The following is a 273,793-nucleotide window of genomic DNA, read 5'->3' as shown; positions in this document are numbered from 1 at the left end:
CTGCACAATGGTCGGGTGCACTCGACCCGACCCCTCCGACGATCCAGTTAGTGAGATGCTCTGGCGGTCGTTTTGGGGGAATTTTGTCTTACCTTTCCCTTCAGGCTTGGGGACGTTTATAGGGAGCTCGGCATCCTCGGCAGCGCCATCCCGTCGGTCGGGGCCGTACCTCTGATGGCGTCCGACATCGCTGAGGACGTTGCGTATGGGAACGGGGAATCGCAGGGTATGGGCCAGCTTCAACCGCTACCCACTCCTGTCTCGTCCTACTGTGCTGGGTCAACTGAAGGGGCTGCGGGCCCCGCGAGGCTAATCGTCCGGACGCAGGCTGTTGCCCTCGTGGCTCTCCCTGGGGCGCCGCGCCTGTCCACGTGCGGGGGAAGTCGCCGGGGGTGGGGTTTACCATTTTTTGCCATATCATATCCCCCCCCAAAGGAAGCCATGACTCGGCATCGGACGGTGGGGATTCGAGGCATGGCTTTTGATCGGCAAGCGACGGTTCTTTTTGTGGGTCGCGACCGGGACTCATGTTCGGGGCGAGCAGGCCGCGCGGCGTAGGTGTTTTTGTTGGGGAGCGCGTCTCGGGCGGGCTGGCCGCGCCGAGGAGGTGGTCTCGGGGAGCATGCGGCCGAGGGGCACGTCTCGGGCGGGCTGGTCGCGCCGAGGAGGTGGTCTCGGGAAACATGCGGCCGAGGAGCACGTCTCGGGCGGGCTGGCCGCGCCGAGGAGGTGGTCTCGGGGAGCATGCGGCCGAGGAGCACGTCTCGGGCGGGCTGGTCGCGCCGAGGAGGTGGTCTCGGGAAACATGCGGCCGAGGAGCACGTCTCGGGCGGGCTGGCCGCGCCGAGGAGGTGGTCTCGGGAAGCATGCGGCCGAGGAGCACGTCTCGGGCGGGCTGGTCGCGCCGAGGAGGTGGTCTCGGGAAACATGCGGCCGAGGAGCACGTCTCGGGCGGGCTGGCCGCGCCGAGGAGGTGGTCTCGGGAAACATGTGGCCGAGGAGCACGTCTCGAGCGAGCTGGCCGCGCCGAGGAGGTGGTCTCGGGGAGCATGCGGCCGAGGAGCACGTCTCGGGCGGGCTGGCCGCGCCGAGGAGGTGGTCTCGGGAAACATGTGGCCGAGGAGCACGTCTCGGCGAGCTGGCCGCGCCGAGGAGGTGGTCTCGGGGAGCATGCGGCCGAGGAGCACGTCTCGGGCGGGCTGGCCGCGTCGAGGAGGTGGTCTCGGGAAACATGTGGCCGAGGAGCACGTCTCGGGCGGGCTGGCCGCGCCGAGGAGGTGGTCTCGGGAAACATGTGGCCGAGGAGCACGTCTCGGGCGAGCTGGCCGCGCCGAGGAGGTGGTCTCGGGGAGCATGCGGCCGAGGAGCACGTCTCGGGCGGGCTGGCCGCGCCGAGGAGGTGGTCTCGGGAAACATGTGGCCGAGGAGCACGTCTCGGCGAGCTGGCCGCGCCGAGGAGGTGGTCTCGGGGAGCATGCGGCCGAGGAGCACGTCTCGGGCGGGCTGGCCGCGCCGAGGAGGTGGTCTCGGGAAACATGTGGCCGAGGAGCACGTCTCGGGCGGGCTGGCCGCGCCGAGGAGGTGGTCTCGGGAAACATGTGGCCGAGGAGCACGTCTCGGGCGAGCTGGCCGCGCCGAGGAGGTGGTCTCGGGGAGCATGCGGCCGAGGAGCACGTCTCGGGCGGGCTGGCCGCGCCGAGGAGGTGGTCTCGGGGAATGTGAGGCAAGATCGTCGTTCTTTTCAGGCGTCGAGAAGTCGTAGTGGTCGTTCTCTACGTTGCTTCTTGCAGCGGCTTTGGGTCAGCATTTATGGCGGGGTGTCCGTTGGTCTTCCCTGATGCGAGCGGGTGTGCGGATGAGCTGTCGGCCGCTTAGGGGGAGGCGAAGGGACGTCTCTTTCGGCGGGTCTTTCCCTACATAAATGGCGTGTCCCGTCCGTTTCGTGACTTCTGCTGCTGAGTCTTGGGCCTCGTCGTTTCTTTCTGCCATCGCTCCTTCTCCCTTCCCACGCTACCATCCCACCGTCGCTCCCTCTTGTTCGTTCCAAGAGCCGGTAAGGAATGTCCTTCTGACCTGTCCCTTCGCCTTCGTCCATCGACCGAGTCCGGGAGAGCATGCCTCCGTCTTCTCCGGACGAGGAGGCGGCGCGAGCCCTTGAGGCGCTAATGTGGCCGCACGACCTCGACTCGGTGGTGAGCGGGTCGTCGCTGGAAAAGCTCCGGGAGCGTTATTACATCCCGGAGGAGTTTGTCCTGGTCGCCCCTGATCCGGGGCAGCGGTCATACGACCCGGTCCCCCGAGGTTTTGCGCTGACTCAAGATGCCCTAGAGGCTGGGTTGCGCCTTCCCCTTCACCCCCTTATTGTTTCCTGCTTATCTCTCTGGCGGATTTCGCCTTCCCAGGTGACGCCTAACTCATGGCGGTACCTGGTAGCGTTCTTGGGGGAGTGTTACTATGCTAACATCACCCCTACCCGAAACCTCTTTCTTTCATGTTTCCGCCTTCTCAAGGGGCCGGGGGGCTATTTCGTGTCGGCCCGGACTGGCTTTCGCGTCGGGGGAGCCCCTTCGAGTAATAAAGGGTGGAAGGGGCGGTTTTTTTACGTCAGCTGGCCGAGGGATTGGGGCTTCGGGGTTCGGTGGGCGGTGAGGGTGATAGATAACACCGTCCCGGATTTGAACGACGAGGAGTGTCGGGATTTGAAGAGGCTTCGGGCAATCCTTCCCGGCTCTCAGGCCATCCGAGCTATGACCGAGGAGTGGCTAGCCGAGGCGGGTCTTAGCCCGGCTTTCGGGGGTATGTTTATAGAGGGTGTTCTCCACGTTTTTATTTGTTCCTCCAGTTTGTGACGGTTTCGCTTGTTTTCTTCGCAGGAATGAAGCTCCTGTCCCTCCGTGGTGGTCGCTCTTCGTCGGCTTCTTCCCCTCGCCAGTCCGCTGCTTCCCCTCTGCGTTCCCCAGCCGACCCGGTGCCCGGTTCGGCGGGTGCCCCATTGGAGATCCCTGCGGGACGTCCGTCCAAGAAGGCGAGGACGACGGGTCCGGGGAGAAACAAGGCGGGGGCCGCTCCTCCGACAGTCGTGGGTGCCAAGCGGTCCAGTCGGGAGGAGGGGCCTTCCCGATTTGAAGGGCCCAGCCAGGGGGCGGCCGGGAAGAGGGCGAACCTGCCGACGGTGGATGATTTGTGCGGGCTGCGTGCGGGGGCCGATGAGCCCCTATGGGCAGCGGTGATGGGCGAGCTTCCGGCAGGGGAGGCCTCCGACCCGCTGGTCGCCCGATGGAAGGGGCTGTCCCGAGGGGACCGGGTATGGGCTGGAGGAGACCCTTCGGCCGCCTTCCTCCGAGGCGTGCTCCACCCCGACCTGGCTCGGGACCTGTACACTCTGCCCTCGGAGACCATGCTCAGCAAGGCGGGGAGGTTCTTGACGTTGGTAAGCATTTCGCTAACTCCGGGTGTCCCCGCAACTGTGGTCTGACCCTTATTTTCTTGTGGTAGGGCCTCCACTATTCGACGGCGCTGATGGATCGAGTGCGCGACGCTGGCCAGATGATCTGGGACTTCAGTGAGCGCAACTCCGAGTTGTGTCGTCAGCTGGAGGAGATCCGGGCTGGGTCGGGCCCCGAGGCGGTAGCGGCTGCGGAAAAGCGCGCGACCTGTTTCGAGGAAGAAGTGGCGCGTTTACGAGCGGAGCTCGAGCGGTCGGGCGATTCGGTCAAGGAGCTCCAGGAGTTCCTTCGTTTGGATCGGGCCGAGCTCCGCCAGTCGAAGTCAGAGGCGCTTGGTCTCTCCGAGAGGGCAGAGAAGGCCGAGGCTGAAGCCCGCGCTGCTTCCGAGGCGTTGGCCGAGGAGCTTCGCCTCCGCCCGTCGAAGGACAAGGAGGCGATCGACGCCTACAAGGAGTCCGAAAACTTCGAGCTCGGACTGACCCGAATGGGGCGAGTATCCTACGAGTACGGATACAGGATCGCCCTGGGTCGCTTCGATTCGTGTCCTCCCGGCTCCGCGGTGGAAAGGGATCCGTTCGCCTCTCACCCTATGGACCTGGAGGTGGATATGCCGGAGGACGTGCCGTTTGACGACCGCCCGAAGACTCCGGGTGAGGAGTGAGGGTTGTTTTCTGTATGTCGGGTTGAGGGTGTGGGGGTTCTGTATATGGGCTTCGACTTCTGTATCCCCTCCTTAATAAGATGATCTTTCCCTTTCGACTTTCCGTGTTTGCGTATTTGTGACGAAATATTTCCTAAGGTTCTGTATGTTCCAAGTCCGGGGCACGGGGTCGCCATCCATTGTTGCGAGCCTGAATGTCCCCGGTCGGGACACTCCGATGACTCGATAGGGTCCCTCCCACTTCGGGGCCAGTTTCCCCCTTACCTGGGTGGGGTGGCTGACCTCGGTTTTGCGCAGGACCAGGTCCTCTAACTTTATTGACCGGGGTCGCACGCCCCGGTTGTAGACCCTCGCTACGGCTCTTTTGTAAGAAAGGGCTTTCTGGTGTGCGTCGGCCCGTCTCTCCTCGAGCAGGTCCAGGTTCGATCGGAGCCCTTCGCCCAAGGCTTCTTCGCTGTAGTCTGCCGTCCGCGGAGTCGGGACGGCCACTTCGGGTGGTAGCACGGCCTCGGTCCCGAACGTGAGGCTATAGGGAGACTCCCCGGTCGGGGTCTTGGGGGTAGTGCGAAGCGCCCACAGGACGCTCGGGAGCTCGTCGATCCAAGACGATCGGGCAGCGGATACCCTTCTCTTGAGTCCGTCGACGATGGCCCGGTTGGTTACTTCAGCTAGCCCATTCGCCTGGGGGTAGGCCACCGAGCTGAACCTCAGTTGAATTTTGTGCTTGGCACAAAACTCTTGGAATTTCCTGCCGGCGAACTGCGGCCCATTGTCGGCGACGACGGATTGGGGCAGGCCGAAACGTGTTATGAGGTTTCTCCATACGAACCTTTTCACTTGCGACTCCGTGATGGTCGCTAAGGGCTCGGCTTCGACCCATCTGGTAAAGTAGTCCACCCCCACGATGATGTACTTCCGCTGGCCGGAGGCGGGCGGGAGAGGCCCGAGTATGTCCAGCCCCCATTGCGCGAATGGCCAGGCACAGTCGACGGGGGTGAGCAGGACCGCCGGCCGTCGGGAAGTGCGGGCGTGCTCCTGGCACGAGCTGCATCGCCGCACGAGAACTTTTGCGTCCTGGCGCATGGTCGGCCAGTAGTACCCCTGTCGGAGTACCTTGTGCGCCAGGGCTCGCTCGCCTATGTGTTCCCCGCAAGCCCCTTCGTGCATGTCGGACAGAACCGTCCAGGCTTCGCTCGGCTCCAGGCAGCGCAACAGGGGGCGCGAGAAAGACCGTCTGTACAGCCGTCCTCCTACCTCGGTGTACCACGCCTGCGTTCGACGCAAGCGCCGAGCTGTAGTCGCATCGTCAGGCAGGGCCCCGTCCTGCTTGAAGCGTAACATCTCCTGTACCCAAGTGGCCGGCGCGCCGTGGGCGACGGTGGCGACGACCTCTATGGCTCGGCGAGGGCGTTCTTCGGTCTCGGGTCGAGCCCAGGGGAACGGGCCGGACGCCAGTTTAGCCAGGGCGTCGGCTCGCTGGTTCTCGCTCCTGGGAACATTCGACAGTTCAAAATGGGCGAACTTGGCGGCCAGGCTTCTTACCTGCGCTAGGTATTTCGCCATGGTCGGGTCCCGGGCCTCGTATTCGCCATCGAGCTGCCTAGCCACCAGCTGCGAGTCGGTGATGACGCGTATGTCGGTCACCTGCATTTCCAGTGCCAACTGGAGTCCCGCCAGGAGAGCCTCGTATTCTGCCTCGTTGTTGGTGGCTCTGAACCCGAAGCGGAAGGAGCGCTCGATCGAGCGGCCGTCGGGTGTTGTTAGTACCAGACCCGCGCCGGCACCTTTCGCGTTGGCCGAGCCGTCTACGTGGAGGGTCCAGGCGTCGCGCAGCGGCTCGAGTTCTTCGCTGGTGTTCGGGGTCAGCTCCGCAATGAAGTCTGCCACGGATTGGGCTTTGATGGCGGTCCGAGGTATGTATTGTATGTCGTGCTCGCCGAGCTCTACTGCCCATTTGAGGAGACGCCCTGCAACATCGAATCTGGACAGAACAAGCCGAAGCGGCTGATCGGTTATTACCTCTATCGGGTGGGCCTGGAAGTAGGGGCGGAGTTTCCGCGCTGACAGGATGAGCGCCAGCGCTAGCTTTTCGATTGGCGGGTATCGCTCTTCTGGCCCGCTCAGCATGTGGCTGACGTAGTAGACTGGTAGTTGTTCGCCGGAAATTTCTTTGACTAGCACTGAGCTGACCGCGTGCCGAGAGACGGCAAGGTAGAGACTCAGCTTCTCCCCTGGGGAGGCCGAAGCGAGTCGAGGGAGGCTGGCCAGATGTAGCTTCACCTGCTCGAAGGCCGTCTCGCATTCCGCCGTCCATCGGAAGTTTTTCGGATCCTTCAGGGCCCGGAAAAAGGAGTGGCAGCGATCTCCCGATCGGGAGAGGAAACGCGACAAAGCGACTAGCCTCCCGTTAAGGCGCTGCAGGTCTCTGGTCGTCCGGGGAGGCCGCATGTCGATGATGGCCTGTATTTTTTCCGGGTTGGCGTCAATCCCTCTCTCGTGCACGATGAATCCGAGGAATTTTCCCGAGGTCACACCAAAGGCGCACTTGGCGGGGTTGAGGCGCAGGCCGAACCTCCGCAGAGTGTCGAATGTTTCTGCCAGGTCAGAGGGATGAGCCTCCGCCGTTCGGCTCTTTACGATCATGTCGTCGACATATACCTCCATGTTTCGCCCGATCTGGTGGGCGAACATCTTGTTCACCATCCTCTGGTAGGTTGCCCCGGCGTTCTTTAATCCGAATGGCATAACTTTGTAAAAATATATCCCTTGCTCGGTGATGAAGGCTGTATGTTTTTGATCTTCGGGTGCCATCCTGATCTGGTTGTACCCGGAGAAGGCATCCATGAACGAGAGTCGGGCGTGGCCGGCCGTGGCGTCGACCAGCTGGTCGATCTTTGGCAGGGGGTAGCAATCTTTTGGGCAAGCATTGTTGAGACTGGTGTAGTCAACGCACATCCGCCAGCTCCCATTAGGTTTTTTGACAAGGACTACATTGGAGAGCCACTGTGGGTACTTTGCCTCCTCTATGAAACCGGCCGTCAGAAGCCGGTCTACTTCTTCTCGGATGGCCAGTTGCCGATCCGGAGCCTGTCGCCTGGGCCTCTGTTTCACCGGCCGGGCGTCGGGCGAGATGTTCAGGTGGTGAAGCGCGACTTCCGGGTGGACTCCTGCTAGGTCGGCCGGCGTCCAAGCGAAGATGTCGGCGTTGACTCGCAGAAGGCCGACGAGCTGTTGTTGTTCTTTTTCGAGGAGTCCCGACCCGATTTTGACTGTTTGATCGGGCCTTCCCTCGACCAGCGGCAAGTCGACAGTGGCTTCCTTTGGCTCGGGGCGGGGGGTTGGTTTTTTTCCCTCCCGGGGGTCTTCCGGCGGGGATTGGATCCTTGCTCTTTTGTTTAATGACACAGCGGTCAAGTAGCAGCGCCTGGACTCCCAGGAGTTCCCCGCCACTTCCCCGACCCCATCGTGGGTCGGGAACTTGATGGTTTGATAGTAAGTTGAGATGACGGCTCGGGTCTTGTTGAGGGTTGGCCGTCCTAGGATGGCGTTGTATGCTGTGGGGAGGTCGACTACCAGAAAGGAGGTCATCACCGTTTTTGCCTTCGGGAAGGTCCCCAGAGTTAGGGGCAGGGTGATGACCCCCAGTGACGAGATTGAGGCGCCGGTGAACCCCGTGAGTGTCGAGCATACCGGCTGCATGTTCTCCTTTACCAGGCCGAGCTTTTGGAAGGCGTCCCAATAAAGTATATCGGCCGAGCTTCCAGTGTCGACCATGATTCTTCTCACTTGCGCGTTGGCGATTCTGGCTGATATCACCAGTGCGTCATCATGCTCGGCCGGTTCGGATCCCTCGGTCGGGAAAGTGACTTCGGGACCTTTTTCGGGTTTGGAATCCTCAACCCGGGAGGCCCTGGCGTATGCCCTTCCACCCGCCGCGGAACTCCCTCCGGACGCCGGCCCGCCGGTTATGACATCTATGTGTTGCTCGATGGGGCCCTCCGGTCGTGGCGAGAGCTCCTTGTCTGGTCGGAGGTACGAACCGAGGTGTCCTCGGCGGATGAGCTCCTCAATTTGCCTTTTTAGTTCCCGACACTCCTCGGTGTCGTGACCGGGCTGTCGGTGGAAACGGCAGTATTTGGAGCGGTCCGCGAGCTCGCGCGGGCTCCTCATCGGGTAGGGGTCTTTGAGAAGGCCTTTCTCCTTAATATGGAGAAATATCTCGGTCCGAGAGGAGTTCAGGCCCGGAAGGGGGGACCTAGGTACCGCATCGTCGAGGGCGGCGGCCCTGCGCCGAGAGGTGGCGGGCTGTTGCTGTTGGGGTTGCTCTGGCTTGACCCTTTTGCGCTCGTCACGCTTCCCGACCATCCATGCCTCGGCAGCGATGTACTGGTTCGCACGCTGCAACATTTCGGGTACCGAAGTAGGGGGTCGCTCCACCAGAGACCAAAAGAATCGGGTAGGGCGCAGGCCCATCATGAATGCCTGCATCATCAAAGAAGGGTGCGCATCAGATAGCCCGCGGATTTGTGCGGTGAAGCGGTTCACAAAGTGAGAGAGGGGCTCATCCTCCCTCTGGTTGAGCCCGAGGAGCATCGCCACCGACGGTTTCGGCTTGGCATGAGCCAGGAAGTTAAGCTCAAAGTCCCTGGCCAGTTGGTCGAAAGAGGCGATGGTCGCGGTCTTCGGATTGCTGTACCACGCTCGGGCCGGGCCCCGCAGAGTTGTCGGGAACGCCCTGCACATCAGGGCGTCGGACGTCCCGTATAGCGCCATTTGGGCGCGGAAAGCAGCCACGTGGTCTGCCGGATCGGTGGCACCTTCATAAGCATCTAGCGACGGGAGCCGAAAATGCGGCGGGACGGCCTGCTCTTGAATCTCGGAGACGAAGGGGGACCCCTGGTGTTGTTCGGCCCCCGGGTCTCCCCCGGTCCGGCGAACCTCGCGCTGCACCTCGTCCAGCCGGCGGCCTACGAGGCGTAGCTGGGCCCACAGTTCCTCCGCTGAGCCTGAAAGTGGGGCTACGGGCGTCGGGTGCGCCGCTGGTTCCTCCGCTCCTCGGCTCCCGGGTCGGGACGATCGGCGCGGTGGCGAAGCGGGAGACTCGGGGAGTGGTGCGGCGTTTTGGGCGCCGGCGGGCCGTTGCCGCGGTGGGGGTAAGGTTGAGTGTGAAGACGTCGGGGGAGAGACCAGCGGGATGATGGTCTGCACTACTCCCGTAAGGGCCCGAACCTGATGCGTGAGGTCGTAGAGGGCTTCTGGCGGCACGGGTGAGGGGCCACCGGGATTGGCGATGGGAGGCGATAGGCCCGGGTCGTTGAATGACCGCCAATAACGCTCTGAGGTCGCGGCGGGGCGCTCGTTCCGAACTCCCTCCTGTTGGGGGTTTTCCTCCATCGCGTCGGTTGCGTGCGACCGGATGACTGGGGGTTCGTCGGAGTGAGCCTGTGGATCGCTTGACATTCGGACCGGCCCTCCTTCTAGCGCCATTATGTTAGTGTAAACACCTTTTTTTTCTACTTAATGTAAACACCCTTTTCGTTAGCCGTGACCCGGGAGGTCGTCTCGGCTCGTTCGGGGGTCCGAATGGCGGGGATCTCCCTGGGGCGGTACTCGTCTCCTCCGGGGTGGTCGGGTACGGCCTCGGACTCGGGGTGATGCGGCGGCTCTTCCCGAGCGGGGATTGCTGGCGCGTCCCGGTCGGGAGACCTCGGCTTGGTACCTGCACAATGGTCGGGTGCACTCGACCCGACCCCTCCGACGATCCAGTTAGTGAGATGCTCTGGCGGTCGTTTTGGGGGAATTTTGTCTTACCTTTCCCTTCAGGCTTGGGGACGTTTATAGGGAGCTCGGCATCCTCGGCAGCGCCATCCCGTCGGTCGGGGCCGTACCTCTGATGGCGTCCGACATCGCTGAGGACGTTGCGTATGGGAACGGGGAATCGCAGGGTATGGGCCAGCTTCAACCGCTACCCACTCCTGTCTCGTCCTACTGTGCTGGGTCAACTGAAGGGGCTGCGGGCCCCGCGAGGCTAATCGTCCGGACGCAGGCTGTTGCCCTCGTGGCTCTCCCTGGGGCGCCGCGCCTGTCCACGTGCGGGGGAAGTCGCCGGGGGTGGGGTTTACCATTTTTTGCCATATCAGGGGATGCCGCTTTCGCACTGACCGTCCGCCCTTCGCGCGAACGGCCGTTGCCTCGGCTATTTGGCGGGGCCCGGAAGTCCGATCGTCACCACCTCCGATGGCGGGCGGAACTTTTCTTTTCGCACAGGGGGTACGCCGACCATCTCACCTACGCGATTTTTCATTGGAAATCCTCGTGGGCTCCACGAAGAGGGCATCATTACATCCAACAACATTAGCAGGTTATCCGTACTCGTACGAGGAACTAGTAATAGTGGTGCTACTTGGAGATAGGAGCGAGACTGCTTCCGAGTCTTCAGTACGTGGTTTACGTGTGAGGAACGGATTACGAGGCATGTCAGTGACGGCGCGACCGTAGGAACACGGTAAGGCCGGGGAGCTCTCGGAGCACCGGAAGAGGTGGGAAGCCCGCATGGACTTCGAAACGTGGAACTCGGCTGGTTGACTTTGACCGTGGTAAACGATGTGATACTTGATTATTTAACCATTTAATCTTTATGTATTTATTATTATTGTACATCCAAAATCTACTGCTGGTAATATATTAATGGATGTCTCAATAACACCGACAAACCGTAAGCTAATATAGGTCACTTGCAGCGTGTTTAGTTCTATATAAAACAATATTGTTAATTTAATTAATTTTTAAAAATATTAATAATTCTATAAGAGAGTTATACTTTTTTTTTTATAAATTAAATTATTTATTATATATCTTTTCTAGTAACTATACACGTGAACTTCTTTTATCATAATTATTATGATCGAGTCAGCACTAAGAAGAGGGTGAACCAGTGAGTACGTAAAATTTACGTCGAGTTAGGAATCTTTGAACGATAAAATTGTATAAAAAAGAATTTAACTTTAAAAACGTTCATAAGAGTGTACAGCTAAACTAATTTAGGTAAATAGTAAACAGAAATGTAAACTAATTTATAGTGGTTCGATCATCGTGACGTACATTCACTCTCGATTCCTCCTCCGTTCAGGTCATCGACATCCATTATCGGTCTTTCTTCAATGGGCGAAGACCAACTACCCTCTTACAACACTTTCTCTTTTTCACGGGTTTAGGAGATAACCTTTACATGTCACTCTTTTACGAGTAATCTCTCATGTACCTCCCTTAAGACTAACTCTAAGTACTACGAAGAGGGAACTCAAAGTTTTAGCAAAGTTTACTTAGTTTTTTCCTAAAAAATTATTGCTTCTTTCATGCTGCACAAGTGAGGTATTATTTATAAGCCCCAAATGGTTTAAAAAATAGAGCTAAAAATTTAAATTCTCGGGTCTTTCGGGTTTGGGCAGTACCACTGCCTGCACTAGATGGTACCACTACCTACAGCCTAATACTGGGTAGTACCATTGCCCAATCTGATGGTACCACTGCTTAATAGCTTCGGAGATCAGATTTTTTAAGTTTTTCAACTCACAAACGATTCCACTGTCTGTTTTGACGGTGCCATATTGGGTCACTTAATAAGTCTCCCAATAAGCCCAAATTAGTCACAATTAAGACCAAATTATCCCCTGATTGAGTTATCATGATTACATCAAAAGCTAACTCAATTAGCCCATAAACTACTTTGATATGAGACAAATGATTGTAAAGCATTAATCATTTGTCTAACATTTCATTGGTTCATCCGGCGCTTCGTCCGATCATTTAGTGTATCGTCCTCTCCTTTGGCGTATTATCCAATCGGCATATTGACTTATGCAACTTTCGATATCCTTGACGCAATGTCCGATCATTTGACTCAATGCCTGAATTCACGACATAAAGCTTTCTACCGACATATCGATCGATCATCCGTCCCGACATCTAATCTTCTAACATTACTCAAAATCTTGTATACCTCCAAATTATCAAAAAATTTAATTATGAAATAACATTTCTAATCGGTTTCTTCCTAAATAAAGTAATGATATATGCAGGAGCTAATTGGTTTCTTTTTATAAAATTAAAATTCAAAGATAGCCTTTTTTTTCCCTTTCTTTTACTACTATATATATATATATATATATATATATATATATATATATATATATATATATATATATATATATATATATATATATTCTCGTGAACCTATGCATTATAAACTCAAAAATCTTCTTATTTCATTCTATTTTTGCATATTCTAAAATTATAAAAAAATTATCCGTTATTTTTTTTTATCATATATATATATATATTCTCATTATCATAAAAACTGTTATAGAAAAAGTATAAAATCATACATCGATAATTAAAGTTTTGGTAATTATGTATTTTTGAAAATAGTGTAAATATTTAAATATTGAATATTTTTTGCCCCAAATACAAGTACACCCAAAGAACCTTATTATTACAAATGTTCACCTTGCAGAAGATGGCCAAATTTATATATTATTTGTTGATTTTTTGTCAATTATAGTTTTTTTAACAGGATAATTGCTCCAATCCTGAATATTTTTTCAATCAAAACATGCATAAAGAATCTCATATGTCAAAAGATCTTCCCTGCAAAAATACACAAAAAATAGATATTATTTAGTAAAGTCTGATTAGTTAATTACAATATTTTTAAAAAAGTTAGTGTAACTATTCATTCTTAATTTTTTTCGCAAAATATATCCAAAGAACCTTATCACATATCCCCAAATTATCAGGTTCAGATATCTTTTAATATATTTGGGTTAAATATAAGATTTCAAGAAATATGTTTCGACATATGGTTAATTTACCTTTTATTTTAATATTTAAAAAAGTTTATTATTCCTAGCATCTACCCCTTAGATTTTACTGTCAACAAGTATATTATTCCTAATTATGCTCGCACGTAGTTATGGTCACGAGTGATGGGTGGCTTGTGTTGGCACACATGCTTTTGCACTTCCATTCGTGTGACCTCACGCAAGTAGCCGCGTCAACTCGCGGGTGATTCTGTGGTCGATGGACCATAAGGTTCATTTTTGTGCAGCGTTTGTTATTAATGTCGCGATCTGTACCGTAGGATCGTAGGGACAAGCGATTCTACGGTCCAAATCAAAGCTACGAGCTGATCCCATTGTGGAGTCGGATGCATACCGAGGCACGAGTCGAGATCGAGTTTCCCGAGTCGACTCGAGTTTACTAGCTATAAATTACAGAGTCGTCGCAAACGATGGATTCCTTAAAGTCCGACCCGAACGGCGAGCCCTAGCAAAGCAAGCCAAGGCCCCCGCCGCCGACGAGATCCGTCAATCCGGTCATTGCCCACCGCCTTCCGGTGCTCTTGACTGGCCTTTAACGTCCAACGGCCTCCCTTGGTTATTCTTAAGTCTCTGCTGTCGTCTCTGCCTCCGTTACCGTTGCCCCCGTCGAGATCCGGCCGTTGAAGCCCAGCCGCCTCCCTCTGGTACGATCTTCTCATTGCTTCTCCCCTTCGACCACGACTCTCTCCTTTTTCTGGGATGGCCTCCCTCCGCCATCTAACTGCAGATTCCTTTCTCATCCTCACTTACCGCCCCTTCGTTTGAGGGGCGATGGTCGCTTGTGAGCAATCGACCATCTGTCGCGTTAAATTGGAATTTTTATTACGTTGATCATTCTTTTTCTGTATATTTGATGTTGTATGTGTTCAATTTTTGTGAATATTAAGGTTTGCCCTTTTGTTCAATTGTTCTGTGGAACGAGGGTCAAGACCCTGCTTTTGCGTTAGTTTATAGGCTTTGAGAGGCTATCATGGTTATAGTTAGTGAAATAACCCCAAGAAACTGCCAAACAGCCTTCAAGAGACATTTCTTGAATGATGTTATTGGTAATGGAGTATAAGCAAAATCTTTTGGGGTGGCTTCTTATAAATGTTGGTGAGTTAAGTTGTTTCTGTCGTCTGTCTATGATAGGGATTATGTTTGATAAAGGCACGAGAGGACGGAGATTGGTAGTGCCCAACAATGAGTATGCTCGTACAAAGTTTCATGTATCAATTAATATACGTGTTTTAATGTGAAGATATTTAGTGGGTGATGAAGCACATCTTTAGGCAACCAGTGGGCCTTGTTTTATCCTTTGGGGTAACCCTAAAATATTCTTTGAGGAGAGGAGGTTTGGAGACTTTTATTAGCTTTCCAACTCTTTAACTAACGTGGCCTCATCAGTCCCCCCAGTTGAGAGACAAGGGTTTACCGGCCCTACACTTGGCGACATCTAATGTAGCACATCATTAGGATATGATGAACCCTTGAGGTATTGCCCATACACAAGGCGAAATTCAAAAGGCACCTCGAAGACAAGAAACTTAGAGGCTCCTGTAAGGCCTTGTCTCTTTAGCTCAGTGGAACAATATGGTGAATCAACTGCAAGCGGTGGAACAATACTGGAGAAGATAGAGACTGATCATGTGATTTCTCCTCGGTGGACAGTACTGGAGAAGATAGAGACTTATCATTCGATTTGGTTTCGGGGTTTACCACGTTTCTTTCTCTTTTAATCTATGCATTCTGTTCTTCTTGTTCTTGTCGATTCAGGCGGCCCTGCGTAGCGCCGTGTTTCTCTTGTGTCTGTAGAAAACCTAATTTGTTTTATTTTCTCTCGCACCTCCGCCTCGTTCTTGCGTGGTTGTAATATCTGTTGGATTCAAAGATATTTATTTTCTGTATTTTCTATCTCCGATTTTGTTAAAGCATCTACTTCACTGCATTCGTCCCCTTGAATTTTTCTTCCGATTTGGTTATCTCAAGTGCCTTACGAACCCAAGAGTGGTGCATTTGGATGCTTATATCGATCATTTATAATGTTCTTTTGTTAATTCTCTGATAAGATCTCATGAATCATCTTATAAATTCCTTTGTGGTATTGGCATTCATCAAAATCTTGCATCAACTGTCTTATTCCTGTATTTAATTGTAGCTACACAACTGAAGTTGTTGCGGATTGGGGTGTTAAGATATGTTTGAATTAAACTATTATAGGGCTGATCTGAATTGAATCTGTTTCTGGTTTGGTTACTTGGTTCAATTAAAGTAAGGTAGGTTTGATCTGGAACCATTTCGCTTAAAGATAATTAATCCAGTTCAATTGTTTATAATTTTAAAAATATTTTTTTAAAATTTGATTTATTTTACTTGTTTGATTTACTAAAATAATTGAAGTATATCTCTTAATATTTAATTATTTATAATTAAAAACAAATAAATATTGTAATTTAAATTCTGTCGGATTTCGGGCGAATGGGATTTACCTGCATCCGACTTGATTTCGCAGTCCTAATATGCACGCCTCTCTTTTTCTGCGACCGCGAAGTCCTAATATCTTTTGAGAGACAGGACTTCTGTAGACGACGGCAGAGCTTCTGGTGGCGGAGAAGTATCATGGATTTGGGCAACCTCATGGCGTTCGATCCTACCCACCACTTCGAATCTATCCCCTCCTCTAGGTTTGTGGCGGTCATCCTTCGCTCCGGTACTTGTAGCCAAGCCTTTTTGCGAATTGCGTCCTGGATTAGTTTCTAAGCCACACTAAAACCCTAAACTTTTGCTCCGTGCTGTTTGAAGTATGAATGTTTCCATTGCATCTGTTGCTGTTATCTGAGTTCGATCACTTGTCTTTGTTGTGATGATTAGGCAGGAGCTGACGAGGGCGTGCCTGGAGAAGGGCACGGAACTGGTCCAAGCCATAGCCAATGCTGTTTTCGCCCTTCCATCGACCGATGACCCTGATGGTCCCATCGTTCGGCTGCCCCCGCCAACTACCGCGCTTCCGAGGGAGAAGCATGTATGCTTCGTCGCCCTTTGCTGCTTCTTGCGTTTTCATTCTGCTTATATTTTGCGTTGTGTGACGGATTTCCTTAAGTGGGCATGTTTATGTCATTATTTTGTTTTTTGAAGAATCCGAAGCAAAATACATATTGTTTTCTTTTAAAATATGAATGATAGGCAAATAAAAAACATAAAATCTTTTGGGCCATAAGATTTGGATGATGAGTTATGTAACCTAGATTCAGGAACAACTATTACATATAATGTGGTGTAGCAATAATCAGGAAGCACCGAAGCAGCTTGATTTTTTTGTTTCCAATTGTGGATAGATGCTGCAGATGCATGGAATGCCGTTATCACATTATTGCTTCACGTTGATTTGTTTCTGATCATTACACAATCGTTAGGATACAGTGGTTTATTTGTAATGTGTCTCTGAGGCCATATTCTTGGTATCATATCTAGTCTTCCTTCCAAATACTGGTACCTAATGCTAATAAGTTATTCTTGTTTGCCCCTTGCCTTTTGCTTTAGCCTTTAAGTCATTGATTCTTTTAGCACAGCCTAATGATTATGAAGTCTATCGAGCTTAAGAGTTAAGGCATGCTGCTTTGATTTGTTTATTTAAACTTGTTCCATTGTTCTGAAACTACATGGTAGTCTCTAACAAATAACTACATATAATGGTTGCTGTTGTGGATTCATATTCATTTCCTCCAAACAGTTCCATGCATCATCTGCAACTCTACAATTTAATTCTAGTGTTGCATATTTATTTGATGACACTGATTCAGCTTTGTTTCTTTACAGCTTCCGAAGCCTAAGCCTCCTACAAAGTGGGAGTTGTTTGCCAAAATGAAAGGTCAATTTAACAGAACCTTTCGTGTTCCAAAGTGGACTGATTGTGCTATCAAAATGTTTTATTTTCCCTTACAGACATGCCACTAATTTCATCTAGTGGGATGTACTCATCTGGCTTGTCAATCGTTCTTGCAGGGATAAAGAATCACAAAAAGGACAAGCGTGTTTTTGATGAACAAACTGGTACTTGGAAGAGACGTCATGGCTATGATCGTGTAAATGATGATAAAGACATACCAATCATCGAGGCCAAACTATCAGATGGTAATGGTTTGTCTTACATGGATCTTGCCACAACTGGTTTTTTCTTTGTAGATTCTCTAGTTGCAAAGAGATTATTCTTTTTGGGTAAATTGACTCTAGTGAGATCTCATACAAACTTTTACTTGTCTAAATCATAAGAAAGGAGAACATTTGCTCCGTAGTGATGGAAGCTTTGAAATGGCATCCAATGCTCTAATAGTGATTACAACATGCTGGCAGCTGAGGATCATCCAGCACACGTGCTTTATGCAGTCATATATGAAGGCCTACACAGTTCAAAATACGGTGAATAATTTATAACCAAGTACAAAGAACTGCATAGACAACGAAGTTTAAATTGCGAGTGGATAAAAATAAAATATGGTTTAATTTAGAACACATGGGATGATATTTTTATCCTCATTTATGTATGTGGGTAAAATTATATTTCCATGGACTTCATTTTATAGGATTCAAATTGTAAATAGTAGAAAAATAATAGAGGATGAAACGTAGAGCACATATGCAGTAGTATTTAAATGCTCGTGAATAGCCTATGCAATTGCTTAGGTATTTTAGCTCTATAAGTAGCATATATCATAAGTGTCTGCACAGGTATTTGTCATTGCATATGCAGCCTCTTGTTTGGCATATGCTGTAAAAACCATTTCTGTGGGCCACTTAGACTAACAATGATGACTATTTATTCATATGTACCTGACTTCTTTTTGTAGGTGTAATTACCATTAGTTCAGAAGTCATATACAAGCAAGTTGTTAAGTTAGAATAATGCTGATTAGGAAATGAAACTCTTACCAACTATCGTGGGTATTGTTAATAAGAGTAACCAGTTATGGTAAAGCATACTTCGGATAATAAGCAAGTTGTTAAGTTAAAATAATGCTGATTAGGAAATGAAAATCTTACCAACTATCATGGGTAATTTTAAAAAGAGTAACCGGTTATTGTCCAGCAAACTTAGTATAACTTGTGGATGCATATCATTTGTGGTAATATTTTTTCATTTTTCAGACCTAAAGGCTTAAGTTGAATGTTCTAAGGATGCATTACTTTTGTATTTTCTATTTAAAACCACATATCATACAACTAGTGCTGGATTTCTTGACCTGATGCATCAGCTTGGTAAAAATATGAGAAAAATCTAGCCACTTATGCTTGAGATTTTGTGGGTTTGGGTTGTAAACTGGTTGACATTTAACCCAATTTGTTCGAGATTAATCAACCAGAAAATTGATCTGGCTAATAATTCTGGGTTGTGTTAATTATACTGTGTACAGGTCAAGCGATCTTGAATGAGCCAAATTATGTAAAACTATTTGGTTCTTTAGGCTCTTCGTAGGTTGAAAGTTTAGCTTGATGTATAGGTTTAAAATAGAAAGCCTATATATTAGATTGCCATAGCGGCATGTTTAAATATTGAAAATGTATCTTTAAATAATTTGGTCACTGACTTGTATCTCGTAGTCCTGTTCTTGATTAGACCCTTTGAGGCTGAATCCATGTGTTCTATATTAGATCCGCATCCATGTTTAATGCTAGGATCATGTCTGCGGTTGACACTCCCTATAAAAGTCCCGGAAATGTGCCTACAGGAGTGTTGGGCAACATTTTTTTCTTACTGAAATTTCAAACCATGACCATGACACTACTGTGTTTGGTCATCATTTTGCACTTGTGTTGAACAAACTTGCTTCCATTTTCAGGTAGTGTGTTTTTGCATCAGTACTGGTTACTTCTCCCTTCAGTTATTAAGTGGTTGAAGCATCATGTACTATGAAAAACCTATTTTTTGGTTAAATCGGCCAAGCAGGTAGCTGGGGGTAATTTGGTATGATTCCTTCATTTCCTGGTAATCAGAACTGTTCTCATTGCAGAACCAGGCGAAGATCCCTTCAGCAAAAGGAAGGCTGAAAAGAAGCAACGGGTTGAAAAGCAAGAGAAGAACCGGCTGCAGAATTTAAAGCAAGCTGCAAAAGCTGGAGCCTTGCCAAGGTTGTCTTTGTTTTCGGTAAACTTTTGATATATATATATATATATATATATATACATGCTGTCATTCATTTCTGCACCAAATATGCAAAATAAGATACTGAGAAGAGAGGAACATCTAGCTATTGTATCTAATTACCTGTACCTTCATTCTTCCTTTGCAGTCATGTTCAGCTTGCTGCCACAGCATTGCCCATCACTGGAACCCATGGAGAGGCACCAAAGAAAGCTAGCAAGGAAGAGCTCCAGAATGTTGCTGGTATGGCAGCGACAGCAACAGCAAGTGGTGGGAAATTTGACAAAAAATTGCCTGGAGAAAAACCCGCCAAGCATGCTGGGAAGTATCGTAAGGTTGGTACTTGCTTGGTCGTTCTTTCTAGAAAAGTATTGTATGCTAGTGATGTTTGTTGATTGTGTTCCTTTTGTGTAGTTTCTCCCTGTTGTGGAGGGAAAAGGGATGAGCTCACAAGAAAAACAACAAACAGCAAAAATTCTTGACCAGCTGATGAACAAAAGCTGTCATGGCATGCTCGATGTCAACAAGGCAAGATTTCTTATTTGTACATCCATGTTCAGTTTATTTACTTCTGCCAAGGATCTTTCTTTATGTCATATATATATATATATATATATATATATATATATTTATATATTTATATATATATATTTGTGAAACAGGCTGTTACAATGTTCAACGTAAAGAAAGAAAAGCAGAGGAACAAGGAAAAGGAACACAAGACATCTTCTGCAGCAAGTAAACTGAAGCCAAAAAAGAAATCCCTTAAGAAATCTTCAAAAAAGAAACATTAGACAGTGGCACTTTGAAATGCATGAGGAGCAGTAAAATTGTTCGGAGTTATTAAAGAGATACAGATTACTGCGAGTTCAATGTATCAGTGGCGAACAACATCCTTTTCTTGTTTCATTAGTTGTCTTGGACAAAATCTATCTTTCTGCCTTATGGCCTTGACCATTTGCATTAGATAATCAATTTTGTAACTGAGATTTATAGTTGTTCGACTTGGTTGGGAACTTGTAATCGTTATGATGAATTCATGATGTGGATGTTATTTTCCGATACAAGAAAACATTGAGATATGTTCTTTATAGCAGGTTCAGTAGACCACAGATACTAGACAGAAAGGATGTCAACTCATTCGATTCTTCGACAAAGATTTATTCCTTTTAGCTCATGGTCTTATCTTTTTTTCTCACATGAAATCAAACAGCTGAGTGCTGATAAAACAAACACCAAAACTTTTGATTGCTTTAACATCTCAAAGCATTTGTCGACCTTTAGGATGTTCAACAGGTTAAAAAGTTTTTGACATTCCCACTCACTTGACCACTAGATTACAACACGCAAAATATATCTTTATCCTTTGTATTTGGTTGTCTGTAGCTACAGTAGCTATTATTCCTCTCATCGACTTGCAATAAGTCTCATAAAAGCATCTATGTGGTTGCTAAATTTAATGACACCCTGAAAGATTAAAATTGCATCTCATCATTCATCACCCTACGTTGTCGTATTCATCACCTATATCTTTTCTCGATTTTGACAAAAAGACCAATATACCCCTTACTGGTACAGTGTAAAGATGGTACCGAGTGAAATACCTGTGACCTACCTTCTAAAAGACAATTATACCCCTAAACGCACCTCCAATGTAATCTAGATTGTAAGGGCATTCATGGGATAGGACGACGGCTAATTTTTCCTTTACTAATTGTAAGGGCATTCATGGATAGCGGGGGCTAATCCCTCTCACCCGTCCCCCTCCTCGCTGCTATAGCGCGCGAGAAGTTTTCCTTTACTCCCAACAGCGGGACGGACGACGGGAGAGAGGCACAGGAAGGGGTAGCGGCGGCTAATCCCTCTCACCCGTCCCCCTCCTCGCTTCTATAGCGGGATGGAAGTTTTCCTTTACTCCCAACAGAGAAAAGGACGACGGGAGAGAGACACAGGAAGGGGTAGCGGCGGCTAATCCCTCTCACCCGTCCCCCTCCTCGCTGCTATAGCGCGAATGGCGAGATCGAACATATAGGGGGATTATCCTGGCTTTGATCTCTCGAAGGCGCGGCTCTTTGGATTATCCTGGTTTGATTCCCCCTGCCCGATTGTTTCGCGTGTAGCGTTGAGGTGACGTCGTTCCCTTGGATTTTTGGATTCGTCTATCACAGTCCGGCTTTCACTTGCTCATCTGATGATCCATATGGTTTTTTTTAAATCGAGTCTTTTTCTGGATTCGATTTGGTTTCGGGGTTTACCACGTTTCCTTCTCTTTTAATCTATGCATTCTGTTGTTCTTCTTGTTCGTGTCGATTCTCTTGTGTCTGTAGAAAACCTAATTTGTTTTATTTACTCTCGCACCTCTGCCTCGTTCTTTCTTGGTTGTAATATCTGTTGGATTCAAAGATATTTATTTCCTGTATTTTCTATCTTCGATTTTGTTGAAGCATCTACTTTGCTGCATTTGTCCCCTTTAATTTGTCTTCCGATTTGGTTATCTCAAGTGCCTTACGAACCCAAGAGTCGTGCATTTGGATGCTGTGGTGCCCTAATCTTACCAAATCCAGGTTTTGCTTGTGATAGGAACGGTGGATAAGAGGCTGCAACCGTTTGAGAAGAAGACTGATGGGTTTTTCCTCCTACCCTTTCCAGAACTAAGCTTTTCATGGAACCTCCACGAGGGATTCTACCCCACTGGTGGCTTGTTTGCGAGTGTTGGGCAGATGGGAGTCGGTTTTGGGGTTTCTCCTAATACTTCTAATCCTACAATTAACAGCGTTAAGGTGTCAGGGACCGAACTCTACATGAAGTATGTGTCGCCGGAGGTGATCCGTGTTGCACCAAGCAAGGCGATCGAGGTAATTGATCGTGTTGATTTTATATCATATGCATTTCTAGTTTAATGGTGATTTCCATGTCTGTGATATCACACCATTGTTTCCTTACCACTTTCTTTCATAATAACTTTTAGCCTTTTGTTATCGTTGATCAAGATATATGCTATCAACTTCTTTAATTGTATATCTCATGACTTTCCAGGAATCTTTGCTAAATTTAGGTCATGGACTGTTCAAGCGAAACATGATATACCCAGAAGCCTGGGCTAAAGTAAAAAAAAATTTAAACTGAACAAATATTTCAACTAAACTAGTTGGCTCAGTTAAAGTTATGATTCTCCAATTATTTTAGTCCCATCATAGAACCATACTATATAGGAAACATGGATCAAACCACTCATTACCACCGATTCCCACATTGCGAGCAACATAATCCTGGATGCTTCTTCGATCTCGCAACTGATGGATCGCCCCTTTTGCAATCCACCTGCACCGTTTTGCAGTCCACGAGGCAGAAAGCAGTCATGGTGGATCACTTCGAGCTTTCCATTTTGATGGGACTTCATGGAAGGAGTGGAGGTTTGAGCTGAGTTTTGTGCAGAGATAAAGCATTTTTCAGTTCATTTTAGGTGTCATGGCCATTTGCAAATTTGGATGTCTGTTTCCCTTGCTAGGTTCTTGAGTTATTCGACCTTTATTTGAGAAATTTCTTTTTTGGTTTCATTTCAAAATCTCCCTTGTGGATCAACTTTGTGGTCTGGTGTTTATGGTGCGCCTCTCTGCAGTGAACATGATCCTATAAAACTGAACACCAAACTGGTGGAATGGGTTAATCGTTACCTTGCTTTTTGGGTTTGGTTGGTTCCATTTCGGGCTTAGAACTTTTTAAACCAAAACATATGGTTCAGTTAAAGAAAATGAGGTTTGAATGTCTGAACGACAGTGAATATTCCTCTTTTGAACTTTTCATGACATCAAAACTATTGCTTTATGTATATTTTATAGGCTTGTGATTTTGCCTCTGGTATTGTTTGACTCACTGGGCAAATTAGATACATTTTCTCTACTATCATGAAATCCCTTTGATGAATAAACAGAATGTTTTGCCACAGTATCTAATCACTCATTCATCATGTAATGCGTACCTGCATTTAATATGTCTCAACATTTAACTCTTTGATCACATGTATATTACTTTGTAGATTAAAGAAATATTATGTAATTAAAGACCATAAGGTTGTGTTTGTGTTGGTTTTGCCTGCCAGTTTTCACCACATTGTTTTTAGCAGACCGTGCAGAAAATGCACATGTTCAGTCTCTAGTAATCAATCATCTTGTTTGTTCCTTAGCTCCTTAGGAATGCTGGTGGTTTAACATAGTTGTCTGCTATTATATAATCCACATTTCTATTTCTGCGGTTCTTTTGAATGTTGATGGTTCTTCTTGCAGTTGTTTGCTTATGATACAGCTAAGAAGGCTTTGACTCCTAAGGATGGAGAACAACCCAAACTTCCACTTCCCCCCTCACTTGTTGCTGGGGCCGTTGCTGGAGTCAGCTCAACCCTCTGTATGTATCCATTAGAGCTACTCACAACTCGACTAACCATACAGGTTAGTGAAAACCCCTGGAATATTAATCTTGCACATATGTTTGTGTCTGATTCCTGCTCCTGGTACAGGGAGACGTCTATGACAATCTTTTACATGCTTTTTTGAAAATCATACAAGAGGAAGGTCCGTCGGAGCTGTACAGAGGTCTCACTCCGAGTCTTATAGGGGTCGTGCCGTATGCTGCCACCAACTACTTTGCATATGATACCCTCAAGAAAGTTTACAAGAAGACCTTCAACACGGACGATATAGGCAACGTTGCCACACTTCTGATTGGTTCAGCAGCTGGAGCCATATCGAGCAGTGCCACTTTCCCACTTGAGGTTGCTCGGAAGCATATGCAAGTCGGAGCTGTCGGTGGTAGGTAGGTGTACAAGAACATGCTACATGCTCTCCTGAGCATACTGGAAAAGGAAGGGGTTGGGGGTCTTTACAAAGGGTTGGTGCCTGCTGCAGGCATCTCATTCATGTGCTACTAGGCGTGCAAGAAGATCTTGATTGATGAGGAAGATGCATGACTCCAATGCATTCTCATCGTATAGAGTATGGAACCATGCAAAGTGAGATTTCAACCTGTCTCATTCGGCAGGTTTTCTTTGATTGCAGCTCTTGGGAATCCTAATGCAGCTGCCAAGGACACATTTAGATTCTCACATGTAGCTGTTTCTTAATTTCTTCGTGCTTTTTAATGTATTTTATTTTTCCTGAGAACCCATTGGAAGGGTAAATATGATATTTGAAATGTCATGGTTGATGCTGGAAAATTCTACTGGAGCCAATAATATTAGATTTCAATGTCAAGGATATTGATATTACTGTAGAGTGCTACTGAACAGTAGTTCTTTCTCTTTTGTTCTAAACTCCTTCAATAATTGATTGATGTAAGGTTTATAAATTTTCAATGTTATAAATTTTGAGGGTTATAAATTTTCTGCTATCCGCAAAAAACACAACCTAAAGATATAATTCCTGCTCTGAAATTAAAAAAGGACATGATATTTGGATGGTACGATGAAGTTATAGGATATGTGGTAATAATTTTTTGTAAACCTATTATGGTATACTTAAAACATGATAATTAAGATGTAAACTTTATGAGCTTTTCAGTTACGATTATGCGCCAATTGAAATGGTTATATTCCTTTTATAAGCAAAAATATTTTCACAGGTCAGATATCTCTGTTTCAAGATGCTATCACAGGTCAGAACAATGTGTTGCCATATAGTGGATGAGAGAAACCATCGTTTACAATGAAAATGGACCTTTAAGTTCAGTTTTGGTTCACATATTCCATTCCAACAAAAAAACACTACAACCTAGAATCATACACGGAGAGTTGGAGAACAAATAATGCTGCTCTTTGATTCATGGGAATAGCCCATGAAATCACCAAACACCGTCTGCCAATCCGAAAACAAAGCAAGACTTCATTTTAATGCTGCTCACCATCTCCATCACGTCTCTGTGTGGCTGCAGCCATTAATTCATCAAAGTTTTCCGTCTTTCCCAGCAATATCTCAATCTGCAGAAGAGAAGAGGCTCAGGTCAAACACTACTGTATATCATTTTAATCTAATCAAGTCTTTACCCTTGCTTTCTGCAACGGCCGTCCCCTGGCCTCATCCTCCACATCAATCATCGATGTCATGATCTCTGAAGGTTTTTTTAACAAAAATAATAGTTAGATAATGTGTGTGGTAGACTTCAAATACATAATCTAACAGGTCGGATAACAATATAAAATCTTACTCTTCTCAACCGCAAGGCCATTGTTTTTAAGAATCTCCGCAATGGTGACCACAGTTGAGATGGCTGTTAAGTCAAAGTAATCGTTATTAAGCCATCCTTGGAATATGAAAATTGCTAAAAGTGAATCACTATGGAATTAGAAAGCTCTGCACATGTCTAGGACTAGAGGATTTTCAGGCACAAGCGCAAAGCTCAGTGGGGGCAACTCTGCTAAAAGAAGTACTAAAACAGCATATTCCATAATTGTAATGCTGCATTTAGTGTGAAACAGAATAGTTCAATACAACAGTCAAGCATATAGAAATGGTTCAAACAAAAGCATGACTGAAGCAAAATGAAGAGGCTTTTAAGCTCCTATAACAGTTCTTGGTCTTATTTTCCCCAACCTGGGGCCTGACACGAAAGCTAATGTCATGAATATTCCGTAAGTTCCTGATGATAGAATGTAAACATGGGGATACAAAGATGAAATTGATTGTTTTATGACTGGAACAGCAAACGGCTAATGCTTTGGGCCTGAATAGATAGCTAAGACCACATAGTTGATATATACTGTGTCCAAGTTATTATACTAGTTTCCTGTTTGTAAGAGTCCTCTTATTTGAGATTGCTCACAAAAGTGGATACCACATTCTAGATTTCCTTAATGTAATATAGCTACTACAAAATCTAGTCCATCATCACAACCTCCGTGCAGTGCAATTTTTATGAGACATAGCATATGCATTTGACAATATATTCTTACAAGCATGTACATGCAAGTAGAGCCTCATTTATGGAACATGTCAATGTAAAACAAAAAACAAAAGAGTTAGTCGTAAAAGCATGATAAATACCACAATAATCTTAGACAAAAATTCAAACAACACTGAATAATCTGCACAAGATCATAATATATAAGAATAGTCAAAAGTTTATGCTGCCTGATACTGTGCAAAACTCTCAGCCTCATAGAATACTCAAAAGTTCTATGTATTTACTCAACATAAAATCTGAATAAGTTAACTTCACATTCAAACATTAAATCTGAATAAGTTAACTTCACATTCAAACATTAAATCAATGTTTGAAATCCTCCTAGATTTTTGGAGACTTTTCGTGATTTCAAAGTAAGTCAATCTCCTCATTATATTCCATGAAATTGCTTCCTCAAACAAAAGTCAGAAATATAGTTACTGTCTAAAGAGAACAGAAAATTTTTAGAAATGTAAATCTATAAGAAACCAAAACCAACATCCCTCACCTCATACTGAGATATGCAAGAAAACATAACAGTGCTATAATAGTATAGAAGATTGACCACGAGGAAGAAAATTTACAATAATAAGTAAGATTGATGAATAAATCTAACATTTTAATGTAGTAAACAAAAGAACGATAATTTTAAAACAAGAACATTAAGTTTTACATGACAATAACTCTGCTAATTTTTTTTGGGTTAAAACTACAAGCTGCAAGTTCTCTCCATCGAAGAATACACATTGACCTGCTGATTCTCATAGCCAGGTTTTAAACAAAGATACCCATTATTGTTTAAAATTACAAAAAGCGTACAAAAATACCAATGAAGCCATAAATGGAGGAACTCAATGTGTAAACTTGCACAGAAACTTAGCATGAAGTCACAGCCTCAAGAAAAGGAAAAACGAAAGGAACTGAAGCTACTGAACGAAGACACATGTAATCTGAAATCAACAAGTGATCACATTTCAAAGTCTTTCATAAGCAATACTCATATTTTATACAATGGGAACCAATAACCAAATAAATGATGCTCCATAATCTCTTAAAAGAACTTGATATCAACACACAAAAAACTACAAATTACAGCGTACTTTAGCTATTTTTATTTTTATTTTCATGAATGTTTCATCATTACATTTCACCAGTTAGACATAAATAAGCCCATCTACTAAAATATAACTACAGGATAAAAAGAATTTACCAAGAGATGAGCCCAAATAAATAAACAAAGTTATAGACAGCATCACATAAGAGTGATATAACCAGAGGGAAAAGAAACGGTACCCATTCCAAGAGCCGAAAGCTCTGCTTCATCGTATTGCTGCATGTACCTCTGCAACCAAAAGTATAACAGCATAATCAAGAAACAGTACGGATGACAGATGCACAAACTATAAGCACACGAAACCTAAAATACCAAGAACCCTAAACCCCAAAAACACAGAGCACGGAGGGAACGTAGCGCTAGTGAAGCGGGAAACTTCTTGCTCATTAAGTGAAAAGATTAGGGTGAGGGTGCGAAATCGATCAAAGAACAGGGGGGGCGTCGGGCACCTTGGCGAGATTGACGTAGAAGAAGAGGGGCTTCTTCGTATTGGAGACTAGGATCCGGTTCTCCTTGAAGGAATCGGCAGCGACGCTGAGATTGTTGACGCCCTCGGTGATCTGCTCCATCGTCGCGGGTTTCGCTTGCGACTTGCCAACCGAGGAAGCCCTAATCCAACACCCGAGACGATACGAAACAATGCGCGCGGCAATGTGTATATATAGTGCTCTCGGCCCGGGCGTTGGGGTTGCATCCAGACCAAAGTTGGTCCGAAGCACATCAGGAGTCGGCGAGTTCATGCGTGTCGCTTTGGGAATCTGGATCCTCTACAACACCCGTGTGAAATTGGAACTATACAGTTCGCACGACACGACCGTCCATTAGTACAGGTGCAATTTACAACCGTCTGATTCTCAAGGAACCGTATATGTACGAATTGATGATTGGATGGATCCTTGCAATGCTTGATGTGAATCCGCCGCAGCTTTTGGTACCCGCGCGAGTAAGTAATTGAATCCAAACTACCTACCCGATTTGACTAATTCAGATTAAGGTGTCTATTAATTACATATAAATTAGTTACCGATAAGAAAATAAATATTATAGGAAACTTCGAATGAGCTTTTAGTATTTGGTTCTCTATTTCTCAATTGGATCGTTCTGAGAAATGGTTCAAAAAATAAAAAAAAATACAAGTTAAAAATATCATATCCTTTGTCGTGTATCTCGTTTCAATCCAAGAATAGAAAATATCCTTCGTTTACATGCTTCATATGTTTTTTATTTAAACGGATGTATCATGTATAAAGTAAAATTTTTAATCATTTTTGACATATTAAATATTATTTTAAGGTCTTGGGTGGATGCTATATATATATATATATATATATATATATATATATATATATATATATATATATATATATATATATATATATATATATATATATAATACTTTAATTATATCTAGATACTTTTCTTACCTTGGATTTATGTATCATGCATAAGGAGGACGCTTTGATTGCATTGATGATTGTATGCTCTTATATTCTAGGCTTACACTTGCAAAAGGAAAGCTTTTCTTGCCTTGAATGGTTATATCACTTTAAAGGATGGATTATGTATAAATGATTCACTTTGATTGTATTGGACTGTTCGAGTGCTTTCTTGCCCTAGAAGACATGTCAATCTAGTTATTACAACTTTATTATAATTAATGATTGCTATAATTGTAGAGAGCCTTGCTGATTTGAACAAGTACGATGGTATTGACTTCGTTAACTTATAATTGTCTCCTACGTGAGAATGCTCGTTGCAGAGTCGATCTATATAGTTTGGACTAGTTGATACGAAGTATGTTAGGTAAAAAATTTAGGAGTAATATTTTCTGAAAATAAAGATGTAATATAATAAATAACATATAGATTTTATAAAAAAATAAATAATTAAGATATGAACTTCTATCTTAATCTATTATTATTTTCTTGCGAAACATGCAACTCCCTCCTTCAATATGTGAATCGGAGACCCTCCACGGATCTCTAGTATGGATCGAGATCTAATCGACGTCTTAATGTAACCTCGAGGGACTCGATCAATCATACTAAGCTTGAAAAGGTAGACAACTCTTGCCAATCACAACTTCTTATGATTTCCGTCCTGTTTCGCCTTCAAACCATCATAGTCTCGAGGGACTTGACCAATCATAATGTTCGGTTAAGTCATCATTATCGTTACAAGATGAGTCTAATTCGATGATATGTCCTCGAGGGACTCGACCAAGTATACAATATCCTCAGGTCACCGGTGACATTTCTACATCATAAGTAATATCTCAAATTATAATATAGGCAAGCCTTGAAGGACTCGACCAACTCAACCTACGTTGAGAATCGATTTCTCCCTATAACGATAGAAGGCTACATGGGTCAATCTAATTGTCTTACGCTTACCGACTTAATATTACCCCAAGAGAGGATTTTTATTCGGTCTCCTAATATTATATGTCACACACATACATATTTAATATATATCTATATCGTATGCAAATATATATACATATCTAGTAGGTGTATAAGAAATCACACATCACATGAGCAATCATACTAGATAATCATAGACCATAGCCTAATGTGATCAGGCCCGAGTTAGTGGGCTCAATCACTCATATCACGATCTATGTGTGTATCGGTAGTATCTTCATGCCTTGTGATTATCCATCTCGTCTTCATCGATTCCGTCGACATGTCAGTATATCTCAATGCATCGCGATCATCCGTCTTGATCTCGTGGGTCCCATTGTCATCTCCATGCTCCCACCATACCTTCTAATGTAATTACAATATAATCACAAGTACGTATGCCTAATAATAAACGAGAAAAATGGAGACTTATAGGGCCCAATAATAATAATAATAATCATCATATCACATACGCATACATTATATGGTCCATTCTTATCCATCGACATCATACATCACATATACACATTATCATGTAAGACTACTAGATAATAATAATTAATTAAATTATTTAATTAATTATATGTAGTATTTTGGGAACCCTACTATAGAGTGCCCTACATGGTAGGAAGCTCTCTATGTATTTGGGAAACCCTAGTCGTTAGGGACTCCCTTGCGACCAAGAATCCTTGGCGACAGGGCTACTTTGTGTGGCTAGGAAACCTTAGCCACCAAGGACCTATTTGCAGATAGAAATCCCTAACTACAAGGCATGCATGGGCAGCCAAGAAACCCTGGTCACCAGCTTGCCCATGTGGTCAGGAATCTCAGATCGTAGGGACACCTAGGCAGCTAGGAAACCATAGCTACCAGGAATCCCTAGTTTTAAGGGTCCTACCCTACTAGGCTGATAGTAGCATGGCTGTTCTCAATCTACTATAGGTGGTAAGGCCGAGAGCCTCTTCTAGAGCTCTCGACCAAGGCTGCAAGCAACCATTGGCCAACCTATAGGGCAGCAATAGTTGCTACCATTTCTCCCTCTTTTTGGTCAATAATTTTGATGTCAAAAGGTCTCTCTAAAACACTTTTTAATAGAGAAAAGAGGTGCAGTTTCATATTTAAAAACTATGACAAAAAATCACAGAAATCGTGCAAAAATAATTATACACGATTTATCGATACACGTAGTTTAAAACCCAATCATCGCACAAATCAACCTAGCTCTGATACTACTATTGGGAAACCTAAACAGAGTATCATATGGTAGCAGAATAACAAAAATTAAAATTTTTTTATTTTTCATAGAAAAAATGTTTCATCGTCGTGCGAAAATTGATACGCAAAATGAAAACTACACATATCATGATAGATTTGTTACCTAGGGAGATCGTATATCCCTGTAAAATCCAAGATCTATAGAAGTGGATGAAAGAGGTCAATTGTCCACCTCTTTACCGGTAATCCACTTGGTAGATGTGGTGAAGACGTTCCTCAAATTGTTACCCGATCTACCTCTCCACACGTATCACATGATCAAAAAGGGGTCGACCCTTCTTGCTATTCACACACCCTAAACTGGGGCTATCGGTTGAGGAGGAGACGGAGAGAGGAGAATAGAAGGTGGCAGCCAAATGAGGGACTAGCTTATGCCCCTTTGGTTTCCTCATATTTATAGAGGTCCATATCAACTTAACCCTAATGGATCATACCATATTTGGTACTAGATTTCCATCCAACTACCCAAGCATACTGGATTAATAGAATTTTACTCAATAATCTCTTGTTGGCTCTTATTGGATCTTATCCATAATATCCAATAATTCAAGGGCTTACTAGATACCCAATAAAGTAGGGGGCTTCAATGGATATCTCATATTCGAGTCTCTACTCATCGCAATATCTACCATATGTGTGTGACCCTCTAGGCCCAATATCGAGTTGGCTGTAAGTCATATATATTAGAACTCTTTTTAACTCAATGAATTATTAACTCTAATAATTCACTCGAATTATCGATTACAGATGTACTAAGCTACTATGTCGTAGTCTCCAGACGATACAAGAGAATATAATCCATTTGACCTATCTATCTTAAGTTACCATATATCTATAGTCCCTCATCCATCTAATATCTCAAAGATCGTATACCGAGCATAATACTATCAGGCACATATGGTTTCTCCTCGAATCTCACTCTAATCGGATTCTTCCGGATAACTCTTTCTCTCTCCATCTAAATGACCATGGCTAGAGATTTGCCTAAACAAGAACATATAGGATATTTTTCTCATGACACCGATAGTGGATGATTCTCTATCTATACTCAATTGCCCTCGTAAGGTTGACTGTTACTCATGATGACTGATTATGCTAGATTTGAAACTTTCAAACCTATAAGTTTAGTATCAAAAGTAGAGTACTTATATAGGACATCCTTGGTGTTGTAAGTCTAAAGACCAAATACACCACTAGAACGACAGAATCGTTGTCTAACAATAAGGCATCATCAACCATCCAACATTCCGTGAGTGGATCAATCAGTGAACTCATTCTCCAATGAGCACGTGCATTGTATTTCTAGTATTCTGACATGAGCATCTATGAGACCAGCTACATCAATCGTATGGATGGGTATATAGTACACAAGTCTATCCGATTATCTCGATGTCCCTCTCGAGTAACCTATAACCGGGATTATTTAGGGTATGTGTTTAAAGACGAATCGGTCTTATTATCGTAATCTTATCACGATCTAATTCTCATTACACAGATTCATAGACATCACAATATAGATGCAACATACAATATAAAGTAAGAAAATATCAATAAATAATAATAACTAAAAAATACTACCCAACGTGTCACATATGTCATAACTCACGTGATTGACTTATAATGTCTAACACTATCCCAAATCCCCATGTAGCTCTATGCTATTTAGGTGATTCTAGGTAATGATATGGTTGATGTTTCACGTCACACCACAACCTATAAAAAAAATAAGTCATATCATGATAAAATTAGATTATTATGAGATAGTTTTGTTAATTTTAGTGAACGGCTCAACAACCATGCATATTATTTCTGCTCATAGTTTTCAAGTAAAAATACATAAATATAGAGCAAAATACATTGTCAAATATATGTACAAACAAACAAATCGACGAACGATCTATAAGGTATTATGGGTGAACAATCCGTAGTCTAATAATACAATGGTAGAATTATTAGAGTTTAGAATTATGATTTCATTATAAATATTATTACGGTATTATTGTGCAAAATCGGTAATAGTATTGTTCATACCTTAAAATTTTGATAATTTAAAATTTTATTTTTATTTTTTAAACCTTTTGTCACTATAAATATTGTTCATACCTTAAAAGTTTGATAATTTAAAATTTTATTTTTATTTTTTAAACCTTTTGTCACTATAAATATTTCACTTAGGCTAGGTTGATGGAACATCTATTCTTAAGTTTTTTTAAATCAATAATAGTCTTTTCCTTCTTTTTTAAGTTTAGTTGTCATACTATATAACAACATGTGAAGGTTTAGAGGCTTCTTCTAAAAAAGTACGTGTGAAGGTTCTCTTCGAAATGGGATTGAGAATAGAAATTAGGAGAAGATATAGATAAAAAAAATCAAATCATTGGAAATTGATTTATCTTTTTTTTCTATTAATTTTTATTTATAATTATTTATTTAATTATCATCATTTAGTAAAATTCTTATTCGTACGATTGATAGTATTTCGGATATATGGTCTCTCGCTCTTAGTGTATCCTAATATTCGCATTTTATATCATTGAAATGCTTATCCGATTATTATATATGGTTATCGAAATCGTCTCATCGGTTGAATGTGTCACGAATTGATATTTGGACAATTAAGGCCGACTGACTCAAATTATATTCTTAAGGAAGTGATTGAAATTATGGGTCAATTATTGGCAAGACAGGCATGAGGTTTCTTAGTCTATCTGGTTGATTTAAACTCTAATCAATGTAATAAGATCTTAACGTGGCTAATGAGGTTTTATGTTTTGTATTACCGTCAGATGGTTCATATTACATTGATTAGAGTTTAAATCAACCAGATAGACTAAGAAAGATTTCAGTAGGTAAAGTGTTTTGATTTAAACTCTTTATTGAAAGAAAGATACCTCATAATTCACTCTCCAAATAATTCCTAAGAGGAGGCATCATCGACTTCACTGTGCTCACTTGAAAGGAAAAAACACATCCCGATACAGAGAATACCGCAAAAGTTGCTACTTGATACAAACTCCACAGCATGGTCGATCATAAATGCATGCCTTTTTCTTTTCTTAGTCCCTTGAGAACCCTTCCACCAGGGTCACCACAAGCCACCAATTAGACTTAGTAATGTGTGATCTCAATACTGGAGACATGATGGACGACACCAATATCAAGCAAGCTTGGATCATTCCCCACCTCCATTGGCGCTACTGCTTGATTCTCTCCTGCTAACAGTAGTGTTCTTCAAGATCTGCAAGAGAGACATGGGTTGTGAGAGAGGCTTCCATTCCATTCAGCGTACTCAAGCAAAAAGCATCATAGCTAAGGAGGCATGCATTCCTGCAAGTGTTAATTGTAGACGAAAGCATAATAGCTGCAGGTGCAATTATTTGAATGCTTATGTGCATGATTGCAACTTGCAGTTGCAACAAAGTTGGGAGGATTAAGTGGAGATCCAAATCCAAGATTGACTCAAACCTATTCTGCAAATGAGACATATGGTAATGCAAACTGCAAGTCCACTTGCAACATGGTGAAGGTCCAGTTGCATGTTCAGTTGATGCAAGTTGCTTACTTGCATGCATTCAAATAGTTTCAAGTGGGCTACTTGCTACAAAAAGAACTTGCAAGTAGATCACCTGCCGACAACCAAAATGCCCCCTAAGTGCAAGAGAAGCACAAAATTAAGTCCCAATGGCAAGGACTCGGGTGTTTCCGCAACAGCTTAGTGGTTCTGTGACTGAAGTCAAGAATGAGGCTTCATAAAGCAAAACATGTAAACAACAACTAGTCTGCTTTTCATAGCTACAGATCATTAAATCCTTCATAAATACTAACTTTATCGATCAATGCATATACTTTTGTTCCTACAAAGAATGAAACATACATCTTGTTCCAATGCACACAAGCTTTGCACTTAAGTACAAGTAAATAGAACTTCGCTGTGCGGACTGTAGCAAGCAAAAACATGTACAAGAATTGCATTACTGTATAGAACATCATATGGTTCACAGAATGAACTCTACAAGAACTGAGAATAAACTATACAAAATTACGTTATATATATATATATATAGTAGGAAAATTGATGCAATTTTAGCCCAGCTTGCTTGATTCTTAATAAAGGTTTTCTATTCTTGGGTACTCTAGAACAAGATCTCATGGTAATCACAAACTACGAGCGTAAGAGAAGTATAAATCTCTAGATTTGATAAGTGCTAACAGACAAGTTTCGCCAGCTAAATGTATGACTCCGACATACATTTATCCTGCAATAAATCTGAAATTAGTCCTCATCTTAGAAAGAAATAAATATTAATTTCTACTCTGGGAAATAGAAAACATGTCAACAAGAACAGTGACTGTGACAAGGAATGTTATTAGAGTCAAGAAGACCAACTTGTCTCAGCATGTTGTTCTCTTTCTGCAATGTGGAGATCCTCTCCTCCAGTTCTGAGTTCTTGGTTTCCAAATCCTTTAGCTTGGCCTCCAAATCATTCAGATAAGCCTTCTTCCTCTCCCGGGCTTGCTGGGCTGACACTCTATTCCTCAGCAGCCTTTTGTCGCACAACACACATCACACAGCAAAAGGAACAAAATGAGTCACTATACGAGCAGATCATTCTCACAACATCCCGAGAAGGGGCAGAAGTGGACTGAACATCCTCCAAACCTCTTTAACCGCTTGTGCTCCTTGTCGGCGGGGCTCTTTCCTCGGCGCCGCTGCCCCGCCTGGGCGGCTGACTGGGCCCGGTCCGCACCGGTTCCTGAGCCAGCCTCCTGACCTGAGGTCGACGGGCCGGCCAGCTCGAACCCGAATTCCGGAACTCTCCTGATCTCCTCGTCGCTCTCCATTCCTGAATCAGATCCAGATCACCAGTTTCACCAACTCGATCGAACAAAGGGATCAAGAATCCAAAAACATCACAATCTCGAACAGCAAAACAACAAATCCTCCTCCTTTTCCTACAAAAAAGGCAACCTTGACGAAGCAAAACAGGACAAAACAGGCACATTGGTCAAATCAAACTACAAAAAAAAATCTCATTTTGGACGGAGAAGTCATGAATTCACTTTAAAATACTCATTATTTGGAGTAAAATCCATGAAAATCAAACATGTCCTACTGGAACATGGCGCGCAAAAGAACGTACTTGCCTTCTTTAACTTCCATCTGGGGGGCAGAACTCGAGGACCTCTCGCTGCTCGAAGGAAGGGAGCTGGTCGCCTGCTCCTGCATCATCCTTCCCCTCTCCTACCTAAAGAGAAGAGATTGATGGAGCGGAAGAAGAAGCAAGAGGGAAAAGGAAGAAGAGATTTGCTTCGAGTTCTCTACCCGATCTTTTGGGAAAGAGCGGGGAAGGAGAATGAGACGACAATATCATAAGGAAGGTTTCGGGTTTTAGGGGCCCGCATCCGGCCGTCCGATGGAGACACATCGAACGGTGTCAAGCGCATGAGCGTGGACGATGCACCAGCCATAAACCGAGGGTGGAATCCAAAGGTGCAGAGGAGGCCAGCGTGGAAACTTTCTGACCGTTCGATTGGTAGCAGATCTAGTGGCTTGTGAATCCAGTGCTGGTCTTTGTGCTGAAGGCCAGTAAGGCAGATTCCATCTTTTTCATACGACTAATGTGGTGCAAATTCTACTGTGATATGACATAAAACAGAATGAAATCATCCACTAAATAACTTGTTTGACAATGAATGTAGATGCATGACCACAAGCTCTTCGAAGGCAGGCATCGCATCGAGTGGAAGCTTAGCTTTCTCATTGAGGTTTGGCAATTGCATGTTAATGGCCTCCCAAAAGTGAATTGTGCATTATTTATATGGTCACAGAAGCTGAAGGAAAGTCTAATTAGATGCTTCAATTCCTATGTGAAAAGAAGATCTAACAGTGAGTTCTTCATGCCAAACAAAATCATAGCATTGGAGTTCAGATAGACGAAGTGAGAGAACGAGCCGAGGGTTCAGCCCACTAAAGGCTTTGGCCCATTATCCACGGGCCGGCCCATATCATAGCTCATCAGCTCAATATTCGTTATAATACATCCAATAAATAATATACAACCCCATACGTATATACATAGTTATCAAGTGTCGATCATTGTCTAATTCCACCAAAAAAGGACAAAAATGGTATATATAATTTTTTGATGAGCAGTAAAGATCGGATGATTAATAATGGAAAAGAAAGTCTAAGTTAGAGATGAACCCACTAATTATTTGGCAAGTGAAGCTCCAGAAACAATGGAGCAATTCATTGCATGTAGTTGGAAAACTATGGTTCTAATGACCACTCAATAGGTAACTATCATGTGTTGTTGGAATTCATATAACCACATCATCATATGGACTTCAACTCATGCAATGATGAGAGGGAGAATAGCTCTTTCTCATGCATATGCCATGCACCTCCCCGCCCGCCTCAAAGTAATCATCCAAGTCTGTATAGCTTCTTGTAGCATCATGAAGCCACACACTGTCTCTTGCACTTCATCATTTATTCTCCACCCACATAGAGTGGGAAACCCATGATTGGAATGTATCAGGGACGGGGAAGAGAGAGAGAGAGAGAGTTAATATGAGGTTTTCAATTGCATATCTAGGGCAAGAGAGGTCCATCATTACCAAGGATTCTTAGTGTTCTTCTCTGATCCTTTGCATGATTTCTCTTGTAGGAATGCATGCAGTGATGACCCAAAATTTTGCTCAATCACACACAAAAAAAAAAAGAAGAAAAATTAAACAAATCAGATTCAACAAATAACTTATAAAAAATAATTATAATGACAACGATACATTTGTAATACATACATTGTATCCATCAAATATATGGTGACAGCATGAGTTTCTCATCTCAAAAGTCTAGTCTCTTTATTACTGACTAAAATATTTAGTGCTACCATACACTGATGTAATAATGGGAGGTAGTCATCTGATGTTGGTTTCGAATTGTGCCATTTGCTACAATGATGTGACATTATTCTTTGCCAAATGGAACTCAAAAACCCTCATTATTACTGCAAAGAAAAGGAAGATTCCAAATATAATGATCATTACAATCACTATAATTGATAAAAGGATGAACTCAAGCACCCCAATGACAGATTAGCACCATAAAGCTCTTGATTGATTTATAAATCTACTGTCTCTAATATGCCTATAAATAATAACATCAAACTATCTTTTTTTGTTACCTAAATTCATCTTAAATCAGATCAAGAAAAAAAAAAAATATAAGAAGCAGTCCAGAAGGACTCACATATTTCTTATTTTAATCTTACTCGAATTCAAAACCAAGTGAATATTTATATAGTCGATTATAATATTCAAATCATGAGTTTTGAATTCCCGTGACCTATTTATATACAATTAATGTGTTGCAAGACAAAGAGATTCCCATCAGAAGAGGTCAAATCTGTCTGCCATTTGCGTGCCTCTGTGAACAAAAAATTTAGGTGGAGAAAGGGTTTGCAAGTGTTCCGAATCGCGAGTACATATAACACAGAATTCATCTTGGAAAGTGAGATTAATTTTATGCATGTTATTGGGTATCCATTGGGATTGGGTTGACCTCTTAGACCTAAGGCATCTGAAAAGTCAAAGGTGCCTTGCATTAAATTTACTTCAGCCACTATTTTATGCTTTCATATAGATACGTAAAACGTGAATTGGATTCGAATCCAAAAGGTAGAGGTGAGGATATTACTGCCTTGATCGAGTGTGGGTGCAGCCATGAAGAGCATTAAGGCCATGTCTCTTCCTCTTTGGCTTTGCTGTGCGGTGGCCATGGTGGAGACTTGGATTGGAGCAAATCATGCTGAGATCTCCATCATGGTGTGTACGCCCCCCGCTCATATCCTATTATATACGCTGCAAGCACTGGACGCGGATGAGCGCTTTGTGATACGAGCTCCGGAAATGGGACACGATGCGCGCATGCCTCTGCGAGTCATCGAGAACTAGCAGTAGCAGTCACAGCCTCTCTCTCTCTCTCTCTCTCTCTGTTCATGTGTTGTGTGTCTTCTTGCTCGGCTATCATTGCACATATTGACTCTTCTGTTGCACCGCATCAGTTCATCATACACCTCTGAGACCACACCTGCTATGATGCCTTTCCTGTCACCGCATCATTGTTGTCTTTCCTACTGCAAAGTCACACATTGCTCTTGTGACTGTCGATAATATCGTAAGCTTCTTGGCTTCAGAAAGGTCTCCAATTAGCAAAAGGTGGGTATATACAAAGCTTTCTCGAGCCTCAAACTTTGGCGATCGACAGGCAGACACGGCAGCAAGATAAGATCTACCTGCCCGTCTTGTTTATGGTCTGTTGATGAACTCAACCTATCAAATATACTTGTCAGTGTTATTAGATGGTGCGTGCATGCCTGCCTGCAACATATGGTTGACAGCATCGCCATCTTATTTGATCTTCTCAAGATCTCCAAATCAATACTTTCCCTGTGAGATTTCGTGTGAGACATGCAGGCGAGATTTTTGTTTCCTTTCGGAACAACACTTTTCATACAATAAGATTTGTCACTCCTTTCTCATAGTCAAACAGAAAAGATTAAATGCTTACAGACACCAAAAGGGAGACCAGAACGATGGCAAGGAAAAGACTACGAGTTCACGGAGAGGGAAAAGGTGAGACCGAAATGATATCAACCCAAGTCATGGCCACGAAAGGGAGTCTTTCTTCTAGCTTAGTCCACAGCTTATTGGTTCCTTCTAGTATGTACACTAAAAGCTAGCACTCAAAAGTAATCGATGTGGTGAGGGATGTGGTATGGCTCATCCCTGGCCTTCTTGCTTAGCTTTTGAGCTACCGATGGGGTTCTGCTCCTTCCTCTCCGAGGGTCTCTGGGGACCTCAGGTGGCCTCACTGACCTAATAAGAGCCCAGTTGACGCCCTTGAAGAACTCATGCTTCTTGATCTCGGCAGAGCCCTTCATGCTCCCGATCCTCTTCTTGGGGTTCTTCACCAGGAGCTTGCATATCAGGTCTTGAGCTCTCGACAGCTCTTCCAACTCCTTGCCTGCTGCTGCCGCCGCCTTGGGGAAGCCAAGCGGCTGCTTGATGATGTTGATGAGGGTCTTCTCGTTGTCCTCGCCTTTGAACGGCGTCCTTCCGTAGATCATCTCGTAGATGAACACCCCGAGGGCCCACCAGTCGACGGCGCTGCCGTGGCCGGCGCCAGAGATTACCTCCGGGGCGAGGTACTCGTGTGTGCCCACGAACGACTTCGACCGCGCGGCGATGGGCTCTGCGACGAGCTCTGGGTCGAGCTCCTGATCGTCCGCGTCGTCGTCGTCGTCGTCGTCGTCCTCGGTTTTCGCCCTCTTGTCGCATTTGTTGGCGTTGCTGCCGCCGCCGCCGTAGAAGCAGGAGAGCACAGGCTGCATGGGCGGCACGCAGGAGGAGATGGAGCCTTTGGCGTTCTTGGCCGCGAGCTTGCTGCTGAGCCTCTGCATCATGAGCTTGGGGACGACGTCGCACTTGAGGGAGAGGTCGAAGTCGGAGAGCATGATGTGGCCGTCGTCCCTCACGAGCACGTTCTCCGGCTTCAGGTCCCTGTACACCACCCCCATCATGTGGAGGTACTCCAGCGCTAAGAGCGTCTCCGCAGCATAAAACCTGCACAGGAGCCATGCATGCACGCAGTTCGTCGGTCAAACTCCTCGTGGTCACCACGAAACTCTTGGGAGAGCAAGAGAGGGGCTTGATCTTACTTGGCAGAGGAGATGCTGAAGCGGCGCCCGGGTTGGCGCTGGCGGGCCACGTGCAGGTCGCCGCCGGGGCAGAACTCCATGACAAGGCAAGAGTAGTGGGCGGCGTCGAAGTCGGCGTAGAGAGTGGGGAGGAAGGGGTGGTCGAGCGAGCGGAGGATCTCCTTCTCAGTCTCCGCGCGCTGCAGCTTCTTGCGGAAGGCGAGCGCCTCACGGTCGACAACCTTCATGGCGTAGAGGCAGCCCGGGGAGCGAGGGTCGCGGAGCTGGCAGAGATAAACGTTGCCGAGGTCGCCGCTCCCGAGGCGGCGCACGATGCGGAAGTGGTCGAGGCGGACGTGGCCAGAAGAGGCGCGCAGGCGCCGGATGGCTTCCCACTCGGCCTGGTTGGCCTTGTGGGGCTTCAGCAGCTGCTGCTGGTGGTGCCCGGCGCCGTCGCCTCCGTTGGCGCCGCAGTAGGAGCGGACGGAGATGGAGCTGGAGCTGCCGAAGCTGACGTCGCTGATCCAACTCCGGCGGGAGTCGAGGGCGGTGCTGAAGGAAGAGCAGCTGCTGTCGTGGTCGGAGTCGTCTCGGCTGGCGGCGGCCGCCATGGGCTGGCGACTTCGAGCGGTGGAGTGCATGGAAGGAGGGGAGTTGTGTAGCTCAACGAGGCTTGCGACAAAAGCTTGGAAGAAAGAGATGCTTCAAATAGCGCTATATAACTAGTTTCTAAAGATGAAATGACCAAAATACCCACATCATTACAACTAAATTTTTGGATATATGTCACTCCTAATATTTAGACCCATAATTCACACTATAATTGCAATAGATATGATATGATATAATATAATACTACAAAAATTTCTAAATAACATAATATAATATAATAGTGAGGTGTTATAATCTTAGGTTGACGTGATGTTATAAATTTGAGATGTGTTGGTAAAAATTTTATTAAATTATTATAAAATTATGAGATAAAATTTATGTACCTTTTTTTTGTCGATTTATAAAAAAAAATAATATGATCAAAACAATTTGTAAATATTTCGAATTTCGAATGACACTTACATCACTATTATTCCTCTTTTGATTATTTGTTTGGGTAATAAAATTTTGTTAATAATTATTTGAAGTAATAGTTTTTTTATTTATTTATGTCATCAAATAAAAGAATAAATGTAATCTATATATCATACAAGCCTTCAAAAGAAAGAAAGAGATTGTCATCCACCACATAATTAATTTCATGACGGTCGAAAAGTCTTTTGTCACATATAAGAGTGTGTACATTGATCCCTTTGATACGGTTTCTTGGAGAGAGAGAGAGAGAGAGAGAGAGAGAGTCTCGTAGCGGTGGAATGGCGTGAGTGGCCGTAAGAATTGGACCTTTACAGAGAAGTCGAAGGTTGAAGATGAGTAGGTGAAGCATGCAGTGTCCGTGCCGCACATTAATGCCCTACTCGCATGTCACTCTTCTCCTACTTTTAAGATCGCCTACCTTAGCTTGCAATGGCATGTGATCTCATTCACTGGTTTCCTACTATTCATTAAAGGCATGGATGTATATCTATCGTTTCACTTGTTCATCTATTAGGACTAATCTTCATCCATGCTCATCACTCAAGTACTGGTTTTAGGTTTAGGGAAACAGAACTGAAGAGTGTGGTTTTCTCTGCATGTAATAATCATAAAAGTAGATGCCAATCTGATCATGGTTTTTTAGAGAAGGTGAAGATCGTCAAACAGCTTCCACTTGGCATCAACTTTTACCTGTTGACACTGGAGACTTGTGAGTTGCCAGAGTAGCAGCATTAGCTGTGTTTTCCTGTAGAGAGAGAGAGAGAGAGAGAGGATGGTGGTAGTACAGGAGTGGAAGAAGCCTCCTCAAATGGATCGTATATACCACATCTCAATTCTTACAGACTTTTACTTGGTACCGGAGGCAGGCAGGGTGGCTCAGCTTCGTCTATCATCTTCCTTTTGGCTTTAGCATCAGCTGCAGGGCTGAGAGAAGAGAGAGGAACACAATGGGAAGCATAAAGCCCTATCCCTGGCTGCAAAACTTTGATCCCTCAGCCTCTGCCTTCACCAACAACGACCAACCTTGTCCCCTCTCTGTCCATTTTCCATGTTCTCTTCTGACACATGAGAGATTATATTAGACGTAAATTCTGTGAATCTTTACTTCATACCATATTCTTCCATCAACTCTTTCGGGTTTCATATTAAAATTAGTTTCCAGAACTCACCCACTAGGAATAATCAGTCATAGGTTCCTAAAAACAAAATATTCACCCACTTTTAGGTTGTGTGGCTCACCTCATATGTAAGAAAATATTGAGCCATATGTAAGAAAGGATCCTTTTAGGTTGTGTGGCTCACCTCATAACTCATCAAAGATAGTTTGTATCCTGCTCGACAAGATCCATCTGATTCTTTCTGAAGATTTACGATGTGTTTCATATAGAAAAAACCGACGTGATTGGCGTCAATCATTCACCTCCGACGACGAACGGATGGACGATCGAAACCTGCCCTCATCATCCTAAAAGCAAAAGCCAAAAACAATAAAGTGAAAGTCATTGAAGGAAGTCAACTCATATTAGGTGTAGGTGCAAATCATCTACTAAGTACAACATGCACTACATTAGCCAAGCCCTCCAAAAGCTCCCACAAGAGTGAGCTGTTCGTCGAGATGGCCACCCATGTCCGATGCTTGCTACTACCTTCCATCTATCCTTGCCCACACGCTGTCCCCTTGAAAGAACCATGATCAGGGGAAGGTTCTGTGTGCTACAAAATCAGTCTGTATCCAAACAAAAAACCTAATCAATGTGGACAGGAAAAAAAAGGGTCTTCTTGTCTGACGAAAAGCTTGGCCTCACAATCATGTCCATTGCTGTGCGGACTTCCTTCCCATTATGTGCAGAAACTCCAGACATGCATGGACCCAACCTGACAACCCACGAAGAAGATAGAAGACACTGGATGATCCAAGAGAGGACAGGTAGATGAGCAGTTTACTAGTAATCTACTAACCTTACGTTTTGTGAGACCATTACGGGCATCAGCAAGCACTGAGGGTGGTGGAAAGATTGTTGCATGCTTGGAGTGTTGCTGATTCCAGAATCCTATCATAGACAGTCGCAAAACAGATGTATAGAGACTACTTTATTCCTGTACTCAATGTTTCATTTAATGAAGTGGTGGAGATCCATCGGCAGTACGAGTGCTCTTCTTGCCTGGTATAATTGTGTGCACAGGAAGGATCTCAGCTACATGGGAGATGCATTCAAAGTTGGATCTCAAGTTCAATATTAGTTTTGGGACTATGATTCATAAGGTTAAGCTGATCGACTATCTTTCACTCAAATGTGGTGAGTAAGATTTCAGATCTGGCATTAGGAAGCTTTTGTTTAGAACAATAACAAAAGCTGGACACAATTGAGGTCAACAGGGAATAATAAAATACTATGATCGAGAAAATGTGTCTACAAAGTCCCTCGAGAAAATTGTCAAGCTGATGCCACATTTATGACATCTGCAGTGTTTCTCCAGTGAAGAATGCCATGTATTTTACTGTGCATTCAGGTGTGGTATTTGAGATGATACACTGTTCAATAGCATTCAGGTTTGTGCAACTCTCTGACATCATTTGATGCTTCAAAGACCATGTGAGTGAGAGATGTTAATGAGCCAAGTGAGTACATGATTTGCCCTCTTTTAATAGGGTGAGAAAGATTAATGAGCCAAGTGATTCTCAAGTATGATGAGAAAGCAAAGTACTCTTCATCCCATGAACTGATTACCCAAGAAAGTGAGAGTTTAATGACTACTATTTGACCGGCATCAACATGCAACGCTCGCTCCATCATCTCTCTCCACCTTGAGTCTCATGGAGTTTCCGCCACGGGCGGGCTTTCCTTCCACATCCCAATCCAAATCCAAATCCGACGACTCCATCATCTTCATGAGCAATCCGGCCTTCTCCCGCAGCTTCGTGGATCCTCCGATCGACAGGTCGGCGAGCAAGGAGGAGAAGTCGTCCCTCCCCGCCGCCTCCCGCATGAGTTCGTCACTCTCCTCGAGCAACCTCGCCAGGACCTCCATGGCGCTCTGCTTGCTCGCCATGCAACCCCTCCTCAACCAGTCCACCAGCGTGCCCACCACCCCCTCCACCTCCCGGATCGCTTGTATGCCCTCCTCGAACCTCGCCATGCGCGCCAGGACGACGACGCACGTCGCGCCGAGGTCCTCTGCGGGGCCTCCGACGATCCTAGCGAGCACGGGCACCGCCCCGGCGCGGACGGCTAGGGTGCAGTTGCCGTGGAACTGTACCAGCTCCGCGAGGGAGCTGAGGACGTGAGGCCTCGCGGCGGAGCAGCCAAGCGCCTCGACGACCGTGTGCACGGCGCCGGAGACGCCGAGCGGGGCCTTGTTCTTGTCGTGCATGGCGAGGCTGCAGATGAGGGAGGCGGCGAGCTTGGCGGCCTGGGTGGAGGCGGAGGGGCTGAGGACGAGGGAGTTGAGGCGGGGGACGAAGCCGGGGACGGCAGCCAGGGGTTGCTTGAGGTTGGGGTTGAGGGAGAGATGGAGGAGGACGGAGAGGGCGAGGGGGATGGTGGGCTCGGAGTGGGAGAGTCCGAGGAGGAGGGGAAGAGCGTGTTGGGTGTGAGAGAGGAGGTCTCGGTTGCGGCTGCTGAGCCTGGTGAGGGCAGAGAGGGTGGTGAGGGCGGAGGTCCGAGCTTCCACTGAGTCCGACTGGGCTTGAGCAAGGCAATCGGCGATGGTGGCGTCCACGGCTTGGGTTGGCATGGTTGGGCTTCTGCTGTGTGGCTTCGTTTCGGGTGCTGACTTTAAAGACGGAAGAACGGAGTAGGTGTCGACGACGATGTTTCCAATGATCCATTGGCATCGAAATCATCAGATACTTGTATCGCAACACAACACGATGCAAGAACAATTTCACAATATTAGCTTAGCATCCCTACAACGATCGGACGTTGATATCAAGGAAGAGAGAATGAATAGTCTAATGTAGCCATGGAGTATTTGACAGTGCAGATAATGTATGGAAAAGCAAAAGGGCGAGCAAAAAGATAAGCCATGCTTGGGCAAGAAAGATCGAAGGCCCTCCCGCGCCTTCATTGTCTAGTGAAGCCCTCCCTCGCCATCAACCTCGTGATCAAGCCTCCCTCGCCATAAACCTCGAGATCAACCTCGTCATCCGGAGGCCCTCCCTCGCCGATCACTTCGAGCTACAGAAACCAAAAGAAAAGCTTACAGTAGCCTCGTATTTGTTTCAAAGATTTCTTAGTAGAAAAAAAGGGGGTCTCAATTACCACGTAGCATTGGGAGCAGACCCGGCATTCGTGCGGTTTGCCTTTCTCCAACCAGAACCATATGAGATCGTGCTTATCCTCTGCAAACCAAGGTAAGATGTCGAACAAAGAACGCTTGTTTTATTTTGTTATCAGAAAGAGATAAAAGTAATAGCATGGAAGGAGACCTGCAAAAGCAAAAAGTTAGAATGGCATAGCCATCTTAAACTTATCAACTTACCGCCTTCGCCACCAGTACAGCCAGCCAACTATCCTCTTGTCATAGTAGGCTTCGATGACAGCAGGCGCTTCCTACAAGTAGACCAAACGATATTGATCACAAGAGAAAACTGCACAATTTGGTGCAGTAATAGAACAAGTAATATACTGAGCAAACTTTGATGTACAAGGACCTAAATAAAGGATCCCCTGTTTCCAATAATGCTACATCATACTAATACCTTGTGAAATGCATATTGCTCAACTTGGGTTATTTGCACTAATTGATAGGGAACAACATCCTAAAAAACCATTGCCGAATTAAAACACAGGATTAAGCCTTGATTTTTCTAATTCTACTTCCAACAGCATCTAGGACGCATTTGGTTCCGAAATAACATAACCTAGGTTAGATACTCTTTATTTTTGGAAAAACATCATGTACCATTATTGCAGATTCTCAATCTCTTAGGTGTCATCAATTATGGAAAAAAGAGGAATTTATTATATAATGTTCTTACAAGGATGTGGACTAACAAAAGTCAAAGTCAGCGGACCAAGAAAGCAAAGCATGTCATAAAGAAGAAATCAAGGATCAAACTGATCTACTCTGATATCCTACATGGTTAAAAAGATGCCTAGTTTGATCAACTTGTTGATAAAAAATGTTAGAAAATCACAAGTACCTAAAGGAGGCTAGCTAGTTTGTATGTGTCGCAACGTGGTGAACAATTTTGTCAAGGTGGATTAGGTGACCCTAAGTGGAAGAAGCTAAAATTGTCTAAGTGGCAGCTAGGCATTTATGTGGACCACAAATGACTTTAGGTGGTTCATTTTAAATATGAGGAAAAGGCTATAAGAGCCTAAATGACAAAATAATTCATCATATGACAAGATAATGAATTCACTGTCAAGGTAATCAATCAATCGTAAGTGGCAAAAGTCCCAATTACTACCTAAGCAGTGCTGAGCCATTCATATGGGCTGCCAATGACTTTAGTTGGTCTACTTAGAAAAACTGAAAGAAATCATATGAAAACCAAAATGATAAAGACATTATCAAATTTCTTAAGCAAAAAGGTCAAAACCAAATTAAATTGGCTTAAAATCAAACTATTATTTTAAAAGATGTTCCATTAAACAAAAATAGAAAACTGGATTGTATGATCTAGTTCAAGGGAAACAAGTAAATGTTTGGTTAGACCATATGAGTGAATAAAGTTTAATGGTAAAAGAAAAGACAGAGGGAACCTAAGAAAATTAATTTACCAAATAAGATAAAAGATTTTTGACTACTCTTTTTTTAACTAGGTATGTTGCCTTAAAACAGAGATCGATAAAGATGAAAGATCCATGCAACCAACCTCAGTTTATTGGGACCTTCCAGTCTGATGTTGCTATGTAATTGGGTGAAAATCAAAGAAAAAAAGATAAAATAAATGAAAATGAAGTGAAAACTTTGAAATTTTAACAACAAAAAGGATGTATTACCAGAAAAATGGATAATCTTTACTGGCTGAAATTATACAAAATAAAAAAAGTGAAACAGAATGAGAAAAGGGTAAATTTTGTTAAAAAAAAAAAGAAGGTAACAAAAAACAATATAACAACACATTGCACAAAACAACAAATTTGCAATGTGCATGGTCATATCAAAAGCAATATAACATATGCGGAAAGGTAAAGAGATGTTTAAGTGGCACCCATATAAGGAGAAGTAAAAAGAAGATGTTTTAAATCTCTCCTTGCATTTCATTATAGACTACAGCCAGCTAATTTGTGATACCTGTCAAAAAAAAAATCTCCTTCTACCACTAGAAGTTTCTAGTATGAGGTGTGGCATGAGCATTGGCTATGTGCAAATAAAATGAAACAGTTCACTTCAATTTGCAAAGTTAAAAACCGAGAAACCCTGGTTATGGTCCAGCTTAAAGCTAAAAAATAAATTGGAACCTGCTGAAGTAACAATATAAGAAGTGTTGATGTGTAGTACAACATAATGTACAATATGACTACCATAGATTCCAAAATGCGGATCTACATTATGTAGGTTTCTCTTTTCGTCATCCCACAGATAAGGTTAATTCAGTTTGAATTTGTGAAGAACACAAAAGGCTCGTGTTGGTTTGAAATTTTCTTTGAAAACAAACTGACATGTGTGTAACATTGTGACCAAAATGAGTATGACTGAAGGCCAATCACAAAGGTTTACGACATTGGTAGTTATTACTTATCAGAATATCAACATATTACCACCATAAAGTGCCCTTCAACATGTTGTACCTAAATACTTGCCATGATTTCTGTGTGGAAACCCAAAAGGATCTCCAAATAACAGCTTGTTTTGATCCAAAGCTTGTTTATAGTCTCAAGCAATCCACTGACTGTAGCAATGTCCCAAAGTATGAATATTGAAAAACTTGTTTCTATCTTTAAAGAGAGAAGAATAAGATGTATAATATGCATTAATTTGTACAGCTGCTTCATCTATAGACCAACAAAACATTGGACACACATCCCAATGCAGGAATGGAAACCATCATCATATCTCCGCAAATCATTTACAAAAACCTAATATGCTATGCAGGTGAGCAAGAATCAAGTGAATAAATTCTGAAAATCAATGACAAGCTTGTCTAATAATAAAACACCCATTATCCCAATAGCGAATTATCAACAAAAACAAGGCACTTCATCCAAAGAACTCCAAAGACATCCATCAAGAGATATACGAATTTTTATTGTTTTTCGAGCATTGTCTAGACTAACAACTGAAGAAATATAACATTATGGATTCCAATGTCATACATTCTCTCACTTGCATTTGTGTTTTTTATGGAACAATAAAACATTGTATTAGAACTCCCTTAATATTTTCCAAGTTGCAACTTAAGCTTCGAAAGCATCAGCATAAGACTGTTATGAACAGAGACTGCGTAAAGGAGTTGAATCACTTCATCTTGATTTCTGAGATCGATTAAACGGGCACCGACGTAACTTAATCAACAGGCATTTTACATCATAACCCGAAGATCCCAAAAAAGCAGTCTAAAGCCACAAAAGGAAGTACGAAAGATGCATATGTATGCATAGGGATTCCCCAAAGAGAAAGTTGTACACGAATGCATTCTGTCAACACGAGGCAAGTTTCTATAATCACATCAGAGAAGAAGAAAATCCAAGGAAGGAACCGAAGATTCTGCCTACCTTGGTGCCGAAGGGGCCTATGGCGGCGTCCATATCGAACCGCTTTTTCCCCTAGATATGTAAACGAGACAACACCCACCAAAAGATGGTCATTTTCTCGGCACCTCATAGCATCCAACACCCACCAAGAAGAGAAGGATCGAAAACGGAAAAGAAACCTCGAGCTCCATGAAGATCGGCATCACCACCACCCTCTTCTTCAACGATCCATCACCTGAAACATGAACGACAGGAAGAGAGATCGACCGAACCCCCGTCTGCCTCGACGATCTCGAGATCAAAACAGAAAGAAAAAGAAGAGAGAGCCCTAAAGGAAGGAAGGAAGGAAGGATCCACCGGAGGCAGAGGAGGAGAAGGAGAGCCGCGGCGTGTTCCACGAGGGCGAGGGCGGCGGCGGAGGCGTGGGGCTTCCGGAGAGCGGGTCGACAGGAAGCGACGCAAACCCTTCTCCACATCGTCTCACGCTCGGCTGTGTTCTCAGGTCGACGGCCGGGCCTCCCCTTTCGGCTGCTCTTGGCTCGGTAAAGAGGAGAAGAGAGTGAAGAGACCAATCAACACAGCTTGGGCTTTTAAATGGCCTTCACTGTTGCCGAGTTAGGTCGGAACAAAGGTATAAGAACACAATTATCGCCAATAATAATAATAATAATAATAATAATAATAATAAAAAAATTCATTACGATTATAACGATATCGATAACAATAGTTATAGTAATATAATTACATGAACCGCATAAAAAAAAATGAAGGCAATTGACCCAAGGCAAGATATAATAATATTTCAAATGAGTTGCTCTTTTTGGGTTGAGATGGTTCAGCTTAGAAGAATCTAAAACGTCAAGAATTTATTATGTTCCGAGAAAGTCAAACCTTTGAATCTTCACTCGTTTGATTAAAAAAGGTTTAAAATAAATAAAAGTGCATATACATAAAATTGAATTATTTTCAAAATTCTCCATAGAGAGTTTTATTTATTTTATTTTTATAAAAGACCAATATAAGATTTCTTACAGCAGAAAAAATAGTCTCAGTGACTTCGATATTTATCACCTAATCAATCATAAGCATAAATTAAGCTTAACCTACTTTTGATTGGAGTACTTAAAAGCAAACATGCACATATAAAACTTATTTGTTAAAAAACCGAAAAAAAAAGAAAAAGAGAAAAAAGCATGGCATAGGATAAAACAAGGCCTATTATCAGTGGGCATTGTCAAGATACCCAAACGTGAAATTGACAACTGCAGCAACTAGTTTGAATAATGACTCACAAACAAGCTTTTCTGATCATATTAACCTGCTGCTACTGATCAAGAAGCCTTAACCAACTTCCAAATCACACATCCAGAACTTAGATAGAAATCATTAAACTCACATAGAAATCATTAATCACTAAATAGGCATGAAGATTAAAACATTAGATTAACCATGTCCTGAGAGCTTGCCTGACCCGGGAATCCGATATCAGTAGACCACTACTACCAACTTTTGCTACTTTAAACAATCAGATTCAGAATTGCCAAACACCATAAGCACACAAAAAAATCGTTCTGGAAGTAAGGGCAGAATCTTACATCCATGGGAACACTATAAGACTTCAGTGCCTCACACTTGATCATGAAAGTTCTAGAGTTAAATGCCAACACACAGAGTTAAATGGTTACTGTCGTTTATATCCTTTCAGTAACAACCAAGTGACGAATGGGAAAGAATCTATTTCCATAGTTTTCGCAGGGACATGTTCTTCTCTGTTTCTTTCTTCATGACTTTAGCAACCGCCATCTCGAAATCTTCTTGTGTCACATGAACTCTTCTTTCCCTGAGAGCAAACATCCCTGCTTCTGTGCACACAGCCTGCAGACAAACAGCAACTCATGATGTGTGCTCCAGAGTTTCCATAACAGAGTCAAAAGCTATATTTTGATTTAAAAGGCTGACCCAGAAGAGAGGTTGTCAGTTTTATCTCGAGTCAGTTGGGTTGCATATGTACTTGCATGCACATGCAATTATTACTCTTTGTAAAAAAGATTAACAGGATAATAATAACAACCATGAAGCAAGAATGCATTGGAAAACAAAACAATGAGAAGCGAATACCTTGAGTTCTGCTCCAGATGCTCCATTCATCTTCTCTGCAATTTTCTTAAGATCTATCCCACGCATCAAGTTCATCTTCCTCGAGTGAATCTTTAGAATATCAAAGCGGGACTGGAATACAATTGAATGTTTATATCGTATTGTATCTAAAAAGTCGATGGAAATTCTAGAAAATAATAATGAAGAAACTTAATCATGTGCTAATCATCTACCTCTTCGTTGGGATTAGGGAACTCAATTTTTCTGTCAATCCGTCCAGGCCTGAGGAGTGCTTGGTCCAGGATGTCTATCCGATTTGTGGCCATCAGAACCTGAATAAAAAATGTAATTTAGTAGGCACACAGATCAATAATGCACCAATAATATCAATACGTCTAATGTTAACAAGCAAGATATCAACGTACTTTAATTTTGTTTGATGCTTCAAAGCCATCAAGCTGGTTTAGAAGCTCCAGCATAGTACGTTGCACTTCACTGTCACCATTACCAGTACCAGACTCCATTCTAGCAGATCCAATACTGTCTATTTCATCCATGAATATTATTGAAGGAGCATGTTCCCTTGAAAAGAAAGATTTGCACGAATCACATCAGTTCATCAAAGGGAATAAGGTCACTAACTACTCCTATCATGATATCTTAAATCCTTGCTAAGTGTGTATGCAATGAGGGAGATTACAAATGAATTAGCAAGGTTTTACATTATTGTTGAAGGCCATGATATAGATAAGCAAAAAAATTATCAAAAAATCTTAAGGAAGTTATGAGTTAAAACTGCATCTCAATATACCTGGCCATAACAAATAGTTCCCGAACCATTCTAGACCCCTCTCCTATGTATTTCTGAACCAACTCAGAACCAGAAACCCTTATGAATGTGCAATCAGTATGATGAGCAACGGCTCTTGCTAATAGAGTTTTCCCCGTGCCAGGAGGCCCATAAAGCAAGACTCCCTGCAAAGAAACCAAACTTAATATTGTATATGCAATACATGGAGTTACATTGTAGAACAGATGGCATTTAAGTGCCATCTAACTCATCCGAAAAAGAAAATTACTTATAAGCAATGACTATGATAGTAGTACCTTTGGTTGTGCTATTCCAAGGCTTTCAAACAACTCGGGATGCTTAATTGGAAGTTCAATAACCTGAAAATAAAGTAGCAGGCGTTTATTACATGGGCAACAAGTGATTTAACAAATCAAGCATGCGCATAAATGGAAAGGCCATAACCAAATAGGTTATAAAGGCTTTTGGAACTATCACTGACCTCCTTTATCTCCTTAATTTGCTGGTCAAGACCACCAATCATGTCATAGGTGGAATCAGGTACCTTTTCGACCTTCATAAGATTGACTAGAGGATCTACTTTGCTAGGCAAAATTAGGTGAAGAACATAACTATCATTCCGAAGAGCAACTCTGGTTGATGGTGTTAACTTTGTCATATCAATGCTCTTATCAATATCAACAACATATTTTCCTTCGGGATGGACCTAGAAAGGGGAAAGAATGAATGTAACAATGTGCAATCACTGAATATTTACAAAACTTTAGAGAACAAAATGCAGCCGACTTTTCTTGTAGAGAGGAAGACAAAATAATAGTACAAATATATTTGCTATTAGCAAAAGAAGAATGATCACAAAGAAAGCTGCAGTTCCAATTGTCTAAAAGCCGAAAACACACACTCACTCTAGACATCATGCAGGAACCCATCTTCTAAATTTGGTTGGACCTTAGCTTGATTGACTAGAACCAAACTGGTTTGTGATGTAAGCAATCTCTGATATAAATCTATTTTTACCTAATTTTGATGCAAAGTTATATGAACAATAAAAAAGTCAAATGACACTAAAATCTAGTAATAAGATATTCAGCATAAATCATATAGCATGACTCTTGTTTCCTCAAAAAGACAAAAATTTGAACTTCCAAGACCTGGAATAAAGAAAATCAACTCATCCTATCCTGTTAGACACAGAAGGTAAGACTGTGCATAAGTATCCATGAAAGGGTACAGCCCATTACGTAGATAGTTCAGCAACCAAAGAGTTCATGATTCATATGATAGAACAGTAGGCAAAAGAAGGTAGAAGGCAAATGATTGTATGAGTTGCATGTTTCTAGCAAATTAACCAAGAAACCATATATATACACAGTGGATGGTCACAAAAGAGAATTACATGGTCAAACATACAGTAGCAAGCTTCAGCTTTCCTTTATGTGGCACCTCACCTTCAAGATAAATAACACTGTATTTCTCCACACAAACGAATCCTACTGATTTTACATAATCATATCATTTTACTTTGGGCAAACAACATGTAACCAAACCTTCCACTGATACAATGGTACACCATTAAAATGCATATAATCAGAGTTGTACATATATGATAGTGAGTAAATATCAATCTTGGAAACCACATTAACTACAGCCCGACAGCAACCTAGGAAAAGCAGAAATTAGATATTATGACAAGAAGCAACGATGTCCAACTATTTGGGTCAGCTACAAGAATTTTTTCCACAATTAAGCTCTGTGTAATGCAGTACAGAGAATTCAAATTTCTTTTTTCCTGTTTCTGGCAAGGTCAATCAAGATATGAATAAGTATCTTCAACAAACAAATTTGAGAGGAAAAACTGCAACAACAAAAAAAAAATTTGTTGCGGTATTTCTTAGGGGGAAAAAGAAATCATAATTGTGAAATGAATTATGTTAGAATATTAAAAAAAAATCAAACGAACCCAAGAGTTACCTTGACTAAGACCTTCGATTTCCCCATCACCTTAACCACCTCGCCAACATACGAACCAGGCTCTTGAAGTAGCTGCAACTCCTCTCGAAGCGCTCGCACTGCAATCACGTGCCAGATGCATCAGATTAAACCAAAAGTGAGAAGGGCATAGAACGCGATTGAAGCCTATAGCATGGGATGCATCAAGATTTGATCTTTTCCGCTTGAGCCTTTTTGGGATTCTAATCAAGACAAAAATGAAAAGATATCCGGAATCAATCCTCTCGGCCATTTCCATGTTCCAGACCGAAACTAGGGCCCGCCGCAGGATTAGGGCATCGAGAACCAACGGTGCAGGAAGAATTGGGTAGGATTAGGGTTTCCGAACCTCGAGAGTTGAGGTCGTTCCGCTGGGCCTCGAGGCGCTGGAGGTTGTTGGTCTTCTGCCGGATCTGGAGATGGAGGTCATGGATGTGCTGCAGGTAGTACTGCCGCAACCCCTCGCCTCCGCCTCCCCTGGGTCTCGACGGCGGCGCACACATCTCCCCCTCCGCTTCCATCGGTTGCTTCTTCTCCACCACGGCCGTTGCCATCGTCCTGCCCCCGGCTTCACCCAAGCGAAATCTATCTATCTAGATCCGATCGCACACGCCCGTCAGCTCTCGCGTCTTCTCTGCTTTCGTTTCCTCTCTCTTCATATACATACCATCCAATTTCTTTCCTCTTTCTTTTTTCCATATAAACCCCTCGGAAAAATCGGCTTTTTTTTTTTTTTTAATCTAGTATAAATGCCTCATGTGCGGCTTTGCACTAATATTGATGCATATCTTTAAATAGTGTTTTTATCCTTCTAAATTTAATATATATATATATTTATAAAACAATTAAAATAAATATCTCTAAAATTTAATTTGGTTTTCATATATATATATATATATATATATATATATTATCAATCATGAAAGTTATTTATTTATTAATATAATTAATAAAATTTTAGAAAGAAAAAAATTTATATATGATTTTTATTGACTTCGAAAAAATCTATGATAGAATTCCTAAAAATTTATTATGATTTGTTTTAAAATAAATATATGTATTTACTAATTATAATTATATTGATGTTATTAAAGCTGCGTATGATACTATAGCTACTGGTATTAGAACTACAAGGAGTGTGTCTAATGAGTTTCCTAGTAACATAAAATTATATTAAATATTTGTATTAAGTCCTTATCTTTTTATGTTGATGATGGATGAATAAACTAAGCACCTACATGATAAACCACCTTGGTTTATGTTATTTGCATATTATTTTAGTTAGTTAGACCATGGGTGTTGAATAGTTAAAAAAAAGTATATATAAAAAATTTATGTTGACAAGATAAAAATATTGAGATGGATATTTAGAGTTACTAGAAAAAAAAGAAAGAAAAAATATTTATTTATAAATAATTAAGTATCGTTTCGATAAAAGATAAAATAAGTAAAAAATTATATATTATGATATCAACATAGGTTAAAAACACATTCGGATGGCATAGTAATGTTAGTAATACGAGAAAAAATAAAGAAAAACCAAAAAAGACATAAGCTATAAATAAAGATGTAAGTATTTTAAATTTAACTAAATATATGACTTTTTATTCATCTTAATCATAAAAAAATATATACTTTATCTTAAATAATAAAAATATATAATTATATATTTTTTAAATATGTCCCAAGCCAATTTCTTATGTGCAGGAAGGGGATGGCTAAGCCAATCTCTTATGTGTAGGAATGTGGTGGCTAAGGATTATCATCCCAAGGTCCTGATTCGAATCTGATTTACCTAAAAACAATTATGAGGAGAATTGTATATCTTATGAACCAACTGATACCACAAAACTTCAGGATCTGTTAAACTTCTTTTTGGAAGTCATGTTAAGACGACCAATCATACTGAGCTGCTTAATTGCACAATTTAAGAGCAGTTTTTGAGTCAAAAGATAATCTATGTACTTAATAGGGATAGAACTGTGAATATAGATTCTTTCACATCAACTAACAGCAATACTAATAAGACCATAAATTTCCGACTACTGATTCTTTCACATCAAATTAAGAAATGCAAACATCTAAATATGATGATCTTAGAGGAGATGATGCTCATAAATGCACAAATTTAGTATTCCATACAATGGCATCATGAGACAAGCCATGAATATGATTTATTTGTCTCAGAAAATAGAATAGAAGTAAGAAAAAAAAGCCAAAGGGATACCAGTGCACAAAGGCAGATTCCGGATAGGCGAAGCAAAAAACAGTAGTGTTTCGAGGAACGGCTACATGAAACCTGATATGGTTTTGAACACTGATTATGATTCGAGATACACTGCACAAGCTTCGTGTTTCCGGTAGAGGAGCAAACAGACCTAGCTCATGCAGTTTTTGCTGGCCATGTTGCTTGAGCTGACATAATTATACCAACAATCACACCAAATAACCCAAGTGCACTGCCAAATATTTCGATCACCAGAATCTTTACGAAAAGAGAAGAGTTTTGAGCATCAGATAGAGCACAGCTGCTTCCAATTATTCCCACACACAGCCTGTTAAAAGAAAGCACAAGTCAGAACACCTGGATGAACCATTGATGTTTCTGCATTCCCCTTGAGTCTAGATATAATTGTTGTGGTGTAACGTACCCACACATGAGATTTGCAAAACCGACGATGATCCCAGAAGCAAATATTGCATATCCAGCTCTAAGAGACTCGGGGTCATATATCTTCGATGATGGCACACTTTCCAGTTTTGTTTGCAGGATAATTGCTACTATAACACCATATATGGCAACAGCCTCACAGAAAATAACACTGAAGACACCATAAATTGACTTTAGAAGTGCTACAAGGCCTCAAATGCAAATATTGATAACCACAAATGTGTTTGTTGAGCAGCTAATCACACTATTATTTGTAAAAGGCACATGACAGAAAGCCATCCACAAACAGTTCGATGTAGAGCATGCATGTGCCATAAAACTTCAAGTTGTCATTGTATATCTAAGTTAGAGATTTATAAAATAAGATGAACATGAACCAAAATTTGAATATCAAATACAGGACCTATCCTGATTAAGGCAAATCAACTTTCAAAAATGAACCAAAGCTCCTTACCAATAGGAAATCCAGTCTTATGAATAACAATGCATGAAACTGCAAGGACCTCAATACATCCAGGAGGGAAATAATAGGCCAGGTCACTATCCCGAAAGGCAGGAAATGAACAAAAAGCTAGTAGCTAGACTGGCATCTGTAAGTTTCTGCAAAACCAATGATCACGTCATATTTATGGGTAATTGGCTGTTCAAAACCAATGTCCAAGTCTACCAACTACTCCCCAATCACTTTTCTAGTGTAGCAAATGTAAACCCGTCGGACTTTTAATTGATATAAAGGCTTGAACAATGCCCCTGTAAAAGATGACCGACCACGAACAGGATATTGTAAGGTCAACAAAGCACTAGTGCTTTGCAGGTGATGTTCAATGGCTGATCAAATACTGGAGAATATAAACCATCCTCCATGGTAACTAACTGCATAATAATTATCAGAATGAGAAGCTGTGATGGATGTGTGGGGTCACTATAAAATATAAAAGTTGTAAACATTTACATCCTTGACCAATTGGAATTGTTTCACTGAAGTTAAAAAACAGGAAAAACTAAAGGTGATGACCCAAGAGATCTAGATGCATCATCTAAATGAAACAGTTGATTAGGAATACGAGAGGTGGAATAAACCTAAGAAAGTTCCATTATATACAAGAAGAAAGAGTTCTGACCCTTCGTTTGACTAATGATTTTGCCCTCAAAAAGGCTCAGTGGCATTCCTAAAAGTTAGGACCCAACAACTTCTTGTTTACAAATGGTTTTTTAATTGTTCGTCCTACCTCAAATCAATAATAAGTTGCAGAAATACAGATCGATCAAAAGTCAAATCAAGTTTGGACAGATATGTCACTGATTTCTAAGTCCTTTCCAGCAAATCTCACAGAATAATTTTTGCATTCAGTTTCAGGCACTACTAGCACATACAGAGTCCCACCATTTTTTTCATAACTCTAATACTGGAGTATCCATCAGCTTCCCTCTCAAGTCAAATAAAGGTAAAGGGGTGCAATTGGCCAATCTCATACCAAAAGATATCATTCTGAAGTATAGAAGAGCACACACACATATATAATTTTGACAGGACAATCAGATAATATGCGGAGTTGAAGGCCTGGATTAGTAACCATCACATATCAAGAAAGATAATTCACTATTACATGGAAGCATAGTGCAAAGAAGATCGCATAAATGTAGAATCACAACAAGATCTCTCAATGTTCAGTTGTCGATCAAAGGAAATTAATATTCTACCCGTCAGGTCATCATGAACTATTTTACCTGTAGTTGGCCGTGCAACAAAAAATCATGCGTTCACAATAAATCATGGTTTATAGAGCCTGATATGCAATACAAATAGACACAGAGATCCTAAGTCGAGTAAGAAACAACGAATTGTCATGCAAAAGCTTTAATTGAATGGTAAATAGCACGCACCTAATAAGATTTTTCGAGGTGATTCTGGGGGCTTTGATCGCCGCACCGATCAAGCTGCTCCCGGTAATATAAATCCCCCTGGAAGAATCGAAAGAAGTAAAATATCAGACAAATATTGGAAAAATATAAATAAAATCTACGAAAAGAAGAACAGGAAAGAAAGAGGGGTTTCGACCGTCTCACCAGGCGGCGCCGAGGACGGAAACGCCGATGGAGATGGCGATGCCGATGGAAGCGAAGGTGTAGGGCGAGATCTGCGTCAGCGCCCGCGACCACGAGCTCGACATCGCAACGATCCCTTCCGATGAGACGAAGGATAGGGTTCCGGTGACGGCGAGGAGGGAAGAAATACAGATTTCGGGTAGAAGACCGCACGGGAAGCCAAGCGATCGGCAGGGGAACGGGAGATAAGGGCTTGCTATGTCTTCTATTGTTTCTGTTGTGTGTTTTCTGGTTTCAAAAACAAAAATTCCAACCGGCAAGCGTGGAATCATGTCGTATTTGACAACATCGCATGTTTTTTTGTTAGCTTAAACAGATCCAAAAATATATATATACATCTTGCCTCCACACGCGGCACGAGTCTGAATCCACCGGCACGATCCACAATGCCTCATCCAACCCCTCGTATACTGAGTCGTGACATATGTAGTGTTAGATATTACAAACAGTACATATCCAAAGAAAAATTTCTATTTATTATTATTATTATATATATATATATTTCTTTTAAAAAATAATTTTTTATTCTTTTTCTTAGAGAGCATCTCTTATTTTTAAAATATAATATCACCTTTGGTCCTCTTTGCCCTCCACCTTGTTAGTCTCGTCTTATGTAATTATCTTTTTTATTGTATTTGATGTTAATAAAACCCTTAAGTATGTTATTATTTTTGTTTATCATTGTCATCATGTCAACCTCTTTCGTCATGTTACTATTTTACTAGTAATCTTCTCTATTACTTGAGGCAGAATCATAGAAAATGCAAGAGAAAGATCAATAGGGTGGTAGTGACAGCTACGGTTGATTGAAACACAATGGTAACATCCCTTTTTCTCTTCTTATGTGGTCTCTCCTCGCCTCCTCTTCTTTTTAGGATGAGATGAAATTGATGATGGGAGAGGTTATTGGCAAAGCAACGACGTAATGAATAAGGTTAGTATGATAATAATGATGGACGAGAGCAAAGGCATACTTGAGTATTTTAACAATCTTAACGGGGAAGTAACGAGAGAGAGGACGATCATAAGAGATAAAATTATTAGAACGTAGGTGACCATACATATATCAAAAGTAATATAATATTTTAGAAAACAATGACAGTTTTGCTTGAATAAAATAAAAAAATCCCTATGTAAGCAAAAGTAAAAAAAACATATATATATATATATATAATATAATATAATATAATATAACATCTTAATCTACTTTTTGTATTTATCTAATCAACAATATATAGATTATGTGGATCTAAACTATATCAATTTGTATTGGGTTGAGTAAATTGATAGAGCAACTTCTCTATTCGTTTCCTCTCTCTGAAAGTTTCGGAGATCACCATCCCCTTGGACTACTCCACCTTGCTGAACAAACTGTATATTGTTCTGCCTCCCGCAAACACACTTGTTAGATTGTGACTCCATGTCAATATAGCTCCCGCTACACCCCTCAAGGCCTAGCAATATGTTGAACTCGTTGCACAATTTAGCCTCATACGGATGTATCCTACTCATATTAAAGAGAAAGTTTCAATGCTTTATGGCGTTGAGATTCGGTCGCCTTGGGATGGCCACGAACATTCCATCGTCGGCATACAAGCCCTTGCATGAGTACCGAATTCTTCGAGTTAGCAATTCCCCTCACCTTTGTGAGCTTTGCATAACTATTTCAGTCATTAAACAACCTATTCCACCTTGCATGGTCTCATCATTTACCAAGCATCTCGCTTGCCTTGGGCACCATCATATATGGTTGTCAACGTCGAGCTATAGCTTGCCTTGAGTACCCTTGCATATTCATTTGCAAAGGTCAGCCTCCCCGAAACCTTCCATGATCCCTTAGGACCTACAAAAGATAAAACAGTTTAGAAAAAGTACCTCACTCGGGATCCACGAGCAATCATTTCAGTAAACACTTCATAGCCAATGCAAATTACAAACATACTTTACAAGCTTTGAATAATTGCACAACAAAGGGTCCAAAATGATCCATTACAGATCGAATATCTCTCGTAAGTGTCTACCTAACATAATCTTTATTTACAAACCTAACTAAAATGAGACTGTTAAGCCTTCGACCGTTCCTCTACATGCTGTACAAAGCATAAACAAACTAAAAGATACGAACATATATGAGCATTACATCAAATACCTTGTTTATAGTTCTCTCCGTGATAGTCAACTCCTGGCCCTCTAAGGGAAGGGAGGCCTCCCCGACGACTTTGAGTTCAATGTCGAGATCGGTGTTGCCATCGCTAATCCCCACTTTCGACGTGCCTACCTTGCTTGAAAGTATGGAAGAAGGCAATGTATTCCGACCCCAATAACTTTATTGGCAACTAGGTTGACCTCAACGTGTGTGGCTAGTATGGTGTCTTCTGCACCATGGCTTTTAACGACCCCTTGGTCAACGTCGTCATTAGTGTTGACCTTAATGACATTGATATCATCGGTACCTCCCAATGGAGCTCAACCTCTTGATCGATGCAACCCTCCTCCACATCAACTCTAATCGCTTCTATTAGCAATAGCCACTTCGTCGACCCATTCTTGGACATTGCCTTTTGCTTGTCATCGCATAAGTATCTTAACCTTCGGTTCAATGATTTCGAGGGAGTCCTGTCATTGGTACTCTTCAAGAAGAAGCTCATTTTATGGGTGCCTTGCAAGCAACATATGCAAAATGACGATCACCGTCAACGAGCTCATTCTAATGAACAAGCTTTAGAGATCTAATCAAAGGTTTTTTCTCTCGATTAGCCATCACGAAGGATAGCAAAGTCGGAGAAAGATAACGAAGGTGAGAATAGTGATTATAAAATTATATTGTTATCCCATTTTTAAAGTTATTTTCTACATATGACAATACATATAGTATTTTTCGTCGCGATCATACAAGGAATTTTTTTTTTAAAAGTATAAAATGAAGATGCTAAACGTAGTTAACTATAAGAATAGTTTATAATTAACCCTCGACAACAAAATATATTTGCATTTAACCCATTTGCTTACCAATTCAGTATTTACCTCCTTTCAAAACTAGAATTACATACATATCCCTTGAAAAATATTCTAACATTGCGAGCAAAGAGAAATGATAAGACCCTAAAATCTTATCATAAAAAAAGAAGAAGAGAAGGGGATGATCACTTCGAGGGGATCGGCCCTCCTTAATCGCTTCGAGGGGATCGGCCTTCTAGGGTTTGTCAAAAGATAAAATAATATTTTTCATAGATAATCGAAAAGAATCAGTTACATTCCTATTTATAGAGTTCCGACTTTAGCTAAACTAAACAGACTTAATAAATACGCAAAAAATAAAAAGAAAGCACAAAAAATAAAAGAAAAAATAAAAGGATCCTAACAATCCCGCCTCTTTTAATTTAGCCTTGTCCTCAAGGCTGAGTAACATCAAATTATGGAAACTTCTCCTTTAGCATGTATTATTGCTAGCATCTCCTTATCATAAATAGATAAACTCAAATGGGAAGGCGAAAGAGTCTTACTTGCATAAGCGATAGGCCGACTTTCCTGCATTAATACAGCCCCTATTCCAGCTCCAGAAGCATCAGATTTAATCATAAACATCTTATTAAAATCAGGTAAAGCTAGCACGGGTGTAGTAGTCATTGTAATTTTTAAGAATTGAAATGCTTGAGTTGTCTCTTCTGACCATCTGAATGCATTTTTCTTTAGAAGCGACGTCAAGGGAGCACTAATTTTGCCATAATTCTTCATAAACTTTCGATAATAGCCTGTTAGTCCCAAGAATCCCCTTAAAGCTTTGATTGACTTTGGAATTGGCCAGTCTGTCATCACTTGTATTTTTGAAGGATCAACTACAATACCCTTTTGAGATATGATATGGCCGAGGTACTCAACCTTAGGCTGCCCAAAACTGCACTTGGATTTCTTGACAAAAAGGCCATGCTCACGAAGAATATTAAAGACAATTCGTAAATGTAATAAATGACTTTATAGAGAAAGACAAATCCTAGGAGGCCGATCCCCTCGAAGCGATCAAGGAGGTCCGATCCCCTCGAAGCGATCAAGGAGGTTGATCCCCTCGAAGTGATCATCCCCTTCTCTTCTTCTTTTTTTATGATAAGACTTTATGGTCTCATCATTTGGTATCAGAGCGATGATAAGACTTTAGGGTCTTATCATTTGGTATCAGAGCGGCGATCCTTAGCGTTCTCGTTGCCGTAACTATCAAAAAAAAAAAAAGGGAAAGAAAGAAAGAAAGAAGAAGCAGCAACCGCAACCACGCACCCCTGCTTCCGGCCAACCCACCCGCCGCTCGTCGCTGCTCTCCGGCCAGCAACCGACTCTACCCCACTTCCGGCCAGAGTCCACTGTCGCCTCCCACCCGAGCCACCACCGCTGCCAGGAGACGACGTTGCCAGCGTCCCACTCCACCGCAGCCCTGCTCCTCTTCTCTACCGCCGTTGTAGGGCAACTCCTTCTCCACCGTCGCCGCTACTTCCCGGCCGATCGATCGTCGTCACCTGCCTCCCAGCCGTAACCCTAGCCGTGCCCCCCTCCTTGGGTCACAACTGCAGCCGTCGGTTGTCCCCCTACTCACGGCGATCGAAACAGGGCAACTCACTACTGCTGCCCTTGTTTCCAGCCGCGCCTCCTCCAGCACTCCTCTTCCCCTCGAGCACCGTCGCCGCCCAGCCGACCCATCACCGCTGTGGGCCACCGTGCGACGACCGTCGCTCACCTCCCAGCCGCCGCAGCTCCACTTTGCTCTGATACCAAATGATAAGACTCTAAGGTCTTATCGTCACTCTGATACCAAATGATAAGACCCTAAAGTCTTATAAGAGAAGGGGATGATCACTTCGAGGAGATCGGCCTCCTTGATCGCTTCGAGGGGATCGACCCTCCTTGATCGCTTTGAGGGGATCGGCCTCCTAAGGTTTGTCAAAAGACGGAATAATATTTTTCATAGACGATCGAAAATAAGTAGTTATATCTCTATTTATATAGTTTCGACTTTAGTTAAACTAAACAGACTTAATAAATACACAGAAAATTTTAAAAAAATATATAAAAAAAGATTCTAATAAAAAACTCGTTAGGTTATGATGAGAAAAGAATATGCTGCTCTCGATAAACACATGAACACCGGGAGGCCGATCCGGTTAGAATTGATTTGGTAAGATCTTACTCATGAACACATGAACACATGAATACATGAACACATAAACACATAAACACACGAACACATAAACACATGAATACATGAACACATAAACACATAAACACATAAACACATAAACACACGAACACATGAACACATGAACACATGAATCATGAACACATGAACACATGAACTCATGAACACATAAACACATAAACACATGAACACATGAACACATGAATATCTTACTCAAATATTTAGTAAGATCAGAGTAGGAAGTAAATTTGATTTGGTTAGAATTAATAATCATGATTTGTGTGATTTTGAATTTAGTTTAGGTTTTAAAAAAATATAAATTAAAATATAGAATATGATTATTTATGGAACAGACTTTTTTTGGGAGAGATAGTAAAGCTCTCCTATAAAATCATTTAGTGTCCTCAATTAGAGACGATAATGTAGATAATGAGAAAAGAGAGGATGATATTAAATCCTGCCGAAGGCAATCATCCTTATATTTTTGTTTTGATTTTTTTTTTATTAATCCAAATATCATGATTTAAAGTAGATATTTATTTTTTTTAATTTTTCTTTCATCTACTAATCTATCTTAAAGGTTCCCTCCAATAGTCAATCTTTACATTTTCTAAGGAGACCTCGCTTTCTTCTTCTTCTCCATCTCGTCTAGGTTTTCGATTTGCTTTCTCTCAGGTTCGTGCTCATCTACGTCGTGGTTTTGGATCGAGCCTTTCTTCCTGTTCTTGCAATTCTTGGCCGGCAATCCCGCCAAATCTAGTCGCCTGGAGTCGTTCCGTCTTGCCCCTGGAACCAAACCTCTTTTTATTGTCGAGTCCGAGGTATGGGATGCTAATCCATTCGAAGTTTCCGTTCTTGATCTATAAGATGCTGTTCTTTATTTTGGATCCGACTTTTTAGAACTGTTATTTGTGGTGGACTGTTAAATGGCATGTAGTAACCTGAAATGAAATTGCCGTTGATTCTTGCAGCAGCGGACCGCACAGTCATGGACGGCTTCAAACTCGATGCTCCGCGGCAATACTTTGCCACAAGCAGCCTTGTCGTTGGCTATGCCCTCTGTTCCAGCTTGCTCTCTGTTATCAACAAGTTTGCTATCACAATGTTCGATTACCCTGGCCTCTTGACGGCATTGCAGTACCTGACCTCCGCGGTTGGCGTTTGGGTTCTTGGGAAGCTGGGCTTTCTCTATCATGACCCTTTCGTCTTTGAGACGGCCAAGAAGTTTCTGCCCGCAGCTACCGTCTTTTACCTGGCCATTTTCACAAACACCAATCTCCTACGCCACGCTAACGTTGATACGTTCATAGTGTTTCGCTCCCTGACGCCTCTTCTGGTTGCCATCGCGGATACCATCTTCAGAAAGCAGCCATGCCCTTCAAGGCTCACGTTCTTTTCGCTTGTGGTTATTCTCGGGGGCGCAGTTTGCTACGTGCTGACCGACTCAGCGTTCAATCTCACTGCATACTCATGGGCGATTGCTTATTTGGTGACTATTACTACCGAGATGGTTTACATAAAGCACATGGTGACAAACCTAGGACTGAACACATGGGGTTTTGTGTTCTACAATAATCTTCTGTCCTTAATGATGGCACCGGTGTTCTGGTTTGTCACTGGGGAGTATGCAGATGTCTTCACAGCTTATGGATCAAGTTCTGGGATTTGGTTCGATATCATGGCTTTTGTTGCAGTAGCTTTGTCTTGTGTTTTCGGATTTCTCATCAGTTTCTTTGGATTTGCGGCAAGGAAAACAATCTCTGCTACTGCATTTACGGTAACAGGGGTTGCCAACAAGTTTCTCACGGTGGCGATCAATGTATTGATCTGGGATAAGCATGCAAGCAAAATTGGTTTGATTTGCTTGCTTTTAACACTTGTGGGGGGAGTTCTTTATCAGCAGTCAGTCACTAGCAATGGGAACCTCTCACAACAGCATGACTCTGCAATTTCTAAGAAGGCAAATGGTGTGGTACGTAATGTTGATTCTGAAGATGAAAGACATGACAAGCTCCTATCTGGGAGGGATTCAACTGTATGATATCAGTGTAAGAGAATATTCTTCTCATTATAGAGGCAAATTTGTGCTACAGAAAGCTTGGTTATCCTAATATATGTATGTACATGTAAACCTTTTGCTAGGATGTTATATTGAATAGTTATGCTAATCTTAGCTTTCATGGGATAAACCAGGTCGTTATGCTGTATGGGTTAATTGCATAATCATCCGAAACTTCACCCGAACCTTACTTAATGTGTTTCCTTTCTGGAACATATTCGAAGTTTTATAGAACAGCCCTTATGCAATAAGCATTAAGCAGTTTGATATCAACTACAGGTTTTCTCTTTGTTTAAGATGCTTTGGTATGTAAACCATATTTTAGATTCTTGAAGACCATATGATCCGAGGTATCAGGAATTTGCACTACCAGGACGAAATCCATACTTCTGCTTCATGTAAGTGGTAAATCAATATTTAGTAGTTTTTAAAATTTGTCATGTCTAAGCTAACAAACTGCTGGATTAGTTCTGAAAATATATCTGTTCTCCAATGCACAAAACAACCCAGATCTAACAGAAGTCCATATTATCTCTAGTTTTCTATCTGTGGTGGTGCAAAGTGGTAAAAAGAAGCAAATAGAAATCCAACATGCTTACATGTTTAGATGTTTTCATGTCAAACCATAAACAATCTTATTTCTTTAAGAATCATGTTTCATCTCCTTTGTTATTCATATAGTTTAATGTCAGGTATCTTTTCTGAAATCTACATATCCTAAAACCAGGATGGATTTCCAAGTTCAATGCCACGCAACATTTTTTAATATTTAACTCTTGTGATGTACAACAGCTAGCTTTTGTTCACTGGAAAAAAGGGGCCAGAAATGAGTTCTAACTTCTAATCTGAACACTATTCTTCCTTTAATGGGCCAACCTCATCAGTGACCTTGCAAGGTGAACATGAAACTATGGTGGAGGCATGCTTGGTAAGGTACTACTCGGAAATATAAGAATAAATATGTTAATATTAGCAGGAATTATTATTTTCAGATTGTAATTAGAAAACACATAAGGATGACAATGTTCTTGAATTAAGAGAGTGGTCTATGAATATAGATATATGATTAGGATAGACCCCCAAAAAGTAGTACTTATAAGGTATTGTTTGGGGTAGGTGGTCCATCGCATTTCATGTATCATGATCCAAGCAAGATTAGTTAGACATTACATGATGGAAGAATCATTTACAAAAATCATATTAAAGTGGTTTAACTAGGTCTGGCTAATGTATGAACTTTTGAACGAGTACCAAGTGCATGAAATTATTTTTTAAGCATTTGACAGTATTTTAGTTTTGTTTTGCCTCTTGGCCAACAATATGAACATCATTCTTAAATGAAGACTGGTTTGGAGAAATATATTCTGATACATCTGTGATGAGAACTTTTTATGTGGTAGTTTTTTCAAAGTAAGTTAACAAAAGCTTGTGTTTTGTTGCTGCGTTTTAGTTGATGTCTACGATACTACGATACTACATTTTTTTTCGTGGTATGAGGAAATAACGCAGGGCATTTTCATTAGATTTCTTTATGAGATTGCTCTAATACCAACAACTTGTGGATCCATATTCAGTGGAGGTCTCATGCTTTGGTAATACAATTTAAATATCTGTTTCTGTGTTGCAACTTGTAAGTTTTCTCCTGTCATGAAGATGAAAAACAAGAATTTCAAAGATAGTAGTCCAACTGCCTAAAATTTTATTTTCCTTTTCTTGAAGTATTCGTCCAAGCAGTACCAGTTATCACTCTAATGTGGTGGAAGTGTTCCAAGTTAAACACTGAAGGAGCATTCGAGTTTATAACACAGAAGCTTCTTTTAGAGAGGATGGATTATCAACTGCTAGACATTGGCCTATGATTGAATTCTGACCTGTAGGGCTGCATGTTCATGTATGTGACTGGTGCAAAATTATTTTTGTTGGAATTCAAGTAGCGACTACTATCTGATTTGGAATCTAAAATACCCAATTATGATGATTAAGAGTTTGGTGATGTCCTACAGCTTGTTGCACATAAGAATTGAGATTACTAAGGAAGTGGAGATAGCTAATGCCTTCTTTTCTACAAGCGTTCATAAGTCTTACAGCTGAGAAAATATCAGATTAAGCTGCTGACGCAAGTGGCTGTAAAGGATAAGAAACCCAGGTGAGAATTCAGACCCTTTTCTGTATCTGTTTCTCTTTAATGTTTTCTTGGACTTAAATCTTCCCCGTCTAGTAAATTTTCTTAGATACATGTACCACCGAAAAGTCTATGGAACAATGAAAACAACATTAGCACTAATAATTTTGATCTCTGTTCATCGTACACACTTCATTTACATGCTACTTAGACAAACTAAAATAAACTTATATCTTGGTTTATCATGCAATCATTCTGTATAGGTTGGTCTCAAAATGTACTGCTACTTGTTTATTGTATTTGTGGATGAATTATGCCAGAGATTGCAGTTGATTCCACTCAAATCTGCTACCTCAACAATACCACCATTGTGTACCAAATGCACCACAACAAATGTACTCTCTCTTTCTCCCTTCCAGACGCGTGTGGCATCAACCTACTGCAATCCCACTCTCCTCACAAGTAGCACAAGAATACATGTCCTGCACTCCACAATTTGCAATGTCATCAACACAAGGAACATCAACATCATTCCCTGGAGTCTCACCATACTTCCAGTTCCGATGGCTTCTTGGTAGAGTAGGAACCTCCCAAAAGATGTGTCGTCTCCGCCATCATTTCCCTGTACAAGCATCCACTTCGTCTTCCCCCATCTTTCCCTTCGATAGAACCTTCACAATCTCTCGTTGTCTCTTCGCTTCTCTTTGTTTAGATTGGAGCTCCTCCCTCTCACGCAAATATGGAGAGGGTTATCGTCACAGAGGGCCTTCGTCCACTCCTTTCTAATCCCCAAGCCCGGCTCTTCCACCCCGTCCACGCTATCAGAAGCCGCCTATCCGCCGCCGTCTGTCTCCCTTCCCTTGGCCTCGGAGCTCGACCCCCGACCTCCTCCTTCTACGGCTTCAGCTCTGAGAATAAGAAGCCATCGTTTCCGGGTTGGGGGACCGCCGATGAGCACGAAAGGCGGCTCCTTCACCCACGGCTCTGCAGAAAACAGAGGAAAGCTCCGTTTTTTAGAGCTGGCGCGGCGATCTCGGCTGGCGGAGACGGCGTTATCGACGATAAAGAGAAGCCCAAGTTCTTAGGCGTCGAGTTAGTGACGCTTAAGAAGATAATTCCCCTCGGGATGATGTTCTTCTGCATTATCTTCAACTACACGTTCCTGCGCGACACCAAGGACGTCCTGGTGGTGACGGCCAACGGGAGCGGCGCGGAGATCATACCCTTCCTGAAGACGTGGGTGAACCTGCCCAGGGCGGTGGGCTTCATGCTGCTGTACACCAAGCTCGCCAACGTGCTGTCAAAGGAGGCTCTTTTCTACACGGTTATCGTCCCTTTCATTGCCTTCAGGTTCGTCTTGTATCCCCTCATCAGCGTCATCCACCCCACAGCGCTCGCGGATAAGCTTCCGGCGGCGCTCGGCCCGAGCTTCCTCGGCCCCGTTGCTATCTTGAGGAGTTGGAGCTTCTGCCTTTTCTATGCGATGGCAGAGCTCTGGGGTAGAGTTGTCATCTGGGTTCTCTTCTGGGAGTTTGCCAATCAGGTATGGATTTGTCATCGTCAGCAACAGCAATAATAATTGCCGGCGTTCTTCATTAGCCTTTCATGAATTTTAGTTCTTTTATACTCTGTTCTGTGTATATGTTGCTTGCTTCGCTTGATTCTAGAAAGGCATCCGTATCAATTGGATATTTGTGCTCTCTTGACCTTTTTGTTGCTCAGTTTTACCCTTCCATCTTTTGAGCGTGGGTACTTCAACAGGATGGCATCTGCTTGATGTGTTTGTCTTCTTGCACTAAACCATCTCAAGTGATGTGATTCCTCATAGTTGTCTGCGAATTGCGCCAACCCAGAATGGAGTAAGAAGGGTAGCATGAGATGAAACAGATGAGTAGAATTGAAATATGCAGTGCAGTACAGTAAATTAGCTTTCTGTTCCTTAAGATAAAATGGGCCATTTGGGTAAAAGTGTCAGTAGAAATTGAGAGGAAAGAGATTAGAATATTACTTCTACGAGTGGGTGCTCTTATTTAATCTTTTGGTTATGGACAGAATCGTATATTTTTACTTAATCTTTGGGTGTTCCATTTTCTTTGATTCACTAAAAAAAGGAATAATTGTACCCACAGATCAAAAATAGTATATGGGCTAACTTAATAGGCATGTGATTTGACTGCAAATATATAGGAAATGAGGGAAAATTCTAATTTCTTTTTTTTTTTATGAAGAATAAGATTTGAAGATTTTTTATGACCTTCCTTGTAAATTATATATAGGGGTAGGATCGAACCGATGTCTCAACTGTAAAGGTTCACCAACAATAATTTTACTATACAAATATGTATGCGTGAAGAAGTTAAGAAAAGAAATGATTACTTGATATGTTTAACAAAACCAAATGTACTTAAAAGGAAAACACATTAAAATATCCTAAGATTGATAAACAAAGATTACTAATATCATTAATTTTAATTATCCATGATTAAACTGAATAATTACCGCAAGACGATTAAAAATAATCGGATCCTAAAACTAATCGCCGTTGCCGGGGATCGAACCCGGGTCACCCGCGTGACAGGCGGGAATACTCACCACTATACTACAACGACTTAGTGATTGCTTTCTAAGAATAAATTATGGTATGTCTAACTTTGGGGGAAGTAGAGGATGCAGTCTCAAGGGTCGTTGTAGTGAAACGATGGAGGAAGCTGATGAGACAGCAATGCTACAGAGGAGTCCAATACAGCAACAATGGTGGGACAATCGAGGACCTTAGAGGACTTCACGAGGACAAAGGAGAGGGGGTGGTCATAGGAGGTGGAGGTGAAGGTAATCATAGCGGGACAAAAGGGTGATCATAGAAGGCGAAGATGAATGTAGTCATAGCAGGACAAAAGTGTGGTCATAGGAGGCGAAGACGAAAGTAGTCATAGTGGGACAAAAGATTACTAATGGGACGGAGACCAATGATAAATGAGAACTTAAAGTATATATATATATATATATGTAGATATGACTAATGGGGCGGACACCAATGGTAAATGACTACAGCTCTGTCTCAGGTTGAGAGATTTGACAGTTAGGCTTATAGTCACAATGTGATATGATTTTTCACTCATCTACAACGAGGATGGCTTCCATGCATGTCTTTCTAATGTGTTGTTTCATGCATTGTTATGCTGTCCAAACCCTCTTGACAACAGATATATAAGCTATTTGCCGTAAATCCATATTTTGATAGTGGCATTTCTCATATATTCTCAGGCAACACAAAGGGTTGTACACTTGAGCAGTTTCAGCATGTAAGTACCATCAAAACATGTCTAAAATGATCACTGGTGTTCATCAATTTTCATTGTTGAAATGAGAAAAAAAGAAGATATAACAAGGCGGTGGCCAACTGTTGTGGCAAAGTCTTGCTATTTGTCGAAGTTCAACAAGGCAAATGGAACATGATCACTGTATTTTGAAATCTGAGCAGTTGAAGCTGTCTGCATGGTTTTCGCCAATACGTGCCATCGCTTTCTGCTTGAAGGCGATCGATATCTTGGCGCTTATTGTAGAAAAATCTAATACACAATTGCAGCAGGCCCATTGTGTTCTTGAACCATGCCATCCCTCACCAGCTCTTCCAAACCCTTCCTCAATCGACTGGCAGCAGCCTCACAGTCAGCCTCTTGCAGGCCTCCAAATGATATACGTACGTAGCCTGGACTGCCGCTGGCACTCCCAGGAATGACGATCACGCGGTGCTTCCTCACTAGCCATTTGACGACCTCATAATCATCAGGGAACTTGTCAGGAAGCTTTGCCCAGAGATAGATGGCCGCTTCTCCACCCTTGACGGCATCTTCCCCAAGCGGAGCCAAAGCCTTCACGAGCAACTCCCTGTTCTTCACAAGGGTCTGTACCCTTTCTCTAATCCATTCAGGCCCGACCTCTAAGGAGTAGAGAGCCAGACGCTGCCCAATAATAGAAGCACAGATGGGTATGTTGTCCTGGACTTTGAGAAGCTGAGCTCCAAAACCATCGACTGCTTCTGGGTATGCTATCTGTGAGATCATATGCAAGGTTTAGCCACAATGTTCTGCAGAATAGACAACCATGCTAAACTTGAGATGCACATGAAGCATCTAGAATAAATTTGTCACTAATAAATTATGAAACAACTCATCAAAAGTAAATAGAACAAGATTATATCATCGTCATCATCATCATCATCATCATCATCAACTTAGTATAGGAAGTATATACACAGATTTAACTCTGTTTCTTTAAATCCACAACTTCAGAAACACGAGATAAAAATCCAACAGTGTTGCAAGTCATGCAAACTACATATAATATTCGAGTCCAAAAGACAGCATACATCAAACACAGAAATTTCTTTTGCTGGATGCAGCAAAGCAGCTCCAATTACAACTAGTAAGCAGTGCTGCTCAAAGTATATGGTGTTGAAAGGGAAAAAAATTTATCTGTTTTCTTTGCAGCAGGATCAGACAGAGCATATGCCTGCTAAGAGACACTTGATCAGATCAATGGCTTCATTGCAGGACATGTGTTGTTCTATACCTTTATGGGTCCTTAGAAACAGTGGTAACTTGGAACTTGACGGACATTATCTCAAGGCTTTCTCAGCCAATTGCAGAACAAGCTTATACATATGGCTCCATAGTTTTTGAGCATAACAAGATTTACAGTGAAATAAGATAAACAAACTCGAGATATGATAAGCATATTAATGGTTATGGTTGAAGGGTGATGCTAAGGGATGAACATGGCCAATGAATAGACCCTGCAAATTTGGTGGCAATATCTCACTACTGAGCTAATTGTTGATAAACTACCAAGAGCTGCATATTTAGTTCAAAGCAACTGAATGACCCAATATTCAAATGGTCCTCGGATGTTCAATATTTGGTTGACACATATATGCAGTCTCAAGGAAACAAAATTTGACTTCAAGTTGGAGATTTGACAATATGACAGGATGGAGATGCTTAACAAGAAATACTGCAACAAAAGTCAAGTAACAAAAATTAAGGGCAACAAAAGGTGTCAACTTACGTATCCAACACGCCATCCCATCATTCCATAGACTTTGGAGAAGGAGAACAAATTGACAATGTGACTATCCTCAATACAAAAATGCTTCAGTCCATCATACATAAAGTACCTGCAGTTGAAAATTCTTTAAAATACTAAAAGAAGTTATTAGCTGAAAAAAAGTTATGAATCTTAGACATGAATCTCATGATTCAGTTATTTGAGCAACTAATTAGCCATTTGGTTTATGTTATCTGCATGCTTACTTATAATTACGAATGTAATTATGACATTTGTTAATTATTCAATATACAACAGAGTAGCCATCACTAAAAAATGACATTTTGCCAAAAGAAAAGTGACCACTATGATTGCACTGGATTATGGCAAAATGATATTTTTATGTGACAACACATTTCTGTGGAGAATATAAACATAACTAAAGCAAAGTATGAAGCTCATTCTTATGATTCCTCCATATCTTTTGAGCATAAATGGTTAATCCTCTCCTTTTTCTATTTTGTTTTATTTTTATATATTGGTGAATTACACAGTGTGCAAAGTTATCTTGTAAAAGGAGTTACACACGTTTGCTGCATGTTCGACAGTCCAACTGTCTAGAACTCTAAACAAGAAGATTGCTTCAGTCATGAGTAGGTTCTGTTGCAATCACATGGAAAAACGTTTAACATTCACAATTGCACCCTAAACTAAAAAGAAAAAAACAAAAAAAATGCAACAAACATTCATTTTTATACATAAACTTTTTTGCTTCATGTTAGCTACAACTTCTGAGATTACCCTAATGCACTTTTGTGAAATCATCTGCTTGTTCAATAAAAGCATATTTGGGTGCTAATTCATATGTATCCTAGAAGACATGATTTCCTAGCGATATTACCCCTTATATGGATATAAATCTTCTTCCATATGGAACACATGGGAATTAGTGAAATGGATCTCAGATGTTAACAAAAAAGAAAAAGAAAAAAGAAAAGCATTATTATCAAATAACATATAGGCTTGCACACAGCTCCAAACCAATTTGCCATGAAACAATTTTGTTGTGCGGCTTGTGCCAATTTGCTGTGTAACTGTTATGGGATTCACTGGTATATAGGCTGCATTTTGCATCTCTATACAAGTACAATGAACAGTACCAAAATCTTGTGAATTATTCCTTAACATTCCTTTGCCACTGAACAATCTGGACTATATATATATATATATATATATATATATATATATATATATATATATATATATCCCAATGAATAAGATTCAAGTCTCAAAGTGATAGGAAAACACAAAACCTTGGTACTTACTCATATGTGTTGTCTACAACAAGCCATGCACCAGCTCTTTTACAGAGATCCGATATTTTCTGGATAAAACAAACTAAAACGAATTATCTTCAAAAACAAATTGGCAGCAATCTTGCAGAAAATATACAGAAAATACATATTCAGCTACATATGCATGTCGTACCTGCAGAACAAGCTCCGGGATGAAGGCCCCTGATGGGTTTCCCGGATTTACAACTGTAACCAGCTTGGGAACTGGATTTTGTGATAGAGTCTCTTCTAACCAAACTGCATTGATGAAATTTTTTTTTTTTTTTTAAAGTTGGACATTTTTAAAGTAAATGATAGGCACCTCTACCATCATTTGACTGAATACATTTGTATGAATGAAGGAAATTACTTTTTCTTAGATAATGAAATCCCTCTATATAGTTCATTCTTGGTAAAATATTAGAATTTCTAAGGTATATTTAAAGAAAATAAATCAAACAAGAAAGAGTATAACTGACAGAAGAATCTGACAAGAACTTGAGAAATTGTGATCTAGAAACACAGAAATTACTTTCAAGTTTTAAAAAAAATCACTAGCCAAATATATACATCAGATAGGACACTCAATGAGAGAAACAGTAGTGACTAGATTTAGCACCAAAATGTTGGAAGGTAATGCATGACATAAATATCCTGTGCAATATTCTAAAAAATAGTGAAAACAGTACAATTTTGATTAGATTAAATTTAGCAACAAATGTTCAGTCATAGTTGCATCTATCAAGGGAGAAGTTACCTCAATTAAATATGTAAAAATTACAGATAAAAATTACTTTAGTAATGCTTGTTGACAAGATCTTGAATAGAGAAAGAGGATACTAAGATGGTCTCTAGCATATTAGTTAATTTTGGGGAGGGAAAAAATAGGAAGTTCTTAGGAACATAATAAGTTAATAACCAGATTTAGATCTTACATTTAAATACAAAAGCATTTTAAATATAAAAAAAAGAAAAGCCATCACTAGTACCTAATAATTCACCATGATATATAAGAGAAATGACGGAAGAAGGTTATCATCATCAAAACATGCAAAACCCACAAGCCATTGGTAACCAAAAGATCAGCAAGAAGCTTACCTACATCCGGGTGAAGAGTTTTCGGATCACTTGGTCCGACTAATATGTCGGTAACACCGGTCATCTGAAATGACATGTATGCATTGAAGTAATATGGTGCAAACATCACAACAGAATCCCCAGGATCACACAAAGTAAGGACGATGTTTACAAAAGCCTGTGAAGCGCATATATGGTAGTTAGTATTTAACATACAATTTAATGTAACTTATGAAACTAAATAAAATGCAACTGCAATTTCAAATATAATTTACACCCTTCAGCATGTTGAAGAAAAGGTCCAATATCAGAAATCAGATCAACTTTAATCTCCAAACAATATAAGCTAGTTGACTACACAACAGATAAGATATCATTTCAGTTGCAGAAATTATAAAGAAGACAAACTGAACACATGTTACAAAACAATGATGCATGGACACTTCAATATACGTTACTTGTCTTTGTCAACCAGTGACAATTGTTGGATACTTTTTGACACATATTAGTATGTAGTGTATAAACTGTATATGTAGGACATTATATATTTGGTGAAGGTTTGTTGTTGGCATGAATGATTGTTATGCTTACAAGCTACTTATATAACTACCAACCTGTATACACCAAATGGTATGAGCAGTATTTTAATACATGGTTTATGTTTGCTTTTCTTTAACAAATTCCATTATATATGAATAAAGTATTACAAGATACTGACCTGTTCAAATTTTAAAAGATAATACTGCAATTCACACAATGAATGACAGCTATCATATGACACATGATGGTAAAAGGGCCACTTAATAGGTATATCATGTGAAATGAGAGAGTGACCATTGCATTATACTCCAGAATTTAGACATCCCAACTTGGCAATATTTTAAGGAAGCTTGTCTGTATATATAATGATTTGTGGACCAAGTTGCATTGATACATGTTACCACAAAAACGGATCTTGTAGTTTAAGAGTATGAAGATGATATAATAATATAGCAAATGGAGAAACCCTGTTGTAATTAGCAAGAGAATGAGCTATTTAGTTGATAGTATTTACAAAAACCCATTATCTAAAACAATAACAATTCCAAATGATCACTTGGATGCTGTTTTACAAGTGTGCTCTAGACACAGCAATGCAGGTAATTGAGAATCAAGATGAGCTCTGAATTACTTTTCAGTTAGTCCCCATTTATGCATGTTGTGTAATTCTATGGCTGCACAAGCCCTCTACAATGTGGAGCAAGGTATACAGTTTCAAATGATCGGGCGGTACATATTGGTCCGACAATAAACTGGTACGCGGACCGCTCTCTACCGACAATATTTTTTTATTTATAAATAAATAAATAAATAAATATATGTATATATATAAAGGTGACGTCACCCTGCTTGGGGAGAAGAGAGGCAGCGACGTCGCACATTTTTTTTAAACTTTTATATATAAATAAAATTATATATATATATATATATATATATATATATATATAGAGGCGACGTCACATATGTTTTTTAAACTTTTATATATAAATAAATAGATATATAAATAAAATATTATATATATATAGGCGACGTCGCCATCGCCTCGTTTTTCTACGACATCGCCCCGCTTGGGGAGAAGAGAGGCGACATCGCCGGAAAAAAAAAAAAAAAAAAAAAATATATATATATATATATATATATATATATATATATATATATATATATATATATATATCGACCGGTATACCGTTCGGTATATAGTACTGTAACATACCGAGAGAATATCGAAACTTTGGTACGGTATGGTATTTCAATCCCTGATGTGGAGGTTGCACAAGATTGGGACAAAGCCAATGTGGGCTTATATACATATTTCAAGACATTCCTCGCACAAGTCCATGCCACAAAAAATTTAAAATATTTTAAAAATCTTCCCTTATTCCGAAAAACTCCTCTATAGTAAAAACTGGACTTAAGTAATAGTTGATAGAATCACAAGTACATAGAAGGCTCAAAGACACATTTGCATGTAGAACAAAAACCTTATTACTAGAAACTCCTGAAGCTTACCCATTGACAAGAAAACCTTTTATAATTGCATCAGAAAAGTGAATAATCCTCATTACATAAAGTCCTCTTTATTGTCATACAAATGTTTCCCCTTCCTTTTATAGACATTGAGGATGAGTTATATTGTCTGACAGAACATCTGTCCCCCTTGTCTAGTATCATTTTATTAGGACATGATATCTTATAATCATCGACATATACTCTCAGCAAGCACAAGCTAACCAGCCACTTCGCTGTCCTAACGTAAGAGAAAAAGAAGACTGACTAAACCAAATGTTAGAGTCTGGTTATAAACATACTGATTTTCCAAGTACGAAGAGTCACTATCAGATCCTTCAGCTCACATATATCACTAGTAATCTAATACAAAGAGTAAACTAATACTAGCTTTTATAAACTAAGGTGTGACTTTTTTCAACAATGAGCCCTGTTATCAGAAAAGGGGATGATCAGATGAGCTTTGAGCTTGAACTTCAAATGTTACAGAGAAATTTTCATTAATATCATAAAGGAAACTATGATTAACCCGCAGAGTGAAATAGTTTCTTTCTAGTACAAACAAACAACATAAGTCAATTAAAGGAACTTTTTAAAAAAGAACTTATAATGAAAAGCTAATCACCTGATTTGCTCCAGCTGTGACCATAACCGAAGACTTATTCAGATTATTCTCCCTTCGTAACTGCAAATAAATTTGTGTAAGCAAAAAAAATATTGAAATACCAGAGATGATAAGGTCTACATTTCAAATTGCCATGTCAGGGCTTAATACTTGGCAAATCTGTGCTTTCTATAAAGAAAAGTAGAAGTAATGACAAAAATGGTAATTATGTAATCAATAACAGGTGTGCCACATTAAAAGATTGCAGCATTGGTTTTAAAAAGAGTCATTCACACACAGTGCACAAGGCTCCTGCAAAAGCAGGGTCTGGGTGAATTGGTTTATCTAGTGAAAATTGAGTATATAGGCTTTTTTTTTTTTCTTGATTCCACATCATAGGACCTTAAGAGTTTGAAGGTGATAACAGAAATTTCTGTTATCAATCTAATTGTAAAACTAATTGATAATAATTGTAATATGTCCATAATACATTTTTTTTTCTATAATAGCCTCTCTGGTTTCCCATTTAGTGGAAGGTCACTGTTCAAAAAACTCTTTATTCCACCTCATATTTGTGTATTCTATTATGAATTATTACTCTACTCTTCAACCCAATGAACCAAGGACGAAACCATAGTTACAGGAAAAGTAGATGACTATTCAAATGAATTAGAAAGGGCAACATAAGCAACAACAGCTATATCTACCAAATTATAACATGTCTCAACAGTTGGACTTTTAAACATCAACTATAAGAAACTCGTCCTGACTGATGTGTGATGCCCAGAATCACAAATGTTACCAAGTCTCACCCAGAAAGCTTCAGATTTAGATGGAGAAGATGAAACTGTGAAAGTATAGTTGCAGAACAAGCAGATTAGTCGGAGAAGTAGAAAATTGAAATGACTTGATATCCTTACCACCAAAAGAGAAAGATGGTCATTTCACCATAAGACAATAGGTTCCTCGGTTTTCTGTATTTCTGAGGAACCTATTTTACACTTCGCTTCAATTGTTTCTGAGGAAATAGTGCGTGCAAGTCTGTCACAGCACTTCTCTAGAATGTAGAGTTGTATTTTCCCTCAGAATAGATGCATCTCACCATCTCTCCCTTGGCTCAAAATTAACTTAAACAATGGAGCCTTCAAAAGAATTTTCCACATTTCATATGTACTCTTCATAGATTTTAATCACAAAGTGCCCACTAGAAATTACCTAAACTGCCATTTGTAAGTTTAATTGGCCTTTTCTACCTTATCATATATATACTGATGGTTGACTTAATGTTCATAAAGATTCTTCGAACATACAATGTTCATATATATACTGATGGTTGACTTAATGCTCATAAAGTTACTGCCATCTGTAAGTTTAATTGTGCAATCATTAATGATTACACATCTTTATCTGAGAAAAAACAATTAGGTTGCAGTTGTCAAGATTCTTCAAACACACAAGATATATAATTCTCTAAATTGTTAAAGGCCTTTTCCATTCCAATGTCAAAATTACCAGAAGCAGATGAAGTTTCTATTAGTAGTATTGGTCCGTAGCAAAAGTCCCATATGACTCATGACAATGTTCTCATCATCATTCAGAAGTTGTGGCAATCATAAAATCCTCAGGCTACAATACTGATAAAACCTGATATTGTCAGCTACAAGGAAATACCTTCTCAACCAAAGCCTGCCGTAATTCTGGCAAACCCTCATCAGCACCATAACGACTAGTTGAAGGGTCCCACACAAGTTCTTTGATCTTCTCTAAAGCTTGTTCTGGTGGCTGCCAATAAACAACCCCCTGCATAAGGACGAGATGAAGAGTAGCTGCAGTCAAAATATTAAAGAGAGCTGATATACATATATATACATAGATATGTGTGTGTGTGCGTGCATGTGCTCTTTGCTATAGCTTTATTTATTCATCTAACATGCCATTATTTTCAAATTCCTGATGATTTCTTTTATCCTATGTGAAAAGATAAGGGAATCAATCAACATATTCAAATAATGGCAGATCACTGGATGAACAAATTATAATTGTTAACAGAAAGAAGCATTATTATACTCAGTGAAAAACCACTCAAATCAAATACCAAGGGTCTTAAGCTTTTATCAAGCTTGATATGCCAGAACCTCAATAATTGACCCAAACATGAAATGCCATTGCAGTAAGCTTGTTGTTACCATTTAAAAGTCAAATTATCTACTTGTTCGATCATGATGTTAACTAAGAATTCAGAATTGAGATTCAACAGAATTGTCAGGAATCTGTATAAGCTGCGTTAGGATTACGATAAGCAGGAAAAAAGTAGCTGTAAGATTTTGATCTCTGATGGTTAACTGACAAGATCACACGAGGCTCAAGGCCATGGTACAGATACTTTAGCAGCTGAAGCGTCAACTGTGCAGTCCAGGAAATTTCTTTTATAAATTAGTTCTCTAATCATCAGAATCTATTACAGAAAATAAACATCAGATGTAAAGACAGGAAAAGGCAGTTCTACATTTATTCATTTGCATAACAGCATATACGCCAAAGGGAATTCGAGTAAACAGTCAGCTATGTGTCGAGTGGCGATGGGGATTCAAATAATCAGACCTGAGCTAGTGAAACCGCATCCTTGGCTCCACGCATCAATTCTTGAATCTGAAGGAACAAAAGAATCCATATAAGAAACTCACGGAAATCAACTGGCCCCAACAAGAACTACAACCTTGGAAGCATGTATATGATATATGAAAATATTCAAACGATTCTCACTTTGCGACTAAAAAATGCAAAGCATCATGACGATTCCATTCTTTTCCATTCTAAAAGTCGGAAAAAAAATGAAGGCCAAACTGCGTACATCCCAGAATTGCGCTACAGACAGATCTCTCTTGTCTCGTTACATGAGAACCCTTTTCCAACGAGGAACACTAATCGGACGGAAAGGCAAGCGAATTTACCTGGATCATGACGGGCGTCTCCGTCTCAAGTGCTCTCTTTGAGAGCTTGGGATAAGTCCCCATTCCGCCTCTCCTCCAACAATAGCGCCTACCACACACCTACGAGACGGGCACAGGCGAGACTCAAGAAAGCCCTAAATCCCAGGACTGCAAGATCGGCTCACCTAATAAGGGAGATGAAGACGGAAGATTTCGCCACCTCCCTCCCTCCCACCAAACGCAACACAGAGCAGCCGCCTCAACAACTGGATCGAAATATAAAAATCCGAACTTTTACTCGTTTTTTATTTCTTGATGATATCACCGACTTTGGAGCCCAAGAAAAGCGGGGCCGTGGAATTTTGACCTCTTCCGGTCTTCTCCCTTCCACCACCAACCCAGCACCAAAAAGATAACAAATGAAATTTCAACTACTCTCTTCCTGTACCAAGAAAAAGAAAACAAATAATCGAATCTCCTTAGAAGGTTTATGGGATTCCACGTCTGAATCGACAAAGAAGGGATCTTTTTCTTGCAAGGATCCTGCAGTGACGAGCAAATTCAGGAGCTCAATTCGAGCGGAAGGCAAGCGAGAGAGAGACCGGGAGAAGAGAACAGGGTGGGTATCCTTCTCGGGTGGCTCAGAAAGCGACGCGAGGGAGCGTCTGCGGTCAAAGAGGTGGCACCTTCCCGTCGGCTTGTGTTAATATTTCGCCACCGTCGTCCACGTTCCGTTTCCACCTTCTCCATTCCTTTTATACCACAACGGACAAGATAGGACAGAAGCCGGCGAGAGACAGGTGGGATTCTAGATTCGCGTTGCACGAATCACGAGACCCGTTTCAGCTACCAGACAAGAAAAGAGGTAGATCTTTTCTATTTACTTCAAATCAAATCTATCTTTCGTACAATAATAGATCATGAATCAAAATAAAATTAAGAACACATGTCTTCCAACTTGGTTCAAATCATGTGGGCACAAAATAAATGATCACGAATTCTTTTTTCTCCTCGATCGATCACATGGGAAACGATGGAAGCTCACGCACCCGTCCACATAAAAATTGTCTTTTATCACCTATTTTGTTGCACTCAAATATTTGACAAAGACTAAGATTATAAATCAAGATTGATTTGATTATATTAATGAATAGGATATATGTAGTTTTCAATTTAGTTTGGTTAAATAAGAATGTGATTGTCGATTAATTTATTGTGAAGTAAATTAAGATGATGTCTCTTATTTAGCTATTTTATTTTTATTGTATTAATATGAGTATATCATGATCTTTGTGATGCCATCGGATTTCATCATCGGATATGGTCTCTTATATTATATATTATATATGATTTATTTTTGATATTTTTATTATTTATCATCTCAAGGACGAATGAAAATATAAACGAATACATGAATGGATAAATAAATTAGTATATGACATGTATATAAGGATGTTATTTTCTTACCAAGTAAAGTAATTTTCTAAAAATTTTTTATATATTGTTGGGAAAAAAAATGTATCTTCATTTTCAGAACGAAAAAAGTGATTTTTTAGAATTTTTTATATATAGTTGGGATGAATGTAACTTTAATTTTATAATATATCTTTCATGGAGGTTATAGATGATACATAGATTAACTTGATTTGATTCGAACTTATATATACATACAAGCTTCGTCAAAGAGTCACAATTAGCTTGTTGGAGGGATTGACAAGCTTCGCATGCTTAACACAGAAAGATACATTGGACGAGTCTTCAATATTTAGCTTGAGATGGGCACAATGCTCGTATCTCTGATGCTTAACATGAGAAGAATGCATTGGGCATATCTTCAATGGCCTAAAAAAGGTATATTTTCGAAGCTCAACAAAGAATGGTACATCATCTTTGATGCTTAACCGGAGAAATATGTATCAGATAAGTCTTCGATGCTTAGCTCGAGAAAGACACATTAAGTAAGTCTGATTTAATACCGATATATAAAAACACTAAGATCATAATATAATTTTTTTGACGTTGAAATCAATAATAAAATAAGATACAATATTTGACTTTGATTATCACAGTTTGATGGAATTTTTTTTTTATAACCGACACAGCTAAAGAAAATGTTTCATAATATAGGGAGAATCTTTCAAATGTATTTAATATATAACAAATAGTTATATAGCTTGATCGTCGATTAAGGATGTCGGTTAATATGGTTACCACGTATCCGTGCCGGGGTAACATTGTCCTATCAAAATCTACAGTAACTTTTCCCGACAGAATCTAATACCTTCTGCAGCAACATGGTCTGACCGTGGGGAATGTGCTTCTGGAGACCCGAAATATCAATGTTTTCAGCTATTTTTCTGTGGATCTGATACACGCCCACCAGCTGCAGCAACAGCATAGGGATAAGGTTCATTCTGCATTGGAAAGATCATTTTCATCACCTGTAATGTTCTATGTTGATGATGATGAAGAGTTGGAATCCACAACAGAGACTGAGAGCACTGAATATTCTTTTGGTAGACAGAGATGAGGTTTCTCTGCATTGGGAAGCTAAACACACAATCCCTTCAATTTTTTATCACCTGGAATGTTTGTTCTACGTTGGAATCCACAACAAGGACAACTATTCACATTTATATAGCAGTACATGTTGCCTTGGGAGAGAAAGAGGTACAGATGCATGCAAGCAGAGAGTTACAAGAAATGATCACACCCAAAAGGGATCCAAAACATACATGATTCGACTGTATGTGTTCTTTTGAAAGGCATGCAAATTCACAAACTTTTGACTTTGTTAATATTTGAGTTTAATTGAGACACAGCTTGATGATTATTTGCATGTGATATTGGACATCAATAGCTGGTCCAAATTGGCATGGAGCACCTGATGAACTCTTTTTTTTTTTTTGTGGAATCAAGGGAAGTTTGGTGTCAAAATATCGCATGTCTCTAAAAATGGATATATGTAAAGTATGCACTCCCATCAGCTTTAAGGTTTTAGGACTGTGAAGTGTCTTATAATTATATGGGGGATGAGAGATCAAATTGAAAAAACAGAGACAAACGTGAGGCCAAAAAAGATGATTTCTATGGTTTCAAGGGTACATTTGATGGTCAAAATAAAAAATTATACTCTTTGATGGTCAAAATCAAAGCATAGGTAAATGCTTTTAAGGGAATTAAGGGAAGTTTGAAATCAAATTTATTCCATCAAACTGCAAAATATCACATGTCTCTGAAAATGAATATTTGTAAATACTTGTGAATATTTGTAAGTACAGGATGTTTCCTTCAGACAACAACAGCAAATATCTGAAGACAAATCAGCAAATACTTGGAGTGAAAAGTAGAGCAGATCAAGATCTTCCAATCACAAGCTCACACGTCCATTGATCAATCCATCATGTCTCACAATTTATTGCATAAATAGTTGACTTACCTGGTTCTCCAGCAGCTCAAGGCAGTCTCGAAGTGCATGACAGAAGAGACCAGTCAAAAGTCAACTTGCTTTGTCCTATTTTGGGCTCCAAATAGGAGGAAACAGCTGTTTGGAGAAATAGATTGTAACATTTGACTTACTCATATCATGTAACTAACAGTAGAAGACCAGTGTCATACTTACATGTTGAGCACAAAGAAAACATAGATATTGCTCCAACCTAGTCAAGCAAAAACTTGCTCTTGCTGGATAATGAGCCATCAGAGAGAGTTTCAACAAATCCATGCAATGCTGTTTCTCACATTAATAATGATCTGCCCACACAATCATGAAAAAACCCACGATCTGGCAATCTCTAAGGACCAGTTATCTATACAACTAGTTACTTTTCTTTGCAAGGTGACACCAATCATTTATCATCATGAGTTGACCAGAAAATTGCAAAAGATAGATTGTTTGTGCCACACTAACACATGAACTCTTTCTTCCCTCCTTATGCTAATCATTTTCTTTTTCTCATAAGGGGCAGACAACCAGTTTCCAGGATCACTTACCACAGTTCAGTTTGTTATATTCTGACAAATTAACATTATCCTAGCTTTGTATATGCAAAAAAATCATCCTTACAAATGCTAGTTAATAGAAAAGCTTATGTTATTATTTGTAAGTTGATCATCTTCACTAACCATACACAAGATCATTATCTGCATATATAATGCAGGTTAATAGCAATGACAGAGAAATTCTGACACCTTAGTAGGATCTACATGGAAGGCCTACAATTAATCAGTAAATATTTGTGCCGAAAAGGGCACATCCATGTGCAATAACTTGGTACCTGATATACACAGGGGACATGAATAACACAAACTTTAGAGAAAAGCTTCACAAGTTGCCTTGTTGTGACCCGCTGCTTTGCACCTGCTGCAGAGACGGACCACCGTACTTGTCTTGTTGTGATTAAATCGTTTTCTCCTTGGTCTTCCTGGTGGACGACGTGCAGGAGGGTATGAACTTACACCAGAATAGAAATCTATGCTTCCAACATCAGGTATCAGGTGGATAAGTGCCGAATAGGCCGACTGGTAGAATTCAATTCTGAAGTATCTTGAGCAATAATCATCAGCTGATCTATTGATCCGATTGAAGACTGCAATAGCATGCACACAGGGAAGACCAGAAATCTGCCACCTCCTGCAAGTGCACTCCCAGCTCCCAATGTTGACAACAGAAATTGTATTGCCACGTACCTCAAACACAGTATCCGAGGAGCATAAGACATTAAGCTTCCGGGCCTTTGACATCTCTGTTTGCAACTTTTGTTCCATAGCCGGTGTTAAAGTACCCACCCATGCATTGCATGATCCACGCCTTTCTTCCATGACCTCCGCTAACTTGTCTCTTATTGCATCAATCATCTGAACCACTGATGGTTCCTTCTTTGCAGGTATCCAGTTACTCAATGAGTCAACAATGTTTGTTGAGAAATGATCATATCTTGAGCCCTTGAAAATGGCATCTGACCAGTTTTCAGGTTTACTTGCCATAACCCACTCGGCAGCTTCTGCTGAAAAATTTCTTATGCTCTCAACAGATACATTAAATTCCTCCATAGTGCAGGCTTGGGCAGCACGAGTAAAATCACTAATCATTGCATCTTTTACCTGTGATGACCATGGTCCCTTCCTCAATTCATTCTTAAAATCCTCTATGAGGTGATGCAAACTATAACTGTGATGGCTATCCACAAACGCTTGAGGCACTGCCCCATCCAAGCCCTTCTGCCTATTTGACACAAAGGTGATTGTTCGAGTCGCTGTTACAGCATATTTCAACTGCATCAGAAACCAAAGCCAACTGTCATAGTTCTCATCCTCTACTACAGCAAAGGCAACTGGAAAGACAGAATCATTTCCGTCGACCGAAGCAGCAACCAATAACTTAAATTGATTAGTTACCTTCAGAGGAATCTTATCAAGAAATAAAAGAGGCCGACAGCCATGCTCGAAACCATGAAGGGAAGCATGAAATGACACAAAAAAACGACGAAACTTTGAATCAACTGATGTGGATAACAAGGCAACACTGCCAGGGTTGGTTTCTAGTATTTTTTCAACAAACCAAGGCAATTGGCTGTACGTCTCTTTCATTGAATCATAAAGCTCCTTTTGGGCTACTTCCCGTCCTCGCCACACTTGTGAATAGGATAAAGCCACACCAAAATCTTCATAAATTTCCCTTGCGAGTTCTTTGGGCTTGCACTGTGGGCTAACATGTAATTTTTCTTTGATAATGCTGGTGAGCCATTGCCTTGTTGCCTTCCGTTGACCATCTTTGCCATTTCCTCCACCACAGGTATGAACATTATTCATTTTTTTAATCACAAACTTCTGCTTGCCAGATGTCTCAGATGCATGTATACGCCATGGACAAGTTTCTTCGTTGCATGTCACAGTCACTCGAGTTGTGTCATTCTTAACAAATTTGTATATAAAACCTCTACCGATTGCATACTTACATAATTGAGACCGGAAATCCTTGACATTATCAAATTCTTGCCCCACACCAGTAATAATACTGGCCCAAGAAGAGTTAGAAATAACAGGTACAACATCATCCGGAGTGACCAGAGATGCAAAGAGAGGAGTGCTTGGATCAACCAATATACTCCCGCTTGCCCTACAAATGATGTTTTATCAGTTATAGCTATGATTTTTCATATAGCTCTACTCCATAATAAAAGAAACATTTATGGAGCCAATACCTTTCATCGATGTTGTCGGCAGTAATTATCCTTTGTCTGGCATTGTCTGGAGCAGCAGATGAGGCGGTGATTGGCATAACAAAGCCATCAGAAATCATTCTAGATTATTGTCACAAAAAAAGAGGAAAAAAATAAACACAATTAGGACTTGCAGTGGATCATCTCAATGGCAGTAAAGAGCAGAAAATTTGGGGAACATCATAAAGGTATACGATAGCCAATTAAGAAATCTCTTATTGCAGTTTCCGGTCGATAAGTTCTTTGGCATTCTTAGCAAACAAAGTGAACAAGAGATAAAGATAGAACTCTGAAATCAGATTAAGGGGTTGATGAATAAAATAAACAATTGGTGTATTATAAATGCTTCAAACACAAAATTTTAGCCTTTTTTTAATATCTTCTCTAATGTACAACACCAGATGATTATGAATTTGCAGGCACTACATGGGGCAAGAAAGAAAAAAATTCCTATGTATTAAATAGTCAACCTCAAAAGAATTACAAAGAATTATTTTGCAGTTCATGGATATCCATATCAAATTAGACATCATAGGATTACCTGTTATCATCATTTTCAGTCACAAATAGCCTCTTTTCTTGGAAATTATATACATTGTCTCCAGCAACATTGGTGATGGCATTTGGGGTATCAGAATCAACAGCGCTTACTCTAGCTCTAGTCACCCTAGAGAAACAGAACTTCTTAATTATCTACTACATACAGAGTGCATGTTATAACTAAATTAGCCATGAGCAAGTACCTGTTAGTAGAATTTAACCTTCTTCGTCTCCCACTGCGAGCGTTTTCAGCTGTGCCAATGTTTGAGATTCCAGAATCAGCAACAGTGCTCCGAGTTATCCTACAAGGGCATATTTGTTAAGTGAGTTCAGATTGCATTTAAGTGCTACCAATTATCCAAATGAGATTCTTTTTAGCAAATTTATAGAACAAAATACCTGTTATCAACCTTGTTTATAATATAGACCTCAGTGGTCAAAGCATTAGAAGTAAAATCAACCATCCGTTGTAAATCCTTGTCACTAGATATTGTGATAAGTGTTCTTTTGTTGCTCGGAAGAAAATATTTGATGGACATACCACTGACATCAACATTAAACATACTAGTAAGTTCCGACTTCAAATCATCAAAGAGTATGTCATGACCTACTTCAAGCGCATGAGCTTCTCCTCCAGAATATGAAAGAGACCCATCACTGTTGGTAACAAATTCACCACCATATTGGCAAATGGCCACAATTCCCCGCCCCTCCATGGTGTGCTCTAACTGCCTACAAATGAACAATAAGAAAATGTTCAACCAGAGTAATGCAAATTGAAGCAGTATATGCACAAAACATATAATCTGTGGCCCAAAATAACCTAGTGAATCACATACAAAGCCTACTTGTGTAATACATAGTTAATGTTACAATGAAGCACAACCAACATTGCACAAAGTGCCTCCACAATAAGCTCAGGACATCAGGGTAACCATGCAGAAGAATGTAAAACTTAATGTACAATTTAGTTGCAGCTCCAACAAAAACAAATCTATCACCTGAGGGCAATATAGACGAACCAAGGATCTTTATATCAAGTTCCCATCTACCATAGAACTGAGATTACCTAAACAAAGACACTATGGTGCAGGATCCATAGTCAAAGTCATTTCAATTCGTTAGGCAATACGATAGGAGATGCGACTCTGAAGATTTGCTCGTGACTGTAAACTTATGAAAAGAACAATAAAAACACTTTTTCCAATGTTCAATAATATGGCCTTCTCCAAGCTACGAATAACTCCGTATCAGAGTCACTAATGGAATCCTCCACCATAAAGATTCCGAATGTGACATCATCCTCCTATGCTTTCAGCCCTGATAAAAATCAAGCAAAAAGAAGCATGTTCTCTTTTTCTGACTGCTTCCTATTGCTCGAAGTCCGTTCCAGGACCCGTTTCAGGCCTGATAAAGACATAGTAAATAAAAAAGAAGCAAAATTTCCATATTCTTACAACTAATCAACTTCATGGTGGGCATCATCTAGGCGAATTCGGACTCACGAACAGCGTGGGCCGGAATCAAGAAAGAATTAGTGCAATCTTGAAGACTAAATCGATTAGTTATTCAGGGGACGACATAAAGAGATGCATGGACAGAGAGGAGGAGAGGAACCTGGATACGGCGTAGATCCGGCTGGAGCGGCGGCGGTGGGGGGGATTTGGAATAGGTACAAAAGAGAAGGGGGCTTAGGGCAAAGACGCAAAGAAAAGGGATCTATGTATATTTACACACATCTCCCTCGTCATGGGTATATGTGTAAAAATGCCTCGCGTGAAGGGCACTTAAGCAATTATCAATTTGAGAAGCCTGTTTTATCTGTGGTGTTTGTTGGCTATTAGGTGATTAAACCAGTCACGCGATTTAACACACGACTTGAGATACCGGGAGGCCGAAAACCGGTAGAGAATAGGGGTACTCTGGACAGCGATTTAAGTCGCGACTTCATAGCTTAGGTATAAGTTGAAGTCATTAAATGTGTACCTAGGAAAGAATACCATTCGGAAAGCGACTTTAGTCACGATTTCAACCAGGATTGAGAGGTGGGCGGAGGAACATTTTTCATAAAAACCATTATTTGGGGGTATTTTTTCATTTAAGGTCTTCTGTTGCTTTTAAGGGCCGAGAGAAATTGATGCATTTTTATGCGTTTATTATGTATCATTTGCATATTAATCCTTCTTTAAAGATTTTTGCTTGCTGAGTTGTTTCATATTATTTCTTCTGCTAATTTAAGCTCATTATGAAATGGCTTCATATGTGCTTATTTCTTCCAAAAATATTGGATGTTGTTTATTCATTACTTATATATTTTGATTTTTTTTACATCGGCATTTTGAACATCTACGATTATACATGATGATATCGGTGATGCCTAAATCAATTTGCCTTGATTTAAAATTGTATAAATAAGAAATTTGATGTGATCGAATAGGGAGTCCATAAATGCTCGCTCGATTATTGAGGGGGTTCGAGCACTTGTAACACGACTAACTTATATGAAGATCAAGATTGATATAGTGACACTTGAGTTAATAATCGATAAAGATAAAATAATTTTAGTAAACGATCAATAATTGAATCCTTGTCTTATCGTTTTAGGTGTATAGTTGAAATATTTTTCGAACTACTATTTTGGATTGATGTTTGTATGGCTTGGGTTTGATCTCATCATACCTTCCCACTTTTAATTATTTTCGAGGATAAATAAATTTTGTATCAAATGATATTTCTAAAAATTATAGATCATTAAAATATCAAATAAACAGAAATAGAGAACATATAATTAGACTTGTGGAAAGAAAAAAAAACTAAAAATATTGGAGAAAAATCTCGTTATGGAGAAAATGTTTACGAATTTTTTTTATTCAGGTATTAATACGAACATATAAAGAAATCAATGATAGAAGGAAGAATGCACTCTTATTTTGGCATGACATATCCCTGGTAAAGAATCGCAAGGATTAAGACTACATCCTCTCACTTTCTTCTGAACACCCTGGTGTGGTAAGATTGTGAGACTTGGCTTTAAGGGCTGATAAAGATGTTCAATATAGGATGTATTGATGGGGAAATCTGCCTACTCCTGTTTTTTCTATGTGTTTTCTCTTTGTTCAGCAACCAGATGGAAGAACTGCTCGGTTTCATCTCAGGTCTTTTAGAATGTTTACTTGGTTTCCTTGGTCATTGGGATTAAGGTTTAATGTTCCAACCTATCTTTTCGAGGGAAAAGAAGACAGAGAAAGTTGATGTTGATGTCTACTTAGAGTCTTGTATTCATCAAGACCATATCTGTCTTCTTCATTATTAGAGATAAAGCTTACCTACCCAACAAGTAGGAGAAATCTCAAGGTGGAAAATGGAAGCACCCACTGCAAGTGCTAACTCTCAAGTTCATCAACATGAGACCAACTTGTAAGATTAACATCTGATGAACCATCAAGCAACAACGATCGTGCTACCAAACAAATCCAACAGTACCCACTTACAGATACACAAATCACGATACAAACATGTAAGGAACTCGAGAAGAGTTCACAAGTAGCATATCAAACAGCTTTATTCAACATACTACTACGTATCATGCCCGATCGACATGATCGGTACTGATCAGAAGCAGCAGCAGAGGCACTCGAGGCAGCACTCGCAGGCCTCAAAGCAGCAGAAGCAGCAACAGAAGGCGAATAAACTGCCACAAAATGGATCAAGAAGCCACAAGAAGTCAAGAAACCATCCTTCCAACCTCAATCTGCAGTCACTTGATGTATATCATATGGAATGGAGATGAGACTGTGATGATACCAGGCGTAGAGGAAGCCCTTCTCCTCGTGGCGTCTCTGGACGTGCTCCATGTACGACATCTCCTGCGCGCTCGGCGCGTCCATCTTAACTCCAAAGCAGCCAAATAGGGAGAGAGAGAGAGAGAGAGAGACGAGAGACGAAGGGGCTCTTCACAGATATAATGTGATCAAAGGCTTTCCTTTCTCCTTCACTCTATCTTATCGATATCTCTGCTTGTCTCTTTCCTCCTGTCCGAAAGCGAAAGGGTTTTGGTTGAGCATGCGTGGGTCTTCGATTCCTTCTCTCGACAACCTGGCCGTCGACTACACCCGGGCGTCATCCCTGCAGAGATGATGAGGTGGACAGCTGAACCAACGAAGACGTGTGGAAAACGGGGACTTGGATGTAGCTGTCACACGTAGAGAAAGAATCCCAGAGATCGGTCGAATCCGTCATAGTACTTTCCAGGTGTGATGTGGCAAACCATCTGTGAGAGATGGTACCACCCTGAAACTTATCCAGGTCGATTCGACCGTCCATAAGGCTGAAGTATCATTACGTTTGCATGTGCAACGCATGTCAGATATTATATTGATAAATATTTGAATAATTTCGATGGATGATAGACTGTGTGTTGGCAAGCTACTGTCCGTACGATCAAGATCGAACCGTCCATGTCATCAGTCATGATGTCTGCGTCAGCAACAGGTGAGACGATCGCGGTCAAACGGACGCGGCCTCATCGATCCCTCGATCACAGCCGTTCGATCCGTTCGTCTCGTCCCAGTCATCCTCGACGACGCTCGATCATCATGATCCGTTGATCGCCTCAGGCCCTCACCGATCAGACGGCCTGAGAAGGCGTGCGGAAACTTGCAATCTACGGACAGCATCAACGACTGCAGATAGTAAAATATAATTAAAGCAGCCAAAATTCCAACCTTTCTCCTTCGCATTCTTGTCGCGAAAGCCGATCATTCCAAGGCGAGAGCGGTTTGAACGATGGGGGAGACCGAGACCGAGCAGCGAGTGGGATTCGGGTAAGTAGTTCGATCTGTCTCTCAGCTTACCTTGCCTTGAATTCAAGAGACCCCTTCTAATTTCGGGGTTTACTTCTTCCCTGCGATCCGATTCGACGTCGTTGTATCTTTCGGTGGATTTCTTGTGAATTTTTTTTATGATTTTTTTTCTGTACAAAATCGAGAACCATGGGAAGGCTTTTGCGTCGATGTTGTGATAGGGTAGTTCTCTGGGAAGGCGACCTGGATCTTGGTTAATATTTGGCAATTTCTCAGTTAGTTGTTAGATTTCTTCATTGTGGAGTCTTTGTGGAGATAGAGATATGGTTAGACTGTTAAATTTGGTCGGAGTTTGAGCTTTGGTATTGTTCCATGCCATTGATTAGTGGATATTATGAGCATTAACGGGGTCGTGAGTAATCGTTAAGATGGCAAATTTCCCATCTCTAATACTGGATGGTGGTGGATCCTTAGCTCCATGCTGAAGATTTTCCCCCATTCCACGAATTATTTTATAATAAGGTGAAATGCTTGTTTAAGTTCCTGCTTCCAGCCAGCCAAAGGCTTTTATTCCTTTGAATAGGCAGGGGAGATTGATCGAAGTAAATGTCTATCTGTAACTGTTAGCTTAAATCCACAGTGTTATTCAATTGTGATCTCTTCCTTTTTGCATATAGTGTATTGTTACCATGGTTATCTCTAAGGAGACTTGCATGATTTTGAATTAACATCAGGTTCGTCTGGCATGAGAACTCTATGAGCTTGCAACTTTTGCTTCATTGTTCCATAGAGTAAAATTCAAACATCAGGATTTGGTATCTGAGCATCTATGTCGATTTGCAGGTTCATTGCATCTCACTAAACTACGGTTTGAAATAGAAGAGTACAAATAATTGTGTTTAGGCATTTACTTTGGTTAAAAGTGATTGTTCGATTGTATATTCAAACATTAAAGCACTGAGGACTTTTTAAAGCTGTAGTTAGGACCAGAAGTTCTTAACTTGGTAAGAATCTACACCAAGCTGATCATAATGAAATTCTAGCTGTTCACAGGAAGAATCTTAGAAATTCAGTTGTGGCCTGTTCCTACTTTCTCTTTCTCTCCTATTTTTGGATGTTTATGGCTGTTCCACTTCAGGAACTAAACTGCAGGGTTCAAGCTGATAGACATTCTTTGCTGATGGATCGAGCAGCTAATTTGAATGGACATGAACATGTGATTGATATATCACAGCGCAATGATGCTTCAGCTTCCGTCTCTGCTCGAAATGACCATGGTGACTCAGATGGAGCATATAATGAAGATAGACCTTCGACAAGCACTTTGGCTCCTGTTTCTCAATTAACTCCAACATCACCAAATATTTCCAATTCAATAAATTTTTCTTTGCCAAGGAGAGCTGATAATTATGGCCGTCGAAATAGAAGTCCTTTGAACTCTGGTTTGTGGATTTCAGTTGAGCTTGTTGTTAATGTGAGTCAAATTATAGCAGCTATCATTGTGCTCTCCTTGTCAAGACATGAACGTCCCCGAACTCCATTATTTGCATGGATCATAGGTTACACAACAGGCTGTTGTGCTACACTTCCTCATCTTTATTGGCGTTATATTCATCGCAATAGTCTGATCTCTGAGCAAGAACCAGCACTTTATGGTCAGGGTACTACGCGTAACAGCCCTCCAGAATCTAGTGCTTATGCTGATATCTCTGTCACTCAAGATCCAGAGCAAGAAAATGGCCACAATTCAGTGCCAGAGACAAGGCAAACTACAGTAACTAGCCAAAGGTAATTGTGACTACTTAGTACATTGAATAAATCCCTTTCTTTGTTTAGTTATTGGTATTCATTTTGTTATCTATTCTTACTTTATTTTTTGTATTATTTTTTGGCTTTTACATGCTAATCAATGGTAGTTCTTTATGCAAAAGATTCAACAACTTGAATATATGTGTCCCTTCATTTTCAGTTTTTATTTAGGTTTCCTTACATTTATTAGAATAATTGTTCATGGACTCTGACTTTGTTTTATATTGTACTCTTACATTTGTGACAATTGACTTCTTGATTGTTGTTATTTGGGTGGGGATATTGGAGTTCCATAACATGGGATTCCATTTTTTTTTTAACATTTTATTGGTAGAATTTTGGTTGATTTAGGAAACTGAAGTGTATTGGTACCAAATTTGTCTGTTGGCTTCTAATGAACTAATCTAACTTAGTTTGCTGATCTACATTTAATATGATACATTCTTGATGTTGGGAAAATAAATGCAATTGACCATATAAATATATAGTTTCGGTTGTTTCCCTTTACATCCCTGTAAATACAGTAAGACTCTTCAATTCATGACAATGACTTTCAACTTCTCAGAAACTATCACATATAGACTGTGATCTTAACAAAATTTGTTTAAAAGAATGAAAAATGTCATTGGATTCTAAGTTTTAGCTTTCAGATTATAACAGTTCTTGATGCAGAAAAAAAGAATTTAACCATCCACACAGATTAATGTGTAGATGTTTCAGTACCTTTTGTATAAACTACCTACTGTTGTTTATCTTTAATCTTTACCCTGGTTTGCAGGATACATTCTCTAGTTGACCATTTTAAGATGGCATTGGATTTCTTTTTTGCTGTGTGGTTTGTTGTTGGGAATGTGTGGGTGTTTGGTGGGCACTCTTCTTCTCATGATGCCCCTAACCTGTACCGGTATGCATCCAGAATCCATTATTTCTTTATTGATTTTGAATCTATTGGCGGTTGACGTGTTCTACTTGATCATTTTCCCAGGTTATGCATCGTGTTCCTTGCATTTAGCTGTATTGGGTATGCTTTGCCTTTCATTCTATGTGCAATAATCTGTTGCTGCTTGCCTTGCATTATATCAATCATGGGCTTTAGAGAGGATATTAATCATGGTAGAGGTGCTACCCAAGAATCAATTAACGCATTGCCAACTTACAAGTTCAAAACAAAGAGGAGGAAAAATAGAGGCGACAAAGAAATTAACTTGGATAATCAAGGCATTGGTGGGATATTGGCTGCTGGGACTGATAAGGAGCGAATTGTTTCTGCCGAAGATGCTGTAAGTTTTTTTTTCACTTCTGTTGACGTTCATATTCTGGATGCATCTGCTAAAAAGTCAGTAGCACTTACTAGGAAGATCATTAATTAGTCTTTCAAGTTACCCAAACTCATGTTAGGTTTATTACCAATAATTTAGTACTGTTTGAGTGCAAGGCTTGGTCTGGTTATAAGGTTGCTTTATTGCAAGGAGTTCAGATTGCTGAAACATTCTTTCCACATGGAGGTTGCCTATCGTACGTGGAGAAATCTCTGCAATGTGGAGGTAGAATAGCGTTCAATTTATCCAGACCCCTAGTGACCATAGCTTCTTGCACTTGGCCGTTATTATCCATATACCTATGACAATAGCACAAGTCATGTAAAAATTAACTAAAAAGATCATTAGTAAGCCGACTTTCCAAAGCAGTAGGAGTAGCTCTCTTTTGTCCTCTTTCTGTATTTATTTTATCAAGTTACAACATGTTACAAAATTTTGTACTGGAAAACCTGTCCATTTTGAAATTGTTGCAAACATGTTGCGACATATTTCTATATTGCTCATAATTTCATCATGTTAAAAAATTTTGCACTGGAGAACCTGTTCACCACATTGAAGTTGTTACAAACACATCATACATATTTCTTCATTTGAGATAATTTTTTGTAAATATAGTTGAACAAGGTTAAAGATTTTACTTATATATGATGGCATCTTAGAAACCGTTTTGTATATGGCTGACCGTTGATGTGTATTAGATATGTTATTGCAGCAGAAGTCACTTTGAAGCAAGATTTAGTTCTCTTTAACTAAGAGACCAAATCAGATCTTTTAAGTCCCATGTCTCTCCACTTGGAAGCCAGATTTGGTTTTTTAAATAAATTTGTTCTCTATGTCCATCTTTTAGTTTTATTCGTGAAACAAATATATAATTATGCCATTCTAGAATAGAGAGAATCAAGATTTTAAACACTAGTCAAGATGCCATGATAATATACTGACTGGTATATGGATCTGTACTATTCGGTATCATGAAAAGGATAAATAAAATACCAACATGTATTGCCCAATATCAGTCCTTCGTCGGACAAATAAATATTGATTTGTACTTATTGGTTTGACCTGTATTTGAAACCTTAGAGAGGATTAAGGTTTTAATACTTATTTGATACCAAGTTTCAGCAACTGATTGGCTCTTAATGATACCAAGATACTGAGTGAGAGATCAATCCGTTTTACTTGATCTTACTAAAAACGGAATAATTAAAAAATGATATATCAAGTGGTACCATGCTTATGGTTCCCTTATCAGTGTTTGGTCAAACCATAAATATAGATTGGTTAAACCATATAAAGAATGTTTGAAATACACCTTTCTACATTCATATGAGATTCACGGGATGTAACCACAGAATCTTTTGGTTATAGTGTGACAGAAATAATTATAATTAAACAAAGATGATGTGGATATGCCCTAGGATTTAAAGGCTGTTGGTAGATCACAATACTTCGGTTTAATTTTTGGTAATATGTTGATTTATTTTTTGTAGGCCAAATACCTAACCTTGCATGTGCATGATTGCTGCAGGTTTGTTGCATTTGCCTCGCAAAGTATGTGGACAGTGAGGAGCTCCGTGAGCTTCCATGCACCCATTTCTTCCACAAGGAGTGCGTCGATAAGTGGCTTAAGATAAATGCACTTTGTCCCCTCTGCAAAACCGAGGTGGGAGACACTACAACCTCAAGCAGAAGCTCAGGAATTCACATCACGGGAAACTGGGGGTTGGTGTAATAGACCCAGTTCTGGAGATGCTGTAGATGTCTTGTGTTTCCGACGAACCATGATTTCCAGACAACGGTTTGGGAGTGAAAAGTCTGTGCAAGCCTCAAGATATACATGTGTATTGAAGGATCTGTGGCCTTTGATCCTGATTCTACCACCTCCCATTTGATGAGTTGCCCTGGGGTTTCTTGTGCTGTGCATGTCTATATAAAGAAGCCTGCCAAATGAGATAGAAATGCTGTATCAGGTGGATCTTCATTTCTATACAGAATAATATATATATGCCCTAAGGTAACCTTTAGCAGGTCTGAGCTTGATGGCCCTCAAAGGTGATTGTAGTGTGTGAGCGCGAACGGGCTACCACCGGCAAGATTGATGCTGATGCTGATGCTGATGCTGATGCAAGCAAACACAGCGTACGTATACATTTAGAGTAACTTTTTTGAGATTTCTTCACCAATTTTCATTTTTATAATTTTCATTATTTTGGTTGGTGTACACGAACATATATTTATTTAAATAATGAGTAGAATTTTATTTTATTTTTTTCTCATTGTGGCAATAATGGTGATATTAGTGCTATAAAAATAGCGATGACAGTGCTGACAATTATATAAAAAAAACAATAGTAGCAATTGTATGAAAATAATAATCACAACACTAGTATAACATGGTGATGAATGAGATAGTGGAAGTAGGTCACTAAGTAGTTGCTACATTAAATGTGAAGGGGATGATGACTGCTTGCATAGTGATAATGATAATAAATGTGATTGTGATAGAAGACAATTGGTGGTGCTCTGATAATAAAATAGTGATGATAGATAATAATGATGGCAACAACTATGATAGTTACATAATGTTCAATAAAACTGCTACAAGAACTTCATAAAGTCTATGGTATAGTAAAGTATTTTACTAAACGTATATGTTATATTACGTGACATTATCGAGTAACATTAAGCATATGACTTTGTAACACATTCCAGAGCAAGTTCATGTGTTCTAACACACACACACACACACACACACACACACACACATATATATATATATATATATATATATATATATATATATATATATATATATATATATATATATATATGTGTGTGTGTATGTATTTGTGTATATATAACACCTTAGTAAACATACCCTCGATGATAGAGACCTATACTATAGTACAGAGAATTAAATTGTCAGTATCACCAGTCAGGCAAAAGAAGCGTCGATCAAATGTGTCATCGAAAGCGAGTGCGGACGCGACTCAGTTACCTGTCTTGTGATCAGAGGCAAGTGTGGGTCCCACGCCAGGGACATCGTTGGTCACCGTATTGTCACGACCTTAGCTGGTTTTGCCTAAGGCGTGCGGCACCCTCGCGCGTCCGTCCGTAAAGGTCAGCCTCCCCGAAGCCTCCCATTGTCCCTAAGGACCAACAAAAAGAGAACGGGTTAAAGAGAACGCCTCAATCGGGATCCACAAGCAAACATGTCCGAAAAACACTTCATAGACAATGCAAATTACAAACAGACTTTACAAGCTCTGAATAGTTGCACAACAAAGGGTAAAATGGTCCATTACAGACCGAAAAAGCTCTCGAACGTGTCCACATGACACAACCTTTATTTACAAGCCTAAAGAGGCCACCAACCCAACTAAAATGGGACTTATAAGCCTTCGGCCGCCCCTCTACCTGCTATACAAGGCATGAACATGCCAAAAGACAACGGACAGACATAAGCATTATATCCAACATCTTGTTTAGAAGTTTGTCCGTTACATTCTCCCTCACTTATCCCTTCGACGTCCTCGTCGAAGCCTTTGTGAACACTGCAACTCTTCGCCTTTGCTGAGTCTTCAATCTTCCGCTCCAGCTGCAATGCGCCTCCTGGCTCCCAGCTGCTCTACGCTGCTGTTTTTGAGTAGTCGACCCTTTAATCCGCCATGCTGCTACAACTCACCAATGACTCTGACTCTGTTGGGGGGTTTGGCTGAGTTGTGTTGATCCTTGTCGATTCTTGCGGATCCACCAAATGAAGGAAAAGACCATCTTTTCTGCGCCAGTCTCTCAAAATTTCCACATGCTGCTTGAACTGGGTGGATGCTTGTTGGAGCTTTAACGAGCATCGCCTCGCAAACTTCTGAAGTTTTGGGTCCTTCCTCCACAAAATTTGCTCATTGACTCTTCTTTCAGTTAGTTGTCACATCCAAGTAGGTTCACATCACTTCCGCTTTCGATTGGCATTTCGTTGGGAAATGAAGCGGACGATCTACTCTCAGTAGCACTGATCACCGTTGGTGAGGATTTGACAACTATTGTCTTCCATTATCTTCGAAGAGTCTTTGAACTTGTGCAGAGCTCCTCTGCTGGATAGATAAGAGAACTGGGGTACTCGGTTTCGCCCATTCTCTTAAGAGTTGAGAAGGCAAAGGTTACTTTGACTTCGCCCGCCTCCTCGAGGTTGTACTTCATGCATCGAGCTGGTTACTAGTCTTCGCCTGCTCTTTGCTCACACTTCTGAAGCACTTGAAGTGTTTGCACTCCTTGCGTTGAGTTGGCTACTGTGATTCACCTTCTCAATGCCATCGAACTTCTGGAATGCGGGAAGTTTTCACCCCAACTTGGAGTAATTCTCTGATAGATGAGGTCGCCTTTGGGATTGTACCGTCTTCTCCATCAACCCTGCCGCCTACTCCACTGAGTAGCAAAGGTACAACACCGCGTACTGCCTGCTTCATTCCTTGGTCGTGCACTCTTGCATGACCCGAAGTCCTTCACTTACGGCTATCTTGATGAGAAACTTGTTGACACCGGTCTTACGAAGTTTCTTGGCCTCTGCCCTTCAGCCTTGTCTCGGTACTTGGAGATTGCCTCTGCATGCTCCACCTCCTCGGCCCCTTTCACGACCAAGCACTCTCCCTCCATGAGAGCAAGGGATCAATGACTTGCACGGAAGTCCCGCCTCTGTGGTACCACGGCGCTGCCATGCCCATGGCCCTACTATCCGTCGCCTCGCCTCTGTATCCCTTTTCTTCACAATCAGTAGAGATGTCTCCGTGGCACTCCTCTGAGTCCACCTCCATTCTAACTGATGCTTGATTTTGGGTAGCTAAGTCCCTCTGGACTCGTCGTCGCTTCCTCGCCCCTTTCGACCCCCTGCTTCAACACCTCTGTGTTCTCCAAGCAGTCTGTTTGGTCGATGGAAAGACAGACTGCAACTCCCATGCATGGCCTCTGCCATCACGTTGTAGAGTTTGCACCGATTCTGTTCTCCTTAGCTTCCTTGGTAGCAACGTTCGCTTACTCGACCTTGTCCTCTTGACTTGTCGGGCTCCCTTAAGCGAATATGAGCTCTGGAGCAGTCCAACTCTCCAGCTGCTTCGACCATACCTCTGTATGATCAAGTCCCTCCCATGGAACTCACTGGTACTTGCATTCGAACTTTTCCCTTGGTGGAACCCAGCCCCCATATGCTGATGACCAAGGTTTTCATCCGATGCAAAATTCGGTGCACGCCCGGAAGACCCACCTCTGCGGTACCATGGCCTTCACTCCTTGAATCCATAGCCCTTCTTGCCGTCGTGTTGTTCACCAAAGCGGAGCTCCCAGTAGCTCCCGATCATACCTCCATATGATCTCATCCCTCACGGGAACGATGTCGTGTGCGTCGCATTGCCACAAACTGTTCCACCACGATCCGCTGCACCATGTCGCCTCCTGGTGACATCTCTATTGCATTCTAATCCATGTGGAATAAACTCGAATTGTGAACCCTCCATGTGTGGCCTCTGCCAATACATCGCAGGGTCCCTTCCACCTTCGAATTTGTTCGCTCGTTTGGCAATCGACCTTCATCCACCCACTCTTGGGTCACACCTAGATGAAGCACCGCTCTAGGACAGTCCGTCGCCTAGTAGCTCCCGAAGTCCACCGACTCCACTGTAGTTTGTGCACCATTGTCTGGATCCTGGGCCTCTGCCCCTACCAGCACAATCTCCGCTGCGCACTGCTTCCTTCACAGCAACTCAAATGGCAACACTGTGGCATATTCTTCAAGAGTACCCGCCTCTGCGTCCTCTTGCCCCGTGCTAAGGCCTTCTGAACCCAACTTCGCCTCCGCAAATTGAGTCGCCTTAGTTTCTCCATCAAATGCTCCTCCGAGATAAGGTGCATGTGCCCAGAAGCTCCCTTCGTCTTTGGCACCATGCAAGATGAGTCCGCTCCGTCAGAATGAAGGACCCATGGAACAACATGATCCTACCCTTGCCTCTGCAAGAGTTCATGTCTTTGACCTCTGTCTAAGGAAAGCACTGTGCTTCTGCTCCATGTTCCAACTTCTCTGTTGGCTCCCTTCATGCGGCTTGGGTACTTCGCCAAGTTACACCCAAGTTGCTCCGCTCCTCGTTTTTGCATTGAGTCGATGGTGGCCCTCGCGCCCTCCATTCCACGGGTCAGCCCTCCCTTGAGTCCGATCTCCATATCGACTCTAAGTGTGCCTTCATTTAAGTTGCTTCAGGTTGCTCCCCCACTTGATCTCGCAATGCATCCACCAATGCATTCTCTCGAGCGAGATCAAGCGACAACTCCTCGCCGCTTGCTCGGTCCATCGAGCTTCGTGAAGTTGTTGTTTGTGAGGTACTCCTCCTCAACATGTGAAGTCCGTCTCACATGATTCTCCCTCTGGAGTGCCGAGACTTATCCCTCCTGGATAACTGTCCCGTTGGAGCAACATCTCTCTTCGTTTCGGAGACCACCATCCCCTTGGACTACTCCGATCTGCTGAACAAACTGTGCATTGTTCTGCCTCCTGCAGACGCACTTGCTAGATTGCGCCTCCACGTCAATACAACCACCGCTGCACCCCTCAAGGCCTAGCAACATGCTGAACTCGTTGCACATTTCAGCCTCCTACGGACGTATCCTTCGCCTACCGAAGAGAAAGTTTCAATGCTCCATGGCGCCGAGTCTCGGTCGCCTTGGGATGGCCACGAACATTCCATCGTCCGCATACAAGCCCATGCATGAGTACCAAATTCTTCGAGTTAGCAATTCCCCTCACCTCTGTGAGCTTTGCATAACTCTTTTGGTCGTTGAGCAACTCATTCCACCTTGGATGGTCTCATTCTTGCCAAGCGCCTCGCTTGCCTAGAGCACCATCAAGTATAGTTGTCAACGTTGAGCCGTAGCTCAAACTCAGCCATCCCAACCTTTGTGCGCTCCGAATTCTTCCAAGCTTGCCTGTTCTCGTGGTGCCTCTTGCGCGAAGGGTTGGCCATTCCTCAAAATGCCAATGTTAGATGCCCGCTCCTCTGAGCGACTCTTTTCCCTACATCTCCATGCCCGTTTTCCCTCAAACGGTCGCGCGTGTGCTGACTGCCCTCAATGCAGCCCCGCTAGGTCCCCCACGTTTGCATGTCAAGGGTTTCTATGAGTGCTTGTCCCGCTCTGATACCATAATGTCACGACCTTAGCTGGTTTTGCCTAAGGCGTGCGGCACCCTCGCGCGTCCGTCCGCAAAGGTCAGCCTCCCCGAAGCCTCCCATTGTCCCTAAGGACCAACAAAAGAGAGAACGGGTTAAAGAGAACGCCTCAATCGGGATCCACAAGCAAACATGTCCGAAAAACACTTCATAGACAATGCAAATTACAAACAGACTTTACAAGCTCTGAATAGTTGCACAACAAAGGGTAAAATGGTCCATTACAGACCGAAAAAGCTCTCGAACGTGTCCACATGACACAACCTTTATTTACAAGCCTAAAGAGGCCACCAACCCAACTAAAATGGGACTTATAAGCCTTCGGCCGCCCCTCTACCTGCTATACAAGGCATGAACATGCCAAAAGACAACGGACAGACATAAGCATTATATCCAACATCTTGTTTAGAAGTTTGTCCGTTACAGTATGGCGCAAGACCCCGATGGTCGACGGTGCACCGCGGAGCAACGCAAGTAAAGGTCATCCGAGGCCGTCAGTTGACGCGAGGCGTTCGGTCAATGGCCGCACGCTTGATGGCGTCGGCTAACCGTGGCCGTACCTCGCGGACAACATAAATCCTCAATGGTCCGACGGGCTGCCCATGATTACCTGTTTTATTATTGGATTTCTGGTGGGACCCAACTGGGTGGGAAGAGTATGATGTGTCATATAAGCGAAAAATAGACGCCATCGTGGCCATTGAATACTCTGGTCGTTTACCCTAAGCTCTCTCCGCCTTCGGTGTCGCGCGGCCTCATCGTCTTCTCTCGAGCACACGTTTTATCGCTTCCAAACCCTAGACTTTGATTCCCGTGATCCTCCCTCTCACGATCATCTGCAATTTTCTCGTCCGATCTCCCACCAATAGATTCGAAATTCCATTATTTTATTAATTTTCTTCCTGTTCTCTCCTCCCTAAGTCTAAATTTTGTTATCTCTGTTTGATCCTGCCAAATAAAAATAACTCTTTTCTGTAAGAAATCTGGTCGGAAGTTGCTGCTGGAATCGAAGCATTCGATCATTTTGTTCATCGAAGTGTTGATCTTGAGTCCGTTGATTTGGCGCGGAAGAGTTTTTCCTGAGATTTGAGAGTTTCCTGTAGATCTGTTTTGGCATCGCGACAAGGAGATATGGTCGGAGGTGGAAGCAGGAGGGACGATGGGCCCTTGCAGATTAGTAGCACCAACGTTTTCGCGGCGCTCGAGACCCTCAAGAAGAAGAAGAAGTCGGACAAGTTGTCGAAGAGCAAGGGTCCGCCCAAGAACCAGGCGAGGGAGCCGGAGCAGCAGGTATTTTGGGCTCCGACGCCGTTGACGGTGAAATCTTGGGCTGATGTCGATGATGATGATGATGATTACTACGCAACCACGGCACCACCTCAGGCTGTTTGGGGCTTGTCGGAACAGCAGCCCAAAAAGGAAGTTGTGGCAGCCGTAGAGGAGGTCTGTGTACCGTATACTTTTTTTCTCCTCTGTCGGTAGTTATTTGGTCGATTAGTGTTGAAGTATTTGTATATTATATTTTAAATTAAATTTCTGAAGTGTTGCCTTTATAGTACTTTATTCAACTTCATGGTGCGTTTGATTCATACAGAATATATGATTATGATGTTGTTGGAATAATTCAATATATTTCTAATGGAGTTATGAATACCTATTGAAATACTTTGATCCATATTATAGTATTCTGAATTCGATGGAAAAGACCCATTACTATAGCGAATGTTTCACGGGTTAATTTTTGTGTATGTTTTGCCTGAGATTAGTGCGTATTTCACTAACTATGCTGATATGGTTTTGTTCCTGCATCCTCTTCTCAATGGATTACTGTCTGTGAAGGTGCTGTATTATTTTTCTTCCTTGGGTCTCAAATGCAGATGTCTGGTTCCTTATCTAAACAACTGCACTCATATATTATTTATCGATTTTTGTCTCATTAATAGTCTTTTGTGCCAATTATGACTTCTCATTTGCTGTGTTCACTAGCAGAGAATATTTTAGTTGACATCAGATATTATGATAACCTTTAAGGAGTCTCATGCTCAAGTAGAGGGTTTTTGTTGATATGTAAAGCTATACTGTTATTTTACTTAATTCTTCCATGTAGGTTAATGTTTTTTTAGCCAAATCATAGTTTTTAGTTGGAAATGATGGTTGATATTTCAGCATATTGTTACTACCAGTTAGAAAGCTAGTGGCTTAAAATGGTTATGTTGTCACATCATCACATCAGTCAGTTCTGCTTATGTAGGCAAGGAATTTTTGGGAGCACTTGTATTTTGTTCTTATTATGGCATTCTAGCCTTTAGGTACTGCTTGTAATTTTGGGAGTGCTAGCATACTAGCTTTAGGTATTCTAGACAGTTTTTTTCATGTAGGCTTAAAATGTATTATTGTTGCTTGAAGTGTTAAGGCAGATTGGAAATTTATTGGTACTCGTGGTTTTATTTTTTTGCCTTCTTTTGCTTTATGATCTTACAAGCTGAGTAGTTACTGCAACATACTAGGAAACTTTGATGTCTCTGTATGTCCTAATGTTACATATATCGATGGAAGTAGACAAGCATTTCTTTAGTGAATTACCTTGTCACACGAAATCATAACTTTGTATGTAATTGACATTCATGTGGAGGATATATTGACATTCCTTTGATGATAGTAGTATGTATCTCTAATATCACAATAACTGATTCATGCTTTAGGTAATTTTATACCTTGGCGCTAATTATGACTTTCTTCAAGAAGGTGTCCGTACGGGGCTGTGCTTCACCTCGTTTTTTGCACCTAGGCATTAAGAAACCATAGCACCTCAGTGCTTCTCAAACCTTTGTTGATTATGGATTCCTGCGGCTTACAAGTTGCATCACAGAGCTATAGTTCAAATTATTATTGTAAACTAGTGCAAAATTATGTGTCTTTTGGATGTTTCTGATCTTAGTGTCATATGGAGTAGCACCAAAAGCTATTAACTCTGCTTAATACATGATCCATTTTGAAGGAAACAAATGGACTGTAGATTTCTTGAAAACCTTGAGTTGAATTTCAATGATATTTAATTATAAGATCTCCAAAAGGATTACTAGCATTCAAAAATAAATACTTGCAAATGCAATATTAGTAAAAATATCTATGTTGTTCTAAAAGTTAAAATTGACATGAAGAGTATCATGTTTATCTTTATACGATGTAGTAGTAATTAGAATTGTAGATGTCAACCTGAAAGCTAAAATAACTAGATGTATATATTTTATGAGATGAATCTACATTGCATTTTTGAGAGTGCATACTGAGCATTTTGCCAGTTTTTGGTTTCATATATTGTATAACCTATTTTGTTTAGGAATGATATTGAGGAATGAAAATTCTGTGTATAACGTTGTTGAGTTTGTATTTGAGCTTGTTTTTTCCGAAACTGCTGATTTTGTGATGATCTGTCAAATGTATTTACTTTGGAATCATTGTTTTATGTTAGATGATCTACTTGTTTCATCATTCTGTGAAAAATTTCATTGTTAGAATTTTGGGAACAAGCCTAATATTCTTGGTCATGCAGCTGTCTTTAAATCTGGTATAATTTATTGTCTCATGTGCATCTTTATACTTGGCATTTGATTACAGTTCCTACCATAAAGGAAAATTGATGATCAAGCTTCAGGTTCTTGGTCTTCTTTTCCCAGTTTCTGTTGTGACTACATCTGTTGGTTTCTTTTTTTGAGTTTTGTGGCAGTATGGTCTTTATGACATCTGCAGATAGCTAGTGTTGTGTATAAAATTCTTTTAGCTGTATAGACTACCGATCAGGTGATCATTGGTTACTTACAGAAGTGCAAGGTTGCAAGTCAGATGTAGTGTCTCCAATCTGCTCAATGATATGTGTCAATTTGTCAGACTTCATGTTTATCTCTTTGGATCTGTTGACCACTATCTGCTTTGTTTTGTTTTTATCCATCTATTGGTTGAGCTATGTGCAAATTCAATATTTTGGGTGGTTCTAATTTATTTGTTGTCTCTTAATCTGTTTCTGTTTTTAATAGGTCCATAATTTCCCATTCTGTACCTTAAGAATGTGATCTAAGTCATTATACAAATCTGCAGGAACTTTTCTCTTTTGCTATGCATTTACCTGTGTATATCTGGCCATGTGCATCAACTTGCACTCTTGAATATAAATCATGGTACTGGGAAGTAGGAAAAGCTCTGGGAAAGCTGGTCTGTTTGACTAATGTTGAGCACACATTGAATATTTTCATTTTTATCTGACTTGGACAGAATTTCTTTTTGTCTATTATATGCACATTTGTTTAGGAAAGTGAAAGCGAAGATGATGGTCTTGATATCGGCGATGATGATGTTGAGGAGGAACCTGAACATGAACCTGAGGTTGCCGTTGCAACTGAACCAATTATCGAGAAACCTGCTTCTGTTTCAGTACCATCCAAAGATGCAGAACGGCAACTGTCAAAGAAGGAGCTTAAGAAAAAGGAAATGGAAGAACTTGATGCACTTCTGCATGAGCTAGGCATTTCCAGCAAAGATAGTAATGCTGCACAAGACGAGACGAATGGTATCACTTTTTCCCTTCATATAATGTGATACAAACAGTTCTATGAATGAATGTGATTCTGCATATGTAACACATTCATATGCGTATTCATAAACATTTTACATGTGTTTATGCCCTCTAATTTTGTTCTCGTTTCTTTCACATCCATATAGTCTTAGTCACATCCATTCTAGTGCATATGAATAATTATGTAGTATGTGTGTTCACGACCAATATATTGTATGTTTTACAATGACCTCATTCCATCAATACGCTCAGACAAGAAACAACCGGAGCAAAGTGGCGGTGGAGAGAAAAAGGAAAACTCAGGTGCTCCTTTGGAGATCAAAAGTTCAAAGAAAAAGAAGGCCAAAAAGGAGAAATCTTCAAAGGACACCAAGGAATATTTGGAACAGCCTGCCGATCTCAATAACAATAACAACAGCCCGGACGAGGTGGTTGCTGAGCCTGAGGAAGAAGATGCATCTGCAGTTGATGTGAAGGAAAGGATAAAAAAGGTGGCTTCCATGAAGAAGAAGAAATCAAATAAAGAGATGGATGCTGCTGCAAAAGCTGCCGCCATCGAGGCAGCTGCAAGAAGTGCTAGGCTCGCTGCTGCAAAGAAGAAAGAGAAGAGTCACTACAATCAACAACCAGCACGGTGATCCACGTGGGTAAGAAGCTAAGAAGCTTTAGTATAGTCTTAATCTGTTTGTTGAACTGCAAAATAAACATTGGAATGCTCGCCTATGACCTGATCATAAGACTTGATTTTCTTTAGATGGCTTTCATGCTGTTCCAATCTTTGTCTCTTGTACCGATTTATATTGGAACCTTAATAACCAGAATCCCATGCATATATGCAATGCCTCTGTTGTTATTTTTGCTGGATCAGTTCGTCGTGTCATCTTCTTGTTATGGTTAAAGCCTAATAATCATATAGGCTATGCCTAGAAGTTGTACATGGAACAAGGTTTGCCGTACCGGTCCGACAGGTCAACGGTACGCGGACCGCTCCGTACCATACCGACACTGTAGCAGTATACAGTAACACTGTAGCAGTGTACAGTACTCGGTACACGTGAGTGTACCGAGCGGTATACCGTACCGGTACCGAGCCCGGGTCGAAACGCTGGTACGGTGCGGTACGGCGAACCTTGCATGGAAGATATTCTTGTTAGATGACCATTTCTATGTTCCAGAGAATGAGATCATGAGCTATAGAAACAAGTTTCACTGCCATGAATGATTATGAAACAGTGCCAGCTTTCTCATTAAATAAAGAAATGCATCTCTATAATGAGTTTGATGAAAGCATATCTTTATAATTGAACTAGGACACATTTTGGAAAGGTTAGGGTTTAGAATGGTATGCAATTAATCATTTTTTTCTTTGTGCAAAGGACCAGTGAAAGAGATTTGCTTAGTTAGTTGACATCTTCAAAGAAAAATCACTCTTTTACTATATATATATATATATATAACAAAAGGTGAAAAAGGACATCATAAACAATGGAAAGAGAAAAAGAATTTTCTACATTTTGCTTCACCCATGTTTGGATCTGCTTTCTACCTTGCTCAAAACTTGACAACTAGGTGGATGCAGAAGTATGCAGTTGTGGGAATTATAGCCAATTTGTAATATTATGCATGCAACAAGAACAGGAAATCATAATATAATGGAAAGAAAAAGAATCTGTTACATTTTGCTCAACATGTTTGGATCAGAATTCTGGTTTCCTACCAGGAAGATGCAGAAATTTGCATTTCTGAGATGGCACCAAACAGCAGCTATACTAGACTCAGACATCCATTTGGACATCACAACCCTACTACATTTCCCTGCTAATATGAATTTGAGATTCTAGTATTCTTAAAGAATTGATATGCGATATATACAATCCTTTCTGGCTCTTGAGCAACTCCAGAGGATGTGTATGCCATTGCATCCACACCCACACAGCCTGAAACCTGCAGCCAACTCAAAGTCTCCAAAGAATGCTTTGGGATCCATCACAACTGCTGTGAACTCAATACCACTGTGTTGTGGGTGATGCTTGAGACAATCTAACTTGTACCAGCTAGAATGCAGTTGCTAGACATATATAGATCTGGAGCTGATGATGATTCTATGAACTACTGTGTATAGAGATGTGGAGTTGAGGTACAAAGAAGCAGCAGTTCCCTATGTACTCTCTACACAAGAAATCAAGAACAATCCTCATGTCCTATACTGGATCTGCTTGCCTTCTGCTCTTCCACACAAGGGGTGCAACCAGCATCCATACTGTATTAAGAAACAGCAAAAACAGGTTGAATACAAATCAGAAGCCACATAACATTTGCAAATATGGGTATCACTAGAATGCTTGCAGCAAAATGTTTCAAACTATAACTAAGGATCATGTTAAAAGAAAAAAAAAAGAAAAAGATGATAGATGCAATCATCAGAAGAATAGAAACAATGGTCATTGCTATTAAAATTTAGCCTCTGTTAATGAGAAATGAAATTTAATGATACACAAATTTTATGGTTCCCCTTCCATGTGGCTTGGTAGGATAGCTTTAGTTAGAGAGGAAAGTTGAACTACATCACACATGATTTGGCACCATTTAAAAAGCTTAAGCTAGTAAATAAGATAATATTTTCATTATTTATATTTTGCCATTGATAAGCCAACAGAATTTTGTTGCCCACAACCCAGCAATTTTCAATCAGATAGCCATTCATCATACTTTGGAACAGATTTAAAATCTAAAGATAGGATTTTTTTTTCCACCTTGAAGACTCATGCAATTTATTGAGCTAAAATTCATTTTATTCAGACCAGAACAGTACAAGCTCTTGAGAAAATAACATTTATCAGTTGTAGATCTAAAAGAAAAGGGGGAGGAAAATAAGTTTACTTGGAAACATTTATGCAGATGTAATGATCATGGTAATATGGCTGATAGACAATTCACCAGAAGCAGAAGCAAACAATGGCTTTATTCTTTAATCTTAACCACAAGAGAGATTTCAAGACTTACTGTAGACAAGTGTTGCTACCCATTCATTGACAATTCTGACCCAAGTGCTGGCCCATCCAACATCTATTGTCCACCTGATAAGCACAAAATTGCATGATCATTAATAAGATCAACACAAATAACATAAAGCTTGAGTATTCTTTAATCATGAAATATTGGTCAAGGCTTGTGCAGATAATTGCATGAAGCTTGATGAGTGCTACCCCTGAAGTAAGAGAGCAAGCTGATGGATATGAAAACTTACTTTTGCATGGTGTTTTGTGCATTCCATCCCACAAATAGCATGGCAAAGTACATTGCTCCCATAGCAAAGACAAAATGAAAGAAGCCATACCCATAGGGAACATCATCTTCTGACTCTGCTTCAGTTTTCTTGAACTGCATGTGACCAATAAAACCCTCTCAGTGAAAGGAAGGACAGTAATAAATGTAGTGGGGTGATGTAAGTGAGATCCACCTGAAAGCATTTGGAGTCTATCCCTGTTGAAAATGTTGCAATGACTATTGCAAGGACAGCAATAACAAAGCTCTGGTCAAGATGAAGCCACAAGAATGAATAATATGATTGTATCTAGGAGCAATTTATGATCGGAACAAAATGATGCCCAGCAGTCAATATCAGATACTATCATGCTTCATCTACTATCATGTATAAGATAAAATTAATCAAATTCATAAATTGAGCCTAAGCAATCTTTATGGATTACCATAACCTTGATGACATTAACTGGGTCTGAAAGTTATTGCCTAGTTTATGGTCACCTGGGAATGCATAGAATGTCATAATCACTGATTAACAATCCAATTTGAGATATGGAAGAACAGGTAAACTTTTCCTTTCATATAATCCTTAAATATTGCATGCAAGTTCTGGAATTTCTATAAAAATGCTCTTCATCTAGCTTTTAAGAAAATTACCACAATAGTAAGCCAATCTGCACTTGTCGCAACTTCTGCTTTCTTATTGCAGATCTCTGTCTGTGGCTCACTGTGTTGAGGATAGAACAGCATTACATTGTCGAAGATATAAAGTAAAATGAGGCTGTTAACATCAGTATTAAAAGAAAAAAACCAAATAATTACCTCCTGATTGCACTCCAGCAAAGATACACAACATACATTCCCATCAGCCCTGGTGCCAGAAATCCTACTTTAACCTACTCAGGAGATGACAAGATGAGATCTTAGAAACCATTCCTGATTTTATCTGTAGGATGCTGTAGAATAAATAACACTACTTACCTTCGCATGCAATGATGTGAGGATCATGAGTTGTAGAAGCACCAGGGTCAAGGTGATAAAGAGGATATTGAGGCTGCAGGATAAACTGGGCACATACCAGATATACATCAAGATAATTCCTGAGATGGATGCAACATATGCTGTGGCTGAGAGAACCATCACTTGGTACTGGCTGCAAAAATGTTCCATTGTTAGCCTTCCCATTGGAGAGATCAATCCAGAGGAAACAACATTTTTGTATAATAATTCAATGCATTTTCTAATGAACAGGAAAGAAGACAAAAAAAAAAGATTTAAAGCAGTACAAGCAGAACACAAAAAATTTGTCACCAAATTTGCTATAACTTGTATGCAACAATTATATCAAGAGTGTATGGGATTAAACTCGATATAGATATTATTATTATTATTATTATATATTTCATGAATAAATAATCTCTGACGTTCTTGTTCCCATCACGATTGTTTTCAGCATATAAAACAAGTTTACAACGTCAATTCTATAGCTTGTTTAAAACTCCACGGCCAAGAGTAGTAGAAGGCTAAGTTTATCGACAAGCTTGCTACACTGATACTTAGCTTAGAAAGGGTGGTTATGATTGATACTTCTCCGAACATTAAAATTTTGCATAAGGGGTTTATCAGCTTTGTTTATTTGCCCTATGATAGATATGAGTGAACTACATTATGGAGACGGTGAAGAGAATTGATCATCTCCAGAAAAGTGTCACACCTGAATCAAATAATGAACTTATTTGCTACACCATCAGACTCAAGTTTTGTATATTCATCTTTAGAATTCAGATACTGAAGTGTATAAAAACATTTTGTTGAAAGATCAGTCATACACAATTAAAGGTAGAGTTGCAAGGATGCAATTCATGGTTTCCAAAAGTTTGAAGTACATCAGATTACAAGGTATCTAATACTCTCACACAGAATTGAACAGATATCGATGAAAAGATTGCAAGTCCGTAAGAACTGAAAAGCTCATTGATTTATGTAATATCAAACATATATTTAGCATACCATCTCTTTGCATATTTCTCAGATTGGCAGCAGTCGTTTAGCCAAGTTATAAAACTGATTACGCTGATAAGCTGAATCATAAGAAATGCGCTGAAAAGAAGAAAAAAAAAGAGAGAAATATATTCTCTGATCACTCATGTCATTAATCATTTTAGCAGATTAATATAAAATTAAAAAAACAAAAAACAAATGATAAGTATTATTACCCTGCACCAAAGTGTGCAAATTTCCCTGGAAGAAGAAAAATGTCAAAATCAGAATCGGAATAGAAGCAAGTACAGAATCTAAATCAAGAAACAATAGGTGATGCTTAACTAAACTCACCATAGAGCTGGATAAATGCAGAGGGTATGAAGAATGGTACCACCATGGAGACAATCCAAATGATGATCTTGGCAGGCCACCATTCGGAGTGCCACAAATTCCGAGAGTCTTCTAGTTTCTTCGTCCCCATGGTGGACAGAAACATGACAAAGAAGAATAACTTGATTGAAGTTAAAGATCATCAATAGAAGAGTTAATTATAGATTACCCTATATAGTTTGACCTTTTTAGTATCCCGATCGACCTCTAGACTTCAAAAAAATTATATTGAAATCCCTGTAGTTATGAAAATGAAACATTTAACCTCATTTACCAGAACGTTGTCAGCTTACCAACGGAATATACAACACGTGACATCACATGCATGAATGGCACGAAAACGATAGACAAAAAGGTAATTTCAATGGTTGTGGTGGATGGTTGCATCATGGGTGACTGTTGTGGTGGATGGTTGCATCATGGGTGACTGTTGTGGTGGTGGTCGATGAGAATAATGCGGTAGGTGATCTTACCGATGTTGATCCGAACATCGACGGCAATGAGGAAGAGGAGGCAGAGTGGTGAGGCATCTACATTGGCACCGCACCGCTTTGCCTCCTCTGGTGTCGCTATGCATCTGCATTGACGTCGGAGGAGGAAGAGGAGGCAGGTGAGGCATCTGCGTCGACGGCACACTGCTTTACCTCCTCTTTGTTTGCGTTGACCACCCCATCGTTCGGTGTGGCATCGCATTGCCTCCTCTGTGTTGATGCCACATCGCTTTGCCTCATCTTCATTCTCGCCGACCACCGCATTACCGAAAGAGGAAGAGGAGGCAGAGTGGTGTGGGGCCGACGCAGATGCCTCACCTCCCTCCTTTTCCTCCTCCGGTGCTTACGTGAATGTAGATGTCTCACCACTTTGCCTCCTTTTCATCCTCGTCATCGATGTTCAAATCGACATTGAAAAAGTCGACCATCATATTGTTCCCGTCGACCACTACCATACCAACCACCCATAGTGTCATCGTCCACCACAACCATTGAAATTATCTTTTTATCTTTCATTTTCATGTCATTCTTGCACGTGCTATCACGTGTTGTATCTTTCATCGGTAAAACAAACGACGTTAGAGTAAACGAGGTTAAATGTTTCACTTTCATATCTATAGGAATTTTAATATATTTTTTTTAAATCTATAGATCAGGATGATAATTAGCCCTCAACAGAACTCTACTGTTCCATCGGGGTACATCAATGCTTTCCTAGAGGCACTCTGCAGCACATCTTAGAACAACCAGAAAAGGAGATAACAGAGGAGGATACGAAGCATCCAAAGCTTACGCGGAGTACACCTTCCGCGCCTAAACAATATCGAGCACCATGACAACCTTTGAGTCCTGCAGAGAAGAAGCGAGATGGTGTGATTGCAGTGCCATGCAGGTAAGAAGCAGGCACGGAGGGAAGAAGACCAACTCTCGAGCTCGGAGAGGGCATTGCGGCCATAGTCTCGAACGGTCCACGCGAGGAGGCAGGTGACGAGGAAGATGAGAGCGTAGACGAACCTCGCAATGGAGGGGTTCGGCCCGAGGAAGTAGCGGGCGCAGCAGGAGTCCTTCATGAACTCAGCGTACCTGTCCCTGCTGCTGCTGACATTACTGTGGGGATCCTCCTCCATGGCAGTATTCGTCATCGCATCGACGTCTTTGGTGGCTCTCTTCGATCTCTACCGAACACAATCTGTTAATTACTGCAACACAACACGAGCTTCTTGTCACCTTAAGAAGAGAAATCTTTCGATGATCAGGTCATTAAAATGACACACCGACAGGGAATGAGATAAGCTTCAGCTCATCTCAGAACTCGTGGCATTACCCACAGGGCCGCGACCGAGTACCCCGGATCACAGACCAACCAAGTCTCACACACGGTTGGCCTTATAACATGCAAGTTCCCGTTCTCGGGCCACATCCATGCCATCCATCGAGTACGAACGGAATCCAACATCAGGTGCAGGTCTCACAGTGTGGATGCTCCACCAAAATGAGATCTTTGGTGAAGACCTTCTCGAACCAGCTTGTGAAACAGTATATCTTCATTGGATTAAAGGGTAGTGAAAACTACACATGTTAAAAAGAACAGAATGGACAAAAAATTAAAGTAGCTTATCACGTAAGCCAATTCTTCGCATTGATTAAGCGTAAAGCAAAGTTAAAGGAACCATTATATAGGCAGCTCTTTATCATGTTGATGATGTGTGTGTGTGTAGAAAGACAGATAGATAGATATATATGTAGAGAGAGAGAGAGAGAGAGAGAGAGAGAGAGAGAAAACACAATGCAGTGGGAAAGAAGATGAGTGAACTGAAAAGGACCAGTTGGTTGCATGAGAATAGGAAACTCTCACCATACAACTTCCATTGCTTAGAAGGGATAGAGATAGAATTGTACTGGTAATTCGGAGAGCATTGATAAGGTTAACTTCTTTGTATCACTTGCATTTTTCACTCCTCCAAATTATACTCTGTACAGTTCATGGCTTCATGAATACATCAAATATATTGAATTAAATATGAATATTTTTCTGAAGACCTTTAATCTCCAAAGAAATGAAACATCAAAGTAGTCTTTTCAAATCTCCATAAGAATTGGAGCAAGTAATTTTATGAACAAGAAGCAACGTATCCGAACTGGTTCGAACTACAACAACAGAGGAAGATAACACCGCAGAGGAGGAATCCTAAACGTTCGATGGGAGAAGAATCACTCACCTCAGCATGACTTGAAACTTGTGTTCGATCGAGTGGGAGATGGAAGGAAGAAGAGGAGGCGGTGACGGCGAAGGATGGAGACGGAGTTGAAGGCGGTGGTGGATGCCTTCCTCGCTAATTTTTCGTGTATATATCATGTCGCGCCTTTTGCTTGCTGAGGAAGGAGGCGACCTTCGCTCGCTATTTATGGCAGCCCATGGTGTGGAAACACGCATCTAGGAGTCCTGATGGGCCGATCTCAGACGTCCATCTCCTGAACGGCACCAGTTTTAGGGCTTTTGGATTCTTCTCCTCCCCATCGTGACCGTCCGATCCGTAGATCGTGGCTTGAGACGTAAAGCATCTCGCCCCGTCTCTTGCAAGCCACAGCTTGTAATGGTTGGGGATGCCTGTTACGTGCACAAAAGAGCAGAGCAGAGCAGTGCCATGTTACACACGTAAGGAAGAGAGCTGTTCATGTAGACTCCGCACTTCACATGATCCACTGACTTCATTCCTATGTTAGAATATAGGTATAAATTCATGGAATAGAAAAGTGAAGTAGAAAATTAGTAAGGTTTCGTCGGAAAAATATCAAATAACAAATATAACAACTCAATAGCTCACCTTCATAATGCATGCTTTATATCTGATATCTTCCCTGAGCTGACGAGGGACCTCAAACTAAAGATGGTGGTGGTAAAGGAAGGCAATAATGGATCCAACTAAGAGGCAGATAAAGTGATTGGAATCTAAAAGATGATGTTGCACCATGAACCTGGGTTACAACCAAAAGGAGCCCATGTGAATGGGACTTTTGCTCTGAAACCAGTGTGCTAATTAGCACAAAAGGGAGAGGTTTCTGCTACATCAAACATGAAGGGAACAGAGCTTGCTGCAAAAGTGTCTAGTTTTTGACAATGACATGTTACAGGATTTAGGCAAAGAAGTCTCATACAGTGACACTAAAATTAACCAAAGAGTTGGCCTCTTAAGTTTAGTCTCTCCAAAGAAGATGTAGTACGCTAATTTTTATGTCAGAATTGGCTGGAAAGAATTCAATTATTTCTCCCTTTGATTTCGGCTGTGACAAACTAGAACTAATAAGGTTAGATTGGAAAGTGTGAAGTATGAGACATGTGAGACAATATTGCTAGATAAATGAGACGAAGAAGCAAAAGCGTGGGAAGAATGAAGGGATTCCAAACATAAAACCACAAAACCAGCTACTTATGCAGTCAACTGTCATTCACGATGCAGATAGTCTAAATGGAGCTTATTATAACAAATACCATTCAATAGCCTGGGTGACGAGCATTGACTGGTCGAATGTGAGCCACGGATACCTTATTGGAGAGGTAGGAGAAATCGTTGATGGTGTAACGGTCCTGAAAAGAAAGAGAATTCACGGGCTTAGGTGTTGTGGCAGGAAAGGGATTTAAAGTTCAGATTTGTGTTTCCAGTTATTAAACTTCGGAGTCGCTGCTTTTGTGATAAGTGTCCAATGCAATGAAGTGAGGATACTATAGCTTCCAACAGGTAAAAGAACTGATTAATAAATACCTCAGCGTTTTGAAGGAAGCCTGCAAAGACCATAACTCAATAACATTTTCTGTAATATAACTATGCGACTAAATCCTAATAGAAGGACAAGATCACGCACAAACATGACTGTTAAAGTTCTTAGAAGCAAGAAAAAAAAAAATCAAAAACACCCATTTGCCATCAACATGGCACCAAACTGATCCTGTAAATGGATCAGGTCTAGACTGATTTGATCTGAGATCCAATCCTATCTGAGCTGATCCGATCAGGTTCAACTGGTTTACAGGCCTAAAAGACACGAGACTCCCCAACTAGCAAGTAGCAATTTTAAGAAGTTAATATATCTATCAAAAACCATGAAAAAATTCCAACCGATTACATTGGAAAACCCAGCTTGGTTTATAGGCATTTGAGAACGTTTGTGAAAAACAAACATACAATAATCCTTTATAAATGACATAATAGAATAAAAATAGTTGGATAGAGCTGTCTCCTAGACAATGCAGGAAAAGGATGACTGAAACGACCAAGCATCTAATAATTCTAACTAATTTTCCAGGATTCAATTGCACAGTGACTTTATGCTATTTCATGAATCTGATATCGTTGATTAGCAATTTTTCAAAAACCATGGATCACAAGGACAAAAATCTCTAGTCTAAAGAATAACACAGAGCACATAGTTTCATTTCAAAAAATCTGATCACCCCAAAATGGGGTCATGTGCAATTCATAATAAACAAGAAACACAGTCATGCAAAAATTTTCGTAGTGATTCATGTAGCACAAAAAAAAATTCAATAATTTGACAAATATAAAGAAAATATGCAAAAAAGCACTGGTGTCAAAATTTTGAAATCATGCCCAATGAATCAACACAAACTACCAAATGAACTTTAACAAAATCTTATTCTTTTGGAAGTTTGATATGTCAGTATGCATAATTAAGCCACTCCGTAAAATTATTAACAACTGCACAAATTTTATCCAAATCGACATATGATTTTCTTGTTATATTATACAGCTAAATAACTGGACTAAGAATATTTATACATGCAGCTGAAACAACCGAAAGATAGATGCGACATGAGATCCAAAGAGTCAGGAATATAATGCACGTCTATTTCATAGTGCACAAAAATATGATAGTTGGCCCAGCCAGAGTTTTTAAAAGGAAGTATTAAGTCTCATTTCATCCCTGTTGAGGATAATGTAACCTGTGTTTTTACCTTATCAAGTGATGGAACTTCAAAGCTCAAGTGGCTACAGTAAGTAGGATAAGCACTGCAACATCGACAAAAAAGAAAGTCAGGAACAGCTATTAGTCACAATATACAGAAAAAAGCTAAAAAAGAAAGAAACATATCCTCTGCATCTTACAAGAATGGTTCCCATACGATCTGTGAAAGTGCAAAACCTGCCAACTTCAATTTACACTCGCAAAATAATCTATGGCTCGCAAGCAACAAAATACCTGGTTGGAGTTGCAATCTCTCAAAACATGTCATGCATAGGCAAATACCAAAACAGGCCTCGACAATGTTTTTACAACAATGGGTGGAAGTAAATGTCAGCTCCGGAGGACAGAGCAATTTACACTGCAATATGAAGATAAATTTCTGCAGCCAAGGCTGATCATATGGAAGGAATCAATCGGAATAATGATCTACAAAAAGAACCTTCATCGTCTACTATATGACTAAGTTGAGCTCTAATCCAACATTTCATGTTACAAACACCTGATTTTTCTAATACCAGTAGCACTAGTGACTTTTCTAGAGAAATGTACGATTTGAGGTTGGAAACAATTTATCACCATACACAAAATTTGGATTCTACAGTTACCAAAACCAATTGTGTTTAGGCTGGTGGAGTTCCTCTATTATTCATACTCCACTGTTTCTAACCCTTGATCTCATTAACCGGGACAGTACTATCTGTAGAATCGTTCACATCATGCTCAACAGCTTCGTCTTGACCTTCCTCTGTGACATCCTCTTCCATCATCTGCAAATCCATTGGATAACGTAGAGTAAGGTGGCAATGGGAAAAAAATTCAAATAAACAAGTCAAAGATAAAACCCAAGAACATGCCTGCAAAAAAGAAAAAAAATCATTTTATGATGAGGTTTAAAGTGCCTAATTACGATAATTAAGGATTTAAAGAAAGAAAATAATCTTAATATGGTTTCAGAACATGAAATTTTCATATATGAAGGTAGGCTTGGAAGCATGGATCAAGTACCTGTTGTCACAAATCAACAGTAACTATAATTTGGCTATAAAAAAATAATCTAAAGCACAATCCAGGATGAATATTCCACGAATGTTAACATAACATAAGAAGAATTTTCTGAAGGCTAAAAGCTGAAATTTAACTTTGGACAACATGATTGACATGTGTCACTGTGCCACAAAATACCAATCTTGCTAGAAAAAACAAGCACTAGAAAAACAAAAGTGCTCCACCAGAATTTCGGTCAAGCAACCTATATGCTGAAAGTCATCACCACTGGTGTTAATTCAGAGATAACAAATAGTAATTTGTCCTCAGATTTCTGGGGCCTATATCAACAGTATAGTCTCCATTTCATAATCAGATGTAGTGTCTATAAAAGCATTAGGTGCCAAGGTCTCAAAATGCTCGAGGCACCTGCTTGGACGAAACGAGGTGCTCTAGAATATAAAAATATAAAAAATATATAATATGATTATAAAAATAAAATATAATATTAAATTAGGTTTAATAGCATTTCTAATAATAGTTCTAAATAAATAGAGATTAACAATACTAAATAGGTATTAATACCATTTCTAAGTAACAATTAACAATGCTAATAAGGGATTAGTAGTTCTAAATAGGGTTAACAGTTCTAAGGATTAATATCAGTTTTAAAGGTGTTAATAGTTCTAATAGTTTGCAGTAGTGAGAAGAGGAGTCACCGATGGTGGAAGTTGGAGAAGGAGAGGGTGACGATGATGGAGGAACTGTTGAACGACGGCAGAGAAAGTGCGAATGGCGATGTCGGGACCTGGAGGAAGCATTAGATGTGTCCATCGGTAGCAGAGAAAGCTACGAACCTGTCCCTTGATGATGGAGTGAGCTGCACATGAAAGCAACGACGGTGGGGGAAATTGTGCACGAGAGCTATAGCGATAGGGTCTTCGGACCTATCCATCGACGACAAAAGAAGCGTCGGACCTGTCCGTCAATGACAGAGAGAGCTACGCATGGAAGCAACGACGATGAAGTAGAGGTGTGTTGAGGGCAGCGACAGTAGTTAGGGTTTTACTGTGGCGTGGGTTTTACTGTGCATGCGTGAGTAGCATGAGGGGAGGGGTTTGTTTACCTGTGCTTAGTTGGTTCGATTGAACCAACTAACACCTAATTCAATTAAACCAATTGACACTCTAGTTCCCATTCAATCGGGCACTCGCATGAAGTACCTGATGCTTGGGCTGAGGCGAGTGCCTAGGTGGCGCTTCATTGAAGCACATCGCCCGGCCACTGTGCGAGGTGCTCAGGCCTCACCTCGCCCAAGCGCCTTTCAAAACACTGAGTAGATGCTTCTCATTAGTCTCTTCCTTTTCTAACAAAGATGTTACCTCACCAAATTGATAATCAATTATCCAACTAGGGTCCATTATAGACTATGGAAACTTGATCAAATTTTACAAATGATTTTTCTAGAAACATGTGTACCTAGACTAGCAGCCTTTCAAATTATGCAGATACAAGCAGTTGCAGGATAATTCTGACAAAATAAAATATGAAAATCTACTAGAATGTCTTGGTCAATCAAAAACCTGTATCATCCATTATTTGTGCTTCCATGCACAGATGCTCTAACTGAAATTCCACAAAAGTAGTGTGACAACCTAAAAGATTTAGTATAAAGAGCACAACATACCTCATGGCCAGAATCACCATTTTCAAGAGGCAGTCTCTCTTCATCAACTTGCATGCTTTTGAACACTTCCACAAGATTAATTTGTGACTTTTCAGCATAGCTCAGGTATTCTTCAGCAGGAGGATACTTATCCCTGTTTTCAACAATAATAATCATCTATATTGACTTGTTTTCAAATTAATTTGAAAAGGAAGTAACGAGTTACCCAAAGATTGCTTATAAAAAAGTGAGACATAAGCATAAGCATTCAAAACATCGCCAAGTTCATGTGCTTAGGCTGTAATGTTTATTTCTAGCCATGCAAAAGAAATGTAAATTGGACCCTTACATAACCCTCAAAATCCAACTGCTTTATGTTTTCAAGCATAAAACAAAATTTCAGTTTTAAGGATATCCACCTGCCACCTAAGATCTAAGTACCCACAGACTTTTCAAAGCTGACATTCTATCTTATACTGATGTAACCATGCAGATGGAATGAAAATAAATTAATAATAATGATGTCACCTCTTGTTCACACACTAACTTTTATGCTACTTTTAGATCATAAAAAACAGACGCATTGACCAAACTAATTTGATTTGAAGCACATGCCAAAGAACAGATATCTAATCCATATAGTAAGTAATAAATGTCTAAGCCTCCAAAAAAAAGTTTCTAATATGTTCACAATCATTAGGAACCCCAGAACCTTAAAGTAAAAGCTTTTTTCTAGGCATTTTTAGATGTAATCCCTTTTCCTTTTCAAAACTGCATTTTTGGCAAAGAATGGTATGAAGCCCACAAAATCATCTTGTGTGATAAGCTAGCAACAAAGAATTCTAAGGTAAAATATCATTCTTCCTCGTTCATGCAACAGTTAAGAATTAACAACCATCATCAGAAATAAAAACATGTGCATAATTGTTTGCTTCTACATGATGAATTACTATAATATAATAAACCTACACAACTGTGAAGCTTGAACCAACTTATCTAATAATTATGGTCCAATTAAATGCAGTTCCAAGCAAGCTACAATAAGCACATTGAAAAATGGACACTCTTACATGATTGTACAGTTCAGTATATTTTAGTACAAAAGATTTTTCAGTGCACAAGATAAAAACAAGCAAAATCCTTTAAAATGAAACAATAACAGATATGAATGCCACATAAAGTCAGTTGTGCATATCCTGAGAAAGAAAATGTTAAATATTTTCCAACAGGTAAAACCATTTGGAAGTTAAACATGCATCTTCGATGCATGTAAAAAAATCTACATTGGCATCATTCCAAATCTAGATTTCAAGTATACAACAAATTTTGGTCATTGGTGATAACAAATTAGTTAATAACAAGTAAAATTTGGTATGCAAAACAGTGCCTTGCATGATGTTCACAAGAAATGACATGATAAGAACCTGTCATGGGCAAGATTTGATTCAACAGCCAGAGCAACCTGCCAGTCCTCAAATAAGTTTGGGTACTCTTCAGGATCAGCCAAAGACTCTGAGGCTTTTGGATTAACCTTTACAAAAAAAGAGACTAACAGTCAAGAGAATCTGTCAAGGACATTTCAGGGAAACTGAGAAAGCTCAGAACTTGTATCTCCAAATTTTCTTAATATAATATTCTAACCACCCAAAAAGTTAGTGAAGAAAAAAAGAAACATGCCTTATTGAGGTCCTTTTTCCAAATTGATACAATCTCTGAAACTTTGCTTGGAAGATAAGACCTTGCCATGAGTGCAGCCTCTGGAATCCGGTTACTGCAGAATGCAATAAATTACTAATGAAAAAGTGAATAAGATGACATACAAAAATGATGCATGGCATAATCCCAAGAACAAATAAAATATATTAAATATAAAAAGCATATAAAAAATTACCTCTCCACCAATAATTCAAGGCAATCCTCCAATTTACCAAGCATGAAAAGACAAAGAAAGGCAACATTATTCTTTCCTTGCTCTTTGGCAAGAGATGCAAGTTTTTTTATCCCTTCAGCATCACCGAGAGCTGAATAAAGAAGCAATAAGCCGCTCAAATCCACAGCTTGTGACAGGCACTCCTCAGCCATCTCTAACTGTGAAACAATAAATGAAATGACTGAATTAGTGCACTAAATCATTCGAGTCAACAAGCTAATTTCCAAGGTTGACACTTATGTAAACTTAACATATATGCATCAGAATGTGAAGACTCAAACAAGCAAATCTAGTACCAGGAGAACTGTCACATTGTCATGTGCTGGAAGCAGTAAAAGGTCAGCAGAATGAAATTAGACAAATAGGGTGTATATGCTCCAATCTAAAAGATGTGTCTAATCAATTTATGAGAAGATGAGAGTGACTAACAGATTTCTATATCCATCCCAGTACTTTTATTGATCAATTTTCCTTTTATGTAGCTGCTAGGACCCCATGTCACCATCAGAATGTGTGCTATGCTGGCAATATACCATGCCAAGGACTGGCGGAAACTGATGGCGATAGTGGCACTTTGATCCATTGTTAGCCTCTTATTTTGGTCTTTTAAAATCATTTTTCTATTCCCTACAGTCTTCTCTAAATTATCAATTCCATTTTTTCACATTCACGGAGAGTTGACATTAATCCTGTCAGCTTAGACATTAGTATTTGCTAATGACTCCAATATATCATTATGATGGTGTCTAATAAGTTTACAAAAACATGAGCACTTGCAAGAGCATGATAATAACCACATGATGAGATCAACACATATGCAAACACCAATTACAAATACTAGAAAAAAAAAACCAAATATACTACAGGTTTCAAATTTACTTTCCCAGTAGACATAGCCAGCTCTCCCAACTGCTTCCACTTTGATTCACTTTGTACTTCCATGGCAATTGCCTGCAGGGAATTTTATTCAGTTGGGAAAGGGAAAATAACTAAAAGAACATAATCATTCAAGAATAAGCATGTTATAAGCATCCTTTCAGTTACACATGATCATGACGTGTATGTAGTACCTTTGCAATTTCCAACCTACCAAGCTGAACGGCTAGGTCAAATCTGTAGTTAGGATCTGTTGCTACTTGAAGAGCATCCTCTAGCATGCCCCGAGATTCCAGGAAATGAGCCACACTAGCAAATTGATTTCACAGTTAACAGACAATAACTAAAAACAATAAGTTGACACCAATATGTAAATCGAGAAAAATCTTCTAAGCTGATATTATCAGAGACTAACATCTATTTTCATAATATGGGAAGAAGGTATCACAAAGCACCAAATCCTACACATCGAGACTCACAAGGTTGCATTATGGTATTTATCAGGTAAGACAAGTATACTTGGACCGAGTTAACCAACAATTGTACTTAACAAAATCAGGCTTCTTATCAGAATATTCGGTCTAGCAACAACTTTCACTCTCTATTTTTGAAGAAAAACTTGTACCTATTATGATGATCCTGCGGAATTGATGGCAAAACTTCATTTGCACGTTCCAAATCCCCACGCATAACAAGTGTTTTATACTCAATCAAACTGAGAAGTAAGGTGTAACCCATAACACTGAAAAGGAAAGAAATTATTAAACAAAAGAAAATTCATCAATCAAAATGAAAGAAGATTCCATAGCAACTCTTATGCAAACTCACTTGAACTCCTTGTCGATAAGATATACCCGACTTTGGCTAGCAAGATATCCAAGCAAGTACATAGGCCGGTCCAAATGGAACATGGTTGTGACCTAAATTTAACAAAAACAATAACCGTATTCCATCATGCAAACAAATTATAACAGGCAACTAAAATGAAGATGAGAAAATCAGAATAAGCTTACCTCTCCACCAACACAGTAATTTAGTCGCCAAGAAGAATTATTATAAATGAAGCAGTCACCAACCCAAATCCCAGTTCGAACCCGCTCATTTACTTCATGAAGAAGCTCAAATGCATCTTCCACACCTTGGTCATCTACTGGCTTTCCACTTTCTAGGTAAGAGAAAACAACATGTCTCTGCAGGAAAAGCAACATTAATGAACATTCAAATAACAAATCTTGTGAGCTTGTTCCTAGGAAGATGCAAAAAGCATATCTACTATGACAATGTTTCTTAAACAAGTATAAAAATATTTGCAGGATAAACATTATGTAGATTAACTTACCTTATACTTCAGAATATAGAAGGATGTATCACTAGCTATGACCAGCAGGTCACCACTATCAGCCCAATAAAGATTCTGCAATACTCATGAGAAAATATATTTCAGGAACCTTTTCATAGACTGATAACATATTATGTGGGCAGCTGCAAACTTACTTTGACATTGACATCAATCCGACGTATTAATCTGCATTCAGCCCAATCGTAAAAACAAATGAAGTCATTGGAGCACATTGCTAATAGTGTTCCACCATAAATATGCTCTGCAGAAAAGGTTGGCCGAATACTTTTTCTCTCCTGAAAGATGCCATTCATTTAAAAATTCAAGCAATGTTGTAAGTCATAAAGCATACTTCATCATTAAATCATAGCACACTTGATGCATGCAAATCCATTTTGGTGGGATACCATGAAGCAACACCAATAACAAGATGATATTTCACCTAAGTCAGAATTTTAAGAATCAGAAATTATAAAAAGTTCTATAGTGCATCCTTTCAGATCGACAAGAGGTTGCATATAACTTGTTTAAATTCACACTAATTTATTTGACTGAATGAACAAGGCTTCCTGGTGCATCTCACACAATCATATAATGTCTCAGTGACTATATTCTTTTCTTTTACTGAGATAATTTTATGCAAATAAATATGTTCATAGGGCTTAGACTTGTAAAACACAAATAGATTTATAAAAACAAAGGACAAACCTGGAAGGTTTTACTAAAGATCTTAATTTTTGATGTGCTTTCCCTGATTGCATATTCTCCATCAGATGACCAGACAAACTCCAGAGCAGATCCAAATGATCTATTCCTCCATGCTAATGCGGTATAGATAATGTACTCTCCATCTCCACAAACAACAACAAATCTCCCATTTGGATTGTGCTTTACACTCTGAACAAAACAAAGACTAAGAACTACGTATAATGAATATTAATGGAAAGCAGCAAGTTCAGTACTAATAACTACCTATGATAAGCATGTTACTCAAAGATTACCACATCTACTTAATCAAGCAATTTCACAAGGAGATTTTTTTAGTAGAAATTATCAATTTACCAAAAAGAAATATTTGTTTAGAAATAATTATTAACTTGCCTCACCACAGTATCACTGTTAATTTGGCAGAAATTGCACTTCTAAGATAATCAAGTCAGCTTGGTCAACTACATAATTTTACTGGTCAAATTCACAGGGAACTTGTTGCAAATCAGAACTTTTATATTTCCCATGTAAGTTAATGGAGAGTATATGTAGAAGCAACAGATAAATTTGAAAGAAGGAATTTGGTGCCAGTACACACTTTGATGCATATCATGCCTCAGCTAAAATGGCAGGCGCATGAGTTTTACAGCCTAGCCAAATGCATCCCAGTAAGCAAATATACTAATACGTAGAAGCCTGATGGAAGCATGATGACAAAAGAAAATGACATTAAACCATCCCATATATCACCTCAAATTATAGCCTATACTCGACATGGGAGTACGTGAGGTCACCATCAAACAATGGAAAATGCAGCATACAATTCTAGCTATGATTTTGTATGGTTTTGATAATCCAAATTAACTACTTGGGATGTCAACTCATTAATATGAATACTTATAATCATTAAATATTTGGATAGTAGAACGATGACTATGAATGAAACAAATGCATATACCAGTTCAGCCTACTTTAAAGCAGTCAATCTATATGAACCAGTGCTATAACTGAAAAACTAATATATACGGATAAATTTGTAATCCAGACAACACCAAACTGTAAGAAAATAACTATTTCAAATTGACACATGTATCTTCTCCCAAGATTAATATCTACAGAAAGCAATATCACTAGTCAACTTAAAATCTGGAAAATCTCTTTTTTTTCATTATTTAGAATTTAAGTTCTCCTATGCACTTCCTCTAACCACTCGTGCTACTAATCCACTAAACGGTAAAGTGAAAAAGAATGACACGTTTGTAGCATAATTGATTTCAGCAACACTTACTTGTGGATAGAGATCACAGCTTCCTAACTCCTTCACAGCTAAAGGTAATCTTTCACCATCCGTAACCTGCAGATGGAGCAAATCCCACAACCTTCATTACATGCAAGTGTGCAACATACGTTCTTAAGAGCAGAGTAGAAGTACCTACCTCAAAATCTGCTCCAATTGTCTTGATATTAACAGTTTGAATCTCATTGTGTTTTGCCCATAAGATTTTTCCACTGTTGTCCATACTGGCGACTGGTACTTCACGGCCAATCTTAATCATGATGGTTCCCTCATCATATCCTATTACAACCCTGAAACATAAACCTATACACCAATTTAATGGAAAAGAAAAAATACTCATCAAAAGCTTTCACAACATTTCCTAAAGCAAATTTAGGAGATTATAATAAACCACCTATGGTTTTTAAAAGTTGACAATGATTCAATAGCTTTGGTAAAAGAAAATAGATAGTGTTACCATAGGAAAGATACAAGAGACAGATAAGGCTTGTCCATACCTCCTTGACCGTTTCATGTATCCTACTGCCCAAACTCTTTCCAGACCATAATTTAGTGCATTTTCAAGCCTGTAAAAGCATAGGAATAAATATTTTGAATAAATAAAAGAACACAATTCAAAATTACCGCACAATATGTTAAGACTAAAATACAGTTTGGAATAAATTCTTCATTCCAGGACTTGAGATCTACACAACCAAGTATAGATTTTCATTGAAAGAAACATAAAGCATAATCAACACTTAACCAACCTGAGCAACTAAAAACTGTTTGTCTTTGTCGATCCACTAACTAAAAACTGTTTGCCAATCCACTTCAATTCCTAGGAGTTACTACCTATACTACAATGCAATTCTGTAGCACAATCGTGTGATATAAGTTTTTATGATGTTTAACCGCTAGACCTGCGTAAAATGTGTACACATTACACATTTCCAATAAGATCTTTTTTCAAATAAATGAGGTTTAACCATCTATAAATATCTAGCAAAAAGTATCAAAGCAAACCCAAAAATCAGTTTTTTATCTCAATAAATCTTGAGGGAGAAAAGAGCATTTTTCTGGCTAAGCCATCAAAATCTGCTCTTCTAAAGTAGCCTATTGACTAATGACAACAAGAGACATGTTTGAATCATGCAAACAGCCTCATGAATCCTAGACCAACTCCCCATGGTAGGAAACTCATGCAATGTGCTACCAATTCAATTACATTAGTTTCTTCACATCTCAAAAAGTAGGGATGAAAAGTCCAGAAGAAATATCACCATTAACTTCTCCATCCGACACTATTTAGTCATCATTTTTTTCTTCCAACCATCTTTATAGTACCTCCTCCTGCCACTACAATTAAACCCTTGGCTCAAGTTTCCAAGCCTGAGCAGCCTCACATATGCCATCATTGCAATTTCCTTTTTCTTTCTAAACAGCCAATTATGAACAATGTTGAAAACAGCCCCTGAACATCCCCCCCAAAAACCTAAAACTAAAAGTATACCTATTGGGTACATACAATCTGTGTAAGTTTAAAAGAGGCAAGCAAAATATAAAAGATGACAGAAAACACTTTCTATTATGAATGTGCTTTACCTATAAAATAGCTAATTTCATTTTCTGTAAAAAGCCTCCCTATATTTCTGTCAAGGACACTAAAAGAACTTAAAAAGTTATGAAAATTTACATGATGCAAAGTGAGCACCATGCCATAAATCATCTACAGAAATTACTAGTTTAAGAACCAACAACTTGAAATAAAACCAACAATTTTTTTTACTAAAAGAATTTCATAGTGCAAATGGATAAGTACAAAGAAGATTAACACAGAGAGGTGTATGTAGAATTAGATCTATTTCCAGAACACAGTTACCTATATGTAGTTGCATGCCAAATTCTAACAGTTCCATCCTCTGAACCTGTTATTATTATCGGAAGCTCAGGATGGAAACAGACAGCTGAAACATTATGTGTATGGCCTTCGAGTGTTTGAATGCAGCTCTTGGTTTGATAGTCCCAGACCTGATTTAATGAAACTTATTGATAGAAAAACTTTAGAGTAGACTGTGAGCTATAAGCTTAACAAATCATGAGGCACACCTTTGCAGTCTGATCATCAGAACCAGTAATCAAATATGGCCTATCACCACCAGTAAAATAATCAACACAATTTACTCCTTTTGAATGTGCATCTAGTGTAAAATTTGGATCTGGAGAAGCAAGATTCCAGATCTGCAAAAAATTAAATTAAACGGTTCAGTACCCGAAAAAACATGGTAAAATCCATGTAACGCATCAAAGATCTTGCGGCAACACCTTCACTGTGCGGTCCAGGGAGGCACTTGCAAAAGTATTTGTGTCCTTTGGATTAAAGGTTACTTGCATCACATAGTGAGAGTGTCCTTCAAAGATTTGGGTACAAATCCAACCCTTCTCCCAGTCCCAAAGTTTAATCAGCATGTCGTCTGATGATGACAACACATATGGAAGTGTCGGATGTACAGCCACACACCTTATGTAGTCTGTGTGTGCTTCAAACACTTTAACTTTGTCCATAGTATTGTAATTGTAGACACGAATAAACATATCATCTGCACCAGCCACAACCCACTGCTTGCGTGCTATAAACTTTGCTGACCGGACTGAAATCCCAATAAATAAATGTTCAGAATATATAACAAACTCTAGTAACATCAGAAAAGGCTAGGATACAGTGTAGTGTACCTGGTAATTCAGTGACCTCAAAAGATTTTACCATAGTCTGCAATCAATCGAATTCTTGATCAAAATATATCAAGATAAACACCAAATTCTTTATGATGCAAAAAAGTCTCTCATTGTCAATCATCAGAATGGATAAAAACAAGACCATTCCTAAGCTCTACCAAAGTGCAAGTATCCTATTGAGTGTGATGTAGGGTATGTCCTTAGTCTCAAATAATCTCACAACTCTGTTCTAATTACATGATCAATCAAGTTCTTCAGACATAGCTAGTCCCTAACTATTTCAGAACCAGATAAAGAAATAATTCATATTGAAAGATACAATAAGTATCATCTCAAATATGAAGGTGTATCAGTTCCAAAAGCATGTTGGTATATACACACATTGACCACATAATGTGGCTGCTCAATCTCATTAACTGAGTGGTCAAGAACGATTCTAAAAGTTTATTCAGCCAAGGTACAAATACAACATATTAAAAACAGGTGACTTGCCTGTGATTGATAGTTCCAGATACAAACACTTCCAGAATAAAGACTTGCAAGAATCCTGCAATAAAAAGATTAATGTAGGGTGGCATATCATATGGTATTGAAAACCTGCATCACCCTTTCCTTAATTATCAGAATGGGAGTGTAGAAAAAGGCATTCATCCTTACCATGGCTCCGATGGATGTAGATCTACGGATTTCACCCTTTCCGACCTTTGGGCAAGTTTCCTCTGACAAACAGATAAACTGTAAGCACAATTCGAGACAAATACCATTCAAATGTAACATGTATTTGACAATAGAGTTCAACCCAGACATAAGATCCAACTAAAATCTACCAAAATCTACACAAGGGTTAGGATCACATACCTTGATTTCTAGTCTGAGAGGCTGCAGCAGTTGCCACGGGTACCAAATCAACACAGAAAAAGAAACGAACGACCATCAGACACCAATACAAAACAAGTTCTATAGATAGTTCAGCCTCTTAATGATGAGGCACGCGAAACCCAAGAAACGAACAACCATCAAGATATAACATCACTTAAGCAAAGAAGGCGATTGAGGGCACGAGCAAAGATCGAACGTACCATCTTTTCGGATGAGATGGGAGACGGAGCGGAGGCGGAGTAGGGGCGGAGAGATCCGCGGGTTGATGAGCCGAAACCCCAGAAATCTAGGGCTTGGGAGGGCCGAGATCGGGGAGGAAGGAGGCGAAGAAGAGCTGCGATCCGGTTAAGCTTCCGAGTCAAGGAATAGAGGCGAATGCGGAGAGAAGGGGAACGAAGAGAGAGAGAGAGAGGTTTCTGCTTAACAGGTCGGAAGAATCACCGTCAACGTTAATGAGAGGGTGAGGAGGAGGAGGAGAAGCCGAGAATTACGATATTGCCCTTGATCCACCGTGGCCAACGTCCGCGGTCTCTTACTGTGCCTTCTCAGGTCGGCCATCTTCCTTGGTTGGTCGAAATAAATATATGAAAAATAAAAATAATAATGGGACAAAATCAAACTCTTGTCTCACAAAATAAAATTCAGAAAATGGAGGAAATCCAGCTTTGATTAATAATTTTTCTTTTATTTTATTGGTATGAAATTGATGAAAATTCAAAGAAAGGAATTCTTCTTATTAGTTGCCTAATTTGATAGGTCGAGTCTTATGCGGCCCCTTGTGGCCCAGTCAATTACCCCTAATTAGATATCGAATAGTTCAAGATGATTTCGAATTAATTCTTTTCAGTTCAAACTTGTACGACCCAAATAGAATAAATTCAGATCCAATTACATCTGTTTATGGTGATTTTAGATCAGATTTATATAAATTTAATTAGATTCTAGTCGAACACCTATTTGCTTCAAGTTAATTTGATCATTTCAATTAAGGTTAAGGTGTTGCAAAAGGATTGACACCTAATGATTTTATGATTTGATCAATTTAAAAACATTTTAAAGTTATATTATATATTTTTTTAAAAAAATATTAATAATTTTTAATTTTAAGATTAAATTTCATGATAGTGTCCCTTTGCAAATCCACAATTGAATCTTTCATATCATATACTAAGCTTAGTCTATCATGATATTTGTATCGTATCGTCTCTTAAAATATATACATACATAAATAAATAAAATTGAATAATATGATTTTTATGCCATTGTTAAGGCTATATGGATTAGATAATTCTCTTTCAATTCGTAAATATAATGACTAATTGATTTCTTCATCCACTATTGAAAAAATAAATATTTTTATTTTAGTGAGTGATAGACACGATTTCATCTATTATTACGAGTGTAATATAGCATTATTTAGAGAACCTCATGAAGGAAAAAATAAATTTACCTTCCTAATAATGAATTTTGAAATTATGATTAACACACGATCTTAGTATAAGACGTTAGTATAGATCTTACTTATTGAAAGAGTTCTACGTAACAAATTCCAATATATATGCATATAAACTTGTAAACAAGGGTGGTAGAAATGCTTCCTCTATATTAATACACTTATTACAATGGTCATCTAATTTATTACTAGTCATATAAAATAGGGTGGTAGAAATGCTTCCAAACTATGTTACTCCTTGGTGGATTTCTATCCAAATTGTGGCTTAGAATAACTTTCTTTTAGGCTTTGTGACCTAATTGTGAGCTCATATAAAGTTTTTCTTTTAATAATCATCACATTTTAATGTTACAACTGATAATTCTTTGTCCCCCTTTGAGTTGATTAACATAATCACAGCTAATAAATAATGAAAATATGTGATTTATTTACTCAATCAAGATCAGAAGTCACAAAGATTATTCAGAGCTGAAGAGTCATATAAATAGGTAGTGGTACTATTGTTCCTTATTTTTCTCTTCTTTTAATGTCCCCTATTGAGCACTGCAATCATTCATTAATCTCACACCCTTGTGTTTCCATGTGGCTATTCTTGTGGAAGGAGGGATCTCAGTAAGCCAAAGCTCTACCACTGCATTTGCTGTCCAACTCAGATCCCTTCAACAGGTTGAAAGATGTGCATCACTGATCGCAACCTCAGGATTGCTGCTGCTCCTCATTTTCCAGTCTCACCGGCAGCCAAATCTCTCCTTGACATGGCAGCTGCAGATGTGTCTGCTACTACCTGCAAAAGCAAGTGCATTGTAGCAGCAGCAGTGTCATGACACTGGATCCTTACATGATGCTTGAGAGCAGTGTCCTACTTGTCTAAGATACTATAGCTAGGTTTGCCATTTCCTCGTTCTCTTCTTCTCCTCCATCATAGGTGCATAAGGCACAGCAGGAACTGCACTAGTCTATTGCATTCAGCAATTGCGTGCTTGATGCCTACTTGTCCTTAACCTGCTCAAAGACTAACCTTCTGAAAGCTTGTTTCTGTCAAAAAAATTTCTTCCAAACACCAGCCAAAAGCTTGGTCATGTTTTATCTGAATACAAAGGAACTCATCATACGTATCCAAGAACAACAAGACAGTGTCAAGAAATGTGCCATCGAATCAAAGTTATGTGGTGTCATCTTCTGCTTCAGTATCAAGTTCTTAGAACCATATCTTGACTGTCTGGCTTCCAAAGTTCTCCAGTGATTTCTCTGCATTAGCAGGGAGTCAGTGAGCTATGGTTGGTGCAAATATTAGCCACCACCATAGCCATTTCTGGTGGAGAAGGAGCGAAGTGACAAGTGTATCATTCTGAGGACCAGGAAACTCTGCCAGTGGAGGAATAATTTGTGAGAGTGATCACAAGATATGCTGCAGCATTCAGCAATTAGTCATTGGTCTGAGCACTCCTTCCCACTTCTTCTTCCCCCTCCTCACTCTTCATGCAGCACCAAAGCATCCTCTTTAAAGCAATGTGAACGAGAAGAAAGAAAAAAGAGCTTACAAAAATTAACAGCCACATGTAGATCTCCACTTGAGATGCATCATTCTCACTTGATGTTTCAACAAATATGGGTCTTTGAAAGATGATAGTATTCTTGTTGGATTCAGGAATTGGTTCATGAGTAGCCTTTGGAGTTTAAACATGGCACAGAGTAAGAGAAGCACTTCCCCCCTGGTGCTTTAGCCACTCATTGGAAAGATCAAAGTGGAAGAGTTGGCACTATCAGGTTCTAAAGCTCAGAAGTAGAATGGCCAGTGAAACATCTTGTTCTTGTATCTCTGAAGCTTCATTCAGAGTTGACATCTCAGGCTCCGAGGGAAAGGAGAGGATGGTGGGAAAGGAGAAGTCAATCGCCCTATCATGGCACCCCCAAGAAATGTCAGTGCAGCTACCCCCATTAGTGTGGGATATCCATGGCATATACTCTTAGCTCCTGGTGCTAAATTATTACCATGGACTTTTAATAACATCAAGATATTTGCATTTGTTTGCACGCTCTGTAATGTACGTAAGAAGTTTTTTGCATTTCTGAAATACCAGTCTGGATCAAAATGTTGTTTTTGATAGAATCAAATTACTAGTGCTCTCTCTTCAGTGATATCTTGACCATGTTTGGATTGCCGTTTAGGATTGATAAGAGTGAGAGTGAGAGGAGGGAGGTGAAGGTGATTGTCGCCGGACCAGAACTGCTGCTACTGAAGCTTGACGAGAAGGACACAGTTCCAGATTCCCAGTGTGAGCTCAGGGCGTGTACTTGAGCGCTTACTCCTCACCGCATATGAAGGAATCCTGTTCCTTATCATACAATAACAATGGCTTCTCTTCTTCCTTCCTTTTCCGTCCTCTCTCTCTAGTTCTTAATTCCAATGTACCTTCATTTACTTGTCATTGTCCATGAAAGCCTTCGGGTCCTGTAAACTTTCAAGTTTGTCATTCTATAGCTACCCTAAAACACAAGCATGCAACATTTAGAGAGAGAGAGAGAGAGGGAGATGTTATTCTCCATGACTTATCTATCAGCATCTGAGAGGAGGTAGCAGGTAGGTAAACACTTTGTTTGTATCACCTGTAGACTCTAATATATATCAAAGAAGAGAGAGAATAAGAGTATCTGGATCTGACATATACAGCTTTTTTAAGGGCAATTGTTAGATGTTGCAACTCTTCAATCTGTCATTACTGGTGGATGAACACAATTTCACTGTTTATAACATAAATGGATAATTATAAGAATAATGTGGAATGGTATATAGAAAAGTAATCGCATACTATACAGGGAGACACTGAAATCATCCAACAATTCAGTTATCTTCATGAGATTTCTTGCTTGAGGTTGCAGAACAAGTTGTTGCAGCTATTCGAGTGAGATACTCCATCAGATCATATGTTCGAGGGGGATTTTTTCATGCAGCAATCCAAATGATCTCTGTTGAGTTGCTACTTCAAGTAAATGCTTGTTTAGATTCGTAGAAGAGTTCTGAGTGTGGAGAAAGCCAAAGCTTCAAACCTACGCTAATAATGGAGAGATATGGTAGATTTGGATGAATCAATGGCCTATTTAATTCATATATTTCCATCAATGTCTTTGACGCGAGGCATTTGTTTCAGCCAGTCTCCATTCTGCGTCTTGGCTTTTGCTTCAATGAAATGAACTGCAGCTGCTTTGCCTCAGAGAATCTAGCGGTGTGTGAAGCAGCTGACATGCAGATACTATGAACAGTCCAAGAACATTCCCTCAGAAAGAAAATGTCCAAAGAAATCATTCCACCACACTTGTGAATTTACATAAGATGTTTATGCGCAGAATGGCATTTATTCTCCTCATGATAATGATGCTTCGAGTACTCTTCCAAGTTTGCCTCCACGCGCAGCACACCGACGTCTAACAATACCCACGCTAAACCTATCTGATCTACTTCAGCTGGGAGTGGAGTTTTACCCAGAGAAAGTGGTTTTGTGTGTTCAACAAGTGTGTGTATTCATTGAATGAATCTGCTTTACCTGCAATTATTTTTCTTATTGTCTTTAAAGCAAAGGATTCCTGTCCAGTTATTAATAAACACAGGTCCTCCTTTCTTTCTCAAATTCCTGCCAATATTCACCACAACAATAATATATTTGGGTTGGCAAATCATGAGGACTTCATTCATTGAAGGGAAAATAGGGTGGTTCATCACATTGTTCTTCCACCACTCTATAAGTAGCTCCTTTGTCATGCTTGTTTCTCCAAGCTCATGTGCCTTGTCGCATTCCCGTGTTGGTCCTTGATTTGCTCTCCTTCTTCCCTTCAAACATGGTGGGAAGCTCCAACAGAGTGGAGAGCTTCCCATATGCCAGTGAACTTGAAGCATCCTTGCCCATCCCCACGCCGAGCTTGAAACCTTTGGAAGTCCACAAGGTCCCTGCTCCACAAGACAACCCCACCCTCCAATCTCTCAAGCAGAGGCTTTCCGAGGTCTTCTTCCCTGATGATCCCCTCCACCAGTTCAAGAACAAGTCTTTGTTCCGGAAGCTGGTCTTGGCTCTCCAGTATCTCTTCCCAATCTTCCAGTGGGGCTCTGAATACAGCCTTCGCCTCCTCAAGTCTGATGCCATCTCAGGCGTCACCATTGCTAGCTTGGCTATCCCACAAGTATGAGAAGCTTTACCGATGCTAAATTGCCTGTGCCTGTGTAGAAAGACTTACTGTCCTCTCTGTTCTCTGTAACAGGGAATAAGCTACGCTAAGCTTGCAGGTTTGCCTCCCATTATTGGCCTCTGTAAGTCCAAACCATCTACTGAAACTAGCTCATAAGAACACCAGGATGAACACCAATGAATGTTATTGATCTTGTTATACTGGATCGGATGCAACAGATTCCAGCTTTGTGCCACCCTTGATCTATTCTGTTCTTGGGAGCTCAAGAGATCTCGCTGTTGGCCCGGTATCCATTGCATCTCTAGTGATGGGATCCATGCTGAGAGAGGTGGTCTCTCCTGACAAGGAGCCTATCTTGTATCTTCAACTAGCTTTCACAGCTACTTTCTTTGCTGGTGTTTTCGAAGCCAGCTTGGGTCTTCTGAGGTATACAATGCTTGCGCCACAAGAACACTACATAGAATTTTGTTTTGAGTAAATCTTGATCTCACAAGTGATGCCCGGTGCTTATAGGTTGGGTTTCATAGTGGACTTTCTATCGAAACCGACGTTGACAGGATTCATGGGAGGTGCAGCGGTCATCGTATCACTTCAGCAGCTCAAAGGACTGCTTGGCATAGTTCACTTCACCACCAAGATGGGGATCATTCCAGTGATGCAGTCTGTTCTTGAGAACAGGACAGAGGTAAGAACAAGGTGTTAGAAGAATGGGTGAAGATGCTTTGCTAAGATTAAGGTGTCTTACCGGCTGATCTTTATCTCTCTTCTTGTTTTGAGCAGTGGGCTTGGCAAACGGTAGTGATGGGGCTCTCATTCCTGGTTTTTCTGTTGGTGGCAAGGCATATAGTAAGCTCTAATTCCATCCTTATGCTTGATAGCTCTCCCTTTCAATTCCTAAGAGATCGATGATCAGAACATGGTAGTGATCGACATGTGCTAAGCTAATTAGCATCAACTTCAGCTTTTACTTGTTGCTTTCTCTGCACTGTTTGCTGGTTTATGCTTTGGAATGACTTTAGAACTCATATGAATCAGAGCTCCAGAAGACCCAAGCTGTTCTGGGTATCAGCAGCAGCTCCTCTAACTTCAGTGATTCTCTCCACTGTCCTTTCCTTTATCTTCAAAGCTCAAAACCATGGCATCAAAACAGTAAGAATCTTCATGCCAGAAAGAAATTGAAGTTTCTTTGTTTCTTCTTGTTCTAACTTCTTGGTGTTAAACAGATTGGGCATTTGCAGAAAGGGGTGAATCCTCCTTCAGTGAACATGCTGTTCTTTAGAGGCCCCTACTTGAGTCTTGCCATCAGAACTGGAATAATTACTGGAATCTTGGCTCTCACTGTAACACACTAAACCTTTCAACTCATTTTGGTAAATTGTAGATTCAAAATCTTCCATTGCTGAAAAGGAAAAACGACTGAGTTCATCCCTCTTGAAATAACAAGCACGAACTTACTGTGGGTTACAGGAAGGAATGGCTGTGGGGAGGACATTTGCTTCTCTGAAAAATTATCAGATTGATGGCAACAAAGAGATGGTGGCCTTAGGAGCCATGAACATGGCAGGGTCATGTGCTTCATGCTACATCACAAGCGGTAACACAAAATTAGTACATATAGCAACAAGTAGCTATTCTTGTTATATAGGCTGTAGTCAAATCAACATGCTACATGCAAAACTAACCATAAAATCGCTTGTTCTTTTGTTGGAAAATACAACCCAGGTTCATTCTCAAGGTCAGCTGTAAACTACAATGCTGGATGTAAAACAGCAGTATCCAACATAGTCATGGCATCTGCAGTGCTCTTCACCATGCTATTTCTCATGCCACTGTTCTATTATACTCCCAACGTCATGTTGTCGGCGATCATTATTGTTGCAGTGATCGGACTGATCGATGTTGGAGGTGCATTTCTCCTGTGGAAGGTGGATAAATTTGATTTCCTGGCTTGTATGAGTGCTTTCTTTGGGGTTCTTCTCATCTCAGTACAGACGGGCCTCGCCATAGCTGTAAGCATTCTTCATTATTCTACTGCAGTTTCTGCTTTAACAAACCAAGGGAAGCATTCCAGTTCGATGATATGTACCTTTAACTACGCCAAAATTTGCTGTTTTACAATCTTTCCATGTTTTGCAGGTGGGCGTATCTTTATTCAAAATTCTGGTTCATGTTACTAGGCCAAACACAGTGATCATGGGGAATGTCCCAGGAACAAACAGTTACAGAAATCTGGCACAATACAGGGAGGCTGTACAGCTGCCTTCATTTCTAATCCTTGGCATTGAATCCCCCATCTATTTCACCAATTCAATATATCTGCAAGAAAGGTTAGTTTGGGCTGGTGTCAGTATTTGGTAACACATTCAAGATCTTGCCATTATTCAGAATCTTTGTAATCCAGATATAAGGGCCAACAAAACTTTACGGTACTCACCTACACCTTAAATTGCCTTATTAGACTTCATGGATCAAATCTAACCCAGAGAATGAAATGATTTAGCTGAATAAATGGTCACTGAAAAACGGGCAGAATGCTAACTGTAAAAATTAGAGCATAAGTATTGCTTTGAAATAGATATAAAGCTAGCTTGAGATTGGGAATCCAAAAACACCTGAACCTGAAGGCACTTCCAGTTTAGAGCAGGCCTATTTTTTATCTATATTGGTCTACGTCTAATTGCCCAAGGTGCAAGATTTGCATCTCTTTCGGCTAGTGACTACTTAATAGAGCAACTGATGATCAAATTCTCTGAACACAGCTGTATTCTTTATTGATAAAAGTTACATGTATTGTTATTCTTATGCGCAGGATATTGAGATGGGTTCGAGAAGAGGAAGAGAAAATCAAAAAGTTGAATGAGAGTTCCCTTAAATGCATTATACTGGACATGGCTGGTACGTAGAATTATAATCAGAAAATACTCATCCTAAGTTTAACAAACAAGTTTACTGTACAAGTGACCCAGAGAAATTTAATCTATTATTTGTACACTAACCATAAGCTCCAAATCCATACAGCCGTAACAGCAATAGATATAAGTGGTTTGGAAACACTTGCAGAGCTGAAGAAGACACTTGACAAAAGATCTATCGACGTAAGGGATTCTCCTCCTCCATCATATCCTTCTTAATCATGTAGACAGTGTCTTTCAATTTAGTAACAGGAACTTTCAAAAAAAAAAATTGCAGCTTGTACTAGCTAATCCTGTCCTGGAAGTGGCACAGAAGCTGTCTCAATTGGGGACTTGGGAGCTTTTCGGATCAGAACAAATCTATATGACGGTTGGTGAGGCCGTTGCTGCATCCTCTTATAAAGCCCAAACTTCAGCATGTATTGTCCACAGAACATCAGTCTAACCTAAGGGGGGAAAAAAAGAGAAAGAAACGGGGTTTATGAGGTAAACGTGCCAGTTGCTTGGCATCTGAAACAAGCAATGGCAAGATAATGAAATAGTTCGATAATGAAATAGTTCTCTACTTATCTGAGCTCTTCTAGGTAAAGATTTTACAGGAAATAGAAAAATCGTATGAAGATGTTCGGAGGAAAATGATGTAGGTTATTTTTGTGGCTCTCAAGAAGTTTCTTTCTCACTGGTGTCCATTAAAGTTCGCAAATGTTGTCTCATGAATCCTGGTTTCTCTAGGCACTTTAAAATATCAATTGCGATTTTCCACGACCAGCTTTGCGCATTCATAAAAGATTGTACCCATGACATACAGGAATTATCTTACTATTGAAGACAGGAATCCATCTGAGTGTTATATGTTCAGATTGCAACGATAATTTCAATCTAAGGCGCAATGACCATAATATGTATCTACCACTAGTCCTTAAAGTCCATAATAATCAGTAGTGGAAAAGAAAAGTAAGAATTCATGCTTCCTAAGACTCATACTGAGACTAAAGTGCTTAGTCAATTACACCCATAATTAAATGTCAACATCTAATTAAATAATCAAGAAGAAATGAGAAGTGCAAAAAAATAGTTCTATAAAAAAAACTGTGTATCCTATATAGTTAAGAATGGTATTATGGTAGTGCAACATCTTGGACTTGATACATCTATTGCACGATAAAAAAAAAATATTTTTCTGCCCATTTTCTTTTCTCTTGGAATTGTTAAAGATAAAGAGTCAAATTCTAGTTCAAGAACCAAAACCGATGAAACAAAACAATTCTTTTTATATTTGTGTGACCAACCATAGGCATTCTCTAAAAGTTTAATGGCTGAACTAGGGACTTCCGTTAACAGTTGATTCAAGGTGAAACCAAGAGCTAATGCGCATGGAAATTTAAGATCATACACGTTATATGCCATGATAGAAATCAAAATTAAAGATATATCATGGCGTTGCTATTAGAAGTATGTAAAACAAATATTTCATCCCTTTATAAGCCAGTGCCGTTAAAAATATTAGAAATTTTTTGCCATTCAAATTCTTTTAAATTTGACCTTCATTAAAAGCCTGAGGACCAAAACACATTTGAAGTAGAGCACAGCTCGATATCTTAGAACCATGACCCGATGATCAAGGCTCACGACACAGCACCGAAATATGAAACCGAGGATCCAGCTACTATTTCCGCAATGATTCTAGTCCTGCCATTAAAATTTCATTGGCTTACTCATCAGGCATGATTTGACCGTTGTTGTCCTGTTCGATCCTTGCTTCACCGGATCTCAGATTAAATAAATAAATAAACAAATAAAAGAACAGAAAAATTACATGCCCTCCTATCATATGATATTAAGCCTTACGGTAAGCAAACAAATAAAAAGAAGAAGTAGAAAAAAATTGCATATCTTTGTATCAGAAACTATTAATGCATATAATAAGCAAATGTTAATAATGCCACATAATAGCTTATCATCACCAATTTTTGTGAACTAGAAATAATGACCAGATCGAATTAGTTCTTTAATTTCGACATACAAAAAGCATAAAGATTAATGATCAATTTAGGGACAAAAACTGCAAGCAATATTAACATATACAAGAAAATTAATCAACTGTTAAATGAAAACAAAGATTAGCACTTGTGAACCCAACATAAAAACCCCACCTTGAAGTTCTAGTGATCGTTTCAGCATCTTCTTATTATCCAATCTTTCTTCCTCCTCCAGAATTATAAGAAGAGTCGTGAGGCAACATGGCTTGCGTCGCGTCCCAAGGTTGAAGACGCCCACTTGCTGGCATCGACCGCGTCCTTTGCATCGTTTACAACGAGTTCCACGGCGTCAGGGTTTAACCGTGAACCTATCTCTCAGAATCTTTCCCTAAAGCAAGAATACTTGTCGCGGAATGCGACGTCGCCAGGGAGGCGGAGGTGGTGGTGGATTGGACTATAAGGCCCTCATTTTATGAGTTGTCCGGATGATGCAATTGTGGGCTCTGTTGTTCATGTTATGGACCGCACTAGGTCCAATCCTGTTGAGAATTCCAAGATGGGCATGATTCGCAAGGTGTGCGATCCATGGATCGGGTTGTTTCAAGGTCAGAGGTAGAATGAGCGTTTTCGGGAGGAGCCAACAGTGGCCACTTACATCGCAAGGTATCAGAGCAAGAGCGGCAGGAGAGGAGGGAGAAGAAGAAGAAGCGTTCATTGGGCATTGCCTTGCTCATCCATCTGAAACAACAGGTGATTCATTTGTGTCATCAAAAAGTCTGACTTTTTCTTTTGTCTCTCCAGGTTTCAAGGTAGAGAGACTTGAGCCAATTAAATCTGATGCAGTGATGGAGTTCTTGATAGTTCTCAAGTGCTGGAGCTGGATTCCAATTGTTTATATGAACATGGGCAGTAGATGATTGTGCCATCAGACAGCAGATGGAATGACACTTTTGAAGCAACAAGGAGAGAGAAGATGACGGGCATGGGGAGGCCACGGACTCGGAACAAGGGCAAAAGAGACAGACGCCACCAGTAGAATCCAATAGCTTTTCTTGGCCTTTTGGCTCAGGTCAACACTTCCCGACCGAGGAGCAGAAGAACAGAGAGCATATGCACACAGAGGAAAGGCATATTAAGATTCTTGGGGTTCAAAGAGGTAGATTTAGCTGCACAAAAGGAGAATATAATGCAAATTGTTGTGTGTCACTATGGGTGGAGCTGAAGCAAAGTGCAAAGGAAAGGGTCTGCCTGTGATTATAATGTTCCACTTCAATGCATTATAAGTCAAAGAACATTCGATTGTCTGCACCAAAATCCGGCACACAAGTACATCACGATTGAAAGAAGCATCAGGAAACACTAATTATGCCAAGAATTTGCTCATCAAAGCTTTGCTTTTGACTGATAAACAAGAAAGACTGGGAGCAGATGCAATGGTTAAACATTAATTTGTCAGTTTGATGCATTACAAGTCAAGAAGAACACTCGATCATGTGCAGCAAAGGCTAATACATTCGTGTCGATGTCGTATACAAGTCCAAAGAAGCATATAGAGAGCAAATGAAACATAATTATGCCATAGAGTTGATCACTCATATTCTTTTACTTATATAGCCAACAGAAAGTTTTATTCACTGCTAAATAGAAAGACAGATCGATAACATCCATCAAGAGGCAATGTTTACGGCTGGTTTATGGTTTAGGAAAGAAAAGAGAGGAGGGTGGAACAGTTGCTTGCTAAATTTCACCAACATTACCATGAACTCTGAAACAAAACCAGCAAACAAATTAAGGAACATGTTGATCATCCATGGCCGCCAACGATTTCATATGGACAGCTCTTGACAGACAGATGATCGAATTGTTCACCTTGCCAACCTAAACTCTTATATGCTCACGGTGTAAGGAGGGCTGGGCAAACCTCCAGCCTATAAGGCCAAAGCCATCTACTCAAGAAATGTCTCCTCATGGAATGATGAACCAGGAGAGCCAGATGAAATATTCCTGGTTTTCTCCATTTCTTCGAGCAAAGTTCCATTCCTACAGCACTCACAGCCACACAAAGCTTTCTTGCCTCTGCAATGTATATATAGGAAGTTCATAATACACTCACAATGATGCTGCTTTGTGGAAATTCTTTGAGCAATAAGAATCGCAGTTCATGTGTGCATAGTCAATGACTCAGGAACAGGTTCATCATGCAGTGCAAAAAGAACATATAATGCACTATAAAGATAAGAAAAATAAAAGAGATCGGAGATCATGTGGGGACTAACCTGTGCATACAGATATCCTTTCCGTCGTCTTCCACTTTCGTCCTGCAAGAGAAACAGAAGCTCAAAGAGTCATTTAAAAAGCATGACAACATTTCCTCAGAGGGCTCTGAAAGCCAGGTAGACCCTTCATCCTCTTTCCTATGCTTATTCTTGATCTTTAGTGATTCAATGCTGTGGCTTTCAAGTATGCAATCTCCAAAAATATGAGTCATCCTAGGGTTAGGACCATGAGATATAATGCAAGTGTAATCTTCAGATTGCTCGATCTCACTGGCTGACAGTGAACCGATAAATCTATGAGAAGAGCCAAAAGATATCGGTAAGGACCCCGAGATTTTGTCAAAATTGGTGTCCTCCTTAGCTAGTGGGGGAGAATTCAATATATCCATAGATTCTGATTGAAGAACTTCAGAATTGGACTTACGGTTATTGCCAATAGATTTAGTAAGGAGCAAAGAAAATCCACCAGTATCCACTGAACACGATCGCAGTAGTCCATACTCCTCATGGGCTAATTTAGATCCTTTTAATTCTATAGCCATCTCCGAGCAAACTGACCGAGGTTTAGATGATCCGATTTGAGGAGCTGCTCCTAAAGGGTCATCTCTCGGGCCAATCTGATGTGATTTGGGGGTTGAGAAGTTTAACCTCATCTGTGAACCAAACACAATGTTCCTGCTCTCAGATGACCCTAAGACCTTCACACAAGGTTTGGCCTCATCATTGAGAGTATCAACCAGGCCAAGGCCTACTCTTCTGCTGTCCCAACATCTAAGCCTACCATCGATGATGCCTGTTGTTGATCTGGTTATACTGGATAAAACCTTGTCCAAGGGAGATGCATGGCCCCAAACTGTAGCAGATTCTGATAAGCCCTTCTTGTTGCTGAATCCTACAAGGTGGCCATGGACATTAAGAAAGGAGCCACAACTGGTCCTCTTCAACATACCATCAGAGGGGAAGCAGGAGCCTGAGGCTGGATGAGACATCAGGAACCCTTTGCTTTGATCCTTCTGAACTGGTCTGCTCCTTTTCCTCAGCATTATATTCAACCTCCAACTTCCCCTTTCTTGCCACTAGGAAGGCTAGGCATTCCTGCTTACATGAAAAGATCAAAGAGGTGAGGGCAGAAGGATCAATCAAAATCAAAATTTTCCACATAACAATCAATGACAGAGGAGTGAAGGACATGCATGAGTAGAAAAATAGTACTTTTCCAAAACTGATCATATATTGAGCAATATCAACATAAATCAACATCACCTCATTGCATGAGATGAAAACTAAATGAATGTACCAAAAAACCTTTGGTAATGATGAAACAACACCAAAAACAATATTGAACAGCTGAAATGAACTATGGGCAGCCACCAACTTGTTTAACCAAAGGCAAGCACTGAAAGAGGTCAAAGAAGGCTTTTAAATCAGCAGAAAAAGGATGCAAGAGATGAGTAATCTCTGAAACATCCAAAAAACCAACCCACATAGCATAGCATGTGGAACATAAAGCAAACAGAATAGAAGATTAGTCCCATCCATGTATCTTTCTCCCCAAAAACCAGTCCTGATGCTTTAACCACTCAACAAGAACCAAATGAACCCCAAATCATACAAACAAGTGGAAGGTAGATGAAAAAAGAGAAGATGATATGAGTTTATATAATTCAAGAAAGAAAGGGGTCAAAAGAAGAGATCATAGAAACATAACCCACAAAGGAAAGGGAATAAATTCCACCATGCCCACTCTTTTCTCTTCTTCTTTAGTTGCTTTCCTTGTTTCCCCTATCCTTCACCCCCTGAAAGTAAATGAGAGATTCTCCTGGGTAGAAGAATAGGAGAAACCAGAAGCACACCAGGTGGTGTTGAGGTAGTTTGACAAATGTATCAAAGCCTGCACTGTGCACAGTCACACACCACTCTCTTTCTCTCTCCTCAGTTTTGGTTGCATGCATCAAAATCAGAGCAACAGTATGGCTTCTGAAATACTCCTCTAAATCATGACCATCAGAAATCAAACTAAATTGGCTGAATCACCCAAAAAACACTGATGGGTTGATGTGGATCCTCACATATTTTGTGTGGGGTACATGTACAATGGTTCTTACATGTGATAGACATGCATCATCCAAATGAATTTTTATCTAATCAGTGTGAGGGTGAATTCCTTTGAGAGTTGAGTTTTTATATCATGAAAATAAATTTTCTGCTTGTAAATACATACATTATTCCATTTCCAGGAGCCTTTTATGATTTAATCAACCTTGTAATAAATAGCAGAGGATATGAAATAGTTCATTCTATTCAAAATTTAGGTATAATAATATAGGATAGTTACAGCCAACCAGTTGACTCCCTATGACACTAATGCCCATCTACCACTCCAAATCCTTCTCATGACTGCAAACCATTGAATGAAGTCATTAACAAGCATTATATCATAGAGCAAAATTAACCATATCAACCATGAAAGCAATAATCCATCAAAAACAATTCAAAGACACATTTGTTTTGATGAGATCACAATGACAGTATCCTTTTTGGAAAGCTATCATCTTTGTTGTTGAATCCTTCTCACATGTATTACATTTACTGTGTCTCTCCCTGTTTGCCACTGTCCATGTTGGTGATTCCAATCAAGTGTGGATCTACCCAGGAAGCTTCATCCATGATTCATGTATTTATATACATGAAAGATGATGGATCAAATGTAACAATGTATCTTAAGCCCAAGTAAAAGACAATATCAATGTGGTGAGCCAAATCATCCCTTTTGAATAATCACAATACATATAAATATAAATATAAATATATATATGATTATTAGTCCCTTTCATGAGTAATAATGGTGTATGAAAATTACTCTAACTAATATTAACCTTTGTCCTCTAACCACATATCATATGGCCAAGGCAAGGCAAGGTGGACATACCAAGGTGAAGTTGATCTCTAGTGATGCCTAGTTTTAACTAAACATATAAGGACATGTATATCTATTTCTGTCATCATGTAAAAAGATGTGATGATACTTTGTTTCTTGGATTCATCTTATTTTATCACGTGGATGTATATTATATGAGGCCAAATTGACCTCCCTTTGGCATCATAGTCATCTATTTATGAATTTAAAATTTGACCTCTTAAAATTTGACCTCTCACGCATATATACATTTGAAAAAACATAGATAAAATGAGTTCAAGAGAGATAAGTGATACCCGTTTGATCTAATCCGATTTCTAAAACTATCTCCATCTCTCTCGGTTCAACATAACTCAAATCAAATTTGGTTCGATTAAATTTATTTCTAGTCAAAGACGATTAAATTCCTAAAAGAAAATATTATCTTTTGTATGGAAAAAAAGCCACACGATTATTTTAGAAAGTAAGTAATGAAATCTCGTTTGATAATTTTTTTCGGTTCGAAAGCTTGAGATCTTTTTATGATAATTTATTTTGACGATGAAAACCTTAATGAGATTAATCGCGAAGTGCCGAGATGAGATCCCATTTAATCCCACCATTAAAAATCTGGATGAACAAAAGATGTCAGAACAGTCTGCATTATTGAGTTAGAAACGGGCGTTTCCAGTACTGATGTCAGAACAAGAACACACAAGCCATGTTCCTCACTCACTCACTCACTCACTCACTCACATCCATCGGCCGCTCGCAAGTACGTCATGTGACCGCTGCGAATTCTTTTGGCCCTGTCTCCATTACAATCTTTTCCCATAACAACTAGAAAGAAGGAATGGCATGAATTGGAAGACTGCTGTTTCTGGTTGCACGTTCGAAGTATAGCACCAGCTTCGTTTCCAGTGTCTTCTTGATTACCCGTAGACGACGACAAATATGTAACACTAGCAAATATAAAGAATCGAAGGGGACCGACCAGATTAGTGGTGCTACGTTCGACGGCTTCAGCACAAAAGAATTGAAGATAGATACACCCACGAAATCCATCCTACTAATCTTGTTAGTGCATAATTATCCCTTAATTATTGTCACATTTTATGCTGTTTTGTGGTTTCAGATGTCAGAAACTTAATTATATATGAGAGATTATTTGATAACATTTTGATTAATATATTAATAAATTGCCAAGATGGCATCATTTTTATCATTCTAATTGACCTATTTTTCGGGGAAAAGAATACGAAGCATTAATGAACGAAGCCTTGGAAGTATTCTCAATCAAATAGACAATGAAAAGAAGTTCACACATTTTCTTTTATTATTCTTGCAACGTACCAAACCCACTCCCAGGAAGCAATCCAGACGATGAGCTCTCCTCTTAAGATTTATTGGTCTGCTGGGTAATGATCATGTCATTAGCTCACATCATTCACACAAGCAATAAGAAAAGACGAGAAAAGATCGCATATGAATGATGTCCGATGTATTGCCATAAATTAAACCAAAACAGGTGAAGCTGTAAAATTGGCAGATTTCAACAGGAGGAACCAATTTGCCGGATTAAAGACCCCCCAAACCCCAAAAGGACACCTTTCTCGCTGGATTTCACGACAATCCACATTTGCTACAAATAAGTAAAACACAAGACTGAGATTTAAGAGTACCCAACTGACCATTTCATGCTGCTCCAACAAACTGAGGATGGTTTGAAACTGAGATCATCCTTCACGCTGCAGGTTCACCCCCTGATTTGTCGGTGTCCATCGGCTCGGAAGCTGTTGCAGGTGGTGTCGGTCTGCTTCCATCGGAAGCCTGCTGCTGCTCAGCGGTCTGAGGTTGAGCTGGTGGTGCCTCAGTCGGAGAAGGCTGTGGCTTGGGTGGAGGTGGCCTCGGCTTTGTCATTATCGGCTTGCAAAACCTACTCACACATGCACTCACAATTACTTTCCATGGAAATCTCAGCCTCTAATTGCATAGAATACATTTCATATTTGCTCAGCTCCAAATGAGGATCAGCGATTTTGGATAAATTAAACATCATACAAGAACGTGTAAATGATTACAGCATGACGTGAAACTGCTCTTACATTCTAAACCAACAATTAATAGTCCTACAGAACTAAAAGGATAATAAAGCATAGCCAACGAATAGCATCTATCCTTCAAAAGACAACTAGTGAACCACTCTAGGTTGATTTCATAGGGCCTCTATTCGAAAGCAGATGAACAGTCCTACAGATATACTTTTCACAGATGGTACAATCAAGTTGAATATATTCACGACATCTATAATTGAACTTACCTGTCTAGTGTCTCAGCTTTTCTCTTTAGATCCGGAGAAAGAAGAACCGGATTGGCATATTTAGGTAAAGCATCCTGCTGCTGTTTCTTCTCCCTTAACCATGCTTCTGCTTCTCCACATTCATTAATTACCTGTACAACAAATCAACAAACCAAGCATGTTACCACAGTTTTTATCATCACTATTAGACTCTAGACCACTATGCAGATACAAGATTGAGAAAAAAAGGTCATCTCAAATCTTCACTTAAGAAGCATGTTTGGTTTACCACACCAGCATATAATAGAACTTCTAAAGCTGCCCATATTCGCTAGACAGCAAGCAAAAGGGAAGTCTCCTCTTGAAATTAACTAACACAGGTTTCTAAAAAGGATAGCACATAGAATTTATAATTTCAACTAGAGATCCCAGGTTCTAGCATATATCACGACCATCTGCTTCTAAATATTTTCCTATCTATGACTGAAAGCAGCTTACCGCAGGATCTCACTTGACAGAAGGAATGCTCTCAGAAAACAAAACCTAGTCAGGTGCGAAAGCAGCATTGTTTTTTTGACATTACCTTCTGCTTTTCAGCTAAATCTATGTGATCAAATTTGGGATCATTGGACAAAGCCACTTCTCTGAAACTATTAATACAATAAGCCAGTTGATCAACGGCAGGACCTCTCTCTGTCCATTCCTTGTAACGCTCTTCGACCGGATCACCCGTCTGAAATTAGACAAGCCAACCTCAGATGCATCGAACAGATGTTTTTAAGTAGTCTACTGGACCTAAGGTATACCTTTTTGAGCTCCTCAAGCTTAGCAACATAAACACCCTTTGTTTCATCCTCTCCATCTTCATACAACCAATCCTCAACCTCCTGAAGCTTCATGATAAGCGCTTCCTTCTCTGTTGGTGTAACAAAATCCTGATATTTGTCATACAACTGCATATAAAGGATCTAGTGTTAGCTGAATTAAACAGGCTAAACCACATATGACGTAGTGGAAGGATGGATAAGATGCACCATACCTTGTTACGCATATCGTACACATATGCCTCCACGGCATTTTTCTTGTCCTTCGTTTCTTCCATCACCCTGTCTTGGAGGGCCATTTCAAACTCTTTCTCGACTGCTCTTTGCAATTCTTCAGCCAACATCCCACCATAAACCAACTCGGTCACAGGCACATTGGTTTTCTTGACCTTCTTTTTCGAAACTTCAACCTGTAGAGTAAATAAGTTCCAATCAAAGAGTCAAGTTATAAAAGGCTATATACCATGGGATTCTTTTCACACATCATGAATTCCATGATAAACAAAATGTAATCATATACTATGCTCAGACAACATTCAGAAGATATACGTGCTAGGCCAAAGCATAATTCTTGTGCTCTGCCAACTACAATTAAAACTGTGATATGAGGTGACAAAACCCAATGACAAAAAAAAAGCCCCAAGAAAGGAGACTGTCAACACTGATGGCAAACTCTATAAGAGAGTGGATGAGTTTTATCAGAATGCTACCCATCAGCATCCACCTCTGTATTGAGACTAGTGGTTCACTCGACCATAGGTTAGTTAAGCCACAAGACACAATAAAAAAGTGTCTAACGCCAACCTAGTAGTTATCGTTAGTAGCACATTTAATAGGGTTGAAGTTTATATGGTGCAAGTCCATAAAAAGTTCAAATTTTTGGAAAACCAAAATATCAAGAAGAAACAGCAAGAAGATGTTTAACAGTTGTTTGTGTTTATGTAACTACTTTGCACTAGCATCATATGATGAGACATTGCTAAACAAGCTAAGCAGCAAACACATGCATTTTCTCACTACTATCAGTTTAAAAGTCAATACAAAATCAAAATGAAATGATAGACAAATAATTCTATGGTTGACTAAGATATACCGAGCATCAATTAGTAAGGGGACTTCAGACTAAGTGTTATCACATCTCATAGAAACTTCAGAACTACCCTTGTTGAACACATTAAATCTTAAGATAAAAAAGATGAGAGACTCCAATAATCATAACAAAGAAGAAATAACTATAGGCATCAGATCATAGATTGGATGGAATTGCAAGAATAATTACTTATACAATTCCAGAAAAGATAGCAAAACTAAAATTAGAAAGCAGGTCACGCGTCATATATAATATAAAGAAACAGTAAAAACCAGACACAAGGAATTACCACTACTTAGAAGAAACAACAGACGATGAGATAAGCATTTTTGATCAAATTATCAGACGACAATGTCACCATGCTAACAAGACCAAAATAGATAATTTACAAACCTTGGAATCTGTATCCATCTGAACAGGCTTTTCCCTGGCCTTTGGTGCTCCATTCTCGAACCCAGCACTAGAATTGTCAGTGGTTCCTTCAGCTTCCTGCATGTCTACATCATTTTCAGTTTTGGAGGAACAATTTTCATCATTTTCAGTTTTAGAGGAAAATTTTGTTGCTTCATCCATGTCCATAGACTCCTTTGTCACCTCTGCCGTGTCGGATACTGCAACTTCAACTTCCTCTTCTTCCAACATCTGCACCAAGTAGGATATATATTACTTTTGAGGTGTATAGGATTCAAGACTAAGGACCACAAATTAGAAAGAGATACTACTTATGACTTACAGTGGCCGACTCAATAGAAACAATTCCATGGAGATTCAACCGAACTTTTACTTTCAACTTAGCACGCTCACCTTTGCTGGTTTGGAAAGGACCAATCTGTCCAACAAGATATTTGCTGTCAAGAAGAACAAGAAACACATAATACGAATGATATGGCGGGATGTTTTTGTATATGCTAGTTACCGTGTATGTGCAAATTTCCGCTGGAACTTGCAAATCACCCACATCAGCATACACAACATCAACTGTGAAAGTTCTAGATCTATAAAATGCAAGAGCTTTGACACTTGGGATTGGATTCCCTTTTGGAAAAACAACTGAACTCTGCTGGTTTTCTGATCCAACAGTCTGAGAATCAGGGGCAGATCCTTTCCATGACAGCGCTATTGAAAAGGGGAAACTCTCATGAACCTTTCACCATAGAAAAAATTGTCAAAGATAAGAAACCACAGGTCCAAGTATGTCCACAATCTATAATAATATACATAAACATGACAAGGATCACATAATGAAATGAATGAACCGATAAAATAGGCAACAGCAGTAAATAACATGTAAAATAACACTTATTGCATGACAAGAACAAGACAGACAACAATCATCAAGTCATTTTAGTTTGAGTATTGGAATTAACAACAAAAGTTACAAGAACAGGCGAGCTGTTCGTTACATTAAGCCTTATCCTGAATCTTAAACATAAGCAACAAATTCCTCTCTATACTCTATTTCTTGCACTGTATAATAATTTACCCAAAAACTATTTGAGAAACATTAATGGGAATCAAAGACACAAAATGGAAAAGAAACAATATTAAGTACAGAAGTTAAGACAACGAAACATTGCATAACACTTAAAATCTAGACAACAAAGACAGCAAAGTTGCAGAGAGCCTTGTTTAAAATCTAGACAACAAATACAGCAAAGTTGCAGAGAGCCTTGTTAAGAGTGCAATGTATAACATACATGAAACAAGAGATTCAAACACCTCACCAGAAAGTGACAGGAGTATACCAACAAACAACATCAATTCACAAATTTGTCAAGAGAACTACATGTCTACTATGACCTTTCTGCAGTGTATGGACCATTCAATTTAGCTATATGCAACTGGAAGTATAAAGGATTTTGATTGAAAAGTTATCCAGCAATTCAAATGGGAATCCCTGAGCAGACCCCAGTGGTACATTAACAAAAAATTTCTGTGAGAGGAAAAAATGATCACCATCTCTGACACTAATTGCAATTGAATGAAATAGGTGGATAATCTAATACCTGAAATTCCCGCACTTTAAACGTAGGACTAAGAATAGCACATTGTAGAGCGCAGCCCCGAGCAACACACTCACTTGCGTTCATGGTCCGTCTAGGCTCTTTCCCAAAAAACTCTGTTAATATCCTAATAATAGCAGGAACCCGAGAGCCTGATCCAACAACCTCAACCGAGTGTATGTTCTCTACACTCAGGCCAGCTTCTGCAAGTGCCTTCTCCAATGGTCCCTTAACGCGCTCCAATATGGGGGCACTGATGTGCTCAAATTCTTCCCTCTTAATAAACCCCCTCACATCCTTCTCCTCCATCAAACACTCGATGTTCAGTGGTGCTTCTGGGTTCGCACTAAGAACCTTCTTCAGCTTTTCACATGCTGCCCGGAGCCTGAGGCAAGCACGGGCATTCTGATACACATCTATCTTGTATTCATCCTTAAATTTGGCAGCGAAGTGCTTGAATAGCACTTCATCAAAGTCTCTCCCTCCAAGTGATCGGTCATAAGAATGTGCCAAAATCTTCAGCTTCCCCTTCTTGAATCCAGCTATGCAGACCTGCATGCTTGCATGACCCACATCAACAAAAGCCACATTAAGCTGATCACTCTCTGGCAAATCTGTCTTATAGATACCATAAGCCAATGCAGTTGCAGTGGTCTCATGGAGCAGTCGGAGAGGGTGCAATCCAGCAATAGTAGCAGCATCCAGCACTGCCCTCCGCTGGAGATCAGTAAAGTAAACCGGAATCCCTATGCAACAATCCACAACCGCCGCATGCAGATTTGTCTCGGCAATACTCTTCAGATTGGAGAGGACCATCGCAAGAATCTGCGTCGGAGTGAAGGCCCTCAGCTCGCCAAGGTAGTTGGCATGGATCAGCGGGAACCCATCCCGCCCTTCCGTTACCTTAAACGGAAGCGATTGGATATCCCTCTGGAGCTCGGGATCAGAAAATTTCCGGCCAACAAGGCGTTTAATCTGCGACACCGTGTTCTTAGGGTTCATCACGGAGGACGCCGCTCCGGCAGTGCCGATGAACCGCTGCTTCTCGCCAAAGCATACCACCGCCGGGGTCTCGCGCTTCGACTCATCATTGAGCACCACATCGATGCCGCGTTGACGGGCAACAGCTACAATGCAGCTCTCATTTCCGACGTCGAATCCAACAACACTCATCTTCTCTACAATTACCTCGTATCCCGGGCGCCAAAGGAAATGAGATCTGCACATCGACGCACGGAAACACGTCAATATCAACGGCACAAGCAACGAATTACCAAAAATCTCACGAAACAACACCTGATCGAAACGAAAAAAGCCTCAAAGTTGCTGCACAACCGATCCGAATCAGATCAACAGCTAGTACAGAAGCTAAGAACATAAAATCCAAAGAATGGGTTTTTGGGTCCCTATATCGACCGAAGCACACCAAAACCTTGGGTTTTGGGCAAGAAGGAAGCATCTAAGGAAGGGGAGATTTGGATCGTACCTCAACGGAGCCAAGCTTTTGTTAGATCCAACACGAAGCGAGCTCTCTCGATCGAGACCTTCTCCTCTCTAGGTCTTCCGCCACCGTGAGGAGGGGGATTAGATACACGAAGAGCGGCGGTGTCGTCTCGTCCGTTCTCTAGAACCATCTCGGGTCGAAGAGCCTAGAGCGGCGTCGAGTTTCGTGCGTTGAAGATCTGATTCCATCACGACCGTCGGAACCTAGATCGTACGGAGGAGATCGACCGATTCGCACTCTCGACGGTCGATCGCGGTGGGCGTCAGAAAAGCCCGCTCGACCGCTTCGGCGTTTTCCCGAAGCTTCTGTTGGTTTCGAGCCTCACACGTAAAGATATCATCTTAATAGCGGTTAGACTTCGTGATCTCCGTTAGGACGACTTGTAGCGACTAATTAGGAAACGATGATGCATTGTTGATGCTTAATCGTTTCAAATATTATACTCATTTGAATTATTGGACGGATAATAAACCCACTCTGTTGTAACTCTGCTTATTGGACCCGCTAGGTGGGCCCGCTCCGCAGACCGGGTCTCCAAGAGACTTAAAAGGTCAGGAATAACTGGGCCCAACCGAATGGGCCCCTGGCGTGCAAGCATCTCCGGAGCAAAAACACATGGGGCACGCCTTTTCATGGGTCAGCAACTGGGGCCCTTCGCAGCTGCCCGTTAGACGCTGCCACGGCTTGTGGGACCTGCCATTCGATGACCATGGCAAGCCTGCCTCCTGGTTCGTCAGGCACATAGGCGCTGCGCCCGTAGGAAGAGAGACCACATCACCCCGGAAATTTTCGACGGTGCTTCAGTCCTCCTGCAGAGCACGCTTGATTTCCTAACGTGGCGCCATTCCCGTGAAAAATGACGACACGAGCATCTGCCGCCGCATCGACCAAAACCACGAGCGGATTCGATTGGCGTAAAGGCGCACTGAAAAATTTATATTTCCTTATACTCGCTAACGATGCACGCGGTAAACGTACCTGACAATAACTGGACCATTAGTGGACCCCAGTGTCCGCTATGTTTGATTCCTAGCGGAATCCTAAGCCATTAGAAGGTGGGTACGTTGGAGGCGGGCAAGAAAAGAATCCCTCCTTCATAATGAAAAGAACCCACTATACTGCCGCATCCTCGACCATCCGATGAACGCGTGGCACACGCGGAGTGATATAAATACCTCTTCAGCGTTTGATCTCATCCTCGGTCGATCACCGTTAAAGAAAGACAAAGCTTAAGAGACAAGAGGAATGCAATCCCTACAGCAGAAGGCGTCGGAGTGGAGCGGGGTGGCGGCGAGCGACGCCTTCGCCATCGACGACACCAACATCTTCCAAGCCCTCGGCGGAATCCAGCCCTTCATCGACCTCTCCACCAACTTCTACAACAGGTGAACGTATTCTCCCTGGGATTTCCTTTCTCTTCGATCGTCTGTTATGGTCGTCGGGGTTTGACCTTTTGGGTCGGTAGGGTCTACGATGACGAGGAAGAGTGGTTCCGGTCGATCTTTGCTAATTCGAAGAAGGAGGATGCGATCCAGAACCAGTACGAGTTCTTCGTGCAGAGGATGGGAGGCCCCGATCTCTATTCCCAGAGGAAAGGTAATGGGAACATGTCACTTCGTGTTTAGGTGTAGCGGTATGGTGGTCTCTTTTGATTTTCTCCGAATGCAAGCAAGATCGAGCTGTTCATCTGCGTGTTTCCCTCCTCTGGTTCTTACGAATTTGTATTTCGTCTTTCCATGAAGATATAGCAAGTATTTAGCATACTCTTCTGTGGAAGAGACGATGGATTTAGCCTCGGGTGCTCTCTTATTGTCTTAAATTACAGTAGTTTATGTTATTGACATTTTTATCCGAACAGGAAAGTAGGCAAGTTGCATATTGAGTTAGCAAATATAATGGTTTCTTTCACTTTCATATTCAATTATGACTTACATAACCTTGATCTTTTGTTAACAGAATCTGGGTGTCGAGATTCATAAATTAACTCAAGATGTGTACTCTGACTATGTTTCTGATGTATTTAGAATCTTTGAATTTGAAAGAAATCAAAGTAAGCATGTAACTCATTGTTCAGTGACGGAGATTAAGGATTCAAACTTTCCCAAATTTTATATTTTACTGGTGCTCTTTGTCGTCCTAAATTACGGTAATTATGTGTTTGGTATATTTTCATCCAAGCATGGAAAAAAGAAATTATGCATTCGAGTTAGCAAACGTTGTGTGGTTTTTTCACTTAAATATTGAATTATGGTTTACACAACCTTGATCTTTTGGTAACAGAATCTGGGTGTCAAATTTTATAAATTACCTGAAGATGTGTACTCTGACCATGTTTGTGATTTCTTTAGAATCTTTGATTTGGAAAGAAATTACCATGGAGCATGTACACCTCAAGACCCTTTCTCCATGTTATTGTCGATTCTGGAATTTGGATCGCAGTAGAATCGAGATCCAATCTAAGAACTTTGTGATGGGCTCACGTACTGGGTAGATGATGACAGTTTAATGTGTCAAAGGTCAAGAACTTAAGTTGATGTAGGTAGTAAGTGAAGGATACATAGAGATGTAAGTTGCACCAGGGTACTTTGCTATCATATCCAAAGAAATTTAGAGGACTTAACCATATGACTCAGAGAACTTCAAGTCCTAGTGTAGTCGGCACACCTCGTTTAAGTCATTAGATGATATGAATCTTAATCTGGTGGTGCGTCTTTAATCTATCTATCTTGGATTCTTAACCTAGATGATATGGCACTATGTGTGATTCATGGAATACTTGAGATGATAAATCTTTGAATTTTCTGTTTTATGCATATTTAGTTATGGGAAACATGATTCTTGTCCCCCTAAAAGTTCCTTTAAATGGAGAATATGTTTTGGCCTTCCTATTTCTCTCTGTTCATACTTTTTTTTCTCTATATGCTAATAGAGATGATGCAAGTGAGCCTTTCAATTAGTAGAAAGTACCATATGCTTTCAAAGGGTTGAATCTACATGTAGTTATTTGTATTTTCGGGTTGGGTAATTTGTGAATGATAAACTTTAAGCATCCGAGGGGATAAATTGGAACAATCTTATCGGGATATAATAAATGTAAAAATGATAAGCTTCTAAAGTTTTGGAGTTTTGACTATATTATGAATCAGAGTTGGGTGATTTGTGAATGCTGCACTGCTTGTTCACCTGCTATCTTAAAGAATCAAAGGTATGAAATGTATTGCTTTTAACTATTGATAGAATCGTGAAAAGATTATTACTTTTTCAAATTGTACTAGGAAGACGGTATAACATATTCTCACCTTGTCCTGTTTGTCAAAGATTCCTACTGCATTGGGTTTAATGGAGGGCATCATAGCAATAATATCTTTGGTGTTATTGTTGCAGGCCATCCAGCGCTGATTGGACGACATGCCCCGTTTCCGGTTACTCATCAGGCAGCCGAGAGGTGGCTGTACCACATGGAACAAGCATTGGAAAGCATCCCGAGCATTGATCCGGATTCAAAAGTCAAAATGATGAATTTTTTCAGGCATTTATCTATCAACCAGGATTTCTTTGTCCAAAAACATCAACTCGCGTTATCGTCATTTCGTTCATTTTCTTTTCTTTTCTTTTTTTTCCCTTTTCAGGCACACTGCTTACTTTCTTGTAGCTGGGAATGAGATGATCAAGCAAAGGCAAGCAGTTCAAAGAAATCAGGCAACAAGTGACTCAACGTCCTCATAGGATTTAAATTGCTTGCTGTACGATTGATAAACTCGTTACATGACATCTTATGCATACAAATCAACCATATCAGATGATCATAAAGGTTCATCTCTACGAGATGACCTGACAATTGTACTATTGGATGCTGTCATGTGCTGATGTGAGCTGCAGCAATTGCTGCTCGCCGTTCATTATGCCTGTGCAATTTGAAACTTTGGAATTGGCAAGTCATCCATTATCCTCTTGAATCGGAAGTTGCTTGTGCGCACGTTTGATCATGGACTCTCCAACAGCAACGCTCAGATTCTTTTAGATTTCGTGTGGTACTGTTCATCTTTCTTTTAGGTTTTGAAGCAGGTTTGATAGTTTCATTTTCGTTAGTTTTTGTGATTGTTTTAGGCTTGTAAATATAGATTGTGTAAAGGTAAAATTGTTTAGAAATAAACCATCCGAATAGTCATTTTGGAGGTTTTCTAGTTTCGTAGAATGATGTAGTGTGTCAACAACCACAACACCTATGAGTTACTCTGATGGCAATTGGTTGGATGGGTCTTTGGGGTAATATCCAAGGTTGATTCATTGTTTTGTTCTGCAATAGTATTCTATAGGTACTTGTGAAGACTTTTGGTCGCGGTAGACCAATCGTATGATTGTTCTGTTTAGAACTTGTAAAGTCTATGTTTATAATTTGTATTGTCTATCAAGTGTTTGTTGAATAGTTGCTAGCGAATCTCGAGTTCAATATTTTTTTAACTCGTTTTCTCTTTTATAGGTTCTTAAGAGACAATAAGAGGTTTCGGGGATATAGATCTTTTGCGGACGGATACATAAGAGTGATGCATGACTTAGGTAAAACCAACTAAGTCTATGACAGATGATATTAGAGTGGGACAAGCACACTTATAAACACTTGGCATGCAAACGTAGAGAATCTGGCGGGGTTGTATTAAGGGCAACTAACACATGCGATAGTTTGGGGAAAACAAGCATTGAGGTGTAGGGAAATGGGTCGTTCTTAATAGCAAGCATCGAAAATTGACATTAAGAGGAATGATCAACTCTTTGAGCGATAGACACCACGAGGATAAACGAGCTATAAAAAATGTATAACGCACAAAGGTTAGAATGGTAGAGTTTGAGCTACAACTCGACGTTGACAACCAAACTTGACGGTGCTCAAGGTAATTGGGGCACTTGGCAAACGATGAGATCGTGTAAGATAGGATGGGTTGTGCAAAGCTCATAAAGATAAGATAAAGTACTAACTCGAAGAATTTGATACTCATATTAGGGCTTGAATGGGAACGATAGACTGTTTGTGGTCATCCCAAGGCGATCGAAATTTGATGCATGAAGCATTAAAATTTTATTTTCGGCATGGGAATGATGTGTCTGTAGACCTAGAGGGGTGCAATAAGGGTTGTATTGATTAAGAGTCGTAATCTAACAAGTGCGTTCACGATGGTAGAATAGAGCATTGTTCGTTTAGCAAGACGGAGTAGTCCAAGCGTATAGTGGTGTTTGAAACTTCCAAAGGGAATGATGCTCATAGAAAAGTTACTCCAATGAGATAAATATTTAGAAGGAATAAGTCCTGATTCTTAAGAGGAAGAATTATGTAAAACATATCACACATATTAAGGAGGGGTACCTTAAGACAATAATTCTACAAAGCTCAATGGACCAAGTGAATGACAATGAGTCACCATATGATCTCATATGAGGTAATGCGTTAGTGAATGCATTATGAGATCAAGTGGGGGAGAGACATAAGACAACGCCAAACGAATGCACACTTAAGGTTGACGTGGAAATCAGACTCAATGAATGACTAACGTGTGGAATGGTAGGTACGAGGGCCTCTATTAACTTAATGCAAATTAAGGAATGGAACAGCTTGAGTGGAACTTGGTGAAGTCCCTAAGCTATATGAAGGGAATTGACATAGAAGATGGAACTAGAGCGGAGGCATGAAGCTTTCCTTATATAGAGGTCAAGGACATGAACTCTTATAGAGGCAAGAGCGAGATTATAACATTCCATGCGTCCCTTATTCCGATGGAACGAACTCAACCTACATGATACCAAAGTCGAAGGAAGCTTCAAGGCATATGCACCTTATCTTGGCGAAGCATTTGACGAAGAAACTAAGACGACGTAACTTACGAAGGCGAATTAGAGTCAGAAGGCGTTGACATGGGACAAAAGGATATGGAAGTGGATATTCTTCAATAATATACTACAGTTGCTATTATTCGAGTTACCATGAAGAAAGCGATGTACAACAGAGTTTGTGCTGTTAATCATAGGTGCCCTACAAGCCAATCACATGAGTGATGGCATGTGTGACATGACACACACTCTTTTTTGCTTATTATATTATTTGACATTTTATCATTTTATATTGTTTGTTGTGTGCGCGTGCGCGCGCGCGCACACACACACACACTATATATATATATATATATATATATATATATATATATATATATATATATATATATATATATATATATATATAGTGAGTGAGTGAGTGAGTGTGCGCGCATATATACATACATACACATATATACATATATATAGATATATATACATATATATATATACATACATATACATACATATACATACATATACATACATATACATATATATACATACATATACATACATATATGAATATATTGTGATGTCTATGGATCTATGCAATGAGAATCGAATCGTGATGAGATCACAATAATGAGATCGATTCACCTTTAAACACAAACCCTAAATAATCCTAGTTATAGGTTACTCGAGAGGGACATCGAGATAACCGGACAGATTAGTATGCTGTATATTCGTCCATATGATGGAGGCAACTGGTATCATAGTTGCTCGTGTGAGGACACTAGAGATACACTGCAGGTGCTCATTGGAGAATGAGTTCACTGATTGATTCGCTCACGGAATACTAGATGGTTGATGATGCCTTATTGCCAGACAACGATTTCGTCGTCCCAATGGTGTATATGGTCATTAGGCTTGAGACACTAAGGATGTCATGTATGAGTACTCCACTCTTTGATACCAGACTTATAGGTATGAAAGTTTCAAATCTAGTACAACCGGTCATCGGTTGTTCTTGCTCAAACAAATCCCTAGCTAGGGTCATTCGGATTGATAGAGAAAGAGTTATCCGGAGAATTTGATCAAAGTGAGACTCGAGTAAAAACTACATGAACTTGACAGTACCATGCCCAGTATACGATCTCTGACGTATTAAATGGACGAGGGGTTATAGTTACACAGTAACTAAGGATAGATAGGCTCAAAGGATTAGATTCTCCTGTATGGTTTGGGGATTGTGGTGCAGTAGCCTAGTACGTATGTAGTCGATGAGTCGAGTGAATTATTATAGAGATAATAATTTACTAAGTAAGAAGGAGTTTTGACAAGTATGACTCCACTGCCAGCTCGATATTGAGTCTAGATGGTCACACACATATGGTAAGCATTGCGACGAATAGAGGTTTGGATATGAGATATCCGCCGGAGTCCCTATCTTATTGGATATCCAAAAAGCCCTCGAATTATTAGATCCTATAGATGAGATTTAATAAGAGCTATTAAGAGAATATTGGATGAAGATCCACTAATCTAAGAGGATTAAGTAGTTGGATGGAGATCCAGCACCCAATAGGGCAGGATCCATTAGGGTTAAGTTGATAGGGGACCTCTATAAATAGGAGGGAACCAATGACTTATAAGCTAGAGGTTTTCTTGGTTGTCAACTAATATTCTCCTCTCCTCTTTGCTCAGAGATTTGAGGAGCATCGTCATAGCCCTATTGTGTGGATCACTACTCGAGAGGATGACGCTTAACCTCTTTCACCGTCTCCTACAAATCTGTGGGATTCAGGGATATACGATTTCCCTAGGTAACATAATTATCTCACGCGTGGTTTGAAGTTTCATGGATTTTGCGCATCAATCTTCGCATAACGACAAATACTTTTTTTGAAAATTTTGAGATTTTTGTTTTATGTTCTTCCGTTGTTTATGTGATGTCGCCCCTAGATTTTCCTACATGTGCTAGGAGGTAGAGGTCAGGATCCAGATAATGACATATCAATTTTAACAAAGTAAATAGACTTTGAGAGCTACTAGACGATGGATTACCCTAGAGTTGTGATTTGTTTAGGTATGACTTGAGAGCGAATGGATGAAGGTCAATTGCCAAATGAGTAAATACAATCGAATGTGATAGAGGCCCGATGATGTACTGGCAAAGGCCACTCCTTGAGAGAGCGCAGTTCGAGTTCATCTCATAAAGATTAGAATGTAATAAAAATATCACTAAGAGGTGACATAATATAATTGATCATGGTGAAATAGTTCGAAACAATGCGACACACACACGAGAGAAGTCCTACGAGGAACTTGATCACACGGAGATATGTTCGGGAGCTACTAAGAGCTCTATTTCAAAGAATAATATGATGACAAAAAGGATTATGGATTTAAAAAATGAATATCATGATATCGTAAAAATAGGTTTTCTATACATGGATCGAATTTTATATCGGATGAAAGCATTTAATCATCAACATATGATGTCTATGTATCATCGAGAAAAAATTTTGAGTGTAAATAATAATGAATCATATGAGGGGTTAATTATAGAAAGAGATATAATCAAAATGGCTAGAGGGATAAAAAACCAATTTAAGTCCATAATACTGTGACCCCGAGAAGCATAGCGATAAAGGAATATTTCCTCATCTTGTTTTTCATCCCTTTTAAGCACGTAGATGATGATGCCTGGTATGACTTAGAGTATGATTATTCGAGACGAGACACGTAGAATATATCTTGAAATATACTTTCTTGGCAAGGTTCGTAATTTCGGCAGCCGTTGGTGCATGGCCGGAGCTGTATACATCTGTTAAGTTCCAATGTACGTACCGACAAACAACAGTATGTTGAAATGTACTGTACTACTATCAGGGGAGGAAGAAGAACATCAACAAATAAAAAAAAAAAAAAGGGCAACAGCAAGAAGAAGAGGCGAAGGAGGAAAAGATGTGGGAGAAGACGTACCCGAACTGGCGACAGGGACACTGGCAACAACGGGCGGGAAGCGTGGGAGAGGCGACGTGTCTGGTGTCGCTCAAACCAAAAGCCCTAGCGCAGGAGAAATAGTTGTTAAAAGAACAAATGTTACGTTATTTATATAATTGTACTGACCCGGATTTTATATAAAAGAACAAAAATATGCACTTGTCACCACTCACCACCCTGACATGAGCCAGCCACTTCATCCAATCCTTTCCATCATCTTCCGGATAAGGGATCGAATTATCGAAAATGATGTCAACTGCCGATGCTGATATCATCTCCATACAGATATAATTATGGGGGGTGCTTCGTATCCACAGTAAGAAACGGGGAACCGAAGCCTCATAACCACAAGAGACCGTAACCTGCAAGCATGCCCAGCTTTATAAAGTTCTTCCCCGTCTGTTTGTAGATCGAAGACACCCGGTGGCAACAATCAGATATAGCGGAAGAAAACACGACATTTGTTAAGTTGACAACCGTTTTCCAAACCATAAACATGCATAATAAGTACGATGCATTGGCAAGTTTAACCACGTAATATTAAACATATGATGGTTTCAGAGCTTGGCTGTCGCATCAGGGACTTTGCTGCAGCTCCTCAACAATCGATGGGGCAGCCTAATTCCTTTGCAGCGACACAAAGGTAAGCAAGCGTTAGACCAGTCGCAAGTCTGCTCTGAGCTTCCCATTGTATGCATTTCTCCATGTCTGCCTGCCAGTGGTAAGATGAATTGCAATTGCGCTGCCCATCCACGTTCAAACAACCGCCAGATATGGTTGTTGAGCTGCTGTGCAATATGTCCCGAAGAACTGATGCACTGAGAGCACGAACATGTGCACTTGGATGAGAAAGGCAACGGACGGTTGATGATAAACGGCACTGCAAATGTTGTTCGATGTAACTTGTAAGGCTGCCATCGAATTAGAATTATTTTGCTTATTGCGATAAAGGCGGGCCGAGTCAGAAGCTGCTACCTTAAGCAAATTTGCGAGGCCATCTGCAACTGCAAGACCTGTTTCTCCCCAGTGTATCACAAGTTGAACTGCTTTAGCTGTCACTTCTAGAAGCTGCTCATCATTGAATAGGTAGAACAAAAGTATAAACCAGGTCTAATGTTAGTTCAAGATTTTGTTCAACAGAAAAGACACACAAGAGGGACTTCAGGGGAACAAACTGAATAAGAAAAGAAAACAACTACGATGATTCCAAGCTAATTATTCTGAAGCATTAACAACAATCCAGCAGTTTAAGCAATATATTGGGACTTTAATACTGAGATTATACTTATAGTTTGCTTCTGAAATTACCTCCAATTGTGGCAGAGTGCATACTTCTCCATCGACAAGCAATCCATCTGTGGCACGGAGTAAAAGATCTGAGGCACTTGCCAGGATTATCAGTGCTTCTGGGCATTCATGGTTTCTCATAAGTTCCACAATCAATTTAACTATTCGATGGTTGATTTTCCACATTCTCTGCCCTTGCTCATCATCCCTTGCAATCCATGGCTGCAAATCCTTTTCTGCCTGCCCAAAGAACACATTTCTCCAAAAGTGACTGGAAAAACGGGAGCATTTGAACAATAGCTGAAATAAATTAAAACATAAGTAACTTATGTACTGAAATAGTTTAAAACTAAATAATTTCTGGACCTGTAGAACGATAGCTGTTGAAGCTTTTGTTGGTGATGCTGGAACGACATTGCAAATTGCATCTACAACCTAGCATAAGGGTAAAATTGGTTAGTCTGTCTGATCTTCTCGATGACGGAAACAACTGGATTCTGGTATGAGTGAGAAGGGTTAGTCAATAAATCACTTCATAATAGATGATTCATATCTATGTGATGGTGCAATCAAACAGCTCCCTGCTTCCTGCCTTCAAAAAGTTACACATTGTAGGCAATTCTAGCAGGTAACGACAATGTGCGATACATGGTAACAAAAACTCTGCAAGCTCAGCTTAAAGCGAATGGCAACTCACATGACAGTTAAAATGGGAAAGCATATCTATCTAACGGCATTTATGAGGAATCATAGTGACAAAGTTTTGGAAGAATTAGAAGCTACATCTATATTAATAGATCATATTAATATAGTATAACATGCATGTGAACATAAACAGATTAAAATATATGAAATTGTTCCTCATGGAATAGTTTATAGCACATCTAAATTACAATAGACATAAGAAACTTTATGACAGATCTAATAAATGTAATTAAAATAGCAATAATTGAGGATAAAAAATAAAAAAACTCAGTGCATACCTGTCTCCAACCCTGATGAGCAGATGTACTTTCTGCACTCATTTTTGTTTCCGGGGCTGCAATTAGTTTATGCCACAACAATGAAACAACAGAGAAACATAATTCCTGTTTCTCTGCAAGAACAGATCTCAGTAGAGTTTGTGTGCCACAATTGTAACCGACATACCAGTCTGTCATTAAAAAATTTGCCAAATCTGAAGCATCAACCGGCAAACTTGAAAAACTTTTCCCTGATGTCTCTATAATAGTGTCAGTGGATAAAATTCCTTTGCCGGCCTTTACAAATGTTCCTGATGAACTACAGTTAGATTCTGAGCATGGGATATCCTCTGGTAAAAAGACGCTGCTGCCCGTAGAAACTGATACTCTACCACTTGAATATGTTGGATCATCCTTCCGCACTTGTGCATGTACTAGTTGTGCTTCGAGAGGTTCGGCCTTATGAACTATTGAGGCAACAATTTTGCCATGTTTGTCAATAAGATTATAAAGTGAAGATGCCCTAGTGGAAATCTCTACATCCCACTTGCAGCGCATCATAATGGAGAGAGCATTCATGCAAGCCTTTGATCTTCCAAATAACTCAGAAACATGTGCAGCAACCATAGCAGCAGCTACTATCTCATTCGAACCGTAGCTCCATGACGTACCAATAGAAGATGGCTTCAGTGAGAATAGGGCTTCCAAAATTCCAAGAATTCTACGAGTGTGACAGACAGCAGACCTTATAGTACTATGTAACTCATAAACAATTCCATTAGTTTTTGCAGCCTTGATGCCTTTTGCAGATTTCCTGGAATCTGAATGTATACCATTTTTTGAAATTATAGGAAACAACTGAAGCTCACAAGCCAATGCACATACAGCTGCCAGAACGTAGGAATCAAATGTTGAGACAGGTCCTTGTTTCTTCCGATTTTTGTTTCTATTAGCAGCTCTTCCATTGACAACTTGTGGCTCCTCAGTGAATTCATCTGCAGAATAACTACCATAGTCTGTTGACCTTTTACTCCCATTTGGTAAAGCTTCATGACTAACACAAACAGTTAGCACAACAAATAATAAACGGGATGCAAGGTCCATTGTTGCACAAGATTCCAGAAATAGAGAATGAATCATTGTATGAAGCTCTGCAATAGCAAAGTTCTTAGTTGCAGACCACATGCTTCCATGAAGTCTTGATTTACGTTTTTGCTTAGTAGAGCTTTCTGAAGGAAAGGTTCTTCTGAGTATAGCTTCAACAGTAGCGACAAATAACCTTATGAGGCATGCTTCAGATGGGCTTCCTCGTGGGAGATACTCCAAGACTTTTAATAGCGGTAGATACAAATTCCAAGATAATGGAGGAGGTTGCAATGGAGCTGCAACTACTATTTCAGGCAAGTCAACAGCGGAGGAACTCAGAGAAAGCAAACCATATGCAGCTTCCCATATGGTACACATTCTCCATTCAACATCAGGACCATGGGCACACAACATTGACGCAATCCCCTGAGCTGTTGCTTCAATAGAAGCTTCTGATGCAGGAACTTCAAGCTAGTCAAAATTTATCATCAGCAACAACATACATTAGCTACAGAAAGACAACTTAAGGGAGCAAATTAAAATTACAAATTTCAAACCAGACAGCTCACGTAATAATATCATAAACATGCAAAGCCACAAAAAATAAGGTAAATTTTGAACACACTGAAAAGGTGAATCATGTCTATTAATGTGATTAAAAACTATCTTGAATTACCTGTTTCTTATATGATGATATAAAACCACCCAGGGGTTCATGATGGACTTCAACTCCTTCAGCATGCCTTAAAGGCGGAAAAAGCAGTGTAGGTTGTGAGAGTATGCGGAAGAGTAAAGCAGCTGCAGCATCTGCAGCAACACCAGCTCTCATGGACATCGCAATGCCAATAGCACGCAGGAAATGCAAATGCATCCAATTTCTTGGAAGCTGCAAGTAGAAAACAAAAGAAGTCAGCAAGAACATGCTGAGCAAAAGTATTAACTACTTTAATCAGCAAATTCGGAGATGTCAAATGAAGGCAAAATATACTATAAAAGAAGCTTGCATAACTACAAATTTTGTCAACAAATTAGGTTGATTTTTTTTTTGGCAGTGTATCATGAAACCAGATTAACCAATAATAGGTCTTCCTCTAGCTCTCCTTGCACTGCTAGGTGAATTACACCACCTTCCTTAACTGTAACGGGTCATGTATTTTAATTTTTTAAAATTATTTCGTATATATTTTCATCCCTCATTTTAGATCATATATGGTGCAAGCTGAAGTTGTGATAAGAGTCAAATTAACTAGCTAGGGTCTTATTTGAGTCTAGGTGAAGCTATCTTAAGTCATGGTCAATTTGTATATTTGTAGTAATTGTCATTTTATCATTACAAAAATAAAATCCTATTTTGATTACTTAGATGACTTCAGCAGTGCTCATTATAGCTAGTGTAACTTGTTCAACGATGTTGAAACTGGCTGAAAAATTCATCCTTTAGAACAGTCCTTTTAGGAGAACTGAAACTTCTCATGGGCACATGTCACTGTCATTGGACCTGTGTATGTTTGTCCTCGCTGAGAGAATATGCTGATCTTCTCTGTACAAGACCAAATTTGTTTGATATCCTTGAAGTGGATTCCACTCTTTGGGGCATTCTAGTTACTCTGCCACAAATTTAGAGAACTACTTTCCCTCTCTGCATGACTGCAGTGTCGCAATTCTAGGAACGTAATACTGTTATGTATAGGCTTTTTCCCTCCATTTGAGATAATTCATCCTAATATTTTCCTAACTTTGTATAAGGTTTCTCTAGACATTTTGCAAGACAGCTTGGAATGCTCATGCCCTCTTAAAATAGGATGTCAGTGTAGCTAGCATCTACAATTTAATTCACTGGGTGAGCTTTTAGTTAGGCAGAGATGGTTGACATGTCTTGAATTGTTTGTTTTGCGCTCATTTAAGCAAATAATGATATTCGTTTAGAATGTCACTCAGCTTACAAATTTTGAAGAAATGGAGGATGTTCCAAAGTCTCAACTACCCCTGTGGGTCAGTCTACTAGTAGCAGCCTGGCAAAAAACAGGGTGGGCTCCAAGATAGGTTAGGATGCACCACAAATCTAAGCCAATGGTTTCCTTTATTGCATTTTATGGTTCAACTTCGAAACAGTGAGATGCCCACTTACCTCCAAACTATGAAGAACCCTGCATTAATGATCAAGAACAATTCCAATCAAAGTGATCTTGCAGTAAAAGTTCTAAATGACGATACCAGGGGTACCATATTATGTATGGGTACTAATGGTATTGATATACCATGGTACCTGAAACCAGGCTTACAATCAAATGCTGGACATACCTCTAATTGTTTCTTCCATGCCAGTGAAATGGAGATGCCATAATCTTTTTATCGGTGGTATATTTGCCTCCTCGATCTGGCACTTCATAATTTTGCCTTAAATTTCTCTATAGTCAAAAAGTACAAGGGAAGGATAGATTATGTACGAAATCAACTTCGTACTGTCCCAGCTCATAGAGAAGTTGGGATGGACTTTGTGCACCATTTTTTAAAGTTAATAGAAAGAAAAGATGCCAAGATCTTTAACCTGAAAAGTTTTGCCTCCTTCATCCTCAATTCTGCTCTGATCTTTTGCAAAATGTTGAGCCGGTGGTTAGGTAGACTAAACTAAGCCATACTTTCATGTTCCCTAGTCTTCTTTCCTTTCCTTACCCCCTATTTCTTGTTTTCCTTTGTTTTTTTTCGTTTCTAATTTCTTTACCCCTCTAAGACCCTCTTATGACCTTTATTTTATCAGTTTTATATAAAGAGATCGTTAAAAGAGATTGGAAAATATAATTTTTTTCTCGTGCCAGGTTGAAATAGGATTGATTTTAGCTGTTCTATCCAAAAATGAGAATAAATGACATCAGAACATTTAGCAGTTCTTACTTCCATTTAGTTTGACTTGGCAAAATTTATAGCTTATCATGACATATCAGATTGAGCAACTTCATGACTAGTGGAGCTTACTCCATCCTTGTAACTAATCCAACATTCCTCTTTAAGACCAGACCTAAGGATTGTCATGTCCATCAGCATAGGACTGCATGTACAGCTGTGCCAGGCATGCAAATCGATGGCCATGCCAAGTTGTCCTATAACGGCTATTGTATACATGGTGTGCTAACATGATTGCCAAGAAGATATTGACATTGTGATTTGCTATTAAAAGAAAAATTGTTGTGCTTTGCCATTAAAAGAAAAATTGTTGACTATACCAAAAACCAAATAAAGATGCAAATAGTTGAAATAGACTAGGATGTAAAGAAAATAAGAAGCTGGAAAAGTATAATTAGCATAAAATGGTGATAATGAAATGCCAAGGTAGCTTAAAGTTTCAAAGCTATAAAACACATTTTTCAAATTTGAGGATGCTACAATAAGTGCTTAACATATGCAGCAACTACAACTATGTATGGGGGCAAAGTCAAGGGAAATGCATAAAATTTTACACTCAACAATTTGGTATCAAATTGCAAAATTAAAAAAAATCACAATCTTCCTATGAGCAACTAAAAGAACTATGCACTAGCTTAAGAATTTTAAATGCTTCCACTGTTTACTGCCAAAGGGTACTCTAGTTAGCAATGACCTGAATTTGAAAATGTACCAACATTCAGGAACATATTCTTACTGCCATATGTTTTGCCATACACCATCACACATGCTACTAGAATTCATTTGCATTATATCATGCTATGTCACTTACAAGTGAAATGGTAAGCTATTAAGCCACATGTTCAGTTAATTTATGCAAACAAGTTAAAATCTAAAATTTCAGAACCTGAGTGGTTTAAGGTAGCTTCAATCCACTATACTGAAAATTCCATAATGACAGAACTGCAACATCCATGATTTGAAGTGAAAAATATTGCCAAACAAAGTCATGGATTAGCAGGGGAATTGAAGGAACCGAAAGAACAATAGAACAGCAAAATATCTCATTCAAGAAAGTTTGATTTTTATAACTATGCATACCCTCATGCCAGATGCATAATCCTCGGCTGCTCTAAGGAGTTCGACTAACTGTACAGCAGCATCAAGCGCATCTGGAGCCCATGATGGAGGTGCTTCAAGAAGTCCAAGAAGTAGCCGCTGTGTTGCACTTGGTGTAGCAATTGCATAGTACCTGACCAAATGAAATACATATGCAAGCAGTATATCCAAGTATTGAAATGTCAAAGTTGGTAAATGATATAGATATCCACCTATGAAACAAACGAGCATAAGGTTCAAGAGGAGGCAGTCCAGCAACAAGATGCTCATCCAAGGGGGTCGTAGGAGGAGGGAGTAAAAGTGCAGGCACAGCTGCTGCTGTCAAATTTGCAGTTTCATAATGAGCTACTTCCTCATCACAAACACTCAATATAACTCCGGCTCCATTGGCAACAGCCCATCGAGGAGTTGATGGCATAAGTAGAGGATGTTTTCCAGATCCATGACTACAAGCTACAAATGTAAAAATGGTTACTGGTTATTGCTAAGTCTGCCCATGCAAAAGATAGTTAAGAAAAAAGGAAAATGAAGTTCGTGGAATTAAGAAAAAGAAATATGAAGTTCCTGGAGTTATGAAAAAGAAAAATAAGATTCATGGACTTACCTACTGAAAAGTGGAAGGAAATGGCTTCTACAATAGCATAGTAGAAACATGAAATAACTGTAAAGCTCTAAATTTCTAAACATGTTTCATACAAAATATATTTTATGTGAAAGAAGTTAATCAATCTTTGATTTAAGAAATTGAATCTCCAAGAATACTTAGAAGAAAGAAAAATATGCTTCTAGCATGATTAAGGCAACCATCACATAGGAAATGGAAAAACAAGTGCACTGGAATCATGGAATCATGATTTGCAATAACCATGTCGAGCATATGAATAAGTATTAGCCATTAATTTTGTAGTAAAAAATCCACAAGGAATTGGATGAAACTTGAAGAGAAAAAAAACAACAACCTGACATATGTTTTTCATTTCAGAACTAACTTGGAGCTTTATAATCTGCATATTGCAAAGGTCGAATTGCGTCATCACGTAATTATTAAGAATGAAAAACTGCTTATCAGAGAAATTGCGAGGCAATCAGTGTTTGAAAATACCGGTCAGATACTGATACCAATTTTGGCATGGCTGGCTTTGACCAAGACAGTACCAACATTGGAGCCATATCAAGTGTCAATACGGGTCAATGTCTGTCATTACCAATCAGACATCCTTCCCCTTTTTATGTATTGAAGAATCATTTCCACTCTTTTTTATATTTTGTGACCTTTTATTAAAAAGTATAATTAAACTTTTTAAAACACTAGAAATTATCCTACAAGAAAGCTTCAATCAGAGGCATATATTCATATTATAATCATAGCTGAAAATGCAAATGTACCTTTCTTATTGACCTACTCATAATAGCAAGATAACGGGTCGTACTTGGTGAAGAGCTGCCTATGGCTGATGGTCAATATTTACGTGTTCAAAACATATGAACAATATTGTTCTCAGAGCATTTGTTGGTGGTAGACATCATAGTACATGGTAAAATAGCAATATCTATGGCATATTACAACATTATATGATGTTCCACCTGGTAAAAGTGCAATCTTATAGTACAGACCACCCGAATATATTACTATTAATCAAGGACGATCTCAAGAGCACTCAACAAGTTTGGCCAACTCCTATCCAAAGGCCTCTTGAAACCTCAAAGCCCTATTTGGGCATGCAAAGTCCATATCACGACAACCCACTCACCTCAGTCCCAATCCTAGTAGGACTAGGATTAGGGAAGCCCTCACCCAAATGAGAGCAACCACAAGGAGAGGGTGGCACCAACTGCTAATGGGAGTAAGAATTCCCCTAAACAAATCCTAACAGCATTAGAACTTTCCAAGTCCTAAATGCATCAGGACTATTCAAGTCATAAAGGCATCAGGACTCTCCAAGTCCTAACCTAGCTAGGACTTCACCCATACCTTAACTATAAAAGGAGGAGTGATCCATCTAAAGCATCCCCAAAGCATCAAAGTCGTGCCCCCTCTTGAGAAGTCAGTCGGCCCTAGGCTGAGAAGAGAGGAGCGGTTTGCAAGTTCAGCAACCCTTCTTCCTGCCTGTCATCATTTTACTACAAAGACCTTTTCCAACTTGCTGCCAACCTTAATAGCTTCAAAAGAAGCCTTTGGTAAGAGCAAGAAGAAGAAGAACCAAAAGACAGCCAAGAAATCTACAATCAGCCTTAGTTCTAGCTTGTGTCGAGAGCCAAAAAATGAGGAGTTCAAAAAAGGTTTTGCCCTCCAGCCACAGCCACTTCTTCCTCAAGTTCCAGTAGTCAAAACACTACATTAAAGCTTCGTCCAGCTATTGTAAGAAGCCGCCAAAGCCTACTGCCTACTATCCAAACCTCAGAGGAAAGTTTCAACAACAAGAAAGGAGGAGATCGAAAACCAACGGCGATACACAATCTGCCGAGAGCACCCAGGTGCTGTCTAAAGACAACTAGAGCCCTACACACCTATTAGTCGCATTACACACTTTAATTTTATTGCTTTCAACCTTATAGTTAGCACTTTAGCTTTACAAGCAATAGAGTTATTTTCTTTTAGTTTTACGCTTGATCTTCCTGTGATAGTTCTCTCCTCCACCAAAACTTCTATCCGAAATGTGGTATTAAGTCAATAGATTATCGAACCGGATCCCTATACAGATCAAATATGCTCTTAAAAGCAATATGATCCCTCTAATTCAACAAATGGAGAACAAAAGGTCATCCTTTAACATTGAAATCCATGTTGGTAGGAAGGAAGCGACCTTAGGATATCCTATCAAACAAGCTCAGCCAGGTTCTCCCTTATTTGCCAAAGTCATCAAATACTTTCCCCATGCCTTTTCCCTCTTGGAGGCATAAGTAAAGCTCTACACCATCTATATGCCATCTCTTTGGGTCACCAAAATAGCTACCAAATTAATGATGAAAATTAGTCTAAAAATAACTAGAAAATAGAAATGTGTTCTTTGTCCAATTTTCTATTAATTTTAAAAGTCTTTCTCAGGTTAAAAAAATTACGAAAACCTTCCAAAATCATCTCCATTTTGTCATGCTCTAAATCAGAGTCAACATTAGCTGTTCAGAGCTTTACAATGCTTGGATAGGCCCAACAAGGCCGACTTAGCTTTAACAAGGCTTGGCCAAGTTGGTTTTAGGCTGAATTGCATGAAAACCTAAGTGCCTCCCACATCTATAGTGGTAAATCCTGGTGATCAAGTAGATTTATATATAAAAAATTACCCAAAAAGTCCCACAGTGTATACGTATTGGAGTTCATTATGAAATGAACCCTCACATGAGTGATCAAAGGTAGTCAAGTGAGCATGGAATCTTAATTTCTCTATGCTAAAAAAAGAAATCAATATCATGATGCACTGCCAAGGACAGAAAAGTTATTCAGAAGTAAATTACCTGTAAGATATGACGGTATATGGGGCACATCACATCCATTGCAGGTGAATCAATGTCTCAAGCAAGGTTCATAATTTCATATACTGGTTCTATACTGGTCAGGTCTCAGACTGATATCTTAACGGTATAAAAAGTGCTGGGACATATAAACCGAGTTTTAGAAAAAAGACTGAAAAAAGATTAAAAAAAAAAAAAAAGAACTGTCTGGTATAGGACCTATACTGTCCTATATTGGGCGGTACAAGCCTTGAACCAGTATACCGTCCAGTTTACCATAGTCCACGTACCGGTAAGCTGTTGGACCAGTAAATATCACCAGTATCAAACAGTATTACAAACCTTGGTCTCGAGCACCTCAAATCACATCCACATGGTTTTAAGCATTGGATGTAATGATCTTAAAAATAACAATTCTAACCTCTCATTCATTAAAGTATTAAGCTATAAATGATTAAATGTTTACTGTGCCAAATTGAATCGAAGATAACATTAAGTAATCTGAGAGAAATAGATAAGATAAGAAAATGAATGCAAAAACGCAACTGAAGCCAATATCTTATAAAAATGAATCATGTATGTAAAACTTTACAAACCAGTTGTTGGAGGTTTTAGTTCTCCGCCAGCTGCATATTTGCCCATGACCCCACCACACCTAAATAAAAAATATATGGTTTAATAATCTCAATGAGTATTATCATAATTAAATAGATCATGAAAATGCCGTTCCAGTAACATATACAAATTAGAACTTACAAGTAATTGTTATTGGTGATGCTATCTGAGTAGTTAGGACAATGCATATATTTGTAAACATAGCATAAAAAAGAAATGAGATACGAAAGCCTAAATAAAATTTCATTCTTTAAACCATTGAACAGACACAAATCATGTTATAGTACAATAATTTTCTTTATTAAAATGAGAAATTGCTATTGTAGGCAGCCTACAATTGCCCCATACAGCAATGCCATATCCTAAGTCCATTAGTTGGATGATTCACAGTAACTATTGTGCTGGAGTGGAGAAATTATTTGAATCATGAGATCAAAAGACTAGAAAATCTAAGACATTTTTGACCCAAACTAATTCAATTTGCAAAAGAAAAAAAAAGACCTATATTATATGTTAGGTGGCAAATAAATGAAGAACTTAAATGAAAGTATAATAATAGCAAAGACATCTATTTTACATTGATAAGATCATTAAAACTTGCAAGGAAAATAAGCAGTACATAATACATAAAATCAAACTCCATAGATGATAACAGAAGCTATATTGCACTGAAATGAGCAATGTTTATAAATATACATGTATGAGATACAAAGTAGTGAATTTTCCAAAGTTCTACACATGTATTCGAAAAAAAATTCAGATGGTCTGCAATGACAACAAGAAATATAAACAAGTACCATGAAATATTTGTTCATATAACATGCTAAATATACCAGTGAAGCTACGAAAGGGCACAGGTAGCCCAAAATTGTTCAACTACTATTCTAGATCAGGTTGACCTTGGGTCACATTTGCATTGAATGAATCAACAAACACAATCTCAATTATTATGTTCATTAGTTAATATATATCATTGAACAAGAATATATATAGAACATATTTAATTGGCCCTTAGACTCTAGGCAAGAATATTACTAGTGGACACTACAGTCCATATGATGATATAATACTGGTCAAAATTATATATGCATGCCATCAGGAACCACAAACTCCAATAAGTTGCTCAGAAAAGTTATTCACAAACAGCATTGTCATTGTATCACTAGGAAGTTATCATAGTTATATCTGATCATGGGAACATATTCACAACTGAATTTGTGCACCTAGCTCGTAGCAACTTTGGTCATGCAGTGCAAAATTTGCCCATTTGAGGCTTTCGTTGTGGCAATGGCAGATCCGCAAAATCACTTGTTAAGTTCATCACTATGACTTCACTACTAACTCATCAGGCTACTCTATCTGCATTTAAGCACTGTTTACAAAAATCTATGCACTTAGCATTTCTTACAGCCTATACATATTACCATGCTCAGCACCAGAATATCAGTTTCATAGTCATTCCCTTGCACTGGTAATGTGTTGGCATCTACATGCCAACTGGCTTGGGTGACATGGGATGTGTGCAACAGTCACAACCATGCACTCTGTCATGCCCCCATATGATTTTATACTGGCACAACAGGCCAGCGGGGTAAGGGGTAAGTCACATGCTATCCTTGATTTTCACATGCTTCCTTTCATCCATAATCTATATTTAGAAGAGGTCTACCCAGATACTAAACCCAAAGCCCTAGAAGTCTAGAACCATTAATAGATATACATTTGTCATGTACATTGAATGCTTCTTTCCAAACCAAACTGAAGAACTGTCACTTGAGACGACAATGTGCCAGAAATAAAGTCCATGCTTCATGCAGAAGTAACAAGATAAATAAAATAAGAGAAATTCTATGCTTTGCAGGATTTCTGAAGCACATGATCAACATATCAAGTGAAGAATCCAATTTAGGACTTGGAGTAAATTTGACGTTCACTAAATCTGCAGTTCTAACAGCTAATTTTAGAATGAACAAACTTTATGGACAAAAGGAAAGTTTGTTATGTACCATCTAAAATAATCACTTCTAATGCCCAATGGTGAAGCAAGCAATATGTCTGTAATCCAAGGAGATAATGGTCGTAGTGGTTTCCTATCATGTTCCTGTAGAATTGGATTGTTAGCTTCTTGCTTCTCAGACTTGCTTGTTGTTGCATGGTTACAACTATTGCTCCTCTCAGTTCCAGTATTATGACACTCAGCCTTGAAAATTGGCCGATTGTAGTGGGTCAATATGCGTAAAATTTCACCACATGCCAAAGCCCATTGCTCAGAACACTGTTTCTGCAGTCGTCAATTGGCCAAACATATTAATTGCTAAAAATTGTGAACTGGATAAAGGAGTTTATGATTTAAAATTAGTGGTACAGTATGAAGTTGAAATAAGTGTCAATATGTAAAACATCTGACAGTTCAGACAGACCTACACTTTTTCTTTTTCAAAGTCCCATACCTCTGAATTTTGGCTGACTAAGGATATGAAAGAACTAAATGGCGGGTTGTTTCTATTATACACCAATGTCCCATCAATTATTAGTGACAGAATAGGATGGACAATTGCATGGCCATGCTCCGGATGATGTAGAATAAATAGAGCTGTAAATTAAGAAGAAACAACAGTCAACAACTTCATTATACTATTTTACAACTTAAAACTGGCAGCAGTGCAGTTCCAATACCCAGAACTTCATCCAGAAGGCGCTTTTCTTTAGAGGGATAATGACTTTGGATTAGCTGCAGAAACAAATCCAAGAAACAAGAGTAAGTTTTTTAAGCATTTATGCCAAGTGCTAAGGAGACCTATGAATACTATAGTTGGGAAAGGCAAAAGAATTATTTTATTATTAGTAGTACAAGAAGATATAGAGGCCTAAAAATACATAACTAGAAACTATAAATAAATATTTAAATACTTTTAATTTAACTAAGGAGATGAATTTTTATATAGATACACATGGGGACCCCAAATAGTTGGAACATTACGGCTTTGTTGTTGTTGTACTATGTTCATGCAAAAATATAGCCGAATTAAAGCTAATCCAAATTGACAACAAGATAGTAACCTTTGGCTTAGAAAAATGGATCCCTAAAACATGATACACAGATTATATGTTCATACCTGAGCTATATCTTCTGGGAATTCCTCTGAGGTGAATTGGCTGAAGTATTCAACATAGGCCAAAACTTGTGCCTTAAGGAAAAGTGAAAAGCATGTTACATTTTGATAGACATCAAGATAAGTTGAAGCATGAAACTGATAAATTAGTTGGTCTATAACAAGTGCTCCAATATAGTAATATCTGCTTAAAAAAAGATTCTGATGCCACCAGATTGCTTAGTTTTGGAATGTACTATGACCTAACTTAGGACAAACAATTGGCTCACGCTTACGATGAACAGCTGATATTTAGGTAGCATCCAAACTCATGTGATTGGTGCAATCCTAATTATGCTAATTTGCATATTAGAATTCAAGTCCATAGCCATTTTCTGGAAAAACATTTAAGAGAGTTTAGCTCACTCACACTCAAAAATTGCACATGGATAAGCTCAGCAAGACTCAGGAAGTTCTTAAACATGTTTAAAGCCCCATTTTCTGGGGTAAGCTCAAAATAACCAGGGTCAAACAAGTATAGTTCTTAAAGGAATCTGTCAGTTTCAGCTATATGAGTCCCCTAGACAAATTATTGCTTAGGATTCAATGTTTCATGTTTTATTTGCACCAATTGATATGGCATTAGAGTGCCAGTGCAGTATGAGTTCAATAGAAGTACCAGTATCAAGATTTCGATTCTTCCTTGTTCATGATAATTTCAAGCAGCTTCTGCCAACCATGCGCAGAACTCTAGTGCAATCTGTAAGGCCATCTCCACCCTACTGGCATATTGACATACAGCTGCTCTTACATTGATGTCTCCATCTTTAATGAATCTAGACCTTTTCCTTTTCTCATATCCACAACAATGTGCATGAACTTCCTTCCCACCTGATCTTCCATGTAGCTGGTGCCCATGGATGTACGCAACTTCATAATCATTGAACTTGAGGACAATATCAGAACTACGAGAACAGAATCTTTGTCAATTGTCAAGCTCATCTTATTTCAAACTTGAACCCACTTGTGAGCTCCAAATTACCATTTACCCTCTTCCACAACCTTATTAATCAATCCAACACATCATCCATCATCGGCAACCTCAAATTAGCAGTTCGTTTTTCTTGGACCGTTAGGTACAAATGACAAAATATATAGATAGGAGATAGTTGATGGTGGAAAGAGGTGGATGTGGATACCCTCTTAGATCAACAAATTAAAAGTAATAGAATACTAAAAGTTTAAGATATATAAATACATACATCTGTGTATATATATATGTATATATATATATATATATATATATATGTATATATGTATATATATATATATATGTATATGTATATATATATATATGTATATGTATATATGTATATATACATATATATATATATATATATATATGTATGTATATGTGTGTATATATGTGTGTGTGTGTATATATATATACACATATATATACATTATTTTACTCTTCTCCAATAAATTATTATCATGATCATCATACTTACCTGAACTTTAGAACTACAAATTAATATGTCCAACAAAGATATGTTGCCATAACATATTTCATATAAGTTGATACAGTTGAGATTAAGAGATAATAGTGAACCCCAGATAGACAACTATTAAAAACAATGAACGTCAAGCACAAGGAAACTGGACTTGCTCTCATTATCCAAACCTGTAATTTATATGGGCATCTATGAGCATTTATCATTTTCCAAATGAAAATGATCATCATTATTCATTTTCACAACATTCGCCAACTTTTAACTGCCTTCCCTACTTATATCTGAGTGACATAATCTGCAAGTCCCTCGTATGACAAGATTCATTAGTCAGGCAATCCCATCTCCTTAAAAGGATTTAATTTAAAGCATATTTTTATTAATTCTTCATCATTCACTAGTTAAGCTGATACTCCCTTTAGAGAATTATGTTAACAAAACTCTCTCTCATTGTTAAGGAAAATATTGAACAGTGTTTATGCTTACATATGTGAACTATCTATATGAAGGGCAGACTTATTTCCTTCTCTTTTGTTTTTGGAGTAACTGTTGGTGCAACAACTGTCATTTTATTTGAGATGTTCAGAATATGCAAGTCTTTATCTCAATAAAATGTTAAGATAATTTACATAGCCTAAAATGTACAAAATTAACCACCATGAAATGGTATTTATTTATCAAACCATATCAATTATAGGAAAATTGTAGTAACAAAATGTTGACATAATTTTCATAATCTAAATTGTAAACAGTCAACAGAGTTGTTTATTTATCAAACCATATTGAATATGTGAACAATGCAGTAATTATATGATCCCAGAAAAATTATTAAGAGCTAGATAGAAACATGAATGAAATCAGTTGGTGATAAATAAACAACAAGTCAAGCGCCAGCAAGAAGGAAGAATTTCGTTCCCTACCTGCCTTTGCGTCTCATCTTGGGGTGGTGGCCAGAAGAGGGATGAGAACTGGAGCCCGTCAATCCACTTTTCATTTGACACAGCCATTCTAAGCTAAAACCTGCTGTTCTGCTTCCTCCCTCACAAACATCGAACAAACCAAGAACCATAACAAGCGTCGGAGTTTCCTTTCCCCCTACCAAGAAGCAGTTCGCCCGTTACCACCACAGAGACCAAATCATCAACACACTTCCCCATCGCCACCAACGAAACCTAGTCTCCGCATCGGCCGAGTACCCAAAGCCGATGGCGGACTCAACTTAAACAAACAACACACATCACCGAAATCGTAAAATCTTCAAACCCCAGACATGGGATCCAATCCCTCCAACACCCTAATAAACATCATCTCAACCGATTTCAAAGCACGACGACCACCAAATTCCTGCACAAGAAACAACAATAAGAACAAGAAAAGTAAACTTATCCACACAAAAATTGGACAAATAGACGCAAGAACAAACAAATTCGCTCCTCCTCCTCCGCCCAAGAAAAATTCCAGAAACGAAACACGCACACCAAAAAGAAATAACGAGAAACCCACAAGATTCAAGAAAAGAATTCGAGAAACCGACAGCTAATACAAGGAAGGGGGAAAAAAAGGAAGAATAACCTGCACCTCGACGGCTCCCTCGATCCAAAGCTAGTGTTCCGGGAGCTCCCGCTCTGTCTCGGAGGCGAGGAAACGATGGTAAGGCGTCGCGAGGAGAGGCAGGAAAAGATTTTTTCTTAGAGATAGAGATGGGGAAGTGGGTTTTTATTCTATATTAAAGTAATATATAAATCTCCTTTATATTACGGGAGATGAGGTCGGGTGGGTGAGGGAGGGGGCAGTAAAAGATTCGTGGGCGATCCCGGCGTGGCCGCTCTGGAGGCCGGGCTTCGCCCTCACGGTCCGACGTGGCATTGATATTTCTCGCTCGCCGGGGTGGGTCCCACCTCGTGATGATGATGGTGGTGGTAATGCCCGTGCCACGCAAGCTTATCCGGACCCACCTAAACGGTGGCGGCACGGCTGTGGGACCCGCGAGGAGGAGAAACAAGGGGTCGTGATGGTGAGAGCGAACAGGTGGACGACGGAGGGACTACAGGCGGCGCGGCTTTACGCAATTGGCCGGTGGTAGTGGGAGGGCTGTAATTTTCCGTCAACGGCAGCGATGGGCGGCGGGCGTCATGAATTCGCCGTGCCTAACCCATCTTTTAATCTACTAGAATTCCTAAAGCTCGCTGCTACGTGTCCACCTTCTCTGCCGTCGGAGTCCCTTCCCAGCGTAAGTAATCCTGTAGTGGTCGAACGCGATCTTCCTGATCGGAGAATTAACGTTAGATTAAACATTGCGTTCGCAACTAAGAAAAAAGATCCCCGTTTGATGACGGTGTGCGCGACCGGCTGGGACGAGATATTTGTGGAATGGGACGGACGCGAGGCCGTGGGAGAGGAAGGGGAGACGGGAGAGCGATGGATGACGTGGCTCGACCTGGTGCGAGTATTATATCTCGGTCACGAGCTCGTGATCTTGTCATCGGATAGGACGGAGGACGCGTGATCGGATAGGGGGTTTCGGATGCGTGCCAAATGGTACGGCTTTTACATGAGAGGGGCATGATCTATTATTAGTATGGGCGATGTTTCAGGAAAAGCCTCGTGATCTATGAGTTTTCTTGAATTAAGCTCCATTTTCATAACAAAATATCCTTCAAATCCCTACAAATTTTCATTATCAATTATAAAATAATTTGTATGGGAGTCTGGGTAGTTTCAAATAGCAATTATAAAAGTTCTACATATTTCAAAATAATAGATGACAAAAAAAATCTAATTCTTATCGTTTAAGCTTAAACTTATATATCAATATTTTTATGAAAATATTATAATATTAGGTTTATTTATTATGAAAAATAATAATAATAATAATAATAAAGAGGGACATTGCTTAGTTATGATGTTTTGGTTCAATAATCAAAGGCTAGTACAAATGAATCCATTATATTCATATGATGTTAATTGTTTAACCCATTTATCGGAGGACATTTTGATCATTTTCCTTTTAAAAAAAGAGCCACAAATCTGAAATTATTCCATAAAAAGTCGCCCAATGTCTACATAATAGAGTTTTAGAGTAGCTCAGTGCTTTCCAAAGGAGCAATAGCCAAAGTCAACAAGGTAAAAAGCGCGTTGGTGGCACGTTTCATCCTCCACTGCTGACTTTTGATTCCTTTTTGACGGGGATGCTCAAAGTCAACGGGCACTCCGAGCACGAGAAATAATTAAGTAGAGAGGAGGTCGGCGACGACTCTTCTTATCTGCCTCGCCGATTGAGGTAATAGCATTGGACATAACCTCACCGGATTAGATCACTGACCACCCACCGGAGTTTTATATGGCCAGTCTTCCTAAGTGGAGTGACGACTCGTCTTGTCTTGCTCCGATGCGAGCAAAAATAGCCCATCAATTTACTTCGAGACCAGACCCACTTCTAGAAGTTTCTGTCGACATCGATTTCGGAACAGAGGAACCCGTGAGCCGAGCTTTTTACATCGATGTTTGGATGTACTCTTTTAACTGGAAAATTGTATCAAACTGGGGCTGGTTCTGACTTGGATGCATGTCGATGGGAAAGGTAGTTTGCCAACTCAAGAAAACAACATGGGTCAAATTTGGGGTGTAAGGTTGCCTGTTGGTCTGCAAGGAACCGGCTATGATTCAGCTAATTTAACTCACGTGCACTTCCATCTCTTGCTGCTGTGCACTCTGTACTTGGAGTGTTACCTTTCTGTCTTTGAATCCGGTATTTGATGGTTCAAGATAGGGATAGATTCAGATTCGAATCCATTGTCATTTCTAATTAATTATCTTTAACCTCTAAGTCCTTATATTTCAAAAATATATATTTATATCCTTATAATTACGAAAATAAAAATATCTATATTCACTTACCTATTGATTTTACCCCCAAAAAAATGAAAATAAAGGATAAAAAATAATTTGAACTTGAGGGTGACGGACGACATTAGCGATGGTGAACGACAATGGCACTAGGGACCGCAGGTGACGGTTGTGATGAGAAGAGCGATACCAAGAGGTGAGGGTCGTTCGTCAACTACGTCGATGACGGGTACAATGGCATACTCAACGTTGAATTCCAAGACCCATATTTTTCTACTGTCGTCGAATACATTCATCGAGAGTTTGAAAACTGCTTGCTTTCCAGGGCTTCCCTTCTCGGACAATGACAACTGCGACGAATAGAACTCCTCCTACGACAAGCCTCCCATTCTTCTCTTTTTCATGCCCATGTCAGAAATAATGTGGCAACGAGGGGAGCAATAGAAGCTCCGACGACTCTAACTTCGGGTCGAGCAATCCACCCAATAGGTCAATGACCACCATCTTCGTCGTAAACATCGCAGCGAGCGTTAACGAGGGTCTTGAGGTAGAGGAATTCAGATGACGCAACTGCGAAAGGAGACAGCTTGGGGGTGCCACCATCTGACACGACAGAGTAGGCGGGGAAGAGACGGTTAGAGTCAGAGCGAGTGTCGACCTTATTGAAGTAATGCCCGTAGAGAAGACACCGACGACATTGATGAAGGAAGAGTGCGAAGGCGATGGCGAGCATGGCAGCGACGCAGTTGCCGAGCAACGAAATGGCCTTTTCGTTGCTCGACAATTGCATCACCACTGCCCTCCTCACCCTTGGTATCCTTGCTGCCGCCTTCGTGCTCTTCCTTTGTCAATGTCGTTAACATCTTCTTCGCGGATAGTACTCCGACAAGGACAATGCTCGCTCCAACTCTGATCGCCTCTTCACCGTCAACTCCGACGACGATGCCCCCAAGCTATCCTATTCCACAATTGTGTCATTTAAATTCCTCTACCTTAGGACCCTCGTTGATGCCTGTTGCGACATCTATGACAAAGGTAGGCAATCGCCTCACTACCGAGCCATTAAGCGGATCACTTGACCCAAAGCTAGGATCATCAAAGCTCCTTACACTTCCCCCGCTGCCACATCAATTCCAACATGGCATGAAAAATGAAAGATAGGGGGCTCATCGGAATTCTATTCATCACAGTTATCGTCGACTAAGAAAGAAAACTCTGAAAGGCCGACATGCAAGCGATTGTCAAGCTCCCGATAGACATATCCGACGGTAATAAAAAATTATGGATATTGAACTGGAAATGACAGTGAATCATGGGAAATTTGGTTGATCGGTGCATAAAAAACTGCTTGCATGTAGATCTCGTTTGTCTAAAGAGAGCCACAGAACAAGGTTATTGGCTAATAGTAAGGAAAAGAAACAAGGGCAAAAATTAAACAGAACGATGAAGCACAACATCGATGACAGTTTGGCAAATCACCTGCTCAAATTGGTACCTTTCCAATGTACAGGGAAACTGAGGATAGATAGATTTATTAGAAATCCCAAGACGTGCCCAGTCACTGAAAGAAAGATGCCGGATACTCAATATCCCCAGTAATCATTTCGAATCTCATCATCAAACTTCTGCTTCACCTCGGGATGGCTCTCAAAATATTCATCCGCTGTCATTGTGCTTATTTTTTGCTGCAAACAAAACAAGACTCTTTCAGAACCAACAAAAATAACAATGGCTATGAAGCAGTAACTAAATTGTGGCAGTGGCCATCATTGGGAAATGCTGCTTCCTCACCTTCATCTCCTGAATTTCAGCTATTTCTTTCTCCAGCCGTTCTGATTCTGCCAAAGATTTCTTTTCTGCTTCTTTTAACTCAACCAGCTGCCGACGAAGAACAGCATAGATAAAAATGAACAGTAATCAAGGGTGTTTCTTGTACCACAGCATTCTTCATGATTCAACCCAAGAATTCTCACCAGGATGTGGAACAGAAAAAGATAGGTATCAAAGAAGTGAGATCTCTCACCAGGGCATCAAATTTGGGTTTGTATTCTGGAGTCACAGTGTCAACATACTTGGGGATTTCTACACCTGCAAATGAATAACACTAAGTCACTCAGCATAAAATATATGAGAGAATAAGCATCTACATATTTAATCAACATGCTTCCATCAAAATAAGTGCTGGATTCAGATCATCAACCCAATGTATTCTCATATAAACTGTCACACTCATCAGCTTTACGATTGAAGTTCAAAAATGGCCAAACTTTTTAATTCCCAATACATATGAAGCTTGTGTAAGATAAAATTTGGTGGGAAAGGATGAAATGGAGTTCAGGCACATGAATATTTGGCAATGTAGATCTCTGAAGGTTGCAGAAGAGAACTGTAAAAAGGAATTTTCTCAGACCTCATTCACATCTGCAGCAAGTCCAAACATGAGAAGATGACTCACATCAGACTGTATTTACTTGTAGCATAATATAGTGTTGCTAAAAATCATACTGAGAAAAGTTGATCTTATCTTAAGTCAAACCAGATACAGATAATTATTTGCACAGTTTATAAAAATAGAATGAGATATTCAACTCAAAAATATAAAAAAATTGAATGTCCTTGCCAAAAATAAAAGAAACTTGTTTAGAATGAACCTTTCCAGTCTTAGTAATCAGAGACAGGCCTTCAATCTTTGTAAGAAGGACCAAATAAAAAATGGGGAAGCTATCACTAAGCCATACAAGAAACTTTGTTCTATTGTATCCACAATATTGTCTTTAACCCTCAATTAGATGATATATCTTTGTGGAAGCCAAAATACTCAACCCCATCACTCCAGTAATACAAGAACTGGCTTCAACAGTCTTATTGGATCAGAATTTAATTGATAATCACTGTGTTCTTAATACATTCAGCATTTATTCTATCCAATACAAATTCACCACAAATAAGCTAAGGAAGATACGCTGTGTTACTTCTGCAACCGGACTTTTCACTGAAAAATGGAGTTAATAACAGTGTATTACAGAAATGGAACATATTTCTCAATATGGTCACAACTTGATAATGTGACTCAGGCATTTCTCAGAGCCTATTTCTTTTATATAATGACATAAGAAAACCTCCATTCAAGAAAATTACAACAAAATATTTCAAGCATCCATCAAAGGCTATCAGGATATGGACCTTACTTTCATAAGCCTGTTTGTACATATCCACCAAGCGCGACCCAATTCCTTTTCGGTAATATTCCCAGTCAATAGGTTCAGGTTCCTACGAGTTATGAAGGAAAAAATTAGGGAACGTTCATTAAAGGAGAAAAGAATTAACACCTAAACAAATAAAGAGAATATTTTGTTTCTAACAAGATTAGAGAATTAGAACAGAATGAAAATAACACTACATGGACAAAAAAAGTCAAACTTATAGCCAGACATGTCATCGATATGTTTGTTCCATCAATTTTTATGTCAAAGGTAAACAAGAGCAATTAATCATTGAACCCGTAATTCAAATAAAAACAGAAGAATTAACAAAAAAGAAGATATTCATATTGAAAAAGAGACAATATGCAAATCTAAGTCAGAGATGATATACAGAATATGAACTAAATTTCATGCATGCATATCCAACAAATGCAGGCAGGAATGCTGCAAACTGCATAGCTTTTATCAGTGGTTGATGCAGAAAAATGCTACTGGCATGATGTACGGTATCCATGTACAATATCCAGCACATGCATAAACACATCTTGAACATGACAGAGGTGACATTGTATGATACCACTTTGCAACATATATAAGTTACCAAGCATGTATACAACACATGGTTTGGAAAACCTTGTGCCAATGTGCATTTCTTGATACAACACAACCTTAAAGAACTAACAAGAAAATGATTGTCACATATCATCCTAAGTCCACTATAGAGTAGGTATTGGGTCTCTGGTCCACTCCCAACACAGGTAGGGAAAGCACTAATTGTTGAAATTGAATGGTAAACTTGTCCTGAGATGGTAATGATGTTGGAATAATTCCTCTAAGCCTTCCAAATTAGTCAAACTACTATGCTAGTCAAAAAGAGGACCAATGTCACACACCTCGGCCCCACTTGACTGGCATAGTGAAGTCTAAGGCAGGCTGCAGTATGCAGTCCCTTCTAGGTTGCATCCACTCCTTAACAGGGCTGTAATCAGCATATGCCTCTGTTATGTAGTCAGCTATGCATGTCTGTAGAGAACTCGTTTGGCCATATCTAGATAATATTGAATCATTTTGTTTTCATTTTCTCTTGGATGAAATCAGACCTAATTTTCCACTAATGTATTCTACTAGAAAAGGAAACAAAATTATACAGATGTTTATTTCCATAAGTTAAAACACAAAAACCTAGAAAAGAAACATACGCTCAACAAGTGATTGGGTTTTCTCTGGTATTGAACAGCATTTTTAACATGTTTGAAATACCTAAAATATCCAGAGAATTCACTTAATTTTGGACGCTGACGGACATTCCACCCCACTCCGCATACCAATTTCCCATACATTAAGATGCTTATGATGGTAAACTCTCTATCCTGTTCCACTATCATTAGATGTATTAATCATTGCAGCATACCTTTTCAATCCTCCATGCTGTTTTCACCAATTGTTTTTCAAATAAGTATTTAAGCAGTGACCATAGCACACACTTATACAAAAAAAAAAGAAAAAAGAAAAATAGAAGAATGTCAACTGTTTAGTTTTAAAAGTATGTTGAAAGAAAAGAGATCATCCTTTCAAAATGAAGATCTCTCACATATAAGTAAGACAAACAGGACACTCTTGATTGACACTACACATATCATCAGCAATCTTCATTAGCAAATAATGAAACAAACATATACAAGGAACATCCTCATGAAATTTCAAAGGATTTACCCTAGAAAAGGTATAAACACAAATAAAGGTGGATACAGCATTTAAGATACTAGGTAAACAATAACAACCTCATCAGGGAAAACCATCTTATTCTAACGCGAACAGTTGTTAGAAAACGGAAGGAATCGATCTCAGCGTCTCCAAGTTCTTGTATCCTTTCTTCACATTGTTCATGTATCATATAGATCGAGAACTCTATTATTAATCTGCGATTGAGATCTAAAAGACGGATTGTCTAAAGCCAGGCCATCGTCCAATCAATCGACCATTGAGATCACACAGTTGAACGTCTCCCAAAGAGCACCATAAACAGAAAAGCACTCCCATAACAGAAGAAAATAGCGGATCAAAGGCCTAAAAGAAAAGAAAACGAAACCCTGGATCCGATATCGCTTGGACTGGAATGGGATTCTATACCTGGGAGAACTTGGTCTGCAGTTGGTGATTGACCTCGTCGAAGGAGCGGCGAAGGTTAGCGAACTCTTTGCGGGCCTCATCGGAGACGAGGACCTTAGCCATGCCGTCCCAATCGATCGACTTGGTCGCCTTCGCGGCCACCTCCGCCACCTTCTTCACCCCGTTCCCGCTCATCCTCGTACTCCTCCACCGACTCTCCTCTTTCCAAAGGCGAAAGCGCCTCTCCTGTCTCTTCCCTCGCTCTTCGTACCGATCGCCGACGGGGCAAGGCGGAAGACAATGGGATGGCGGCCTTCTCGACCACAAGGGATCACCCTGAACGTTGGCTATCTGATGATCGAACGGTCAGAAATGGATCATCAGCACTCACAATCACCGTCTATCTGGAGTTATAAGAGTCCATCAGCACAACCCGTACTCGATCTTTTAGTATTGCGATCATGTAATTTAAAAATTTATATTAAACCTTTTATAATTATAAAAATAAAATAATTGATTTTATTTAGTCTTAACATTATCGATTATAATAATAATAAAAACGAAAAAATAATCACATGGGCCTAATAGCAATTGTCATCGTCGGATGTGACTTACACCCAGACATCAAGTGATGACTCATACTCAAGACATCAAGTGATATAGCCCGAGCGGCAATATTGATAGACTGTTATTTTTTTGCCGAATGGGAAATGTGTCAACGGGAATCCCGACTACCAAAGCTAGTCTAACTAAAATGGCTCCACCAACAACAACGGGGTGAGCCTTGCATATGCCGCTCTCCCCTTTCTTATACCATGCTCAAATAATTGTTTGTTTTATCGTTCATTCACGAAATGATAATTCATCAAGTAAATCGCACGCATCGCCACACAAAATATCGGTTCAACTTTGGGAGCATTTGATTTATTCAGATGCAAGAAACATTTAAATTCAAAAAAATTACTTCAATACACGGATGAGCTGTCAAAGCGAGTAGAAGATGAACATTATTCGAGTTTAGTTATGACTACATGGATAAGAATCTGATCATTTACCATTAGCCATGACCAATTACTAAAAGTAAAGATTAAGAAACAAAGACACTAAAAAGAAATCCACAATTTGTAGAGTTTCAGCTCAACGCATTAGACGGACTCCAAGCAATCCAAGAAAGAAAGAGTAATTCACGCAAATAGGAGTGATTAGTTCAAGTGCATCTTTGTGAAGAGGCAGGCACATGAGCATCCAAAAGAGAAATGACATGAATGAGTCCAGACAAGAGTACACACGTAACTGACCCTACTTTGAACAATGAGTTTTAGCACATAATTGAGAAAGCAAAATCAATTAAATCTTTGATCTAAACTCTTTCTTTGGCACATCCTTTGCAAAGGACTGCTGTCTTGGGTCAATCAGCACATGATCGAGTTTTAGCGTTGGCAAATGTCACTGCAAAGGCTGTGAATTTTGATTTTGATGTGCATGATAAGGGTGCCAAAAGTGTTAAACAAAAGAATATTGATAGGTAAAACCTCAACAAACACCACCTGATCAGATAGAAAGTTTCGGGCAACGAGCAAGACTGTTCATTTCCAGGGGAAGAAAATTTCCCTTGGCAGCACTGTTCTACGGTAGACTAAGATTTCTGACCCTGATCAAAATGGCTCTGGGAAAGCAATAGTTTTGTCCGTTCTAGAACGCCGAAGAAGATCGAACCGCCAATACCAATCCATAGCACTCTTGGTCCGATACCCTGTCAAGAAGCTCAAAACAATAAAAGGTAAACGAAACATCGATCTTCATCAAGAAGCATTATAGTTTGCTTATGCAAATAAAATCTGCATATGGCAAAATCTTATAGCAGGTGGCTCCTATACCACGAGCAAAGTTGTATTCGGAGTTCAAATCGACAGTAACCAAGTAGCATACTTTAAGATTGTTTCATGCGCTAGTAACCATGTAGCATTACTTTAAGATTGTCCCATGCACCAATCATGATTCATTGTGTAAGTTCATGATAGGGCATATTTTGGCATCGCCCACGTGGATCCAGGCAAGCAGACACGACGATGCAGACGTAGAACCTCAAGTACGATGTGGCGTGCAGCACACACGTGGCGGGCAGCCGCTTGCCGCCCCCTCCGTACGAACGACATCATCACAGTACAACCATCCCGGAAAGCTCGGGGCAGCGTCGCGTGGCGCCGATCTATGTAGGTCGGTCAACATCGTACAGAAGCTTTAAGTCGGCCGCCACCCGAGGAGCCGACCCAATGAATTGACTCCGTACAAACAACATCATCACGGTACAGCCATCCCCGAAAGCTCGGGGCGGCACCGCGCCGCGCTGATCCGTGCAGGTTGGTCGGCGCTCGTATAGAAGCTTAAGTCGACCGCCACCCGAGAAGCCGACCACAGTGAATTGACCCCGTACACCCAACTCATCCTCGCAAGTATAAAAGCTAACCCTCCTTAATCAGGAGGGAGAGGCACTTCAGACACTCAGCTCCCCCTAGCTCCACTCAACACTGACTTAAGCTTCGAAGGGGTCGAGTAGGGAAATCCCCCTCCCGACCTCGACCTTTGTGCAAGAACCGACAACGAAGCAGCAACAACCCACCGAGGGAGAACTGCACTCGGGAGACGAAGCTTGGACCTAACCCGACCCAATGTCGACGTGACCCGAGCATCCGCGTGGACAACCTTGCGCATTTGGGATTGGACCGAGCTGTGCTGACACCTCAGCCACGGCGTAAAGGTTCACTAACAGTTCAAAACATGTGTTTGGAGTTGGTGTTCAAACTCATAGATTATATATAAAGAGAGCAATCAAACTGTTGTCGTTGCATTGTTTTCACTAAACTATAAACTAAAGCATTTCTCCAGAACAAAACATTCATATAAATATGACCCTCATAATCATTGCTGCAAGTTACTTCAGTCTAGCTAAATTTTCTGAAAGCCCATATTTCATTTTACCAAAATAGTCCATAATTCTAAAACATATAAGGTCCAACAATGTTGGTACAAGAATTGAACATTTTAAAATACTGGATTGTTACTAGCATTATAGCCTCTGAACAACTCCACTAAAGATACTTTTTTTTTCAATAGTCAAAAACTTGGAAAATAATTTATATGATGGATCTACACACATGGCAGGTCAGAAATTAGTATTTTTCTACAGACAGACATCATTGACAATAGCGTAAAATGGAACCTTCTAGATGGATAAAAAAGATACGGGCAGAAAAACACAATCAGAAACAACCAGACCTTTAAGAAAGCAGCTGGACCTTCTTCTCTCAAAATCGTCTGAGCACAATTAAGTAGCCCCTTGTACTGGTTTGCTGAGCCCTGCAACCCAAGGCAGATGAAGTGGATCATTCATGTACAATTCCTGCACTTCAGAATAAGACTTGAAAAAGATGTTGTTACCTGAACCATTAATCTCGTCTTCATGACATCAAGTGGTGTAGTTATCGCTCCAGTTATTGCACCTGAAGGCCAGAAAGGTTTATAAGAAATTAGAACCAAAACGGTACGATAAAATAATGCTATATCCAAAATGTTACAAGAAAAACAATGGTAGAATCTTTAGTAGATTCAGCCATTTCGGCTAACATGTTAGCTGATATATGAAATCAATAATAGCTACCAAAATTTGACAATTCAATTACAGTTGGAAGATGGCCAACAACTGTGAGCTACTTTCCAAATATGTCAAGGTAGATCCTAATTGTAAATTATTTAAACAATATCAAAATGTCAAGTTAACCTAAAAGATATCAATAATGATGAAGAAATTCTAACATGAAAAACTTGACCACAAGTATGTATCTGACCAAAACTAGTAGCTTGGAGCAAGATTCGCAATACCGTATCATACCGGTATTTCGATCTGGGCTCGGTACCGGTACGGTATGGTACGGTATACCGAACGGTATACCTAGGTGTATCGAGTACTGCAGCACTGCTACAGTGCTACGATGCCTCGGACCGGTAACAGTCGGTCCACGTACCAAAAACCTGTCGGACCGGTACGTACTGGGCGGTACGGCTCGGTACGGCAGACCCTGGCTTGGAGAATGAACAGCCTTCCCAAGCTTCTTGCTGAAGAATTTATACATTTTCTGATTGAATACTTAGTGCAAAGGTCTGTGTGTGTGTATATGATAAAAGAGGGAAAAACTTAAATATAATACAGAACAAGATATTACATAGTTATGACACATTGACTCATGAATAAAAGTTTCATGTGGGACATTTCTAGCATCTCAGACATAGATAGAAGGGACAAGCAGATATTTCGTACCATAGCAGACAAAAGAACAGGCAAATTTTCAGTTGCAAAAAAGAACTACTTATATTTGACATTATAAGATCAAGCCTGCATCCCAAGATATGCATGGAGATGATGTTAAGAAGCACCAGTAGAATTTGAGTTTACCAGCAAAAGCACCAATTATAGCATTCTCTGGATCATTTAACTCCCTCCTTGCCTGCATGAACAAAGAAAAAAAGGAAAGATTTAATTACTAGCTCTCTCATTTCGCATGGTAACAGTATTTCTCCATCCTCATAAAGTTCCTCTAAAAGAAAATTATTATTTTTAGTGATGGCAATAACCCAGGTCAACTCAAGCATTGTGTAGAACCAACAAAACAGAACCAATTTTGGGCATGATGGTTATCGGAAACTGGAACTGGATATTAAATGAGGTTAACACATCAAGACAATCTACAACTAACCTTATCAGCCTGGATGTGACACAATTTATCTGATGTTCACAAATCATCTTAACCCGGTATGTCCAAATGCTTAAACCACACCTGAGCTGGACTTAAAATAGGACAAAGGTTTTTATCCTGACCTAGATTTCAAACAGGCCTGACAAACCCTGGTTTTCCAGTATGTTCAAATGCTTAAACCACACCTGAACTAGATTTAAAATAGAACACCTGAAAACCAAACCCTGGTTTTCCGGTATGTTCAAATGCTTAAACCACACCTGAACTAGATTTAAAATAGAACAAAAGTTTTTAGTCCTGGCTTGTACTTTGGACAGAGAGGTCTTATGAATTCTGGTTTTTTGAGTTGAAACTGCCACAAAAAAAGTATAATAAGCTTATCCCTTTTGTAAGAACCATCATCAATTCTATATATATGACCAACAAGAAGCATTCAGGTTAAAATTTTGTTGCATCACATTGTTTGCAAGAATTCGACATTAACCAATCACCAAAGTAAAAACAAATTGCACAATTGAAACTTATATAATTACGGACAAAGTCTCCCAGATCTAGTAATCTAGGCAAGTAGCAAAAACATACTCCATAGAGGACTGAGTCAAAAAAGTTTCTTGCTTAGATATGATACAGTTGGTTATAGACAGAATTATGTTGCCAATGAAAGAGATATGCATTGGTTAATGATGATGGCAAGAGAAAGGAAAAACCATATATCAAACAAGAAATCCACTGAAACACGATAATCCAACTAAACATTGATCAAGGTGAAGCTAAGGTTTTGTTGTTTCTCTCAGATATGACCATTAATATAACTTTCAAATGGATGAAAATATTCAAGGTTTTGTGCCTTTTTGGTCCTAAATTGAAACTTAGTGCAATGTGTTCTAACATAACATTGACCCACGCAGGAGATTCATGCACTACCGCTCTTTTACTTGTTTCTTTACCATGTTTTGTTCAAACAAATTTATGCTAGAATATGTTATATGCTCTTCTTATAGAATTGTATTTCTATGTGGATCCACCTAAAGAAATTGTATTCTTATGTGATTTTGTCCATGTACCATAAAACAACCTTCTAATCATGTCTACAATGATACAATCACTTAAGCAAAATTTCACGTACTTTTTAGTTGTTAAAACCTTCTTTCTAATAATGGTCGCTTTGCTAAGCACATCCAGGAAAGTTGATGGTCTACAAGGAAAGACTACATACTTCTAAATTCAGGTTATTTGAAACAGATCAACAATCACCTACAAACGCACATGCAGAGCATCTCTTGTCAGTGGAACTACTATGAGCTCATAAGAATCTTACCGCAATCTTATATCCAATTCGAATCTGCTCATATATACAAAATTGTATTGCATCAAACGGTAGATCCCGTAACAGAAAAGAACTATATCCCTGCAACAAAGGGAACCTCAGAAGTACTGAAATAGAGAATGCAACCAGTAATAGTGCTAGAATCTGAGCAAACAATAAATACTGCATTAGTAGCCAAGAATAGGCCATGGTAAACTCATGAATAGACTATACAGCACATACAGCATAAAGACCTCTGAACCCTTCTTTAGCAACAATAAGACGAACAGCATTTGGTGCAGAGGTAAATTGCCCAGTCTGCATCCTTTGTTTAACGACCTAGAAAGATTAACAATCAGAATAAACTTAAGAAAATGATGATTTTCAATTGAATGTAATATCCTCACCTCTGTTGGGACACGAATAAAAGAAGAAGCAGCTCCTCCAATAGCACCTGCAGTCTAAGTGATTTTTCCCATTTCCTAAGAACCTAATATGCATTAAAAGTAACAAGATTCCACCAGGCAACAAAATAGCACCAACTAAGAGTAGACAAAAATTTATACCATATCTATTTCAAGCAACAGACACAAGTTTTATGATCATCAAAAAGACCAAAAACAACAATGCAGCTTTACATTGGAAAAGAAGCTTATGTCAGCTAGGATAATAGAGGATAGCTTTATTCATACCAAATCTTTTATAGAAAACTCAAGACCATAAGTTACTTCAAATTAAGCATAATTAATATCATAATAAAATACAACAGGTTATGCATAGTGTAAAGCAACAAAAATACCATTTAGATGTACAAAAATGACCTGAGAATCAGCAAGCAAATAGATAACTTAACGAGCTAACAAGCAATCTATTGTCTATGTGATGAATCAATCAACCAAGTTTTCTAGCATTTTATATGATCTCCCACAATGCTGACTTAGTTGACACAACACTCTTCCACTAAAAGATTCACATCTAACCCTTACAAAAAAGGGGCACGAAAACAAAAAAAACTATCTGTTTATCATTCTGCAAATATCACCAAATTTACATGTTCGGAAGTAGAAAAGGCCATTATCCAAGCCTTTTCCACATCAATATTGGGTCAGTCATATAGCATGACTTGAACTTCAGAAGGCTCCACGAAATCCTGAATACCCATTATGACCTGCTCTTAGCCTAACCATCAGCCCTCTGAATTTGTTGCTTCCTACCCAAAGCAAGCTTTAAGTAATTGAATAATTTTCATAAAACTAGAGCCTAGTTGGAAGGCAGCAAAATTACATTCTATTTCAAACTCAAGCTAAGAATCATAACAAAATTTCAAATAAACATGTAAACATGTTATAGAATTATATAAGTATACTATCTTGCCTTTCCCTTTAAAGTGAAACTTTGTTCCATAGGTCAAATGGAATTTACTTGCACCAGTAAACCTTATTTATGATATATTCAAACTAAAAACAATGGCAGCCTAGCCATCCCTGTTATGTAAGAAAGGGAACAGAATGCTGAACAAAAAATTGACTTTGACCAACAAAACACAAAAATAACCAACTTAAAGTAAAAGGGTAATGTTGGACCTGTCTGGATGTGTTAAAAGCTGGTCAACACAATTATCCTGATTAACAAATGGATTGAGTTAATAATTAGGAATTTGACCCAAATGATGTGCACTGACCCAATTAATAATTGAGACTAAAATGTTATCGAGCATGATTATTTAGATTGCTAAGTTATTCCAGCCATGTATAGGTCATAGATATGGATTAGATCCTGTAGTTAATGAGTTATTTGTATTTAAAATGTCAGATTAACCATCATCATGAACCTGACGTGACTTAACCTGCATTTAGTCAACAGACTATATAAGTGGGTCAAATAATTTCAAATGCAGATTAACCATCATCATGAACCCAACCTGACTTAACCTGCACCAAATTTGTATTAATTGCGTCACATGGGCTAGGCCGTCAGTTAGATTTGGAAATTTGATGTCACCATCAACAAGGTCCAGTGCAAGTTTAATACTTCCATCCTATTATATAAATCATAACACAAACCACATCAAACTCAAGTAGACCACCTCAACAAACACTGACTGACAAAATGGCCAGAGCGACTCCTCTTATAGTTGATTCAGACACAGCAAATAAACTTTTGAAAAAGAAACAAACCAATTAAGCAACCACATGCATTTGTTTCTACAGATGTTAGAAAGTTCCAATCTCAGGCTGATGTTTTATGTCATTACCAAAGGGTGGACCAACCAGATCATAAATCTTTTAACAAAAGACTATCCAAAAAAGGTCAGGTCCACTGATGTGTGCTGTACTGACCTCACATAATGGTTAAACACATGTAGATGGCTATGATTCATGGCTCCTGATGAAATGTTCACCTGCTATACCCTTTTTGCAAACATAAATAGTAAACATCATATGAAATTTGCATGAACCTATCAAATGAGAAAAATATATCTGGTACACTGGAATACACAAATCATAACATACACTTTGCACCATCCTCACACTTCTAGGCTTCATAACTCCTTAACAAAATGTTTCTCTACTAGACTTCTTTTAGCAAAAGTAAGCAGCAAGATGAAATGGAAATTGTTTAACTTACCAAATGAGCAAAAGCGCTGAGATTCTCTGGAAACACCCTCAATAATTTTTGTTTGGTAGGTTCATATATACCCACAAATATAGCAGAGGCCCTGTTAATCAAATTTGTAAATGTTTCCGGATACTTTTGACTGAATAAAAAGAAAGTAATATCAATACAGCAAAAGCCCTCCGATGCAAAAGGAAATGGCAGTAAATGATCTATAAATTAGGCAATTAGGACAAAAAGAAAGTTAATCAGAAACAATAACCATGCACACCATTTTTCTCCCTTCAAATACTTCAAGGCTCAAGTTCCAGAAAGTATGTGACATAATGAATAACTTAAAAGCAATAAGCAGTCTTGAAAGGAGTGATATATCAGATCCTGTATGGTGATAACGGTGAGATAAAGGCTATTCTTATATTAGCTATGCAGCCAACAATGACAAGATATAGGCAATGTGACAATAATACGGTACCTCAAGTACTGGCCATAATCATAAAAATTACTTTCAAACAAACTAGTACTACGACATTGATAAAGCTTACTTTATCATAATTAAGGGATAATTTAATAACTTAAAGACAGGTAAGTGTATTTTTCGGTTCATAAGAGAATTAATGCAAGTAGTGAATGGAGTACTCACGGCAAGACCCCAGCAAGGTTGCCAGCCAATCCAGAATACAGGCCTCTCCAATAAATTTTGCTCCCACCATGAGCAGCCTATAGAGAGGACAACAAGAAAAAGGTACATTTGACTGTTCTGAAGTAAATACTGTTGGCTCACCAAAGTTCAAAGAAGTCCAAAACCAGATTAGAACCAGAATCTAGTATCATGCAATTAATGTATAACAGTAGCATGATCTTTTGCTTAAAGAGGTTGAGAAATCCTCTTCAACTAGTATTGAACTACTTCTTAAACCACTAGAGAAGTTAGCTAGTATACATTCTGTCAGGTCTGAAGGTACACGTGTATAAGACAACTAACCAACACATTTCCTCTAGCAGAACAATTCCCATGACTTGTTGTTGTTTTACAATTGAGGTCTCAAAGCTCTCAATAGATTATTTCATTTAAAAACTGCAATTTCTGCATAAGTAACTACCTGAAGCCGGGTTTTTATTGTATCTATTGGATATAGAACTGTTTCAACAACACCACCAGCAGTTGCTCCGGCTATAACACCATCTGAAGAGGAGAAAAATATATTACTTTAAACATGCAAGAGAAATATCTAGTTTGAGTTCTGAATACACTGAAAAAGTCAAGAAAAAAATTGTAGTAATCAATATCTCAATATCATGGGCCTTCCTGCATTTCTGACCGTGCAACAAAAGCAGAAGCTTGCAGGCCTTGGACTTTTGCAGATTCAACTTTACCAAAGTCTAATAAGCTAGGAACATATTGTTGGCTGACATATATGTGATGCTTCGAAAACAATTATAGTAGAACATCATCAGTTTGACCTTGATAAGGCAAATAGGCTTCAGCATACACTGATCACCCTACAAACGGCAACAGTGAGATTCCCTGCACTGTGCTGCCCTGTATTTTTTCAAAACCACTAAAAGTTTAATGATATTATTTGTCTAGATGTTCACTGCAATATAATGCCCAACCATATTTCTGAATAGAAAAAGTTTGGTATATCTGAACTTTGAAAAGCAATTCAGTTACCTTGCTAGGATACTACTTCTAGGTACTCCAAAAAGAAAATTTATTGGTCTTGTTTCGATACATTTCTTGATGACCCATCAAGCATGATGATTCAAATTAATTTGAGAAATACAAAGACACAGAAGTTACCACATAATGCACGTAAAAAGTTAAACGGTTCCTCGCCCATGGTGACTGAAGCAAATGGCTTCCTTATTTCCATTGTAGAGTTCGAAAAGTTACTTCTGCATACATCTACAAAATTAAAAATACTTATGAGATAGAAAACAATGAAATTAAAATTGAAACAAAATGGACAAAATCAGCTGTTAGTATTTATCTTAATATTAATAAAAACTCAGCGACCAAGGTTGTCAACTCACTTTTCTACCTAGGATCGTAAAGAGGTCAAGAAACTTGGATCAGACGATCAAAACATAGTATTGCAAGATCCTACAATTTATTCAAAACTAATTTTAAGATCTATACATATACTTAATAGAAATTTATAATTTTTTGTTAAGATTTACTAACTCTAGTTTGTTCTTAAGTTAATAATTATATTTTTATTAAAGTAAATGCATAATTTTATAATAGTAATTCTTATATAAATGAATAATAATTTTATGGTTTTGTGTTTTTATTCCAGGTTTACAATGGCTCGGCTGATTCTCCTTTATTACTCAAGAATCTTACCTTAGAAAGACATTACTAAAGAGGTTTTGAATTAGTGAGGATATTTCTATTGTAATAATTAAAGAATTTTGTACAACAGTGATGATAATTGAAGTAGAAATTTTGAGTTATCAATGTAATATTTTGGTTTCTTTGAACTACAGTAGCATTTATAAAGTAAACAAAAACTCTACAAAGCATCACACCAATATCTTTTGCTCTTCTAAGAATAACATGCAGATCCTTTTTGAGCGGAGACAGTAGAGTTCAGTTTCACTAGAGTTGATCTCAGTTGACCCAATCCACAAGCTTGATGATTTTGTCTTGTTTAAAATGTATTCCAGTAAAATAGGTCTAGGAATTCAGATCCTATTGTCCCCAGACGACATCACATTTGATCAATGATGGGGAAAAAAATGAAACCACAAACAGCTTATAATTGGTTCAAGGATAACAGATAAAGCGAGAAGAGGGGTGGGGAGGAGAGGAAAAAAGCAGGGAGGAGAGAAGAGTAGGGGAGGAGACGAGAGGATAGGAGAGTAGAGGAGTGGGAGGAGATGAGAGAATAGGCGAGGGAGAAGAGTCAAAAACAGGAGAGAGGAGGAGAGGATATACCCAGGGACATGGCGGCTCCACCCACAGCAGCAGGAGGGGAATGCAAAGAGGTTAGGGCATCCTCCTTGCGTTTCTGGAGTCTATGGGATTCTCGAATTTTTGCTTTTACTGTTTTATATGAGGCCTTTTGAGTCGACGGATTTTACCGAGTCAACATGCGAGTCGGCCCACGTCCATTCAAAAACTGGCTCAATGACCAAGCCGACTTGGCAGTCTTGCTCTAGACTGAACAATTCTATGGTCCAGATCGTCATTTTCCTAAACTTGTCAGTGACTATTGAACACCTGAATAGTACCGGAACACGCTATAAGCTAGGTGATGCATCTAGGTTGTTAATCAACTATGTTAGACCTGACTTGTTGGAGTTCATATTAATAATATGAACAAATGAACAATACAGGGCACATGTAATTATCATGTCAATTGTCAAATATACTTGATTAGGATTCCATACTATAAACACTCATGTAATGTTATTTCTGAAGAGTAAGATTTTTGTTGCAATTTCAGGCAACCATTTGGAACCTCTAACTGAAGATTAAGGTGCCAACTCTATCACATCACATACTTTGCCAGCACAAAACAGGCATATGGTAATGGTGACATGATGCATGGTGTGCACGTGTAAAAACAAAGCACATCAAAAGACAAAAGCACAGATGTTGACAGACAGTACACACCACAGAATGCATTATACCAAATACCTATGGTTGTTTAGAATTAATCATAATGTTTACCTTTGCAAAATCTTTTAGTAAGTTCACAAAGGCCTTGTTTCAGTAAGTTCACTAGGACCATCTATATCTTCAGATGGCATGATTATATTCTATTTTCTACCAGGAATAATCTCAATAGAAGCTCGAATATTCTACCATGAATATTACAGAGATTAAGGTTTTGTACTTGATAAAGTGTATTTATGGACATCAATAAACATACAGAATAAGTGGCCAAAAATCACAAATATTGATTTAAGTTGTGAAAATAACTAAAGCTTCCTATCAATGAAAAGCCTCAAGTTTGATCAAAATATTCTATTTTCTACCAGGAATAATCTCAATAGAAGCTCAAATATTCTACCATGATTATTATAGAGATTAAAGTTTTGTACTTGATAAAGTGTATTTATGGACATCAACAAACATACAGAATAAGTGGCCAAAAATTACAAATGTTGATTAAGTTGTGAAAATAACTAAAGCTTCATATCAATGAAAAGCCTCAAGTTCGATCAAAATATTCTATTTTCTACCAGGAATAATCTCGATAGAAGCTCAAATATTCTACCATGATTATTATAGAGATTAAGGTTTTGTACTTGATAAAGTGTATTTATGGACACCAACAAACATACGGAATAAGTGGCCAAAAATCACAAATGTTGATTAAGTTGTGAATATAACTAAAGCTTCATATCAATGAAAAGCCTCAAGTTCAATCAAAAAGAAAATAACCAATTGCCACTGGTTTAGTTAAAATTGTCTAAGTCATGGAGCACCCTAACCCTAGTGATATTGGTCAATAAAGGTTAGTCTATTTGCAACCTTGCAAAGCCCACTAACAACATGTAAAGAAAGAAACCATTAATGGAAGGCGTGAGTGGCATGTAAAATGCCATCGTCTCAAATAGAAGAGTGGAATAAGCAATTGATTAAACAATTTATAACTTTATTGTCAAATCAAAAGGTAAGCATAAGTCCAAGAACGATAGAAAACAATCAAGTGTCAAAGTGAAGCTTGAGTCTAGATGCGTCGTATGCTATGCGAACTCTATACTGCAAAGAAGGGGATATCAACTAACCAACTACAAAGTATAGCTAATATATCCATTAGATTGTATGGTTAACAATCTCAACATAACATCCAATCCAGCTAGTAGTATGATGCGAGGTGACCTGGTGAAATAGTAGGACAACTTCCACTATCAAAGGAAAGGATTGGAGGATCCATGAATGTCACATTATGTCTACAACAGACCAATCATACGAATTAAGCTCCAAACAACAGTCAACTGCATAAGCAGCTTCTAATCAGTCCAAAGTGTGCCGCTTCATATAAAATACACGTTCAAATCACAATGTTAATTAAGCCTACAAAATAGGCACTTGTAAGAATCATTATACACAAGCAATATATGAAGATAACAAAAGACAGGAAGATAGGCTCCATGAGAAATTGTTTTCCTTTTATTTTTTCTTTCATTTTTGTCACTAAAACACATGAACAACAACACTTGCATTGTCCCATTTCTTGTAATCCTTCATATATTTTCTCTTTAGTCTTGAAGTTAGTCGATTATCAAATTATATACATCACTTATACACATGTCTAGAGCTGAACTAGTGACTTAGCGCGGGAATTGACGCCTTGATCGCATGCGGTTCAAATCGAACACGGAATGTTCAAATTGAGGAGCAATACGGTCGAACATGAATAAGAAACATAACCACCCTAAAACTCAAGTATCATACATTTTGAGGCTAATGTGCTGATCAAAATTCAAGAAAGCGCCAAAATAGGAATTAAATGAGGAACCCACCGACGACGATGGGACAAACCGACTGCGGCGAGGTCCAAGATGTGCGCTGGCGACGGAATCCGGGTTCTTACGGGAGGCAAGTTGAGGATGGAAACAGAGACAGAAGAGCCGCAACAGCTCTACAGCTCTAGGGTTTAGTGGATCCGAGAAGAAAGGGCCCAATTGCTTCCCCAGAATTAAGCTGTGTTAAACCCTAAATATATATATATATATATATATATATATATATAGTAAACCATTCAAATGTATTGGACAATATAAAATATTGAATAATTATTAAAACTTGGACAATCTAAAAAGTAATATACTTTTATAAATTATAATTATTTTGATCTTTATTTATAGATTTTACTATGATTTCTTTATATCCCTACGTACATACATATTCTCGTAACACTAATAACAATAAATTTATAATATTTATAAATTATCTTATTACATATTTACATGGTGATTTTTCTAAAAAAAAATATACATTTTAGATATTTTTCAATCTGCATCTCATTTTTTTATTTTTCTCAAATTATACGCCTAATTTAAAAAATATCAAAAATACTCCTCGACAATTTTTCACTAAAATTTTCTAACTATTTTTTTCATCAACTTTATATTATTATATTATTTTCATTTGGCTCATTTATAATTTTTTATATTTTTATAATATTTTTATTTGATTCATGTATAGTGTTTTCAAATCTATTTTACAGTATTTTTGTTATAATAGTAAAAACACTATAATAGGCTAAAAAGATTATAACAGACGAAATTTTTTTTAAGGGATAATTTGAGTATTTTTTAATTATAGGTAATATTGGAAAAAAAAACAAAATGGAAGTATCGATTAAAACCATCCATATATATATATATATATATATATATATATATATATATATCATCATAAGTGATTCTTGCTTATTTTATTATTTATTCAAGTTACATCAAATTGTTCTATCCAAAAAAAAAATTGAACTCCATAGAAATTGTTGGTATTATTGCAAATTTTTATATTTGGTAAATTCTTATGTTTTTTCATTAATGACAACACGAATGATTATATTTATATTCGTTACATCAAATAAAGTTAAGTTTTTTCTTCTTCTAAAGATAGTTACGACTGTTAAAGATACATATAATATAAAAACACTTATATGTTCTTATAGATATTTGCATATTTCATATATGTCACTCCATTAGTATTAATTTTTATAAAATCAGTTTTCATAGGGAAAACAAATATGATATTTTCAAGCATATAAAATCTCATTATCCATTTGGACTATCATCTTATAAATCATGCCGCATTATTTCTTACGGATCAATTCAATTTTTTTTTTGGATTTAAATATTATCATTGGTAAATTACATCAGATTTTATAAATGTAAAATGATGAAATATTATTATTATTATTATTATTATTTTTAATCATAGTGTGTAATATTTCGATTGGTTTTGAAAAGGAATAAGAGTAAGATTAATTTATATGGATCGATGAATGTATTATTATTATTATTATTTTTAAATATTTTGATCAAAGTTAAATAAAATTGATGAATCAATTAACTTATTATTCTTATATTTTATTTTATTTATTTATATTTAGCAATACAGTTCAAACCTGAAAAGAAATCTTAATGGTGAGACATCAAGATTAGGGCATCCCTCGGGAGTCGGACAATCACGGGGAAGGGACAAAGCAAGCGGCTTCATGTCACGTGGAGCTGCATGTTGGGCTGATAGCCCATATTCAGCCCACACCCCCTCTTAACCTAACTCTAATTAAGATTAGGGGGGTGTGGTGGCTGCGTTTTAGAGACAGCTTAAAGCTATAAAAAGGCAGCAACGAGGCAGATCTTTAGAGCGACGAGATTCCAAAGAGAAGAAGGAGAACAAAACAGAAAAGGAAGAGAAAGAAAGGGAAGAAGACAAGGACAATGTAGAGAGACTGTTCACAATCATCTAATAGTGTTCTCATCTCATATTAGATCAAATCTACAGTAGACTCTTGCTGTGATTACTTGGGGAGGTTTTAGATATTGTGGGCAGTGACGTGATCCTTGTATCCCAGTTATTCTCTTGTGGTTGTTGCTAGGGTTTTGGGCAAGAGATTGAGATTTGTATATTTATTATTCTCATAATGGATTATCTCTAGTTTGCCTAGTGGTTTTTACCCTTTACATTGAAGGGGTTTTCCACGTATATCTTGGTGTTCTGTTTGATTGTGTTTCCATTTTATTCCACTGCGTATTTTGGTCTTCTAGTATTTGTTCCTATACAAAGGTTATTCCTGTTTATATCTCCATCAACTGGTATCAGAGCGAGGTTTTGGTGATTTAATTTTTTTTTTATTTGAACATGGAGGCCAGTAATATTTCTCGTATGATTAGTTTGATTGGAAATAATTGAATGATATGGAAACCAAGAATGGAAGATCTCTTGTATTGCAAAGATTTGTATGGACCTTTGCAAGGGGATAGTGCAAAACCTACAACTATGACAGATGATGAGTGGAAGAGGTTAGATCGAAAAACAATTGGGTTTATTAGACAGTGGCTTGATGATAGTGTCTTTCACCATGTTTCTACTGAAATTTCTGCATATTCTCTTTGGAAAAAATTGGAAAGTCTCTATGAAAGAAAAATAGCTGGCAACAAAGTTTTTTTGATCAGAAAACTTGTAAACCTAAAATATAGAGAGGGTGCTTCTATTGCTGAGCATTTGAATGAAATACAGAGTATTACTAACCAGTTATCCTCTATGAAAATGTCTCTTGATGATGAGTTGCAGGCATTGTTACTTCTCAGTTCATTACCAGAAAGTTGGGAGACACTGGTGGTTTCCCTTAGTAATTCTGCGCCAGATGGTATTGTCACTATGAGTCAAGTAACAAGCAGTTTGTTGAATGAGGAGTTGAGAAGAAAGAGTTCGGCAACATCTCAGAATGATTCACAGGAACTTATCTCAGAGAACAGAGGAAGGTCAAAGTCTAGAAGCAATTTACGTATGGGTAGGAGCAAGTCAAGATCAATAAAAAATATTGTTTGCTATAACTATGGTGAGAAAGGACATTACAAGAACCAATGTAAGCAACCTAAGAAGAATAAGAAAAAGGGAAAAGAATTGGAGTCTACAGAGTCAAAGGATACTACTACAACTACAGGGTGGTGATTATTTGATTTTGTCTCCTTCTGATGATATTTTTTCTTGTGTGTGTCAGGATCTTGAGTGGGTAATTGACACAGGTGCTTCTTATCATGCTACACCTCAGAGAGAGTTTTTTGCTACATACAGGTCTGGAAACATTGGTGTTGTCAAGATGGGCAACTATGGCACAGCAGACATCATTGGCATGGGTGATATCCATTTAAAGACCAACCTTGGCTGCAAGTTGGTACTTAAGGATGTGAGGCATGTGGTTTACTTGAGGCTGAATTTAATTTCAGTTGGAAGACTAGATGATGAAGAGTATGAAAGCAGATTTCACAAAGGGCAATGGAAGCTCAGTAAGGGTTCTCTTGTTATAGCTAATGGAAAGAAATGTCATACTTTGTACAGTTAAATATTACAGAGGAAGACTTCAGTATGGAGTTGTGGCATAGGCGATTGGGACACATGAGCGAGAATGGGCTGTAAGCTCTTTCCAAGAGAGAGATATTGCCAGATCTCAGAGGTATACATCTGAATCCTTGTATTGATTGTTTGGCTAGTAAACAACATAGAGTTTCATTTGCTAGTGCTGCTTTGTCTAGAAAAATGCATGCCTTAGACCGTGTTTATACAGATGTATGTGGTCCTTTGAGGACAAAAACTCCTGGTGGATCTGTTGATGTTCTTGGTATAAGTGGTGCACTTCATTTTGTCACTTTTATAGATGATTTTTCCAGGAAAGTTTGGGCTTATGCTTTGAAGACCAAAGATCAGGTTATTAATGTCTTTAAAGAGTTTCATGCTAGGGTTGAAAGGGAGACAGAAAGGAAATTGAAATGCATAAGATGACAGTTCACATGGGAAATTGAAGTGGTGAGTATACGGGATTGTTTAATGACTATTGCAGGTCACATGGGATCCAACATGAGATGACAGTTCCTGGTACACCTCAGCATAATGCAATTGCAGAGAGGATGAATCGCACCATCATGGAAAAGATCAGATGTATGCTTTCATAGGCCAAGCTACCCAAAAGGTTTTGGGATGAGGCTTTGAGGACCGTAGTTGATGTGATCAACTTATCACCATGTACAGCCCTAGATGGTGATGTTGCAGAGCATGTATGGTCAGAGAAAGATATTTCCTACGGGCATTTGAGAGTATTTGGTTGTCGTGCATTTGCACATGTTCCAGATAATGAGAGGTCCAAGTTGGATGGTAAGTCTCAAGAATGTATTTTTCTTGGTTACTCACATGATCAATTTGGTTACAGGCTTTGGGATCCAGAAAAGCAGAAGGTGTTCAAGAGCAGAGATGTGGTCTTCTTTGAGGATTAAACCTTTGAGGATTTAAAGAAGAAGGCACCAGCCAAGACTTCTGCAGAAAGATTAGCAGATTGCGACCCAGTTATTCCTCTAGTATATCAGGGTGATGGGGGAGATGTGTAGGAAAATAGTGTAGAGCCTGATGTTGATTTACCTGCAGGACATGTTGAGCAAGAAGAAGTAGGAGAGGAAGTTCCCGCAGAACCTCAGTTGAGAAGATCTTCTAGACAACGTCAACCTTCCAGAATATACTCTACAGATGAGTATGTGGTGCTTACTAATGTAGGTGAACCAGAGAGTTACCAGGAAGCAGTTGAAGAGAAGCAGTTGCAGCTTCAGAAAATTCATACAGATGACAATGGAGCAGACATGTTGACAAATATCTTACCAAAAGAAAGACAGGAGATATGCCGACAGTTGGTCGGCATTGCTTTACATTGAGGAGTCATGAGATAACCTCCCTTATGGGCTGAAGGGGGAGGTTGTTGGGCTGATAGCTCATATTCAGCCCATGTGGGCTTTATCAGCCCACACCCCCTCTTAACCTAATCCTAATTAAGATTAGGGGGTGTGGTGGCTGCGTTTTAGAGGCAGATTAAAGTTATAAAAAGACAGCAACGAGGCAGATCTTTAGAGCGACGAGATTCCAAAGAGAAGAAGGAGAACAACGCAGAAAAGGAAGAGAAAGAAAGGGAATAAGATAAGGACAACACAGAGAGACTGTTCACAATCATCTAGTAGTGTTCTCATCTCAGGTTAGATCAAATCTACAGTAGACTCTTGCTGTGATTACTTGGGGAGGTTTTAGATATTGTGGACAGTGACGTGATCCTTGTATCCTAGTTATTCTCTTGTGGTTGTTGCTAGGGTTTTGGGCAAGAGATTGAGATTTGTATATTCATTATTCTCATAGTGGATTATCTCTAGTTTGCCCCGTGATTTTTACCCTTCACATTGAAGGAGTTTTCCACGTATATCTTGGTGTTCTGTTTGATTGTGTTTCCATTTTATTCTGCTGCGTATTTTGGTCTTCTAATATTTGTTCCTATACAAAGATTATTCTTGTTTATATCGCCTGACTTAGATTTCCTACGTTTCCTTCGGGAAGCTCGAAAGGATCCTTACGTCTATCTATATATCTCTGTCATCTAATCTAAAGAGAGCTATCGGTGGTAATGGTACAAGTAGACACCTTCTCCTGCGGTTCCGGTCTCCACATGATCATCGGGTAAAGCTTAAGCAAGCTTCATCTCACTCACATGGAGTCCAGCTCTCTCCCTCACCCTTAATCTACTGGGTAAGTAATCTTGGAACTCCTCATTTATCCAAACATTGCAGATTCTACGTGCATTTCAATCATTCGGATCAAAGTTGACTCAGCATCATCTTCTTCTTCTTCCCTTCTGCAACCTCCCTTACGTGCATTGCTTCCGGTCTCATCGTTGTGAACTTGATTGCAGCAGAGCTCGCCAAGGAAGCCGCAAATGACGTTGATCGGTTGAGTATATAGCAATCGAGGTTGACACAACCACATAAGTAGCAAGCAGAGGAAGACGACACAGATGAAGAAGACCGACACCATTTCGATCACCTCATTGGCCTTTTCTTCTTCTTCTCCATGGCCATTCTCAGCTTCACTGGCCCAACCACTTCTCTTTCCCCCGACGGCCAGGCTCTCCTGTCTCTGTTAGCTACAGCCTCCACAGGCTCCTCTCCCAGCCTGCTGACCAAGCTCACCACCTTCGGCGCCGCCGCCACCGGCCTCTCTGGCGCAATCCCAGTGGAGTTTGGCAACCTGGTGAGTCTCCAGACCTTGCCTCTCTACAACACCGACATCTCCGGCCCGGTGCCGCCGGAGTTGGGCTCGTGCTCGGAGTTGACGAGCCTTTACCTGCACATGAACAAGATCACAGGCACGATCCCCCCTGAACTGGGCAAGCTGCAGAAGCTCACCAGCCTGCTCTCGTGGGGAAACTCGCTCACGGGACTAATCCCCGGTGAGCTTGCCAACTGCTCGGAGCTGGTGGTGCTTGACCTCTCTGCTAACAAGCTCTATGGGGAAATCCCCGGCGAGCTTGCGAGGTTGGTGGTCTTGGAACAACTTCATCTTTCTGACAACATGTTCTAAGCGGGCGAAGTGCCATCCAGAGAACAACTGGTGACGGTCTTCACATAGTAGAGTGGGTGAGGAAAAAAATGAGTAGCTTTGAACCTGCACTGAATATATTGGATTCGAAGCTACAGGGAATGCCTGATCAGATGGTGCAAGAAATGCTTCGGGCACTGGGGATCGCCATGCTGTGTGTGAACTCAGCCCCATCGGATCGGCCCACCATGAAAGAGGTGGCGGCATTGCTTATGGAAGTGAAGAGCCCACCTGAAGAATGGGGAAGGACTTCACAACAGCCTCTTATAACGCCTGTGATTCATGGATAATAGGTTGTCTTCTGTTTATCTCTCTCTCTCTCTCTCTCTCTCTCTTAGAAAGCCTGTGATTCATGGATGATTGATCTATGATTAAATTGGAGACGAATTGGGATGCTTCTCATGATAGTTGCAATGCTAATTCTATGCTTTTACAAAGAGGAAAGAGAGGGTGAATGCGGGTCCAAAGCTTCAGGATTTCAGCGTTTTAAGCGAGAAAAGGTTGAAGTTTGAGGATTTAAAATATAAATTAAATCAAAAATATCTCAAGAGCGAAACGCTCCACCGACTCTCGAACATGTGGATACATCAGGATCGATAGGGTTATGATTCAAGCACGTCTTTCGTCGGCAAACAATCCAATGTTAAGCAACAAATGTAAAGATATATTTGGGATAAAAGATTATAACGAATAAGGATTTCTTGTCTTGCTTCATAACCTGATCGTGCGGATATGCTGATGTGTCCGCACCTGATTGTGATTTTTATAGCGGAGAAGCCTGGATCCTGTCCCGCGAATGACAGGTGAGCAAATAAATATTAAGCCCTCTAAGCGGCGCATTTCTTTTCCCGCCAACAACGGCGACACCTATTTTGCCTTCTCCGCATCGCTTTCTCGGCGAGGGATGTCTCATCTGCTCCTGGGTCTGCAAAATATGCCTCTGATCCCTGTCCGGATCTCTCGGCGAATTGATTTCCTCGGTGCGCTTCGGATCCCGCTCGCTTTCTTCTGCATTTTTTGCTCTTGGTGTTCCTTTCAAGGGGCATCCGATTCGGAGCTGGGGAGTTGTTGCTTGATCCCCATGTGCGATGCTTCTTTGTTTGTTGCATTCGTGATTTTTGGTTGCGATATGGGGTTATGTATCTATGCATCTCGCATTTTAGGGCTTAAATTTAGTGGTGTTTGAATAGTTCTCGGGAGTGATATGATCGGGGGTATTATGTTCCTGCCATTGAGGACATATTTGGGCGTTCATCATGAATTAAGCCACCATGTATAATCTACGAACTGTACCATATTTGCTTGTATGATCGGCAACCGATCTTTAGTTGCTCTTTGTAATTTTGAAGAAATCTGCTATTGATGAAGAGCAGACTGCTTGGAAAGGATAATCCCGTGTTGTTGTGAATTCTCTTGTGATTTATCGACCAGTTCTTGTGAGCACCACTTCAACTCTTACTTTATAAGAAATAGCACGGCATCCAACCTGCTGGAGAAGTCGCATCACCTGAAAGTCAAGTTGTGAAGAACCAATAAAATTCTTGGTCCTAGTATTTCAAGAGGATGATTACATATTACTTCATGTAGTTAGCTATCTTTAGCATTCCGATCTCTATATTTTAAAATATTATATTGGCATCCCTATAGTTACGAAAGTGAAACATTTAGGTCAATTTACTCTAATGTCATGTGTTTTACTAACGAAACACAAAAATAAAGGACAAAAAAGTAATTTTTAATGTCGACGATGGCGGACGGTGGTGCCATTGGGGGTCATGAGTGGCTATTGTGGGTAAGGAGAGTGATGGCGAGAGGTGAGGGTCGCTCGACAATTATGTTGACGTCGACATAGTTGTCGAGCGGCAAAAGGTTCTCTCGACATTTATATTAGCATCGACGTAGATGTAGAGTGGTGAAGGGGCCGCTGACGCAAATGCAGAGTGACGTCGCTCGACATCTACATTGATGGCCCTTTCATCACTCGATAATTATATCGATTTCGATGCAGATGTAGAGTGGCCCTCACCTCTCGTCGTCGCTCTCCTCATCTACAATAGCCACCCGCGACCCTTAGCGGCATCATCGTTTGCCACCATCGACGCCGTTCATGAACACCAGTTGGAATGTTAAAAATATATTTTTGTCATTTGTTTTCGTGTTTTCATTGGTAAAACCAACGGCGTTAGGACAAATAGACATAGATGTAGTGCAAGGACCGGGAGACTAAAGGTAGCTAACTATATAGGGTAATTTGTAATTAGCCCTACTTCAAGTGATCGAACAAAAGTTGGTGCAAGCGGCCTTTAGGGAATATTTGGTAACTTTTGTAGAATTAGTAGGGTTTGTATCTTCTTCATTTATTGCTGAATCTACTGGTAACGTGTTTTCTATAAGCAGGGATTGCATATGAAGACTGCAAAATTTTACATGGAGAATTTAAAGAAAGTGATGCTCTGCTTGACTTTGTTTTGATGTCTGTATTAGGATGCAGTGACTCAGGGCATTTCATGCGTTCAATAACATTAGATAACTGTAGGCTTTAGTTGCTAGGCACCTGGTGAAGCAACAAACTGTTATCACTGCATTGCGTGTGGGGCATTGTTAAGTTGCAAGCTCTTGTTCATGGTTGGAGAATTGAGTCTTTCAGGTGTTAGTCCTGAAGAATGAAATTCCAGGATTTAGTTACAAATTATTTTATGTTTATAATTCTTTTTACTGTTATTCTGAAAATTCTAGCATCCTTGTTTTTCTGACATCGAAAACAAAATTCCATTTGTGGCTATTTTGCACTGGTAGCTTGTAGATTATTCATTACCAATACCTTTCCATTGTGCTAAGAAAGCAAATATTTTGGGAGTTTATGTATATTAATCCTGAAGCACGGATTTTCCTGCTGCCTTTTCTTGGTTAGGCATGACAACTCTTATTTCCACACCTTAAATTCTGTTGTCGGGGAAGACTTCTGTCTGATTCACACATTTGAATTTGCTGATCATTTTCTGAGAATTAGATTCTGAATATTAATGAAACATTCAGTGTTCAGCAAAATTTAAATGGAAGTTGCCTATTTTAACCTCTCTTTGAGGTCTAACCATTAGGAAATCTAGTGTTCTCCATTATGTTAGGTTCACTAAAATGGCTGAACTAGTGTCACACATATGCTGATCTACTTCTGCAGGGCAATAAGTTGGATTATTAGGAGATGGAACTGTCTGCCAATCAGTATATTTGCATGGTAAGTTAAATTATGAAACATTTAGGATGACAATAATAAGATGAAATTATATTTATAGGCAAAAAGTTTGTTGCTTGTACCATTATTTTTTCTACTTTCTTTATAAACACACTGTTGAAGATCAATATTTTGGAGTAGAAAGCAAAATTTTAGATTTTAATGCATACATCTGAGCAAATGTCCTTCTGGCATCCAAATTTACTTTTTGGGTTACTCAGATCAGTGCATTATGTTTTTTGCATTTTCTTCAGCTAATTTCTAAGCTGCCTGTTGGAAAGCCTTTTGCAGATTCATTATGATATAGTTCAATCAAATTCAGTCATCAGTTGGCTAGAGCACTGGACATCCTCGCATTTCTGGAAATCACTTCCTCAGCCAAAGAAGTATGCTGATGCGAAATATCTGGAAAATTGCTGCAGAAAGTGTATCAGTCAAACTAGTATCACGTGTTCATCGGATCTGAAGGTTGCTGTGATAACTGAACCAGAAAGGCATAAATGCAACGTGAGGAAAATATACAACCATCCTTCTGATCCTGTGGTGAAGTGACAAACACACTGTTTGGTGCTCCACAACAGAACACAGCAGCAGTGGGTCTAAGAATGCAGTAATTGATGACAATTTTGCATCAAACTGTAAATATTAGAAGATATCTGCAATGGAAATTAAGCTTGATAGATGATCAGGGTCCAAATTAGTGACAAGTTTTAAAGATTCTGAATTAAGCTTGATAGATGAAGTTTCCTTTCAGATTCTGAAACATTTACAGAAAAATAAGGTTGCCAAGCTATATGGCAACTACTGAATTAGCTCAGGCACAGCTTAAGAGCTTAAGAGAACAAGTTTTTTTACCGACGTTGGGATCCTATCAAACTGAAAGAAACAGTATCATCAGTCAGCATTTTCTGCTTTCTTCTGTGAATGGAAAACACTTACAATATTCTCTCACATACAAGCTGAGCCAAGCAAGCCTCAATGGTGGGATAAGAAATGCCAGATTCTTCTTATCTGAAAGAGATGGTAGTGGTATGACCTTCTTATCATTTTGGTTAGATATATTTTGATATGAATTTTCTTGTGTAGGTGTTGAGTTTCCTGAAATTTTTATCCTTATAAATTGATTTTTTGTGTCTTCGTGAGTTGCATGGCGGCGAATCTTAAGGGCCCATTTGGATAGGGCTAGATCTCGTCGGGCTGCGGAGAAAAACCCACATAGTCTGGATTGGCTGTTTGGGTGGATGGAAGGCCCAGTCCCAGCAGCTGGAAGTAAATACCTGATGGGAAGGCCCAATCTTTGTTTTATGTTTTTCTCCTGTGCTTCCGAGGGATGGAAGCTGGAGATGATGCCCTTCATCTCTTCCTTGGACCTGCTCCATCCATTAAGTATCACATTTCCGACATACTTGATCATTGTCATCCCTCCATCCGCTTTCCCACTATGGTGCGAGGTTCTTATCAGAGCACTGTACGTGGAGGCTTTGGGAGTGGAAAGTAGAAACATGAGATTCGTTTTGCACGCCTGCTCTTAATTGTGTTTCCAATCCATACTGGAGGTAGAAATGCATCCCTTAAATGCAAAATAGATTTTGTGCTAACAAAACCCGTTGCTACTAGTATCTAATCCCCCATACTCTTCTTGACAGGAAAAGAAATCTTGATTGGTTAGTGACAGTTTAATAATGTTTTTTTACCTGCTGGTCGTCCATATCGATCGAGTTCCACAAATATATATGAAATATGTGAAATGCAATATTGGCTTGGATGTTTATGGTTCTTTTCTTTTATTTGTCAAAGTTACAGAGAAAGCAATTCAAATGGAATGGAGGCAGCGATATTCTCAGAATGTGACTTAAAGGTTTCCACAGAGCAATATTTTGTCTGTTGGCTACAGTCTCACTCTTCACTTTTTGTGTTGAGGTGCACAGTTATGCCGTGATCCTTATCCCACTTGATTATTGCTGGTGTGTGCCATCCTACTGTATTTTCTTTTTTCTTACGCTGGAGGACATGATATTGCCGGTACGCACATCTTCAGTTCCTTTTTTGAGTCTGGCATGGTTTATGCAATAGAGCTGTGCACCAGTCCTCCTCGAAACATCAAACATTGCATTCTTCCATCATTCACAAACATCTGGTCTCTTTTCCACTTTATTTTGTGCTGATCCTTTTGCAGACTAGTCTGGTGGTGTGATTTCTGGAAGAGATTCTTATCAGATGCTTTTTCAGGTAGCAATAGCTTTCTTCCTTCTCTCTTTTACTTGGGAGAATCCTGTTCATCATTTTATTTAACCTCAGTTTGTATGCTACAAATTTACTTCAACATAATTCATAGTAATCCAACATAAAGAGAAATTGCAAGCACTTGAATGTAGTTTGCTGGACTCATTATCGCACTGAATCACCTCACTTCTGCTTCTTATTCTTTTGCAGTCAAGCAAAGTAGTTCAAATCAAATGAGCAAATAAAAGTAGTGTTGTATGTTGCGCTTTGCCACCATGTTTTCCTTTAAAGTAGTAAGCATTTAGGACACCCCCCCCCCCCCCTCATCACATGGCAAAAAGCCAGATAAAGTAGAAGCACAGATTATTACTATAACCTAGTATTCTTGTTCTTTTTGAATTAGAAGATGTATCTCCTGGAGACCCGAAGCTGATTGCCTTAATGAGACTACTCTTCACGCTACCTATACGATCACATCACCGGTCAAAGGTACGTACCTCATTTTATTTTACGCACTGCACTCATTATAATTGGTTCGATAAAAAGTTCTTATTTATTCACACCAGCTTATCTTTGATTCGAGTTTTATGTAAAGTTTCGACCCTTAATTATGGTGCATTAATCATATTGAAGTCGAGCTATAGGTTTTCTTAAGATGTACCGAGTGCAGGAAATTTAAGCGTCCAAGCCATCGACGCTGTGATTATTGAGTGGTTCTCGGACGTGAACGTATCACTTCACTTTTACTTGGAGTGTTCAATGATCAATCATGATCGGGACCCACAAATGGGACAGGAATTGGACCAGTCACCTTATCCCATTTCGTGACGTTGCAGCAAGCCAATGTGTGCATGATCTCATCCTCTTTGTGTCGTCTCCAAGTGTTTGAGCTGATGTGGTGGCCTTTTCTTTAGGGGATGATTCGTGGGCGTGTAAAGCGGTTGCTATTGGATCAAGTGGCGGTGGGATATGTGTTTGCGTGGCGAGCTTGGCTACGAGTGCCGTGGATGAACAAACCGCAACACATGTATGGTACAATGTACATTACTTTCTCCTTTTTCTTTTTCTTTTTCCCCTACTTTTTCTAGCATTCGGATGTCAAAAAAACGCATAAAAGATGAAAGATCAGATCAAACTTCGGACCAAACAGTAACCACGAGAAGTCTTCAGTTGCCTTGCGGCCTGACTTTTAGGAAAATAAGAAATAATGTGATGGGCGTTCTTTAATCTTATCGACCCTTGATTTGACTGGTACGTGCCAAAATAACCTGAGTCTTAGATTTCGTACTGAATGTCAAAGTTGTTGGTTTCTTGAAACTTTTGTTCTCCACCCTCAAGCTTAGTCAATTGATTTAATAGGACCAGATGAATATACTGTATTAGCTTTTTTTAGTTTGAGTGTCATCCAAGATTGGAATATACAGCCAACACACCTAAACGGTAGGTATGTTAGATCCCATGATCTCAATGTGAATGTACTATCATTAAGATATTTTGAAGTATAGAAATCATAGATGCCAAGCATTAATGGTTGGATGATTTTTTCTTTTTCTCTCTTATGGATTTTGTAATATTAGATGGGTTGAATGAGTGTTTTAACCTGCTTATTGTTTTGGATAATCTCTGACGGCATTTTGGCTTAATTTGTGGGGCTCTGCCACCTTCTAAAAGGAGAGGGGAGTTTAAAGTTTGTGATAAGACTTGCTAACGAAATGCTTATCCAAGAGAGAAAATACAAGGTCACAACAAAACATTGAGGGCTGGAGTCAATTTCGAGAATATTGCCAATCAAGTGCTTCTTAGAACACAACTAGTGTTCGATTGTAACCTTTTCCTTTTAGATGGAATTGAATGATTAGGTTAATGGACCCAACTTGGTTCACTATTGGAGAATTAAAACACCATAGAAGAAAAAGAAAAAGGATAGCCAGAAATAAGAAAGGAAAAATGGGAAGAGCTTAAACAACGACGTGAGACTGGCAATCAATCCAAAGGCCACACTGTTGTTCATCTTCTAATAGTTCCAGCAAATAGTCCAAGGAATCAAGTACGAACCTTGAGAAGAACCTTAGGAATAAGAACAATTTTGGCAGAGAATCAAGATGGGACCTTGTGAAGAACCCTAGGCATAAGAATAATTTTGGCAAGATTAAGAATAAGTCGATATTGGTTGCAAGCCACACATGAAGATGAGTAGATTTGATTTTAGAAAAGAAGTTTCAGGAAATGAAGTATAATTATTTTGATTCGACTACCATGCTGTCCAAAATACTTAAATCCAAATTGATGTCCATCTAACTCTTATAAATCAATTCAATTCAGTATCTCCTTGAGACTAAATGGAGAAGGGTGTTGCAATGATGATCGAGTCTGCTAACAAGACATTGATAGATGACTTTTCTAAGAATATGGTAGTTAGAATTATGTGAGCTTTTTTAAAGTTGGGTGATTATTTTAGAACTCATACGAACAGATACATGTAGAAGGCACACAAAAAGTAAATAAGAAAATATTTTATGATGTATTTCATTTTTTCTTTTATGAAGAATTATCATCAACTACAGGGTTGAAATCTTAACAATGTAATTTATGATAATTCAGAAATGGCTGATGAAATTTATGAGTAATCCATATAATCATTTAGCAGAATCATAAACCATTCAAGAAGAATGAGTAGTATGGAGAGTAGGACTCTTGTGATATTCACTGGTAGGCTGCTTGTTTATGATTGGAATTGGATTTTGCAGATATTTGACATCCATATAATAATAGTTTTTCTTTCTTTTTTCTATGCTACTTGATTGTAGTTTAGCGATAGTATTATAATACTGAGCTCGTTTGAGCTATCTCAAGTCTTGTGGACTCGACTCCATAAACCTCAGTATCATCCATTTCGTCAAGCATGACTCACATCTCATTAGCAAGTTTTCTTGAGCATGTCCACATCTTCTCTCAAATGCCAGTTACAAGAATATGCTCTATTATTATTCTGAAAACAATATGAGACCTGATTCTACTTCAGCTCTAAGATCAATCTCAAGCACAATGAATTCTTCTCTCAACCACCGATGAAGACAATACATTATCCGACACTCTCACATCAACCAAAGCAAGCACCACCATATTCCTTTTGTAAACAGAACCAGCCAGGGGTTTGCTTTCCTTTAACATCCAATCTCATACCATAGGCCATCTTTACCAAGACAACGACGGAGTACCAATCTATATTCATGTCACCCTTAGCAGAAAGGTCTTAACAAAAAAAGAACACAAGAGATCATTCATGCCTAGATCAAATGACTGAGTACACCCTGACAAGAACTAAACATCTTGGATTAAGCTCTAATAACTAGGAGTCTACCACTACATATGGGGCAAAATGAGGAAGGATAACTATAGAAGTGTCAGCAAATGCAGGTAATAATATACATGTAGGTTAAGCATTCTAATTAAGGCCACAACCACAGGTCTTGCTCAGTGACATGGAACTCAGAACCACAGGAATTATCCTGAAGACTCGAGAAGCTGCAGGCTTTAACCTCACCAATCTGTGATTGATCAGAACGAACGTGTTCGAAGGCATTTGAGGGACTGGTGAGCTCCATTAGCATAGAATAACTACCTTCATCAATGCAACGAGCGCTTTCAGAGTCTAACATGGTGCTGTTGGCAGAGTTAATATCTTCTTGCTTGCATGGCATGGTCTGCCCATGCACTTTCTTCACCCCAGTGTCCAAATTGGAGTTCGAATTCCTCAACTTGTTAGGATGTCTGTTCAACTCAAATGGTTCCATGCAGCCTTTCTCCTTCAGAAGTAGCTTATTTGTGAGAGAAAGAACCTGTTGAGAGGAAGCTCATGCTGATAAGAATACAGTCCACTAGGATTCAAAGTAATCTTAAGAATTTTCTCTAAAATCACATGGTCAGGAATTCAGAATACAGAAGTTTAGGATAGACATAAAAACATATGATGTAAGAGATGGATGCATCGTGGCCTAAAACAATAGGATTGACATCATGCTAGAAATTATGTTTACTTCAATTTTATCTCAAGTTCTCATTAAATTCCAATATATTTGTTTTGACATCAGAAAGATATTTGGAATAAGATAAACACCTCAAACATGAGTGCAGTGTGAGTACCTCAATCTCCAGTTCTTCCTTTTCCTTGAGAAGTCTACCGTGATCCATCTTGAGAGTGTGATAGCTAGATTTCAGGGCCTCATAGTCCTTCTCCAACTGCTTTGTTTTCCACCGTGCTCGGCGGTTCTGAAACCATATAGCAATCTGCCTGGGTTTTAGTCCAAGAAACTTTGCAATCCGAAGCTTCCTCTCAGGTTCAAGTTTGTTCTCGAACTCGAAACTCTTCTCAAGGAATTGAACTTGTTCTGCAGTTAGCCGCCTCTTCTTTTCCGGCTGATGAAGAAGCTCATCTGATTCGTCGTCATCGATTTCTTCCAACTCAATTGGCCTAAATAGGGGCCTATCAGGACTGCTCCCATAACCATCCTTGAGAGTTGCAAGACACCATGAGCCTGAAATAGAAATCTTACACTTCAAACTTGCATATATTCGGAGCTAATAATACATCCAAACACTAAATCGTAAATCTTTCTTATGCTAGTATCTTAGGAGAGTCATTTAGTGCATTTATGATCGTTAAATGATTCAAGACGCAAAGGATTACGACTGTCAAGAGCATATCAATAAGAAGTTATTATGTCAGCATTTTAGGAAAACATGTAAAACATTTCTGTTGTATTGATTAGGGATACTATGAGTAGAACCAAAGCACCTATTTAATAAAAGGTCAAGTCGAATGCAGTCCACTTATTGCTTGACCATGATCTGGTGAAACAGAATGAGCGTTCTGCAGACATAAGATCACAAGAAACATTTGGATAGGAAGTTCTTGACTGGTAACATCAATAGATAAACCAGAAAGTAAGGAGGCACAGAGTTTGTCTCCAACTAGAATTATTCCAGGGAGTCTTTGCATGTCAAGTTAATGCATACATCAAAAAAGACAGTTTGGCTTCAACTAGAACTATTCCAGGAGAAGATAAACCAGAAATTAAAGAAGTATATAGGCACAAATTTAGACCTTCAGGTTGATTGAAGTGAGTGCAACCAAACCAGCGCCTACTGAGCTATATGTTCCTTCTTTGTTTCTTTGTGGGTGCAGATCACCAAATAATAGAAGCCATGGTGAAATGGTGCAAATGGAAAGAGGAGCAGGAGAAGCACCACGTGAAGCAGGAAAGTAAGGCAAAGGTAAACCAAGATGGGAGTAAATACATAGAAATGGAGATTACCCAGAGAACCGCCGGTAGGAGTTCCTGGAGCAAACAGTTGGCCAGCGTACTCTTTATACGTCGCCTCCCTCTGCAGCAAAACGGCCGTGCTTGAGCTCCCATCACGCCACCTCCCCGCCATCCCTCTGTCTCTCTCTCTCTCTCTCTCTCTCTCTCTCTCTGCTTTCACCAAAAGAGCAAGTAAAAGAGATATCTTTCTTCCTTTCCTCTCCGCAGTGGATGAGAATTAATGGGCACAAGTTGTCCCATTAGGCAATCTTGTGACGGAAGTAGCTGGTGATCATGATGACAGAGCCGTGGGAGGAGGTAAGGAAGAAGAAAGGGCCACATAGACCCATTAGTAGTACCTCTCACTCTCTCGAGCTGAAGGGAGTCCTAATGGCTTGATGAAACCGAGAGTTTTCCCATAGAAAAAACAGTAGAAGAACTTGTACCGAAACAGAGTACTTATGATGGAGGAGGATGTTTGAGTTAGGTTCTGATCTCTCTATAGCTTCTCTAAATCTACTCCTTTCTCTTCTCTGGCAAGGAGTGGAGAGGGGATTATATAGAGCAGCAGCAGAGCCCTCTGTTTGATCTTTTGCACAGGCAGGCCTCCAAGGATGAGGATGTAGACGGTAAAAGACAGGAATATCCCCATGACTGGCTTTCCCCGCTTTAAGTGATTGGTGAAATACATAAAGAGGAAAAGTATTTTTTTTCTTCTTAAAATAAAAGCCAAAAATTATTATGTAAAATATTCTGGAAAAACTATTCTGCACAGACAAAAAAAGTTTCCAGTCATATGTTTCCATAATTTGATTCCAGCTTTTTTTTTCCCAAAAAAATTCTGGAATCAAATTAACCTCTTTCAAAGATGCTCCCAAAAATATTTTGATATGGATTTTAGAGGAAAATTGTACTTAGGAAATAAGAAAGAAAACCTGCACAAAAAGGAATCTGAACTCATGAACTAAGAAAGCTTTTGATATGGGTTTTAGAGGAAATTTGTACTTATGAAATAAGAAAGAAAACTTGCACAATAAGGAATCTGAACTCATGGACTGTTTAGTATTCTCCCCCAAATAACACTTTTTCCTCGCAAGAACACAAAATAGACAATGTGTTGCAGCAGTAGGTGGGAGAAAACAAACTTTATGTACTCTTTTTTTTTTTCTTCTTCTTTTATAAGCTTAACAATAATATAAAGCAAATAGTAGTTGGTTTTCCAACAATGTTAGAAAAGCTCTCCAACCTGCCTTGACCCATTCATCAACTCAATTTCAGGATGACAAGTTAAGCCAATTCAAACATGGTTAGCTGCCATTGCTTCACTGGTCCAAAAAAGACCTATTTCCATTATCTAAAAGAACTTGTGATATGAGCATTCCACTTGCTCAAGTTACCTCAAGAACTCTTCAACCAAAAGCTAAACCAAGAGTAAGAAGCATCTGGTGCACGAATTCTAAAACAAATGTAGTGAAAATTTCTCTTAAAAAAAAATAAGTACACCATCCAGATTATATATATATATATATATATATATGTTGAATACTGTTACACCACAAAACTTGCTGCCAGAAGAACAATTTTTGCAAAAGCTCTTAAAATGAAATTTCATCAGAAAGGAAACTAACAATATGAATCCACATCTGTGGCATTTTGTCTGATGTTCTGGATGCTTACAAATCATTATACAGCAGCCGATAGAGTTATTGCAGCGACAATCTGCTGAGCAAATCTGCAAAGCAGAACGAGCATGAATACTGAATATGTTGTTCGTCATCCCCAATAAACATCGTTGACGTCAAAGGTATCGGAAATTTTGTAATAGGTTTTCCCATGAGTGAGATAACTTGCTTCCCCCTGCTTAAATGAGCAATGGAGTTGGCGAATTGTCAGGGGCATCAAACCGGCCCCTTGATGTTTCTTGGGAGGCTTTAAGCAATGACCTCATCTCCAGAGACCATCTGAGCAACAGCCCAACTTGATGTATGCATGATGTGGTTAGAGGATAAGGAACACCAGAACTCAGATATAGCAAAATGCCATGACTGTCCTAGTCATCTTCCATATTGAAGAACCCTCCGATGCGCTGCCGTCTTTTGTTGAAAATAGTTCTGAAAGACTCATGCTCAGCACGTAGTTTTTCACTAAATCGTCTTTTTGATTCACTCATACTACTGCTCTCAGTTGCTCCCACAGAATCCTGGTCTTCAACCATCGGATTCGAGGCCTGCAAGAAATAAATTTACTTTTCAATCACTCAAGTCACTAAAGGTGAAGGTTTTAACTCCAATGATTGGTTGCATCAAATGCTGCATGAGGCTTTACTTGGAAGTCTTGACCAAAAAATAGGTAAATAATGAAATGAGAAACAGAATATTCATCTTTTTCATAAATGTTTTTAGTAAATCAAACTTCCATTGGGTAAAAGTTACAGAACCTAATTATTTAACAAAAACAGCTTTCCTAGTGCCAAGAAAAATTGTCAGCCTGCAATATGTTTCTAAATGAACATTCAGAAACAAAATTCATGCAGGCCGAAGAACAGAGTTAACCAAAAGAACACCATTTGAATGCTTTTTACATTTTCCTTTTTTCAGCTGACGGATTCTGTTGCATCAGATGAAACCATTGTTCAGCGAATACTAAAAAACAACCACAAGGGTGTAGTTGTCATAGCAATTTTCTCTGTTCACTCTGCCATTGGCAACATAGAGTTGCCAAAAAGAAAACAGAAAATTTAAACCCCATCAAAGAAATGACAATACTTATTTCTTGTAAGACATACAGGAGTGATGAGCATAGCGGATGCCATGTATCATATGCTTTAAAGAACCATTCAGTGAAGCAAACCAAAAGAGGATAGTAAGCCAATACACTTCACTCACCAAATTGTAACCTGATCCTGGACCAATGATCAAGGAAATTTGTTTCTTCATAGCACCAATTGAAAATCCACTCTTGTCAGCCTGAAAAATAAAATAATATTAAGTATACCACAACAACTTCATTGTGATTTGGACAGTTTCCAAACAAACACATGAACAAAACCATACAAGAAGTTAAGTTGTTAGAAGATAAGTAAACTAACTTGATGATAAACAGAATATGAAAGATAACATAGTGAAGCTAACATAGCTAACTCTACAGTAGTCGTTTCTCTTCAGCAGATCAACAATATTCATCTCAGGAATGTAGCCTCTCTGTTTACTGACCCAACAGTGTTTTTAAAGCATGAGAAAACACTCGTGTTCATGATAGCAAACCTATGATATAGACATTTCTTGCATAAAAAAATAAAACTCACATGATGCAACCACACACCCTTAATGTAATTGAAAATAGTGCAAAATTAGTATTGTCTCAACAAATTATATTTGTTCCTAATGTTGACAACACAACCATTCTAATCATGTGCATAAAGAACTTAGCATCATTAGTTGATCATTAATTTGCATAATGCACATACAAGCATAATATGCCCAAAAGAGGCAAAAGACCACTGGTTAGGTGAGGTGTGTTAATTTGGCTTAAGGAGGAACATCTAAGAAAAGCTCTATGATAACCGAGATATCTTAATCTGACTAGTGATACTGTCCTTGACAAAGCTCAATGGCTTATTGTTTGTTCTTGTATTACAAGCATAATATGAACGGATCATATACAAAATGATTGGTTAAGAAGTAAATCCTTTCACAATAGACATCATCAAACTAGTATATATAAAGCAATTAGCAAAATTAGAAAGTTCGTTGGTCTTTTGTGTTGCAAAATCAACAAATGACATTATTTACCTGATCACCCCAGTGAACAGATTTTCCACTCTTGCTATAAGCTTGAATTAGGCCAGAAAGAGCATTTATATTTCCTCTGACATTTTCTGAGTTTTCAATATCTTCTTCCAAATCCTTTGACCATTTACTGCTCCCTAATTCTTTGATTCTCGTCTGTCCTTCCTCCTCTTCTTCAGAGTCCCATTTTTCTCCAACTTTTGATAAATCTAGGAAAATGAAGGAAAAAGGACACATAAATCATCATTTATACTAGTTCTTGCATGAAGAATAAATGCATATCAAATCTATGCATGTACAAAAATTAGATAAATAAAACAATGGCCATAACTGGAGAAGTTATAAGAAGGCAAATGGCTTCATCAGATTAGTTGCCTAATGACAAACCACTCAAAATTGTCACATTTGATAAAAAAGTAGAAAAATCCGCATCCTAACTATAATAAAGATTATTAAGGGAATAAGAAAATATTCATATTACAAACTTCTCATTAAAATAGATCACAAGGAAAAAAGACAAACTGGGGAGTTTCCTGATATCACGAAAAATGTCTCAAGATAGCATTTTGCCAAGACTTGAAATGTAGTGTTTTGATCAAGAAATACCCAGCCAAACTGGTTTGTCTTTTAAGTAATTAAACAATTAGCTATGAAGCTGCCAGTTTTCAACATTACAACCTGCCAGAGAATGGAAGTGTATGTCAGCAGGAACAACTAGAAGTCCAGCACTTTAAAATTTCAACATCCAACCGCACGATATTGACTAACCAATCATGCCCTTAGTATACGATAACAACAAAATAACTTGCCAACTATTTGAGGTTGGTCAAATGGACTGGATCCTGACATTAGATTCATTGGGGGCAACACCACTAGTTAAACTGAAATCAGATCTCTTGTTTGCAAATTCTATATAATGTTATTAGTTTTCCTCCACCTCTTCTACTCTACTAATTTGAATTGATTCGCCTCGTAATAAGCACATTTGTTGGTCATAATTCTGAGGTGTTCAAAGTTCATGCTACCTTCAAAAGTTCTAATTCTATCCTCAATCATATTACCTTAATAGTTCATGAATGCAAAATAATATAAGGTTACCTATTCCCATAATCCCACACAATCATTTTGGTAACATCATATGCTGTCTCCATACAATCCAACAAATTTATCTTATAATTTTATTTTTAATCTGAGCAACATACAACCGTCAGACAACACTATAAATGCCTCTAGCCACTTTCACCATCTGATTTTAATTCTTTTAGCAATATCTTCTTCAAACTTCCCTTCATGTTGGTGGACTTCTGAGATTTCTGGTCCATCTATTACAACTACATTTAATCCTCCCTAGATGTTACATAAAATGCACATCATAAATTTGTCTTAGCATAACTTGTTCAAAATTCCCAACTACTACATGCTGTCTCATAGCTCTAGGTTTAATCAGTATCTCAAATCATTTCTCATCAATCAAAATGATGACATCAGCAAACAACATAGATCATGAAAGTTTATCCTGAATATCCCTAATAAGATCATCCATCATAAGCACCAAGGAAGGTTGTTTCTTCAATACCAAACAGAGGAAGAACCAGCGTTCAACCACTAGTTTCATGCAGAAAATTAAAAGTTGGTCCGTTATAAGATGATTGAGTCAGTGAACCAATCGAGCAAGGATCAAGGTCCGATCTGTAGGAGTGGATTAGGCTTGACATTTAGGTTTAAGACTCCCTTCCCCTACTCACTTAAGAAAATGAAACAAGAGCACCTTGATAATAGACTCCAGAATGACATTGAGGCTCTCATCAAGAGGATTGGCTCTTAGCACCAAGGAAAAAAAAATGATAATACTTAAAGCACATCCCCATGGCAATAAAAAACTTTTGCAAGATGGAACTATTGTCCTACACCAGTTACTGCTTGTTATACACATCTTTTAGGGCTTATTATACCTTTGTCGGTCACGTTCTCATCCTTATAAAGTATCTAGAAGCAACAAAAGATGCTCAAAAATTAGAAAGGATGACGCAGAGAGTACCTTTATCAGGTACATAATCCACTGATTTTGGTTCAGAAGGCTTAAGGCTTTCCTCATCCTGCAACTTGGTACCATCATCATCACAGTCCGAATCATTGATGTCCATGTCAACCTGAAAAAGGAGGTATTTTTTATTGACACTGACAGGACAAGGATTCCATAAACTGTAAAGTTTAGAATATGTAAGAGATGTTAAATATCAACATCACCTTCCAAGATTTTATATTTCACACACACACACACATATATTATCATCACCAATCTATGTAGTTGTATCACAAATAGGCAAAAATAAGATGAATACAAAGCTTCTTAGATGAAAATGAAACTATCTTGACTTCTCTAGAATGAGAGAAATAAATGTTAGCATGCAATAGGAAGAACCAAAAAATAAAAATCTCATATCAGCTCTGAAAGCATGTGTAATAGCAGAACAAATCTGGGTTGCTCTCATGCGATTCAGAATATCCATAACTGAATTTCTTTCCTGGCAGTTAATGAATTAATAATACAATAAAATCTTAACTATTGTGGATTTCCCATTTCAGAAATCATCACACATTAAAGATGGCAAAACAGAAGATAGGAAGTAAATAACCAGAAAATAATGCTACTAAAGACAGACTTTCATGGCCTGTACATGCTACTGCAAATATGAGATAAAGGGTGGAATGTGATGGAAAAGAAAGTCATTAGAGGCGGAACATTAGATATGGAAGTGCAAAAATTATAACTCATAATATCGTAAGGATAGGAAAAAAAAATCCCCTCTTCTTGTTCAGTCTTAAAAAATTCCAAAGTAACAATAGTGGAAAACTGGTTTATCAAGAGGTCAAAGCTCTTAGTTTGACCAGTTATATTGTCCTAAATGGAGTTCAATAGTGAAAGAAAAAAAACATGTAGCTCCCCTTCAGTAAATCATTGTCACAGATGTGTAAACTCGGCAATTTAAGTTTGGGATGAGGCTTGTACCACTTGATACAAGATTTGTACCAGGCTTACCATCCATTAGGGCTTGGCAATCGACTTGGACCAGGCTGTAAGCTTGCTCAATTTCTTTTTTTTTAATTCTAACAAAAAATTTTGTAAAACCCTAACATCTAGTCTATATCTCGTTTCTGCCCCCATCAGGCCCTACCAATTGTTACTCTATTTCGCCTTCTTCTCAACCTTTCCGACACTGGCACCACCCCTGCCCCCTCCCATCCTCTCCTTCGCAGCAACCTTCCTCTTTAATGTCAGCCTCCCCTCCTCCCTTGCTGCCTCCTACCCTCCTCAATTGTCTGCTCCCTTTCTCTTCTTTTCCTTTCTTCCTCCTCTTCCCCCTTCCCTCCTGTTCTTGTATCACAGTACGTTCCGACATATTGTGTCAGTAGGCCAAAACGAGTTCGACCATGGACGGGCAATGGAGGAGAAAGCCATAGCATTGGGTATTTGGATTTTCATAAGAGTTTTCAATTACCATCAAGTAGTGCAAAACTCTACACATGTAAGAACCCATTTCATTTCCTTCTTAACAACAATTGATATTAGCACCAGTGTTGCTTTACCCAGTTGCAATATACAGTGGTTGCTTGGAGTCACACGAGGATCAGCAGATCTATATTCCTATTCGTCGATCATTACATGTACACAACTATCCTTTGCTCTGGACATACTTAAAGAAGTAGAAAACAAATTCCATGTCCATCTCTATATAACTGATTAACATAAGAAAGTGCATCTAGTTTATTAGTTCTATCAATGAACAATAAGCAATATGGATTTTCCTCAACATCTTGTTTTTAATACAAAGGAGCCTTGGTGTCATCATTTCATCAAACATTTGTTTCTAATATAGAAGATTAAAAATACTGGGTAAAAACAAACTAAAAAAAATGAACAAGTTTCATCTGGTAATGATAATCAGTTGAAAATCATATCCTCTTTAACTTGGTATAATTGTGTTTAGTTAACAATTTGAAGAGTTAACCAAACATATTTTTAGTTTCAGGTTTTGTCCGATTCTGATAAAATAAGCTTGATATATGTTAACATTAGTTTAAATACAATCAAACTAATGAAAAATGGTTGAGTTTGGTCGATACAATCTAATTGATAACCCACAGAAGTAGAAAATAAGAGGGGAGAAGTAAAGGAGGAGACGAGAGAATCAAAGATGGACAACAGTGTTCTCATCATTGAATGGTATTACTGCAAATCAACTAAAAATGTCCAATTCAGATCAAGACCGGCCAATCCAAGTCAAGAAACCCTGATCTTGAGATAGATATCCACTATGATCAATTGGAATAGATATCCACTATGATCAATTGATCTTACTTGTTAATATGTCACATTTCAATTACCATTCAAAAGTCAGCGGATTTGATTATCACTAGTAGCTCATTGTCAGTGCCTGTGGAGTCCCCTAACGACCATGTCTTCCCATTGTCACTTTCACTATTAATGCTACCCAATTATTATGAGGACAAAAGGTAAAGTCTGTGGGTGACATATATAATAATATAATTATGTATATTATAGATATGTTGAATGAGACCATAACTATATATGTATTCATATACATAACAGATTTTCAAATTTTAATAAAATACATTTTAGTATATTTTATACCTTTCAATGTATTTTTTCTAATATCTCTAAATTTTAATGATTTTAAAATTTTAACCTATTTTCTCAACCATTTCCAATCTCATCAATATGATCAGCCATTCTGGCCATACCCACCATATTTGTTGTCAGCTGATTTTAACTTCAATTCTGGTGTTGCACCAACACTCCATATCATGAGATTCATGACATTAGTTGATAGAATCAAAAAGATATACTACAACCACAAGTTAAATAACTAAAAACATAAACGGGTCAAACAAATATACATGAATCAGGAACAAAAGTATCAGCCAAGTTCACTACTAACTAGTCTCCAAGCATGCTAAAAAAAATTGACTTAAAATAAACGTCCACGTTTCTCATATCATGATGGAAATGTTACACCACATCACCTCTTGAATAGAATGCTCATTCAGATCATCCCCACGGAACAATGACTGCAAGTCAATAAAATTGCATCAAATAGTGAGCTAGGTAATGAAAAATATTTTGCTTGTTATCTAACATAATATGAAGTTATGAACAAGACCTGGATATCAAGTCGCAGGTATAAAAGTGGAGCTTCTTCCCATTTTTCTGCCATCTTTTGTATGTCTTCTTGGGTAAAACCATGCACATTCCTAGCAGCACAACCCTATAATTCCAAATAAAAATCAAAACAAATTAAAAATATATGAAATGTTAATTTTGGATAATTCATTCAAACAATAATTGTCACAGTTACCAATTTCTTTGATTTGAGAATGAGACAATCAAATGCAGTAGAGAAATTTCAACATTCAGAAGCTACATGTTTCATTATAAAGACCAGCTATTTCTGATGTCCCATCGTTTTGTGGCCATACATCTATGGCTGGTTTAGTGAAATTAGTATAAATGCAGGGCTCTACAGAGATGTCGGTAACTAAATGGCACAAATGGAAGGAAAGTCCATGTACAGTAACTTCTAGCCACTATGCATGACGGCATGTCGCTCTCTGACTCTTTCATGGTCACATAGATCAATGACAGACTTAAAAGAAACAAATAGAGAAGGAAAAGGTAAACTTCATGACAAGTTTATTACTGTGGGAAAGAAGATGGAAAGAAATTTCCATATTATTCCTCTCTTAGCCAGATGTCTGCATCGGCATACAATTCCAACCTAAATCCATGCCACTTGTGACATGTTCCTTAGCCATATGATAATAAATGGCAACTGGAATTTTCCATCTATGAACAAGGTCAGATGATGAAAACATAGAAAAAGCTATCTTATCACGAGATGTTTAGTATCTAAAGAAAGAATTAAGAACAATGCAGTAGCCAGATATGTGCATTTGCATACACTTCCAACCTAAATCCAGGCTTGGAATGCATTTGTTATCCAAATAAACAATAAATAAAAACTGGATCTTTGCATCCATGAGTGAAGCCTTGGGTCTAAAAATCTTGTTAACCTATCTGAACAAGATTTCATTCTAAATTGAAATCTTGATCAAATGACATCTGAACAATTTGTTTTCTTCAGCATATAGCCATAAACTTGAAAACAGATATTCTTCATATACAAATTTCCAAGGTATGCAATTTCGAATAATACCGTCCGGTACGGGCGGTACATACCGGTCCGTCAGTTTACCGGTACATGGACCGCCAGTTACCAGATTGTCACGGACTTAGCTAGTTTTCCCTAACTCGTGTGGCAACCTTGCGTGTCCGTCCGCAACCTCCCCGAAGCCTCCCATGGTCTCTTAGGACATACAAAAGAGAAAACGAATTAGAGAAAACGCCTCACTCGGGATCCACAAGCAAACATTTCCAAAAACACTTCATAGACAATGCAAATTACAAACAGACTTTACAAGCTCTGAACGGTTGCATAACAAAGGGTCAAAATAGTCCACTATAGACCGAATATCTCTCACAAGTGTCCACATGACACAACCTTTATTTACAAGCCTAAGAATGTCACCAAACCCAACTAAAATGAGGCTTTTAAGCCTTCGACCATCCCTCTACATATTGTGCAAAGCATGAACAAAACAAAAGACACGAACATACATAAGTATTACATCAAACATCCTGTTTAGAACTTTGTCCGTGACATTCTCCCCCACTTATTCCTTCGACGTCCTCGTCGAAGCGTACACTGCAACTCATCGCCTTTGCTGAGTCTTCAATCTTCTGCTCCAGCTGCAATGCGCCTCTTAGCTCCCAGCTGCTGTTGTTGAGTAGTCAAACTTTTGATCTGCTATGCTGTTTCAACTCGCCAATGACTTTGACTCTAATGTGGGGTTGGCTGAGTTGTGTTGACCTTTGTTGATTCCTGCAGATCCTCCAGATGAAGGAAAAGACCATCCTTACTATGCGTCAGTCTCTCAAATGTCTCATGCTGCTTGAACTGAGTGGATGCTTGTTGGAGCTTTAACGAGCATCGCCTCGCAAACTTTCAAAGTTTTGGATCCTTCCTCAACAAAATGTCCATCAACTCTTCTTTCATTTAGTTGTCACTTCCAAGTAGATTAGCATCACTTCCACTATCGATTGACATTCTGTTGGGAAACGAAGCGGATAATCTACTCTCAGTAGCATTGATCACCATTGGTGAGGATTTGACAACTATTGCCTTTCATTATCTTCGAATGGTCTTTGAACCTATGCAGCGCTCCTCTGCTGGATAGATAAGAGATTAGGGTACTCGGTTTTGCCCATTCTTTTAAGAGTTGAGAAGGCAATGGTTACTTGACTTTACCCGCCTCCTCAAGGGTTGTACTCCATGCATCGAGCTGGTTATTGGCCTTCGCCTGCTCTTTGCTCACACTTCTGAAGTACTCGAAGTGTTTGCACTCTTTACATTGAGTTAGCTACTGTGATTCATCTTCTCAATGTCATCGAACTTCTGGAATGCAAGAAGTTTTCACCCCAACTTGGAGTAAGTCTCTAATAGTTTTGGTCGCCTCTGGGATTGTACCGTCTTCTCCATCAACCCGGCCGCCTACTCCACTGAGTAGCAAAGGTACAACACCACGTACTGCCTGCTTCGTTCCTTGGTCGTGCACTCTTGCATAACCCGAAGTCCTTCACTTTCGGCTATCTTGATGAGAAGCTCGTTGACACCGGTCTTACGAAGTTTCTTAGCCTCTGCCCTTCAGCCTTGTCTCGGTACTTGGAGTTTGCCTCTGTATGCTCCACCTCCTCGGCCCCTTTCACGATCAAGCGCTCTACCTCCATGAGAGCAAGGGATCAATGACTTTCACGGAAGTCCTGCCTCTGCGGTACCTTTGCGCTGTCATGCCCATGACCCTACTATAGACCGAATATCTCTCACAAGTGTCCACATGACACAACCTTTATTTACAAGCTTAAGAAGGCCATCAAACCCAACTAAAATGAGGCTTTTAAGCCTTCGACCGTCCCTCTACATATTGTGCAAAGCATGAATAAACCAAAAGACACAGACATACATAAGTATTACATCAAACATCCTGTTTGGAACTTTATCCGTGACAGTATGGAACAATATATATATATAATATTTTTCAACGACGTCGCCTTTTATAAACATATATATATATATATATATATATATATATATATATATATATATATATATATATATTAATATTAATTTATATATATATAAACGAGGCAACGTCGCTGCACCTTGGAGAAGAGAGAGGCGACGTCGTCGAATTATATATTTATACACACACACACCGAGCGGTGTACCGAACAGTATACAGCTCGGTATACAGTTTGGTACCGTATCGAGCGAATGTCGAAACCCCGGTACGATACAAAATTGCATACCTTGCAAATTTCAATGTCCAGAAAAGTTATCTAGTACTAAAGTAGTAAATTTGTTAGCCAAGAAACCTAAGAACACATGCAAATATCCCAAAAAACCCAATAGTTAACCTGTTCAAAATTGTTTGAAATAGACGGTAGTAAAGTCTTTTAAGCATGAGTCAAGCTTCAATTTGCAAGGACTATCAAAATCTCACCGTTGGATCTTTATATGGAGCTTCCAGCAAGTATACCTCATAGCCCGATCTCTGCTCAAGAAATATGACAATCATGAGAAGCATGATCATAACAAGGCAATCTTCACTTATTAATACACAATTCTAAATTCAAATAGTCAATAATTTACGTCAAAAGAACTTCAGTGAACACTTATTGTTTCCATAAATAGCCTTCATCTAAGTCAACCAATATTTCTTCATTACACTATAAAAAATTACAGTCAGTTCACTGCTATTCGGCACTTGACACAGTTCACAATGAAACAACAAAAAGGAAGAATATGCAAAAAATGTATTAAAGCATATAGAAGCAGCAGAAGCAAAGAAATTCAGCCACTTGTAATAGATGTGGCATTCATCAGTTTCCAACTTAAAGAAAAACCCTTGTTAGTAATTATCCAAAAGAAAAAAAAAACATAAACTGAACTATTAAAGATATTGCAAGATAGATGTACAAATACAGTTCAAAAACACATTATGTCCCTTTAATACCAGTAGAGAGAAACCTTAACAAGGACGATCTTCAAATTAAATTTAAATTTCTCTTACAGAGAACACACTAGGTTTGATAAAGAAATTATGATTTCAATAATAAAAGATAGTGAATTTAATAAGTATATAATGGCTAAGTCAAAAGTGGATTTAACAGGCAAGTTTGGCCCTAACAAAGATATAATCAGCATTTTGTTTGACTTGAACATTACAAATACCTATAATAGTAGCAACCTCCTAGGAAAGGACTAACCATTTACAGTCTTAAAAAGTATCAAAAGTTTTCGAAGTTGGAACCCGACCTATCATCAAAACATTCTCAAAGATACATGATATGTACTATTTGTACGCTTTACCTTATTTACCCTCCAGAAATCACTCCTTGTTTGCAAGATTCTCAACAGCATTATCCTCTTTTCTTGTAATAAATTCAATAGTCTTTAAGTTAAAAAATAGGATACCAATTTATCCAAGAATTAGATGCTTTGAAAGCAAAACAGAGAACAAAATAATTGCATGTGACAAGACAATGTTCTCTCCACACCATTCAATTATTTATAAACAAAAAGCTCAATACTGAACGACTTAACAGTTAAATAGGGCCAGCACAAAGATCAAGCTGACTAAAGCTTCCCAGCATGGATTCCATAATTGAACAGGACCAATAGCTTTAATATCTAGTTATGTTAGCTGAGTCTAACCTTCGAATGACAGGGTATATCAGACAAAATCAAACTAATGGCTTATACTGATGAAGTGATCACAACAATTTAGACATAGAAACAGGTCATTATAAAAGAAAAACTTCTATTAGAAAGAAACCCTGATCAGAAGGCAAGCCAAAAGATATCACAATTATTTGTCTCCACTTAACTTTCAGGTAAACCACATAAGAGATATCTTTTGGCAGAAGTCAGTAGTATGGTTAATAAATTTGCTGTACCCCCTGGGTACAACATTCTAAGTTGTTTGATCCAGAGTACGAGTCTTTTGCATCCAGGATCATGGTTGTATGTGATCTGGTTCACAAAGGGATCCAACTGAAACATGCAAAAGAAATAAAAATCTCATTCTCAATCTCAACAGAAGAAGAAAAAGGAGAAAGAGGGGGAGCAAGACACGGGGAGGAAGAGGAGCACGCTTGATTGCTGCAAACAGCCCCTCACCCATGCAATATCCATTGCTCACTGTCACCATCGGAGATCATTTTCAACTGATTGTAGGCCAAGAGAGAGATAAAGATAGAGACAATAGATGGATAGAGAGCAAGAGAGGTAGAACTTGCATGAGTCTGTGAATTGAATCCTGTAACCAATTATAAAATTCTGCGACTTACAGGATTTGGGTTCTTTCTTTCATAAAACCACAAATTAGGTTTAAATAGAAAATTAATTGAAAAAATTAAATAGAAAGAGAAGAGAATAAGAGAAGTATAGAAAGAAAAAAAAATGTAGAAAAGAAAATGGAATGAAAAAAAAAGATAAATTATAAGAAAAGACAAATTCTTTGTGAACATACTCTTTAAATATTTTTTTCATTTTTTAATGGTAATAAAAATAGCAGCCCAAACACCTCATGACCCAAAATAGAGAACCAAGTAAGATTACCCTTCCTACACTCCATGCATATCAAACTCATACCCACATCATGCACCAATTTTGAACGACAACCCAAACAAAAAATCAATTCACTAAGATGGATAACATGTAAACAAAGATTGCAACACAAACATGACTTTGACAAATGAAGATGAACAATACATTCAAAACTTATCCACATAATTGACATTCATCAGAATTTACTGTTTTTCTAAAGGAAATATAACAGGCATTTACAACATGTGCAATCAAATAAATTGCGTCAAGCACACATATGCAAATTGAAATAATAAAAAATGTCTTACCATTACAACAAAAATTTATGATCAAAATGGTATAGAATTTTATGTCACATTTACCCGAGGATAGTGTCATTGTAGGTTTTTCTCTTTTTCTACCCATTTTTCAAATTGGAGAACCATTAGGGTCTAAAACCAATAAGCTTAGCCTCATTTTTGTAAATGACAATTTCTAATAATTTCACACTTGCAGTCCATTTAAAGATATGACAACCTGGTTGTTTGAATAATGGTTCAGAAATTGATGGAAATCTAAAGATAAAAGCAGACTGAAATAACAGAAATGGGGAAACCAAAAGCGAAAGAACTGCTGCAAGCAGAACATGATATGTTCAGTAGCAGTTTACTGACTCCAGTAAAAGTAGCCTTACATATTCACTTCAAGAGCCCTGCTTCAGCTTATTACCAACTATTGTCACAACAACATCAGTCCCTAACAGCCAAGTATGTTACATGCTTTAACCTAGTGAACTACAATAACAGCCTTCTAACTGGCTTCCAACCTCCACTAGAATAAACAGCAATACAGTTCAGCACATAAAAATATGCTAAATGACAAGGTCAGCAAAACAGAGGAGCAATTTAGTGGAAGTTCTCATATCTGCAAGTTAAATATGAAGCAAAAATTTTTTCATACTGGACCCTTTGATTCTAGATTTGCATGAAGCCTATGGGCTTTAGCAACTTAAGAGATACTACATACTCCAGAATAAAATTTTGAATATTTGAAGGATAAAAAACAAACTGGATTTTACTTTAATTCTATTCAGCTTTTAATGTTTAAGCAGACAAGGAATTCCATGGATCCTCAGTTCTCCCCGCTCTGAATCCTGGAAGGAGGTGGCCAACCACAGATGCTGCTCAAAGTCATGGGCCTGAGAGTCCATAAGGGGACTGACTAAGGCGCCATTGCCATAGCACCACTACACTGTGATTGAAAGTGTGAGGCAGCCTGGCCAAATTCCTCAATGTTATTATGGGGCAGAACCAGGTACCAATAGAGAGGCAAGCTGCAAAAGGGCACTGATACAGGAAATGATGCCTTAGGTGGTCATATATGAAAGAGCTTTTGGGTAGACAGTGATGAAGGAAGTGAGCCAGTCAGCCAGTTGCAGGCACCAGATTTGGTGGTGAGACAGGATGCGTGAGAGAAAAGAAGGAAGAGAATGTTTTTATCCAAGAGAATACTGAAAACAAAAATTCCAGTGTTCCTTTTTTTATACCCTGGCACTTGTTAAATATTCCAGTGTTCTTAAAATCCTAGTTACCTGAACTTTCCTGAATGGTATGCTGGAAAAAATTTGCATCTACAGTAAAAATACCATGGTAACTTCAAATACACCAAAATTAACCTATTGTGAAACAAGGCCTAAATGGCTAATCAGGAACATAGGATTTTCTACAAAATAGATGAGTAGCTGATCAAGAAGAATACATTTCCTTTCTTATTCATGTTTATTTTTCCTGTCTTAACCTGAAACATTAACCTGTAAAGTACCTGGAATAGAACAAGGATTTCTAGGTGTGCCACCAACATACTGTTTTTAGCATGCTGGCAGCAGAAAATGAAGAATGGTAAACAATGAAAAACAATAGTGACAAAAGAGAGAACAAAACAGACTAGCTTCTCAGTGTGTATGCAGACATATATATACACATGTACCAGTTAGAGCAAAGAGAATGATAAAGATAGCATGAAGGATGCTCCATTCCAAAAATTTCAAGAAATCCCAATATTTTGGTATATAATAATATATATAATTAGATACTGTTGCAGATGAATATCTCAGACATTACTGATACTCAAGGTTAACCTTATAATTACATAGCATGTTCTCAACAAACTCTCAAACAATACAAAAAGAACTCAAAGATAAATACTCGTAAAGAATGCAAAGAAAGAGATTATACCTTAGCAACTGCCCAAAATTGAGCAAAATCAGCTACCCGCAGATTGCGGTCATCCACTAAAACGAGGCAAACATACCAGCAACAAATGGAGTCAGTTGCCGAACAATGCTGCATTAGTCATTAGTGAAAACTGAAGGCAGCGCAGAATGCTTAAGCACTGCAACCACCATTTCATCTAGTACCAAACAAATATATCTTGATGTGTCCAACAGTAGCCCTAATATATTGGGACAATCAGGTGAACCATTCTCACATAGGATTACTCAGTTTTTTCAATATTCAGGGGCAACAAACAGCATAACGTGAAGTGTCAAAAAATAGGTAAAGCTACCACCATGGTTGAAATTAAACTAGGAAAAAAATGCATGGAACCAAACCTTTGAACATTGATAGCAAAGCACCGAATAAGCATTACATATGGTAATTAAATGCTGACAAGCAAGCGATAAAGAATAAAGCTTCAAAATAATATAAATCCTTCAGATTTCAAGAATAAAAAAAGCAGCATTCCAAATGTCACAGCATACCAATTATAAATGTGAATATTCCTTCTTCAAGAGTCTTCTTAAATGCTTTCAACATGCTCGACCGATATGCCTACCAAATAGAAAAACACTTTAGCTTCCAATGGTTAAACTGATAAAAAAAACTACATTATACGGTTAAGAGTCAAATGGTCCAAAGTCCTTTATAAGTTCAAGCAAAGGAAAATGATCTAACATGAAAGATTAAAGTACTAAAACATGTACAATAATTCAGAACAAAGTTATGATATTTAAGAATGAGACTGACAGTCCAGTTGGGGTTAATGTCAACAGCATATCTGTCTAAAAATCTCATTACTCGAGAAGTTGATATAAATGAGAAACCTCACTGTTTAACAATGTAAATTAATTAATCCATAAATAAATAAAAAAACAATTTAAGACGTGAACATTGAAGACTTACAAGCATGACCATTTACAAGGCTACTAGTGATGAAGACTCACAGTTTTATCAGAAATATAAATTTATTTAGAATAATCTATCATATACATGAATACTCTGCTGAAAAAAATTTAAATGTGTACTGCAGTTTATAATGATCGACCCTTACTGTGCACACCAAGGTTAGCCGTGTGGTGTCCATAAGAAAATGACTTTTGGGTGTGAAGGCCGTCAGATCCTGTTACGGTAGGAAAAGAACTTGGGTAATTATCTCTCAAGTCAAATCCTAATATAATCCAACCTTTTAACTGAATAGGATGGGACTAATACTCTTCCGTTACTAGTACACACATAACTCTTTGTTCAAGAACATTTCTTTCTTTATCCCTTACAGAATCAAGCCAGTGATTGCCTTGTCTATCTGGAGTTGCTTTCATGTCCTTCAAGGCATAAGAAGCCCTCTCAGTTCCAATTTTCTAAAGAAAACTGAACCACGTATTGATCAACTTGGGTCAAGGTCCATATAGACTTCGAAATAATCTATGCCAATGATTTCAATAGGTGCTCGGGTGCTCGCCTAGGCGCTCGGGCAAGGCGAGGCGAGGCCCGAGCGCCTCGCTTCATTTTCAGGCGGCGCGCTTCAAAGAGGCATCGCTTAGGTGCTCGCCCGAGCCCAGGCACCGGGCGCTTCGAGCGAGTGCCCGGGTTAAACCAGGCGATTGAACCAGAGTTTTAGGTCTGGTTCGGTCTCCGATGCTTTAGTTGGTTCAATCGAACCAACCAAAATATCGATATCAGCCCTAACCTTGCTTGTTGCTCCCGTTGTCGCTGCCACTGTCGTCACTCCCACTACCGCTGTCACTGTCGTCGCTCACCGCTCCTGCTGCTTGCTGCTACCACTGCTCTCAGTCAGCACCCTCAGTTTTCCTTTACACTCTTCTCACTTCGATAATATACTGTTAACAGTATAGTACTAACTGTATACTAGTAATAGTATTTTTATTTATTAGATTAATAATATATTATTTTAATTTTAACACTATTAATTTTTATTTATTTGAAATTATTGTTATGTTTCAAGATAAATGACAAGTGTACAGAGCAACTCAATAGATTCTCCAATAACATCAAAAAAAGATTATGCATGGAAGTATAATTATCTAAAGGATCCGAAAGATCATAATGCAGTGACTTGCATGTTCTATGATAAAACTACTAGATGTGATATTTTTCATGCAAAACAACATCTAAAATTTCAAGAATACAGTAGTTTACAAAAAGTGTCCACCTAAGATAAAAGAAGAGTTGTTGAGTTATATGAAAGAAAATAAGATGCAAAAGAATGAATCTTATAGAAATTTACCGTAAGATAATGTTGAACATCTCAGGGATGAAGAAGAAGATTATTCTATGAGTATTAACCCAAGTGAGAAAAAAATATACGACAAAAAAGGAAAAAAAAATTATGAATACTAAGAATGGTAAAAAAGGACCAATGGATCTATATATGTTTCAAGGATCACAAAAGCAATAAGGTCAAACAGGAGGCTCAAAATTTAGACGGACAAACATAAGTGATGCTTGTAATAAAGAAATAAGAGGAAGAACAATTTAACACATTGCTCGCTTCTTCAATCAGGTTAGTCTTCCCCTTAGTACAATTCGTTTATGCAGTTTTAAAGAAATGATTGAAGCTATTGAAAGATATGGTGCGGATTAAAACCTCCAAGTTATTATGAGATGTGAGTTCCATTATTGCATAAACTGTTCTTTAGGGACTATGTTTAACTGTTCTTTAGGGACTATGTTTGTGAAGTCAATAGATGCTTCATCTTTTATAAAATCTAAAAACAAGATATATGATTTACTTGACAAGTTCGTAGAAGAAATTGGAAAACAAAATGTCATTCAAATCATAACCAACAATGGAAGCAACTATGTAGTAGCTGGTAATATTAATCTTTTAAATTTTTAATTATTTTATCTTCAATTAAATGTGTTAAACTCTTAAGTCTTATCATTTTTGTTATCCTTTGTCTCGGGTAAATTATTTGAAACAAAAAGACAACACTTATATTGGACTCCATGTACGGCATATTGTATTGATTTCTTTATAATCATATTGGAGCTTTGAATATGATGAGAGAATTCACACGTAACAAAGAATTAGTGAGATATGATGTCACCCGATTTACTATTTCATTCTTGACATTACAGAGCGTGCATCGTCAAAAACATAATTTGATAAACATGTTTACCTTTGAGAAATGAGGGACAAGCAAATGGGCAAAAGAAGCAAAAGGCAAGAGGGCTACTGTTATCATCTTAATGTCATTCTTTTGGAATCATGCAGTTTATATATTAAAAGTAAAGGGCCCTCTTGTTCAAGTCCTTCAATTGGTGGATAATAAAAATAAATCTGCAATGGGATATATTTATAAGGCTACGGATAGAGCAAAGGAGACGATTAAAAAGTCTTTTAATGAAAATGAAGAAAAATATTAAAAAAATTTTATAATCATTGATGAAAGATGCAATTATCAACTTTATCGTCCCTTACATACAGTATGATATTATTTGAACCCTGAATTCTTTTATAAGATTAAATATGTTGGGTTTGATGCAGATGTTTTGGATGGGTTATATTAGTGCGTTGCAAGATTAATTCCAAGCCTTGAGGTACAAGATAAGATTATTCATGAATTATCTCTATAAAAAAATGCTGAAAGTCTTTTTAGAATTCCAATTGCAGTCGATCAAGGACAACTACGTCTCCAGGTATTAATAATTTGATATAATTAATTTCAACTATAGTATGTTATTATGTTATTGCTAATAATAACATAAATTTTACAGCTGAATAGTGGATAGGGACTTTTTGAAAATTTCACCCCGAACTTATAGTAATTTACTATCAAAGTACTTAGTTTGACATGTAATGCTTCGAATTGTGAGTGAAACTATTAATATAATTAATAAATATAATTATTTAAATAAAAATATGTTATTAAATTAAAAAAAATAGGGTATAAAATCATAATAAATAAATAAATCATAATAATATTTTTTATTTTTAAATAAAAAAATATTATTAAATAAATAAAAATTAATAGTATTAAAATTAAAATAATATATTATTAATCTAATAAATAAAAATACTATTATTAGTATACAGTTAGTAGTATACAGTTAGCAATATACAGTTAATATACTATTAACAGTATAGTGAGATGAGTGTAAGAAAACCGAGGCTGTTGAGGCAACGACAACGGTAGCAGGCGATAGCCGTAGCTAGAGCGGGAGCGGCAAGTGATGGCGACAGCGAGAGCAACAACGACAGCAACGGCGAGCAACGATTATGGCAACGGCGACCAGTCCGCGAGCAACGATTGTGGCAGCGGCGAGTTGCGACAGTAGCGGCGAGCAGCGACAGTGGCAGCGGCAACAGAGAGTAGCGACAATGAAGAAGAAATCTCGACGATAAAATCACTGAGTGTTAGGGTTGGGGAAGCCAGGGAAATCACGAGAGGGAGCCTAATATCGATGATTTAGTTGGTTCGATTGAACCAACTAAAGCATCGGAGACCAACCAGACCTAAAAATCTGGTTCGATCGCCTGGTTTAACCTACGTGCTCGCCCGAAGCGCCCGACGCTTGGGCTGGGCGCTCGCCTCTTTGAAGCAAGGCACCTGGACATGAAACAAGGCGCTCGGGCCTCGCCTTGCATCGCCCGAGTGGCAAGAGCTTCAAGTGCTGGAGAATTAAAAACATATACAAGATAAATGACAAAGAAAAAAATGAGTGTAAAAGCATCAAGCGAGGAAGGACAAGAGGAAAAGGACGAATTCAATAAAGATGATTTGTGTGAAAATGACAATAATATTGATTATGATGAATAGCTTTGATGTAAAATTTTATTGATTTTCTTAATTTAATATCATATTTTAATTTAAATAATTATATTTATAATTATATTATATATTTTTATATTTTAGTGCCTCGCTTCGCTCGAGCGAACGCCTAACGCCTCGGGCGGTTTTGGACCTCGACGCTTTTTTGCGCCTAGCGTTTTTTAAATCACTAATCTGTACTAGTATGATACTGGTATGAATATGCACGCACAACTATTATTCCATTAACAAATTAAATGATATCCAATATCTGGCATAGCAATCCATCATTTGTTATAGAAAGCAATTTCCAAATTTTCCATAATGATAATGAATGTCCCTTATCCTCTAAAGCTTTACTCAAATGAACATATTACTATATCATTCAACACACATTCCATAACACATTCATTTTACGTAGAATCAAGATGTGTATATTAAGATACATACAATCAAGGATTGAAATTTTGTACTATAAAGGAGTTTCGAGATTCGTTCGATACGGTACGGTATACCGAGCGGTATTTTCGATATACCGTTCGGTATATATATATATATATATATAAAAGTAAAAAAAATCATTTTTTGCGACGTCGTAGAAAAACGATTTCTATGACGTCACCTCTCTTCTCTCCACACGAGGCGATGTCGCCTTCATATATATATATATATATATATATATATATATATTAAAAACCATTTCTTCTCCCCACGACATCGCATCTCTTCTCCCCACAACACCAAGGATTCTTCTCCCCGCACGGATGAAGAGAAGTCGCCACATATGAGGAGGGAGAGCGACGCCGACTCTAAGTTCTCCTCTTCTTTCTTCTCCCTCTATCACCGCCCGAGGCGGAAATAGCCCCAATCGATGGTACAGCCCAGTAGCGGGTGGTCCGTGTATCGATCTGCTAGCGGATCGGTATGTACCGCCCGGTATATACCTCCCGGTACGGGCGGTATCATTCGAAATTAAAAACCTTACATACAATTGTCTACATGTACATCACACATCATCAAAAACATTATGAGTTGACATACATGCATAAATATAATAACAGGATACTATTTTAAAATTTCAGACTTAACATAATTCCATGACTTCCTGTAGTTCAAAGAATGTGAACTAGAAAGATATCAACATAAACAGTTTCTAAAGTCTAAACTACTAACACACACCTCCAAATGAGACACCAATGACGGAGACAGATGAATCAAGTTGGTAAAATTGAAAGGGACTACTTTTACTCTCCATAATCTTTCATTATGATAAGTTAGATAAAGATGGCCTACCTTTATTATGATACTTTAACATTCTCATTTTATTGTAATATTACAGATAAAGTTCTAGATACAACAATACTAGCAAGCCAAACAACTCAAAAGAAAGGGATGAAATTAAGCCATATTACTTTATAGAATATGTCATCATAGCCAAGGATTCATAGTGATAGAACTAGAGCAAACAAAAATATAAAAAATAATTGCATCACCTCCTCCATTTCAGGCTCATAACAATATTCAACCACTTTCTTAGTAGTCTGTTTCTTTACTCTGGATGAACTAGAGGACTTAGAACCTTCATTGTCATCAACTTTCTAATGAGAAATAACAAAACATCAATTAGTAATTCACATTTAATGATGGCTATTAAGAGTAAATAATTAATGGTCCAAGATCAACTGGAAGTAACCTTTTCAACTTCGATCATGAAATAGTCATCCATTGCATGAATTCTTGGAGCATTTCCACCATTTTCAATCTCAAGATCACGCAACGTTTTTGCCAAATAGCTTTTTCCACTACCTGGGACAACAAAACAACGAGACCAAGCAACTGAATAGCAATCAGCAGGAACATTTCAATAGAAAAAGACATCAAATTATAAACAAGAGAACAATATCCAAACATCTTGATCAAACTTTATGAATTGCCAAATATAGTCCTATTTTAATAATGCACCAATGCCTCAATCTTTTTGGTGACAATTTTGAAGGAAGAGAGCTACAGAAAGCAATTATAACAAAGGGAGACCAGTAGTTATCGGTCTGATGACCAACTGATACATGGATCAAGCACTTTCACCGAGTCTGATTTGAAACAGTGCTTCCAGCTAGCTCAGCGAACCTTTTTGAACTCACTGGATGGTAAGATTACTGGTATTAAGTTGTACCGGGCGGTAAGCCTACCACACTCTCAGTATCAATAGATACATTTTTATTTTTTATTTAAAGCCAACCTACCACCTCCCTCTTTCTCTCTCTTACTCTGCCTCTGCTTCTTTTTCCTTCTCATCTGCATCACCAGATCTTTCGCTCCTCCCAGATGCCATTGCAACTCCACTCCCGACACATATCACTCACTCTCTCTCTCTCTCGCTCTCTCTCTCTACTTATACTAGTTTGGTTGGTACTGAACCAGACATATGGTACACTATATGGTATTGGTATTCAACAGAAAATGGTACCCGATCAAGATTTATATTCATAATTCTAGGGTACATAAGCTAATACAATACTTCTATATCGGATATATTGATGGAACATAATGGAGGTTTGGACTAATAGCCCAAATTCCTCATAGGACAAATGACATGATATTCGATGATCAATCATGAAAGGCAGGTACCGATGCAAAATTTTCAAGCATACACAATTTTATAAAGCATTTAACATTATTACTAAGATGATGCAACTTTTTAGCCATCATGAAAGGTACTAACATGAAAGTGTTCTAATATATGAAAAAACAAGGTTAGAATTTAAGAAAGAAAAGAAACCTGGAAGTCCACGAAGGATGACAACAATATGATCAGGACGAGATGCACGATGTGGTTGCTTAAGCAAGTCACAAACATCAACAATAGTTGATTTAATGTTAAAAGGCCGATTCGCTGAAACATTTGGTACTGCTTCTGGATACTGCTTTAATGGTGCTTGTTGGATGGGATGCAAATCCTGCATCATCATTGTTCATGAACTCAAACATCTAAAATTGTTAATCAACAACATATATCACACAGGGCTACATAGCAAATGTTTATAAAAGGAAAAAAAAACAGATGTACAGACTACAGACAAATAGATATCATCAGCTATATGAAAAATAAACAAGCTCTGACATAACTACAGCCATAAATTAACAAAAGAACATCATAACATAAGCAAATAATGATATAAGACTAGCAATACTCAGTTGATCAGCCCTAAATTAACAAAACAACATCATGACATAAGTAGTGTTCCCATCATTAGCAATAAACAAAAAAGAAGGGTTATAGTTAGTTATATGAGCCAGGATAAATAAAAATGGTTATTTTAAACCCAAGCAAAATTGCAGCCTAGCTGTTCAGATACACCAAGTTCAACATGCAGAATAGTCCAATAGATAAATGAATAGAAATTGTAAAACACATGTATGGTTCTATTCCAAAACATATCCACAAGGTTGCACCAACTTTCTTATGCCAAGTACACTATATTCATAATGTAATGAAACTGAATGAACTATTTAGGTTAGCAAGAACAGTAGAAGTATGGCAATTGCCAGGCTGAAGAGTTCAAAACATATACAAGATGAAGTTGAAGAAGAAACAAATTGAAGACAAGAAACTTTGAATGAATTGAAAAGCACCTCCGAAACTATCTCAGTAGGATGAGGAGGTTGCTCAGCATAGCCGCTGCCTCGTGGTAAAGCATGAGGGTCCGGGAATATTTGATTAGGTGGAAGGGATGTTGTTCCTGAAGCACTTGCTAGAACAGGAAACAATGTTGGTGGTGGCACACTTGGCACTGAAGATGTCACTGGGATGTGATTTAGAAATGGTTCACGATGTCCAGCTGAAAGAGGTGGTGGTGATACAGAAGGATATAGTCCAGGAGTATGTATTTGACGATGCATTTCCTCTATCATGCCATTACTGTTATTCATTCCAGGCAAGGGTCGCAGACCACCTTGTACAACATGATTCTTTGCACTAGACTGTTCTACCAATGTGTAATTTACTGGTTTTAACAGTCTGTGAATATCATTGGCATCTGGAACTTTAGATTCAGGAGCCTCAGTCCATTGGTTCGTGAGATCAAATATGTTTCCTGTAGGGTCTCCAAATGCTGGATAGGAGCCTTTCAGTTCATTACCAACCGTATCTTGTGCAAGATGATGGCTTCCCTGTTCTGAATATTGTGGCTGCTTTGGCAATGGATAAGGGGAATTCTTAGATGGATGAAGCTCTTGGAAATCATGCTGGTCATACCCATCAAGTTTGCTGCATGATACATAATCCGGTGTACGATATATAACTCGATGACCCATCACAGAAAAGCGCTGTTTGTCTTTTACATGGGCTGCATTATATTCTGAACTAGACATAGAACCACCATCCTTGCAGCTGTCATACCGCTGAAAAGAAATGTCAGAGTGAACATTTCCAACCTCTGGGCCCCTGCCAAAATCCTCTCTCTCATAATGCGCATTTCTATACTCACCCAAACGTGAATCATTCGGCCCAACTCTTTCAAAATCCAATCTTTCACGTGACACAAACTGATCATCACCCTGAGAACTCAAAGCTCCTGGAAAATTCCGAGGTTCTTCCAATGGAGTTGGTCGCAAAAACTGGTTCTGGGATCCAAAAGTCGATTCAAAAGGCAAGATTTGACCACTTCTGCCAACAGAACTAATCCTTGGGCCATCAAAGCCATGATCTACCACAACGTCCCTGTACTGATTCTGCGGACCATTAAAGACGAACGTATCTGGTGGAAGCATACCATCACGCACAAATCTATCTGGCAGAAACTCGCCACTAGATCGTGGCGGCCCTTCCACAGGGTTCGGCTTCCCATGATCTCGAATCAAATTAAGCCTACGCTCATTATCAGACGAGGTCCTCCCAGGAGCGAACTCATAACGATCGTGCGACGACGGAGTGTGGAAAGTACCCATGAGCGAGTCTTCAACACGCATCCTCTTATAGGAGGTCTCTCCTCCCAAGAATTCATCTTGGAGAAACCGCTGCGGCGGATGGGTAACAGGACGTAAGGGATTCCTCTCAAAGGGTCGATTCACGCCCCAGGGTTCAGGTGCGTACGGAATCGGTAGCGGCTCCCGGTGATCCCAGGGAGGAGGTTCGTGAGGGAACGGTGGGGCAAGTCCGGGAGGGAAGCGATGGAACTCGTCGGCAGCGGTATGGTAGCGGTCGAAGGCGTGAGTCAGCGGCGGCGGAGGAATCGGGCAGAAAGGGAAGTGAGGAATCGAACAAACGGGGCAGAGGTGACCTTGCGCCGGCCGGAATCGCCATGATTCATCCATGGCGAGCTCGATCTTGGGATCAAATGAAAAGGATTGGGGTATATTAGGGTTTGGAGGAAACCCCACCTAAGTAGCGATCGGCAAATCCTCGATCGAATTGGGCCGAGCCCAACTATTGGGATCCATTGTCGGTCCAAGAGGAGATAGTTAACAGGCTTGTAACAGTCAGTTGTAACTGACGAATTGTGCCGGTTTCTGCAGGGAAACGCTTTAATAACATCTGTTATAATGATTGTAACATATCTGCTTTTTTACTACGACATAACTAATATATCGTAAATCTTTCGACAATTACACCATTTCTGCCTGCACAAAAACGCCCGTTTCCACCGTTACAAGGCATTTGCCGATATACCGTTACATTTAATATAACGGGACTTCGACACTTTACCTGAGAAGGATTCGACTTTTTCTTCGTGTGGATCCGATTTGTTCGCATCTCGACTCGTCTCCCTTTCCTTGCCGCTGCTGCTGCCCTTATTAGGGTTCTCTCCGAGTAAGAAGAGGGAGGAGCTACCTGGAGCAGAGCGATGGCGATGCACGTGGGGATGGGGCTTTCCAAAGTACTGTTCTTGGTCGGAGCAGGTTTCCCTCTTCCACTCCGATCTTGCGTGCCTCTTCTTCGTCCCGATTCCTTATCTTGAGTGATTTGATCGAGTTGTTATTTTGGAATCCTAGGGTTTACTGGCTCGATCTTGCTGCGCAATGGCAAGTTGTCCGATATGCTGTCGGAGCTTCAGGTTCGACTCTGTTATTTGATCTCGTTCTAGTTGTGGGTTACATGAAAAAAGAGAAAAAATTGGTAGGAGAGTTGCTTTTGTATGATTTGGAAGCTGTCTGAAGTTTGATACATGGATGTTAGATTCTAAGGTAGTTTTACCCAATTGGTGAGCAGGAATTGGTTAAGGGGTTGGAGAAATCAGCGGAGAAAGCAGGTGTTGATCCTGAGCATGCGGATGCAGTTGCTTCGCAGGTACCGGGTTTTCACTTTTTTGGGTGTTCTAATGAATGCTTTGCTAGTTTATCCGTTTGATGACTCTGTGGTTAAATTGAATTTAGCTAAATGCATCGGTGGCTAAAGTAGCAATTTCTGCTTCGTGGAATCTGTATATATTATCTGTTAATTGTCATTTTGGTCAACCTGGGTTTTATGGTCTAGTTGCTATTTGTGGAAATTTTGGACGTTCTTTGTACTCATTTTGTTTTAAAAATGAATTGGTGTCTATTCCTTAATTCACTTTCTGGTTCTTCAACGTTGTTTAATCTTTCTGCTCTCTCTCTCTCTTTCTCTCTCTCGCTCGCTCGCTCTTTCTTTCTTTCTTATTGAACTCTTTCTTTATTTGATGAAAAATTTCACTTTTGGACAATATTCATATCAATTGTAAGCTAAATCATTCGTACATAGAAAAAAATATTGCCCTCTTGAGGTGGAATTTGTGGAAATGTTTTATTTTGAGGAATTAATTTCTTTGTTCATCTTAAATTAGTTCTTAGAGTGTATTTCTGTTGCTCATAACTTTTGCTAGTACTGTAACATGCTGATAAGGTGGACTGTAACATGCTGATAAGGTGGGGTACTGATACGCAGGTGCGTAGGTTGGCCATGGAGATTCGTCAACTTGCATCAGCGCGTCCAATAACTGTTCTGAATGGAAATTCTGGCTCAGGTGCTCTTTCTGTAGCATTTATTTCAAGTGCATTTTAATGCTATGTTTGATAGTTTGACAAAGTCTACCGGATGTATGGTCCTTCACCCTATTAAGTTGCTATTTTTTTGTGAATGATAAATTATTAGGTAATGTAAGAAATGTTGTTTCAAATAGAAGCTTGCCTAGATGTGAAAAACAAAATACTTTCAAGCTTAGTTAAGCAACATGAGTGGTTCTATGTTTATCAAGTGAAACCTGGTTTCTCTGCTTGTAGTTGATGTTGTTGTGTTATCTTTTCTGATCAACAATCTGGCTATACCGCTCGTATATATCTAAATGTAATTGTCAGCTTTGTATTAGGATAATTTTGATTGATTTTATATCTTCTACCTCCAACAGGAAATATGGCATCACTTGTAGTGCCAGCTGCAACCCTTGGGGCATTAGGCTATGGTTACATGTGGTGGAAAGTATGTTTTTCCCATTAGATTCACTAGTTTTTTTTTTCTGATTGAGGATTTTCTTTGATAATTGAATATTGGTTATTCTTTGTAAATTATGCTAAAGTTTTTCGTCTGCTGCTTTTTTTCCCTTTCCATGAGCTTATACATAAACTAAGTATATATTGTTATCTTAGGAGTTCATTCTTCTGTGATTGTTCTTTCTCTGATTGGTTAAGTAAATTTTGGTTCTTGTTGTAGAGTTTTTGTGATTGACTCATTAGTATCGTTAACTAATGCTTTTCAGGGCATCTCCTTGTCTGACCTTATGTATGTTACCAAACATAACATGACTAAAGCAGTTGCAAGCATGACAAAGCATCTCGAGCAAGTTTCTGCTGCTCTTGCTGTAAGTTTTAGATTTATATAAGAAGTTTTATTTTTTTACTTGTTTCTCATTCTCAGAATTATAGTTGCATATCTTTGCTACACATTTTGATATATTCCTATAAGTGAAGGTTGTGCACTAAATGTTTTGTTGCCATCTTATTTAGTTAGTTGCAATATACGTGTCTATATTTATTTTTAAAAAAAACATAGGCATGATTCAAATAATTAATATTTGAAAGAACATATTGCTCGGTATCACATTCCATTCTTACTTCGGAATATGATTTTTCACATATCTTTGCTTGGTATAAAATTTCTTACAAGGATAGCATTCATCAGGAATATTATTTCAACCATCTTCAGTGTTTGACACTGTTTCATGCTTCTCCTCGGGCAATCTTTGTACGTAATGTAGAATACATGAAATGTTGTCATGTTATTGAATTTGCAAAAAATCCAGACTAACAAAATATTTACAGAGATAAACATAAAACACCATGGTGCTCCTACATCACTATAGTGACAGTGGCCGATAGTGATGGTGGAGATGATGATAGTGGTGGTATCCAATGATGGTGGCAACAATGGTATTGGTAGTTGGTGATGTTAGAGGTGGTGGTTGATAGTTGATAGCAGTGGTACTTGGTGATGCATTTAGTGGTAGCATTGATTTGTGGCAGTGGCCATTGTCATGGCAACCATGATGGTGATGGTGACCAGACAGTCATCGTGATTGTAGCAATGTTGTCAACAATGATGATAGACAATGGAAATGGTATTGATGACTACAGCAACAATGGGTGTCGAAGCCAAGCAAGGATCTACAGGGAGTTATTTTAGGACGAGTCAGAAGGAGGTCCTGACCTCCTCTTAAAAGAAATATTTTGGTTTCTCAAAATCCCTTGTGAAATTTCTTTTAACATTCAAAATTTTGCATATATATATGTATATATATATATATGTGTATATATATATATATATGTGTATATATATATATATGTGTATATATATATATGTGTATATATATATATGTGTATATATATATATGTGTATATATATATATATGTGTATATCTATATATATGTGTATATCTATATATATGTATGTGTGTATCTATATATATGTATGTGTGTATGTATATATATGTATGTATATGTGTATATATATATATATGTATATATATATATATATATATGTATATACATGTATGTATGTATATATATATATATATATATATGTATGTATGTATATACATGTATGTATGTATATATATATGTGTATGTATATACATATATGTATGTATATACATATATATATATATATATATATATATGTATGTGTATATATGTGTATGTATATGTATATATATATACATATATGTATGTATCTATGTATCTATGTATATGTATATGTATGTATATGTATACGTACGTACGTACATACATATATAGTGCTTTAGTAGTAGCAAAAGTCCATTTGGAAATCTGCACCAAACATGCCCTTAGTGACTTCCAACAGAAATACAGACATTAGCTGTTGCGCACTAACTTTACAAGGATTAGTATTGGTTAGGTGGTAAGAGGTTTAGGTCCATATGGAGAGAAAATATCAAGATCTTGGCTAGTCAATAGGTTCTTTTGTGCTGTTTTGTATATATTGAATTTAATGCCCATTCTGGAGAGGCGCCATGAGTCTCTATTTTCTGCAAGTTAAACAGGTACTTTGTTTTTGTATGGACATAAGCAATATCAAATCTCCACACTCGACTGAAGAGAACAGGTTTTTATACTTAGTCCTGAAGTGTTATGATTGGAGCAACTGATTTGTCTTCTTCGTTCTAGCAATGCGAAAAAATCAATAAGCTAGTCCTAGCTATCCTACTTTAACATTTACATTTCTTAAACTTTGTGTTTCCTTCTTTATTTTCACTGTTAATTATCATCCTTAAATTTGTTTTTTCAAGAATTCAAATGATGACAAACATTGTTAGAATTCTGAGTATCACAATAACATGCTTAAAAAGTACTAAATGTCAATACCTTGTTAATTTTTTCAAGCATATATTGGACAGGAATTTGGGCATTGTAAGTAAAGCAGAATATTTGTTTCTTTTCTTTTTTTTTACAGCAAACTAAGAAGCATCTGACACAGCGAATTGAGAACTTGGATGGAAAATTGGATGAGCAAAAGGAGATGTCTGGTGAAATAAAAAAGGAGGTAATGTTTTGTTCACTATGACTATTTGCTTGTTGATTTTATGGCTGCAAGGAAAGTTACTTTTTATATAGGAAATGAAACTTGGATGTCTTGCTACAATCATCTTCTGTGGATGTTTTTTGAATTATGATTGCACTTTAATTTATTCTGTTTTGACAATAATATTATCAGTTTGGCAGTTAGCATCTCTTCCAGCAAGTCTTCTAGACTTGGTGAGGCCAAGCCTGCTATTGATACATGAACACCAGAAAATTTAATTTATATGTTGCAACTTGTTCTCTTCACAAAAATGCTTTGCCTTTATATAGCCTCTGCACTTTCTTGTTTTGAAAAATAGGTAATTGATGCTCGTGGAAAACTTGATAATATTGGGCTAGAATTGACTACCCTCCAACAACTGGTTTGGGGTCTGGTGAGCATATATGTCATTTTTTGTTGCATTTAGATAACTGTTGCTGTGCATTTTTTGTTGAATGATTTCTTTTTTTTGGTACAGGATGGGAAGATGAATGCCATCGAGGACAAGCAGGTGACTAAATTACTTTAGGGCATAGAGATTTGATATCTGACATTATGTATATTAATTGAGATATGTTTTTGGAATTTTTTGGGTTTATCTAGCTATATGATCAGATAGTGCATATCGTGATATTTCAAGCATATTTGAATCTACTGAACAACGCTTACATGTTATTAATTATCTTCTATACGTGAATTCTCATTAGCTTAAGACTGTTTATTCTACCATATTTTTGGTAATTCGGTATCGATTACTATCTGCTATTGCTGCTAACTAGCACCCAAATGGACCTGTCTGACAGTAAGAAATAGGTTTCTTTGGGATATCTTAATTGCAGTTTTTTTAGTATTCACTGGCAAGATTCAGAAGCTTTCTTAATCTGATGTTTTCTAGGATGTTGTTAAGAGATGGAAGACAATTTTGAAACAAAATAAGGGATATAATACGTTAAGAGATTGAAGACAATTTTGGTTTACAACTGCAGCTATATATATGTGACAATGTACAGTTTCTGTTGTTGTATTCATCAGAACAGACAAAAGCTGCTTTATCTAAATGTTGTGCTTGGTGAAGATGAAAGACAATTTGCACCCCAATAATGAAGAGAGTATACGTGTCACAGTAGTACTGTCATTTGATGCATGATTCATTTTGATTTGATTCTCTTGAGACTTAAAAAGCATATTTCACTTAGAGTATACATGGATCATAGATTGTGTTCATTCGAGGCCCCTTAATAGGCTGTCCCATGATACATCCCTTTTTGGTATAAGGTCCTTATAAACATTAACATGTGATATCAGGTCTCCCAATCGATTTCCTAGTGTTTTTAGAAATGCTGGTTGCACCATTTGGTAAAGATATCAGTTTTTGAACTTACGACACACATCTGAACAGCAAAAAGTCATACTTTGAAATGGTTACACCATGTGAAGAGAGCAAACACCACTTTAATTATAAATAATGTTTATAAGTAGTTTCATCTTTTTAACATAATTGTGCATATCTGTTTTCTAGTCATGACCACCTACAGTGAATGTATCCTATTTGGAGGTGCTTAGTTGCCCCCATATAATAGAAATAGAATTATTACTCTCGTAGCAGCTCTTTTACATGTAGGTCATATTTAGAGTCTTTAATTAGAAAATTTTTGCATAGTGAAAACTCCTTGGTAGAGTGTTTTGCACTTTCACTGTTCAAACAGTATATCTTTCATTGTATAGGTTGCTAACTCTTAAAAAAAAGATAAGGCTTTCCTGTATTCCCTTATGGTCTGATTGTGGAGTTATTTAATATGATTTATCACTCAAGAAAGAATGGAGTTCTTATTTTTATCCGTTGTTGTAATACAAGGAATCAGAATCTTGAATTGCTTGTTGGTACTTATATATGGTTTTATGCTTTAGTGGATCACCTGCTATTCCACATCCTTTCAATTAGAAACCATCCTAAGCTACTTCTATTCATTTAGAAACCATGCGAAAGTACTTCTATTCAATGAGAAACCTAAGTACATAATGAAGCCAGTATATTTATTGTGTTATCTATAGCCTTATGCTTTGTTTTCAGTCTATCCATACTTCAGAATTGCTATCAGCACACTGTGCATGCTAGCTTCCTTTCTAAATGTTTATCCATCATTACTAACATATGTTGATTGCAGAATTTTGCATGTGCTGGCGTGATGTACCTCTGCCAGTTCGTTGAGGGGAAGGGTGGAAAAATGCCTGATTATCTAGTGGTAAGACTCCATTAGTTCTCTGAATATAATTTCCTATTTCTGTTGCCTCTTTTTTATGCTCGTTTAGATCTCTTTGTTTGAGCATCTGCAATCAAAGTGAAATCTAATCTGTTACTTTTACATAAAAAAATGTTCTGAGTTTCTTTCAGTTGCTTCATCATTTAGAACATTAATGTATATATACAGATATATCTCTTAAAACACACGTGTTTGTGTAAGTATTACTATTTAAAACAAACACTAATCAAAGATTTAAAGAAAAAAACAAAGCACCAACACATTTATATCCTACCTATTGCTGTTTAACTTTATTTGATTGTGGTTTGTGCCATCATTTCGTAATGACCAATTGGCATTAGTGCTTTTACTTTGTTTCTAAAGCCAGTGCTATATATTTCTAGTCATCATTGCTATGTAGTGCTAGCCACTGGTCTCATACTTTACCTAACTTTAATCAAACCTGTACAGACTTTTTCTAATTAATATCCATTGCCAACATCTCAAATATTGTTGATGGTGCAAATGCATTTATCAAATGGGTGTGTACTAGAATTTGTACAAAGATTTGGCCTCCAAAATTTTCAAAAAAATACTAGAACAACCATGATAACCCAACAGCTTGAGTATTGATGAGTTTATATTTTACAAGCAATATCTGATTGTGTAATTTGTGTCGAATGATTAAGAAGAGTAAGGAATGGACTCCTAACACGAGGGGATGTGGACCTTTAAAGAGAACAAGAAAAGTGGAGAGGTAGATAAGCTAATCTTATTGAAAAATATGTCTGAAAAACCCGATGCCTTGGGGACTTACAATCATCAAATATTTTGGTTACTATGTCAATATCCACACCTAATCGTAATACTTAGTATACCAAAATACCTTTGAAGTCCCTGCTTCCCCTTCTCGTGTTCTGCACTAACCCCCCCACTCTTCAGGGTTTTGACAATCTGATAACCCCCAAGGACTCAGTGGCCAAGGGTGGCCTGACTGGACTGTGCCTGCTGCTACTTCTTGCCTATTTTGGTCAGAAGGGTTTCGAATGTTAGTTTATCGTCATATGTACAGTCCCAAGTGAGGTTGGATTTAATGGTTTATTATTGTCTCTTGGAACAATGAGGTTTTAATCGATCTAGATGTTCATTTGCTTCAGTAGAAACAGAACTGAGAAAATAACAACTTTCGTTGGATGAATGGAGGTAATTACTTTGCAATCGTTGTTACTCATCATAACAGATCACATTTTGACTGTAGCTTTAGTTAATAAGGTCAATAAACATTTATTTTGCCATTTATTTTGCAATAAACATTAATAAAGTCAATAAACATGTCATTTACAAGCTAATTTTTTCTTGCTTATTACTCCATATTTGCCTTTTCCTTTGTACTTCTATCAGGAGCTTTACTTTGTCCGTTGTCCGGCATTGCTGCTGTTAACTTATGAAGTCTTCTTTTTACCCTTTGTCATGATTTCTTTTTGCCTAATCATTTTCAGGTTCTATAAAAATTTTCTGTTGCCCACTTGCCCTTGTTAACACTTTTGCTTTATATACCACAGGATGGCCCCAAGAATGCTGGGAAACGTGGTTTTCTGGGATCCGGGGAGGCTAGAAGTTTGAAGGTTTCATTTTTATTTAGACACATGATCTTGCTTCAGTTTACAAGTTCCAGATAATTCTTTATGCTTATTATCACTCCACGAATTGCATATGTTATTACCACGTAACATAATAAGGCTTCCAGATTTGTCGAGAAATTTAACATAACAGTTGAAAAGCAATTTAACATAATGTCCGTTATAATTTCTGATAGATGTCCTGGAAGTATAGAAATATAATGATCAGTTTACCTTATCATATTGTTTCTGTGCTCTTGCTTGCATTCCAGGGTTTGCAGCACATAGCAGAGGTTATAGAATCTGGAAATTTTGACCAGACCAAGACCGAAGCAATCTTCCAGAATGATACCGACTCATCAGTGATAACTTGAAGGACTTGTCCAGGTTTGAGCTGATCTTATTATAGTACTGAAACATATATTTGGTAGGTTCATTTGTAGCTCATCAGTGAAATAAAAGTTGGATTATCTTATAAACAAGAACATTGGTGTCATAGCTTTATCCAGCTTGTTGGATCTGATATTTGTTATCTAGTAACTGAACAACTATTGCTGTTTATTTGAAATTTGAATTTTTTGTGTTTTTTTTTTTGTACTTTCCCACAGAACTACTTCTCTCAAGTGCTGAGGTGTAGTTTATGGAGGAATACTTGATGACAGTTTATTTCTTAGATGAGTCTATACAAAGGGGAACTCGAGATGACCTTATGAGAACCTCTACTTATGCCGTATCCATTGCTTGTGAGAAATGGGAAGTATGTTAACTATCTCTTAGATATGTAAATACGTATATTATCATAGTCCTTTGTTTCTAGATATTGCCTTGGGTCAACACTCGAAGGTTTCAAATGTGCAAAGCATAGTTGCTTTGACTCTTGAACAAGTCAACTAGGTTGTTGGAGTCATTAATCATAAAAGAAATTTCACGATGTGGTTCTTTGTTTGATCAGTGAACAATTATCTTATTTGCTGAGTTTCACATCCACATAAAATTATCTGCGGGGATGTTTCTTTCTGGTATCCCACTTTGTGCTTCTTCACCTGAGTTTGTTATAGAGCATATTTAGTATAATTAGTGATAAGATGACCCTATCAACCATTTGCCCTTTTGCTACTGGTAACTAATGGCAAATATTTCTGAATTCGCATTGGTTTAACAATATCATTGGGTATATCGAAGTGTTCTACAAACCCTAAAAAATTATGAAGCAGGTTACCTTTGTATTATCAACATAGGCTTCATTTTGTTGAGATTACCTAGGGACAAAGGAGGATAATGAGACTACCCAGGTCACATCTAAACTTTGCCCTTAGGGATGAGGAGTCAAACCTGACCTTGGAAATCTTTTTGATCCAGGCATTGACTTGCTGAATTATGTACTCAGTTCAGCAACATAATGCCCAGTGTTCAAAGCTTGAATTAGAAGTCGAATGCCCAGCAACATAATTTTGTGCCGAGGAGTCATACTTCCAGACTTTTTTATTTATTGGTATTGCCAAAGTAATTGTATGATCACTGTGCAAATAACGTTCTTACCGCAGATTTTGGGGAAAGCCAAAGTGCATTACGTGGATTGTCGATCTGCAGCAAATTTGTAGTCGACTGGTCAACAAAAACATGCAATGGCTGTCTCATTCCTTTCTGAAGAAATGAACGGAACACTTGCTTGACTTGACTGCCGGATCATACTCTTCATATCCGAAGCAAGTCATCAATGAGTTCATCTGCCTCCGGAAGAACTCACTGCACAAAGCCATCAACGAAAAACGCCAAAAGACTGGTCTTTTGTCCGATCTCAGCCAAGTGGACTTTAAAGATGGTATTTGAACATGTCCCTTTCGTCTTAAACTGGATTTCTTTCCGAGCGTAGGTAGTATCGAGAGGGTGTTCGAACATCGCGCCTTGATATAAGATCTTATACCAGTAGATAAGACACAATCTTTCGGTTCATATTCATAACAATTAGATTCGTAAGAATGCAGTGGAGGATCATTGATGCCGATGGTGACGTCCAATTTGGTCGAGCATAACAATTACGTTCGTAAGTAGCGGCCAAGCTTTGCGCAAAAGAACGAGATCGTTGCCACTATTCATCGAGATAAATCCTCAAAATATACCATTTGCCGATCAACAAACATTGCATTACGACGAGTCTGCGGCGACAACTCTTATCCTGTGGTCAAAGCTCGAACTTGTGCAGTTCTGAGCTACATGTCGTCTTGAAAGAACGACTCCAACCACTGAGCAGTACATGTCGACGATGAACTGGAGATCGTCGGCGCCCCCGCCATCGCCCTCCCCCATGGCGCTGAGGCCGAGGGTGCGAGGGGGAGATGAGCGTAGTTGTAGCAGAGCGTACATGGGCTGATGTGGTTGTGCACGCCTTCGTAGATGGTGATCACAAAGCGCGGATCGTCGCGGTCCCTCTCCACCCTCTTCTTCACCCCGCAACCCTCGGTCGAGCACCGGTAGTAGTTCCTGCGATCACACAACAACATACGTACTGCAATTGACCTCGGCTACGAAGTACTGATTCGGTTCGTGCGACGCATGCACGTACCTCGGATTGGGGCTGTTCTTCACCGACTTCTTCCCGTACTTCCTCCACTTGAACCCATCATCCAATATCTCCACCTCCGACTTCGTTCTGAACCCGATCCTGCATCCGTCGCCGACCTTCATCCTCTTCGTCTCGTTCCTGCAGCTCCTGCAACACAGTCGAGTCACCAAACCACCCACAAAAACAATGATCTCAGGAAACCCAACTGCATACATCATGGTGTCGTCCGTTGGGCAGTAGACGTCGCCGGCTACCGCTGATGACTCCGTGACCGAGCTCTCGTCGAAGACAGCCACGTATTCGGAGACGTCGAACTCATCGGTAGTGCAGAGCTTTGGAGCGTCGTCGAAGAGGAAGACAGGGGAGCAGGAGAGGCCACCGATGTCCAGAGCGGCAGTCGCCATGGCAAGTCGATCGCTCAACAACGCATGCTGCCGAGGTTAGTGGAGTCGGTGGGAGGGATTTATACCGAGTTGGGGGCACTTCCATGGCCCGCGGCCAGCTGCTGTGATGCTTCCGTCGAGGTGGACCGAAGTGTCTCCGCAGGTGACGTCAGCCAAGATTTGCCCACCAGACGTGTGGTGTTGGGCGGACGCAACGATGGCATTTAGATGTGGCGGCTCTTTGGCGAAAGGTGCAGTAAGAGAATCGAATGGATTGGTGGATTGAGTGTTGGATTGCTCTCCCAAACCACAAAGTCAACGTACAAGTCCAACTTCAACATCCTCATCCTTCTGGAGGAGGTGTTCTAATTAGATGGCAGAAGATCTCCTCGGGAACCAAAATTAACTGGAGATTAAAAATATCATATAATTATTTATATACGCTTTTTAAGACATTAAATATATCTGTACTTTTGAAGATATATATATATATATATATATATAAGAGGATATCTCCACAATCATGAAGAAAAGGAATGCTAAGTATGAAAAAGAAGTTACTGTGAAGAAAGGAAACTTGCGAAATTAGGATTGAATTAATTATTACATGACAAGAAACTTGGTTTTCTTCACTTATGAGAAGTATGGAACCATATAAATATTATATTTATCATCTTTTTGAGTTTATATATTATTGTTGATTTTTTAGATAATTTTTTGGTATCATCTTTCCTGTTCAACCTCAGATATATTTGTTGGTGCAAAGAAAAAGAGTATTTGGGCAACATCAAGCTGCAAGATATACTTTTCTTCAGTCAAAACATATTTTAATGCCTTGTGAATCCTTAGCTGTTAGAATTCTGTGCAATAAATTATGTCTATTTGTGCTGATGAATCTAGAATTTCAACTTCTTTCATGTTCAATGATCAACATATAAGCAGTTTGACTCAAAATATCACATGTCAGTTTCCAGATTCAAGCTTGGCTATAAGATAGAACAGCCTCCATTAATTTGTGGCATTCCTCTTCACAGAGTCAACTACCCTTAAGATGAGGGAACCAAGCTCGAGAAATGCTCCAGAAAACAGACCTCGAAGATAGACTTTGATCCGAAAGATGCTTCACGAAACAGAACTGGAAGATAGACTTTGATCCAATCAGTGGAGTCTGCAGAGAAGTACTTTTCCTGAGGTGGCAGTAGACGATGCGGAAGTCACATCATACCTCAATCACTGTCATGTCTGTCAATGGTATTGTTATCCTGCTCTGAAAAGGTGGTCGGAGAGGATTGGCATACAGAAGGCGACGAGTGAGTCACCATGACTTTTGGAGGCGGCTGTCGATGATCCAAGGATGGCCTTTCATCTCCTTGTCATGAGAGTACCATCAGGAGCGGGCACAAAACAAATGCAACAGAGCCTAACTTTTTGGCTCTTATGAAGCTCCGTGATGAAGACCTGGCGGCTATGGGAGTCCGAAACCTTCATGGAAATTTCCACGACACGTTGCCCTGCCAAACAACAAGTCGTGGAGTTTCAGTAAGGAATTCTTCCGAGCACCTTCCGTGTCACTGGAAATCCGCAGCCCACGCCTGCCAAATCTCGTTGCCGTGCCTCCACCGCAAGCCGACCTACACGAAGCACACAGCAATCTCTCCGTCTTTCCTCGCTCCTCCCCATAATAAGAGCCTCGATCAACGAAATTGCATTCGGCGTGACACGGCAGGAGCCACAAGGAAGCATGCGTAAGTACGTTTCTTGCAAGCACAGGACTCCATGGAGCTGAGCTCCGAGAGTGGAACCTCATCTGATACCATCTCGTGAATCTTAAATCAACGATGAGCTTCTCCATTGGGCCCAGACGTGCTTTCAGATCCGGGCTCAACCCAAGCCGACGCTATCACTACATTGTGCAATCGATCCCACGATTAGTCCGAAAAAGCAAATAGATTAGTACCCAAAAAGAAGAAAAAAAAGGAAAGAATCTTAGTTAGATTTCAACCACTATAGGGTAGATTCTATTTGTGTTTTTTTATTTGTTATTATATTTAATTAGAATTATCGATTTAAAACTAGAATACATTTTTTATTCGCTTTGGAATTGATAAATTATCAGATATGTTGGATTCGATTCTGATTGGAATTGAACCTTGATCAGTACGAGAAAGCAAAATGTGATCACTTTGAGAAAACAAAATGTGATTACTTCAAGAAAAAAAAGAATCCAGATTAGATTTCAAGCATAACAGTAGAACAAGAAGAATATAAACAAAACATGAAATTACAAATACATAAAGATAATTCATGAATTAAGAATACAAGAATTGAATTAACAAAAAATATTTTTAAAAGATGTATAAATATAATTATATTAAAATTAATATAAAATGAATAAATTTTAAAAATTATATATTAAAAAATAAATTTAAAATGTTTAACTATAAAAGTATAATGAAATTTAAAAAATGATATAAAACGAATAAAATTATAAAAATTCTTAATGAAGCTAAATGACAATTAAGGATACAAGAATTGATCTTCGAGTTTGATTCCCGATTCTACAAACTCGGATCCTAATTGGATCAGATTTATACACGAATCAAATTCGCTAATCGTGACGTAGCACTAATCGTGATTCCAATTTTCTAAAATTAGGAACTAATTATTTTGGGTTCGATTTGAATCATTAATTTTATTAATTATAATTTAAAACCTGTATATATTAAAAAAATAAAAAATGTTAAAAAAATAGATGTATAAACATAGTACCTACAATAACATGAAAAAAAAATTGATATAAAACGAATAAAATTATAAAATTCTTAACCAAACTAAATGACTCTATTAAGATGGAGCCTAAGTTAATTTACTTGAAACACAAAGATTTAATCAATATATGATAGATCCTATTTTGTGTTTTATTTTTATTGTTTATTATATTTAATCAGAATCATCAACTTGAAATGGATAAATAGTCTGATCGATTTTTTTTTTCTAATTTTAGTTCAATTCGATTTCGATTCGAATCGAACCGTGATTAGTATGAGAAAGCAAAGAACCTTGTTTAGATTTTAAGCATATACTTAACAGTAGAACAAAAAGATTGCAAATAAAGCATGGAATTATATATATACAAAGATAATTAATGAATTAAGGAGACAAGAATTACTCCTCAAGTTTGATTCCCGACTCCGTAGACTTGGATCCTAATCGGATCGAATTCGCACACGAACCGAATCTGCAATGCTATAACCCATTGACACTTGCACCGTTGATCGCAAGAAAGCAAACGGATGACGACTATGAGTTCATATCTGGATTTATTTTATGGTAGCTTAGACGATTGAAAAGTGTCTCGGTAGCGAGATGTAGCGCTAATCATGATTTCAATTCTCTAAAATTAGAAACTAATTATTTCAATTTCGATTTTTAATTATTATTGTTAATTAATTAATTAAAAAAATAGATGTATAAATATAATAAGTATAATGATATTAAAAAAGGGTTTAACCACTATATGATATATTTTATTTTATTTTATTCTTATATATATATATATATATATATACGTCAGATTTTTAGATAGACTTAAGTCAAATACGCAGCTTGCGTCGACTCAGGAGGAGACCTCGAGTCAACCTCGAAGCTGTATACCTTCATCGAGAATCAAATTTCCCAACCCCCGACCTCGCGGGACTCGCCGCTATGTCCATTTCTGTTCCCAATCGAAGCGCAGGTAGATGAGACGAGCGATAGCAAAAAGGGTAGGTTAAGATGTTCTTGCTATTTCGCTTCCAGTAATATATGAACCCCCACCGTCCGTCTCGCAATCCGAGTCCTTATTGCCCGATGGAGACGACGGTGTCGGAGAACAAGCCTGAACGCCGACCACCATCGGCCCGTCGCAGCAACATCGACTGGCTCTGGATCATCACCTTGGTTTTCCTCACCACCAGTGCCGCGAACGCAGCCTACCGGTCGCTCCACGACCCCTCGTCGCTGGCGTTCGTTGCGTTCACCTACGCCGACCTGACCCTGATCTTCCTCTGCCTCGAGAGATTCGAGAAGCGGGGCGCCGGTGGCACGCCGCGGGAGAAGAAGCTGTTAAAGGCCGCGGTGTGGGCCCTCGTCACCGCTCTCACCTTCGCCTTCGCGTGGCGTGTGGCGAGAATGATGCCGCGAGTGCTCGCTGCCGTCGTCTGGACGATGGCAGGATCGGTCGCCCTCGGCGGGTTCTACGGGCTGTTCATCTGCCGTCTTGCTAACGAGACTGCGGTCCGTCACGTCTACGTTGGTGACGTGGAGCTTTCTCCCGACGAAAAGGCCTGAAGAATACTTTCCCAGGTCTATGGAGTTCACATGAACCGCATTTATCTACATTATGTCTGTGGTCATTATACGGTCTTATATATACGTATTGTATGCGTGAGTAAGATGAAGACTCTTCCGGTTCATGTATCGTACGTGTGATGCAAATAAAGCACTGCATTTTTCCTTCACTGTTAGCAATTGTCCATGTCGAACTGAGCTGGTGTCACGTTATGGGCCATGGTGTGTTGACTTCGTCGCTCGATCAGATGGACTTTTACGCGCGGGCAATGTTGACTTTTGTTAGACCTTAGACAGCTGGGTGGCACTTCGCTATTCGCTCCTGTGGCTCCCACAACATGAGTCCCCGACGCGGGACGTATACCAAGGACGCGCTGCGCTTTAAGCTTCGTGCCATCGCTACGATGCCCTGAACCTTGTTTGATCTCAGATGGGAGATCCACCCACACCGTCTCATCTACCACGTCAACCTCAACTGTGGCGCTATAACACGTGGCAGTCCGTCGCCTTACCGCTGATAAAGTCCAAGTCAGCCGTCGTCTACCACGTGCTCTACTTATTGATCACCGAGTCAACCGTCGCACAACCTAGTCAACCGTTTGACGTGGTCGCATATGGTGGAGAACTTCGTCGGATGCGTCTTACGATTCGCGATGGCCCGATTGGGAGAGACCTACGGCGCATGTCCTTCCGCGTACCATGCGCGGCCGCGCTCTCCACGGCGACGTGCACTCGTTTTCAGGCGCGTCCATGTCCTTCGGCTTCCATCTATAAAGGCTCGTTCCCCGTTACCTGCCTGTATCGCCACATTGTCAGATATCGGAGCTAACAGCAACGGGAAACGAGCCCCGCCCCCGTTCGAACACCAAGTAGCATCACCGCCCGCGATCCAATAGCTATAGCCTCAGCTGCGAGCCAGGTCTTCAGTTGTCTCCCCACCACTGCTCTTCTGATCCTCATCACCCCCCCAAGTTTGACGCTACCTCAGTGATCCAACGGAGGCAGCTTCCTTGCACTCGCGAGGCCTTGTCTGGCTAGATTCCGTGGTCTGTACATCTACCGGGATGCCGGAGACTTTGTCGTCGCCGTTGATGGTGGGGACGAGGAAAGGGAGGTGGGAAGACAATTGAAGACCCTGGTTTGCAGCTGGCTGTTGCCATTGGATTGCTGCGGTGCTGCTGTTGCTTGATGGGCTTGTTTTCCGATACTGTTAGCTCCAGTATTCGACAGTGTTGTCAGAGGAAGTGATGGGCTTGTTTTCCGATACTGTTAGCTGCAGGATGCGAAGCCCCATCAATAAGGTACTTTAATGGCATGGCCACACACAGGTTCAGACTCTCTCTCTCTCTCTCTTTCTCTCTCTCACACACTCTCAACAGGACGTCATACACAGGAAATATTTTTTATCGAGTTTGGCCTTCATGTAGCTGCTAATGATCTTTCTTTGGTCACCTACAAGCAACGAAACTCTTCTTTCTGAGAGACGAAGAAGCAACAGGGATTCATATGATGGAGAAAGAAGTTGCAGAGATGGCCTCTTCCGATGGAGATATGGTGGGCTACAGCTACTCAGCTAAACTTAAAAAAATGCTTCGAACAAACATAGTAGCGTTATCAAATCTCTTGTGAGGGTTCCTTTACATGCTATTGATTAGCTAACGAACTGTGGGAGAATTAGAAATGCATATGCATCACTCATGATCTATATTTTATTTGGACGGCAACAAGTTGAAGGTTTGCTGCAATAGATAAGATTCTCGGACGCTGGATCATGTCATCATCTTATTCCAGAACATACATTTCTAGTCCTATCCTAAATATATCGTCGACGTTCGTCAGCATCACTTGAGATGAAGAAATCATCAACGATATGCGATGGGTATCTATAAACTTTCTACTCCAAATGCTATAAACACGATCAGACGGGCGAAAAAACCACGGTTTATGTCTTGATACTCCTTCGTCAAGCTGCTTGCCTGGTCAAGTTGACCTTTAGATCAAGCGACGAAGCATGTATGCTTCATGTGCATTCATTCATAAATGAACCAATGATCTCATAGTTGATTCTCTAGTGATAGCAACAATTTTAATGTTTCGAGGAGAAATTGTTGGACTTTGACTTCGTCTTAATCCACTGTATTCTTTAGTGATTGGGGTTGGAAATGGTCCAAAATTGGAGTTGACGACGACTGTCACAGCAGAAGGAAAGGTGCACCCGCTCGTCTCCCACCAGCTTCGAGATGCGTGCGTAAAATGATCGTGCACGAATCTTGACGCATATCGAAGCTGATGTGATGAGATATTTGCTTATTGATACGTTCATGTAGAAATTAATATGATGGAAAGTGTTATTGTGACATTGATGAGTGGCTGTATTATGATTTGTACTCTATCGTGTATCTGAATCCGAATTTGAATCCAATTTGGATATTTGTTTCATAGTTGGATCCGTTTCGAGCTCGATTATACGATGCCATCCCTTCCCTATCGGGCCCGACACAACCATTCCGCCATGTGATCCGCATCCACCAGGCTTCAAGATCCGTGTCGAGCTTGATTGGCGCCTTCAAGATTCGCGTTTCCTTATATCGATTGTGGGTTTAAATTGCGCTGTCAGTTCCGGTGCCCAGAAACTTCGCTTGCTCTCTCCCTTCGCCGAGGACCGACGGCGGCGCGATGGTGGGAGGGAGAGAGAGCGGCGCCGGCGCCTCGGCGGGAGAGGTGATAATACCGCTGGAGTGGGAGCAGGCGGCGGAGGAGATATCGCGCGCCTTCTCCCCTCCGCCAGTGGTCTTCATCTGCGGGCCCAAGAACAGCGGCAAGTCCACCTTCTCTCGCTATCTCCTCAATGTCCTCTTGCCAAGGTCACCATCGCTTTCCCGCTTCTCGATTCTTATGCATTTTTTGGGAAGTTCTTTTGTTTTCTAAGGTTCTTTGCCTTCTCTTAATAAGTTCAAACGCAAAGTTCGTTCTTTTTTCTAGGGTTTTTGTAATATTCTCTTAGAAGTTTTAACGTAGATTTGTTCTTTTTCTAGGTTTTTTTACCTTATCCTAAAAGTTATAACCTTTGATGAGGTTGATTTGGTTGCAGGTACGGGAAAGTGGGATACCTGGATACGGATGTGGGCCAACCGGAGTTCTCGCCTCCGGGATGTCTCTCGCTTACTCTTGTCGACAAAACTATTCCAGGCATCTTTCTTCTACTTTATTTTATTTTGTGTATCTTTCTGTTACTTCTTGTTGATTTGTAAAGTTGATAATGTCGTTGTTGTTTCTCTATTTACAGATTTGATGAATCCGTGCATCAGAGCAACCGAAAGGTGCGCTTTTAGTTACGTGGTTGTGATTGGAAACTTTAATGTCTGCTTATGTAGATAGGAGATTCGACAAAATTTGGTTTTGTTATCAGGAACCTCTTATACTAGTGATTCTTCACAGTTCAACCTGTAACACTCCTAACAAGTTCAGATAAGATCAGCTACAATTAGTGATAGAGGATGTGTTAATTTCTTGTTTCAGTGTTTGATTCCTTAAGGACTTGTTTGGTGGCACAAAGACTGAGAGGGACTAAGAGAAGTTAGAAGAAATGGTCACTTTTTTTTGTGAAGAAAAGGAAAATTTAGATAGAATAACAAATCACAACTTGAGAAACAAAATCTTTTTGGAAGGCTTTACAATGATTTTTTGAAAATATAGTAGTGATATTAATGGATTCTTTGCAGCTAGGACCCTGCATTAAGCATAAACCAGTCGAAATACTTTTGTTGTTGAAACTTGACATGATATATAATAGGAGACAAATTATCCAAATGAACCTTATAAGACTTAACCAGTTATCCTCCATTCTTGAAAAATATTTGAGTTTTGTGGAGACACTTAGTTATAAGTATGGAAATGTTCCAGGAATGACAAAATTATTAGGACTCTGTATCCTTTTCATATTTTAACCTGGATTTTCTAGAGCAAGTAAACTTCCTTGTCAGACCGGCAGCAATTTTTACATAAACTTAATGACTAAAATTTCCAGTGAAGTTCCTAAAATACAGGAAATAGATCAAAGTTAAAGACAAAATAGACTAATTTGTTACAGAATTTTAAACCTTACTTAGGAATGACACATCTGATTCATGCGATGGCATAAAGTATCATGTAGGTCACTTTGATAAATCTTCTATTTCTTGGCATATTATCATAGTGTTACTTATTTTGTTAAATTTTGAATATTCCACTAGAATATTAGACCCCTCATACTTCTTTTATCTGTCTTTGTATCTGAGGATCAAAGACATGCTCTAATGACATCAATCGACAGGCAACATCATGGGCAAATGTGACTAAAGAAAGTAACATTTATTTTTAATGTGAGATTATTCATCAAGATTCCAGGAACTAATACATTGAACCTACTTGATCTAGATTCTTGGTTTTCTTCTCTCCCTCAGATGTTCAAGGATGACACTTATGTTATTTGATAATTAACCATTTAATAAATGAATTTGTAGGTCCATTTTAGGGTTGGTCCTATATTATTATTTTGCTGTTTTACAACAAACATTTTCTTTCCAAATTTCAGGTGCTTTTTCTTTGGTGATGTCTCCTCAAAGAGTGATCCAAAAGCCTATTTGGATTGTACCTTCAACTTGTATGACTACTTTATTAGGGTGCATTATCAACCAAATGAACTAAATCATCCTGGAAAAGCATTGCCTTTGATTATTAACACTCCTGGATGGGTTAAAGGTTTGTTTCTGGATGGGTTAACAATTTTTTTTGTCAGGTAGCAAGGTGATTTCATGCTGAAGCTTGGGACTAATATAGTTGGCTGTGAATCCTTCTATTATCCTTTTATCGTTTGCAGGCACCGGCTTTGATCTTTTGGTAGAAAAGTTGAGATATATATCTCCCCTTCAAGTGGTTCAGATACGCATTTCAGTTGAGAGTAAAAATCTTCCAGGCACCACATTCTGGTTGGACAGTGACCAACAAGAACCCCATATATATCTTCTCAATTCAGCACGGCATAACTATGAAAATCAATCGTGAGTTTGTTAATATTTGAAAATTTGTGACATTAAGTTACTTTTTAAGCTCTGCTGTCTGAATTTCTGAGGATGAAACTTAAAACAGTGTCTTAATGGAAAGAAAGAAAAAATAAACTCTTCACCTGCATCTTTTCTGCACTTGATGATTTATTTTTTTATTTGCTGATAATTTGCAATTATTGATTGAACATTTTTTGTTCCTGAATCACATGTTCCTTCAAGAGCTTGAGGCATGTTTGTAAGTTTCTGCCTATTGTCTGATATTGGATATGCTACATCCAATTTCAGCTGAAATTTACAATGAACAGAGTAGAAAAAGTAAAAAACACATAGGTGCCAGTGCTATGACAGAGAAAATGTATATTTGTGATAGTGATGCAAATATAATTGCCATGCCTCTTTTGTGAGTCATATTACTCAGAATTAGTATATGCCAGACTATGCATGTTACAAGAATTTGAGATGATGTAGGTACAGGTCTAACTTTATCCTATCCTCTTCTCCTTTGGTCAGGCAAGTCAACCAACAGGGAAGCCTTTAAAAAAGAAGCAAGCCAAAGGTGATGAAAATGCAAAACCATGCAAAAGTGCAAACTTTGTTAGGATATAAGATGGCCCCTTAGTACATTTTTCACCTATTGATGATTTGCCTAAGATTATCACTGAGATATTGGTTCTGCCAGCACCTTATCCAGTGTTCTTCCCATGGTAGCCATTTTAGGTGTAACTGTTGGTAGCAATTTGGTGCATTATCAGTCAGTTTAATGATTCAGAATTTTAGTGGTGATCTATGATGACATCAAGCTTGATCAAGTTGGATATCACTTTTTTTTGTTCTTTATGGTAGATCACATAATATTATGAACCCTTCTGGTTTCATCTTTTAGATTTGGGTTTATGTAGTTAATTTCATTTTGTATACATTTGTTGGTCTTGGGAATTCGACTTTCTTATAATCGAGCACTTTCTGTCATACATTAGTTATACAATATATTATGTATTGAAGTGATAGAACGCTGGATAAACTCACTTTTTACTGTACAATATTGAATTTTTTTTTTCCTGCAGTATATTAGTTCGAAAGGATGCTTGCCGTATGCGAGATCAACGCCTTTTTGACTACTTCAAGCAATGCTTTCCTAGTAACCTGAATATTTTAACAAATAAGGAACTTGCTCATGCTCTGGCTGCTATTGCTCCTTACATGGTTCCTTTTGCAAAAATAAAAGTTGTGCATCTTCATTGTCAGGTTAGCAAAAGATAAGTTGATTTACTAGAGTTATTCTGCCTTATGATTAGAATTGGTTTATCATGTGCATATGCTTTTTCTTGTTTTTGTAATCCTGTGGACCATTTGTGTATGTCATGTTTTGATGGTTATGGTATGAATTCTGCATGAACTTTAGGTAGCAGTCACATTGTACTTTGCTGAAGCAAAAAAAGAGAACAACCAATTATCTTGCAATGACTTAAGAAATGCATGATTAAAATATTTTGATGCTGTTATCTGAATAATCAATGTCAGTACATGATAAGCAACTTACACTAGGTGTTCTCATAAATACGTATCCCTGTCTTTCCCTAGATCATGCTAGGAAATTTAAATCCTGGCATAATCAGTTACTAGTAGCAATTTGGCATAGTGTTAACTGACTGACAAAATTCAGTTGTCTGGAAAAAAATATTCTGTGTGAAGGAAGATAATAAATGTGGTAGCCCTCTCCATAGTCTTGTAACTTTATATTGCTTATGCTGTTTCTTTTGTTTATGTAGGTTCCAAGTAGCGAAATCTTCCACAGTCTCAATGCTACAATTGTTGGCTTGGCAGTTAGTTCTGATGTACCTGCAAAATCTCGGTCTGACACACCTTGGTGTGTAGGACTTGGTACTAGGCTGACCTGCCCGTCTCTTTTCATTTTTTCTTTCATATCAAGTAACCAAGTTCTATGATGTTTTTGTTGTCTGTATGATATTTCCCTTGCTACTTAGGCAAGTTTAATATATGATTATATTGCGAATCCTAAACATATTGAAGTAGATTCTGTTGTGTATGATTTGGATTTCTTGCTTATGCACATATACAAATAGGATTATGTGTTCTTTATAGCCATCTGTTATTGTCAGCGCTACTGTATAGCTAGTTACTGTATTCTTATCTCAGTGGATTTAACCAAAACTTTCTTTTCAAGTAGAGCAAATTTATTTATTTTATCAGGGTATATACATGACAAAGTTAGTATGAATCAAGAAATATTATCCATCTGTGAATTTGAATAGAAAAGAAGCTTAGCAATCCATTTAAAATTCTATTTGGATAGATAACAAGAAATATTTGCATATATGAATAATTAAGGGTTGTCTTGGTTGAGCACTAAATGAGTGGATAAATATTAAGGGTGCAAGGTGGTTTAGGCATGCTCAGAGGACCTGTACTTGCATTGGTTCAGTGAGTTCAATCGATATAGACCTGTACTTGAACCATCTATGCTACCAAATATCCTCGAGTGATCTATGGTACCAATCATGTACATTGATTTGATCTTGACAATGAAGGATTAGGGAGTTTCCATGCAAATGACAATAACATGAAAAGGAGAACAGAAAAAAGACAAGTCACTATTTGTGGGTTAGGAAATCAAAGTTGGACTTAAGTTAATTATGTTAGCTATAATATCTTCATTTTATACCAAGCCTGGCTTATCAGTTACTATTATGTAAATATTTTACACATACTGATCAAGTTTCTCATCTTTTAGACAAAGCATTATAATGGACTTTCTGGGCAGCATCTCTTATAAGTTTTAGCATCTTACATTTGCTTTATAATTAAACTTTAATCTTAAACTATTGACCCTTATGGAATTAGATGTTTCTTAGAAGACATTTCTACCATTTTGAAGTTTGAAGTTTGTTGTATGTTGGGAAAATGTTCACAACATGATAGTCTAGAATTTTTGCGCTACATATCTCGTTCTTGTCATTCAAATTATATCAGCTAAACTACATATCCCTAGGTTTAAACTTGCCATGTTTCACAATTGCTGTCTCGCCTTTCAGATCTTTTATCAGTTTGTTTCTTTAAATGGTTAAGAGTATACCGTAGTTTTAAAACTTCTTTTACTTGTCTTTATGAGTAATTTGCACGCAATATTCTGAAAAAATGTTTTTAAACAATAATGTATTATTTTGTCGCGAGTTCTTGCTATGCCAATGTCAGAGCTATGATCTATGTGCTGTTAATTTATGACTTTATCGATCAGGTATCGTGAGAGCTATTGATGCAATTCGAGGTTTACTCTATGTGATTACACCTGTTCCCCTTGGCACTCTACAAAAGGTTGATCTTCTTCTACAAGGGTTTATCGAAATCCCTACCGGTCTCTTGCAGGTAAAATAATTTTCCATCCATTTTCATGTTTTGATAGTGGAATTTTTCTGCCCAAACATTTCTTTTGAGTACATAGTTTATGATGTGCTCCATATTGTGTTTTAAAGCTCAATGTGATCTTTTGTAGGATAAATGATTCCCTTGATTCTAGGACTCCTTTAGTCAATACCTTTCTTGCACTAATGTGTCATACCTCTGCTTTTCCCTAATTCTACATATAAATCCTCATTTGCAAAAGTAATAAACACAAAGGTTTTCTAGCAGCTACCAGTACACATATGTACCTCATCACTAGGAAGAAAATTTTGAATGACATATACACATGCCTTCTTCAAGGGTTGTAATACATGGGTGCCCTTTATATTCTAGTCTCTGCTTGGATTGTTCTCTACTTGGATATGCAACCCTTCATTTTGAGAATCTAAAAAGAACTTGCACCCTATTTTAAGTGATAATGGTTGCCAATGCTCTTTGATTAAAGCTATTTGCCGAAAACTGTGGCTATGCTTGTTCATGTTTTGGGTGTAAAAGATTCTTCAAGTACCATAGTTTTACATTTCTGGTTGCAACCATCTCAGGTGCGTGGATGTTTATCCCCTTACATGTCGACAAATGTTCTCCACAAGATATCAGAAGAGCATTTATAAGGGTTTCCAACTGGGTTTTCCTGCTGATTACATGAACTGAACCACGCACAACAGTTTCAATTGGTGATCTCAGTGATATCTTGCTCTGCACAATTTTTTCTCTGGTTCTGTCGACCTCCAGAAGCAATTTTGAAGAGACTACCGTGAAGGAAGATAATCTTCGATTCTAAAGCTTCGGAAGGACAACTTTTCATTCGAAATCTGATTATGTAATTGAGCTCTTGTGAAAGTGTACAAGCAAGATAAGCAGGACTCAGAGCTCTGCCGTGCACACTGCTCCTTTCACACTCAATATGCAAGATAAGCTACAGACTGATACAGTCTACTTTCCCATGACATCCATTCTAATGGTTAAGGAGCAGTGTGCACGGTAGCGCTCCTACTGTACTTTCCCATGACATCCATTCTAATGTAGTTCTATTTAGAGATTGATTACTTCTACTGTACTCTTCTGATTTGGTGAAATTGCATGCTGAACTGACTGCGTATCTGACCAAATGCAGAAGATAGTGTCCTGTTCTCTCTAAAAGCTTATTCATGTAGACATTTGCAGGCATCCTCGGATTCCAGCAGCAAGTGGTTGATGCAGAGCTAATACAGAACGAGGCATCACACCGCCCCCGATACCTTGTCGGAGATCGTTTGCTGCGCACCGGAGTCTGGAGCCCCGGCCGTGAGGTTGTACTCTACCTTCTTGCGAGCCCGCATCACATGCAGCACGCCACACCCAATTCCCAGCAACAAGAAGAGACCATAGAAGCCAGCAGAAGAGGCGACGGGAAGGAGAAGCGCGACCCGCAGCGCGAGCACCAGCAGCAGCAAGGCGACGGTGATCGCGGCCGCCTTCTCCTTGATCCGCTCGCCGCGGGGGGTGGCGACGACGGCGAAAACAAGGCCGAGGCTCGTGAGCACGGCCAACCAGATGAGCAGGAGGAGGGGGAGGTGGAGTGGGTGTGCCGGGTCGAGCTGGGCTCTTGCCGGGATGGTCGTGTAGACACCGACGCAAACCATCGCCGGAAGAACCAGCTGCCATGCCGGCCTCGTGTACGGTTGGTCGCCGGAGGAGCAGACCATCGAGCTCTTGTCCATCTCCGTCGATCTCAGCAGGCGTTTGTAGTTGAGAGTGGAAGCTGCAGGTACCGCGGCTATTTATGCTGCCGAGCTCGATGAGCGGCGATGCGTTTGGTGAAGATGGTGTCGCCACTCGCGAGATATGATGAAAACATGGATGATGATGATGATGATGATGATGACGACGACGATGATGATGATGCGTTTGGTCAGACTGGTGTGTCAACATGGATGACGACGACGACAAACAAGCTGCGGTTGATCGAAAGCTTCGGTGGGAAGTAACCGAGGCGTGTAGTCCTACCCACGTGGACGGCCGACTTATTTCCGATGTGTGGGATCCACACAAGTCGGGAAAAAAATGCTCATCTAATCCTCGGAGGATTAAGCAGCTTTGAGTCATGGCCTCGGGGCCGACATGATTGGGTGTCAACAACTTTGAGTCATGGCCTCGAGGCTGACATGATTGGGTTCGGGTCTGAATGATCGGAGATCTTCCTTAGCGACTCTTGAAACCGCTGAGATGGTCGATTGTGATGGTCCGATCGCGACGGGGCAGCTGTTTCATCTGGAAGGGAACTCCTCGTCTGGGCATGCGGCAGGAGACGCTCCGTCTTCGTCCCTGCACACAGGTCGGGTCGGGTCTCTGAGCGCGAGGGTATTTATAGGGAAGGTTACCGTTGTCTGATGTGCCCGCTAGCG

General features: G+C 39.3%; 29 protein-coding genes, 4 long non-coding RNA genes, 1 other non-coding gene and 1 pseudogene across 55 annotated transcripts; 12 read left to right on the top strand and 23 right to left on the bottom strand.

The window, feature by feature from the left end:
• Positions 1 to 13,393: 13,393 nt before the first annotated feature.
• Positions 13,394 to 20,192, top strand: LOC135678568 (ribosome biogenesis regulatory protein homolog). The gene is made up of 9 exons (XM_065191513.1): positions 13,394 to 13,630; positions 15,540 to 15,649; positions 15,837 to 15,987; positions 16,782 to 16,833; positions 16,968 to 17,096; positions 18,971 to 19,088; positions 19,250 to 19,436; positions 19,516 to 19,629; positions 19,764 to 20,192. Exons 2-9 carry the CDS (start codon positions 15,585 to 15,587, stop codon positions 19,893 to 19,895), a joined length of 948 nt encoding a protein of 315 aa, XP_065047585.1. The 5' UTR covers positions 13,394 to 13,630; positions 15,540 to 15,584; the 3' UTR covers positions 19,896 to 20,192.
• A 644-nt stretch (positions 20,193 to 20,836) lies between these two features.
• On the top strand, positions 20,837 to 24,347 carry LOC135678566 (adenine nucleotide transporter BT1, chloroplastic/amyloplastic/mitochondrial-like). Its single transcript, XM_065191512.1, has 4 exons — positions 20,837 to 21,228; positions 21,682 to 21,956; positions 23,385 to 23,546; positions 23,615 to 24,347. The coding sequence occupies exons 2-4, from the start codon at positions 21,822 to 21,824 to the stop codon at positions 23,912 to 23,914; spliced, it is 597 nt and encodes a 198-aa protein (XP_065047584.1). The 5' UTR covers positions 20,837 to 21,228; positions 21,682 to 21,821; the 3' UTR covers positions 23,915 to 24,347.
• A 399-nt stretch (positions 24,348 to 24,746) lies between these two features.
• Positions 24,747 to 27,792, bottom strand: LOC103991292 (uncharacterized protein At2g34160). Its single transcript, XM_009410694.3, has 5 exons — positions 27,595 to 27,792; positions 27,325 to 27,373; positions 25,297 to 25,359; positions 25,136 to 25,200; positions 24,747 to 25,069 (listed from the first exon to the last, which is right to left on the bottom strand). Exons 1-5 carry the CDS (start codon positions 27,712 to 27,714, stop codon positions 24,980 to 24,982), a joined length of 387 nt encoding a protein of 128 aa, XP_009408969.2. The 5' UTR covers positions 27,715 to 27,792; the 3' UTR covers positions 24,747 to 24,979.
• A 5,870-nt stretch (positions 27,793 to 33,662) lies between these two features.
• Positions 33,663 to 36,163, bottom strand: LOC103991289 (transcription factor HY5). Of its 2 annotated transcripts, none has more exons than XM_009410691.3 (4): positions 35,968 to 36,163; positions 35,483 to 35,666; positions 35,210 to 35,366; positions 33,663 to 34,060 (listed from the first exon to the last, which is right to left on the bottom strand). In XM_009410691.3, exons 1-4 carry the CDS (start codon positions 36,050 to 36,052, stop codon positions 33,995 to 33,997), a joined length of 492 nt encoding a protein of 163 aa, XP_009408966.2. In that variant the 5' UTR covers positions 36,053 to 36,163; the 3' UTR covers positions 33,663 to 33,994. The 2 variants fall into 2 exon arrangements, with proteins under 2 accessions (XP_009408966.2, XP_009408967.1); XM_009410692.3 differs by having other exon boundaries at positions 35,964 to 36,161.
• A 3,171-nt stretch (positions 36,164 to 39,334) lies between these two features.
• LOC103991288 (protein kinase PINOID 2-like) lies at positions 39,335 to 41,210 on the bottom strand. Its single transcript, XM_009410690.3, has 2 exons — positions 40,548 to 41,210; positions 39,335 to 40,452 (listed from the first exon to the last, which is right to left on the bottom strand). Exons 1-2 carry the CDS (start codon positions 41,165 to 41,167, stop codon positions 39,573 to 39,575), a joined length of 1,500 nt encoding a protein of 499 aa, XP_009408965.2. The 5' UTR covers positions 41,168 to 41,210; the 3' UTR covers positions 39,335 to 39,572.
• A 1,810-nt stretch (positions 41,211 to 43,020) lies between these two features.
• On the bottom strand, positions 43,021 to 45,347 carry LOC135680121 (U-box domain-containing protein 12-like). Its single transcript, XM_065194107.1, has 4 exons — positions 44,418 to 45,347; positions 43,572 to 43,663; positions 43,418 to 43,487; positions 43,021 to 43,077 (listed from the first exon to the last, which is right to left on the bottom strand). The coding sequence occupies exons 1-4, from the start codon at positions 45,345 to 45,347 to the stop codon at positions 43,021 to 43,023; spliced, it is 1,149 nt and encodes a 382-aa protein (XP_065050179.1).
• A 137-nt stretch (positions 45,348 to 45,484) lies between these two features.
• On the bottom strand, positions 45,485 to 49,867 carry LOC135678565 (cytochrome c oxidase subunit 5b-2, mitochondrial-like; annotated as a pseudogene).
• Positions 49,868 to 50,808: 941 nt separating this feature from the next.
• Positions 50,809 to 54,820, bottom strand: LOC135678564 (26S proteasome regulatory subunit 8 homolog A-like). The gene is made up of 9 exons (XM_065191511.1): positions 54,505 to 54,820; positions 54,138 to 54,235; positions 52,648 to 52,872; positions 52,463 to 52,525; positions 52,167 to 52,330; positions 51,781 to 51,937; positions 51,589 to 51,687; positions 51,377 to 51,487; positions 50,809 to 51,133 (listed from the first exon to the last, which is right to left on the bottom strand). Exons 1-9 carry the CDS (start codon positions 54,707 to 54,709, stop codon positions 50,993 to 50,995), a joined length of 1,263 nt encoding a protein of 420 aa, XP_065047583.1. The 5' UTR covers positions 54,710 to 54,820; the 3' UTR covers positions 50,809 to 50,992.
• A 1,417-nt stretch (positions 54,821 to 56,237) lies between these two features.
• LOC135678563 (V-type proton ATPase subunit c''2-like) lies at positions 56,238 to 59,118 on the bottom strand. Its single transcript, XM_065191510.1, has 4 exons — positions 58,894 to 59,118; positions 58,711 to 58,788; positions 56,807 to 56,977; positions 56,238 to 56,710 (listed from the first exon to the last, which is right to left on the bottom strand). The coding sequence occupies exons 1-4, from the start codon at positions 58,995 to 58,997 to the stop codon at positions 56,539 to 56,541; spliced, it is 525 nt and encodes a 174-aa protein (XP_065047582.1). The 5' UTR covers positions 58,998 to 59,118; the 3' UTR covers positions 56,238 to 56,538.
• A 5,602-nt stretch (positions 59,119 to 64,720) lies between these two features.
• LOC135582907 (GDP-fucose transporter 1-like) lies at positions 64,721 to 66,303 on the top strand. Its single transcript, XM_065193879.1, has 2 exons — positions 64,721 to 64,935; positions 65,086 to 66,303. The coding sequence occupies exon 2, from the start codon at positions 65,103 to 65,105 to the stop codon at positions 66,153 to 66,155; it is 1,053 nt and encodes a 350-aa protein (XP_065049951.1). The 5' UTR covers positions 64,721 to 64,935; positions 65,086 to 65,102; the 3' UTR covers positions 66,156 to 66,303.
• A 2,333-nt stretch (positions 66,304 to 68,636) lies between these two features.
• Positions 68,637 to 70,308, top strand: LOC103991794 (plastidic ATP/ADP-transporter). The gene is made up of 2 exons (XM_009411338.3): positions 68,637 to 69,838; positions 70,057 to 70,308. The coding sequence occupies exons 1-2, from the start codon at positions 69,035 to 69,037 to the stop codon at positions 70,111 to 70,113; spliced, it is 861 nt and encodes a 286-aa protein (XP_009409613.2). The 5' UTR covers positions 68,637 to 69,034; the 3' UTR covers positions 70,114 to 70,308.
• A 524-nt stretch (positions 70,309 to 70,832) lies between these two features.
• On the bottom strand, positions 70,833 to 70,904 carry TRNAD-GUC (transfer RNA aspartic acid (anticodon GUC)). The gene has a single exon. It is a non-coding gene; the product is annotated as a tRNA-Asp (tRNA).
• Positions 70,905 to 71,615: 711 nt separating this feature from the next.
• Positions 71,616 to 82,058, bottom strand: LOC135678562 (aromatic aminotransferase ISS1-like). 2 transcript variants are annotated; one of them, XM_065191508.1, is made up of 10 exons: positions 81,935 to 82,058; positions 81,354 to 81,774; positions 81,004 to 81,051; positions 80,074 to 80,202; positions 78,424 to 78,483; positions 75,774 to 75,930; positions 74,830 to 74,933; positions 74,667 to 74,725; positions 73,363 to 73,471; positions 71,616 to 72,347 (listed from the first exon to the last, which is right to left on the bottom strand). In XM_065191508.1, exons 2-10 carry the CDS (start codon positions 81,414 to 81,416, stop codon positions 71,865 to 71,867), a joined length of 1,212 nt encoding a protein of 403 aa, XP_065047580.1. In that variant the 5' UTR covers positions 81,417 to 81,774; positions 81,935 to 82,058; the 3' UTR covers positions 71,616 to 71,864. The 2 variants fall into 2 exon arrangements, with proteins under 2 accessions (XP_065047580.1, XP_065047581.1); XM_065191509.1 differs by having other exon boundaries at positions 81,354 to 81,452; positions 81,518 to 82,045.
• Positions 82,059 to 85,407: 3,349 nt separating this feature from the next.
• On the bottom strand, positions 85,408 to 89,826 carry LOC135582893 (uncharacterized). Of its 4 annotated transcripts, none has more exons than XM_065191506.1 (7): positions 89,711 to 89,826; positions 88,705 to 88,825; positions 88,493 to 88,636; positions 88,297 to 88,395; positions 88,095 to 88,220; positions 87,536 to 87,634; positions 85,408 to 87,450 (listed from the first exon to the last, which is right to left on the bottom strand). In XM_065191506.1, the coding sequence occupies exons 2-7, from the start codon at positions 88,773 to 88,775 to the stop codon at positions 85,644 to 85,646; spliced, it is 2,346 nt and encodes a 781-aa protein (XP_065047578.1). In that variant the 5' UTR covers positions 88,776 to 88,825; positions 89,711 to 89,826; the 3' UTR covers positions 85,408 to 85,643. The 4 variants fall into 4 exon arrangements, with proteins under 4 accessions (XP_065047578.1, XP_065047579.1, XP_065047576.1 ...); XM_065191507.1 differs by having other exon boundaries at positions 88,705 to 88,821; positions 89,711 to 89,725; XM_065191504.1 differs by having other exon boundaries at positions 88,493 to 88,825.
• A 1,701-nt stretch (positions 89,827 to 91,527) lies between these two features.
• LOC135678561 (uncharacterized) lies at positions 91,528 to 92,065 on the bottom strand. Its single transcript, XR_010515005.1, has 2 exons — positions 91,898 to 92,065; positions 91,528 to 91,784 (listed from the first exon to the last, which is right to left on the bottom strand). It is a non-coding gene; the product is annotated as an uncharacterized LOC135678561 (long non-coding RNA).
• Positions 92,066 to 92,776: 711 nt separating this feature from the next.
• LOC135678560 (E3 ubiquitin-protein ligase At1g63170-like) lies at positions 92,777 to 98,288 on the top strand. Of its 3 annotated transcripts, XM_065191503.1 has the most exons (6): positions 92,799 to 92,916; positions 94,048 to 94,683; positions 95,483 to 95,608; positions 95,690 to 95,984; positions 96,182 to 96,248; positions 97,552 to 97,725. In XM_065191503.1, the coding sequence occupies exons 1-6, from the start codon at positions 92,879 to 92,881 to the stop codon at positions 97,587 to 97,589; spliced, it is 1,200 nt and encodes a 399-aa protein (XP_065047575.1). In that variant the 5' UTR covers positions 92,799 to 92,878; the 3' UTR covers positions 97,590 to 97,725. The 3 variants fall into 3 exon arrangements, with proteins under 3 accessions (XP_065047574.1, XP_065047575.1, XP_065047573.1); XM_065191502.1 differs by lacking the exon at positions 96,182 to 96,248 and having other exon boundaries at positions 92,777 to 92,916; positions 94,034 to 94,683; positions 97,552 to 98,288; XM_065191501.1 differs by lacking the exon at positions 96,182 to 96,248 and having other exon boundaries at positions 92,802 to 92,916; positions 97,552 to 98,288.
• Positions 98,289 to 103,918: 5,630 nt separating this feature from the next.
• Positions 103,919 to 108,665, top strand: LOC135678559 (uncharacterized). Of its 2 annotated transcripts, XM_065191498.1 has the most exons (4): positions 103,919 to 104,671; positions 107,324 to 107,437; positions 107,534 to 107,792; positions 108,051 to 108,665. In XM_065191498.1, the coding sequence occupies exons 1-4, from the start codon at positions 104,360 to 104,362 to the stop codon at positions 108,434 to 108,436; spliced, it is 1,071 nt and encodes a 356-aa protein (XP_065047570.1). In that variant the 5' UTR covers positions 103,919 to 104,359; the 3' UTR covers positions 108,437 to 108,665. The 2 variants fall into 2 exon arrangements, with proteins under 2 accessions (XP_065047570.1, XP_065047571.1); XM_065191499.1 differs by lacking the exon at positions 107,324 to 107,437 and having other exon boundaries at positions 103,924 to 104,671.
• A 693-nt stretch (positions 108,666 to 109,358) lies between these two features.
• On the bottom strand, positions 109,359 to 119,136 carry LOC135678558 (uncharacterized). 3 transcript variants are annotated; one of them, XM_065191497.1, is made up of 13 exons: positions 115,201 to 116,074; positions 114,852 to 115,125; positions 114,702 to 114,775; positions 113,397 to 113,556; positions 113,279 to 113,303; positions 113,073 to 113,162; positions 112,044 to 112,215; positions 111,885 to 111,958; positions 111,720 to 111,789; positions 111,259 to 111,330; positions 111,046 to 111,179; positions 110,802 to 110,875; positions 109,359 to 110,058 (listed from the first exon to the last, which is right to left on the bottom strand). In XM_065191497.1, exons 2-13 carry the CDS (start codon positions 115,066 to 115,068, stop codon positions 110,000 to 110,002), a joined length of 1,221 nt encoding a protein of 406 aa, XP_065047569.1. In that variant the 5' UTR covers positions 115,069 to 115,125; positions 115,201 to 116,074; the 3' UTR covers positions 109,359 to 109,999. The 3 variants fall into 3 exon arrangements, with proteins under 3 accessions (XP_065047569.1, XP_065047568.1, XP_065047567.1); XM_065191496.1 differs by having other exon boundaries at positions 115,251 to 116,074; XM_065191495.1 differs by lacking the exon at positions 115,201 to 116,074 and adding an exon at positions 116,146 to 119,136 and having other exon boundaries at positions 109,360 to 110,058.
• A 200-nt stretch (positions 119,137 to 119,336) lies between these two features.
• LOC135678557 (coatomer subunit beta'-1-like) lies at positions 119,337 to 131,808 on the bottom strand. Its single transcript, XM_065191494.1, has 24 exons — positions 131,504 to 131,808; positions 131,283 to 131,303; positions 131,082 to 131,143; positions 130,917 to 130,971; positions 130,422 to 130,458; positions 130,014 to 130,339; positions 129,798 to 129,929; positions 129,571 to 129,719; positions 128,207 to 128,275; positions 127,849 to 127,999; positions 127,701 to 127,766; positions 126,413 to 126,601; positions 125,860 to 126,000; positions 125,705 to 125,779; positions 125,379 to 125,555; positions 125,194 to 125,285; positions 124,991 to 125,107; positions 124,560 to 124,674; positions 124,369 to 124,440; positions 123,451 to 123,647; positions 123,237 to 123,330; positions 122,984 to 123,090; positions 121,581 to 121,713; positions 119,337 to 119,676 (listed from the first exon to the last, which is right to left on the bottom strand). The coding sequence occupies exons 1-24, from the start codon at positions 131,504 to 131,506 to the stop codon at positions 119,572 to 119,574; spliced, it is 2,685 nt and encodes an 894-aa protein (XP_065047566.1). The 5' UTR covers positions 131,507 to 131,808; the 3' UTR covers positions 119,337 to 119,571.
• A 4,612-nt stretch (positions 131,809 to 136,420) lies between these two features.
• Positions 136,421 to 143,331, bottom strand: LOC135678556 (uncharacterized). The gene is made up of 5 exons (XR_010515004.1): positions 142,001 to 143,331; positions 139,022 to 139,251; positions 138,618 to 138,942; positions 137,681 to 138,515; positions 136,421 to 137,597 (listed from the first exon to the last, which is right to left on the bottom strand). It is a non-coding gene; the product is annotated as an uncharacterized LOC135678556 (long non-coding RNA).
• On the top strand, positions 136,591 to 140,506 carry LOC135678555 (probable sulfate transporter 3.4). Its single transcript, XM_065191489.1, has 13 exons — positions 136,591 to 136,929; positions 137,008 to 137,056; positions 137,154 to 137,361; positions 137,449 to 137,620; positions 137,716 to 137,781; positions 137,971 to 138,084; positions 138,159 to 138,275; positions 138,403 to 138,529; positions 138,658 to 138,944; positions 139,072 to 139,262; positions 139,745 to 139,830; positions 139,954 to 140,030; positions 140,125 to 140,506. The coding sequence occupies exons 1-13, from the start codon at positions 136,591 to 136,593 to the stop codon at positions 140,290 to 140,292; spliced, it is 2,001 nt and encodes a 666-aa protein (XP_065047561.1). The 3' UTR covers positions 140,293 to 140,506.
• Positions 143,332 to 143,396: 65 nt separating the features above from the next.
• On the bottom strand, positions 143,397 to 146,038 carry LOC135582875 (FCS-Like Zinc finger 10-like). 5 transcript variants are annotated; one of them, XR_010515003.1, is made up of 4 exons: positions 145,815 to 146,038; positions 144,103 to 145,197; positions 143,696 to 143,902; positions 143,397 to 143,591 (listed from the first exon to the last, which is right to left on the bottom strand). XR_010515003.1 is itself a non-coding variant. In XM_065191492.1 (3 exons), exons 2-3 carry the CDS (start codon positions 145,143 to 145,145, stop codon positions 143,773 to 143,775), a joined length of 1,173 nt encoding a protein of 390 aa, XP_065047564.1. In that variant the 5' UTR covers positions 145,146 to 145,197; positions 145,811 to 146,038; the 3' UTR covers positions 143,398 to 143,772. The 5 variants fall into 5 exon arrangements, 4 of the variants coding, with proteins under 4 accessions (XP_065047564.1, XP_065047562.1, XP_065047565.1 ...); XM_065191492.1 differs by having other exon boundaries at positions 143,398 to 143,902; positions 145,811 to 146,038; XM_065191490.1 differs by having other exon boundaries at positions 143,398 to 143,902; positions 145,815 to 146,037.
• Positions 146,039 to 148,480: 2,442 nt separating this feature from the next.
• Positions 148,481 to 155,020, bottom strand: LOC103991275 (heat shock 70 kDa protein 15). Of its 4 annotated transcripts, none has more exons than XM_065191487.1 (11): positions 154,701 to 155,020; positions 153,218 to 154,433; positions 152,128 to 152,355; positions 151,945 to 152,040; positions 151,806 to 151,853; positions 151,605 to 151,700; positions 150,337 to 150,531; positions 150,104 to 150,250; positions 149,881 to 150,030; positions 149,319 to 149,449; positions 148,481 to 148,934 (listed from the first exon to the last, which is right to left on the bottom strand). In XM_065191487.1, the coding sequence occupies exons 2-11, from the start codon at positions 154,385 to 154,387 to the stop codon at positions 148,742 to 148,744; spliced, it is 2,454 nt and encodes an 817-aa protein (XP_065047559.1). In that variant the 5' UTR covers positions 154,388 to 154,433; positions 154,701 to 155,020; the 3' UTR covers positions 148,481 to 148,741. The 4 variants fall into 4 exon arrangements, with proteins under 4 accessions (XP_065047559.1, XP_065047560.1, XP_009408938.2 ...); XM_065191488.1 differs by lacking the exon at positions 154,701 to 155,020 and adding an exon at positions 154,511 to 154,666; XM_009410663.3 differs by having other exon boundaries at positions 151,605 to 151,853.
• An 894-nt stretch (positions 155,021 to 155,914) lies between these two features.
• On the top strand, positions 155,915 to 158,674 carry LOC135678554 (two-on-two hemoglobin-3-like). The gene is made up of 4 exons (XM_065191485.1): positions 155,915 to 156,103; positions 156,184 to 156,314; positions 158,103 to 158,247; positions 158,348 to 158,674. The coding sequence occupies exons 1-4, from the start codon at positions 155,964 to 155,966 to the stop codon at positions 158,442 to 158,444; spliced, it is 513 nt and encodes a 170-aa protein (XP_065047557.1). The 5' UTR covers positions 155,915 to 155,963; the 3' UTR covers positions 158,445 to 158,674.
• Positions 158,675 to 162,905: 4,231 nt separating this feature from the next.
• Positions 162,906 to 163,696, bottom strand: LOC135678553 (uncharacterized). Its single transcript, XR_010515002.1, has 2 exons — positions 163,509 to 163,696; positions 162,906 to 163,350 (listed from the first exon to the last, which is right to left on the bottom strand). It is a non-coding gene; the product is annotated as an uncharacterized LOC135678553 (long non-coding RNA).
• Positions 163,697 to 163,969: 273 nt separating this feature from the next.
• Positions 163,970 to 181,261, bottom strand: LOC135678552 (protein GIGANTEA-like). Of its 2 annotated transcripts, none has more exons than XM_065191484.1 (15): positions 181,110 to 181,261; positions 180,452 to 180,875; positions 178,045 to 178,116; positions 177,605 to 177,659; positions 177,379 to 177,521; positions 176,935 to 177,209; positions 174,910 to 174,968; positions 171,076 to 171,316; positions 170,846 to 170,996; positions 167,541 to 167,750; positions 165,800 to 167,335; positions 165,183 to 165,251; positions 164,838 to 165,056; positions 164,505 to 164,597; positions 163,970 to 164,409 (listed from the first exon to the last, which is right to left on the bottom strand). In XM_065191484.1, the coding sequence occupies exons 2-15, from the start codon at positions 180,536 to 180,538 to the stop codon at positions 164,128 to 164,130; spliced, it is 3,492 nt and encodes a 1,163-aa protein (XP_065047556.1). In that variant the 5' UTR covers positions 180,539 to 180,875; positions 181,110 to 181,261; the 3' UTR covers positions 163,970 to 164,127. The 2 variants fall into 2 exon arrangements, with proteins under 2 accessions (XP_065047556.1, XP_065047555.1); XM_065191483.1 differs by having other exon boundaries at positions 181,104 to 181,258.
• A 3,429-nt stretch (positions 181,262 to 184,690) lies between these two features.
• LOC135678551 (ATP synthase subunit d, mitochondrial-like) lies at positions 184,691 to 189,014 on the bottom strand. The gene is made up of 5 exons (XM_065191482.1): positions 188,711 to 189,014; positions 186,566 to 186,647; positions 185,401 to 185,465; positions 185,169 to 185,255; positions 184,691 to 185,062 (listed from the first exon to the last, which is right to left on the bottom strand). The coding sequence occupies exons 1-5, from the start codon at positions 188,882 to 188,884 to the stop codon at positions 184,961 to 184,963; spliced, it is 510 nt and encodes a 169-aa protein (XP_065047554.1). The 5' UTR covers positions 188,885 to 189,014; the 3' UTR covers positions 184,691 to 184,960.
• Positions 189,015 to 189,872: 858 nt separating this feature from the next.
• Positions 189,873 to 203,025, bottom strand: LOC103991271 (S-adenosylmethionine carrier 1, chloroplastic/mitochondrial). The gene is made up of 12 exons (XM_065191480.1): positions 202,844 to 203,025; positions 199,164 to 199,268; positions 198,463 to 198,545; positions 198,003 to 198,079; positions 197,375 to 197,465; positions 195,154 to 195,207; positions 194,990 to 195,085; positions 194,759 to 194,848; positions 193,140 to 193,191; positions 192,128 to 192,189; positions 191,966 to 192,046; positions 189,873 to 190,442 (listed from the first exon to the last, which is right to left on the bottom strand). The coding sequence occupies exons 2-12, from the start codon at positions 199,234 to 199,236 to the stop codon at positions 190,326 to 190,328; spliced, it is 876 nt and encodes a 291-aa protein (XP_065047552.1). The 5' UTR covers positions 199,237 to 199,268; positions 202,844 to 203,025; the 3' UTR covers positions 189,873 to 190,325.
• A 7,313-nt stretch (positions 203,026 to 210,338) lies between these two features.
• On the top strand, positions 210,339 to 220,231 carry LOC135678550 (uncharacterized). The gene is made up of 5 exons (XR_010515001.1): positions 210,339 to 210,439; positions 212,983 to 214,920; positions 215,321 to 215,759; positions 215,829 to 215,953; positions 220,100 to 220,231. It is a non-coding gene; the product is annotated as an uncharacterized LOC135678550 (long non-coding RNA).
• Positions 218,127 to 220,787, bottom strand: LOC103991270 (homeobox-leucine zipper protein HAT5). The gene is made up of 4 exons (XM_009410655.3): positions 220,577 to 220,787; positions 220,230 to 220,374; positions 219,058 to 219,449; positions 218,127 to 218,753 (listed from the first exon to the last, which is right to left on the bottom strand). The coding sequence occupies exons 2-4, from the start codon at positions 220,348 to 220,350 to the stop codon at positions 218,364 to 218,366; spliced, it is 903 nt and encodes a 300-aa protein (XP_009408930.2). The 5' UTR covers positions 220,351 to 220,374; positions 220,577 to 220,787; the 3' UTR covers positions 218,127 to 218,363.
• Positions 220,788 to 221,715: 928 nt separating this feature from the next.
• Positions 221,716 to 247,147, bottom strand: LOC135678549 (uncharacterized). Its single transcript, XM_065191479.1, has 13 exons — positions 245,417 to 247,147; positions 244,563 to 244,740; positions 243,477 to 243,589; positions 243,277 to 243,381; positions 237,494 to 237,563; positions 236,967 to 237,022; positions 232,646 to 232,696; positions 229,189 to 229,293; positions 229,052 to 229,096; positions 226,044 to 226,155; positions 224,009 to 224,214; positions 223,103 to 223,183; positions 221,716 to 222,444 (listed from the first exon to the last, which is right to left on the bottom strand). The coding sequence occupies exons 1-13, from the start codon at positions 247,094 to 247,096 to the stop codon at positions 222,268 to 222,270; spliced, it is 2,979 nt and encodes a 992-aa protein (XP_065047551.1). The 5' UTR covers positions 247,097 to 247,147; the 3' UTR covers positions 221,716 to 222,267.
• Positions 247,148 to 247,510: 363 nt separating this feature from the next.
• Positions 247,511 to 256,644, top strand: LOC103991269 (uncharacterized). Of its 2 annotated transcripts, XM_018829091.2 has the most exons (13): positions 247,512 to 247,681; positions 247,775 to 247,836; positions 247,992 to 248,069; positions 248,685 to 248,763; positions 249,145 to 249,215; positions 249,493 to 249,594; positions 251,703 to 251,792; positions 252,130 to 252,204; positions 252,289 to 252,321; positions 253,976 to 254,053; positions 255,613 to 255,675; positions 255,942 to 256,056; positions 256,278 to 256,644. In XM_018829091.2, the coding sequence occupies exons 1-12, from the start codon at positions 247,627 to 247,629 to the stop codon at positions 256,041 to 256,043; spliced, it is 888 nt and encodes a 295-aa protein (XP_018684636.1). In that variant the 5' UTR covers positions 247,512 to 247,626; the 3' UTR covers positions 256,044 to 256,056; positions 256,278 to 256,644. The 2 variants fall into 2 exon arrangements, with proteins under 2 accessions (XP_018684637.1, XP_018684636.1); XM_018829092.2 differs by lacking the exon at positions 256,278 to 256,644 and having other exon boundaries at positions 247,511 to 247,681; positions 255,942 to 256,254.
• Positions 256,645 to 257,765: 1,121 nt separating this feature from the next.
• LOC103991268 (probable WRKY transcription factor 50) lies at positions 257,766 to 258,689 on the bottom strand. 2 transcript variants are annotated; one of them, XM_009410652.3, is made up of 3 exons: positions 258,446 to 258,689; positions 258,233 to 258,370; positions 257,766 to 258,150 (listed from the first exon to the last, which is right to left on the bottom strand). In XM_009410652.3, exons 1-3 carry the CDS (start codon positions 258,634 to 258,636, stop codon positions 257,880 to 257,882), a joined length of 600 nt encoding a protein of 199 aa, XP_009408927.1. In that variant the 5' UTR covers positions 258,637 to 258,689; the 3' UTR covers positions 257,766 to 257,879. The 2 variants fall into 2 exon arrangements, with proteins under 2 accessions (XP_009408927.1, XP_009408926.1); XM_009410651.3 differs by having other exon boundaries at positions 258,233 to 258,379; positions 258,446 to 258,688.
• Positions 258,690 to 262,234: 3,545 nt separating this feature from the next.
• LOC135679892 (uncharacterized) lies at positions 262,235 to 263,114 on the top strand. The gene has a single exon (XM_065193878.1). The coding sequence runs from the start codon at positions 262,420 to 262,422 to the stop codon at positions 262,942 to 262,944; it is 525 nt and encodes a 174-aa protein (XP_065049950.1). The 5' UTR covers positions 262,235 to 262,419; the 3' UTR covers positions 262,945 to 263,114.
• A 2,429-nt stretch (positions 263,115 to 265,543) lies between these two features.
• LOC135678548 (polynucleotide 5'-hydroxyl-kinase NOL9-like) lies at positions 265,544 to 272,455 on the top strand. Of its 2 annotated transcripts, none has more exons than XM_065191475.1 (9): positions 265,544 to 265,808; positions 266,036 to 266,133; positions 266,231 to 266,264; positions 267,518 to 267,684; positions 267,803 to 267,983; positions 269,054 to 269,234; positions 269,759 to 269,870; positions 271,246 to 271,373; positions 271,952 to 272,455. In XM_065191475.1, exons 1-9 carry the CDS (start codon positions 265,621 to 265,623, stop codon positions 272,018 to 272,020), a joined length of 1,158 nt encoding a protein of 385 aa, XP_065047547.1. In that variant the 5' UTR covers positions 265,544 to 265,620; the 3' UTR covers positions 272,021 to 272,455. The 2 variants fall into 2 exon arrangements, with proteins under 2 accessions (XP_065047547.1, XP_065047548.1); XM_065191476.1 differs by having other exon boundaries at positions 265,629 to 265,762.
• The last annotated feature ends 1,338 nt before the right edge of the window (positions 272,456 to 273,793 follow it).

This window comes from Musa acuminata, chromosome BXJ1-7 (assembly GCF_036884655.1).
Source record: "Musa acuminata AAA Group cultivar baxijiao chromosome BXJ1-7, Cavendish_Baxijiao_AAA, whole genome shotgun sequence".
In the NCBI taxonomy this organism is placed as follows: Eukaryota; Viridiplantae; Streptophyta; class Magnoliopsida; order Zingiberales; family Musaceae; genus Musa; species Musa acuminata.
This window is presented reverse-complemented; position numbering and strand designations above follow the sequence as displayed.

Coding starts and splice junctions, on each gene's coding strand:
- LOC135678568 (XM_065191513.1), top strand. CDS start 15,585: ATGGATTTGGGCAACCTCATGGCGTTCGATCCTACCCACCACTTCGAA. Junction 15,650..15,836: donor GAATCTATCCCCTCCTCTAG/GTTTGTGGCGGT, acceptor TGTGATGATTAG/GCAGGAGCTGACGAGGGCGT. Junction 19,437..19,515: donor ATGCTGGGAAGTATCGTAAG/GTTGGTACTTGC, acceptor CCTTTTGTGTAG/TTTCTCCCTGTTGTGGAGGG.
- LOC135678566 (XM_065191512.1), top strand. CDS start 21,822: ATGGGAGTCGGTTTTGGGGTTTCTCCTAATACTTCTAATCCTACAATT. Junction 21,957..23,384: donor CACCAAGCAAGGCGATCGAG/GTAATTGATCGT, acceptor TTCTTCTTGCAG/TTGTTTGCTTATGATACAGC. Junction 23,547..23,614: donor CAACTCGACTAACCATACAG/GTTAGTGAAAAC, acceptor CTCCTGGTACAG/GGAGACGTCTATGACAATCT.
- LOC103991292 (XM_009410694.3), bottom strand. CDS start 27,714: ATGGAGCAGATCACCGAGGGCGTCAACAATCTCAGCGTCGCTGCCGAT. Junction 25,360..27,324: donor GCTTTCGGCTCTTGGAATGG/GTACCGTTTCTT, acceptor TTGACTTAACAG/CCATCTCAACTGTGGTCACC. Junction 25,201..25,296: donor TGGCCTTGCGGTTGAGAAGA/GTAAGATTTTAT, acceptor AAAAACCTTCAG/AGATCATGACATCGATGATT.
- LOC103991289 (XM_009410691.3), bottom strand. CDS start 36,052: ATGATGCAGGAGCAGGCGACCAGCTCCCTTCCTTCGAGCAGCGAGAGG. Junction 35,667..35,967: donor CCAGATGGAAGTTAAAGAAG/GCAAGTACGTTC, acceptor GATCTGATTCAG/GAATGGAGAGCGACGAGGAG. Junction 35,367..35,482: donor GAGCACAAGCGGTTAAAGAG/GTTTGGAGGATG, acceptor GTGCGACAAAAG/GCTGCTGAGGAATAGAGTGT.
- LOC103991288 (XM_009410690.3), bottom strand. CDS start 41,167: ATGCACTCCACCGCTCGAAGTCGCCAGCCCATGGCGGCCGCCGCCAGC. Junction 40,453..40,547: donor TTCAGCATCTCCTCTGCCAA/GTAAGATCAAGC, acceptor GCTCCTGTGCAG/GTTTTATGCTGCGGAGACGC.
- LOC135680121 (XM_065194107.1), bottom strand. CDS start 45,347: ATGCCAACCCAAGCCGTGGACGCCACCATCGCCGATTGCCTTGCTCAA. Junction 43,664..44,417: donor GAAACTCCATGAGACTCAAG/GTGGAGAGAGAT, acceptor TGTCTATGATAG/GATTCTGGAATCAGCAACAC. Junction 43,078..43,417: donor GCACAGCAATGGACATGATT/GTGAGGCCAAGC, acceptor TTTTGCTTTTAG/GATGATGAGGGCAGGTTTCG.
- LOC135678564 (XM_065191511.1), bottom strand. CDS start 54,709: ATGGCAACGGCCGTGGTGGAGAAGAAGCAACCGATGGAAGCGGAGGGG. Junction 52,526..52,647: donor AAATTAAGGAGATAAAGGAG/GTCAGTGATAGT, acceptor CTTTATTTTCAG/GTTATTGAACTTCCAATTAA. Junction 52,331..52,462: donor TTGGAATAGCACAACCAAAG/GTACTACTATCA, acceptor GTTTCTTTGCAG/GGAGTCTTGCTTTATGGGCC.
- LOC135678563 (XM_065191510.1), bottom strand. CDS start 58,997: ATGTCGAGCTCGTGGTCGCGGGCGCTGACGCAGATCTCGCCCTACACC. Junction 58,789..58,893: donor TCCGTCCTCGGCGCCGCCTG/GTGAGACGGTCG, acceptor CGATTCTTCCAG/GGGGATTTATATTACCGGGA. Junction 56,978..58,710: donor ACCTCGAAAAATCTTATTAG/GTGCGTGCTATT, acceptor TGGTGTCTTCAG/TGTTATTTTCTGTGAGGCTG.
- LOC135582907 (XM_065193879.1), top strand. CDS start 65,103: ATGGACGGCTTCAAACTCGATGCTCCGCGGCAATACTTTGCCACAAGC.
- LOC103991794 (XM_009411338.3), top strand. CDS start 69,035: ATGGAGAGGGTTATCGTCACAGAGGGCCTTCGTCCACTCCTTTCTAAT. Junction 69,839..70,056: donor TCTGGGAGTTTGCCAATCAG/GTATGGATTTGT, acceptor GTACTTCAACAG/GATGGCATCTGCTTGATGTG.
- LOC135678562 (XM_065191508.1), bottom strand. CDS start 81,416: ATGGGGACTTATCCCAAGCTCTCAAAGAGAGCACTTGAGACGGAGACG. Junction 74,934..75,773: donor AACTCTTCACCCGGATGTAG/GTAAGCTTCTTG, acceptor TCATCAATGCAG/TTTGGTTAGAAGAGACTCTA. Junction 73,472..74,666: donor GTTGTAGACAACACATATGA/GTAAGTACCAAG, acceptor TTTCAACTGCAG/GTACTTTATGTATGATGGAC.
- LOC135582893 (XM_065191504.1), bottom strand. CDS start 88,809: ATGGAGGGGCGGGGAATTGTGGCCATTTGCCAATATGGTGGTGAATTT. Junction 87,635..88,094: donor ACTGAAAATGATGATAACAG/GTAATCCTATGA, acceptor ACAATAATCTAG/AATGATTTCTGATGGCTTTG. Junction 87,451..87,535: donor GCCGACAACATCGATGAAAG/GTATTGGCTCCA, acceptor CATCATTTGTAG/GGCAAGCGGGAGTATATTGG.
- LOC135678560 (XM_065191501.1), top strand. CDS start 92,879: ATGGGGGAGACCGAGACCGAGCAGCGAGTGGGATTCGG. Junction 92,917..94,047: donor GAGCAGCGAGTGGGATTCGG/GTAAGTAGTTCG, acceptor ACTAAACTGCAG/GGTTCAAGCTGATAGACATT. Junction 95,609..95,689: donor GATGCCCCTAACCTGTACCG/GTATGCATCCAG, acceptor TCATTTTCCCAG/GTTATGCATCGTGTTCCTTG.
- LOC135678559 (XM_065191498.1), top strand. CDS start 104,360: ATGGTCGGAGGTGGAAGCAGGAGGGACGATGGGCCCTTGCAGATTAGT. Junction 107,438..107,533: donor GAAAAGCTCTGGGAAAGCTG/GTCTGTTTGACT, acceptor ACATTTGTTTAG/GAAAGTGAAAGCGAAGATGA. Junction 107,793..108,050: donor TGCACAAGACGAGACGAATG/GTATCACTTTTT, acceptor CAATACGCTCAG/ACAAGAAACAACCGGAGCAA.
- LOC135678558 (XM_065191495.1), bottom strand. CDS start 115,068: ATGACGAATACTGCCATGGAGGAGGATCCCCACAGTAATGTCAGCAGC. Junction 113,557..114,701: donor GCGTAAGCTTTGGATGCTTC/GTATCCTCCTCT, acceptor ACTTCAATCAAG/TTATTCTTCTTTGTCATGTT. Junction 111,959..112,043: donor TCACATCATTGCATGCGAAG/GTAAGTAGTGTT, acceptor TCTCCTGAGTAG/GTTAAAGTAGGATTTCTGGC.
- LOC135678557 (XM_065191494.1), bottom strand. Junction 131,144..131,282: donor CTCTCAGACTAGAAATCAAG/GTATGTGATCCT, acceptor TCTGTTTGTCAG/AGGAAACTTGCCCAAAGGTC. Junction 129,930..130,013: donor CCCTGGACCGCACAGTGAAG/GTGTTGCCGCAA, acceptor AATTTTTTGCAG/ATCTGGAATCTTGCTTCTCC.
- LOC135678555 (XM_065191489.1), top strand. CDS start 136,591: ATGGTGGGAAGCTCCAACAGAGTGGAGAGCTTCCCATATGCCAGTGAA. Junction 137,782..137,970: donor TGTTGGTGGCAAGGCATATA/GTAAGCTCTAAT, acceptor CATATGAATCAG/AGCTCCAGAAGACCCAAGCT. Junction 139,831..139,953: donor CATTATACTGGACATGGCTG/GTACGTAGAATT, acceptor AAATCCATACAG/CCGTAACAGCAATAGATATA.
- LOC135582875 (XM_065191492.1), bottom strand. CDS start 145,145: ATGCTGAGGAAAAGGAGCAGACCAGTTCAGAAGGATCAAAGCAAAGGG. Junction 143,903..144,102: donor AAGGATATCTGTATGCACAG/GTTAGTCCCCAC, acceptor TATACATTGCAG/AGGCAAGAAAGCTTTGTGTG.
- LOC103991275 (XM_009410663.3), bottom strand. CDS start 154,387: ATGAGTGTTGTTGGATTCGACGTCGGAAATGAGAGCTGCATTGTAGCT. Junction 152,356..153,217: donor TTAAAGTGCGGGAATTTCAG/GTATTAGATTAT, acceptor CTATGGTGAAAG/GTTCATGAGAGTTTCCCCTT. Junction 152,041..152,127: donor CGGAAATTTGCACATACACG/GTAACTAGCATA, acceptor CTTGTTGGACAG/ATTGGTCCTTTCCAAACCAG.
- LOC135678554 (XM_065191485.1), top strand. CDS start 155,964: ATGCAATCCCTACAGCAGAAGGCGTCGGAGTGGAGCGGGGTGGCGGCG. Junction 156,315..158,102: donor TCTCTATTCCCAGAGGAAAG/GTAATGGGAACA, acceptor TTATTGTTGCAG/GCCATCCAGCGCTGATTGGA. Junction 158,248..158,347: donor AAAATGATGAATTTTTTCAG/GCATTTATCTAT, acceptor TTCCCTTTTCAG/GCACACTGCTTACTTTCTTG.
- LOC135678552 (XM_065191484.1), bottom strand. CDS start 180,538: ATGGCTGTGTCAAATGAAAAGTGGATTGACGGGCTCCAGTTCTCATCC. Junction 177,660..178,044: donor TCCCAGAAGATATAGCTCAG/GTATGAACATAT, acceptor TTGTTTCTGCAG/CTAATCCAAAGTCATTATCC. Junction 170,997..171,075: donor TATGCTCGTTTGTTTCATAG/GTGGATATCTAT, acceptor TCATTTGGTCAG/GTACTATGCAATTGCTACAC.
- LOC135678551 (XM_065191482.1), bottom strand. CDS start 188,884: ATGAGCGGGAACGGGGTGAAGAAGGTGGCGGAGGTGGCCGCGAAGGCG. Junction 185,466..186,565: donor GTACAAACAGGCTTATGAAA/GTAAGGTCCATA, acceptor ATTCATTTGCAG/GTGTAGAAATCCCCAAGTAT. Junction 185,256..185,400: donor AACCCAAATTTGATGCCCTG/GTGAGAGATCTC, acceptor CTTCGTCGGCAG/CTGGTTGAGTTAAAAGAAGC.
- LOC103991271 (XM_065191480.1), bottom strand. CDS start 199,236: ATGGAAATAAGGAAGCCATTTGCTTCAGTCACCATGGGCGAGGAACCG. Junction 195,208..197,374: donor TCAGCGCTTTTGCTCATTTG/GTAAGTTAAACA, acceptor AAAATCACTTAG/ACTGCAGGTGCTATTGGAGG. Junction 192,047..192,127: donor AGACGAGATTAATGGTTCAG/GTAACAACATCT, acceptor CTTGGGTTGCAG/GGCTCAGCAAACCAGTACAA.
- LOC103991270 (XM_009410655.3), bottom strand. CDS start 220,350: ATGGCGGGGAGGTGGCGTGATGGGAGCTCAAGCACGGCCGTTTTGCTG. Junction 219,450..220,229: donor TCCTACCGGCGGTTCTCTGG/GTAATCTCCATT, acceptor TTTCTATTTCAG/GCTCATGGTGTCTTGCAACT. Junction 218,754..219,057: donor AGGAAGAACTGGAGATTGAG/GTACTCACACTG, acceptor TCCTCTCAACAG/GTTCTTTCTCTCACAAATAA.
- LOC135678549 (XM_065191479.1), bottom strand. CDS start 247,096: ATGGATGAATCATGGCGATTCCGGCCGGCGCAAGGTCACCTCTGCCCC. Junction 244,741..245,416: donor CTACTGAGATAGTTTCGGAG/GTGCTTTTCAAT, acceptor ATGATGATGCAG/GATTTGCATCCCATCCAACA. Junction 226,156..229,051: donor ATGAGCATTCTATTCAAGAG/GTGATGTGGTGT, acceptor CTCCTTTTTCAG/GTTGACATGGACATCAATGA.
- LOC103991269 (XM_018829091.2), top strand. CDS start 247,627: ATGGCGATGCACGTGGGGATGGGGCTTTCCAAAGTACTGTTCTTGGTC. Junction 251,793..252,129: donor CTGGTGAAATAAAAAAGGAG/GTAATGTTTTGT, acceptor TTTGAAAAATAG/GTAATTGATGCTCGTGGAAA. Junction 252,205..252,288: donor AACAACTGGTTTGGGGTCTG/GTGAGCATATAT, acceptor TTTTTGGTACAG/GATGGGAAGATGAATGCCAT.
- LOC103991268 (XM_009410651.3), bottom strand. CDS start 258,636: ATGGCGACTGCCGCTCTGGACATCGGTGGCCTCTCCTGCTCCCCTGTC. Junction 258,380..258,445: donor CCAACGGACGACACCATGAT/GTATGCAGTTGG, acceptor ACTGTGTTGCAG/GAGCTGCAGGAACGAGACGA. Junction 258,151..258,232: donor AAGAACAGCCCCAATCCGAG/GTACGTGCATGC, acceptor GTGTGATCGCAG/GAACTACTACCGGTGCTCGA.
- LOC135679892 (XM_065193878.1), top strand. CDS start 262,420: ATGAACCCCCACCGTCCGTCTCGCAATCCGAGTCCTTATTGCCCGATG.
- LOC135678548 (XM_065191475.1), top strand. CDS start 265,621: ATGGTGGGAGGGAGAGAGAGCGGCGCCGGCGCCTCGGCGGGAGAGGTG. Junction 266,134..266,230: donor TGTCGACAAAACTATTCCAG/GCATCTTTCTTC, acceptor CTCTATTTACAG/ATTTGATGAATCCGTGCATC. Junction 271,374..271,951: donor TCCCTACCGGTCTCTTGCAG/GTAAAATAATTT, acceptor CAACCATCTCAG/GTGCGTGGATGTTTATCCCC.